The sequence below is a fragment of the Leptodactylus fuscus genome, chromosome 1 (assembly GCF_031893055.1).
Source record: "Leptodactylus fuscus isolate aLepFus1 chromosome 1, aLepFus1.hap2, whole genome shotgun sequence".
NCBI classification, from domain to species: Eukaryota; Metazoa; Chordata; class Amphibia; order Anura; family Leptodactylidae; genus Leptodactylus; species Leptodactylus fuscus.
The window spans coordinates 146827005-147115362 of record NC_134265.1 but is presented as its reverse complement, the minus strand read 5'-3'; the positions used below and the strand labels follow the sequence as shown (position 1 = coordinate 147115362).

Genomic DNA, 288358 nt, shown 5'->3' with positions numbered 1-288358 from the left:
TCAATTTCGAGAGGCAAATTGTGCAGACAACACTATATCTGTCCTCGGCGCATTCCTTGAAAAAACTCCACACCTTCGAGAAACGTGCCCTCGAGGTGGGAGTTTTTCGGGGCTGGGTACGAACTGGAACATCTTGGGAGATTCCGGGTGTGGCCTGGCTTCGCCTAAGCTGCTGACCTCTGCCTCTGCCTCTAGCTACCCTTTTTGGTGCTGCACTTGCCTCAACATCCACACTACTTTCCCCGCTTGACATCCCCCCTGTCCAGGTCGGGTCAGTGTCCTCATCATCCACCACTTCCTCTTCCAACTCCTGTCTCATCTCCTCCTCCCGCACAATGCGCCGGTCAACTGGATGCCCTGACGGCAACTGCGTCACATCATCGTCGATGAGGGTGGGTTGCTGGTCATCCACCACCAAATCGAACGGAGATGGAGGAGACTCTAGTGTTTGAGCATCTGGACACAGATGCTCCTCTGTTAGGTTCGTGGAATCGTGACGTGGAGAGGCAGGTTGAGGGACAATGAAAGGAGCGGAGAACAGCTCTGGGGAGCAGGGACAGTTGGGGTTATTGTTCTGTGAAGCTTGGGAATTTTGGGAGGAAGGAGGACAAGACTGTTGGGTAATAGGAGGAGAGGAGGCAGAGTCTGACTGGCTGCTGGACAATGTGCTGTAAGTGTTCTCTGACAGCCATTGCAAGACCTGTTCCTGGTTCTCGGGCCTACTAAGGTTTGTACCCTGCAGTTTAGTTAATGTGGCAAGCAACCCTGGCACTGTGGAGTGGCGCAATGCTTGCTGCCCCACAGGAGTAGGCACGGGACGCCCTGTGGCTTCACTGCTACCTTGCTCCCCAGAACCATTCCCCCGACCTCGCCCACGGCCTCGTCCACGTCCCTTTCCGGGAGCCTTGCGCATTTTGAATTCCCAGTTAGAAATTGGCACTATATACCAGTAGCAAAAATTGTGGGTGCACGTAACCCCAATATATTCTTTGAATTCCCAGTCAGACAATGGCACTATATACCAGTAGCAAGAAATGAGGGTATTTATAACCCCAATATATTCTTTGAATTACCAGTCAGAAACTGGCACTATATGGCAGTAGCAAGAAATGAGGGTATTTATAACCCCAATATATTCTTTGAATTCCCAGTCAGACAATGGCACTGTATACCAGTAGTAAAAATTGTGAGTGCACGTAACCCCAATATATTCTTTGAATTACCAGTCAGAAACTGGCACTATATGGCAGTAGCAAGAAATGAGGGTATTTGTAACCCCAATATATTCTTTGAATTCCCAGTCAGAAACTGGCACTGTATACCAGTAGTAAAAATTGTGGGTGCACGTAACCCCAATATATTCTTTGAATTCCCAGTCAGACAATGGCACTATATACCAGTAGCAAGAAATGAGGGTATTTATAACCCCAATATATTCTTTGAATTCCCAGTCAGACAATGGCACTGTATACCAGTAGTAAAAATTGTGGGTGCACGTAACCCCAATATATTCTTTGAATTCCCAGTCAGAAACTGGCACTATATGGCAGTAGCAAGAAATGAGGGTATTTATAACCCCAATATATTCTTTGAATTCCCAGTCAGACAATGGCACTGTATACCAGTAGTAAAAATTGTGGGTGCACGTAACCCCAATATATTCTTTGAATTCCCAGTCAGAAACTGGCACTATATGGCAGTAGCAAGAAATGAGGGTATTTATAACCCCAATATATTCTTTGAATTCCCAGTCAGACAATGGCACTGTATACCAGTAGTAAAAATTGTGGGTGCACGTAACCCCAATATATTCTTTGAATTACCAGTCAGAAACTGGCACTATATGGCAGTAGCAAGAAATGAGGGTATTTGTAACCCCAATATATTCTTTGAATTCCCAGTCAGAAACTGGCACTGTATACCAGTAGTAAAAATTGTGGGTGCACGTAACCCCAATATATTCTTTGAATTCCCAGTCAGACAATGGCACTATATACCAGTAGCAAGAAATGAGGGTATTTATAACCCCAATATATTCTTTGAATTACTAGTCAGAAACTGGCACTATATGGCAGTAGCAAGAAATGAGGGTATTTATAACCCCAATATATTCTTTGAATTCCCAGTCAGAAACTGGCACTGTATACCAGTAGTAAAAATTGTGGGTGCACGTAACCCCAATATATTCTTTGAATTCCCAGTCAGACAATGGCACTATATACCAGTAGCAAGAAATGAGGGTATTTATAACCCCAATATATTCTTTGAATTCCCAGTCAGAAACTGGCACTATATGGCAGTAGCAAGAAATGAGGGTATTTATAACCCCAATATATTCTTTGAATTCCCAGTCAGAAACTGGCACTATATGGCAGTAGCAAGAAATGAGGGTATTTATAACCCCAATATATTCTTTGAATTCCCAGTCAGACAATGGCACTGTATACCAGTAGTAAAAATTGTGGGTGCACGTAACCCCAATATATTCTTTGAATTCCCAGTCAGACAATGGCACTATATACCAGTAGCAAGAAATGAGGGTATTTATAACCCCAATATATTCTTTGAATTACCAGTCAGAAACTGGCACTATATGGCAGTAGCAAGAAATGAGGGTATTTGTAACCCCAATATATTCTTTGAATTCCCAGTCAGAAACTGGCACTGTATACCAGTAGTAAAAATTGTGGGTGCACGTAACCCCAATATATTCTTTGAATTACCAGTCAGAAACTGGCACTATATGGCAGTAGCAAGAAATGAGGGTATTTGTAACCCCAATATATTCTTTGAATTCCCAGTCAGAAACTGGCACTGTATACCAGTAGTAAAAATTGTGGGTGCACGTAACCCCAATATATTCTTTGAATTCCCAGTCAGACAATGGCACTATATACCAGTAACAAGAAATGAGGGTATTTATAACCCCAATATATTCTTTGAATTCCCAGTCAGACAATGGCACTGTATACCAGTAGTAAAAATTGTGGGTGCACGTAACCCCAATATATTCTTTGAATTCCCAGTCAGAAACTGGCACTATATGGCAGTAGCAAGAAATGAGGGTATTTATAACCCCAATATATTCTTTGAATTCCCAGTCAGACAATGGCACTGTATACCAGTAGTAAAAATTGTGGGTGCACGTAACCCCAATATATTCTTTGAATTACCAGTCAGAAATTGGCACTATATGGCAGTGGCAAGAAATGAGGGTATTTGTAACCCCAATATATTCTTTGAATTCCCAGTCAGAAACTGGCACTGTATACCAGTAGTAAAAATTGTGGGTGCACGTAACCCCAATATATTCTTTGAATTCCCAGTCAGACAATGGCACTATATACCAGTAGCAAGAAATGAGGGTATTTATAACCCCAATATATTCTTTGAATTACCAGTCAGAAACTGGCACTATATGGCAGTAGCAAGAAATGAGGGTATTTATAACCCCAATATATTCTTTGAATTCCCAGTCAGAAACTGGCACTGTATACCAGTAGTAAAAATTGTGGGTGCACGTAACCCCAATATATTCTTTGAATTCCCAGTCAGACAATGGCACTATATGGCAGTAGCAAAAATAGTGGGTGTATATAGCCCCAATTCTATTGCTAGGGGACTTGCAGGGTATTTCTGGGGTGAAGGTGGGGGGGCACACCGTTGGAACGGGTATCGGGGGTATATATCGGGTATACGGGAATACACTGACAGTGTATTCCATTCAGGATCCTGGGAAAGCTGGGTTGCGGCGATTGAGCCCGTCAGTGCCACGTTACACTGACAAGCTTCTCCCTGGAATTTAGCTCTTATAAGAGCTGTTGGTTGTCTTCTCCTTCCTATCCTAGCCTGTCCCTGCCTACCCAGAATCTAAGCCCTAGCTAGCTGGACGGAAACCTCCGTCCTCGGTGAATTGCAAGCTCAGAATGACGCGAACCTGGGCGGCGCTGTTCTTTTAAATTAGAGGTCACATGTTTTCGGCAGCCAATGGGTTTTGCCTACTTTTCTCAACGTCACCGGTGTCGTAGTTCCTGTCCCACCTACCCTGCGCTGTTATTGGAGCAAAAAAGGCGCCAGGGAAGGTGGGAGGGGAATCGAGTAATGGCGCACTTTACCACGCGGTGTTCGATTCGATTCGAACATGCCGAACAGCCTAATATCCGATCGAATATGAGTTCGATAGAACACTGTTCGCTCATCTCTAATGTTTAACTAATATACCTTCATTTTACCTCCTTTATGATAATAGCTAGATGGTGTATCCATAGTGCTAATGCCAACTGCCTTCCATGATCTGCTTTCATTGACCACTGTTATGTAATGTCTAATGTGGCTTTTGGACAACAACACTGACTTGTAATGTTTTTTAATTTCTATATGCTCCCTTTTCAATAAAATAAATAATAAAAAAAAAACTTAAAGGGAGTTTGTCACCAGAACCCAGCATATCAACCCAGCCCTGCAGATAGATAGGCTAGGGTCACCTGAATCAAACAGTGTTTACCCCTTGTGAATTGGTGCCTCCATTGCTTAGATATTGCCATATTTGTTAACATGCAAATTAACTCTTTGGAGCAACGTCAACACCTTATTGCTTCAAACAGCTCATTTTCATACTGACAAAACATTGATATCTTAGCAACAAAGGCACCAATTTAGAAGGGGAATGTACTGTTTGATTTACCTCTATCTGGTGACAGACTTCCTTCAAAGGGGTTGTCCAGGCTCTGTGTCATTTTTGATGATGATGACCTACCCTGTCAACAGGTTATCAGTATAAGATTGGGGAGGATCCAACACAGTGGCGTAACTAGGAATGGTGGGGCCCCGTGGCGAACCTTTGACATGGCCCCCTCCCCCCCCCCCCCCGGCTGACATCGAAAACCCCGACCAACGCCGAAAACCCCGCACGACCCCCACCCCCCCGCATTCCTACGCACACTATTACGCTCTATAGTGGCCCCTGCATACATTATTATACCCCATAGTGGCCCCTGCACACATTATTATACCCCATAGTGGCCCCTGCACACATTATTATACCCCATAGTGGCCCCTGCACACATTATTATAACCCATAGTGGCCCCTGCACACATTATTATATCCCATAGTGGCCCCTGCACACAGTATTATACCCCATAGTGGCCCCTGCACACAGTATTATACCCCATAGTGGCCCCTGCACACACTATTATGCACCATAGTGGCCCCTGAACACAGTATTATATCCCATAGTGGCCCCTGCACACATTATTATACCCCATAGTGGCCCCTGCACACAGTATTATACCCCATAGTGGCCCCTGCACACACTATTATCCCCCATAGTGGCCCTGCACACAGTATTATCCCCCATTGTGGCCCCTTCACCCACTATTATGCCCCGTTGTGGACACCCATTAACAATTATTATACTCTGGGGTCTTTTCAGACCCCAGAGTATAATAATCGGAGACCCAGGGGAAGAACAACATTAAAAAAAAAAAACACTAACTTACCTGTCTCCCGACTCCCCGCTGGCGGCCATCTTCAATGACGTCAGGGACGTCATGTGACCGGGAGCCTGCGTCGCGACGCATAAGGACACAGGCCCCGATCATGTGACGTCTGAGACGTCACACAAGTAGGCCGAAGCCTGCGCGGAGCCTGGAGAGGTAAGTAACACAGTTTTTTATGTTCAGTTACCTCTCCTGCACTTCCGATCATTATACTCGGGGGTCCGAAAAGACCCCCGAGTATAATAGTGCTTGTGGGGCCCGCAGTGTCACTTACCGATCCCGGCCCCTGCCAGAATCGGTAAGTATATAGGGCCCGTTAGCGGCTGGAGTAACTCCAGCCGGTAACGGCCTATTAAAAAAAAAAAAAAAAAAAAAACGCAGCGGTAGCGGCTGCCACCGGGCCCCTAATGTCCCGGGCCCTGTGGCAGCTGCTACTGCTGCTACCACGGTAGTTACGCCACTGATCCAACACATGGTACACCATACCTGCCATCCTATGGCATGAGACAAAATACAGTGGATGGTGCCAGAAACAGAAGGTGTCATCTATTGTCTTATCGCAACACCAGAGTACTTCAGCTATACTTCCATTCACTTAAATAGGAGTAGAGCTGCAATACGGGGATATTATTTGCATATTCTTTTCGCAGAATTCTTAGAAGAGCATTTATAGTCTATAAAACCATAAAACCATGCATGCTACAATGGGGCTTAAAAAAGGAAAGGCAGGAAGAGCCATCTTTTGGCCAAGCAGATGTCCATATTGCTGGCTGCTCAGCAAAAGGCCGACCCAGCAAAGCAAGAGCGGGATGCCAGAAAAGAGGTCGTAAAGCGTTGACCAAGATGACACCAGAGGACAACGTAGAGGCCTATCTGACTGGGTTTGAAAGAGTGGCCACCTGTGAGAGTCTTCCACCGCAGCTCTAGGCAGAGGTGTTGGCTCCTTTCTTAGTTGCTGAGCCCCAGCAAGCTTATTTTGACCTGAGTGGACAGGATGGATGTGATTACCAGCGCGTGAAGGAAGAGATCTTGGCCGACTGGGTGTGGACCAGAATGTCCGGGCTCAAAGAGTCCATGATTGGGAATACCAGGAGGCGTTACCACCAAGGTCACAAATGCATCACCTTGTACAACTCACCCGGAAGTGGCTCCAGCCAGAGACATTGACCCCAGCGCAGACTGTGAGCAACCCGGGGGTACATGCCTAATCAAACATGATATTGTTACTGAGCCCCATGTGAAAGTACGGATGAGGTCGTATCGGGTCCCCGAGGCTCGCCGACAAGCCATTTCAGGGGAGATGCAGAAAATGCTGAAATTGAGAGTCATTGAGGAGTCCAAAAGTGAATGGGCCAGTCCCATTGTTCTAGTTCCCAAAACGGATGGGACATTGCGTTTCTGCAATGACTACAGGAAACTGAACGAGGTTTCTAAGTTTGACGCCTATCCCATGCCTCGAGTAGATGAACTTATTGAGAGGCTGGGAGGGGCCCAGTACTTATCTACTCTTGATCTCACTAAGGGATATTGGCAGATACCCCTGACAGATAGCGCCAAAGAAAAGACTGCCTTTATCACCCTTAGGGAGTTTTTCACTATGTCAAAGGGAATTATCAGTAATTTAGAAGTAGACCACATGACTATACTTTATGTCCGATACAAGATAATATATGTCTGTGTTGGAGTCAGTAACAACCATCTAGGCCTCAGTTTTTTAAATATTTTAAATATAGGGAACTGCCATACAAACCCTTATAAACTTCCAATGATCATTAACCCTTGCGAGGGCCAGTGTCCTTGGCAGAAGGTAGGGCACTAGCATTACATATATATGTAGTATACCAATGTGACCTTTACCTTCCAAAGAGGAAACCCTTTTACTGGACTGTCTAGAAGATATCTGGTCACTATAGACAACACATCTAAATGATGAGTTTACTCCAAAGCTATATAAAAGTGCACTAATTAGATTTTTTTTTTATTTTTGTGGAATATCACATCAATTGATGAGCATCATGTCTCCAAATGGTATTTCATAGCTTTTACACAAATAAAAACATTAAAAAGAGAAAAATATAGCTAAAAACGTAATCTGGATTCCATCAGGTTTTCTGTGTTGATAATTCGAGTGTCAGTTTTCTGTATCTAAAAAAAGAGGAAAAAAGAATAATCAGTCTTCAAATATACCAAATATAATAATATAATATAATATAATCAGTACACTAATATTGGAAGCTAGTTCTGTAGGAAAAGGTAGGACAAGCCATCCTCCGTCTGTTCTCATCTACACTACTACGGTTGTGGTAAATTCTGTATTGAGAGCATGAAGTCTCAGTGTATTCAGATGGTAAATAAATAGCGGGCTACAGCAAAAAAAAACGCTACTGGAAAAACTGACGTCAATGCATCACATTTTTCCTGCATGGCTTTTCACAGAAAGTGTACGTATGTTTCTTTGGCAGACTTCCTACCTCCATTATACCTATATGGAAACTGCCAGCTTTTTCATAGGTATAATTGACATGCTGCAATTTCTAAAACTGTGATGGTTTCGGAAATCACAGTGTTCCTGCTGAGCATATTTTTATGCAATGTGCATTGACTGTAAAACGCCATGGTTTTTGCCATGTAACTCTCTAAGTCTCAACATTTTTGTGCAATCCCCTCCTAAACGTAAGGCTGCGTTTACACGGAGTAACGTGCCGCTCATTCTCACACATAAACACGTGTCAGAGTGAGCACAGTAACACAGAATCCCATTGACTTCAATGGGTTCGATCTTACGCGCACTACCCATTGAACTCAATGCAAGGCTTTTCTACCTATTGCTTTCAATGTGATACCCGGATATCAAATGTACTTTTTTTTTACCCTTTATCTGATTTAACTAGTTTATCATGTAAACTAATAGACCTCCTATATAAAAAGAGGGGTGGCCACTGAAATTCAAAAACATTGAGAATACACCAGCCTAACACCGGCCAACGTTACTGAATGATCTTGCCAATTTCACAGTTTTGCTGTGTTTAAGTGGAAACAAATTGGATCCTTCTATTTTTGTTACTTTTAAGAGTTGTAAACAACAGTTCTTCCCTATCTATTTTGTCCACTTCCACCCTATGTTTCATTACTACACGTGGTGGGTAACCTGTAGAGATAAATTTTTGTTCCATACTATTTAGAGTCTTGTTCACATTATCGGGGTCACTCACTATTGTAGCTTCTCCACCCTCCTTAATTGGCCAAATAGTAACTTGATAATCATACTCCTGGGGTGAGAACTACTGGAAACTAATAAATTGTTTACATCAGTCTGTTTTATGTAAAGTGTGGTAACAAAAAAGACTTGTCAACACAATGTACTGTCACATCCACAAATTGAACACTTTCCTTCGAATAAACCACTGTAATTTTAACAGTTGGGTCTATAGTGTTCAAAAGTTCATGAAACGCCATTGGGGAACTCATCACCCATCCAAATCAAATCACCGATGACTGGCAACTTATACGGGTTCCTATGTATGTCCCCTATATTTAAAAAACAGAGACCTAGTTGTTTACCGGCCCCCAACACAGACATATAATATCTAGCATCGGACATAATGTATAATCATGTGGTCCACGTCTAAATTACTGCTAATGTCCCTTGATTGGGCGTATATATATATTATATACAATATATATATATATATATATATATACTGTATATTAATCTAATACTATACTTAATCTAGTGCCTTTCACATGTATAGAAAAAATGCATAGCATAGAGGTCCAAGTAGTATAACTATGTATTGCAAATGCTAAAACTGGACTTTCCAATATGGCGACTGAGGCGATGCCTGACGATATGCACATGTGCGAATAGACAAATAACGAGCGTCATGCTACCCTCATGGTGTTTTACCATGCATGCGCACTTTGACTGCATACACGCTGGATGTTGATATGACAAGTTTCTACTCTATATCTGGATCCCATTAGTTATGATTGTCAAAATATTGTTATACCTGAACTCAATGTATGTATTTGTACTGATGATGATTGTACAGGAGCTGTTTACGTTTCATCTGTACCGTAAACTATATGACCTTGATAGCTGACGTGATTTTTGTATAAGAGCTTATTTTGTATACACTGTATTGTATAGTTATACCATGTATGGATTGGATGGATATTTGACTATAATAATTGATATTGTACTATATATACCTTCATTTTTGCACTGCACATTGTTTCAAAAAGACTCATTTTATATGGGCTGAAACTTTGCTATATGGGGCAATAAACCACCTCTGTTTTTCACTTTAACCCCTTAGCGACCTTTGACGTACTATTACGTCATGGACGCGAGGTACTTCGCGCACCATGAAGTAATTGTACGTCATGGTGATTCCACCCGCTCACTAGCTGAGCGGGCGGAATCGGAACTGGGTGATGGCTGTTACTGACAGCTATCACCCTTTTCCATAACCTCCGGTCGGTACTTTTACCGATCGGAGGTTTTAACCCTTTGATTGCGATGGTCAAACATGATCACCGCAAACAAAGGGTGCCGCGATCTCTCCCCCCCCGCCGGCACCCCCCGCGGCGAGATCGGGGGGTGCCGGTATCTGTAATACGTAGTCTGGGGTCTGGTTAGTGACCCCAGACAGCCCTGAGCACTCACTTACCTGGTGATGCTCCCGGCGTCTTCTGGAAGTGAGCTGTCCCGTCCGCACAGCTCACTTCCTGTTTCTCGAGTGAGACACGTGCAGGCTGTCACTGCAGCCTGTGTCTCAGTCTACAGTAGAGAATCAGTGATTGCATGCATACATGCAATCACTGATCCATGTGTCCCATAGGGACACAAGAACAAGTAAAAAAAAAGTGTAAAAAAAAAAAATAAAGTATTTGAAAATAATTAATAAAGTTATAAAGTCCCAAAAATCCCTTTTTTCTATAAAAAATGAATTATGTAAAAAAAACACAAAAAATTAATAAAAACAATACATATTTGGTATTGTCGCGTCCGTAACAACCTGTACAACAAAACTGAAACAATATTTAATGTACACAGTGAACGGCGGTAAAAAATAAAGGAAAAAACCCGCCGGAAGTAGTGATTTTTCGCCATCTCACCTTACAAAATGTGCTATAAAAAGTGATCAAAAAGTCATATGCACCCCAAATTAGTACCAATAAAATGCACAGGTTGTCCCACAAAAAATTAGCCCTCAACCAACACTGTCAAGCGAAAAATAAAAATGTTACGCCTCTCAGAAGATTGCGATGCAAAAATCACTGATTTATGTCCCCAAATCTGTTTTTGTTCTGCAGACTTAGTATCGCATAAAAAAATAACATAAATGAGGTATCGCCGTAACCGTACCGACCCGCAGAATAAAGGTCACATGTTACTTATACTGTACGCTGCATGACGAAAAATGTAAAAGGTAAAACTCAATACCAGAATTGATTTTTTCTCTTTTAAATCCAGCAAAAAAAGAGTTAATAAAATGTAATCAGTAAGTTTTAGGCACCCCAAGATGGTGTCATTACAAAATACATCGTATCCCGCAAACAACAAGCCCTTATATGGCCACGTCAGCAGAAAAATAAAGAAAATATAGCCTCTACCAATGTGAAGACAAAATCACGCAAAATCGCCAAATCATTAGAACACAACTGGGTGCGGCAGGCAGGGAATGTATAAGCTGTGCAAGCGAATATCAGGGGACACCCCAGATTTACAGCTTAGGAGGGAAAAGACACCAGAAGTGACCCCCAAAGTGACCCCAGTGTGACTTCCCCAATCATAGGAGCTACTGGGGGTACAGTAGGGAATTTAGTGTCTGCAATGTCCTCCGCACCGCTTATATATTCCCTCTTCGCCATCCGCTGTGCAGTCACGTCCGGGATACTAATACTCACTACACCCCCTGATAAATTCTTTTAGGGGTGCAGTTTTCAAACTGCGGTCACTCCTTTGGGGAATCCACTTTTCTGGTACCTTACAGGCTCTACAAACATGACATGGCGTCTAGATACCAAACATCTGAATCTGTACTCCAAAAGCCGCATCGCGCTCCTTCCCTTCTGACCCCCGGCTGTGTGCCGAAACTGCAGTTTATGCCACATGTATGACACATGTATGACACTGGTGTAACCGGGGTAATGTCATATGTGAGTATAAACTGATATTAGGGCACATGTATGACACTGGTGTACCCCGGATAACGTACGTAATGTCATATGTGGGTATAAACTGATATTAGGGCCCAGCCAGACACAGAAGGGAAGAAGGTTATTTGGTTTTTGGAGCACAGACTTAGACGGTTTGGTTTTTGGATGCCATGGCACTTTTGCAGAGACTCTAAAATTTCCCCTACAAAATGGGGTCACTTCTTGGGGAATTCCAGTTTACTGGCACCTCCAGGGCTCTGCAAAAACAACATGGCACCCAGAAAGTCCCTCTAAATCTGTACCCCAAAAGCTATAAAGCGCAGTGCTCCTTCCCTTCTGAGCCCTGCTGTGCGCCCAAGCAGCAGTTTATACCCACATATATAATTTTTTTGCCCCTCGGGATGGCCCACTTAATAGTTTTAGGAGTGCAGGTCTCTGACAATACAAAGTGGGTGCAATGCATTGGATACCAAAATGGCATATTTCTTTAAAAATTTCAAATTTTGGGAAGAATTTTTAGTCTCAAAATCATAATACCACTTGATACATTCCTTGATGGGTGTAGTTTCTAAAATGGGGTCACTTTTGAGGGGTTTCTATTGTATTGATACTTTAGGGGCTCAGCAAATGCGACATGGCACCTCAAAACTATTCCAGCAATATATGCCCTCCAAAATCCAAATAGCGCTCTTTCCATTCTGAGCCCCAACATGTACCCATACAGCAGATTATGATCCCATATGGGGTATTGCCGTGTTCAGGGGAAATTGTGGGGGGCTCTTAATTCTCTAAGTACTTGCAAAAATTAAAAATATGGCGCTAAATGGACGATTTATTGGAAAAAAAAGTAATTTTTCATTTTCACATCTCAATGGTAAAAAAATCTGTGAAACACCTGTAGGGTCCAAGTGCTCACTAAACCCCTTGATAAATTCCTTGAGGGGTCTAGTTTTCAAAATGGAGTCGTTTTCGGGGGGGGGGGGGGGTTTCCACTGTTCTAGCACTTCAGGGGCTCTCCAAATGCAACATGGTGCCTGAAACAGATTTCAGCTAAATTTGCCCTCCAAAATCCCAATAGCGATCCTTCAGCTCTGGACCTCACAGCGTGCCCATACATCACTTTACATCCACATGTGGGGCATTTCTGTAGTTGGGGCAAAGTGCTTGACAATTTGTGGGGTGCATTTTCTTTTTTAACCCGTTGTGGAAATGCATAATTTGGGGTTAAAGCTACATTTTATAGCAAAAAATGTCACTTTTCCTTTTGTTGGGCCAATTCTGTTACACTCCTGTAGGGTCAAAGGGCTCACTAAACCCCTTGGTAAATTCCTTGAGGGGTATAGTTTCCAAAATGGGGTGACATTTTGGGGGTTTCCACTGTTTTGACACATTGGGGGCTCTGCAAAAGGGACATGGTGCCTGAAAAGTATTCTAGTAAAATCTGGCCTACAAAATCCAATTAGCGCTCTATCCGTTCAGAGAGCGACCGTGTGCCCGTACATTAGGGTACCAGCACATATGGGGTATTGTCGTGTTCAGGAGAAATTGTGTAACAAATTGTGGGGTGCAGTTTCTCCTTTAACCCTTTGTGAAGATGAAAAATTTGGGGCTACAGTGACATTTTATTATAAAAAAAGTAATTTTTCATTTTCACATCTCAATGGTAAAAAAATCTGTGAAACACCTGTAGGGTCCAAGTGCTCACTATACCCCTTGATAAATTCCTTGAGGGGTCTAGTTTCCAAAATGGGGTGACATTTTGGGGTTTTCCACTGTTTTGGCACCTTGGGGGCTTTGCAATCGGGGCATGGTGCCTGAAAAATATTCTAGCAAAATCTGGCCTACAAAATCCAATTAGTGCTCCATCTGTTCTGAGAGCGACCGTGTGCCCGTACATTAGGGTACCAGCACATATGGGGTATTGTCGTGTTCGGGAGAAATTGTGTAACAAAATGTGGGGTGCAGTTTCTCCTTTAAACCTTAGTAAATGTGTAAATTCTAGGGCTAAATGAATATATTAGTGACAGAAATTGAAAAATGTAAATTTGACTTCCATTTTGTTTTAATTGTTGTGAAATGCTGAAAGGGTTAAGAAACTTTCTAACTGCTGTTTTAGATTCTTTCAGGAGTGCAGTTTTTAGAATGGGGTGACTTTTGGGGGGTTTTATTAGAGAGGCCTTTCAAGTTCCCTTCAGAACTGAACTGGTCCCTTGAAAAATGTGTTTTGGAAATTTTCTTGAAAATTTGGAAAATTACTGCTTGACTTGTAAGCCTTATAATATCTGAAAAAAATTAAAGGGTGCTTAAAATTTGATTGCTACATAAATCAGAGACATGTTTAATTATATTTATGAAAAAATTCGGGTAGTATGACTTTCTATTTGAAAGGCTTGCAATTTCAAAGTTTGAAAACTGCATTTTTTTCAAAATTTTCACCAAATTTCCTATTTTTTCATAATTAAAGACAAAACATATCGACGAAAATTTACTACTGACATGAAGTACAATGTGTTACGAAAAAACAATCTCAGAATCACTTGTGTAAGTTAAAGCGTCTCAAAGTTATCGCCATTTAAAGTGACACATGTCAGATTTGAAAAAAGAGGCCTGGTCCTTAAGTCACTTTTGGGCTGTGTCTCTAAGGGGTTAAACTTTGCAGTGTTGCTTATTTTTTAGCGGTTTAAACCGCTACATTTTGCTGTCTTGCCGGAAGACCCTCCGTGCATTCTCAGGACTTCTCTTCTCTCCAGGTTTCGCTCATCTGACAAGTAAGCTTTGGATATACACATTTTTTATCCATTTATTTACTATATACTGTGCTGGCTGTGACCCTCTATTCTATACAAATTTTGCTTATTTTTTGGATATATATGACTCAACCTAAGTATCTTGCACGGCCATGAGAAGCAATTTTCTATATATTATATTCATTTCTTACTCATTTTATTTTCCCAGAACCTAAGTACTCCACAGCGACAGTCTGCCCCTTTCTTGCTAATCTAAGTTTTATGCGTGTCTTGAGCTGTATTTTGTATACAACAGCATAGTAATTAGCAGGCTTGTTTTATCTGTCAAGTGACCTATAAGGACTGAATGAAACTAGATAAAACTCAGCTTCGCAAGTCATGTATCATTAAGTAAAGCCTACAAGGACAACCATCTCTACCATCCACACAACAAAAATAGAGATTATGATCGCCGTCAGATGGCAAGTGACATCCATAAACCAGTTTGCAGCAGAAATGTTTGCTTTGTTGCATGGTTTATTGAAACACAATTAAATCTCAGCATGATATCATGTGCCATTTCAGTCAGAAAGACATTCAGCTTTAGGTTTCGTATTTGGAAGGTATTTTTAGTCAAACCTTCACATCACTGATTTTAAACTTAAGTTCCTAGTCTTGGGCAACTCAGTTTCAAAAAACACGTCAAGGCAAGCTATCCTTTCCTAACAGGGTATAAAGGTAGTTTGACAAGTTGATACTGTACATGGTTATTGCTCATAAGAACCAGTCAGATTCCCAGAGCAGGAAGATTCTTATCAGTGTCATTGGATGATTATGATGAGTTAAAGTATAATATTAGTATCAAAATAGTGTGAGGTCATAAGGTGGAAAAAGTATATGTTACTAACAAAAATACAAATATTCTAATTATATTATCTTAGAACTCAACATTGTGTTATTTCTCTGTTATTCCTCCTGGCAAAGTATAAATAAACCAGTAATTTGTCGTCACCATTCCAAGTCAAAAGGGTGAGTGCATAGACAGTCTGGTACTGTAAACACCAATTGTTCAATATCAGGCTGGTTTCACACCAGCGCTGGAACTTCATTTGGAGATTCCAGTCCCCTTTCTGTTTGAAAAAGCGGAGAGAAAAGGGTGCATTTTTAGCCCTTTTTGGGCAGAAACCAATTATAGTCTATAGTTTTTGGTTTTTTAAGCAGATTAGGTTTTCGTTCCCAAAGTGGACCGAACGGAAACCTGAACACAGATATAAACCACAACCTCACACTGCATAGGGACGCATCACTATTAACAAGAGGAATTGTAACACACAGTTGCTAAACTTTCCCTTGAGGATTAATACTATAACACCCAAATGCAAGTTTCTCCAGCGCTGCTATTTTATAGGGAACACATGTATGTATTAAACTTTTCATTTTACTCCTTTTAAAAGTGATCCTGTATTTATTTGTACTACAAGTTTACAAAAAATCGACCATATTAAAGGGATTCTATCATTGGCGTGAGTGGTTTTTAAATAAAGATATTGCTGGATAGCCTTTAAAAAGGCTATTCTACTACTACCTTCTTTTACCCCCCATACCTTTATTCACACCTCTCGATTGCTTGGGCTCCGTCTGACCCTCCTCCTTCCTGCATTTGAATTCTTGGACATGCGCAGTTCCGCTCCATTCAGAGCGGTACTTTGCATGCCCGAGCACCAATTTTATAGTGAGCCATGTTCTATAGCAAGCTACACCAAAATAGCGTTCAGATGCGCAGTGCTCAGCTCTATAGCGAGCTACATCAAAATGGCAATCAAGTATACACAGTGCTGCTCTGAACGGAGCAGAACTGCGCATGTCCAAGAAATCAAATGCAGCAGCGCGATCTGCCAGGAAGAACATCCAGGGAGGAGGAGGGTCAGACAGAGCACAAGCAATGGAGGGGCGTGAATAAAGGAATGACGTGGGAGGGTGATCGGAGGCCCTGGGGAATGCCCAGGGTGCTTGGTAGGCTCATTTACATAAAATAATTAACCAAGATTACAACGGAATGGCGGGGAGAATCGAAAAAAAGAAGGTAGTAGTAGAATAGTTTTTTAAAGGCTCTCCAGGAATGTCTTTATTGCAAAACCACTGACACCAATGATAGAATCCCTTTAAGATAATAGAAAAAAACAGGGTAACGCAGCATGTTAATTTTATCTCTGAAATCACAAGGGTTTTATCCTATATATTTAAGAGGGAAAGGAAAAATACAAAGGAAAATGCTATGGAAAAAATGTAACACAAGGGTTTTTTTTAGCTGTATTTCACTACATAGGGCCCTAGCCTAAGAGGACAGTTAATAAAAGGGTCACAGTGAGAGTCCTGTGCAACAATATGGGAATCAGAGGATTAAATGTATTTGCTTCATTCAACAATTCAGAGACATGACAGTGAATGTAGTACAAGTATAGTGTAATGGAAGGAGAATTACATTTCCACAATCCTGTGCTGCCAGGCTAACTAAGACTTCTGTATTCATTTCTATGGGCAGAGAGTTTATTGCCTTGCTTGATTTGACAGAACATTGTACTAAATGCTGAATACCATACATCTCATATATTCATTATTTATTGTCAATGACATTGATATTGCCAATAAGGTTATAATCATTCTGTCCCTATACTCATACATAGCTATTCTGCTTAGCTTTCTGTCGTAAGGAGAATTAAGCTAATCTAATACGTGTGTCATAGGAAATATGTATTTCAGATAGGTAAAACTGATATGAATACCATGAAAGCAATTACAAGCTTCCATCAGTTTTCACCCCACTGTTCAATTCTAGGAAACTATTGTACATGCATTGTAGGCAAAGAACCTATTATATTTTAAATTCATTGGAACAGTAGGACATATGTCTTCATTCCCAACATATCTTCTTCTTATAAATTTTACTTATTATAGCATTGAAATTTACATAAATGGATTATTAATTAAACATATTGAGTTACACTGAAGACACATCAAGCACATTGACGGCAATCTGCACTCTGTTCACAGTACACCTGTCTATTCTAGGTCATGGGTTGATTTTGTTCATATAATGGTTTTCTGTTCCATATATCCAATTTCCTGCATCGCCTATAATCCAGGCACCGATGTCTCTATAGCTGTGTTACTTTTCAGCTGGTAGTAAGTAAAACCAGCTACAGAGATTATATTGTTGTCATCAGATCAACCATGTCTCTGGGAAAAATAGGTCATGTTTCCTACTGTTTCTCTTGTTCTTTCCTCAACCCTCCTGAGTTCTATAGGGATAAATATCCATAAGACAAAGAAAACATGTATGTTAGTAAGGAGAATGGAATTCTGCAATTTTTAATAACCAAAGTAAAATTCTTATTGAACATGAACTATTTTTGGTGTTAGCTTGTTCAATAATATTATTCACTATTTTCCAACCATAATTGTCCTTGCATACCGAATGTCTGTTAACGCGTAGTTTCAGGTTCAGCAATCTATTATGTCCCAGATATCTATTATGTCCCAGACCGCAGATATCTTCATTTGCATGGATGGCCAAGTACTTATTGGTAGAGTGTATAAATGAAAAACTAGAAATGCATACACTGTAGTGGTCCTTCAGTAACCATGCACAAAACGTGTACAATTTTTTATGAAAAACCAATGTATCTTTAAATAACATGTGCATAAAACACACACATACTACCTAAACGGCATTCAAAAAAACTGTTGGGTTTAAGGCCCCATGTAGCATCTCATAGCAAAAAAGCTCTGTGGAAGAAACCACAGTGGTAACGGATTACGGTTCTTTCCACAGCGCTTTTCACAGAAAGTATGCAGAGATTTCCTTTGCGGACTTTCTGCTTCAATTATACCTGTAAAAGAAACTGCTGGTGTTTCCGTAGGTATAATTGACATGCTGTGATTTCCAAAACCGCAATAGTATTGGAAATTGCAGCATATTCGCTGTGCATATTTTACTGCAAAGTGTAGATTGGGTTCTCTAGAATCCCATCCACTTTGCTGTGACTATAAAACAACTCTGCATTTAAGCCATGTGGGGCCCTGGACTTAGACAGACTTCACCAGGATGCACATTAGAAACTTTTGGGCATACTATTCAATCGTCAGGGCCATCTGCACCTATTCTAACATCTCTTCTTACTTCTACAACATTGCAAAGGCAGATTATATATTATACAAACTATCCCCTCTTCCTCCACTCCTAGAATCTTCTCTTGACTTATAACAGTTGGCTAGGTGACCCACACTCCTGCTGATACAGTAGGCAACCAGAATTGGCTGGTATCGCTTAATGTATTTGATTAGGGGTACTAACTAGTAACCCTATCATACAGCTAGTGCAGGGATTCTTTGGTAGCTGTGGAAGTCCCTGCACTAGCTTCATTTTCTGGCGCATGATACCTTCCACATGTACCACAAATAGCAATTAACAAGCCCTGCATCAAAAAAAAAAAAAAATTATATTCATCAACAGAGAGTCCAACAGATCTGTGAATTCCAAGTTACTCTGCAACCCTTTACCTCACTCTATATCAGTAATCTCTTCAACCGTATGCACAAAAAAAACTGTTTTTTGAGTTGGTTTATCATTAGGATAAATATCCAGTATCCAATCCTTGCCAGTCGGCAGAATGAAAAGTACAGCAATGATTGCAAAGCCTATTCATTGTTTCCACAGTCAGCAGCTAGTCAGCTTTTGTGACTGTGCTTGGTATTAAAGCTCATCACCTACATTTTGAGGAATCCTAAGTGTTGGTCCAGCTTAATCATACATTAATAGTCTATCCACAGCATAGGCCATTAATGTTTAATTCCCAGAAATTCACCATAATACAGGTCATTCATGGCAGTCTGTATTCTGTAAATAAACAGTTCCCAGGATCATTTATGAGAATGCTAAAAAAATAACTAGATGTAGTAATTAGCAGCAGCCATTAGCGTACATACTGTAAAAGAAATACTTTAAACTGGTGTGTCAAAGTGTTTCTATAATGCATATCTTCTAATAAACTCAAATACTCTTCTAGCATTAAATGTGAAAATACAATGCTACTAAGCTACTGTTTCCAGGCTTTGCTTACTTTAAAAACCCAAGAGGCCCCTAATGCTAAGCTGATACATCTTAATAATTGACATACCTTGCATTTATCTTCAAACAAGCTAATGCTTTGTGCAGTAGATTTCATCTTACTGCAATGTGTCACATTGTAACACTACACACTAATGGTTGTTTATGTGCAATTGTGTTTTTCCTATTTACATTCACCTATCCCTATTCTTTTCTCTACACTATATCATTGAAATACATTAACACCTCCAGTACATACATGTATAAATGGAGTAGGGGAAGCCTTATTTCAAGGGAAATGCTTCAAGGACAACACATAACAAAGCCGTAGCTTATAGCTAATATGTGTGACAGTTCTTAAATGTTGTATAAGGCTATTAACATAAATAAGTGAACAGTGAAAGTCGTGACATCTTCAAATGGGAAAGTAACTTGCTAGGTGTTTATTCTCTTACAAAAGTTATAATAGGTTATAATGGGTATTTTAGAGTCTACTCATACAAAGATATGGGTTTTCTGTGGCTTATTCAATATATTCTTCTATACATAAAACGGAAGATTATGAGAACATAGCTATTATAAAGACTGAAGAGTCAAAAAATCATATCCTTGAGCAAAAAAGAAAGGGTCCCCCTGTCTATTAGCCAACAAATGTAGTAGAAAGCATCTCTCACTCTGCCAGACATGGCCCTTCAATGTATCTCATATTTAGCCATTTAATCTATGAATCCAATGGGGGAGTTTGGGCTACTGTAGCTTTCCATGGTGATAATGACAGATTGTATACTATTGAGTCCTAATATGGATACTGTACATACCTCCAACCCCTGATTCTCATTTTGGGGTGGTCATTAAAACTAATAAACATAATGCATTAAAGTCCATTGGTTAGGCGTTGATGAACATTTGATCATTTAGTTTGCATGACAGCCACTATTTCACATAAAAAGCCACAGCGTCAAAATGGCACAATGAAAGATTTTTATGGCTTTGTTTGTATACACAATATGTAATCTATAGAAGAACATACAATGATCATGTATCACTAATTTGCATATTCAATCCAAAAATACATTTCATAATGATGAGTTTTATTTACATATTGGTTAAGGCCAATGGAAATGGCTTGAAGAGTATTGTGAATTTATTTATAATTTATCATAATGAATCTTTTAATACCTTTTTTTATCCAACCCTACAAATATCCTGCATAGATTTATTGTAGTTTTATTCCTATTTTTTTTGTCAGTATTTTTAATCTTTTTTTAAACCAGATTGGCTGAGCAAGCAAGAGTATTTCCTGTGGTGTTGGTAGACACCAAGAAACAGAGCTCAGTGGGGACCAAGACAGTCCGAAGATCAGAACAGAAGAGGATTGTGGAGAGGTGCATGACCCTTTATAATATTATTGTGCCCATAGTAAAGGCGTTTTTATTATATGTGGGAGTCATGGTATTACATGTAGACCATTGTGGGGGTCATCATATTTACATGGGAGCATTGTTGGTACCATTATATTACACGTGGGGTAGTGTGGGGGTCAGTATACTACATGTGGAACATAAGGGGTGTTTTATTACACATTGGGGCATTGTGGGGGCCATTATATTACACATGGAGGCACTGTAGGGACATTAGTATATATGGAGCATTGTGGTGGTTATTATATTATATGTGTGGCACAGTAGGGGCCATTATACTATATGGGGAAGCACTGAGGGATCATTACACTAACTGTGGGAGCGCTATGGGGGCCATTACATAACTGTTGATGGAGACTCTAAGCAAAGCCTTATTTCACTATATTTGTAATTGATCACTACTTTGGGGACACCTGGTTGGGACTTTTTTCTCACTAGGGGGTACTTTGCTTGAAATAACACTGTTGTAGACAATGACTGTGATCAAATGCCACACAGACAACTGGATCTTACAATGTTTTTGTACTGCTTGAGCATAGAGACAATAAAAAACAAAAGAATGAATAGTACGGTAGTTTACAATTTCAAATAAAGTTTCCTTATATTTACCATAATGGTAAAAATAATGAAACCTTCAGTTTAAATTAAGATCTAAAAAAAAATTGCATATAATTCTAACAAGAAAAACCGTCTTACAGGAAGCAGAAAGCGTAAATGTACCTCTGGGCAGAAAATAAAAAGAATTTGGCGAAGAACACATAGAATAAATAAATAAATAAATATATATATATATATATATATATATATATATATATATATATATATATATATCTCTGCTTTTAGTAGAACCAATATTAGATTTACAAGATGTGAGATAAAGTGTTTCCATTACCGTCTTATGAAGGTTGTAACCTTTGTATTACTGCCCATTACTGTCTGCCATGGTGCAGAAATTCTGTTAACGAAAGCTAATATCAGTACAGCTTGTGTAATGAAGAAATTGGAGTTTTAGGCATGGAAACCCACAGCTCTTAAAAAAAGGAGCTGAAAAGATTGAGATAAGATTAGAGACATATGTAAGGGCACTGATACTGTGTGACAGAGTCTGCCCAGCTGAATAGGTCGGATCCAATAGCAATAGCAAACCCATGTTCTACCTAATCCTCCAAGATAAGCTGTTCCATCCAAAATTATCAGCTGCAATCTTCAGGGTATCAGGCTGGAAATGAAGTTGCAGACTGCTTTGATTCCTCATCTATAAATGAGAAAGTGCCTGAAGGGTCTTTATTTATCCTTTGTACAACTGAAATACACTTCAAAAAGTGGCAATATACTAGCAATAGATGCAGAAAGCTCCCTTAGCTGCTGATTGACAGAGTATTATTTAAAGTAAAAAAGCAAATCTGACATTTGGATATTGTTGTTATTGCAAGTTATAAAATGTAAAGATATACAGTAGGTCTAAAAAACATATGGGGCCTGTATGTAAATCTAAAGAAACAGCATCTATTGGCAGGTGTCATCAAACCCGCAGTTGTTTTGATTCATAATAAAAGGTGTTGCTATTTCTGCAGTGTTTTTATACGGTATATTTTACAAGTATAGTATGTATTTGTTTTCAGTACAATTAAGCCGTGCACCTTGTTTTGTTTTCTTTGTGCTTTGACAAAAACATATTGTTCTACACATTATGTATTTTTCTTTTTTCAAGTCTTTAGCACTGTGCGGTTCTTAAACAATAAACCACATTGATTTCACTTTATTCTTAATCATTTGTTCTATAGATAAAGTCATTTCACATTATTGGAACAATAACAATACATGCTTTATACTGTATATGCTTTATAGCTTTAGCCTACTTAATACAACACATTACTGAGAATGACATTGTTGAATGAAAGATTGAACTAAGGGGATTTTTAGGGCCACACATATAGAAAATACTTGGGCCTTATTGGCTGTGCGATGGTCATTTTGTAATGGCCACCACATGACTGTTTTAATTACAATGAGAGTGAATAGGTCTGTTCACACGTCTATTTTTGTGACGGACTATTTTTCATTCCATTTAAAAAGGAAAAGAAAAACCTGGCATGTTCCATCTTTGTCTCTTTTGGCAGATGAACGTAGAGCCATGTCAATGGACCCATAGACTAGGTGAAAAGTGGCCATCACACTGGTGTTATATATTGTCATGTGAATAGGGCCCTTCAACAGCCCACCACAGCATTTTTTCACGGACATTACAGAATATGCTGCCAGCATGACTTCATTGTAAATTTTTTTCGCTAGAGTTGGTCGAAAATGTTAGTACTTGTCATGATGATGGCTATCGAGCATTCATTAGCCAACTAACCTGATTGGGCAATTTAAGTTGCGATAGGTCCATCATCAATCAAGTGATCACATGACATCCATCCTCAAACTAATCTGTATTTACTTAGCTTTCTTGCCAGGGCAGTTTTCACATTGGACATATACAAATAAAACCTGAGTTATAAAGAAAATATATTATATACATATATACAGTAATTTCTGAAACTATAGTACACATATGGAACATCGGAAAAAACTCTATTGAGCACTTCGCAATCATTGCCGTCTTTATTTACTTTGTCCTCAAAGCATAATATTTTGTAAAATATGCATAAAAGAAATATTGGTGGCAAAGGACAACCCACACAGAGAGTAAAATACACAGCATAAGATGTACAGTGTTTGTATACAACCCTTTTGTCTATCACATATACCAAAGCACTAGAGATGAGCGAACACTAAAATGTTCGAGGTTCGAAATTCGATTCGAACAGCCGCTCACTGTTCGAGTGTTCGAATGGGTTTCGAACCCCATTATAGTCTATGGGGAACATAAACTCATTAAGGGGGAAACCCAAATTCGTGTCTGGAGGGTCACCAAGTCCACTATGACACCCCAGGAAATGATACCAACACCCTGGAATGACACTGGGACAGCAGGGGAAGCATGTCTGGGGGCATAAAAGTCACTTTATTTCATGGAAATCCCTGTCAGTTTGCGATTTTCGCAAGCTAACTTTTCCCCATAGAAATGCATTGGCCAGTGCTGATTGGCCAGAGTACGGAACTCGACCAATCAGCGCTGGCTCTGCTGGAGGAGGCGGAGTCTAAGATAGCTCCACACCAGTCTCCATTCAGGTCCGACCTTAGACTCCGCCTCCTCCGGCAGAGCCAGCGCTGATTGGCCGAAGGCTGGCCAATGCATTCCTATGCGAATGCAGACTTAGCAGTGCTGAGTCAGTTTTGCTCAACTACACATCTGATGCACACTCGGCACTGCTACATCAGATGTAGCAATCTGATGTAGCAGAGCCGAGGGTGCACTAGAACCCCTGTGCAAACTCAGTTCACGCTAATAGAATGCATTGGCCAGCGCTGATTGGCCAATGCATTCTATTAGCCCGATGAAGTAGAGCTGAATGTGTGTGCTAAGCACACACATTCAGCACTGCTTCATCAAGCCAATACAATGCATTAGCCAGTGCTGATTGGCCAGAGTACGGAATTCGGCCAATCAGCGCTGGCCAATGCATTCTATTAGCCCGATGAAGTAGAGCTGAATGTGTGTGCTAAGCACACACATTCAGCACTGCTTCATCAAGCCAATACAATGCATTAGCCAGTGCTGATTGGCCAGAGTACGGAATTCGGCCAATCAGCGCTGGCTCTGCTGGAGGAGGCGGAGTCTAAGGTCGGACCTGAATGGAGACTGGTGTGGAGCGATCTTAGACTCCGCCTCCTCCAGCAGAGCCAGCGCTGATTGGCCGAATTCCGTACTCTGGCCAATCAGCACTGGCTAATGCATTGTATTGGCGTGATGAAGCAGTGCTGAATGTGTGTGCTTAGCACACACATTCAGCTCTACTTCATCGGGCTAATAGAATGCATTGGCCAGCGCTGATTGGCCGAATTCCGTACTCTGGCCAATCAGTGCTGGCCAATGCATTCTATTAGCTTGATGAAGCAGAGTGTGCACAAGGGTTCAAGCGCACCCTCAGCTCTGATGTAGCAGAGCCGAGGCTGCACAAGGGTTCAAGCGCACCCTCGGCTCTGATGTAGGAGAGCCGAGGGTGCACTTGAACCCTTGTGCAGCCTCGGCTCTGCTACATCAGAGCCGAGGGTGCGCTTGAACCCTTGTGCACACTCTGCTTCATCAAGCTAATAGAATGCATTGGCCAGCGCTGATTGGCCAATGTATTCTATTAGCCTGATGAAGTAGAGCTGAATGTGTGTGCTAAGCACACACATTCAGCTCTACTTCATCGGGCTAATAGAATGCATTGGCCAGCGCTGATTGGCCGAATTTCGTACTCTGGCCAATCAGTGCTGGCCAATGCATTCTATTAGCTTGATGAAGCAGAGTGTGCACAAGGGTTCAAGCGCACCCTCGGCTCTGATGTAGCAGAGCCGAGGCTGCACAAGGGTTCAAGCGCACCCTCGGCTCTGATGTAGGAGAGCCGAGGGTGCACTTGAACCCTTGTGCAGCCTCGGCTCTGCTACATCAGAGCCGAGGGTGCGCTTGAACCCTTGTGCACACTCTGCTTCATCAAGCTAATAGAATGCATTGGCCAGCGCTGATTGGCCAATGTATTCTATTAGCCTGATGAAGTAGAGCTGAATGTGTGTGCTAAGCACACACATTCAGCTCTACTTCATCGGGCTAATAGAATGCATTGGCCAGCGCTGATTGGCCAGAGTACGGAACTCGACCAATCAGCGCTGGCTCTGCTGGAGGAGGCGGAGTCTAAGATCGCTCCACACCAGTCTCCATTCAGGTCCGACCTTAGACTCCGCCTCCTCCAGCAGAGCCAGCGCTGATTGGCCGAATTCCGTACTCTGGCCAATCAGCACTGGCTAATGCATTGTATTGGCGTGATGAAGCAGTGCTGAATGTGTGTGCTTAGCACACACATTCAGCTCTACTTCATCGGGCTAATAGAATGCATTGGCCAATCAGCGCTGGCCAATGCATTCTATTAGCGTGAACTGAGTTTGCACAGGGGTTCTAGTGCACCCTCGGCTCTGCTACATCAGATTGCTACATCTGATGTAGCAGTGCCGAGTGTGCATCAGATGTGTAGTTGAGCAAAACTGACTCAGCACTGCTAAGTCTCTGCATTCGCATAGGAATGCATTGGCCAGCCTTCGGCCAATCAGCGCTGGCTCTGCCGGAGGAGGCGGAGTCTAAGGTCGGACCTGAATGGAGACTGGTGTGGAGCGATCTTAGACTCCGCCTCCTCCAGCAGAGCCAGCGCTGATTGGTCGAGTTCCGTACTCTGGCCAATCAGCGCTGGCCAATGCATTCTATTAGCCCGATGAAGTAGAGCTGAATGTGTGTGCTTAGCACACACATTCAGCTCTACTTCATCAGGCTAATAGAATACATTGGCCAATCAGCGCTGGCCAATGCATTCTATTAGCTTGATGAAGCAGAGTGTGCACAAGGGTTCAAGCGCACCCTCGGCTCTGATGTAGCAGAGCTGAGGGTGCACAAGGGTTCAAGTGCACCCTCGGCTCTCCTACATCAGAGCCGAGGGTGCGCTTGAACCCTTGTGCAGCCTCGGCTCTGCTACATCAGAGCCGAGGGTGCGCTTGAACCCTTGTGCACACTCTGCTTCATCAAGCTAATAGAATGCATTGGCCAGCACTGATTGGCCAGAGTACGGAATTCGGCCAATCAGCGCTGGCCAATGCATCCCTATGGGAAAAAGTTTATCTCACAAAAATCACAATTACACACCCGATAGAGCCCCAAAAAGTTATTTTTAATAACATTCCCCCCTAAATAAAGGTTATCCCTAGCTATCCCTGCCTGTACAGCTATCCCTGTCTCATAGTCACAAAGTTCACATTCTCATATGACCCGGATTTGAAATCCACTATTCGTCTAAAATGGAGGTCACCTGATTTCGGCAGCCAATGACTTTTTCCAATTTTTTTCAATGCCCCCAGTGTCGTAGTTCCTGTCCCACCTCCCCTGCGCTGTTATTGGTGCAAAAAAGGCGCCAGGGAAGGTGGGAGGGGAATCGAATTTTGGCGCACTTTACCACGTGGTGTTCGATTCGATTCGAACATGGCGAACACCCTGATATCCGATCGAACATGTGTTCGATAGAACACTGTTCGCTCATCTCTACAAAGCACGTATCTTCACATATTCACTATAAATGAGGAGACAGAAAATCTCTATGATCTAAATACTGGTAAACATTAGAGATGAGCGAGCTTATGCAGTGAATTTGTAAATGTTCTCAAGTTTCAAGATAAAAATGTTTTCAGTCTCACCAGGATGTAGCAGGAAAATGTATTATATTCTGGGGTCTCTTCAGCCTCTATACTGGTGGGGGCTTGAGAAAAAATTCCAACTGCACTGGAAACAGTAGACGGGTGCCTATTATAGGATGAAAAGAGCTTGAATTGGTGATGAGATGATACTGCCTCCTTAATAACATCATTTGGCCACTGGTGCAACTCATATCATCGCTTTGACGTGCCTCCATGTAATGACTGGGGCTCAATCACAGGCCTCAATGCTACTCATAGTTGTGTTGGTATATACATATATGTAACAGATATAGACTTATTGTGTTATACTGTGTTGGAGGAACTTACAGCTTCCGGACAATGTTATTATTGTTATGTGCTGAATACATGTAATGATATGATATGGAGACTTGTCTGTATCTCACAATGCTGCATCTATTCTATGGTTAGTTCTTTCCAGTGTGTTCCTTGTGTATTGCTGTATAGACATGCTGATGTTACCTCAAGTTCTGAGAAGTAAACTGAAGATTAACCCATATAATCTACTCTGAAGCTTTCTTCTGCGACTGCACTCTGCAACAACTTGATCCCATAATATCTAGGAGGGAAGAAATTTCATGAACTGACTTGTAATGATGGTGTCATATTGCAGCACCATACTTGCATTCAGTTTGTTTTTCAGAGTGAAGCATTGTTTAAGCCTAAGCCCCCATGAGACGTCCCGCAGCACTAAAGTGCTGTGGGAAAAAATGTGACGGCAACGCATCGCAGTTGTTCCCGCAGCGCTTTAAACAGAAAGTTCACAAAGTTTTCCCCTGCAGACTTACTGTTACAATTATACCTATGGGGAAACTGCTGGTGTTTCTGTAGGTATAATTGACAAGCTACGTTTTCCAAAACCGCGCCGGTTTTGGAAATCGTGGCATGTCCACACGGTGGTTTTTACCACGAGCTGGACATGGGATTCACTAGAATCCCATTTACTTTGCCTGTACTGTAAAATGCCACAATTTTTTTCCCGCTGAATTTCTGCTATGGGCAAATTGCGGTGTTTCCCTCCCATGGGCTCCAGCCTAAGGGTCCATTCACATGGAGTTTTTGGGCGCTGATTTTGATGCTGAATTCATGTCAGAATCCATATGAAAAAAACGCCTGCCATAGAGTTCTATGGGTTCCGTGCGCTTTATTTTTACACTCGCGGAATTTTTCTGCTAGGAGAAAAAAAGCTTTCTTTAGGCGGATTCTGCCTGCAAAAACCAACGCAGTCAATGGGAGGCAGAAAGTCCACATCGTGGACTTGGACGCGGAATTGGCAAAAACCACGTGGAAAAAAACGTTAGTGGTTTTTTCAAGGTCCATACATTGTGCTGGAGGAAAAAAAAAAAAAAACTAAAAAAGCCTCAAAAAAACGCTACAAAAAACGCTTCAAAAAAACAATTCCTAATTCTTGAAGCGGATTTTTTCCTCGCCAAAATCCTCATTAAAAAACTCAGTGTGAATGGACCCTAAGGGTAAGTTCACACGGGGATTTTTAGTCCAGAACCTGAGGCGAATTGGACTGAAGAATGAGCATCTCGTTATTTTTCCAGGAGCCGGCTCCCGAAAAAAAGACCTGACCAGCTCCCATTGATTTCAATGAGAGATGTCTTTTTGGTCAGGATTTTGAGGCGAATACGGCCTCAAAATCCTGACCAAAAAAACCCTGTGAACTTACCCTTAGAAAGGTTTGTAAAGGCAGACTGCATGGCAAGGTGGTGGCAATGGGACTGAATGAAACACTTGAACTTAATGATAAAGAGGTGTCCCAATACTTTTCTCTACTGTACCTAGTATATAGTGTGTATAGGGCTTTAGTGCTAACCTACCTTATATCGACCTTATACCGGCCTCCAAAAGTATAATAAATAGAGATGAGCGAACACTAAAATGTTCGGGGTTCGAAATCCGATTCAGACAGATGCACACTGTTCGACTGTTCGAACGGGTTTCGTACCCCATTATAGTCTATGGGGGGAAATGCTCGTTTCAGGGGTACGCAAAATTCGATCAAATTATACTTACCAAGTCCATGAGTGAGGGTCGGGCTGGATTCTTCTCCCTGCGCAGCCTCCCCGCGTCCTCTTCTGGCCTTGAATTCACTCTGCTAGGCATCGGGCCGGGGCAGAGCCGACTGCGCATGCCTGCACAACAAGGTAAGAGAAGAACCAGCGTTGATTGGCAATGTATAGCATTCTACCAATCAACGTTGGTTCTGCATCGAATCTTAACTTCGAACAGCTAGTAGTACTCGATCGAGTACGAGTATTTCGAATACCGTAGTATTCGATCGAACACCTACTCGATCGAGTACTACTCGCTCATCTCTAATAATAAAGATGTTATCTGTTCCTCATTTAGTAATGATACTGGCATTATTCTATTCTAGTCTATATAGCAAAACTGAAAAGCATTAACTTTTTGTGATTACAATGTGAAAACTGGATCATTTAAAGATAGTTGCCTGAAAAATAATAATAAAAAAAAAACATTCCTTTTAAGGAGTCAGTTTATTTATATAGCATGAAATTTTTTTTTTTCTCATATGATATCTCAGAACAGATGCTAATAAAGAAAAATGCTTTTCCTATGGCTAAGCATACTTTCATTATTAAAGGACTTTTTTCTGAGGCAGAAACCTATTTTAAAACCGATGTAAGCCCTTGGCAACTATCTGCAAATTTACTTTTGATGCTTCAGAGCAACTTATACCGCACACTTTGCGAGAGTATGGTTTGAAAAAATAGTAATTAGAAGTAGTATCAAGGATTGTGGTTTGGCTCTGAAAGACTGAAGGTTGGGTCCATATCTGTACATTCAACATTAACAAATTTCATTTGTTTGATATTTTATAAACAATGTTGTTGGACATTTTATTTAAAACAATATATTTACTTTTATCATTATATTTTATAACTTGTCAAAATCCTTACTCTGGTCCTTTGCGCCATTAAATTCATTTGCATGGTCACTATCTTTTCAGATAATGTAGTCTAATTTAATAGGCCATGTGATTCTAGACCAAAATGTACTTGATTTACCAATATTGCTGCTTTCTGTCTGAAACCTCTCTAAAGTTCCTACCAGTAGGTGTCTCCCTTATAGCTATTTTGATGTTTACTCCCTGTTGCTAAGGAAGCTCTGTCCTTAGTTATCTTCAAAAGCAAAATATCTTCACAGTGAGTGGAGGGAGGAAGGACTGGTGCCCTATAATGGGGTCCGCTGAGTTTCTGCTTGGTTTCCGTTCAAAAAAGGGTGAAAATGCAGAGAGAAAAGCGATGCTTGCAGCACTTTACTCACTGCATTTTTCAAGTGGAAAAGGGAAAGAAATCCCCGAATGGAGTTCCAGCACTTGTGTGAATCCAGCCTAAGTTCTATTTTAACGTTTTAAATTCTTAACACGTTAAAGTTATAGCATATAATGAGGAATTAAAAGTATTACACTGTCCAATAATTAACAAACAAAGGCAATATTAGTCAATACCCATATGTATTCATGATTGACTTTGTCAAGCATACATATGTTTTTAATAGAAAAAAGGGGAGAGTGAGCAGAAGAAGAGAACCAAAACTACGCCTCCACCCAGGTTTCAGAAAAAACTATGGGAGCACCTCATCAATCTTCTTTGCTAGAGAAGCTGTGACCTAGAGCGCTTCTTTCTAAACTAGCACAGGTATGAGATGAAAATGTAAATATCCTGTGAATGATCGCTTATGTTTTCTTAGGGGTGCCCCTTTATCACAACACATACCGAGTGAATAGCAGCTTTAGATTTTAACTGATGAATATGCCAGACAATAATCATAAAATATGAAAGATACTACCATTCCCTGAAGTATGAGTATAGTATCATTTAAGGCCCAGGCCTCATGTGGTGGAAACGCTGTGGTTTGGCCATGGTGGAAATTCCACAGAAAAAAATGCAACTTTTTACATTTACTGCAATTCTAATGAATCCCATCCACACCTTCCGAAAAAATATGCACAGTGGACACTGCGATTTCCAAAACCGTTACGTTTTGGAAATTGCAGTGTGCCAATTATACCTACAGAAAAGCTGATGGTTTACCTATAGGTATAATGGATGCAGAAAGTCCACAGAGGAAACCTCCGTGGACTTTATGTGAAAAGTGCTGTGGGGAAAAACTGCAATACATTGCTGCTGAGCTTTTTCCCGCAGCACTTTGCTGCTGTGGCCCGCTACGTGGGGCCTTAGCCTAAACAGGTTACTTTGTTTAAACATTTGCTAACAGTTTATGTTGCAATTTTTGACATTTTTATCCCCCTTATTAAATATAAGCAATGAGATGATGCTGTCTGTAACAGTAAAGTTATTGATATTGAAGTATTCTGCTACTTTATACCCCACATAAGTGTCTGGGGAAAATGACTTACGTCGGAGGTGTACCACATTCCCTTCACCCTTTTTTATATTACAAATGTTTTTACATACAGAGGATTAGAAAAATAGAAAGCAGTGACTATACAATGTGCCAACAGACATATAACGCTAATGAAAACACAGCACAAATTACACATATTTCAGATGATCAGAAGACAGACACTTTTCGCGTGTTGTTTTGAGAGGAGCCCCCGGCTTTCCATTCACAGTGAAAATGAATGCAAAAATAATCGTCTTTAGAGACCAAGGAAACACATCACTAACTCCTGCTTGTTTTTTTGTTGAGAACAGTGTGTGAGGGGCAACTGACTGACGCCAAAATCATTGTGATTAAGAAAATGAACCTACTATTAAGAGAAGGAAATTGTAGCTTCTAAAATAAGAAGTCATGGGGAGCATTAAAATTGCTGGGAGAAAAGTCTTAATCTGTCCTACAGTATATGTCATACATCAAGGGTCATTAAAAGATTACACTGTCATCAAAACATAAAGGAAGTCATGCTACAACAAAACATGGTTGAAATGTAAACTGAAAAGCATCCATAGTATGCACATACATACACTCAATGAATCACATTGGCAATTGTTTGCTAATCTTAGTCCTGAGCTGCAGATAAATAATACACCTACAAGCAACTTGCGTTTGCCTTTTCATTCATTCTTTTTTAAGATGGTATTAGATAAATAGATTTTTTTTTTATAGCTAGGGCTCGTCGGCTACAAAACATGTCCATCAGCGCCTTCTACACAGGCCAATGCTAAGGACATGCATAAAACATGACTGGGAATATCAGCCAAACCACTGACAATCATCCATAGAGAGTATGACTCCCTGCACCATCTGACTCTCCTCCAAAAGAACCAGTACATTGTGAGAGAATACATATCCTTGAATACTAAATGTGGTTTAGTTACTGTACATGTAGCTAAAAAAAACTGGAAGACACTTCTTTTTACACGTTACAAACAACACATGGTTATATAAGGGAAAGAAATATGGCACGAGTTCTTGACTATCTTTTGCTTCAGTATGATTTTGATATTTACCGTATGTGAAATTGCTGTTGATAAAATAAGCTAACAACATTGTGGTCTAGGACATTTTTGCTACCTAAGTGGGTTCAACCAAGGAATTAAGGTGTATGGAGCAAGAATAACAATCCTACAATGTCAGAATAAAGATGGATTGTGAATGACAATCCTTCGTCCCTGTGGTAGATAAAACTTTGACAGAGGTGTCTGGTTGAGGTGTTTGCGTTCAGTATTCCGTTCGGGGAGTCCACTTGGGGACCCCTGAACAGAATACCAAACGCATTAAAAAAGCGGAGAGCAATGAAAGCACACGGACCCCATAGACTATAATAGGGTCTGTGTGTTTTCCGTGCAGTGTCTGCATGAATCATGTGAAGAGGAAAGTAGTGCTTGAAGTACTTTTGTCTCCGCATGATTCATGCAGACACCACGCGGAAAACACACGAACCCCATTATGGTCTATGGGGTCCGTGTGCTTTCATTGCTCACAGATTTTTTAATGCGTTTGGTATTCTGTTCAGGGGTCCCCAAGTGGACTTCCCAAACAGAATACCGAATGCAGATGTGAACCATGGTTTATTGCTCTCTCCCAATTACAATAAACAAGCATGCCTGGCCAAACCGGGTGTGCGTGTTTAAAAGAAAGTTGTATTGAAATAGCTCTTGTACAAACAAGCATTTCAGAGCCTGTTTTCAAATCTATACTGAATGTGCAACTTTATGTGGTTGTTCATCAGATTTTGTTTTGGATGAATGTAGAATACAACAAAAAATGATTACAACAAATTTTATAAACACAGACAATCCTTTTGAGGGCGGGTTCACACCAGCGCCCGATCTCCGATTCAGTGTCCGGCTGTGAGCGCCTGTGAGCGTTTTGTGTTCGTGAAACAATTTTTTTTTTAACCGGAAACAAAGTCCTGCATATCCGACTTTGTGTCCGGTTAAAAAAAAAAAAAAAAAAACGGTTTCGCCACGGAGAGCACAAAACGCTTACCACAGTATATTTCACAGAAAACTTTCTGTCCCTATTATACCTATATGGAAACCACCAGTGTTTCCGTAGTTATACTTGAAATGCTGTGATTTACAAAAACGCAAAGGTTTTTGAAATCGCAGGATTTCTGCTGCAGTTTTTTTTTCTGCACTATGTGGATGAGATTAGCTAGAATACCATTTACTTTGCAGGCACTGTAATAAGCAAAACACGTGGCACCCTGGCCTAAATTATGCTTTGCCACTATTTTGTCAAACATTTTCACACCAGCGCCCGATCTCTGTTATGCAGGTTTCCATTTTCTGTTGGCAGAAGACGGAAACCGGCATTCACTGTCCGCCGGTGAGAGCTTGTGAGCGTCTTCTATTCTCCGTGGCAAAACAAGGTTATTTTAACCGGACACAAAGTACTGCATGCCTGACTTTGTGTTCGGTTAAAAAAAAACGGTTTCGCCACGGAGAGCATAAGACGCTCATGGGCGCTCACTGGCGGATATTTTTCAAACCCATTCAAATGAATGGGTTTGAAAACTGCCTGCCGGTTTCCGTCTCCTGCCCAGTATCTTGGGCAGGAAATGGAACCTGCAAAACGGAGAACGGGCGCAGATGTGAACCTGGCCTTATTTGTAGTCATGATCATTGAAGTTTAGTTCTTTTGATCAACTGCATTATGTAGTGGGAAGAGTCGTGCGATTTCGAATGACCAACTTTACTCTCTTTTAGTAATCCCATCATTGTGTGGTCTTTATTTCTTTAGCAATTCACCTTTACATATAATTTGTTTTATTTGCTTACATTAGCTAAAATTCTAACAATCAACTTCTGTATACAGCATTTTATTATGGAGATCCCACAGGTTCAAGTGATGCCAGTACTTTTCTTTTAAAATAATAATGTAAGACTGAAACTTTTCATTGCGAAAACAAATATCTGTACTAATGTGCAATTCCATTAATGATCTATTTTATGCAGTCTTAAACTAATGGTACTGATGTGGCTATCAGGTTGACTTTAGAAATGTTACATGGCATCGAAAACAAAATATAATTGCATTACCGCCATTCAGTTCAGAAGGTTGATAAAATCTTTTATCCTATGCCGCATGTCATCTCATTTAGCTCATTTGAACTTACTAACTAGAACCATCCCCTGACTTCTATCTTTCCTTAGTTGAAAGACTAATAAATCGCATTACTCAACAGTGGGTAATGATATAGAAAGGCGGAGGGAGAGACTGGTTTCAAGAGAAGAAAAAATTGTAAGCGGTTTAAAAAAAAAAAAAAAAAATCATCTAACCTCCATTTCATAGCTGTTAGAATCCAAACAATAATTTACAAAGAAAAAAAAGCATTTATATAATATAATATAAAATAATGATACAAACATGATAGAAAATGTGATGTAGCAGTTTGATAAGATTTCAGCTTAAGGCTGAGGCCCCATGTTGCAAAAATGTAACTTTTTTTTGTTGCAGAATTTGTTGCGGTTTTTTGAGCCACAGCCAAGAATGACTACAGAAGGAATGGGAAATATAAAGGAAGCTCTAATACTTCTGCTTTATGCTCAATCCACTCCTGGCTTTGGCTCAAAAAAAACACAACAAACTCTGCAACAAAAGAAGCTGCTTATCCGCAACATGGGGCCTTAGCCAGGGTGCATTCATATGGAGGAAAATGGCGCTGAATTTGGCATGGAATCCGACTCAGATTCAGCGCTGAAAAAAAAAAGTCTCCTATTGACTTCAATGGGTTCCTTTTTCTGCTAAAGGAATTCATTGAAGTCAATGGGAGGCTTTTTTTTCAGTGCTGAATCTGAGGCTGATTCCATGCCAAATTCAGCGCCATTTTCCTCCGTGTGAATGCACCCTAAAAATGTGTTTATGAGCGCCGTCAGGACCTCTCTAAGAAGGGGAAAGAACACCGTGCAGGAAATGAAGACAAGTTAAAGCAGCAGAATAAAAAATAAGAAAACATTTTAGATAAAAAAAAAATGTTTTCTATCCAATAATTGGTACAACACAATAATAAAAAATGGAATATGACATGAGAAAAAGACCTATTGCTTAAATCACGTTTTTACTAAACAAATGTTTGAAGAATATTTGGTGATGCTGTTAATACTGTTCTATGTCATTATTTATATTAAAAAAAAACCCTCTTACCCCTGTCCCACAGGCCCGATGTCTTGGGGTAACCCTGGACTCTGACTTATCCTTCAAGCCACATATTCAAACCCTCAACACCTCCTGTCGCCTCCAGCTCAAGAACATCCACCGAATCCGCTCCTTCCTCACCCCGGAAACTACTAAGATGCTCATCCAGGCCCTCATAATCTTCCGCTTAGACTACTGCAACACCCTTCTGCATGGACTCCCAGCAAACACCCTCGCCCCCCTCCAGTCCATCTTAAACTGCGCTGCTCGCTTAATCCACCTCACCCCCCGATCCTCATCGGCTGCTCCCTTCTGCCAGTCCCTCCGCTGGTTACCCATAGCCCAGCGAATCGAGTTCAAGCTACTAACGCTAACATACAAAGCCATCCATAACCTGTCCCCTCCATATATCTCTGAACTAATCTCCCGCTACCTGCCCACACGTAACCTCAGATCCTCCAATGACCTCCTACTCCGCTCTGCCCACATCACACAACCGTCTCCAAGATTTCTCCCGTGCATCCTCCACACTCTGGAACTCCTTACCAAGACACATAAGACTGACCCCTACAATCACAAGCTTCAAGAGGGCCCTTAAGATCCACCTATTCAGGAAGGCCTACAACCTCCAATAACACTGTCACCTCACCGCCATCTGTACAGTCTCCCCCCTCTCCTTCTGTCTCTACCCCCTTCCCTCATAGACTGTAAGCCCTCACAGGCAGGGCCCTCCACCCCACTGTGCCAGCCGATCACTGTCAGTATTATATCTACCTGTATATTTTGTGTATTGTATGTATCCCCCAAATGTAAAGCACCATGGAATTAATGGTGCTATATAAATAAGTAATAATAATATATTTTAAAAAAAATACTAAAACAAAAACAGCAATTTCAATTCTTGCTACTAAGCTAAGGCTCCGTTTCCACGGAGTAACGCAGCGCTCATTTAGACATGTAAACACGTGTCAGAGTGAGGCGCTTCAAAACAGATCCCATTGACTTCAATGGGTGCCGACTTACGCGCGCTACACATTGAAATCAACGGGAGGCTTTATAACCCATTGATTTCAATGGGATCTGTTTTGAAGCGCCTCGCTCTGACACATGTTTACTAGAAATGAGTAAATAGCGTTCGATCGAGTACATGTTCGATCGGATATCAGGCTGTTCGAGATGTTCGATTCCAGTTGAATTCCAGGTGGCAAACTCACTAAAAATTTGATTCCCCTCCCACCTTCCCTGGTGCTTTTTTTGCACCAATAACTGTGCAGGGCAGGTGGTACAGGAACTACGACAATGGAGGCATCGGAAAAAAATCGGAAAAAGTAATTGGCTGACTAAATCAGGTGACCTCCAATTTATACTAATAGTGAATTTAATATCCGGGTCATATGAGACTGTGAACTATGTGACTGTGAGACAGGGATAGATGTACAGGCAGGGTTAGCTAGGGATTACCTTTATTTAGGTGGGAATGTCACTCACCCAGCTCTTTGGGGCTCTATCTGGTCAGGATCCCTGTCAGCTTGCGATATGCAGGAGCTGACTTTTTCCCATAGGAATGCATTGACGAGCGTTGATTGGCCGAATGACATAAGAGTACAGCATTCGGCCAATCAACGCTGGTTCTACCAGAGGAGGTGCAGTCTAAGATCAGTCCACAGTAGTCTCCATTCTGGTCTGATCTTAAACTCCGCCTCCTCACAAATGAGCCTCCAGCAGAACCAGCGTTGATTGGCCAAATGCTGTACTCTGTATGGCATTCGGCCAATCAACACTGGTCAATGCATTACTATGGGAAAAAGTCAGCTCCCGCATATCACAAGCTGACAGGGATCCTGACGTAATACAGTGACTTGGGCATGTTAGATGCCCCCAGACATGCTTCCCCTGCTGTTCCAGTTGCATTCCAGTGTGTTGGCATCATTTCTTGGCGTGTCATAGTGGACTTGGTGACCTTCCTGAGTCGAATAGTACTTTCCCCCTAAACGAGTATTTATTCCCCATAGACTATAAGTGGGTTTGATGTTTGATCGAACAGTCGAGTATTGAGCGGCTACTCGAATCGAACTTCGAACATTTCACTGTTCGCTCATCTCTAGTGTTTACGTGTCTAAATGAGCGCCGCATTACTCCATGGGAACGGAGCCTCAGATTGATCATCGGGATGCTGACTACTAAGGTGATGCTGCAAACAAATTTCTGACAGAACAGGAAATGTAATTATATGCATATTATTTAGATTAGTGGCTATATTCTGAAAGATTTTTAGGACTTTTAAAAGCATAGATGACATAAAAAAATATTTTTAAAAAAACTCTCCAAAATTTTTTTAAATATGTTTAGCATAAAATTTGATTATTTTCCATAGACACGTTCCCATTAAAATGAGTACAAAATTGATGAAATGCCTCCAAAGGTTTATGCTGTACCGATGCAAAACACATATCTGGCCCACAAAGAGCTCCACCAATTTTTCTAATATGAAGAAATTAAGGATTTTTATTGGCATGGTACTTTTTGCTTTATAGAGGCAGTTCTGCACTTCACAGCCTTTCCTCTTGAAACTTTCTGATTGATAGCCTTAATATATAAACCTAGTAACACTTATTGTCCTTTGAAAGTCTATTATATTATACTTTAAATGTAAGAAATAGTGAGACATTCCATTTAGCCATGAAATAATCTTTCATCAAGAAAAAGTGTAGGTGGTATTATTCAATACAATAGAAAATCTTAGCAATCAGTAAATATAGTTGGACCATTTTCCATTATTTTCTTGTATGCTGAATTGCTTTGTATATTGTACAGTGGTCTTTTAATGATAATTGTGTGTTGTATGTATAATAAAGGATCACCTTTCTCCACAAATGGCATTGCATTTGTTTTTACCAGTTCATTAAACCCTTCAGTGCCAGGCCATGATGAAAAATACGCCAAAGCAAAAGGGCATTAATTTACTGCACAGCATAGAAAAGGTTAAGCTGGAGAGCAACACACTTGAATTTTCTTATACTGGTGAGCTATTTAAGCTCAAATATGAGTGGGTGGCTGACCTTCACACTTCACACTTTTAAGTGCCTATTACCAAACAAGTAGTCAATTTAAGGAGCGTGGAATGCAACACAGCTTCTAATTACAATGGGTTGCCTAGCTTTAGTCATATATGTTCTCATTAACCAGAAAGAAACATCTCGTTCATGCTAGTTCTCAGATCACATAATGGAAAACAGATTGATTCATTTCCTTTTTATTCCTTATGCCTACCTGTAACAGGAGACAAGCAGCTATTAGTCCTACAACGTTTGGCCACTGCTGGCTAGTACTATGAACATTGTACATTACGCTGTCAGAAAAGGTAATATTCTACTCAAAATAACGGTAAAAAAATTCCAAATATTCCACTTAGATTCCAAGATTGCACTTAGATTTATTTGACATGTTCATGTATCTTCCCTGTATACTACTCAAGTGTAAAAATGTTGGTTGTATTACAATCACAACTCCTTTCTCAACTGTGGGTCCAATGTCCTGAAGGCGAAGCATCATAGATCTCTCGGCCGGGACAAGATTTGTGCTGTAATATGATTCATATAATACAAACTTATTACATGTGAATCCAACCCAAATGAGTCAATCACATGTCACTTGAAAGTTAAAAGACGCAATGTATACACTTCTACATAAAGAGCGCTCTGGTTAGGCCTGGTTCACATCTGCGTTCGGTATTCCATTCAGGGAGTCTGCATGGGGACCCCCAAACGGAATACCGAACGCATTGATAAGCAGTGAGCTTGTAAAAGCACACAGACCCCATAGCCACAGCACATTCTATTATAGAACACCGATGGTGACACAGTGTTGGCATACAAAAAAAACCCAAAAAAAAAACAACTCATTTTGGTCTTTTTTTGAAAAGCCAAATCTTCACCACTTTTCAAGTGGCTGACAGAAATAACAAGTCATTAAATGGGCTAATTTTCTAAAAACCACGGGCAAAGATATTTTCTCCAAAATGGAATCACGTTAAAAATCTGTTATTTCCTGGCTGCAGAGAGCCTGTATAGCGGTGTAGAACACTCTACCTTGCAGTGGTTTTTAGTGATGTCCCACACGTGTATTGCAGTCTATAGAGGAAATCAGCCAATGCAGATGCATAGGCTGACTTCATCACTTCTAGGAAGGATCAACCAGGTACTGCAGGATACTAGCAGCCCAGGGTCACTGGCCAGACCCCTGGAGGCAGAAGATGCATATGAGCACCCCTTGATCTCGCTGCAGGGGTTGCTGAGGGGGACATGTAGCATGGAAGAACACCCTTGGATGCCGTGGTCAGGCTTGAATTTTCCGACTTGGGGTGATGGAGCAGGGTGTTACCTCTCAGTTACAGCTAACACCCCCTCCCGATGCTGTGGGCGGTCACAAAGAGGTTAACGGGCTGTGACATCACAGGGCTGGCTGGTTGCTGATTGGTGCATGCATAGCATTGTGGGTGATTCTGTGTTCCCAGAGTTCGTTAAAGTGCACAGCCATTTTTAGAAAAAATGCGATTTGTTACCATGAAGCTTGAGAATATCTGGATTCGGATGTGTATGCGTACTGAATATTTCCTGAAATTCAGATCGAATTCCACTTTGGCAGCTTCGATTCGCTCATCTCTAATTATAAAATTACTGAAGAGTCTATGATTTGTACCCTAACATAATTTCCAGTCCCTTGCCAAAAAGAATAATGGCAGAAGACATATCTTTGTCATTTATGCACTGCTGCCTCAACCATAATGCAATGGATAAGTAGTGGAAGAATCTGAGTGCGGGTTAAGCTGTTCTCACTGATTCCCAGAACTCGATACATTTTATTTATTTATTTCTCTTGCTCATATTCGCACAAGGAAGTGGCTTCCCCTGTGGTCTGCTTTCTTCCTGTTTCATTTACCTGTTCCCTATTTTCTCTGCTGTCACTCATCTGTTATCTTTCCTATACGTTTATTAGGTAGACAATTTATCTTATCATGTCCAAGTTATAACTTAGTGGACTTTGATTTTTTTGTGTACAGTTATATACATCTATCAGTTTCTATGGTATCTCTACTAACACAGCAAGGCAACAATGAAATATAACTGGTTATGAAAATATTGTTTTACATCCTGTCTATAGGTAAAATACATTTTATATTTATGTAAAACTATATATAGACCTTATGTGGCCCCTTTTTACTACACCGTAAAGAAAGTTTCCAGAAGATACAGTAGTTTTGTAAATTGAACATATGTCACTTATTTTGTCATATTGCTGTAATCCAAGTTCTGAGTAATCATTACAAACTATAATTTTTATATCTGGCTGTTTGACTTTATTTATTTATTTTTTTTTTTCATTGGGACAAATCCTTGATCCGTGTCTGTAAAGTTGTTAAAGTAGTCTGAAAACCTCATTTGTGTAGTTGGTAGCTTAGGTTGCTGCTCTGCTATCTTAGCTTTATACTACTGCTTTGCACCAGTGAATATAGGGGATAGATACTTAGATACTTCTTTGCTTCTCTCTCCCTGCACAATAACTTGTAGTGATGCGTGCTCAGAATGAGCGACGACTGACGAGAAACATGCCAAGTTGCTCTTATTTGCATTGGCCTATCTATATACTGTATATAAAACTCAAAATCTGTAGTAGTCCGCTCTATACAAATCCACAGTTCTTGCCCAATTTTGGTGAAATTTGGCACGCCCCCTCTCCACCCACAGGAGCAGAATACTGCGCATGTTACATCTCGCTAGCGTGAAAGTGAAAGTGCTGAGAGGAAAACAACAGTTGTGACTGACAGGGACGGATTATAGCGACGGCGCCAAAGAGTCGCTGCTGAAGGGGCCGCACCAGCACACACAACACACAAACATTTCACAAACACCATATAAACATCACACAGACAGCACACATACACCAACCCACAAGCGGAACGCCACACAAATGCCACAACACACCACACAAACACCAGACCACTCTAGACACACAAAGCAAACACCACCCCCCAATACTCAAATACCATAACACCACCACCTCCTGGCCATGGATTTGGAGGTTCCATAGACTTATTTGTGTACAAAGCTGTGAATTTTGCAGGCTCTATAGAAGTCTATGGAGCTGTAGAATCCACGGCCCAGCTGTAGTGTTACTGTAGCGTGCAAGCAGCCTTACTGAGCAGCAATATTGGTCAGGCGAAAACTGCCTCATAGTAAGATTGTCAGTATTGCTTACTATACAGGAAGCTTTCATCACTGAAGCACTACAATAAATTGTTGTTTAACTGTAAACCAATCTTACTCTTTTGTCCGTGAACTATTTATAGATTACACTGGAGGGAGGTGGAAGGGTTGCACTATGTCAGTGATGGCGAACCTATGGCATGCAGAGCCTTTGATGCTGGCACGCGTGCGTTCGCCCGGATCGCTCACTAACAGGGAATCTGGTACAGGATTCCCCATTGATGAGCGATCGCTGCCTTCAGTTGTATGTACAAATGCAGATACAGCTGAAAGCTGTCAGTGTAGGCCGCAGATCGCACGACCTACACTGACTGCAGAGTTTGACCTCTGCCCCAATGCAGGCGCAATGATGAGAGTCATCAGCACCCACAGTCAAAAGGTGGTAGATGCCGGCGACTCTTCATGGGTGAGAGTGTGAGTGTGTGTGTGTCAGTCAGTCAATCATACTGAAGAGCGTACTGAGGAACATATAATACTGTGGGGGGGTACTGAGGAGCATACAATACTGGGGGAGCGTATAATACTGTGTGTGGGTGTACTGAGGAGCATATAATACTGGGGAGCATACTGTGTGTGGGTGCCACTGTGGAGCATATATTCCTTTGGGGGGGCTACTATGGAGCATATAATACTGTGTGGAGAGCCTACTATGGAGCATAAAACACTGTGGGGGTCTACTGTGGTAGTGTGGGGAATATAATATTGTGTGGTGGGCCCACTGCAGAGCATATAATACTGTGTGGGGTCCCTTCACTATTTATATCTCACAGTATCTGTTTTATAAGAGACGTGATATTAGTTCAGGCTGTAATAACATTGCACGGTCACTATAAAACAGATCCTGTGCAATGTAAATAGTGAACATTAACTGTTCAAAGTACTAAATGCAGATAGCTTTACATTTCAGTACAAAGTTACTTGTATTATTGAAAGCTCTGTAAAGCCCCATTCACACGACTGTAATTTGTGGGTCTGTAACTGTCAGCAATTGTGGATCCGCACAGTATTAAGTTTAAATTGCTGTGTTGGCACTTCACGATAATTTAGTGGGTTTTGGGTTGCAGTTTGGGTACTCGGTCTCTAAAAGGTTCGCCATTACTGTACTATGTTGTTAATTGGGTGTAAATATTTTATATGTTTGTGTAAGGTGCATAAATTAAAATTTTTGACAAAAAATAGTTAAAAAAATAGTTGTAATAGTTTATACTACATAATATGTATTGAATATGTAAAATCAATAAAAATGTTGAAATGGAAAAAAAAAGTTGTTTGTCAATGTTACGACAAATTAGTAAAATGCCAAAATAATAAAAATGTAAAGTGGAAAAAAGATTTACGGTAGCTCTGAAAATTTCAATTTCAGTGTGATACTGAAAATTTGACTTTAGCTAGCATAACCAGCAATTCAACACATTTTCCGCGCGCGAAGCCGCAGGTATTCTACTAGTTATATTATATAGTACATGCAGTGATTCCTCCTTACTCATTCAGTAGTATTGTTTATTGGTCTCAACAGGGCAGTAGACAGCTAATAAACTGCATTTTTTTGCTGCATACATGATGCAACCTACTGACAAACAAGCATTTGCTTGTTTCTTTAGCTGACCATCAGCTCTATTAATGTGTGTACGCACAAAGCGACCAACCAGGGCCATATACACCTACAGTGACCAATGGCTTCACATTTCTGCCTGCAAATTCATGTAACCATTAGCCAGTACAGAAGGGTATGGTTTTGGATGTAGTTATAGCCACATTGTGTATGTTTTCTCTACACAGGTCACTTGTCAGAAAAAAAAAATCGGCTCTAGGAACACTTGTATCCGATAATCGTCCATATAATCAGGTCATGAGTTTGGCCCTTTAGGACGTTTGTTGTCAGTTTGTACCTTTAAACTCAGAAGAAGGGTCACATTGCAGATTCCATTCACACTGCTCAACAAGTCCCACCTTTTGTGCAGTATTAATATGATTTGGGGGAAATGACAATTAATGTGAACATGCAGCAACAACTGTAGTATCTATGCTATGTTTAATAAATAAAGGGGATTAAAACAGTTTCTAATTATACACTAATCTAAATATTCCCTGTAGCAGGATCTTAAGGCTAAACGTCAAATTAATGCCAAATCACTGTAGCAAGCAACACAGTGTTTATTTGCTTGGAGTACTTTAATCATTTACAGTCTCTGTTTATAAAGCTTGTAAATATGATAACGTCCAAATGGAGTGTTGTATTGCAAAGATGCAGTATTAAAACTAATCATTGAATAGAGCATTTAGCAACATCCAGACTGTCAAGACACTCATAAAGACATTATTAGCACCAAAGTACAGTATAGGGAGACTTTATAAATTCACATAACTTTCAACTATATTTCCACTGGTATTTTATAATCATTATTGTAATATTGTAAACATTTCTTTACTTATGTATATTCATTTTATCATTTTACTGTACAAAAAGTTTTCATGCAACTTTATAAAGCAAGTGTTATTGCTACTACTACTCTGATTCTGATTTCTCTAGCCCCCCAACATTCCCGAGCAATCAATGCTGTTAGTTTTGGTGTATGATATGCTATTTAGGCTCTGTCAGGAGGGCAATGTCTCTGCTTGGCTGCCTCTGATTGGAGCGCTGAAAGCATAAATAGCACATCAGGCACCAAAATTAACTGCGCTTATTGCTCAGGAACAGAGAAATTATTAGGAACAAACCTAGAATCACTAGGGATTGTTTCTTCCCCAATCATTTTGTGTAATTAATGTCAATTGGTGCTCACCCTGCCTAATGCGCAAGGAGTGTAGCAAGACCCCTAGTCTGTGCCTCTTATCTGTATAATTAACAGAGTCCTGGACAGTTCAGAATCACATTCAGAATCCTAAGGCTGAGTTCACATGGAGTTTTTTTGGTCAGGATTTTGAGGCGAATACGGCCGCCATTGAAATCAATTGGAGATGGACAGGTCTTTTTTTCCGGGAGCCGTTTGTTCCGGCTCCCGGAAAAAAGAACGGACATGCTCATTCATCAGGCCGATTCACCTCGCAAATCTGCCTGAAGACACTCCCTCCTCCGGACTAGGCGTATTCATTGGGCCTAATCCAGAGCGGAGTTCGTGAATGGATGCCGATGCACCCCACCGGCATCAAGTCGCAGCTACCAGGTTTTTGGTCCGGATACTGAGGCGGCCTCTGCTTTAGTTTCCGGACCAAAAAACTCAGTGTGAACTCAGTCTAAAATCACTTAGTGTTACCTATGTGTTCCTTTCCTGTCAAGTTTTAATCACACACTAAAAAGGCATATGCCTAGCATACAATGCTAGGGCTACTTGTTGACTTTGGCCGTAACTTCTTCCATGCAACCAAAGATCGCTGTGTCGCCCTTGTAACTATTCCACTCATATTAAGGAATTATGTCATATCACGACCTGAGGTTGTCATGACCGTCGCAAAAAGGTGCAAAATTCACGGCTACATCAGAGTGGCAGTGTGACTGGATTCACTAACATAAATGAAAGAGTTGCAGGGAGACACAGCTATCTTTGGTAGCAGGAGTCATGGCCAAAGTTGCCGAGTGGTTTGGGGCAACATAGTGGCTCAGTGGTTAGCACTGCAGCCTTGCAGCACTGGCGCCTTGGGTTCAAATCCCACCAGGAGCAACATCTGTAAGGAGTTTGTATGTTCTCCCCGTGTTTGTGTGGATTTCCTCCCATTCTGCAAAGACATACTGATAGGAGAAAAAAAAAGTACATTGTGATCCCTATATAGGGCTCACAATCTACATTAAAAAAAAAAAAAAAAAAAAAAAAAAGTTGCTGAGTGTCTCTAGCCTAATATTCGTTGTTGCCAGCAGTGAACACGAACAGTAGTGAAAGTCAAGTTCAATTCTGCTGAGTAGCATCCATGTCCTACATCTTTATCAAGGTTTGCTCCCTTACATATCAGTGGCATGTTGACAACTATCCATGTTTGTTTGCCGCACTGCTCGCAGTGAACTATTGTTAACTAACTGAGGCACTACCCGTAAGAATGAAGTGAGTTCTACATAGTGGTTCTCTCTCCTCTTTTTTGCCTATCTGCAGAAATAAGTTCTCACTTGCAGCTACCCCTTGGTTCACACTTGCGTTTGGTAATCCATTCGGAGAGTCCACATGGGGACCCCCCAAACGGAAAACCAAACGCAGATGGCAAGCGGTGTGCAGTGAAAGCACACGGATCCCATAGACTATAATGGGGTCCGTGTGCTTGCCGCGAGATCTCCGCACAAGTCGTGCGGACAGAAAAGTAGGTTGTGAAGTACTTTCCTGTCTGCATGTTCTCGCGGCCCCAATTATAGTCTATGGGAATCCGTGTACTTTCACTGCACAGCGCTTGCCATCTGCGTTTGATATTCCATTCGGGGGGGTCCCAATGCGGACTCCCCCGAACAGATTACCAACACAGATGTGAATGAGGCCTCCACTGACACCATTGATTCCCACCCAGCATAATTAAAAGGGAAGACAGAACTCCAGACAGGAGAGTACAGACATCAGATACACACAGACACAAAGATTCACCACTAATAGGAGACACAGGGGCCATGGAAGCCATGCAAACTCCCCAAGTAGGTGAGACATAACAAAACATTCACTTTACAATGTAAAGAGGGCATACCAACCACATAACACTATGTCACATAGTGGTCACTGAAGTAATAAGTAACATGGCATAGCTTAGTCTGTATTCTCTACACAACACTATACACATGAATATATGGATCCAGAAGTAAGAACTATTGCATTGAGGTGAACCTGTATGAATTTCATTAAACATGTTGAAGACAAAGATGTATTGATTTAACTCTGCAAGAAAAATAGGAATTAAATACATTTCACTTTATAATAAATTTGTTTTCCCGGTTCCTTTGTTGTGGGACTAGATTATGGATTATTGTACAGTGCTTTGATATCTTCAGACTATAGTACCATCAACATGTTTTTTTTCTTATATAATACAGCATGGATTTCTATTTGTTCTCAGAACAAAATGGACAAGAGGTAAGATGTATCCATGTCTCTCAGCTGTAAAACTAAAGGAAAAATGTCCTACAAACTGTATTTACTTGATATTTATCAAATAGATGAGGAGTAGAAAAAAATTAAAACAGCGGAAATATGGTATATATTTGGAAGTCATTTCAGCTATATAACAACAGGCATGGTGTAATATAGCTGTGCATGCTGAGATATGAAAGTGGCACAGTGAGAATAACAAAAAATATTACAATTATTGGGGACCATAAGTATAACATAAATAATGTATCATGGCTACATGCATCGAAAACAGCATAGTGTCCCCGAAGCCCTCTGGGAACAACAATCAGAATAGTACGATATATGTTTCATTGAATATTTTCCAACCTCCACAATGGTTACAAGAAAAGTCAAACAGACCCATTAAACCTGAAACACACAAACAACTAGAAATAAGAATATGACATTACAGCAGCTATTCAAGTTCTAAATTCTAAATACATCACAATGGAAAGTATTTACTCTGATACAATGACTTCAATATTCAACATCTATAGGAGATATGATTCATCCACATAATAATAATGATATGAAAAAAATCACATATTATAGTCCTTAATATTGAAATTGAAACACCAAGAAGGAAAAGTCCTGGAATTATGGAAATAAGTGGGTCAATAGACATGTTAGTGATAGTCAAATGCTAAAAAAAAATGGAAATACCATCTCAATTGATTCAGTACTGAGTGTGAGAGCCACACACAGAAATACACACAGTTAGACGCCTTGGCATGTTATCATTGAGGCTAATAAAGGTTAATCTGAGGAATGTTATGCCATGCTGAATGCACTTGGGCACACAAATCATCAAGATTGACTGCGGATATCTCTCTTTGCAATGGTTCCAGATGTGTTCGATGGGAGACATGCTACCATGCAGGCCACAGTAGCATGTGTAGGCCACACAGGCTGCTCACAGAAGCACATGCAACTTGAGGTCTGGAGTTGTCCTTCTCCAACGCTTTGGAGAAATGGCCATATCAGTGGTTTCACAATAAAATCAATGTAACGGTAAGCTATTAGTGTATGAGGAATGAAAACTAGAGGGGTCCAGTTACAGTACATTATGCCAACCCACACCATAATCCTGGCAGTAAGACTAGCATGATATTCCTTTGTCAATGCCTCTTTGTGGTGTTGTCTACTTAGTCTCTAGATCAATCTCCAGGCTACCATTGCATCTGATACAAAAGCAGGGTTCACTGAATAGGACAGACCTCCATTCAAGCCTCCATTGTGGTCTTGCTGTGCATCATTATAACTTTTGAGCATGGTGACATGAAGTCAATGAAACCTACACCTGGATGTCTGACTCGTAGCTCAATGTCATGCAAATACCTTCTGATTGTTTGTGTCAATTGTTTGGGATGTGACACCCAATTTCACTTGCAACACAGAATGGATCACTACCCAATGTCAAGCAACTGCAATGTGAATTTTGGATCTTCCTTTACTGTTTGAACAGACCTCCGAAATGTTAAGAATTAGACTACAGCTATGTTAGTTTTCATTCAGTTAACAGGAAAATGAAGCACTGTCTGGTACTAAACATGTGGATAAATGGCAGTCATTTATCCATAGCATTGTGGAGTAAGCCCCAACACAATTTTGTTATTTAGGTAATGGCAATGGATAAACTCTGTCTCCTGCCAAATAAGAAAAGGTTTTCAGGTTCTCAGTCAAAACACAGGACAAAAGACAAGCCATAGAAAAGCATTTATAAACAAAAAGCCAAACCTCTAATGAATAGACACATCAAAATAACAAAATGAATATAGCTGTGATGGAAAAGGATACACTTAGAACCCCACACAATATTAGTTTTGCTTACAATAGTAGAAGAATAGTGCCCAGTGATAGTCCACAATGTCAGCATAGATTAGTGGGTGATAATACACACAAGTAGAGAAATGAAGGTGTTTTATACCACCTAGAGGTAACCCTGAATGAGTTCTGCTGTATATGAATATACCTCGAGAAACCATGACATCTGATTAAAATCTGATTCTTCCCCCAAAATTCCCTTTCCCATGCCTCCACGTACAAGGGATGAGAATCAAGGGAATCAGTAGTGAGTAAAATATAATATTTAGAATGATTCGTGCAGGCACTGCACGGCAAGCACACGGACCCCATTATAGTCTATGGGGTCCGCGTTCTTTTACAGCACAGCACTTGCAATTACATTTGTATTCCATTCAGGAGGTCTTCATGCGGACTCTAAATGGATGGAATACAAAAGCAGATGTGAACCAACCCTATGGGTAATATTTAAGTTCATTTTAAAATTTGAAAGGAAGCTGTATTGTTATAAGTGTGTCAATAAAACAGGCAGTGCTTGTTTGAGTATGAAGAGTTGAGAATGACCAAGTCCTCTGCAAAAGCTATGGTCTTCTGTACTGTATTCTGAATGTGTAATCCATTGATGTCAGTATGTTGTCTAATGGCTTGGACGAGAGTCTTCATATAAAGTACAAAAAGGCTACGGTAAAGGGGGCATCCCTACCTAGTGCCATTGGTTATAGGAAGGGGAGAAAGCGTTGTTAACTTTAACCTTGGTGGTGGGGACAGTGTATAGGGAAAATACTGCTTCTATAAAAAGTGAAAGGAAGCCACATTTGCTCAATGATGCTTTCATATAGCTCCATTGAATACTATCAAAAGTATTGGGAGCATAAACATTGGCCACCGTTACCTTTTTGTTGTATAATATAGTACACCCTTTAGGAAGATGTAGCACCTTTCTACATCTAACTGGGAGGACAAAACATTCCAGGGGAAATTTCTTCCTCTATTTGCACGAGACTCTCTGCAACTGTGAAAACATCGATCGTAGTGTGAATGGGCCAAATATGACATTCTTAAGGCCAGGGCCCCACCTTGCGGAAACGCAGCTTTTTTTGTTGCAGATTTTGTAGCGTTTTTTTGAGCCAAAACCAGGACTAGATTGAGCCGAAGTTAGAAGTATAAAATCTTCCTATATATTTCCAATTCCATCTGTAGCCATTCCTGGCTTTGGCTCAAAAAACCGCAACAAAATCTGCAACAAAAAAAGCTGCGTTTCCGCAATGTGGGGCCTCAGCCTAAAATGGGTCTTCTGCAACATAAGAAGAGAGGATTTCTCCCTAAATTGGAATATCTGGGGCACATTAAATCCCCTAACACTAAAGGTGTGAATCATGATATCATCTATTAGGATAATAATAGTCTCGGATCGAATAGAAAACTACTGTACTTCCATAGATAAGCATATCTACCATATCATGCATAAACTGAATACTGAACATAGTATAATGCAAATGCCAGCAGAGTTCCACAAAGTGAAAGAAATGGAACACAGAATGGATGCCGGAGGGACAAGAAAATACAATGCACCATAGTACATATTAGGTTGAGGAGCTGAGAAGAGGTTGAGAGCATAATTCACAAACAAATCCTGGCGGGAGTTAGCAACAGAAAACCAGTAGGAAATGAACAATGGTAGGCAGTAACAGGCCATAAGAAGAAAGTAAAACGCAATAGGCAATTACTGTATAGCAAATCAAAGCTGAATGTTCATATAGACCAGAGAGTAGTGAATGCGAAATCAGGTAAGTTTATCATGAGTGTTCAGACATCTTGCTTTCAGAGCGTAAACCGAATTTGCATTGTAGAGAAACTGCTAAATTTTTTTTAAAAAATGTTTGTGTGCAGAAATATTTCAGTTATCGGCTTGTCATAGCTGCTGTGATAACATAAAGGTCTATGCACATCATTCTAGTGCGGCATAAATGCGGCTGCCCATGTTGGGCTTTCTCTGTGACAAACAGAAACTATTGTAAGCCGATGGCTGGTCAGGTAATGGAGGGGGTGTACATCTCACCCAGCCTACTCAGGTGGGTGAGATGAGAAAACTCCAGGAATGTTTGTTCTCAGCAGACAACTTTCGTCTGCTGAGCATTTTGGTAAATGCTCAGTACTGGGCTGGATTTTTAGGAATGACAGGTAGGTTGGTAGTGGGACCTGTCATTCCACCCCCCTCCAGTCCATACTTTGGGGATGCTCCGGCAGCGACTCAGCTGCAGAGAGTCTCCTCGTCAATGAGGCTTAAGAAGCCAGCTCCAGCAGCAACACTTTGGCAGAACTTGGCTGCAGAGTGAAAGAGAGAGGTAGGTCATATTTTTGGAGCTGTGTCCTGAATGATTCTACTGACTTTTGGATTTCTGTTATTCTAGGTGAAGTAACCTATTCTATGTTCAGTTAGAGCCTAGCCGGGCAGGTATATATTTTTGTATTGTTTCCTTTTGTTGCTGCACTACATTTTTGAGTGAAAATAAAACTGTACCTTTGTTTTGGACTAAAGAAACTGGACTTGTGTGTCTATGCCACCCCACCTAGCAACCCCAGAGCCTGACACTATTTTAAACCCAGACTAAATGATATCCTTTTACAAAAGCTGTACTGTCTTCTTGTTGCATACATGGCTCTACTGAACGTATGCAGATCTGTACATTCTGAACACCAGGGGGTGGTATTGAAAGCAGACAATTTTAATATTTCTGCAAGGAAACTTTTTTTTTCTAATAACAATACTTTTATAAAGTTACTATAAAATGTATATTTAGTTTACTTATTGCCATTTGTATCTATCGCATCACCTCTTTAATAAATTGCATCTATATGTAAATATATGTAACACGTATGTTTATATGTGAAAATTGTCGGGTGCCTTTTCAGCAGCTTTAGGGGGCATTCACACGGAGTAACGCCGGGCGTGTATCACAGCCGTACACGCCGGCGTTACGGCAGACTGCCGAACACTTCCCATTCACTTCAATGGTAGCGCTCGTAAACGCCGCTGTTACGAGCGCTCCCATTGAAGTGAATGGGAAGTGTTCGGTAGTCTGCCGTAACGCCGGCGTGTACGGCTGTGATACACGCCCGGCATTACTCCGTGTGAATGCCTCCTTAGAGCTTATTGACACATACGCTTTTAGCGGACTGGTGATGTCCATTTTGATTAGGACTGCAGGAATATTCATTGATTCTAATGGATGCATGCAGATGGTCTGTGGAAACAGAACAGAGACACACTCTATTTTGATCAGTTTTGCAGATTATGGATGCCCAGCACATAGATGTCATGTGTACACTGTCCATTTTTTACATATACAGAAACTAGAATAGTATAGGAAATCAGAGCTTATGACCTAATAATGGTCAGGTATGAATGCTGTTTGTGATTAAAATGGACTTCACATGTCTGTTCAACCTGTGACTGAGGCCTAAGTATGGGAAATCTAATAAACTGGCTTACTGCATATACTGAATTATAGAATAATTATTATATGTAAATATAATGGCAGTTAAATCACATGACCTGAGAAAAGTAAACTTGCATAGAGCAGCATACAATTAATCTGTAGTCTCTATTTACTTAAATATGTAGTCCTATTGAATTTTTCAGTGTACATTCCGTCACAGTAGCGACAAGGCTTGGTACGGCTATGCCTGCAGTAGAAGAAAGTTTGTGAAAGCTTGCAGCTATGTTATGTAAAAGAGGCTGATGACAGACGCTGCTTGTTCTGTCAGCCAGAACTAACTTACACCTGTGACCTTCTGCACCGCGCCTGAAGAACTAGCAGCAGACACAAAAATGAGTTGACTCTTCATTTCCTTTGCTCTGTATAACAATGTCAACATTAACACTGTGTCTGTAAAAACAATAAAACTATATTATCTACACACAACGCGTTGTTTCAAAATAAACAGAAACCAAGTAATGTTGAAGAAATAGTTAGCAGGACTAGTAATTCAATGTGAATTGGATTGTACCGGGCACTGGTCTTGAAGAATGAAGAGGCACTTTGGAAGAACCCTGTGGATCTATTAAAATGCATGTGTATGTCTATAATAATATTAATAACAGTATCACATCTCCTCCAGGATCAGAGTTTAGTAATAAAACAAGTCATGTTTTGTACCAGACAACAAAAATCGGTTTTTAATGAAGTCATACTGGAAATGATCAATAATAATGATTTAATAATAGAATTTGTAAGTCAATAATGGTACATTTTGGGACACGATTACTAAATAGATTCTTATAAGGAAGGATTCATAAAGACTGGCATATTGTACATCTGTATTAATCTTTCCTACACCAGTGAAAGTTGTGCCACATCAAGAGTTAGGAACATCATCCCATTGCCCTTGTGTCTAGACAAAACTCTATACCAGCTCATTGATAGTGCACATTTTGCTATTATTTATGCTTGTGGTGTAAATAATGATGAATGTGGCTCTGGACCCGCTGTGCAACCTTAGGGTGCATTCACACAGAGTTTTGTAGCGCTGATTTTGCCACAATAACTCGAGTAAAGAATCAGCGCTGAAAAACAGACTCCCATTGACTTCAATGGGTTCTGTTTTCCGCATGGTACACACTGAAATCAATGGGAGGCTTTTTTACCCATTGATTTCAATGAGTTCCAAGTAGAAGACGGAAGCCATTGAACTCAATGGGAGTCTGTTTTTCAGCGCTGATTCTTTAATCGAGTTGTGGCAAAATCAGCGCCACAAAACTCAAGGAAAAACTTCAAGGAACCCATTGAAGTCAATGGGAGGATTTTTTTTTCAGCGCTGAAACCAAATTCCTCACCATTTTCCTCTGTGTGAATGTACCATTACTGGTTTGATTTCAGACCACTCCTAAGGGCATTATGAAAGTAGCCTCCATAGAAAATTCTGCTAGTGGGAAAAAAGCTAGCAGAACCCTTTGAAATCAATGGGAGGCTTTTTTCCCCTATTGCTTTCAATGTGATATGCGCTTATCACATTGAAAGCAATAAGGAAAAAAGCCTCCCATTGATTTCAATGGGTAGCACTCGTATGTCGACACACATTCAAGCCAATGGGAGCTGGTTTTTATGCGCTCATTCTGAACGACTTTTACGTTCAGAATGAGCGGAGCTTATACTCCGTGTGAAGGCTCACTAAACCGCCACAATTTCTCCCACGGTGGAATCGCAGCATTTAAACCACGTGAGACCCCATGCGGCGGAGATGCAGCTTCTTTTGTTGCATATTTTGCTGTGGCTTTTTGAGCCAATCCTAGGAGTGTCTACAAAAGGAATGGTAAATATATAGAAAGTTTTAATACTTCTACCTATTGCTCAATCCCCTCCCGGCCTTGGTTAAAAAAAAAACCTGCAGCAAAATTCTTAACCAAATAAGCTGCGTGTCAAAAACGTGGAGCCTCAGCCCTACAATTACTACGAAGAAAAGATTATGATATAATAGATTTGAAGACATTTCTACATTTATTCTATATCTTGAATAAAAAAATGTCAGGCAGTAAGGTTATGACATAGAAGAATTCATGGGAAGTTACCATATTTTTTTTTATCACCGTATTATAATAGGCATTACAATACTTTATGACAAAGGTAAAATGTAGCTTACGCCACACCTATAAACAGAGAGTATGAACAATCCTCACAATTATAATAAGAAAAAACACTGTGATTCTGAACAAGAAAAAAAACAATTAAAAGACTTTTTAATTTACATCTGTAAAATGTAAGAATAAATCAAAAGACAAGTACAACAGAAAGGCAACTGGGTATTGTAAAATGTCTGTCTGCAACATAAATGGTTGCAAAACTAGTTCAAAATTGTAAAACAGCTGAGACAATGACTGTTATGAAAGTTTATGAGTGAACTTAAAAAGATATGTAATGTAATTGTCATATTCAAGGCAAAACCCAGCCCTGTTGTGAACAAAGCCAATGCTACTATAACATTATGTTCGCAGGAGTTCTGTGCCCCACTTTAATAATCCTTGCAGTTTATATATAGATATAGTACAATAAATGGACAAAAGCATGGCATTTCTGATTTTGTATTGATCCTGAATCACAGTCTATATATAAGTATAGTCACATGTATCACTGCAGCATGACTTAAAAATCGCGCAATTTTCCACATTATGCGGTTTACTACAAGGTAACATTTTTTTAATGCAGTAAAACATACCCTTAGGCTGAAGCCCCACATTGCAGAAATGCAGCTTTTTTTGTTGCAGATTTTGTTGCGTTTTTTTGAGCCAAAAAAGGAATGGTAAATATATAGGAAGGTCTTATACTTCTACCTTCTGCTCAATTCATTCCTTGCTTTGGCTCAAAAAAACGCAACAAAATCTCCAATTAAAAAAGCTGTGTTTCCGCAACGTGGGGCCTCAGCCTTATAGTCCAGAGTTGTATTCACAGTTCTGCAGGTTACCACTGTAAACTGTTGAAGCTTGAGACTAGACAAGGATATAGAGTGGGTTATTCCATCTACTCTTATTTAGCAGCCAAGAACTCAGAAATAAAATACTTTCAGCTGTATGTCCATAGGTTGCTATGCCAGGAAAATTGTCTAATTAATTTTTATTGATGATCTATTCTCAGGATTGGTAATCAGTAAGAGATTGGGGGTCTGACAAGTGGTACCCCTACTGATCAGGGCAGGTTCACACCTGCGCCCAAACTCCGTTAGGGCCCGTTGACACGGAGTAAATGCGCGTGTATTTTGGCAAAATACACTTGTAAAAATAAGACTCCCATTGACTTCAATGGCATTTTACTTGTCTATTTTGACGTGTTTTTTTACACGTGTAAAAAAATGTCATTGAAGTCAATGGGAGTCTTATTTTTACACGTGTATCTTGCTAAAATACACGCGTGTTTACTCCGTGTGAACAGGCCCTTATGCAGGTTTCTGTTTTCTGCTGGCAGAAGACGGAAACCTGCATTCACTGGCCGCCGGTGAGCGCCCGTGAGCGTTTTGTGCTCTCCGCGGCGACACAGTTTTTTTTTAATTGGACACAAAGTCCTGAATGTCCGACTTTGTGTCCGGTTTTAAAAAAAAAAAAACCAAATGAATGGGTTTGAAAAGCTTTACAAGCGCTCCCATTGAAGAGAATTGAAAGTGTTCGGGAGCCATCCGCAGCGCTCGCGTGTACGGCTGTGAATGGCAGCCGGCGTTACTCCGTGTGAAGGCAGCCTAATGCAAGTTTAACAAAATGTACCAGAATTTTGCCACAATTGGTTTAATAAACTGGAGTATATACTTCACACCAAATTTATTATTTTAGACACTTTTTGCACATTTTCCGACAACTGGGTAGAACTTATCAGAAAAGGGGCGAGAAAGGGGATAGAGTTAAGATTCGACACCATGTGCCAAAAATGTACCACACTAACAGGTAGTGTATAGTTAAAGTTACATTAGTCCAATGATGTACCAGATTTAACATTCAACATTGGACGTTTTGATACAGCTATTGTGGCTTGAGGAAGCGTGCACACGGAGTAAACGCTCGCTCATTCTGAACTCGTTCAGAGTGAGCGGCGTAAAAAACAGATCCCATTGACTTGAATGGGTGCTGGCATACGCGCGCTGCCCATTGAAATCAATGGGAGGCATTCTTACCTATTACTTTCAATGTGATACGCGCGTATCACATTGAAAGCAATAGGTAAAAAAGCCTCCCGTTGATTTCAATGGGGAGCGCGCGTATGCCAGCACCCATTCAAGTCAATGGGATCTGTTTTTTACGCCGCTCACTTTGAACGAGTTTTACGTTCAGAATGAGCGAGTGTAAACTCTGTGTGCAGGCTCCCTAAGACTTTCCAATCTGAGGTTGAACTGTGTTATTTTTGGGTTTAGGCCACAGAATTCAGAAAAGCTGTGTTTTACTACATATTTTGCTGAGGTTTTTTGAGTCAAAGCCAGGAGTGGATTTAGGAGAGAGAGGAGTCCAAGTCTTTATATTTGCCATTCATTTTGAAGGTACTTTAAGCTTTGTTAAAAAAAAAAAAAAAAAAAATGTAGGAAAATCTATAACATAAATGGAGCTTTTCCACAATATGTGGCCTCAGCTTTACACAGTATTAGTGAATCTGCCACAGTGCTTGCGAGCCAAAACCAGTAGCAGGTCGAAAAAGCAAACCAGTTTTGGCTTACACTGAATGCAAAACACTGATAAAAACACTGACGTGTAAATAAGGCCTAAGAACAGAGACATAACTTGAAGCCTTTGGACCTCAATGCAAAATCTGTAATGGGGCCACTATATACTATGTGACACTTAGGGTAGTAGAATACTTTATGTGGCAGAAGGACCTTTGGGGTCTATGCCCCTTCCTAAAAATTAAAGAAAACAGCAATGGTGCGGAATAGAAAACACAGAGATGAATTCAGCGTCAAATTGTTTATCATTGATTGAAAAACAAAGGCCCCATACACATTATCAGCTAAACATGACAGTTTCTGCAGGACCTACTGATCATCTAATGCCTCATCTATTGGGGAGAGAAGGTCAGGGGATGCTGAAATTCTGATCCATTTGCAGTATCTGGCAGCAGCTTAGGTTTTTGCCTGTATGGTGGTCACAGTACAGTTACATGATACAACATTGATCACACAGCCTTTATTAAACTTTTGGATGAAAATCTAGCCATGGAAGAATAAGAGGTCTGACACTGTCCACCATAAGGAATTTCTGCTGCAGTTCCCTAGAATTGAGATTAAAGAGAAATCACTAGAAAAAGAATACGCTACGAAAAACTCTTATGATGTTCGTTTTCAAGATGACATTTGATAGTAAAATCACTTACCAAAAATTGAGCTAATACAAGGTAATTTATCAGAGTAGCTGTGCAGTGGGACCTTCGTCCAATGACATAGAAGAAATTTCATTGTTGTGAATCAGCAGCTAACATATTACAGTATATATTTCTGCATGTGGACCATAAGGAAAAACTTAGCTTTACAAAATGTTACAGTGAATATCCTGACAAATAATACAAAAATATGTACAGTTACTTTTCACTAGCAAGGACAAATCCACATATTTCTATTTGCGCACAGTTTCCGTTCGGGGATTCCGTTCCCCATTCTGCTTGAAAAATGTGGGCAGAAACCGGGCGAACCCCATTATAGTCAATGGGGTCCACGGGTTTCCGTGGGTAACCACTTTTTTAAGTAGATTGAGTTTCCGTTTTTTGGGTCCCCAAGCGGACCAAAAGCATGGAAACCCGAATTCAGGTGTGAACATAGCATTACATGGTCACAGCTTACAAGTCTCTGTAGTGCATATTAAAATATATGGTGTTTCTACATTCTATTTTAGGCAAGTGATAGCAACCAATTTCAATGGTGGGAATTTACTAAAACAAAAAAAGGCATGCTAGAGGCAACATGGTGGCTCAGTGGTTACACTGCAGCGCTGGAGTCCTGGGTTTGAATCCTGCCAGGAACAACATCTGCAAGGAGTTTGTATGTTCTCCCTGTGTTTGTGTGGAATTCCTCCTATTCTACAAAGACAAACTGATAGGGAAAAATGTACATTGTGATCCCTATGGAGCTCACAATCTACGCAAAGAAAAAAAAAATATTTGGAGAACATGTGGGGAAAGCCACCGATCCTACTCCTAGGATTATGGTGGGGAGTAGCATAATGTATGGTAGCCGAACCCCTCTAGGATTCATTTCAGGTACACTGAACAACTCGATGTTACATTGATTTGGATGTGGAACCAGTACCATTTCTCCAGTGTCCCAGGAACCATTTTTCAAAAGGACAGCACCTGCATGGCCTAAACATGCTACCATGGCCTGTAGAATCCCCGGTCTTGTCTCCCATCGAGTACATCTGAGATATCATTGGTTGCCAATTGCGAAGGGAACTGCCAGCAGCAAGTCTTGATGATTTGCATGCCCAAGTAAATTCTGTGAGGCATAACATTCCACAGGCAACCATTAATAATTTTATTGATAGCATGCTAAAGCCTGTAAGTTTGTGAATTTCTGCATGTGACTGTCATATTCAATACTGAATAAATTGAGATATTTTGAATATTTTAGCTTCTTTTTATCATTTGCATATCATTAACATGTCTATTGATCCTGTGATTCCCATAATTGCAAGACTTTTCCTTCTTTGTATTACGATTTCAATGCTGAGGGGTGCATATAGAGTGACTTCTAAATAGTGTGCCTCCACTCTAATATTACCCAAGATATACAGTGGCAGCCAAAAAAAATGTACCACCAGTGGATTATGTCAAATGTATGTGATGTCTCTACAGATGATATGGGTCTCTACAGATGATATGTATACTTCCTACTACGAAATCGACTGAAAAATGTCATGTGACGTGTACAAAATTGCCAAATACTCGTCATCCAGGAGAGAAGAGGATAGAAATGGAAAAAGACAAGAAATCATTTTCGCTACAATCATTACATTTTGTGAAATGGTGCGGTTTTTTTGGCCACCACTGTACAGGTAGTCCTCGGGTTACGACAGTCTCGGGTTATGACGTTTCGTGGTTATGACTAGAAATGAGTGAGTAGATCCTTGCTAGTTAGAAGAGCTGGCAGCTTGCATTTATGTGAGAGCTTACTTTTTCTCATAGGAATGCATTGACCAGCGTTGATTGGCCAGTGTACAGCATTCAGCCAATCAACGCTGGTTCTGCCGGAGGCTCGTCTGTGAGGAGGCGGAGTCTAAGATTGGACCACAGCAGTCTCCATTGTGGTCCGATATTAGACTCCGCCTCCTCACAGACGAGCATCCGGCAGAACCAGAGTTGATTGGCCGAATGCTGTACACTGGCCAATCAACGCTGGACAATGCACTCCTATGAGAAAAAGTCAGCTCCCATATAAACGCAAGCTGCCAGCTCTCCCTGTACAGTACGTGATTTAGTGTGCAGTGGCTCGGAACCGAGGAAGACTGTACTGTACTGTACTGTATATGGTACAGTCTTCCTCGGTTTCGAGCCGCTGCACATTAAATCACGTTGATCCGTTCCTACGCGGCGTCGTATGGTACATTACGTATGTTTCCGACTTACGTTGAAATTCGGTTTACGATGCCACGTAAGAACGGATCAACGTTGTAAGTCGAGGACTACCTTTAGTTACCCACTGGTCAGCGTATGAACTTGTTAAAGTGTGTTAGTCTTGGTTTTACGCAGCAAATCCATGAGGATTAGTCCCGTTCCCATACAATTCTGTGCTGAATCCATGAAAGTAATTAACATGCTATTTATAAGTTCGAACCAAAATTTGCCCAAACTTTTTTATTGATGATTGAGAACAGAACTGCAGACACCTCATTCACATGGACCGGATGTGGATTGTCCTTGGATTTGGTGAAAATATCAGCACATCCAAACCAAAATTGTGCAAAGTCCAGCAGTACAGAATAGACCTTAAAGAGTGCAGATAACTGGTTGTCCTACTGCCATCCTTCAGCTCTGCTTATAAACACCGCATGTGATCACAAAGCCAACAAATATCTCATGTTTATAGGCAGCTTTACCTACAAGTCACATCATGGAACAGGGGCCTGTATCAACTTCCTATGTGCCCGTTGCATATCTGTTTTAAAATTGTGTTGATAAGAGATTGTGGCCTTTCCTTGCAACACCTTTAAAAATATGTCAACTATTTCAACATTTTCCTCTGCACAAAACAAGAAGTAAAGAAATGGTGACCAAATTGGACGTGGCCCAAGTCTTCGACTGGCTAAGGCAATCATCCAGTCAACCGCAGTATACTTAACAGTTTGTCCTCTAACGCATTTTACGTTTCCTCGACTGCCTTTTATTGATTTCTACTAATCTTAGGGGAAATAGAGTGACTGTGACTGAATAGGAGCAAAATAGCAGCTTGAAAGCTAATATGGCTGACAATTGAAGCTATCAGACAACTACATCCTGGTGGAGAATCCAGAACAGAGGCTAACACTAAAGAAAACCAATTGGGCACTTTACTTGCCTTGCGATAAACATGTGCCTCAATATCATTCTCACATTGTGAGGTTCTTACCTGTCCATACTGTCATGCACTACCTCCTGCTACTGATACAGCCAGGCTTGCTCATAGGGTGGGCTTACTTTCCTCTACCTCCTCCCTCTATAGACATCTAGTGTAAAGATTTACCGTAATCAGTGACAGGAGGAAAAAAAGTGAAGAAACAAGTCATTTTCTCTAATAAACTATATTAAAAAGTTTTTCACCTGTACTGTGAATTTATGAAAAACATAAAGTATAGTTTACAGTTTTTTTTAGGAAATAAATATTTATTTTATATTATGCTTTCTTTACTTTATAAAGGTGGCAATACATATTAGATAAATGTTACCCCAATGTGTTTGGAGGCGTCCTGACTCTTGTAATGGCAGTCAGGAGTATAGGTGTTGAAATGTTAAATTTGAACAAGCAAAATCCAAAATACTCATAGGTGTACCAATAGCTATCTGGCTATGTTCTACTCCCTACTGGGAACATAGGTGTTATGAGGGGGACCAGAGTCTCTGCAGCGCTGTGCAGAGGTTGCCGGCCCTCTCCCCGCTGCGCTCTGGAGTCCCTACTTCCGGGTCTTGGGAGGCAGGCCAAAACCTCCGCAGCATTGTGCAGGGGTTGCCGGTCTCCTCCTGAGCCTGACAGAGGACTTACTGTTTTGGCCTAGTGGTGGGCAGGAACCTATTTAAAGAGGGCTCTGGCTCCGGACCACCGCTGGCTATTCAGTTGAACTTCTTATCCTGGTAGAGTGTTTTTGACCCTTTTGCCTTGACCTTAGTCCTTGCTTCTGCCTCCTGATTTCATACTCTGACCTCGGCTTGCCTCTAGACCACTGCCTTATACTTCGCTTCCGTTCCTGTTACCGACTCGGCTTGTTTGATGGTTCATTTGTATTTCCCTCAGTATATCTAGTACTGGTTCCTACTTTGGCTCTGAACTGCATCTGCTATCCTAAAAATGGGCATGCTTGGCTGAGTTGAGAGTGCAGCAGTATATGGGGACACTAAGAGGAATGGCTGCCCAGCTGGGATATTTTAGGGTAAATTGTGTCATTGTTCTTCAATACTATTGTCTACACCCATCTTTTTTGTGTCTTGACTGTTGCAACATAATAATCCCATCATTAAAGGGGTTCTTCCATCTGGACAATCCATTTGCAAACTGCAGATAACCTGAGGGTTATTTGATCATGGGGTGGAAATTCCCATGATCAACTGTCATCACTGGGAGAAGCCACTTGTATTTGTCCACTTAAAAAACTCTGTGAACCCTTTTTGTCATGCCATTGCTTAGAAATCAGGGTGCTGAAAATTCGGTGCCATATGAAATATGGTTCAGATTCTCGAGGTATTTATTAGACCAATTCGCACATGGAAAACGCATAGGAATGATCGTACACCAAAACCCTGTGTGAACATAACTTTAAAAGGATTTAAGCTCACAGTCTAGTTAAGAACAATGGGGGGACAGTTTCTATTCCCTCTACACCAGAAAACTGGTGGAGATGAGAATAGTTTTGGCGCATGACCAAGAGGTGTCACTTCCCTCTTTCTGCACCCCCTTGTCACTTTATAAGAGGTTAAGGCCTGACAAACTGACTATAACTCATGTCACAAAAATGGCACAAGTTAGGGTGCATTCACACTGAGTAAACGCTAGCTTATTCTGAACGTAAAACACGTTCAGAATAAGCGGCGTCTAAAGCAGCTCCATTCATCTCTATGGGAGCCGGCATACGAGCGCTCCCCGTAGAAATGAATGGGCTGCTTCTTTCACTCCGAGCAGTCCCATTGAAGTGAATGGGGAGTGCCGGCGTATACGGCAAGCTCTGCTCATGCTGGAGCGTACATGCCGGCACTCCCCATTCACTTCAATGGGACTGCTCGGAGTGAAAGAAGCAGCCCATTCATTTCTATGGGGAGCGCTCGTATCCCCGCTCCCATAGAGATGAATGGAGCTGCTTTAGACGCTGCTTATTCTGAACGTGTTTTACGTTCAGAATAAGCTAGCGTTTACTCAGTGTGAATGCACCCTTACATAGGAAATGTACACTAGTTTGTGAATGGAGATTTCCATTCTGGCACATGGGAGCGCGCTTGCATTAAGAGGCGTGCGCCACTTAATAAGGCTTTATAAATACAAGTGTGCTTTCTGAGTTTTCTTCCAATGCTCCATTCTGTGCCAGTGTTTTAGAGCAGATCCTATTCAGATCCCTTTGCACAAATTCAATCCGGCCATTACAAACAATATAGTTATCCGCGTTTGTGTGGGTTTCCTCCCACACTTTAAAGACATACTGATAGGGAATGTACATTGTGAGCCCTATATGGGACAGTGATTGTCAATGTCTGTAAAGCGCTGCGGAATATGATGGCGCTATATAAGTAAACATAATTAATAATATAGTTAGCACCAGCAGGGAATGTATTAAGACTGGTGCACAGAACGCTAGTCTTAATAAATCGCCCCCCACTCTGCATTTTTAAAGATCTCTTTGTAGTGTAGTCATTTTGGCCACTAGATGTCAGCACAATATTTTAGCGTTTATTATGAAAAACTATTTTAACATCTTGCAAAAACAATAAATCAGTCCATAGGATCCCTAGAAGGCACCATTACTGGACAGATATCATGTCATTTCCCTGCGCTGTTAAAGGTCACAACCCCAGGCTTGATAGCCCTATTTATCAATGTGCAGTCTCCTCCTCCCTCCATGCAGCCAGGGTGCTGACAGGAGAGATGTGGGTAATACAGCCCCCAATGGCGGCACATAGGGCCACACACAGCTGAGCTGTACAGCCAGTATTGCGTGCACAGCATCGTACAGCAAGTCAATTGAGCCCCCCTCGGGCGGGTTAGGGGCTCAGCCATCCGAGCAGCTTGTTGGGTCTGTAAATAGCACAGAACAGCTTCTCCCTCCTCCTCTTTTTTTCACAGGAAAATTATGCCAGCTCCAGTGGCGCGTAAAATTGGTATGAGCCAAGGGAAGTAGGTTATACCGGATCCCTCCGCCGTGTGTGCACTTAGCATGGATTTCTCAGCACGCTGCACAAGGCTGGTCTTGTCTCTTTAAGGAGACACTGGACTCTAATTAGCCAGCATTCCTTGATGTGGGTGATAGCTAACATAGGACAAGGGAGGAGGACGTGCGGTAATGGAGGAGTACAAGCGCCCCCTCCTCTCCAGCTCCTCATGCCTCCATGCTTGTTTTCACCACAGATTGCCACACAGAGCAGCAGCAGCTCATCCACACACTAGCAGCGAGCAAGTGGCCCACGTTACTTTGATTGACAGCCGGACAAATGTTTCCCCTGTTCGAACGCTCGTTATGAGAAGTTCCAGCCCTCGTCCCACTTATCACACCGCCCAGGGCGGGGTCTGTCACAGACTCTGCAGTCCATTGGATGAAGGAGGCAGGGCAAAGAGGAGAAGGATACATTGGATTGGCCCGTACCCCACGTGGGGATAAACCACTGACAGCTGCTTCTCGCCCTTCTCCTATTGGCCCGCTAACAAATGATAGGCAGTCATTGGAGAGCGGCGATTAACGTTCCTATGCTTCCAATTGGTCAGCAAGAGCCAGTGCTTAGGTCCTGGGGCGGAACTACCTGCCGCGATGGATTTCGGGAGATGTAGTTTTCTACGTGCATCATACCCGTACTGATGCAAGGAAAATGCCGACGTTGTGGACTACAAATCCCAGCAGAAGCAGGTGTCTCGCCTCAATGTTGTGAATATGTATCAGAATGTTAATGATTTGCTGCTGCTAAATTTGGTCATAGAAGTCACCTACACAGAGCGTGTTGTTGGAGCTGCTGAGAGCGGTAGCCTGGCTTGTGTGGGGCTTTTTCCCCCTTCCTATCCCCCTCCTTCATTTTACCTCATCTTCACAATTGTGTGTGGCTGAAGCTGAGCGCTCGAGGAGATCTGGGCTGAGTTGGAAGAGAGAATAAAACAAGGGCGACTTCATTCGATTGGGATTTAAGGGTTGAAACGAGAGGACGAGGCAACATCTTGAAGACACAGGAAGAGCCGGGAGGATCGCAATCCGACAACTTATCGCTCGTCGGAGCAGATCGGGGCGAGCGCATCGTCCACTGCTTCCTCGTCAGAAAGTTCTCTCCAAGAAAGCGGCTTTGTTCCCCGGGAGCTGTCACTGTGCAAGGGATCTGCCTAGAAATCTGTGTGCGATCGCTGGAGAGGTTCAGGTGTCACCGAGCATCATCGCTGCTGGCAGACAATGAGAGCGGGGTCGTCGTGAGCGATCCCTCCCCCGTGGAATGTGGAAGGTTTGGCTCGGGGGATCCGGCTGGGCATTGCTATTAGCGCAGGGAGCCCGGGGGCAGCTGTGTCATTAGCTGGATCACACGCTCCCTCCTCCCTTCCTGCCCCCCCTCCTCTCCGCCAATTAGTCAATGAACCTTCGTGCTCCTGGGAGAGGCACCTAACAAGCGGCTTGGATGATTCGAGACCTGAGCAAGATGTATCCCCAGTCCAGGCACCCGGTGAGTACCCTGACATCATGGCCGTCCATGATAAAGTATGGAGCGCTGCCTTTGTTCCCTCCCGTCGTGTGTGTGTGTGTGTGTAGTCCTCGGTGGTCCTGTGTGCAGTCCTGACCCCTCCCCTCATGTCCCTTATCTGCAGCCATGACAGAAGCGGGACAGTGGAGAAGCCATTGTGCCCCCCACATGGATGGGAAGCCCACCCCTCCCTGCTCCCTCTGCCAGGACTGTATGCTTATATTGGACAGTGCTGCCTCCATCCTCCCCTCCCCTGCTTGCTCTGCTTATCTTGGACTGTGTGCTTTCCTCCTCACATAATACACAGTGAGTGAGGGCTCCCTCATCTCTGTCCTGAGCCTTTTGTGTGGGGGTCCTGTGGAAATAAACCTTTTCATGTAACTTTACAATTGCCCCTGTCAGCGTGATGGGCACCATATAGTGGGCCCATATAATGGCACCAAGACTATCCTCCGAATGGAGGCCGCGTCCTAACAAGTTGGGTCCTTCCATTTCCGGCTATCAAGTCCATTGTAATTGAAACATACAGTGATCCTTTAATACACTATTGTGTAGACAGGAGAGGCTGATAGCAGATTGACTTTCCTCCGCCCAAATGATCTGATCTTCTCTCTCCAGCAAATGACCTTAGCGAAGAAAAATATGCCGGGTTGTAGCCATTTTCTTTGAGGCGCAGACAAAACTAATCTGCAGAGTGGCTGAAATCGGAGAAGCAAGAACATCTTTCCCCTTCTAGTTTATTTCATCCTTGCCTATGGGAGGTAGTAGACCTTGATGGACGCGATTAATGGTGCGGCCCTTGGACTCTTGACATAGGATGACATGTCTTATACTTCTATCATTCATATACTTAGAACTTACATTTTTACATTGTTGATCAAACCAGTTTCAGGCATCTCAGATAAAGAGGAAATCTATTTAAAAGTATGGGATACACTCGACGAGAAAAATGGCAAGAAAATAAGATGCTTGAGTAGAAAAAGATAGTGTGCATCCAAAGTGAGGGCTATAATATTGACTTTCTTTGAAGTACAAGTCTGTATTTTAGTTTTTTTTTTTTAATAAATAGTATCTTTTTACAGTCAACTCAAATCTCCCCCCCCCACCCCTTTATCTCTTCCCTTATAATATACGGCCCCATCTAGTCCATCCCTTTCACTCCCAGGCCGCAAATATATATAAAAAAAGGGTTTTCACAAATCATTTTGATCCAAAAACATCTGTGTCTTCCAGATGGCCTTTTATTCATTTATTATATGGTTATGATTGGGAAATGGAGCTTTTGTGCTTGTAATCTCTTTACAATTCTTGGACTTTGGTTTTGTGCAAGGATTATAATCATCTTCTTTTTATAGGACAGACCCACGCCTACCTGGCAGAGAAGAAGCAGCCTAGCCTGATTATTTCATAATTAATATTTATTGTTTTAGGCTCCGCATCAGCCAGCTCAGCCCTTCAAATTCACCATATCCGAATCGTGTGATCGGATTAAGGAGGAGTTTCAGTTTTTACAAGCTCAGTACCACAGGTAATACTGTTTACTTTAGCTGATCCTTGTATTTGCTTAGCCCTTGTTGTCAGTTTTTTTTTTATGTGTGTGTACTTAAGGCGGTAACCGTTGAAAGGGTTTGGCCTTTTCCTATAGGAAATACGAGTTAAAACACCTTCGCTCCTCAAAGCCAAATATGTGGTAGAGTATACCTATTATCTGCGATTACAAGCATGTGCTATTATAAACTGCTGAACTGTTACAACAATGGTACAAATGCACTGCTGAAGTTTACCTGGAGGTGATCTCACCTGTGTGGATTACCCCCTCCAGTGCTTAAGATCAGAGGTGAGTGCTTTAAAAGGCTTGCTGGCTCTACATGGTAAACATGATTAAGCAGCCTTTGGCAACGCAGGAGTGGGATGTAGCTGATATCCTGCTGAGCAGAAAAAATACTTGGCCTGCGTTACTGAATACTTTGCTAACCGGAATTAAAAAATAAGTTACATATAAGAAAGTTACGAAAATAAGAATCTATTTGGGTCTATAATCGTGGCATGTCGTAGTTCGACTGCCATGAAGTGACATTTTGTACCCACTAGATATCCATTGACATTATTACTGGGCATATGCTGGATAAATTGATCCAATAAATCTGTAATAGTGGAGTACACCTTTATCGGCGATTTCCAAGCAGTCAAGGAGCACAGATTGGACAGGTTTTAATGTAAGGTGAATGGTTATCCCTGTTTACACATGGCGATTATCTCTCCATTCTGACATTCCTATTCAGATCATTGGGGAAATGGCTACATGTACATCTAGCCTATTACACTTGTCAAATGATGACAAAGGTTAACATCAAAGTAACTAACAGCAGTGGGAGGCAAGTATTATCCTGACAGGTATTAGATTATCCTACACATGTCATGATAATCTCCCACATACACACAAAGTGGCGTTAATTACTTTGATGTTATTCCCCGCCTTCAATGGCCCAGTGTAATACACTGCAGAGATCTACAGGTCTTATAAACCCTGCCATGAGCTCATGGGCAGTGCACTCAAGATGGATAGATGGTGCTTCTATGGAAAACAGGATAGTTTTATGGATGGGAGGAGGGGGGTTCCATCACAAGAAAGGTTACTACAATCAGTCAATCTTTCATTCCTGCTTCTGTTTACAATGTTGGATTACATTGTTTAATCCCCTTTCATTTGAGTAACATGCAATACATGCCACCGCAGTAGTGAAAGGATTAAAGGAATTGGGACGTGCTGGTAAGACGCTCCCTTGAGATAAATATAGATGTGTATGGGTTTATATATGGAAACGTCTGCATGTAATGTTTATATTGCAATATATGTTGCCGTTTCGTTACTGTTGCCGAGCCATCTTCAAATACACCACTGGTGTATAAGTGGTTGGTAATGGTGGAAGAATGGTCAGGATAAAAATAATACTCAAATGCTGCCCCTGTGGCTGTCTGCAAGGGCTCCAAACCCAGCCAGCATGTTAGCCAGGGAGGAAATGGTTAATTGCATTTTGCTTATAGAGGGAAGCTGTTTGGAGCCAGTAGTCGGCTACCTCATAAGTGCTTGACAGGAACATAAACCAGTCCTAGATCTCTGCGGTTAATGTTTGCGCTTAGATTGCTGTGGTAAAATTCAGCGCCGTGTAAATATGACCATTTTTGTCATTGCTTTGTGCAGCTTAAAGCTGGAATGTGAGAAACTGGCCAGCGAGAAGACAGAAATGCAGCGGCATTATGTGATGGTAAGAAGGAATATGTCCTCTCCTATTTCTCTTCCTAGCTTTTTACATACCAGACTTGTGTTGCTGGAGGCAAGAGCTGGATTATAGGTTAAAGGATTGGATACTCGATGTGGTCCTCTGTCATATTGCAGCGCTTCTAAGAATCAGCCGTCGCTCCAAGGCTTTCTAATGGTCTCTCTCCTTCTTTTTCTTCTCTTCCCCTGTAGTATTATGAAATGTCGTACGGACTGAATATTGAGATGCATAAACAGGTATGTTGATCTCCTTGTACTTGCGTTCATTGTGGATATATGCCCTGCGCATTCCTTTTTGCTCTGTGCGTTTTTATGGATTAAGTCAATAATGCTAAGAATTTGGAGGAAGAGGTTGAAATATTTGTTTGCCTTGTGGGCTTTCTGCTGTAATATCCTGGGTGTTCAGGGATTGCACTTGAAGTAGATTATGGCTTCTGCAGAGTTGCCCATATTACGTGTAGATTATTGTAGCTACACTCTTTCCAATGGTGTGCTTTGCATAGAGGCGAGATGTGGAGAAGTTCATTTGCATTCGTGTATATTTTGGGTAACACGTTTTGTGTTGTGGCGAGCGCCATTCTGTTTGTATGTACTGACAGCTGGATTGCTTGCTTCTGGAACGTGGGTGAAGAAATGTTTATGAAAAATGCTTGTGTTTTAAGGAACGGAAATAGAAAGGCGTCGCTTAAAGGACTAATTGTACTGAAATCAAAGCAATCAAACCCCATTGTCGAGTCCAAATTCGCGAGATAAATGACATTTTAATTCCAAACATTGTAAGAACAATTATGTGAAGAGTTGCGCTTGCACTTTAATGGGGAAGTTGTATGTGTAATTATGATTGGAATAGAGGATTAGCGCGGATTAAGTTTAATTAGAATATAATTTTCCATTACCGTCGTTTTTGTTCAAATTAGTAATGTAAACAAGGCAGTAATACTTGTGGACTTCATCAATTCCTGATGGCCCCAGTGAATTGCTGCATCAGACCTGCTTAGTAATTATCAGTGTTTAGCCGCGATACCCGCTCTAAATTCTCCATGTCACTGTTTGCAGCCGGGAAATTAATTAGTCGCTTTAAGGAGTTTAATGATTTAAGATTTAGTGGCTAATGTCATGTTGAATCTTGTTTTTCCAAATATGTTTTTAATACGTGGCGCAATATCATTTCCCTATATTTATTTATTTCTACCCTTACCTTTTTTTTTCCCTTTATGAGGGAATTTGCTGAATTTTATGAGGCAGATTATGCTGTCATATTTCCACCCAGTCTTCTTGCTTTGCCTTGATTTTTACAGCTTAAAAGAGAAGCTTCATAATCTCCCTTCTACTCCAAAATTGATCTTTATACAGCCTTCCTTAAATGCAATCTTACACAAAATCCTGCAGGCTGTTTATCGCATTAAGAACTACAGACAGCCCCGCAAAACCACCTACTTACTATATTCCTTTTTAATCTCCGCTTCCTCCTCTTTTCACCAAAGCTGAAGAGGGAAGGGAGGGGACAAAGGGGGGAAGGGAGGGGGTTATATCTGTCTTTGTTTTCCTCCACTAGACAGACGGCCTTGGTTCCTCTCAGGCACTCATCCAGATGTACTTACTCGATACCCTTGTAATAGAAAGCAGGTTATAATTCTGTGAAGTTGCCCTGCGGCATAATTGGACAGAGTGCTACAGATCGGGCCAGGCTTATTAGATTTATGCCTCTCAGGGTTCAAGAGCAGGGTTCTCCAGAGACCATGGAAGTTCCCCCTAGTAATTGGTGACCCTGCTATTTTAAACCTATTGCGTCTTTGACTTTTATTTCTTTTCTGTGAATTGTACCTTGTTTCTTTTTTTTTTTTTTTTTTTTTGGCCCCTGTTGAGTTCCTCCCCCCCCCCCCCCCTCTTTTTTTTTTCTTTTTCATTTTTTTTTGCACTGAGGAATATTGTGCCATTCGGACTGAAAATGAAGACTGGTGATTGAGACTTAGCAAATTGTTGAAAGGAAAACCGCGCGGCTGTGACTACGTGGGGTCGATGTTTTGAGCCGAGCCCTCCCCTTGTTTTGATGCTCATCATCAGTCATCCAGTGTTGATTTTGATAGAAGACTATTAAAGCGAAACCTATGGGGAATCTGTCATTCTGAAAGGAAAGCTAATGCAATTAGTACCAATTAAAGTACATTTAGTAAATTGGATTTAATCTTAATTAAGCCTGTGTAATGTTGCCAATTTTTAACAATTATGTTTGAGAACATAATTAATTTAAATTTTGGAAACCAAGTAAATAGCTGAAGCCTGGATGGTAAATGCATATAAAATGTGTGTGTGTACAGAGGGGTCACTTACTTCTCTGTCCTAGGGCATAATAATTTTACAGCTCCCTATGAATTCACGTTTGAAGGGTACTCTCGTCTTGCCTTTTTCCAGTCTCAATATTAAATACTGAATGTGCGACCCATGAGCGTATCGTTTTGCAGGAAATGTCATGCCGCCCGTTTGGCGTACTGAGCGTGAGGGGTTAAATGCAGCCGTGCCTATTGAAGATGAATCTGTTGCTCTCGCCATGTAAATTTTATTGCTAGACCTGGGCAACAGCCATTTTGAAGTGCTGCTGAAATATTAATTGAGCAGACATGAAAGGGCTCGGCAGCCTGATAGGATGTCATAATTGTAGATGCAGCAGTCGATGGCAAATGATGATAAATGGCATTAGAATCCTTTTAGCAAACTGTAATAACTTGAAGGAGGGAGGCTGTATGGATTTGCTTTATATCTGATACCCTCTAGTACCAAGTGGATTGCCAATACTGCTTGTTTAGCATTTTCTAAGGGCTATAGGATATTGATTTTTGACTTACAAGGAATAGCTCTATTTTCACCATTGAAAAGTATTGCAGGTTGTTAAGAAGAAATTGACTTGAAGAGGGCTGACTGCTGCCCATCATGGAGCAAATAAAGCAAAACTGCCGAAGCATAGTGAAGCAGCGAGCTGGGCCCTCAGCAATTTGTTGCTATTAATTTACCATGCTCGACAGCAAATCAATCGGCATCTACTTCATCTGCTGGAGAAAATGCTGTCCAGGGCAGATAAAAGGGCCTGCGTGTTACACTGAATAGACTGGATTTTCCAAAAGGAGGCTGAAGTTAATGTGTAAATAAGCTAAATCAAAGCCGTGGCTGCAGAAGGAGCTGGTTTTAATTAGGTTGGGCCTTTTTACTCAGGGTTTTTTTTTTTCTTTCCCCTCCATTTTCTTTCCTCTCTAGGAGGATGGCCTGATAAATGAGTCGTCCAGTTAACCCGTGCAGCATAATGACTTGTATTACAAACCTTAACACGTCTGTGCTCACAGTTTCCACAAAAGGGACACACGTCAATGCTGACACTTGCTGTCACTGTAGGTGTTGGTTACATTATGGCTCGTGTCATGAAAAACGTTCCCTACGTATGGAATCGGTCCTTTACCGTCAGTCAGGGTAGGAAATGATCGATGTTGATACACTTCCAAGGAGAATCTGTGTCTAAAGATCTGTCTAAGGTGTATTGTCACCTTTACTGCTACGTTGACACGGGACGTATTTCCTGCAGCATCACTCCTGCCATGGATTTTGCTGAGTTTCCACATCAAATCTGCTTCAATTTCTGTCTATTCCGTACAATCTGCACCATCGGTCAGTTTTATGCTATAGATCTACTGCACAGTGTGTTAAGATCTTTATTTTATTTTTTTATTTTTTTTTACTCTCATTCGCTGCCATTGCAAAATGCTCTTGATTTTCAACATGTCACTCCACAGTGGAAAATCCTCAGCATATACGCTGTGTGGATATACCCTCAAGCTGGATTTACATGGCTATAATACGTCCATATTCTATGGACGGTGATGGAGGCTTGTCCACATGGAAGAATCTGACACTGATTTTTGAGGTGGATTCCAATTCAAGATCAGTGCCTTGTTCTGTCTCCCGTTGTTTTAAATGGGAGGAAGAGATCGAAGCAGGATGCTGAATAAAAATAAGCGCCCTGTTTGGTATTGCCGCAGAGCGATACACCATTTAGGCTCACCCATTTCAGCCTAGTGGAAGAAAAGATTTTCTTTCTACCGTGGGGAGCCAGAAAGCGGGAAAATGAAGTGGAATTTGAGGCGCTGTCTGAACATACGCTTACAGTTGCAGACTATTTATCCGAACTTGTGACGTCATGGATTCCTATGATTCTGCTAGTTCAAGTCCTTAGACCTGGAACTGGAACTTGATTTGTGGCTGTAACATGATCCATATAATAAGGATGCCTTGCAGTATAGTGGGATTCTTAGAAATGCACTTAAGACAGACCTAGTTTAATATTGGAGTGCTTACTTTTAAGTATGGAGCCAGTGTACTCCATTATATTTGATGTAATTAAGAGACGGCCTACTAGGCACTATAGTTAGACTTGTGGCTTTTTAGCTTGTGTTTTTGCTGCCCTTCTGAAACCTGTGACCACAAAGCTGTTTTCTTTTGACTAGTTAATAGGAAAACCCATATTTTGTCAGGGTAGTCAGGCTTCCCTTTTGAGCCTTCTACGCTTGAACCTGCTGTCATTGCTTGATAAATGACTTTGAGCAGGTTGTGCCAGTGTGATCCAGAGGTGGGGATGACGTAACGTGTTACCAGTCTGTCGTGCTGCCAATGGCGCTGTGTAGGCCATGGCAGGAGAATAGCTGTACTGTATTTCTAAGCAAGGTTCTTACATGGGTGACTAAAGGGTGCTGAAAAGTTTCACTTCTGTAGTGTTCATGACCGTATTTCCTGGAAAATAGGAGAAATGAAAATTGCTTATGTTTGCTGTGGTTTGTGTGAAAAGTATGTATCAAAGTCTGGCTCAGATGATTGAAATGCACTATCTTTCAGAATAGTTAGTTTTTGTTAGTGCTGTCATTTTTTGCAAGGGAGTGTCATAATTAAGTCATTTTAATACTGGATTTTACGGATTATATACTTTATTTTGTTTGTTTTTCATTTTATTCATAATTTATTAGAAATTCAATCTCCCCTTAACACCACATAAACCTAAATCTGGTAAGTGTTGTTAACAAAATGTAGTGGTCATTTTTTTTCTCCCAAGGGAGCAAAGGTTTCAGTAGACCCTTATAAATAAGCTACCACCCACATTAGCCAGATTTTAGATGTGTGGGTTTTTTTATTTTTTTTCACAGGTTCAAAGAGGTTGTCCTATCTGTATTTGCCATGACCTAGTGTTGTAGCTCACAAAATGATCATTGGGTTCAAATACCTGGGACCTCCACCGATCAGCTGTTTACTGGAAATGCATATATTTTATTTTAAAGACCTATATACAAACCTCTCTTTCCAGATGGATCAAACAATAAATGTCACTCTGTATTGGTAAAATAGATCGATAGGAGGGGCTGCTATGGGTTGAATTAAAGTGTAACTCCATTTCATTTAATGCAATTTTTCTAGCTGGTTTAGAACCAGAGATATAGCCACTTGAAGTGACCCCCACCCTGGTAAATGCTTAAGCTCTGCATATTTACAATACAAATGAATGTATATGGACTTAAATGAATGTATATGGACTTTCCCTTGCCTGCTTTGTAATAAAAAGAAAGATAGATGGGATAACATAAATTTTGAAGAAAAAAAAATGGGAGTTACACTTTTATAGCTTAAGAGCTATGATCTGAGAAGTTTAACCATGGTTGTGGTTTCGGCATAAAGGGCAGTTATGATTTCTATTTGCCAAGAGCATCTTACAGTAGTGTGGTATCCAATCTCACTTTTTTGGAAACCAGAAAGCCCACTTACAGCTAGTAACGTCTGGTGGGTGCCATTGGTATCCAATATGAAAGGGATCCAGCACTGCAAAGCACAGCTATGGAAATAATCTATGTCAACAGAACCTTAAACTGGCTTGAACCCTGTTTTGTGAAAGTGGGACGGTACCTTGTTTTTGCTTTATAATCTATCAGTTCTCAAGTCATAGTAACAGATGTGAAGAAGCACTAAGGTAGCACTGGAGTGATAGTATGTCATTCTGGATCTCCTCCTTATTATGACCAATGCTTTGTTTCTGAAGGTTCTCCATTTTTCAGTCGTCTTGCCAGTAAAGGATGTTGGACTGTGTGGTATGGTCTGCCTTTTGCTTTTGAAGTTTTATATCTGTGTGGGCTTCTTTAAATAGTCCTGTGCTATGCTAATAAGCAAGGGTTCGAGGATGGGAGCACACAGTTGGTAAACCAAAGTGACCACGATTTGGGTCCTCTGTGTGTTGAGATATTTGAGGCAAGTTTGGCTGTGTAGTCTGCGTTGGTATTGAAGCAAAGGTTTCTGTAACCACAGTGGAACGCTAACTACAGGCTACATGTTATTCCTTCAAATAGAAGAGAAGACAACCGCATAGATATAACATTCTGTCATCATATATATGTATTTTTTTTTATATAACAGTCCTTCTCTAAATCGGCCCACCAAATTACTATAGATAGAGGATCCCACTTTTTTCTGATAGTTTGTTCCTGGAGCAAATGCAAACAACAAGTGGTGATTATCTTGAAACAACTTTTGTAAATGAGTAGTTAGTTCAGTGAGTGTACAGCTCAGTCATTGATATGCTGGCAACCTTCTTAGATAAACATAATGGCTCTAATCTGTCTCTAATTGTCAAGCCATAGCATGCCAACACAATGCTTGGGAGCCCTTCTAAATGAGGCCACCTTTCATCACTTGCTTGGTTTTCTTACTTTATCAAGTTTTTTTTTTTTTTTCGTTTCTTGCAGTTTAAGAGGTCTGGAAAATTTAAGAGACCCAGACAAGACTGTTTACTGCATTTTGGTAAACCAAAGTATTACTCGGTGGCTTTGAGCCACATCCATTAAACTGTGCAGAACTGTGGTTTTGCAGTCTTCAGCAACCAAGCAAAACATGTTATGTCTTCAGATCTTACTCTCTGTTCCTGTTTCTTTTTTTATTTTTTTTATCTCCTGTTTTTTAGCTTAGAAGCCATGTACCATGTAAAACTTTAACAGTAGGTACAAAACTAAAGTTATTTTTATACAGTGTCTCAAAGAATAAAAATCTGTAAAGGTCGACTAGGTTCATACTGCAAGTTTGCAAAGATAACCTCCAAAGTGCATTACAGTGTAAGGTGTCATGTAGGTCACCCTCGTCCTGAGGTTTCAGTTTAACTCTGACTACTATGGATTCCCCTTTCAAAATGTGCCTGTGTACTGTTTATAACCTTTGTGTGTGTGGTAATAATAGTGTTTGCTATGGATGTTGATGTCAATGTAAATTGTAATGTCTCATGTTTCCATTGGGTATTCTTGTAAGCACTGTTATTGGTATTGCTGAGTTAGCCTACCACTTTTACTTCTGGAACTTTCTGGATTAGAGGTGGTGCAAAGATTTCACTCAAGCAAAGACGTGTGTAATGTCCATACTTGGACTTTTCCAGAAAACCAGTAGAGTCAATGCTTGGAGACCATGCAGCGGTCCATCACTCCGTCGTTCAGGTCTCCCGGTAGACTCAAATGATGCAGAGAACAGTGCGGATGTGAAACTAGCCTGAGTGCAACCTGTGTGTGAACACTGCCTATTGCAGCTCTCTCTGGAAATTCAGCTACATGTGTTCTGTAAAGCTACTGTAAAGTTGGTTGACTCTAGGTTCATGCCTTCACTTGAGTTTCCGTTCTTTGGGTCCGCTTGGGGATCCCAAAAATGGAAATCCAGTCTGCTTAAAAAGCGGTTACCCTCAGACTCCTTATACTGTAATGGGGTCCACTGGGTTTTCTGCCCAATAAAATGTGGAGAGAAAAGTTCTGCTTGCAGTGGACTTGTGAATGTAATCCCGGAACTAAAGCCAATCGATTTTGTGAACCTAGCCTGACTTCTGGGTATTTCTGTGAAGACCATCTGTAACAAATAGATACCTCAAGTAAAGTCTGCTGAATCTAGGATTTGCAAGTTCGGTGCAGTGTTGTGTGTTTTTTTTTTTTTTTTTTTTTTCTTTTCTTTCTAACCGTATGTCTTTGTAGAATGGAAGGAAATCCACGCAAACATTGGGAGAACATACAAAATCCTTGCAGATGTTGTTCCTAGCGGGATTCGAACCCAAGACTCTATTTCTGCAGTGCTAACCACTGAGCCACCACGTTGCCCCGGTAGCCCTTATATTTATGTACAGTACATGTAATAAAACGTGTCCGAGAATGAAAACAGATTTAAAAAAAAAAAAAAAAATTGATACATTTCAGCAACTGGTTTTAATACATGAAAAAATGGTGATACATTCCTGTTCACATGACTGCACAGATTTCCAAAGAGAAGTATAAAAGGGTAGAAATGGTTATTCTTCGGTTGTATTTGCAAATGCACATACAACCGAAAGCTATCAGTGTAGGCCCTACAACCTACAATGACTGCAGAGAATGACCTCTACCCCGACGCAGGTGCGATGACGTCATCACGTGTGCAGTCTGGAGGAGGACTCGCGGCGGCTCTTCATGGGTAAGTATGATGGAGTGTGTGTTGTACTAAGGAGCATATAATACAGTGCGGGCTGTACTGAGGAGCATATAATACAGTGGGGTTGGGGGTGTACTGAGGAGCATATGATACATTGGGGTGGGGGGCGTACTGAGGAGCGTATAATAAAGTGGGGTAGGGGGTGTACTGAGGAGCGTATAATATAGTGAGGTGGTACTGAGGCACAGATAATACTGTGTGTGGGGGTGTACTGAGGAGTAGATAATACTGTTTGTGGGAGGGGCCTACTGTGGAGCATATTATACTGTGGGCAGCACTACTGTGGAGCATATAATCTTAATTTTTATTTTTTACTTTTTTAAACTATATTTTGGCCCTCCAGTGGTTTGAGGGACAGTGAACTGGCCCCCTGTTTGAAAAGTTTGAGGACCCCTGAGTTAGGGCATCAGATAGTATCACTACACAGGGTGTGATTTAGTGCAGTGACCTTATGACTAGATGAAGCTGTCCCCCTACCCGTGACTAGTTAAGGTAAATTTATATATGATGATCTCAGGTTTTAAAAGCTTAGAACTTATTGGGATGTCTCGCACAAGAGGTCATTACTTGATACTGAGACCAGTTCATCTGGCAGGTTCCCTATTACAAAGAGGTAACAAAATCTTCCTAAATGTATAAAATTTTTTTTTTTTTTTTTTTTTTTCATGTCAAACCAAAGTCTAGTAGTGGTTGTAAAAGCCCTTCGGTATAAGTTGATGATATGTCAGTAAAGGTTATTAATGATATTGTAGTAGAGATTTGTCTGACTCCATTCTGGAGCTGAAATGGCTTCTTATTTACTGTTTCTTGGTGTACTTTAGACAGAGGTATTTTTCTGTTTTACGGCTGAGAGAGATGGGCTAGACGTTTTAAGCCATTCTCCTATAGCTTTGTTGCCGCATTGCCAGGAGGACTTCTAGATGCTTTGCATAGGTGGAGGAGGCATAAATCTAGATATGACAGGTTCCCATTCTCTTACATTAGTCTGTACACTGCAGGCAATTGTATGTAATGAAGCATGATGCTTTGTATTTATTGTAAAGGTGACAGGACCAGTACAATGTAATGTGTGTTTCCGCATTAAATATGTATTTGATGTGTGAAAAATCTTTTTTTTATGTGAATACTACACCCCACCCCCAAGTCTAAAGTTTCTTTTTTGCAGGCCCCACCTAAAGTGAAGTAGTCTGTACAGTAAATACTTATTTTTTTTGTTTAAAGTTCAGGATATAGGTTTTTATGGCCTATACTTGGGACCGATACGTGATCATGGAGGGCCAACAGGGTGGCCTATGCACCGATCATCTGTACAGGGCTGCTTCTGTCTTCTCTACTGTACACACAGGGCTGGAAGCAGTTGACTTTTGCCACTGTGTAGTGTCTTAGTCCTGGTACTACAGCTCAACTCCATTGGGTTAATGGCAGTACCAGCACCAATCGCTATACAGGGACAAAAGTCAACTTCCGACTGCTTACTGTGTATAGTACAGGTGCCAGATTCAGTCCTGTATAGCTGATCAGTGCAGGGGCCGCTTGTTGGTTCATCACCGACCAGATATTTATGGTCTGTCCTAAGGATATGTGATAAAAATCTACATATTGGACATCTCCGATGAGCTATTAAGAACTAGTGACCAAATTGAGTACACGAATATGAAGGTTTTTTTTTATATTATTCCACTTGTCGTTTTATCTCTAGATGCCTGTGATGACATTACCTATGCATTCTTCACACTTCAGTCTTCAACTAATATGACCTTGCATTAGTAAGGCTAGCACAGAATTCCATAGTTCTTAACCTTGGTAATTCTCTATATTATGCTCAATCATTCTTAACCTTTGCTGTAGTGGAGCACCTTAACTGTAGAAATGAGAATGTCCAAAAATTGATCAGATGTTGAAGTTATACTGAAGTGTAAATACGAGAAATTCCAGACTGTGTATTTTTTTATTTTTTTTGCATTCAATATACTGTAACACACTTGAATGTCATTTACATCCAGGTTTATTCATTGTACTTGCAGATGTGCATGTGCTGTCACATTGGAAAACCCATGATGGCATTGGGTGTAAAGAATTTGTAGTGTAGAGAGTCGTCCTAGATCCTACAAACTACTCCCACCCCCTATTTTAAATGGTGTTTTCCAAACGTGAAACATGGGCAAGGAGGTTTATGATGAGAAGCACGACTATGGAACTGACCAGGCGCTTCAGAGAGTTGTCGATGGACAAGATTTCATACATGCATATTTCCTGAATGGGGACATACAGCAGCTTATCTCCCCTGAGAACAAAGGGGTTGAGCATGTAGACAACCACCACACTACCTGTCCCCCCACATCTGCAACTGGGGGAGAATTAGAAAGCCCTCATACAAGTAATATGGTTGCCTAGTCTCTCCAAAATTCTAGCTTATATTTATATTATAATTTTTCTTCTCTTCAATAAATGAACACTCTTTGGTTCTGATCTTTTACCTGTTGACTGAACGTTTGTGTAGGCAAATTGCTGACCTTGTGAAACATACTGTATTTTTTTTTTTATTGCTTTTCTTCTGACATTGTAATGTTGATTTTTGTTGTAATTTTTAACTGAACTTTATGACTTGTAAATAACTGTTCATATAAGCGTTGACAAAAGTAACTTGGCTTACGTGTAGAGTTTACTCCAGCTTATCAGCTTTTATGGTATGTTAATCTTGTGCGATTAAAGGTATATGTATTTTTTTTCCTCCTTGGACATTGATTGACTCATAAGCAAACAGAGACAAAAGCACTTGAGCACTCTTAGTTTAATCAGTTTGCTCAAGCACTTCAACAAGCTGTCAGATTAGAAAGTTTAAGTTCAAACGTTTGTCCTTCAGTTTCCACTGCAACTAGATCTTTCGTGACAACACGTTTTACTGACGTGTAGCAGTGAGGCTGCACATTGACGCAGAACGTTGTATGTATCCAGGGCCAGCCTCATGATCTTAAAGGGTTTGTCCGGTTTCAGACAAATATTGAATCTTATTGTTTATGTAATAAGAAGATATATAGTTTTCCAATATACGCTCTGTATCAACTCTTCACTGCTTTTTAGACCTCTTCTTGCTCTTGCGATATACAGGCCATGGTCATGTTATATACAGGCCATGATCATGTGATGAACACACAGGTGCAGCGTGCATTAATGTCACAGCACAGTAATCAGATATCTTGTGTCGAGCTGTACAGCGTTGTGTGATCACATGACCATGGACTGATTGTTTTATCCACTGGAAGTAAGCAGAATAAATGACAGCAAGCAGAGATCTAGAAAACAGTGAGGAATTGATACAGAAAATGTATTGGAAAATTGTGCAACTTTTCATTGTACAGACAATAACATTTGGCTTTCAATATTTGACACTGGACTTTAAAGGTCCTTATGCTGCTTCATGCTTCTACGTTGCTGAGTATTTTATTTGGAAAGTGAGAGAAGCAGGAGTTGGGCAGTGCCAAAATATATTAAATTGATACTTTGGAGTATCCTAACTTTGAAAGGATCCGCTGACACTGTCTGGAGAGTTCCTGACTACTAATGCCTCTTGGGGGTAAAGCAGGATACATCATAGAAGAAGGATGTAGGAACGGCCCCCATTTTGGTGGGCTCAAGCTGTCCCTTGTATTACAAGGGCTGCAATTCATCTGAACAGCCATCATGTTTTACGTTTTCCAGTTCAGAGAACCTCCATGTGCATTTACATGTGAGTGAATAATTTGAGCAATTCTTGAAAGCTGCTAGTATTCCTTGTGTAGAGGATCTTACAGGCGATATTCGCTGGGAAAAGTATGCATTATAGATGGCACCAGAGACGGCTTCTTTAGAACGCATGCCTCATAAGCTGGATAGGTGGATATACGGATAACATGGTGTAAATGACCTTTATACATTTTGTGTCAAGTTCTGCCATTCTTTCATTGTGCTGCTATAGGGCATTTATCACGTCCAATCTTTAGCTTGTATATTACATATACAATAGTCTCATGGCGTTGGAAGCACAAAATGGCAGTGGGGCCATCATTTTATGTACTTGGGCTTGGCAGTGAAGTATGTTGTTTCATCCCTCTCCAGCCTCTTGGTGACAAGCTAGCAGAAACATTCCTTGTTAAATGAAGATGGTCCTTATCGATTTGACCCATGCTGTTCTCATCCTTTGTCACATTTAGAGGTGTGAGGATCAGGGTCTGGATGGCTTCAGTAGTATATGTAACAGCGTTGCCATTTCCTCCTATTGATTTTCTTTCTCCCCCCTCCTCTCCCCTTCCCACACCTTGTATTATATATTTTGTTCTCCTTAACAGACTTGCCATTGAGCAGTGATGTGCATTTCCAAAGCAGAAATGGTATATTGATTGAGCGCTTGACAATGCTTTTGTTTGATTTTTCATTTTCAAATGGTGTGAGATTTTTCAGGTTTTTTTTTTTTTTTTTTTTGTAAAATATATGCATGATGAAATACAATATAAAAGGGCTACAGACAGAACACCCAACATCATTTTATTTCCTTTCTTTTTTTTTTTTTTTTCCCTTATCTATCTCTTTGTGTTGAACATAATAGATATCTAATTTTTTTTTATTTTTTTCTGCGGTTTTCCATAGCGCATTTAGCAACCATAATTTAGCAGCTGGTGATACGGAAGGTTCTTAATGCATTGGACGGCATTATAAAATGTAGCAAGGCCTAATAGCTTTGTGAAATTTGGATTGGGATAAACTGAATCTTTATGAATGTATGTGTTCAGGGATGCATGACCCACATAACCTACAAATTTGATTGGGTTGGCATCAGCTGATGGATAGCAGATTAGAATCCCGTGGTTTGCAGGCTACAGATTTGTTGTCAAGCAAGATTTATCAGATGCAATCAGAATTCCAAGAGGTTAGACAGAAATTCCTAAGCACTGATGTTTTTATATATATTTTTTATTTTTTTTCTATCCCCCCCCTCCCACCTACAAAGTGCAGTAGTAATGTATTGTGAGGGTTGGGGAGGGAGAAGAGACAAATGTATGTATATTGGATGAATCTTCTCCTCTCCCTAAAGCTGTCTGTCTGTTGTTCATCAGAAAGCAGGTCGCAGCTCAGTGAGCAGAAGAAAAGATTTTAATAGAAGTTGTGCCAAGGGCTGTAATGCATCATTTTAGGGCCCTAATTACATTACAATGACAAATATCAATGGTGACAACAGCAATAACCTACATCCTTTAATGGCTGTGCTGGAAAAGCAGTTTGGGCTCTGCGCCATTAGTTTAGACTTGCTTTCAAAATCATAGACCATTAGGAAGGTGTTTCCATAGTGTTACTGTACAATAACTTAAGCCCAGTAGTATGAATTGTAAATGTCTCTCCATAGCCTGATCCCTTGGGACACCAAAGTTGCTAAGGCAACATGTACTCTCAGATGAAATGGTGGGAGGTTAAAGGGCTCCGAAGAGTAAGCTACAAAATTATGCATTATTAAAAGGTCTCTCATGCCAATAAACATCATGGCAATTAACATCTGTCCCCAGTGCATTGTCTGGCACCATAACTACCACAAGCGAATGGAGGGGATGGATTTTATTTTTATTTCAATTTTCAACTAAAAAAAAAAAAATCATACTGCTGCCGATTCCCAAAGGGAATATATTACATAGATTTTCTCAATATATTGGTTTAAAGAGAACCTGTCACTAGTAGGGTTGAGCGATCGTGTTCGGACAAAAAATTGGATTCCAATCGGCGATCGAGAAAATTGCACGATCGCGATCGGAATTCCGAACATGATCTTTTTAGGTGGGATCGGTAGTATTTCCCACGATGCCTTCACACTGAGTATATAGTGTATACTCAGTGTGAAGGCTCCGCTGCGGTTCCATAGGAATGAATGGAAGCAGCCGACACACAGCCTTAACCCCCTGCGCGCCGGCTGCCTCCATTCATTCTAATGGGAGGCTAAACTAACATGTCTCGTAGCTACTTACCTCCAGAGATGGCTGCTCTGCTGCTGTTCGCCTCGCTGCCGGTGCAGCTGCAGTCTTCTTCGCCTCGCGGCCCCCTCCCTGCCAGGTTAGGAGAGTGTGGGCAGGTTAGGAGAGTGTGGGCAGGTACAGGATGGGGAGACGTCCTGGGGAGCTCGGGCCAGGCCATGGAGCGCACTTCACTTTACCTATTGGGGGGCACCGCTCCCGATGTCTGTGCGACCTGCTCTGCCTCCGGCCCACTGTTTAAAAAGTTTGAGGACCCCTGGTTTAAGGTGTCAAACGCGCCGATATTCAGATCCTGTTGTTGGAGTATGTGCAGAGATATGTACGTACATTTTACAGAAGAGTCATGCCAGTAGTGAAATTGCGTCTTGAGCCTTTTCTTTGACTCTTCTCCTATAAGCGAACGTTGTGTGTAAATGTGTTTTTGCATACAGTGTAAACCTATATAAAGAGTTATGAAAAGATCCTGGTGGTGTAGGGCATGGCTTCTCAAACCCTGACAACATACTTACCACTGTCAGTGTCTTTTTGATAAGGTCAGTGGTAACACCCACTTGTCAGTTTAACCATAGACTTCTAAGAGGGACCGAACCATGATTAAAATATGAAAAAAGATGTTCCAGATTTATTTTGAGGATTACAATTATTTACCCAAATTTTTTTTTTTTTTTTTATGCGTTCGGGAGGTGGGGGAGACTCCCCGAACGGAATGACAAACGCAGATGTGAACCAGGCCTAACAAGTAAACGCATTCCTCGTAAGAACAAATCCGTAGGGGGTAACACTGTGGCTCAGTGGTTAGCACTGCAGCCTTGCAGCACTGGAGTCCTGGGACAACATCTGCAAGGAATTTGTATGTTCTCCCTGTGTTTGCGTGGATTTCCTCACAAAGACATACGTAAATGAAAAAAATATATATACGTTGTGATCCCTATATGGGGCTCACAATCTACATTAACAAAAATGTACATCCGTATGGACGTAGAACATGATAATAGGAGGAGATTTAGAGGGCGTCTCTCTAGGTTTCGTTCAGGAAGTGGTGAAATCACACAGACACTGGTCTAGTTTATTTTATTTTTTTTCTTTAACCTCTTTTTCTTTCTTGTTCTGTAAAACTGCAAGTGTCTAGAATGAAAGAATGACACTAGAATATGCCTCACACGCTTGTGAAGTGTTTCAAAGGTGTTTGCGGCAAAGACATGTTACCTGTCATTTGCTATAGATCTGAAGCTGTTCATAGGCCTTTTTAGGTCTGAAAATGAATATCCATGGAAACACATGGTCTGTGTTTTTTGGATGAGGGTGTTATATGATATAATAAATAATGTGAATAATGTATGTTTTAGGTCTTGCAACATTTTAATGTAAATTATTGCCTTTTTTTTTTTTTTTTTTTTTTTTGTCGTCATGCGGTGGAAACTATTCTTTTCTAATCTGTTGCCTAAGCTGCTTCTCAGTATTTAGTGATGCATTTTAAAGCAATATCCTGTCGGTCTTGTCTGTGGTGGGCATGAGGTAACTGCTGCAAAGTATACACCTACAGAATTGTCAAGTCTTAATCTATTTTTAGGTTTAGTGGTTAGAGTGATTTTATTTTTTTTGATAGTTACGGTACATAAAATAAAAAAAAAATTATATCAAATTGTCATATATGCTGTTCAGCCTACAGGCAGCAAATTATACAGTAGTAGGGGCAAAACAGAATGATTTTTATAATTTTGGAAAAAAGATTAAGTATTTCCCATTGAAATCTACACTTTCTATGTTTAGAAGTCAAGTTGGCAGTCCCATCCATGATTTGACCATACACAGTCACAGAGGGGAGGCTGTCGCTCATTGATAGAACCTCTTTTTCTTATTGGTATACAGCAGAGATTTCAATAACTAAATGACAAGTTCTGTTTGTATACCTTCCAACAGCTCGTAGAGCATTTTTCATGTGGCATGTTCTCTTTAAAGAGGACCTTTCATGGGTTTGGGCACAGGCAGTTCTATATACTGCTGGAAAGCCAACCGTGCTCTGAATTCAACACACGGTCGGCTTTCATGATCTGTGCCCCGGGTAAAGCGCTATCGGTCCCGGTACCATAGCTCTTCAGTCATAAGGGCGTTCCTGACAGTCTGTCAGGACCGTCCTTCTGTACAAGCAGCGCCTATCGCGCTGTAGAGTGTGAGCGGGGAGGAATGCCCCCTCCCTTTGCTCACAGTGCTTGTCCATAGATGAGTATTATCAGGAGGGGAGGGGGTGTTCCTCCCCGCTCACACAGTACAGCACGATAGGCGCTGCTGTGGAGGAAGTTCCTGACAGACTGTCAGGAATGCCCTTCTGACTGTGAAGAGCTACGGTACCGGCACCGATAGCGCTTTACCCAGGGCACAGATTGGGAAAGCCGACAGTGCGCTGAATTCAGTGCACTGTCGGCTTTCCAGCAGTATATAGAAGTGCCATGAAAGGTCCTCCTTAAGCATGGTGTCCTGGAAGTTTGTGGCATTGAGTCATTTTCTAATATATATATTTATTCTCTGCAGGACCTGTAAAATGCATTAAATGCCCCATTTTACAGGTTAAGCCTTTATTGTGAAATGTCCTGTTGCTTGGCTGGTGCAGTTCTCTCCCTTTATACTGGCCTAAGAACCATTAGATCCATTACGAATTCCTAATACCTCTTTTTAATCAGGTTTTAGATTTAGGAACCTGAATATCCACCATTGCTCTAAAAGAGAGACTGATCATAAAGGACTTACAATCGACTTTACTGCAAATGTGGTAAATGGAAATTCTTGTAACAGCTAGTAATCCTGTATTAACAATACCATTAATTCGAATTAATCAAAATATATTACGCTTGGTTCACACCTGAGCCTGGCTTTCCGTTCTTCGGATTCCCAAGCGGAAATCTAATCTGTGTAAGGCTAAGGCCCCATGTGGCGTCCCGCAACAAAAAAAGCCCTGTAGGAAAAAACAGAACGCAACACTGTTCTTCTCACAGTGCTTTGGACAAAGTTTGCAGAGATTTACATCTATAGGGAAACCGCCGGTTTCTAGGTGTAATTGACATGCTGCGATTTCCAAAAGAATGACCGTTTTGGAAATCGCACCGTGTCCGCAGTGCGTCTTTTACTGGGGATAGGATTCACTAGACTGTAAAATGCTGCTTCCCCCCCACTGTTTCTCCAGCACACAAACTGCAGCGTTTTACTCTATGGGGGTCCCGCCCTAAAAAGCAGTTACTTGCAGAAACCCGAAGACCCCATAACTGGATCAGTCAGGATTTCTGTACAAAATATGCGGAGAGAACTCCTGCTTGGGTTTGGAGACAGAAACCCGAAAGCAATGTAGGCACATGTGTGAACTTAGCCTTATTTGATAAATAGAGGCGGTATGAGAGAGTGTGCCTGTCATAGATCAACTGTATTCAATTAGCTTGATGTGAGGACATGTGAAAGAAGTGACCAAAGCACTGTGTATTTTAGAGGTGGAGGTGGACAACAAAAAACTGCCCCTCCCCTTCCCATTGGGTACAGTAATGACATATGCCTCCCTTGTAGAGTCACATCCATTCATTGCTAGTACCCTGTCTTGAGAGAGGCAGAGCTGAGCTTGTTTCAGCTTTTCTGAGGGATGCAGTTCTAGTTGCTGTCCTTTGGAAATCTGGGAAGGGTAGAGATAGATACTGCTGCTTAGTGTCTGCTGTCTCAAGCCAGTCCTAGCTTCACAGCAGCACTGCTTAAAGAGAACCTTTCACCACCTCCAATTCTTTGCATATTTCAATAGACGTTGCTCCTCTAATTCCAGCACCGTTAGAATTGCTTCTCAAGCTTTGGCCACCCCTGAGTGATCATTGCTGTTAAAATTATATTCTGTCAAGTGGGTTGATCTCTCCTCCAGGCCAGGACCTCCCATCTGACAGTAGAGAGCAAATTTATGCTAAAATTAATAGAAATGATTGGTGGAGCTTAGAGGAAAAACTGTGCTCCACCCCCACCCTCCTCTTGTCTTCACAGGTTGGGTCTGGCTTTACTATAGTCTGCCAAGTCCTATAGCACAGGTGTAATACCTGTGAAACGGGGAGTGAAGGGAGAGGGCAGAGTAATCCAGGGGTCAGTGGCTGGTTCAAAGGATATAAAGAAAGAGTCTGAGGAAGTTGGGCGAGGACCGGTTTATATCTGTGTTTGGGATTCCGTTTGTCGAGTCTACTTGGAACCCCCCAAGTGGAAACCTATATGCATAGAGAAGTGGTTACCTTGGAAAACACGTGGACCCCATAGACTATAATGGGGTCCATGTTGTTTACGCGCGAAACATGCAAAGAGAAAAGTCCTGCAAGCAGCACTCTTCTCTCCGCTTGTTTCGTACGGAAACCACATGGACCCCATTACAGTCTATATTGAGTCTGTGTTTTCTCCCAGGTAACCGTATAGGTTTCCATTAGAGGGAGGGTCCCCAAGTGGACTCCCCGAACGCAGATGTGAACCAGGCCTAAGTTTAACTCCATGGACAACCACTCTTAGTACAGCTTTATGTCCTCCATGTTGCTTCTTCTATGTGTGTGAGATATGGAGCCTGTAGAGGGTGATACAGCTGATACATGCAGGATACAAATCCTAAAATTGCAGGTTATGGTGTTACTCCCCATGTACACGCACGCATGGCAGCATATTCTTACGTCTGGTACCCTTAAAGTTTTAATGACAGTCACTCATCTACATCTGTGAAATTCATAGCGCTGGATGTCTTGACAGATGAGGTCACATAGGCAGAATCTGTAAGCGTCCTGTATGACTGCATGGTATTTTGCAGGCCACAAGTATTAGTTTTATTGTCTTTGTAATTCCTTCTGTGCAGTCTCCTAGCTGCGTGCTAGATAAGCTATAGATACTTGAGCTGTTAACTCATTGGATGGTGTCAAATGCCGTGCGGATGTGCTCATTAATGTGTCACTGTCAGGTTTCAAGGCTGACTTGGCAACCTCTGCAGTTTTTTCAATGGTCTACTGATCTAGCTGTAAAGACTTTTAAAAAAAAAATGCAAATTATGAATGGAAATTTTGGCTGTGCTTTTCATTGCAACAAAAACTTTAGAGAACTGGCTTTATTAACATACTGCTGAGCTGAACATTTTGGACTCGAGCCACCCACCTACTGCAGATTTGTGGTTCCTTTCGCAGCTTTGGGTCTACTTGCTTTCCCTTCATAGGCGTTTATTTAGAGACTATGCAGTTGGTATACATAATTTAATATATCAAATGTTAATACATTCTATCCGTGGAAAAAAGGGGCCATGAAATGCTTTGCTTAATGAAATGCTCTTATATTTTTTTTTTTTTCTTTCTCTGCAGGCTGAAATTGTCAAGAGACTGAATGCTATCTGCGCTCAAGTCATTCCTTTTTTGTCCCAAGAGGTAAGCGAGCTTCATTTGTAGTCACCTAGCTAAGTAATGCCATTTAAATGACATGTGAGTTATATAAAAAAAAAAAAAAATCCTCTAAGTATTTTCTCCTACCTCGCATTTTGTGGTGCTTGTATTTCATTTTCTTGCTGCTGCACTCATTCCTACCACGGCGTCTTATTAAAATTCAGAGCAATATAATTTAAATGCACTTATACAGTAGAAAATGTTATAATGTGCTAAGCGTAATGCAGCTGTTTTCTTGTCATGTACGCTCAGTGTTGCTCAGAATTATGACTGTTTGTCAGAATGGCATCTAATAGACTAGATTGAAAAATTGCCAGAATAGGTAGTGACTCGTTCTCCCCTCTTGATGATAGGCATTAAATGCTGGCAGAAGTCAGGTTACGCATATCAAATGCAAGTGCTGCTAAAAGTAAACAAAATGAATGGGGTCTTGGCTAACCATTTCTTAGAAAATGTAAAGTTGTCAGCAAGTCGAAATTCTTCTTCGGAGTAATGATTTCCTTAATCTTCTGTGGTGTTAAGGGCAGACAGTGTTCATTCACCCCTTTGTCTTGTTTACCTTGGAAGCCACAGTATAAGTGGTTCATGTGTAAAACTGTTCATTAATTTTTCCCAGTTCAGGCTCTGTTCACACTGGTGTCATGGTTTCTGACTCAAAGTAATCTCACTGTAGAGCTCATTACATACTTTCCAAATATGCCTTTGTTGTTCAGCATTGCAGCTTCATTGAGAAAATCAATGTCTTTGTCTTATGCAAATTGGGTGAGAGGTCCTTTCAGGGTATTTCATATCTTCCCCAGGCTTCACTCTGCGCTGTAGATGACTTCCCCTAACTGCTGCCCAGCTCTCCATGGCAGTGAGCTTTCAATCAAAGCATAGTGGGTTGAGATGGACACACGTGCGCCCTGTGTCACTCCGGGTTTCCATCCTAATTCCCGGAGAAACTGCATAGGGGACGGCTTTGCGGCGGTCAGTTTTAAAACACATTCATTTGAATGGGTTTTAAAAATAAACCACGAGTGTCCATATGCAGCTTCTCCGCGGGGAAAGCGGTTTTTTGGGGCCAGACACAAAGTCCTGCATGTCAGACTTTGTGTTTGGCCACAAAATACGATTTCCCCGCAGAGAGGCTGCATACGGACACCGGCGGTTTGCTTTTTAAAACCCAATCAAATGAATGCGTTTCTCCATGGCTTAGGACTGAAATCCAGCTGACTGACACTGGGCGCAACTGTGAACGCCTACTGAGGGAGATGCTGTACAGTTCAGAGCGAAGCCCAGGGAAGATGAGAAACTCCCCCAAAGCCCTTTTCATATAATTTGCATATGAATAAAGCAGCAATTTTCTTGATAGTGCAGCTGCTATGCTGAATAACAGAGGCATATTTGGAAAGTGTCAAGCAAGGCCACCAATGGGTGCAATTGATAGACTCAGACCTCCCAAAATAGAAGATGACATACGTAGCCAGAGGTACCCCAGACTGCTTCATGTAAATATAGGTCCTTTGATCAGTGCACAGATATTTCCTCAGTGGTGTTGTAGATCTCTGACTGGAGAGGCACACAAGTGTGTATGTTAGCGGTTCCATACTGTGGTGTTTTTTTTTTTATAAAATTAACTTGGGGATTGTCCAAAGCACTCCATTTTACTTGATACACAACTCATTCCACTATGAATGTGTGTACTGGTTGTCTTAAAGGGGTTGTCCCATGAAAAGCATCCTATCTATACTGCTAGTTTATGTGGATTTAAGACTTTTCCTAAATACATTGCTTTATCAAAACTGCTTTTTTGGCTGCTATCTTAATTTATTCACTTCATTGTTGACACTGCGTTTCTATGGCCACTGCGCTTATCTGCTCATTTCCCAAGTGAAGTAGCTGCCTGCTCTCAGGACTGCTGTTAATTCCCTTACCACCCCCCTCAATCCTGACAGTTCAAGTCTATGGAGTGCATTTTTGGCTTTCTAGTGTTATAGAGTACCACACCTCTTTGAGGATGTTAGAGGTCCTCTTTAAATGGCCTTCTACAAAATATTTTCGATGGCAAAGAGAAGAATTTTCACTGTCCATAATAAGTTTTTATACAATAAAAGACTACATTTAGTGACTCAACCTGACTGCCCACTTTAAAGTTGAAGTGCATGCCAAAAGGTTGTTTATTTTGGAATAAGTTTGGCCTGTATAACCCTATGCCAAACTGTCCATGTACAACAGATTTTTGTAGCCTGAAATGGCCGATTTTGACAATTTCTGCAAACAATTGACTGTAAATGCTGCAAGCAGCTGACGGCAGACTTTAAGCTTTGTTCACATTACCAAGATGATCTTTTGCCATGTGTCTAAGAGATCGGAATGGTTCTATGGATCAATCGGGTGAATAAAAATGAACCAGAAGTTGGTTGTGTGACTTCAAAAAGATAAATACTCATACTAGATATATCAGCTTGCTGTTGGCAGCCTTTAGTACTTAAATACAGCAAAAAATGTTTGCTTTATGGCAATTTATTTTTAATTTTTTTTATTTTTTTAACAATGGTCAGTGGCAAAAATTTGCAGCAGTTTTGGCCTATAATTACATCAGTTTGACTGAGCATTGTATGACTTTAGCCTTAAAAGGGTATCTCCAGGTATAGTCCAAAAAGTAAAAAGATTTCCGGAACCTACCGTGATGCCTAATTGTATCCTCTTGGTAAGATACGGGAGAATGTGTTGTCTCTACGGCCTCTATGATTGTGAAAAAAAAAATGTCTGCCACTCTCTATATAAAATCTGTCCTGGTTGTATAAGGGAGAGGGAGGAGTCAGAATGGGGGGTAGGGCTTAACACTATGGTTTCTGTTTAGGCTGATACACCCCCATCTATGATTCCTCTCCTCCAGCAGCGTGGTTGCCGTTTTTTTTCCCCCTCAGTCACGATGCAGGTTGGTACACGGACATCATGTTTGTATACTTTTCTTTTTTCCTATTGTATTTGCCATGGGATAACTGTTCTGGGGCATCTTTACTTAGAACTGTGTATTGTGCCGTTTCTCTGTTTTTCCTTAGACATTTCTTAGCAAATCTGCCATTGCCTAGTCAGCATTGTCAATATCAGACTGTGTACAGACACAAGGGAAAGAGAACATCCATCTGTCAGTTTATTGATACAGTTCTATTAGGAATAGCATAAGGCTAGGGCTTCATGGTGACTTTGGTGGACCTGCAGCCAAAAATGTAGCAGGTTTGGCTCTTTTGGATGCTATTGTGTTACCGTTGCTATTTTATTTTTATTTTTATCTTTAAGGCTTAGGGAAATCACTTGTCTGGTGTGTCTTAGTTGTAAACTTTGCTTCAGGTTGTTGTGAGTGTTTTTTTTTTATGTTTGAGCCAAAGCCAAGAGTGGCTTCAAAAGTAATTGGTAGTATAAGGATATGTTCACATGGCACAAAATGAAGAGGAATTCCTCTTTGTTTTCTGCCGCTGGTATTTTTCCCCCGGTCTAGCCGCAATTGGATGCTGATGCAGTGTATCAGCATTCTGTCGTGGTATCCTTCTCCAAATTAGGCCTGGATGAATGGGACCCCGTGGCTGAATCAAGCGTGGACTCCGTGGCAAGCTGGAGCAGGACGCTTCTTTTTTCCGCCTCCTGCTGCGATCATTTTGAGAAATGTTATGTCAAGAAGAATATACAGTTTTAATAAAATAGACATGTCAGTAATGGTGACAGATCCTCTTTAATGTTTACCATGTGCGGGTCCTGGTATTGACACGATCAGCTTGGTTCACCTCTAGGGTCAGAAGGGTTAATATAGTGATCTGTCCAATGCACGAAAGATATGTTGCTCTGTTATCAAACCATGTTAATCCTATATGATTTGGTAATATGTAACCAGTAGACAAATCACACTACATGTATAGCTGATAAAGGTGCCATGTTAAATAACCAGTTGCTGCCAGGATGATTTGCGTCTCGCAGTTCTCGAGCATCTTGTAAAGGTGTATGACAGTATGGTTGCCCTGATGGGTGTGTATGCTATATATACTCCTCAGTGTTGGGCCAGCTGTTTGGGGACCATGCGTAGTAACTGCCTTGCTACTATGTCTTTTCTGCATTATTGATTGTTGAGCTATGTGTTTGTTCCTTCTCCCTCTTATTTTCTTTTCTTCCATTGAACAGATTGGACCATAATTCTCCTAATTGGCCCATGCTGACTTTAATTCCGCCTCATTAACCAATACTTCAATCCTGTTGCTTCCAACTCTGATATGCTTGCAAAGAGAAAAAGTACCTAATTAAAATGACAGCAAATGTGATATTTTTAATCCTTTTTTAAAATGATTAATCTTAACCCTTTGAGTTCTTGATATGTTGGTTTGTGACTTTTAAGGCTGTATAAAAACCTCATATCAAGTCTTCAGGTTTCTGCTCATCCTGAGTGTTTATGGTGACTTAGAACATATGTCGCTAAACCCACATGTATACAGTATATTGCTTGCCAACCATATAGAAAATCCCCACTCTCCCGATGTATTCCTTTTTGTACGGATTCCTTTGAAGTTTGCCCTGCAGATCTGTCTTAAAAGGCTGAGTGGAATAATAGAACATACAATGGTAATACATTATAGGAGCAATTAAAGCATTTACACTCTTCCCTGCTGATCTGTGGTAAACCACTTATGGCTCTGCTATTTGATGAGGTCATGAAGGAAATTGCCCATGCAGGGACATGTATACTCAGCGTAGTACTCTGTATATGTGCAGCAGTCTTCAGCAGCGGGAGGATGTTTACTTTGGGTACTAGTCGGAGGAAAGGTTGAGGTTAATGTTGATTAAAGTTCTCTAATTATTTCCTTATGGCAGGATCTTTCCCCACACCTTGTTAACTTATGTGCTATCTGCAATGAAAGCATAAACCAACAAGCAGTCACCAGTCTGTTTACATATTGTCCGGAGGAATTTCTAGAAGTAAACACTAGGAAGTGCTGCCGAGGCGCATACAGTAGCCGTACTGTCTTCTTCTGGACATAGAGGCCTTCTGAAAGTTGGCACCTGGGAAAATGCCAATTGATTTACCATACTGCTAATAGAACTCTAAAAGGGCCCATAGCAGTATGCAGAAATGCCGAGGGGAAAAAGTTATAGTAAAATGTATAAATTGCCCTTTATTTTATTTTTTTTCTTGCTAGCACCAGCAACAAGTGGTACAAGCTGTGGAACGTGCCAAACAAGTGACGATGGCGGAGCTGAATGCGATCATTGGGGTATGTTGTCTTTTCATGGTTTGGACTTTCTGTTGCTGCAGGATGATTTTAACTTTTTGTTTTTTCCTTTTCCTTTTTGTTTCGAATCTTTGTTTCATCTAGGACAGTCCTACCATTTAATTTGCAAAATGTGTTGCGATGGAAACCCCATTCTGTGTGTAGAGTCTTTGGCTTATTTAGATTGTGTTTTAAAGTTTCTGAATTTCGCATATATCTCTATATACCAAAAATGTCTGTATTTATTATGAAAAATAGTGCAATTGTGAAATAAAGATATTGCCCTTTCTAACCAGCTGGATCATTTTATCTTATGTTGAGGCCTGTCTAAGACCTTCCTTTATACTATCCACGGTTCAGATTTATGCCAGTTGGTCCACAGAGGACCTGTCACCAAGTACAAATTGCTGAGTGCCATAAACCATTTTATTCTAGCCGTGCCCTTGAACAATTGGGTGTTCTTCTTTTTAAAAAACTGTCCACCCATTCAAAAGCTACGGTCCCTGTAAGATTGTAGCTCTGAATCTTCAAGTGGGCAGTAACCGATTGTTTTTCTCTGCCCACTGGGAAAGCAGTACTAGTTGACGTATGTCCCCTGAATGGGTGGAGGGATTTTAAAAAGGAAAAAATGAAATTGATCAGGGTAGTTTAGCATTTTCTATTTTGTGACAGGTCCTCTAAAACAATCGACTACTTGGTAAAACATTTTCATATAATGAATAAGGAGTAAAGTAAAGACTTACTACATTCCTTCCAATCTCCTTCCGCTACCTTTCCAGTATGTCCTGTGCCCTCCACTTCTGTAGGAAATGACCACTCAGTCAGCGGCCTTATCAGTGACCACCTCAGCCATTGGTTGGTTGAGTGGTATTTTGTGTGTCAAGAGGCACCCTTTAACTATAGTCTTCATTGAAAAATAACAACACTTTTTCTTTTAATAATATAGTTGTTCACATTTTGAACTGATACGGGCCCAGCTAAGGCTAGGTTCACATCTGCATGGACGACTCTTCTCTTCGCTGGTTTCAGTATAAAAATGATAGCCTATACCGTGTTTCCCCGAAAATAAGACAGTGTCTTATATTAAATTGTCACCCCAAATATAAGACCTGTCTTTTTTTTCGGACGCCTTATGACAACCGGCAGTCATGCCGCCACTTCCTTAGCGGAACTCCGGCATGACTGCCGGTTGTAGGTAGTGTAAGGGAGGGGGGGAGGTATCCTACTGACCTTCCCCATCTTCGTATCAGCGCTGGTGCTGCTGTTCGTCCCGGCGGTGGAAGTGGTGGGCGGGGCTTAGCGAGGCTTCCGGCGGTTGCGCCGGAGAGAGCCTTGCTTCACTGGCATTGCAGCCGGCTGGATGCTGTGCACTGTGCTCCGTGTGCACAGGAAAGCCGGCTGCTGTCTCTTCGATGAGCTGGGAGAGTAAACTCTCCGCAGCGTATGCACAGTGGGCATCTCCCAGCTCATCCTACAGCAGCAGGAACAGTGGATACCACAGCAGAGGCAGCAGCCGGCATACCTGTGCACATGGAACACAGCGCACAGTGTTCAGCTGGCTGCAATGATTTTTTGGCATGCCTTATTTTCGGGGGTGTCTTATATTAAGCAATTCTGCAACCACCCATGCCTTATTTTCGGGTGTCACCTACTTTTGGGGAAACACGGTAGTATCTGTGGGTAACCGCTATTTTAGAAGATGTGCTTTCCAAATTCGGGTTGGTGGACCCAATGATGGAGAGCCTAAACAAAAAAAACAGACGTGTATAGGCTTGAGCCTCATTCACCAGTAACACCATAATCGCTGACAACACATTAAACTTGATTTTTATTTTTTTTTTTGCAGCTTATGTGCTGTCCACGGTAGATCCATTTGTCACAACCATGATGAACAAAAAATAAATACATTGGTGCATACACTTGAATAAGGCCGTATTTAATTCTCTTTCCTACCAACCCAGCCTCCACTTCTTTTTATGGTTTAAAATTAATTCGCTGCCTTTTTTGCTTATTAGAAACAATGAAGTAAGCGACACAAAAATATAAGATTTTCAACTTAGTCTAAACACTGGAGTATTATAATAACCTCAATGAAGGCTATTCAAGAGTTTTCTAGATATTTTTGATGCAGGGAGGAGTAGATAAGCTGTGACATCTACAGTCCTATGAAGAAGTTTGGGCACCCCTATTAATCTTAATCATTTTTAGTTCTAAATATTTTGGTATTTGCAACAGCCATTTCAGTTTGATATATCTAATAACTGATGGACACAGTAATATTTCAGGATTGAAATGAGGTTTATTGTACTAACAGAAAATGCGCAATATGCATTAAACCAAAATTTGACCGGTGCAAAAGTATGGGCACCTCAACAGAAAAGTGACATTAATATTTAGTACATCCTCCTTTTGCAAAGATAACAGCCTCTAGTCGCTTCCTGTAGCTTTTAATCAGTTCCTGGATCCTGGATAAAGGTATTTTGGACAAACAATTCAAGTTCAGTTAGGTTAGATGGTCGCCGAGCATGGACAGCCCGCTTCAAATCATCCCACAGATGTTCAATGATATTCAGGTCTGGGGACTGGGATGGCCATTCCAGAACATTGTAATTGTTCCTCTGCATGAATGCCTGAGGATTTGGAGCGGTGTTTTGGATCATTATCTTGCTGAAATATCCATCCCCGGCATAACTTCAACTTCGTCACTGATTCTTGAACATTATTCTCAAGAATCTGCTGATACTGAGTGGAATCCATGCGACCCTCAACTTTAACAAGATTCCCGATGCCGGCATTGGCCACACAGCCCCAAAGCATGATGGAACCTCCACCAAATTTTACAGTGGGTAGCATGTGTTTTTCTTGGAATGCTGTTTCTTTTTGGACGCCATGCATAACGCCTTTTTTTTTATAACCAAACAACTCAATTTTTGTTTCCAAAATGAAGCTGCCTTGTCCAAATGTGCTTTTTCATACCTCAGGCAACTCTATTTGTGGCGTACGTGCAGAAACGGCTTCTTTCTCATCACTCTCCCATACAGCTTCTATTTGTGCAAAGTGCGCTGTATAGTTGACCGATGCACAGTGACACCATCTGCAGCAAGATGATGCTGCAGCTCTTTGGAGGTGGTCTGTGGATTGTCCTTGACTGTTCTCACCATTCTTCTTCTCTGCCTTTCTGATATTTTTCTTGGCCTGCCACTTCTGGGCTTAACAAGAACTGTCCCTGTGGTCTTCCATTTCCTTACTATGTTACTCACAGTGGAAACTGACAGGTTAAATCTCTGAGACAGCTTTTTGTATCCTTCCGCTGAACAACTATGTTGAACAATCTTTGTTTTCAGATCATTTGAGAGTTGTTTTGAGTAGCCCATGATGCCACTCTTCAGAGGAGATTCAAATAGTAGAACAATTGGCCACCTTAAATACCTTTTCTCATGATTGGATACATCTGGCTATGAAGTTCAAAGCTCACTGAGGTTACAAAACCAATTTTGTGCTTCAGTAAGTCAGCAAAAAGTAGTTAGGAGTATTCAAATCAATAAAATGATAAGGGTGCCCATACTTTTGCACCGGTCAAATTTTGGTTTAATGCATATTGCGCATTTTCTGTTAGTACAATAAACCTCATTTCAATCCTGAAATATTACTGTGTCCATCAGTTATTAGATATATCAAACTGAAATGGCTGTTGCAAAACACCAAAATATTTAGAACTAAAAATGATTAAGATTAATAGGGGTGCCCAAACTTTTTCATAGGACTGTATATTGGTAGTGAATGCAATGTTGAGTTTATCTATAGAGGTTTTAACTATTACTATAATACTGTTTTTAATGTAAATGTGAGGGCAGCTGCGAAGAAAAGACTTTCAGAATTGGCAAGTGCCAGTCTATTATTAGTATTAGTGGCTAGAGTGAAAATTGCAGGATATAGTACTTTTTAAAATATTTTTTAAAAAAATTCTTAAATATGTATAAGTATAAAAACTTAAATAGATCTTTTCTGGTGCCACATTCTCTTTAGAGTCAAAAATGGGAAAATAAAAAGTAAATTGCCCCATATACTAGCTCGGTTAATGGCAGCAGTGTAGACTATGGATCTGGGCAGGCATTTTGTTTACATTTCCTATGAAAACCGGGGAAACAATGAAATATTGTCTGTTTCACATCGCAACGTGGAGGTGAGAAATCCTAGTTTAATAACACATTATTCACATCTATAATTATACAGCTGGTGCAAGCCGCTAAGTTATTCTAATGAAGGCACTACAACTGTACTTTTCTTATTCGCCCCCTCCCAAATGCTTTTTCTTTTGTGTATAGATTATACATAAAAGTCTTTTCCTCTTTTATTCAGTGTATCAAACACACTTTGAAATGCTAATTATTCCATTTACTTTCATTAAAATTCAAATTGCTGAGTGAAGATGTGGATAAGGGTCGCCGAATAATCAATCTGAAGTGAAGATATTGCCTCAATTATGCCTCTGTCTTTTAACAAGGAAATCAGCACTCTCTGATCCTTGCTGACGGAGGTAGAGTGCAATGTTCTGATTGTGGCCTGCATTTAATGGGCTATTTCTTATTCTGTTTTGTGCCCCTTTGACCGCAGGAGAATACTGGTAGTCAATTAAGGGTTATAAATGGAGAAAAAGTAACCTTTTATTTCCTGTGAAGTTCCCCAATAAAAAAGACAAATCTGGGAAGCTGTGTTCAGCCATGAATAACATTTGCTGCAAGCTCTTCAAGCACAAGTATGAGGTGAAAAGGCCATTCCCCCCTTTCCTTCCCAGACGCTGGAATTATTTGAATAAAATGTCTGTGTACTCTCATGCAAGCACCTGGTCAGCATATAACTATATAGTAAATGATCGGTCGTAATACTTTTTTATTTTTCTATTGTACCTAAAATGAGGCACCTTTGCCAATGGGTCTTCGCTAAACATTTTCTCTGCTTGTTACAGCTGCTATGTGTCTTCATGGTAACAGACTGCAAGCCACCATTGCGTAGTCTGACTATGCAGGCCTACTACTTTGTATTTGTCCAATGGCATTACGACTGCAGGATGGGACTAAATATTCAGCATTATATTGTTGTCTGCTCTCATGAAGACACTAGTTTCCTTCCAATAAAAGTGGTATGACTAGGAGACAACTCCTGTACATGCATTTTGTCAGACCTCTTTGACAGGGCGGTACAACAACTAGCACTACACAGTTCTAAGGAGCCTCTTTGAACGGATTATCTTGTGTTTAAACCCATTGTCCAAGCATTGAGTGTTAAAGTAATTAGGGGGAGGTTAGTGGAGAACAGCTTAATAAGCCCCCTATCCTGGGGGGGGGGGGGGGGGGGGGGGCTAGCATGCTAATACTTTTTTGGGACAGCACATTGATATGGCCTCATTGTGGTATTGCAGGAGACCCAGTGAACTTGTCTGACCCTCAGAAGGACATTCTATGATCTTATCTTAGAGACCCAACTTCACATCAGGTAGTATAAGTAGTTTATCAGTCAGAATGACCCCACCACCCAGTTCTGCAGCCCTTGTATCAGGTGTGTATACCAGGACTGGGGAGATGTGCTGTTCTTAGTTGGCTTTGTGCATCAGTCTACCTACTTCGTATTTCTTCCTTCCTGTTGTACAGAGTTCTTGTTCTCCACATAGCACGCCATATACTGTCTCTGATCTGGTTTATTGCAGAGAAGAATTATTAATATGCCCAAGTACCATTTTGCTTTAAACTCCCAATTGTGAGCCTGTTTGTTTTCACTCCTAGGCATTTTTTTCTTCTTCCTCTTCAGTCTGCAATTGGAACAGATTGCATGTTCTGCACTGTTGATTTTCATACTGCAGATCTTAAACAACAATTTGTTTGCAGGCGGTGAACAGTCTAAAAACAGAATGTTTTCCCGAAACCTGTAAAGGTTCTGTTGTAATAAACAGTACTGCTTGAATATTGTCATACAGCTGTCTGTGGGCTATGTAAAAGAACAACTTGCTGAAAGTGTGTGTTGTGTTCTCCCTACTCCTACGTTTTTTATGTTTGAGAATAAGAAATCGGGGATTGAAGATTTCACCAAAGACATAGTACTGGCCGGTAGTCCGTTCACAGGTTGAATAAGCTGACCTCACCTATCATCTATCTGGAAGGGAGTGTTTGTGGTGGAGTAGGGACATGGAGTTCAGAGGTTTGTGGTTGGTCTGTTAAGGGTGATACCTATTGAATTGCCGATTGGTTTCTACCGCAATGTGGGTCTTATTCTAGGCTCCCAGTGCTTGCATGCTGTTCTGTTTGGCATGAATGACTTTGCACTAAAAGACACCCTTGATCGGCAGACAGTTGCGTGCATTGCCTATCTTAGAAGTGCAAAATCTGTATATTCTGACCTATCAGGCAACCACAGTCTTATTAGTATCCCCTTCTAAGGCATTTATGGCCTATCCAATATCCTCTATTAGAATCACAAGGGTTGTTGTCCACCGATTGGGAGGGTGAAGCAGAATAGAAGGCATATGACTGCATAGCTACTGAGGACATTTAATAGGGTGCGGTGGTCATGTAGGGCTAAGGGTCCATTCACACAGAGTAAACGCGCGCTCATTTTGGCAAAATACACATGTAAAAATAAGACTCCCTTTGACTTCAATGACATTTTACACATGTATTTTGATGTGTAAAAAAAAAAAAAAAAAAGTCATTGAAGTCAATGGGAGTCTTTTACACGTGTATTCTTTACACGTGTATTTTGCCAAAATGAGCGCACGTTTACTCCGTGTGAATGGACCCTAAGACTGTTTTAGATCCCCTCCCATATAAGTCTATGGGGACAACACCGCAATTTTGCAGGTAAAATGAACCTGTTCTGTTTTTTGAGGTGGGAATTAAACATGTGGTCATTCATTTCAAAGAGAGTCTGTTAGCAGGGAAATTGGTGTGTTGGTAGTGTACATGTCAGGAGGTGCCATACAGATTACTGTCAAAGTGTAGCCTGTAATGTAGGAGAACAGTGCCTAGTCCTTACACAGGCCCTAAAGCCACTGGTAGTGAATACTACAGGGAGTGGACAAAAGTTTGAACAGTAAGTTGGATAGGAGAATGGCCATGATGTACTTTACTTTTTCTTGGTAAGATATGCCTATGTAGGAACATATGTTTACTCTTAATATATCTCTGAAAACACTAACTGTGCTAATAATGTTAATTTTATTGGAGCGCCTTTTCCTTTTGTAAGCAATGCTTTCTTTTTCAAGCATGTTTCCTCAATCTGCCTTTGTTCATAAATCCGAGGGCAGCTTTCCAAGCATTATCCATAGTGAATGGCTCTTTGTTGTTGTTTTTTTCCACAGTAATACCAGAATTACTGTTGGATTTTCCAGGTCTGAGCTAATGTCTCCATCAGAACATTTATAAATCTATATATACTTGGAAGCCACTGCTGAACAGACAGAATTCCATCAGATGCATGTTAGTTCCTAGTGGGATATTAGTGATACTAGTGATTACTATCCATTAGTTCCATGTATGTGCATTTGCACCATCTTTTCTGATGTTACTAAATTCATCCTTAATAACAGGGCTACGTAGACTACACAAAACTTTTCATGGAAAAAAAAATATATATATATATATATATATATATATATATATATATATATATATATATATATATATACACACACACACACTCACCGGCCACTTTATTAGGTACACCTGTCCAACTGCTCGTTAACACTTAATTTCTAATCAGCCAATCACATGGCGGCAGCTCAGTGCATTTAGGCATGTAGACATGGTCAAGACAATCTCCTGCAGTTCAAACCGAGCATCAGTATGGGGAAGAAAGGTGATTTGAGTGCCTTTGAACGTGGCATGGTTGTTGGTGCCAGAAGGGCTGGTCTGAGTATTTCAGAAACTGCTGATCTACTGGGATTTTCACGCACAACCATCTCTAGGGTTTACAGAGAATGGTCCGAAAAAGAAAAAACATCCAGTGAGCGGCAGTTCTGTGGGCGGAAATGCGTTGTTGATGCCAGAGGTCAGAGGAGAATGGCCAGACTGGTTCGAGCTGATAGAAAGGCAACAGTGACTCAAATAGCCACCCGTTACAACCAAGGTAGCCAGAAGAGCATCTCTGAACGCACAGTACGTCGAACTTTGAGGCAGATGGGCTACAGCAGCAGAAGACCACACCGGGTGCCACTCCTTTCAGCTAAGAACAGGAAACTGAGGCTACAATTTGCACAAGCTCATCGAAATTGGACAATTGAAGATTGGAAAAACGTTGCCTGGTCTGATGAGTCTCGATTTCTGCTGCGACATTCGGATAGTAGAGTCAGAATTTGGCGTCAACAACATGAAAGCATGGATCCATCCTGCCTTGTATCAACGGTTCAGGCTGGTGGTGGTGGGGTCATGGTGTGGGGAATATTTTCTTGGCACTCTTTGGGCCCCTTGGTACCAATTGAGCATCGTTGCAACGCCAAAGCCTACCTGAGTATTGTTGCTGACCATGTCCATCCCTTTATGACCACAATGTACCCGACATCTGATGGCTACTTTCAGCAGGATAATGCGCCATGTCATAAAGCTGGAATCATCTCAGACTGGTTTCTTGAACATGACAATGAGTTCACTGTACTCCAATGACCTCCACAGTCACCAGATCTCAATCCAATAGAGCATCTTTGGGATGTGGTGGAACGGGAGATTCGCATCATGGATGTGCAGCCGACAAATCTGCGGCAACTGTGTGATGCCATCATGTCAATATGGACCAAAATCTCTGAGGAATGCTTCCAGCACCTTGTTGAATCTATGGCACGAAGAATTGAGGCAGTTCTGAAGGCAAAAGGGGGTCCAACCCGTTACTAGCATGGTGTACCTAATAAAGTGGCCGGTGAGTGTATATAGTCACAAAAAAACAAATATGATCGCACCAGTCTAGGCATAGGGTGCTCACCAGTGGGAAAAGGATTTGTCCCGTTCATATAACTCCAAAAAAGCAGGCGGCACACCAGGAATAGTGAAAAAAAAAAAAAAGTGAAGGAGGTTTATTGCCTCCTTCACTTTTTTCACTATTCCTGGTGTGCCGCCTGTTTTTTTTTTTTTTAGAGATATGTGTGTGTGTGTGTGTGTGTGTGTGTGTGTGTGTGTGTGTGTGTGTGTGTGTGTGTGTTTTATTCATTTTTTATTTTTTTTCAAAAGTTTAGTCAATGTGGGAAGTTATCACAGAGAAACTAATTCTAATTTGTAAAGGAAACTTTTGGCCCCCTACAAGAGTGTTATATGCCCCAAGACCGGCACAGATAATACCAAGTTGATTGGAACTCTTTGTCTTAACTGTTAAGGGGTTATGCCACTTAAGATCTGTTCACAGGCTTGCTCATAACTTGCTGATCATGGGGGATCCAACTATTAGGGCACTCAATAATTCTGAGAAAAGGGTCCCGTCACCAACCCTCTCCCCCACGTGAATGGAGCAGTAAGACACATTTGCGCATTGCTGCTATTTTCATTCTTTATGGGACTGTGGAGATAGCTGAGCGTTGTACAATACAATATCTTGCAGTCCTATAGAATGCACACGCTAGACATGCTGTTTTGATCCAGGGAACTGGGTTTTGTATTCCCTGTGTAAATTGATGGGTTCCCAGCGGTGGATAGCGGTAACCATAACTTTCCACAGGATAGGTAAGAAATGAACCCCCACTTATCTGGAACCCCCACTTATCACGAAAAGGTTTTTAGAGGTGGTAATGCTGGACGAATGCCATTCCTGTCTTTTCTGCATAGACATTGGAGATGAATTTGTGTGCTTTATGGCACCTACAGTTGATGTTCATGGCTGAAAAATGTCATGGAGTATTATAGTACATAATCTTCTCACTCCTCAGAGAAGAACTTGGAGATGCACATGTTCTTGTCTATCTCTTATTTATGTGTATCTTTATACCATCCAGTTCACCTTCACTCTGCTGACCATGCACCAATCTATACAGCAAAGCAGACAAATGAGCTGTAGAAAACAGAAGTGTGTCCTAGTTGCTATTGTTAAATCTGCAGTATTTTAAATTCCTATACAGAAACCACCAGCAATTCTACACATATAACTGACATACCGCGATTTTCAAAAATTTTTTGATAGTGCAGCTTTCCATTGCAGATTTTTTCTCCTGCAACGTATGGATGTGGTTAGTGAGAATCCTAACCATTCTGCAGGTGCTATAAAACTCTGCATTCCCCCCCCCCCCCAAGCTATAGACTGCAATGTAGAAAAAATAAATCCCCCCCCCCTTTTCTTCTTCCCTCGCTTTTTCTCTCTCCCCCCCCCCCCCCGCTCTCTTCTCCCTCTCCTTTCATTCTTCCACAGATGTCACACAGAAAAAAATGGTTAGTGTGGAAAGCCCCTTGAAGATGGCAGAATCCTAATCTGACCACATTAGTCAATGAGGTGACTTCAGAATGACTGTGGCGTATGCATTGCTTTTTATGCATCTCTGAAAAATCTTTCTATACAAGCAGACTGGCCAAGTGGCAGAAAAGGCGTTTTAGTGCCACATATGCTCAACCTCCATTTTTAGCAGTGACATTTTAATGATAGGAAGTCTGCAAAATTATTTGCCATTAATTGTGAAGGCAATAACAAGCCTTGGTGGTTTTTCACACTCTCTGTGTTAAGTGCTTTCAGAATGACAGCGTAAACTGTGTTAGAGAACTCCAAGGAAGTAAAACTGATTAAAATGTTCATGCTTGAATGCGGCTGATGGAATAGTTCATTTGGACTTTCCATACCTCCTGCAGCTCAAGCTGAAATATTAAAATTCAGTGGATTTAAATCTCTCTCCCCTCAGCTCGGGAAAAAAACATTACATTTTAATAGGTTTTAAACTCATAATTCATTGGTTTGGAGCAGCACATATTAAATCTATTTAAATATTACTTAGGTGCTGACTTAAATGATTTTTTTTTTTTGCTTTTTAACATTCTTTGTTCAAAATTACAGATTTTTTTTTTTCATGTGTGCTGGAAAAAAAATGCAATGTTTTATGTTGCTTGCTAAATAATTTTTCTTCATAGATTTTTATTTTTTGTGACCACTGACATGGAAATGTTTCGAAGATGCAGATTACCCTGAATTATACTGTGTGTTCTAGGAAGCTGCCATCTCTGGAATGAGAAATGTTTCCTTGTAATAGCAAATTTTCCATATTTATATTCAATAGGTATTGTTGTGTATATTAATAACCAAGATAGGCAAAAGAGGAAAAATGTGCAAATACATCATCATATAGTAACATAAATGGTGATGGCTATCATTGCATGCATCCAATTGTTTGGGAAGACTCAGAGATATGAGGCTCCTTATGGAAATGAAGCTTTACAGCCACAAAGAGGCATGCGTGTGTATAGATAAATATATATATCTTTATTCTATTCATTAGTAGGAATACAGGGATGAAAAGTAGGTAACTGATGGACAACAACAAAAGAGAGATACAGTATGTGATAGTCTCATGAATACCAGGCTATAATCCTCGAGCCAGAATAAATAGGTCAGTGGTAAAGTGCAATGTGCAGTAAAAATAGTCTCAGACCCTCTAAATTAATTAATCACTGCCCACCATATAAAGTAGGGATATACTACACAAATACCTTGGAAGATACAAATCATCAGGCATATTACCAATATACCCATGTCATACAACAACCTGGATGCCGCCATTTTTGATCTACCTCTCAACAAAGCCTTTGTATGGATGTTTTTTTGTTTCATAACAAGTATATCAATTTCTAGTATGTGTATTTATGATATATTCACAATGTAAAATCTTTAGTTCTTTCATACATTATTGTAGATATCATCTATAAAACTATATGCAGAACTATACATGCCTGTTGGCATGGTAGAACAACATGTCAGTAGTCTTTGTTATTGCTCCCACCTCCCTACATCTGAATGTGGGCTATGGCCCCACGTAGTGGAATCTCATCATGTCTCTCTTTCCAAAGTGCTTTTCACAGAAAGCCTACAGATTTTTGTTCTGTTGGACTTTCTTCCCCATATTTTACCTATATAGCAAACACCAGTATTTCCGTAAGTATAATTGACATGCTGTGACTATCAAAAACGCAGCATTTCCGAATTTTTTCGGAAATCTGGATTGCGTTTTCGCGATGTGTTATCCTGGCCTTAAAGGGATCTTCCAGGACTTACTAAGGAAAGGTCATCAAACAGCAGATCTGTGGGGGTCCCAGGTGTTCGGCTTCCACCCAGATACTGAAGAATCTGTGACTTAGGAGCTTGTGCCAATCGGATGTTTCAGCTCCTTTTCCATTATGACAGCATATACTGTTTCAGATGTTCAAACTCAGGAATTTGATCAGACAGAAAAAAATTGCTTCACAAATTAGTTGATTTTGATGCTGTTTATGAAAATCTGGATATATATTTTATCTACTTGCTGAAAAACATCAGGTCGTGGGGAAAAAATCTCATTGTGTCCCATTGAATTCAATTAGCTCAAATTTGGAGCTGAAATTTTTTGGTGAAATTTGCCCCAAATTCCTTCATGTAAGTATACCCTTAGGGTAAGTTCACACAGGGTTTTTTGTTCAGGATTTTGAGGCCATATCCGCCTCAAAATCCTGACCAAAAAGATGACTCCCATTGAAATCAATGGGAGCTGGTCAGTTCTTTTTTTCCGGGATCCGTTTGTTCCGGCTCCTGGAAAAAGAAGCGACATGCTCACGCTTCAGGTGCAGTGCACCAGCATTCAGTCGCGGCTGGCCGTTTTTTGGTCTGGAACCTGAATCGACCTCCGCCTCAGGTTCCGGACCAAAAAACCCCGTGGGAACCCAGCCTGTCGTATACCCTCACAGGAAGAAATACTGCACCTGTGTCCTACTTCTGCCCCTCCTCTTGATCTGCTATTTACTGAGGAGGTTTAACCTTTAAGGCCCCGTTTCCACGGAGTAACACGGCGCTCACTCTGACACGTAAACACGTGTCAGAGTGAGCACTTCAAAACAGAATCCCATTGACTTCAATGAGTTCCGTCTTGTACACGCTACCCATTGAAATCAGTGGAGGCTTTTCAACCCCTTGATTTCAATGTGTTACGCACGTTAAACAAAACCCATTGAAGTCAGAGTGAGCGCCGTGTTACTCCGTGGGAACAGGGCCTTAAAGAGAGCCTGCAAGGAATGTGAAACCATATGATGCTGCAAGATGTGAGCTTTCCTTTAATAAGATACTGTATTTCCCAAAGTGTCATGTATTAACCAGTAGTTAAAGATGTGTGTAGAAAAAAGTATAATGATAGAACTACAGTAAGTAGGAGGATGGGATAGTTTTATCACAATATATGGACACCAGCGGTATAACTAGGAATGGCGGGGCCCCATGGCGAACTTTTGACATGGGGCCTGCCCCCCGACCGACGCCGAAGACCTCAACCGACCCCCCCCCCCCCTCCTACGCATTCCTGCACGCTCTATTATGCCCCATAGTGGCCCCTGCACACACTATTATGTCCCTCAGTGACCCCTCCACACAGTATTATCCCCCATAATGGCCCCTCCACACAGTATTATCCCCCATAGTGGCCCCTCCACACAGTATTATCCCCCATAGTGGCCCCTCCACACAGTATTATCCCCCATAGTGGCCCCTCCACACAGTATAATGTCCCATAGTGGCCCCTCCACACAGTATAATGTCCCATAGTGGCCCCTCCACACAGTATAATGTCCCATAGTGGCCCCTCCACACAGTATTATGTCCCACTGTGGACACCCATAAACAATTATTATACTCTGACCCCTCTCCGAAGACCCCAGAGTATAATAATCTGAGACCCAGGGGGAGAAAAACCATAAAAAAAACTGTTACCTATCTCCCGTCTCTTAAGCTGTCTGCCTCCGAGGTAGTCCATCTTCAATGACGTCAGACGTCACTTGACCCAGGACGCAGGCCGGGGTTAAGAGACGTCAGACGACTAGGCCGAAGCCTGCCCGGATCATGGAGAGGTAAGTAAATAGTGTTTTTTTTTTATGTTTCTCACCTCTCCCGGGCCACCGATCATTATACTCGGGGGGGGGGGGGGGGGGTCCGAAAAGACCCCTGAGTATAATGATAGCAGCGTTAGCAGCCGTCACCGGGCCCCTAATGCCCCAGGCCCTGTGGCAGCTATCTCTGCTACTACGATGGTAGTTACGCCACTGATGGACACTTAAAGTAATTTTCATTAAGTAGTATAACATTCAGTATTCTTGTAGCTAAGCTGTTAAAGGAGTAACACAACCCAGAACTCTGGACTACATATTACCTTTCTGTACAGACAACATTTCTAGCCTATGAATTTGGGGATTATGCATTTATGTAATCATTTAGGCACTTTTTCCCGTGTCTTTTATTCTTGTGTTCTTTTCTGGTGTATTATCTATTTTTATTAGCCATGCCCTTTCTGTAGCAGTGTACAGTACTTGACAAGGCTTGTACAGAATCTCAATATTCACTCACATCTCCTCCATGTGCCCTTATAACAGGTCGACATTTGTATATTGGAGATTGAGTTAAAATAAGAAATACATGGATACCCTCTCAAAGAAATCTATTCTTCCCCCACTTACTGTACATTCATTTGTCATTCAATCCTTGTTAGGATTTCCGGCAAGGAAGTGGTTTGGCTGCTTGTTGTGTCTTATTGCGCTAGGTGTCATGTCAGTGCCTGATGGTCTTCAAATGAAAACTAAGACTGGTTGTGTTCTAATTGACCTGCAGCAGCACACCTGTACTGTCAGGAAAGAAAGTGTTAATTAACATTTCTAGTAACGTCTTGTGAGAACGAGACATGTGGATGGAATGTGGATAAATGATTTGTTCACAGTAATTAAAGAAGTGCAAAAGTCTTAATGTGAATTCATACTCCAGGTACAATCCTTTTGTATCTCCTGGGATAGTGGCTACAAAGGGAATGGGAAATATAAAGGTAGCATTTATACATGTCACTTCTTCTCAGTCCACTCCTGGCTTTGGCTCTCTGCAAATTTGCTCCATTTCCCGCAAAATGAAGTCTTAGCGTTAGGCTAATACCCCATGTTGTAGGGGCCAACTCTGTGGAAAGAAATAGCAGCATGTCAATTATACCTAGGAAAAGCTTTTTCTTACAGGTTTAATAAGGGAAGGAAATCTGCAGAGAAAATCTCTTTAAAAGAAAAAAAAAAAACAATGAAAAAGCAATGTGTTTCCGCTGCGGGATTATGTGCAGCTGCGTTATACTATGTGGGGCCTTAGCTTTAGGGTTATTCTGTTCACCGATGGGAAGTTACCCAATTTCCTCATTGGGTGTCAGGCTCATTTTTTTGACATACAAAATGATATACTACTGGTACTACTAGTGTGATACTGGTACTACTCTTGGCACTAGTAGTAATTACATTGTAATGGCTGTCCACTTAGGACTGGCACTTTGTTCCACAGTTCGTAAACTGGTCATAGTCTTTCACTGTTTGGTTTCCCTGCTGTGGCCCCAAAGGGGGGGGGGGGGTGGAGGGATGAGAGGGGGAATCTGGGTGTAAACGTTGCTGACTTTGGGGTGGAGTGTGCCTCAAAATCGGCACCAGTTTTTTCTGTGAACATACCCATGAAGCTATGGAAACAATGTGGCACAGCTGAGCTACAACAGTTATGGAACCTGCATAGCTAAATGTTCTGCTCTGCTTCCATAGCTCTCATTGTCCTCCATGGGAGTTTTAAGGAACAGAGTAGAACATCATGCTCAGCTATTCCCATATTTCCCATCCTTGGGATTTAGGAGCCATTATTTTCACTGTGGCAAAGCTTCAGCCTAAGGCAGATTCCACCTTACAAATGTCATTGAATTGCAAGTTCAAAAAAAAAACTGCTATAGGTGTTTTTGCAGCTTTTTTTTTTTTTTTGTTCCCCATTAATTTCAATGGATTTTGCAAGTCCTAATCCGCTTGATGATGGCTCGTGACATGAAAAAATCATCTAGAGGAGACAATCTGCCTGGCTCTCTTTGAAACAAACTGAACAGTTGGGAAATGGATTTTGAGATTGACTGTGTCTGCCACAAACTCCCTTGGGCTGAGGCCACGTTGCGGGTAAACGCTGCTTTTTGTTGCAGATCTTGTTGTGTTCTTTATATTAGCCAAACCTAGTAGTGGCTATAGAAGGAATGGGAAATGGACAGGAAGCACTTATACTTCTTTTCAATCCACTCCTGGCTTTGACTCAAACTGCCGCAAAGTCTGCAACAAAAAAAAGCAGCTTTTCCACAACATGGGGCCTCAGCTTTAAGTTTTGTAATAGGGTGACAAATAAAGAACTTTGTCCGTTTCATGAAATTGTAACAGCAAGTTTTGGTAAAGGATTGGAGCTTTTGAATTGGTTCGTCGTCACTCTGCACCTTGTTGGCTTTGAATATTTTCTAGAGTATTGCATATATAATATATACTGTATTATTAAGCAAGCTTCATTCATGCATTTGATCTATTACTTATTCGCAGGCGTTTTATAAAAAGGGTCATGGCATTCTTTAGAAAGAATATACTAGTGGTTTCAGAGTTGGAAAGGCAGGGCGGTATTGGCTGAGGTCAGGCGCTCCCAAGTCTAACCTCTCCAGGGCTTTCTGTATGTGTTGCCAGTGTGCTGGTAAAAATGACTTTAAACTCTTGTCAGCACAGTTACTGGTGCATGCATCACAGTCCCACTCAGATAAACCTGTCACAACACAGAGTCAGCAGCAAGAGAAGAGTACAAGGGCAGGCCTCTAGCTTTTCATTCGAGCATCACTAAACGTGCACAGAGTGCCCAATTATTTCAGCATTATTGAGCAAGCCTACAGGAGAACCCATGCCTTGCTACATTAGATTTTCTTTAGTAATTTGCTCAAGTACCGCTGAGGACACTTAAAGAGCTTAAAACGGTGGCTGCAACCAGTTCCCTTTCTGAGTTGTTAATTCAGGTTTTTGCTTTCAAATTAACTCTCTCCGCATGCTGTGCAACAGGGCTAAAACTGTTCAGTACTAATTTTCTCAATTTAGACCTTTCCTTCTTTCCCTTGCTACATCTGAAATGTATATATTTCGGACGTTTACGGATTATTTTATTCAGTATTTTACGCTACATTTTACCTGAATAATATCACAGCTTTTCAGCTTTTTTTTTTTTTTCCCCTCTTCCTTGCAAATGTCAAAGGAGGTAACTTTGCTTCTATATCCAATTCATATGACATAAAGTAAACCGTGCTGAGAATCTCGACCTGCACATTATGCCAGCTAGAGTCAAAGGCAGGAAAGTATGATCTAAACGGTGTATGAAGTTGTCTTGTTTGGATGTCCATGTAGTGGCTTTATAATGCTGTACTATTGCTCATACTAAACTCATATTGTACGTATTGGAGGTTCGGCTACAAGATGCAAAATATTGTCTCTTGGCTAGCATGCTGGCACTCAATGATTTGCTTTATACTGTATTAAGATGTCACAAATCACCAACCCTAGGGGATGCAGGGTGGGAGAACCAGTGCTTGAAGAGACAGTTGTGAATCCAGGAACCACTCCAAAAATAGTGCTGTCAATAGATGAATAACTCTGGTTGTGCTGGTATGAGTTAATTTGAATAAGTATGTAATACTACATGCCATTGTTCCCCTGATTATCATTAATAATAATAATAATAATTATCCTATCCTACTAATATTATAAATGTGAAAGTTTGGATGTTTGTTAGTCGATCACGCAAAAGCGGCTGACCGGATTTCGATGAAATTTGGCACATAGTTTGTAACCTGGATTAACACACAGGCTACGTTTTATCCCAGTAAAGGACATGACTTCACGACTGGTATGAATTTCTGTTCATATACTATATTACACTGCTCTTGGCAACAACATATCCTCAGGTAATTAGAGGTTGCTGATAAAGCCAGGTCTGTTATCTTTCTATGTAAACACACAGACTACACTGAGTCCATTGTGTACAAGCCTCTGCATATTATTTGAACTGCTCCAGGCAGTGCTGACACACTGGATGGGAAAACACCTTTAATCCAAATTGGCAGTTTGGCAATTTTAAAAATACAGAGAAAAAGAAAATCTAATTTATTGCAAAATTATAAAAAGAGAGCTATGAAAGTAACTAGAATCATAGACTTCTCCTCAAGCGGAGCTGAGGAGGATCATTGATGCCAACAACACACTCATTATATAACGTCCCAGCCAGCTGCTGAGATGCCGGAACAATCACAGGCACAGTGTGAGGAACAAGTTCAGCAGCAGGACAGCTTGAGTACTACCGAAACGCCAGAGCAGGCGAACTATCGACAGCAGCAATCTGCTGAATGTAGGCGGATCATTGACGACAACAACATGCAGACGAAGTTGTGGACGGAGGCTAATTAATAATATTTATAATACGGTAATATTATACAATAACGTATAGTGACTGTACTTTGTTGATTTGACTGGGACTGAACTGCAGCATGGCAATGGTGACCAATGGATGTAATGTCAGGGACCTGAGTGTGAAATGGAGATCAATATCAAATTCCTGGACAACCCCTTTAAATGCCTCCTTAGCATGTATTACATTGTGTTCCAGTTTGGGCTTGTTTACAGTAGTGACCTAGAAACGACATATGCAACTGTTCAGCATATAGCTACGTACAATAAGAGGCATCTGTCTAGAGTATTTCCCAATGTTAAACAGATGCCTTTAATGTGATGTGAATAGAGCCATCACTCTGTTGCAGCTTGTATTCTTTTCAGTTCTTAAAGCCACATTTAAAGTTGTTAATGTTGGATTATTTTATTTGTGAGACACAGAGCAGTTCTGGGCCTTGCAAGAATATGAAACCTGGACTGCAGATCTGGGCTAACCCAGGAAATGTCACTGTCAGTGCAGCCTGCCTCGCAATCTTCTGTTAATGAAAACCAGAGCTATAAATCCTTCTAGCAATGCATAACTATTGATTTATATGATCTTCTCTTCTACTGACAATGTGTGTGATTTGTTTTATGCAATTTATTTTCTTTTTTTATTACACTGAGCAAGTTCAAGATCTCTGTTTACTTTCTCACAGCAGCAACAACTCCAGGCTCAGCATCTATCTCACGGGCATGGTCTCCCGGTGCCTCTGACTCCTCATCCTTCTGGCCTACAACCGCCTACTATACCACCTATCAGTAGCAGTGCTGGATTACTGGCCCTTTCCAGTGCCCTCTCTGGGCAGTCCCACCTACCCATCAAGGATGAGAAAAAGCATCACGACAGTGACCATCAAAGAGGTCAGTAAGGAAGAAGGATATCTTTTATATGTTTACATGTGTTTAGTACCAATATTGTTCTGTGACTAATTTCTTCTTTTTGTTTTCTTTTTACTTTGAAATTTTCCTGGACAATCCCCATGCAGACAGAGATTCCATAAAGGTAAGGGTTGTGTTTTAATAGTTTTGTGTTTCTCCTTCACATTAATAATTGCTCTAAAGCCGAAGTGCAAATGAGTTGTCTATCTATGGACAAGTCCATAGGGTTAACCGACTTCTCTTGTACAGAACTATGGTCAGTGTCCACAACTTGGCAGCATTGTCCAATGAGAAGTATTGTGCAGTGTTCTTGATCTCCTCTTAGGCTCCAGCTGCTTTTCAGTCCACATGCTTATAAATATGCATATAACGCCTGCCTACTGGTGTCTTCAGAAAATAAAATAGTTTGTTACATAAAATATGATTAAAACACTGCAAAGAATGGCAGTGAGAAAAAGGTAATATTGGAGGGAGTGACTACAAGCTTGTTATTGGTATAACTGATCTTGTGAAAGTGGTCCCAGCAGCAATGATCTGGAATGGATGTTTCTGAATCTCTATTATTGGACATTGGTTTGCTACATCTAAATGTAGTAAATTGTTGTTGCTGTATGGGAATGAGCAAATTGTACAATATACATTTGCATCACAGCACTATGCCCTATGTACACATGATGATAGTGTAGCATGGTTCATGTTACAGCATTTTGTAGATTGTCATGTGGTAGTTTACACACTTACACAGGACAGTTATAGAAGCCAAGTGTTACAGAGGCTGAGATATTTTACCAGCTTATCTAATTGAAAACTGTCTGCTCGGCCCTAAAATTGATCTGACATACATACAAGTTTGTGTGCCAGTTACAATGAGTGTAGCAACTGAAGATTTTCCAAAACTCAAATACTTTTATGGGGCGTTTTTCTTTCGGGATGATCACTACAGATGGAGAACAGAAATTGATTTAACCTAACAAGATATCTGTGGGTATATATGGCTAATTCTCAGACAAAGTTCATCTGTGAGATTAGACTGAAAACTGTGCATGTAAATCCAGTCCTTTTACCACTTCCATTAACACCAGGTTTTTGCTAATTTAATATTTTGATAAATTTGGAACTTTTTCTCTAGTCTTCACCATTCCTGAACAATGAGTCATGATAATTTTGGTGTCTCGTATGATCATTAGGCTCTGTGCTGTCAGGTGGGTGGTGTCAGGCAGGAGAGCAGGTAAGTGGATTCTGAGCTGACTTATACTGTCCAGTTAGAAGCAGACACTGTCACTGTTCATAACGGCCCCTTATCTGCTTTGGCCCAGGACTACCCACCTGACAGTATAGAGCCTATTAATCATATCAGGCACCAAAACTAACTGCACTGATTGCTCAGGAATGATGAGAATTAGAGAGGAAAGTTCAACTCAGCCAGAATCTGAGCAGCAGCGCCAAACTGGAATTTGTGAAGGGTCCTCTTGAAAAGCTTTGCAGTCTGCTACTTAGATCCATAATATGACTGTTGTTATACAGGTGCCTTAAATACTCATGTGTGCCACATTATGCAATGTATTCCATTGGAGAGTCCTGTCCATAATAAGGCAGAATGTCAATCCATGTAGAAATTAGAGGAACACTGAATTTCAGCAAGGGCCCATTGAATTCTATGGGCAGCATATTTGGTATCCATACAACATCTAGAATATCCAGGAACTCTACAGATTTATTTACAGCAACACTTTGTCTATCTATTAATACATTCCTAAAACTGAAAGGCAGTGATAAGAGTATATGGAAGACTAGTCAATGCGATATGGTGTGTTCCCCTTTAAATATGGGTGACATCAGTGTAATGTGTCTTGTTTGGCGTCCTGGAGTATAAATGTTTTAATAAGATTATATTGTTTCAGCTTAAAACAAAAATAGCCCATACAGAGACAGATGTAAGAGAAGATAATGACCTCTGCTCCGAGCCCGTCTGCTTGTGTTTGTGCTGCTATTAATGGCCGGGAGCTTCCCCCTTCAGTCAGTTGGCTGACTTGATGGAGATACATGTGGTGATTGGGAAATTGTGGTTTGACAGATTTTCTGCTGTATTGTAGTTAGGTTGTGTCAACATCTGATGCTGGCTGCCAGCTTTACAAGGTGAACTAGTTTGCTAATTTCCTTAAATGTTTGCAGCAATGCCCGGAGTAGCAGTTAGCTGCTTGTTCTATTGATCTGCCTTCCCTTAAGTGTCTCCTTGTTAAGAGGGTTCTCTGCTGATAGAATTGTCTGTGTGAGTCTCCTGGTGAACTAGCGTTTGCCAGCAGCCCGGATCTATCAAGCATTTCCTCCTAGGAGGAATCCTTTCTTCCTATAGCAGCCCGCTCCTTAACATTTAGCAGGTAATGAACAAGACATAAATTCACCTCTTTTAATTTCTCCCTCTCCCCTGCTTCTAATGTGCAAACAGACAGTTTTGGTAATCTAAATAATAAGTAATTTTTGGCCATCTGTCAAAAGGAAACTTCAACACAAATTTAAATTAATGGTGCCTGAAATTTTTTCATCGCTCCTCTAAAAGCCTCTAATGTGCAGAAAATTCCGGATCTGCTGCTTGTAATTAGTGTTGCATGTAATGAGAATATGGGCAGCGTTTTGCGGGCCCCTGTGTAACATTTTGTTATGGTAGCAAAATCTTGATTTATACACGGCGTCGGGCAGGTTTAATTGTCGGAAGCAGTTGGATGGGGGTTTTTTTGTTGTTTTTTTTTCTTCCCTCCCCTCTTCTTTTGACAGTGTGGATTATTAAATAGGACAGTATTGAGGCGAGCTTGTAAAATGGAAATTTAAACTCCCTTGATGTTTGGGCAATAAAGCTGCGTCGCTCATTGGCGAAGAGGGGGCATCTCCTCTGTGCCAAGCAAAACTACTCACCTGTTTTTACAGCCTTCATTTCTTTCCTTTCGAAATTGCTTTTCAGTAATGTTTTTAATAAAGATACATTTTTCAGCTGTGTGGTTTTCATATCAACATCTGCCTATCTTTTTGGTTTTGCTTGTGATTTCCGGAGAGCGGATCAGTAGTAAGGTCACAAGTACTTATTTGTGGCTAAGAGAGGAAGTGGTATTCATGTGGACTAAGTGCAGTTGTAGACACGATCATAATATTTTCTTGTCTCCCCATCCCCTGTGCGCTTGTATTAAGCATAACTTCCGCTAGAAAATCTGTCAGTTACTAGGAACTTACAGCCTGTCTGCTATGTGATCACTTTATAACGTACCTATCCCACCTCTGTCCAGAGATACTGTGCTATCATTTTACATTTTGCGAACTCTGACAGCTACAAGGCTTAAGATATAACCTTAAAAAAGTTAATACCTTCAATTTTGTGACGTATGTTCTAAATTAAGATTTATTGTAAAGTAGGGTTCACGCTACCATTGGTGTCCGCTCAGTTACTGTGTCTATCAGTTACTGTCCGTTATATGTCCGTTGCCCATAGACCTCAATGTTAAAAAAAACTAAAACAGACACTTGCAATGGATGGAGAAGTCCTGCAAGTAGGATTTTTTTTGTCCGCTTAAAAAAACGGACATGGTTGTAAACGGACACTAAAGGACACAAGATAAAATCCCATTGAAATGATGGAAATTGCAAATTGACCAGCCTGCCGGGTCTACATCCTATTCCCTGGGGAAACTGGATACAGGATGGCTTCCCGATGGTCTGTCTTAAAACTCATTCATTTGAATGGGTTTTAAAACTGACCGCTGGGAAAGCCATCCCCCTATGCAATTTCCCCGGTAAATAGGATGGAGACCTGGCGGGCGGACACAGGCGCAAGTTTGAACCCCTCCTTACTCTGCGGACCCCATATTATAAGATGATCCTGTTGGGTTCCACATATCTTATACTGAAACTGTTGGAGAGATGTGCACCTAGCTAACAATGGATTTTCTACAGCATGTATTAACAAATACTATGCAGCAAGTTCCTCAGCATCCACTTGTGGAGGTGACAAGAAGCCACAAAAACTTTTGACACCTAATTGTTTGGACGTATTGGATGCAAAATAGGCTTACCATAGTTATACTTTTAGGGAGAATCCTACGTTTTGGCAGCATGTTACCATGATTCCTAGTATAATTCTCCATAAAATGTTGGATAAGTTTAAAAAAAAAAAAAAACCCTCTTCATTAAATGTCTTTAAAAACAAAACAAAAATCCTATGATTACCGTATATTCATATTTAGTATGGGACCAAAGGGCAAGGTACTATGGACAGACAACACTAATCTAGTCAATCCTAAAATGGGATCCTGACCTCTAATCTCCTTATGTACTCTCAAAGCTTTTCTATTATCTTATGTATAATAATCCTTTGATAATTCAGCAGTCTGGGGTGTGGCTTTACTTCGTGGGTGCTGCAGTACAATAAATCTCCTCACTGGGCAAATCGAAAAAGTCTTTAGATCTTTAAATAATACTGATACTTACAATAATTGACAGTAAGTATCCTATAAGTCAGTGTCTGACCTTTGAGGACTTGAAATGTGATTAAAGAAATTGGCCAAACCAAAGTCTTTACCAAAAAGCTAGAGAGACCCTTCTTTCGATGGCTGTTTTGGGGTTCTTGCACCTCATCAGAACAGAGCAGAGTGCTACGTTCAGTTGTTAGCCCTAGAGAGTCAGCCTATACCAAGTACAGCCCCTTGGTATTCAGTGAAGAGACTGCGTTGCTCACCTTCACATTTCAGTGTTGGGCCCCCTACTGATGAGATATTGATGACTGGGTTATTGATATTCAACTCCAGGACAACTCTTTTAAGCACTGTTATAGCAACTTACTGTTATTGAGTGGTCTCAGTTTTATTGGTACTACACAGGAGACTTTCTCCAGGAGAATTGTTTGACATTTGGGCACACACAGACAGTGAGGTTCACCAGCTTCCTCCATTGTATCCTCTGTTTTTGCACCCTATGCTGTACTCCACAATGACTTCCTCCCATACTGAACACTGAACGGTTTGAAGCAATTTTTGCAGGTAATACATAATCCATAATTGTGAGCCTTGTGTTGCATATTTCTCTCGGCTCCCTGTAGATTTGTATGGTAAAAGGAAAGGTATTATTTAGTGATGTAGAGCTACATTAAAGATTCCTTTGGGAAACATCTTGTGCGCTCCAGTTCGGAGCGAGAGCTGGCGTTTATTTACATTTTAACCTATTGTTTACTTTCCACAGAGTTGAGAGATAATTTGGTTTGAGCAAATTCCCAGTTTAGACTTTGTTGCTGCGAAAGAGCTGTTTGCTTTTCTTCCTACATTCTGATATTTTGGGTAGCTTTATCGAAGAATAATTAGAAGTTCCCATTTCACTGCTGTGTAATACAGTAAATTGTTAGGTGTTAATTGATATCAGCCTGTGGGCATGCAACCTTGTATATAACCGGTGCTGTTATTCCATTGAATGGCTTGTAATTGTTTATGAAGCTGTAAATAAGTATCTTTGTGGCGTTTCTAAGGCTATGTTCACATCTGCTCCGGGTGTCTCTGACGTACAGCCCTTAGAAATTACTCTATGGAAAGTACTTTAAAGGGGCTCTGTCAGCAAAATCCTGCTGCTAGAGCCCCACATATGCGTGCATAGCCTTTAAAAAGGCTATTCAGGCACCGTAAAAGTTATATTAAACTAGCCCCCCCCCCCTTTTTAAAATAATAACCTAAAAAAGAATGTGCTCTACTTACGGAACGTGCACCCTGGGCGGGCATTCAGGGTGTGTCTTCATCTTCTTCCCCGCCTCTTCTTCCTCCGACGTCCTCCGGTCCCGTCTTCCTCCGGCGCTTGCTCGCGGACACTGATAAAAAAAAAAAAAATAGCCTGGGCGCATGCGCAGTAGCCGTAGTAGAAGCCGCATGCTACTGCGCATGCGCCCAAGCTATTTTTTTTTTTATCAGTGTCCGCGAGCAAGCGCCGGAGGAAGACGGGACCGGAGGACGTCAGAGGAAGAAGAGGCGGGGAAGAAGATGAAGACACACCCTGAATGCCCGCCCAGGGTGCACGTTCCGTAAGTAGAGCACATTCTTTTTTAGGTTATTATTTTAAAACGGGGGGGGGGGGGGTAGTTTAATATAACTTACGGTGCCTGAATAGCCTTTTTAAAGGCTATGCACGCATATGTGGGGCTCTAGCAGTAGGATTTTGCTGATAGAGCCCCTTTAAATCCAACAATTTCAGTTAAGAAAACAGACACCCAAAGTGACCCCATTATAGTCCATGGGTTCCTTCCGAGTCCACTTGTGTCTGTCATTTTCACAATCCATTGCTGTCTATTTTTTGATTCTTCATCTCCTGCAGCAGCGTATTAACACAATCATCAAGGGGTGTACCCCTACACAGTATGGTACTGATTGGAGAGTGCATAGGGACACCACTCTAACTGGTAAGGCCTGGTTTACATTTGTGTTCAGGTCATTTCGTTTCCCTCTCCGAATGGAAACCCATGCGTAGTTGTGAACTGAGCCTAACACACAGTTGGCAATTTATCCTTGAATCTGTAGGAGGAATAACCATGGTGTAAAGTTATAAGAAAAAATGCTCCAGAGTTCTTATATTTTGGGGAGTACAAGTATTTACTAAAACAGACATATAAGGAGAGATGACAGAGTTTCTATACTCTATGCTTCACATGACTTTGAAGAACAGTTGTAAAGAAATAAGACTTCTCCCGAGTTTCAAACAGATTAACTCCCAATTTCTACAGCTTCAAACGCAAACTAAAGACACGTCTTTTCAGACAGGTCTATCACAATTCCTAATGTAAACCCTTTTGTACCGTAATTAGAATCCCTAAAACAAACCCTCCTCTGTTTCAGCTCCCACATTACACCACACGATATGATGCCATTTGAGACTAACATTATATGTCCAGGCACCATCTGCACATTAAAGGACACGACTGGTGATGGCTCTTACAGTTCTATGTTTGTGTAATGATGGTAACCTCTATTACATAATTGTCTGACCACTGTATAAGCAATGCTGCCCCTGCTACCTCTTGTGTCACCCCCTCTACCTTATAGATTGTAAGCTCTTGCAAGCAGGATTCTCAGTCCCATTGTGTGAAGTGAATATTTTTGTAATGTATCTTTTTGTCTGTACTTGAACCCTACAAAATATACAGTGCTGCGGAATATATCGGTGCTATATAAATAAAATTGTATTATTATTACCTGGTTTTCAAAGAAATTGACGTGCCTGATCTGGTGGTAATATCTAAACCAGAATGACTCCTGGGACTAGGAGCAAATTCATATATATTTTTTTTTAACCATTTTTTGTATTCCTTACCCCAAAGTTTTAGCAGGGCATGTATGGTCTAATAAGGTGTATGTAGCAGTTTCTCCCTAATGAGACATTCCCCCTTCTGACCCACATTGAGACCTCTCGCACAGCCAGGCAGTATCTAACTCTGTACTGTTGAGGGGCGAAGACATCAGTGCTTGTTACCTTTGTCCAGCCATGTACTTGTGATGTTTTAGTGGTCAATGTTGAAGGAGTTAGTTTTAGTGACACTTTCTTCAATTTTAGAAGAGCTGACTGCTTAACACACAGCAGTATTGTAAAGTATGCACAACCGGCTGCGCCTTCTCTCATCCCTTCATTTGAATGCCTAGGTAAATTTTACCTTGGTTATGCAAAGTATTCCATTGTTTGCAGTAGTGTGTTGTCTTTATGGAAAGAACACACAAGCAAAGTACAAGGGGAGTGGTGGCCTCTTGTGTTTGTACAGCACTAACCGCATTGTCTCCAGAGCCGCAGCTCGCACTCTCGACTCTAACCAGACATGTTTTACTGATCACTCCATTGATTTAGATCCACTTTAAGGGTTATGTTTGGATGACAAGCCAAAACTTTTTCCCCAAGCCCCCATTACTCCCCAGCCGCCATGGTTTTTTTTCCCTTTGCTGCTTTTGAGCTCGCGCCGTTCGGCCTACTGAGTAGCGAAATAAAATTGGAAATGTTAATGTGTGGCAGGCAACTGTGAGAAAATGAAGTCACCATGGTAACAAAGCTACTTTCTTGATGCTTTGCGAAGATATACTGAACTGGAAGCAGATGTCTGATCTGAGTATTTTGCCTCCTTCAATGTAAACAAATAACATGTAGGCAGGTGTTAGAAATAATATGGAAATCCTATTAAGAGGCACTGGGTTCCTGTCAGCCAGGAAGCCCCGACCACAAAGGGAACTGTTGTCTGAATGAGCAGCAAGTCATTTCTCATTAGTGCTTTATCTTTTCCCAGGAAATGGCTGCTGCCTCTCTGTGTGTTCATTCTCCTGCAGTCTGAATGTAAGATGTTATTCATTCTGCTGTCACTTCCCCACCTCCCTCTGTCTTTGTCTACAAAAAAAAAAATCAAAGCATCTAAAAATGTAGTTTGATGCTCTTTTAATTTTGTCTGTATTTCATTTCAATGGACCTGTATAAGGAAAAAGAAATGGTTATGAGATTACCACTTCTAGAAGCAGTATGTTTGGTTGTGAAAAGGTTAAAAAAAACAAAAACTCAACTGTCCGTGTTCAGTGCTTCGGCTAATATCTGTAGTAAAATTGACGTATTGTTCTATTTTATACTGCCCTCTTCGCTGTCCTTTGGCGGCGCCGAGGGTACAAAAGTTCAGCGGCTGCACTTCATTTGCATTTTAATGTCTTTAGTTGAATCTTACTCGTGGTATATAGGTTATTGCAATATTTTGTGAGCACGACAACCTGATTTGTATTGTGTGTGTGTGTGTGTGTGTGTGTGTGTGTGTGTATATATATGTATGTATGTATATATATATATATATATATATATATATATATATATATATATATATGTGTGTATATATATATATATATATATATATATATATATATATATATATATATATATATATACAAATTGCAATGTGGATAGCAAACCTTTTAACATTGTAATTCAGCGCTTCTATGCCAATGGCCCCCGAGACTGACTTTATAAAGCTAATAATGCGCTCACTGGTGGTCTCCCGTTGCCCTAGCAACAGACCATAGGGCACAAGGTATGTGAAATGCATGAACATCTGTGATATATTTTTTTTCTTAAAGATTTTTATTTCTTGGCACTGATTGGGCCGCTCTGGCTTGTGCCTATGACATTGCGTGAGCAGGGATAAGCTGAAAGGCTCCCCTGGGCCCTGCCCTAAGTGGTTGGCAGAATGGAAAGTGAAGTGAGATTTATCCAGGCAGTCCTTTCAGTGGTTGAGGATTTGGCCTGACACTACTCTCGGTGGTATGTTACTAGCTGTGCAAGAATATGAATAAAAAATGATCTGGTAAATCATGGAATTATTGGGTTTATTGGTGTGCCACAGAATGAATAATCTACAGGGAAAATAGAAGCAATTGCTTATGAGGATCTTACAATTTTCTGGTCATTTATGTTCCTTTTGGTTTCCAATTACACTGGTGCAAATGCCAAGCTAGATAGATAGATAGATAGATAGATAGATAGATAGATAGATAGATAGATAGATAGATAGATAGATAGATAGATAGATAGATAGATAGATAGATAGATAGATAGATAGATAGATAGATAGATAGATAGATAGATAGATAGATAGATAGATAGATAGATAGATAGATAGATAGATAGATAGATAGATAGATAGATAGATAGATAGATAGATAGATAGATAGATAGATAGATAGATAGATAGATAGATAGATAGATAGATAGATAGATAGATAGATAGATAGATAGATAGATAGATAGATAGATAGATAGATAGATAGATAGATAGATAGATAGATAGATAGATAGATAGATAGATAGATAGATAGATAGATAGATAGATAGATAGATAGATAGATAGATAGATAGATAGATAGATAGATAGATAGATAGATAGATAGATAGATAGATAGATAGATAGATAGATAGATAGATAGATAGATAGATAGATAGATAGATAGATAGATAGATAGATAGATAGATAGATAGATAGATAGATAGATAGATAGATAGATAGATAGATAGATAGATAGATAGATAGATAGATAGATAGATAGATAGATAGATAGATAGATAGATAGATAGATAGATAGATAGATAGATAGATAGATAGATAGATAGATAGATAGATAGATAGATAGATAGATAGATAGATAGATAGATAGATAGATAGATAGATAGATAGATAGATAGATAGATAGATAGATAGATAGATAGATAGATAGATAGATAGATAGATAGATAGATAGATAGATAGATAGATAGATAGATAGATAGATAGATAGATAGATAGATAGATAGATAGATAGATAGATAGATAGATAGATAGATAGATAGATAGATAGATAGATAGATAGATAGATAGATAGATAGATAGATAGATAGATAGATAGATAGATAGATAGATAGATAGATAGATAGATAGATAGATAGATAGATAGATAGATAGATAGATAGATAGATAGATAGATAGATAGATAGATAGATAGATAGATAGATAGATAGATAGATAGATAGATAGATAGATAGATAGATAGATAGATAGATAGATAGATAGATAGATAGATAGATAGATAGATAGATAGATAGATAGATAGATAGATAGATAGATAGATAGATAGATAGATAGATAGATAGATAGATAGATAGATAGATAGATAGATAGATAGATAGATAGATAGATAGATAGATAGATAGATAGATAGATAGATAGATAGATAGATAGATAGATAGATAGATAGATAGATAGATAGATAGATAGATAGATAGATAGATAGATAGATAGATAGATAGATAGATAGATAGATAGATAGATAGATAGATAGATAGATAGATAGATAGATAGATAGATAGATAGATAGATAGATAGATAGATAGATAGATAGATAGATAGATAGATAGATAGATAGATAGATAGATAGATAGATAGATAGATAGATAGATAGATAGATAGATAGATAGATAGATAGATAGATAGATAGATAGATAGATAGATAGATAGATAGATAGATAGATATTGTGCCGTCCTCCAGAGCACTAACCTCCTCGAGAAAGAAGACTTTCACAGTAACAGCTGGCAGTCAGAAATAACAGGTATGGTGTGGCACAGCTATACATAGGTGTGTGTCAGCATATCTTGTATTTAGGTGTTGCATACAAAGGTGGCAATGCTGCTGATCCTATTGTTCCACTCTACTTTACTTTCTTTGATTTCCAGTTAGGTGGATCTAGACTTACTAAGCAGTCTGAAGTGAATGTACATCTGATGTAAAAGTAGTATATGACACAGTAAGAGACCTCAGTATATGTAACCTAAGCTAGCTTTGAGGATGTTGGTATTTTTAAAGATATTCAACATATTGGCAGATGTATAAAAATAAACCAGCCTCCCCTTTTATTGCAGGTCTTGGCAAAGAATTGATGCACTTTTTGTTAAAAGGTCCATGGCTACAAGGTTTTACAAAATGCCCCAGATTTATTTGATGTGCGCCAGGTATAGAGTGCGAATATATACTAGCCACAGTGTTGTAAAACAGAGATGTAGCAAGTAGTGTGCCATTTTAAGAAATTTAGAGCAGTCTATGTATGCTACTACACGCACCATTTTCTATCATTATGTACATTTAGGTTGTGGAAGAAAAAACTGGAGTCTTAGGTCATGGCATCATTGATTTATAACACTTTTTGAGCACCCTGAATTTTCCAGGACCTACGGATGGGACAGTATTCCGCAGACATCCCTTCTAGCCAGGGGGCCATTGGAGACTGTTGAGCGGTTTCAGACACTCATTCACATAATAAATTATAGAAAAATGTTATAAAGTGTTATAAGCATTTCCTATGTTTAGAAAATAAAGTCAACTTTTCAAATCTGTCAGGAAATGTCATGGTTATTTATCATTGGCTTCATTTGTTAAAGATGATTAATCTTAGAGAAACAAAATGCTATAAATATGTCTGAGCTGCGAAGTGTGTGTTAGAATAATTAGGTGTATACACTAAGAGAAATAAAAACTCACACAGGAGGAGTTGTTGGCATTGAATAAAACTTGTATGGGCCCAAGTAATGATGATATATGTAAGTGATTACAATATTACAGGAAAAGAGGTTTATTGGGGTTAACTGAATAATTGAAAGGAGGCTGTAGCACAATGTTGGTCCACCTCTAGCCTGGATACGAGATGAGTTACAGGGTTGCATAGAGGCATGCAGGTTCTGTATGGTATTCTGTGGCACGTTTGCCCACAAATGTTGCATCTGGTCCTGGATATCCCTCATACTTGTAGTGGGTACCATAAATGCTCCACTAGTGATAAATTTGGCGACTGGGCCTACTAAGTAAGTGTTGCAATCTTGCAGAGACTTATTTGAGAATCCCTTGCTATATGCGGATGAGCATTCTACTGCTGAAAAATACCAGTTGGAAACCCTGCTATGAGTGGCACTACATGAACAAAGGATATTCTGCACACTTCACAGAGTTTAGTTTCCTATGTATCTTTAATAAGGATGACTGTTTAAAGTAGTGGCTGTCCAGATCATCACACCAGCAGTGTCGATCCACAGCAAAGACAGGATTTAAACTTACAACAAGGCCTCCATACTCAAACCAAACAATTGTCTGACCCCTAAAGGTAAGTTCACATGGAGTTTTTTGGTCAAGATTTTGACGCCATATCCGCCTCAAAATCCTGACCAAAAAGACGACTCCCATTCAAATCAAAGTGAGCCACTCAGGAGTATTTTCGGGAGCTGTTTCTTCCGGCTCCTGCAAAAAAGAAGCGAGGTGTTCATTCTTCAGGCCAAGTCGCCTCGTGATTCGGCCTGAAGACACTCCCTCCTCCGGACTAGGCCCATTCATTGGGCGTAATCCGGAGCGGAGTGCGCGACTGGATGCCGGTGCAGTGCATTTAGCTTTCAGTCGTGGCTACCCGGCTTCTTTACCAGAACCTGAGGTGGCCTCCTTTCACCTGAAGTTCAATAGATGAAAAAGGGCAGTGTTTTCTATATACCGTACGTAGATTGGGGCCCCATTGCTGGGACCTCCTATCAGGCACTTATGGTATTGTAATACGATTTAATTGAAAGGAAAATACTGTAATGTATATAACTTTTTGGACTTTAGTTTTTTTTTAATATATCGTTTAAGTTCTCTTGTAGAATTTGTTTCCCATTTATCTAATTTCTTTTTGATGTGCTCTATTGAAAAATCAAAATTTGTGTTCGTAGTCGAGTATATTTGATTATTCCCCCCTAATGTCCTGTGCAGAGGATGCTTTTACCTCTCTCCCTAATGTAATAGAGTTTAATCAATATGATATTTTTGTGTTATATAATATCTGTTGCTGAGCTCTCTCCTCAGTGTAATGTCGGTGCATCAGGGTATCTTTATCTCTGTGAAACTATTAGTGAAGTATAAATGTTATCAGTCTTCTCCTTAATAAAACAAGTGGTTTACTTTGGCAGAAATGTGATGCATAGAAGGATAAGCAATGTGTATCATATTATTTCTGTTGCATACGATGTCACTTAAAAGGTTACTCAGAGGGCAAGGGATAACCGTGTTTGATCACAAGTCAAATAGTCATTGGTCATTAAATCACTTGGCAGAGTTCTACTTTTCAGATGATGTTGCAGTCTGGCTGTTTGTAATGAGCTCCGAGCAGCCAGATCAATGAGAGATTTGACCTCCACGTTAACAACTAGGTCGCAACGCTTTGCATGTATGTATGCGGCCCCAAGTGAAATTATTTTCTGTGCTTTTGATAACCGCTTTGGTGCCCAGGACTGGAAAAGGCATTTGGAGGGTGCTGAATTTCTGCGGGCATATAATATGTAGTTTCGTCATTCCATAGATAAATTTTATTTGTGCATTGTTTAAAAAAAAAAACAAAAGAAAAAAAAAACACACAGAAGTGACACTTTGTACGTGCTTCATTTACCACACCAACTGTAAGTAAACCAACCCTATTGTTGATGTGAAGTTCACAATCAGGTTCCCTTATTTGCCGTTATTGTGGCCTTTGTGCATAACGGATCCCCTTTATATGTTCATACCGCACATGAGGAATGTCACCAATTTCACTTGTTCTCCCTTTCTTAAGGACTGGTTGACTGTAATGCCACGCCTGTTGTTGTAGAATTTGATTGTATCCTTCATAGAATCTCTCTAACTCATTGCCTTATTTTTCTATCATTCTTTACAAATTGACAATTGGGTGTTACCAGTTTAGCAGTGTTCCTGCATGCTCAGATGTTGTCCAGTCAGTGGCATAGTGTGAGACTGTGGTGATATGTCAATGTATTCTTAAACATTGACTAGGAATATTGATACAATACAGAGTTATAAGAAACAATGCTGCAGAATTAATGTTACATGAGGAATGCAGATTTTTTCTAAGGGCTAGTTCACACGGGGCAAGAGGGGGTGGATTTTGATGCCGAATCCACCTAACAATCCACCCACTCACAATAGAGGTCTATGTAGACCACTAACGTTCTTTTTTCCGTGAGCGATTTGCTCCCGCTCACGGAAAAAAGAAGCGAGCAGCCCTTTCTTCAGGTGGATTCCATGGCTGATTCAGCAACGGCATCCGTCTCGCAACACCACCCTCTGGACTAGGCCCATTCGTTTGGGCCTAATCCGGAGCGGAAAGCCGCGATGGAATTCACGCGGAGCCTCGTGTGTCAGACTAGTTATTTTCTACTACTTCTTCTGTTTTGGTTATGCCTTCTTGTATCATAGCCTGTTACATTTAGTGTATGATATTTATAAACTTTTAGCCGGGATATGTGTAGACTGCCTGATGTAAAGTCTATATATCATAAATTGCAAAAGACTATAACCGCCTCAGTATATACACTTAGCAAGGTATACTGCGTGGTTTCATGTCTGAAGTCAGCAGAATTATGAATGCAGCTCTGGATTATAAATCTGAATCCGTGCATGATCAGTAATGTACCAGGCTTACAAACTGGCTCCACTTTTTAAATGGAATAATTCTCTATGTTAACTGGAGTGTGAAGCCAGACATGGGCATGAAATGAAGTTGGATCTCCACTAATGTAGGACATTGTAGCGATATCATGCTGAGATAATACTGGAATTACTTTAAAGACCTGTATCCCTTGCAGTCACTCTGCAAATCCATAAACTTCTTGCTGTTTACATAGACTCCAGACTACACGATGCCATAAAACGGTGTTGTGTTTGCTGACGGGTTGACTAGGAAACCTCAGAGATTTGGATGTCCCCCAGCTGCGCTGCTGTATTCTTGGCGTTCTGATAAGACTATATTATGTAATTACTAGTTGTGCATTTCCCCAAGGTTTGCCATAACTGAACCCTTTTGTGGCGGGGCGGTCATAAATGCACCTGTAGACGAAGTGTCTCCTGAGAATGCAGTTCCTGGAGTTGTGTGCAGGCTAATAGTTTAGAATAACTATCTATCTTTACTGAGCCAACATGTTTTTAGCCCTGTGCTTATCCTCCTCACCCTCTTAACCTTGTCAGTGAGGAGCCTGAACAGACATTGAGCAGCTGGAATGTGAGTGAGCCATTCACACTTGCACCAGTCTGTTTGTAGTGGGTTGTTTGCTTTTGATTCTTGTTGAGCTGTTGACAAAGGCTTTAGGTACAAATGGGAACAAGCTGAAATGACGCTGTGCCAGCCAGGCCTGGCGATAGATAGTGGCCTACTTTCATTTCCCAACTGTTGAAAAGAAAACACATTGAAGGAGAGCATCTTGTCTTCACAAGGCTTCCTTATCTTCCTCTTCAGTGGATATGATAAATTCATGACGCCCAGTCAGGCTGTGCTTAATGTAGGAAGTATAATTAATCCTTTTACTGGCTCCCAGCTGCCAGGGTAATTGAGATCTAAAAATCCCTCGCTCCCAGTACAACATAAAGAGTCCTGCTTATATGCTAATCAATATTTCCTCAATTACCTGGACCGCCGTTTCCTTTTATCACGTGGCACTAAATCATGATTTAACACAGGAGCCCTCCGCATTTACTTCTTAGGATACATAAAAAATAATAATAATAATAATAAAAAAATTCTGCACCCAATAGAAGGTTCTGTGAAGCGCAAGGGGCAGATATGCATCATGTTAAATATCAGGTTGTACATTTCATTAAGGGAAATGTTCTCTAATTAACTTAACCAGAAGAAAGGCTGGCGTTCCCAGGCAAAAATACTATAGGCAGTTGTCAGAGTAATGAGTGACTAAGGATTAAATGAAATTGTATACCCTGAAATAGAATAGCCATTTGAATTAGAAGTCATTTACTGGAACATAATTTAATTTGCATTAAGGGAAACTGTTTTCATACAATAAACTGGGAAGGCTTCAGCCGCTAGGAAACAAAAAGGGAGGGGAAAGGGGGACAAAAAAAAAGCAAAGCACCTAGCGTTTGGTAATTGTCGCTGGCAATTAGAACACAGCTTTTCATTATGGCGTTGGAGGTTGGAACAAGTCTTGTACATTAATTGCTGTGTATATTCTGCTCATAACAGCCATGCATTACTGCTTGTGATAAGTGGAAGATTGTTTCACCCTATTGAGTCATCTCCTTCTGTCAGGCTTTTAAAGGGAACCTGTCACACTGCCAAGGCTGTCCTATCTGCAGGCAGCATGTTACAGAGCAGGAGGAGCTGAGCAGATTGCTATATAGGTTTATAGGAAAAGATTCAGTATAATTGTTAGTTCTGTGGCCACATCCTCTGTGGAATCCCTGGGAAGATCGAACAATGGAGACAAACAAAAAAGTCCACTACTGCCTCCCATTTAAGGCCTGGTTCACGTCTGCATGGGGACCCTCAAACAGAATACTGAATGCATTGACAAGCGGTAAGCAATGAAGGCACACGGACCCCATAGACTATAATGGGGTCCATGTGTTTCCCCGTGCGAAGTCCGTACGAGTCTTGTGGACAGGAAAGTAGTTCATGAAGTACTTTTCTGTCCACATGTTCAGTGCGGGAAAACACATGGACCCCATTATAGTCTGTGGGGTCTGTGTGCTTTCATAATCTCACTGCTTGGCAATATGTTCGGTATTTCATTCGGGGCTCCCGATGCGGACTCCCTGAATGCAGATGTGAACCAGGCCTTAAATAATGGGAAACAGATTCTGCTTGGAATAGGGAGCTGTTTTTTGAGTTGGAATCCGCTTCAAAATCAGCAACAGATTCTATCATGTGAGTGGCCCCATCCTAACAAAACAATGTATTAACATTTTCCATTCCTCTTGCACTGTATTTTAATGTGACAGTTTCCTTGTCAGTATATTATATAATATTGTAATACATTGCAGTGGTTTTCATTAGGATTGCTACTCAGACCATAAAATGTCAAGTGTGTATATTTATGCCGCAATAGTGAGAGTGGTAAATGTACTGCTGCGATACTGACACTATGAAAAGTCTAGATAAAACCTCTGGGCCTGCTATCACCCAGCTTTCCCAGAAACAGACATGGCTGAGAAGCAACCACATAATACAATATACTAAGTGTCTGGAAAAAGTAAACGTTGCAGCCGCAAAGGTTTCCTTAATCCACATAGGTTGTTGCCTTGTGTGGCACAGTTCTTGGGCTGACACCACGCTGCCCGCGTTGTCATAAGGTGCCTGAGGTAATGGCAGTATGGCCGCTTCTTTAATTTCACTAAAAGACTTGAACATATCTCATTATAGCCACCACAAAGCTCTCAGCAGAAAGGCTCTGAGGAGCAGTGTCAGCTTAGTGTGTTGCCACCGGGGAACAGAGTGTGTCCTGACATGTCTGGATAACATGGCACAGCAGCTCATTGTAATGTGATAGGCTTAGCTTTGTTCATGTTTTTGAGTGTCCTTTTGACACGGCTAATGAGCGAGAATATAAAACGCTACCATATTGACAAGCTTGGTCTACTCCCAGAGTAAATTGCACACGTTATTCGAGACGCTTGGATAATTCCTCCCCCTGCATTTAATTGCTGGTATGAAAATTTGTATTCATTTAGTAGGCTGCTCTGGGTTGGCGCATAGATTGCAGATGTAATACTCTTCTTCCACTTTTACCCATCCTCCCTGCTAACACTTCTGTTGACTAAGTGGATGTTCCTGAATTACAGGCCTTCAGTCTGACGTTGCCTCCCACATCTCTTACTGAAAGGCTGAAAGATTTAGGGTGTGTTACAAGCTGCCAGTTATGGAGTGATGCAATAGCTCTGCTATATTGTATGCATTGGATGCGGCGGCCAAGGAATAATCAAACAATTGGCGTATTAGTAAAACAAGCTTGTCTCCAACATGCTTTATGTTTATTGCGTATGGTAATACATTTTTTTGCAATTATGTCTTGGCATTCTTCTAGCCTATTCAGCAGCTTTTTTTTTTCTTCCCACAAATGACAACAATAAAGCAATGTTGGTTGTCGCCTTTGAATTAGCTTTTCACTAATGCCGCCTATCACCAGTCTGCATTTGGTATTCTGCTTGGGGACCCTCAAACGGAATACTGAACGCATTAAAAAGCGGTGAGCAATGAACACACACGAACCCCATAGACTATAATGGTGTCCGTGTGTTTTCGTCAGTGTCCGCACGAGTCATGCGGAGAGAAAAGTACTTCAAGAACCACTTTTCTCTCCGCATGATTCGTGCGGACGCCATTTGGAATACATACAGACCCCATTATAGTCTTTCATTGCTCATTGTTTTTTAATGCGTTCAGTATTCCATTTCGGGGGTCCCCAAGCGGTCTCCCCGAACACAATAGCGAACGCATGTGAACCAGGCCTAAGTTGCCAGTGTTACAACATTGTCTGCTAGTGCTGTCAAAGTTAGTGAAGAGGTGATGAGCAACATGACTTTGCTATATGTCACAGCAAAACAGGGGCTTAGCAACCGAGTGACCCAACCATACAGTGTAGTGAGCTTCCCAGAATGTTATGAAGTCACGGACGCATGAGGTTGCTGCAATTAATAAACAAGTATGTGTCAGTTATGCGTCCATAGCAAAAAAAAATATTTGGTTACAGATAGATGACTTTTCTTATAGTATATTAAAATATACTTGAGGAACAATATAGTCTATGGCGTTCGCTGGTAACTGCTGTTTTGCGGTACGGCTCTTCGTTGTTCGGGTCCCCAGCAGACCCAAACGGAGACCATTGCTGAGATGGAACATAGCGTAATTCTGTAAAATCATTAAAATGCAAAAAGTCCTATGAACGCAGGGCCTGGAAGTGGAAGGGGCCTGTTGATGGGATGCCTGGTGGGTCGCATTATCTATGTATTAAGTGTTAATTTTTCTGATGGACACGACCTATCTCTCTATGTGGAGGTAACACTGTAGGCTTTCTTTCTCCTTGCCTCTGTGTTACAATTTCTAGTGTTATTTTTTTAAGTACAGTGGTAAAAAATCTACTTATTCAGCTTGATCTCTTTACATTAAACTTAATAACCCTCTTAATGTGGAAGTGCAGCTTGCATTGAAATTTCAAGTATTGATATTGCTGTCCCGCTGTCTCAGGCAAAATGTAATAATCTGTTCTCCCAGGCATTTACATCTTGATGGCTGCATTAACCATGTAATAGCATAGGGCTTTAATATTTTGCCACATAATTGAATTCTAAATAAAACCCTGGATTATAGGGTAAAAAACAAAATCCTGATGGTTAAGCTAGCCATAAATGTAAGGTAGTGTTGGCTGTACCAAGGACTGGCAAACCATCTAATATGTTTAGGGGCTTCCTGACTATCTTGTCCAATGGCAAATGGGAGGGGGTGATGGGAAAGGATTGAGAAGTTGAATTTCGACATGCTCTTTTATATATTTATTATAATTATTAAATATGAGGTTCCTGATCATAGGCTTGGTGGTGATGTGATTTTTTTCTTTTTTTTTTTTTTTTTTTTTTTTTTTTGTGGACAGGAATAAAAATCAACTTCAGTGGTGTCTTTAATATTGAGAGTAGGCCTTGGGTCTACAAAAATGTTGTAGCAGGCCTACTATGACTATATTTAACACCTGCAGGATAAGATTTTGTCACTGAGACATACACACTGGCTGTCAGATATGGGAACCAGTTCACTCAGCAGATTTTACTTCTGCATTTGGAGTGCGGTAGACTTGCAACATGGTCTGGTTACTTGTTTCCCCTTTCTGGGCGCTAAAATGTATCATTTTGTAGTAAATTGTTCATGTATAGGCAGTATTGGATGAAATAAATAGGCCTCTCCTGAAATAGGCACTGTTTTATCAAGCGAATATAAGAAACTTAGCAGACAAAAAGAGCCTTTTCCACTTCTCTTTATTGTCCCCCCTCCTAAACTGTTCATTTACACTCAATACACCTCTAAATCCACCTTGAGAGATGAGGCAGAATATCTATAGCAGGATCTCTCCTTTTCCATATGTGGTGTATATGGGGAATTCTGAGAATTGAGTATGGAGCCTGCAGAGGGGGTAAGGCCTGGTTCACATCTGCGGCCGGGCCATTCAGTTTCCCACTTCGTATAAAAAAATAAAATAAAATAAAAAGTTGTGATGAGAAAAGTCCTGCAAGCAGCACTTTTCTCTGTGCATTTTTCGTGCAGAAACCACACGGACCCTATTAGTCTTTTGGGTCTGTGGGTTTCCTTAGGTAACAGCTCTTTAAATGCACATTAGGGTTCCATTTGGGGGGTCCCCAAGCAGACTCCCCAAACGGAAACCTATGTGCAGATGTGAACCGGGCCTAAACTGGTGATAAATGCTAAATACATGTCATGTAATAGTGCCATTCTTCTTATACACACTCGACAGCTTATCCTGAAAAGACAGGTACACTTTAAGATCAGTCATGTGGAGGATATGCATCATTGGAAGATAATGGGGGAAAATCTATGTTCCTAACACATTTTGGTTGAAAACCTCAATTTTTAGGCTGGCAACAACAGATCTGCTTATGTCTTGTGAGTAGTTACTATTTTTCATTATATAGGAGATTTATTCTAGTACACAGTGTAATAGATGACACCAGTGTGATGTATCTGTCGTCTTTTAGCTCCGATTGTTAACCTCGCATTGCCTTCTGCTGTGTATCTCTTATCTTCCTTTGCCGTATTAACTGGGGCGCTATATGAAGTGCTTTGTTTTAGGTCTGGCAGCCTGGTGCTGTTTTGAGACTGTTTTGTATATATTTTCTGTCCTCCTGGAAATTTTCTTTATTCTTGGTTACCTGAATCTGTGGTTTTCTGCTGTTCTGTGGAGAAAAGGCATTTGTTAATTCCACGCGCCATGCATACCAATTAGCCTTGTACTATGATTATGTTGTCTGAATGGCACCATGCATCTTTTCCCTTTTCTGCACCAAACACCATGCCATTTATTTGGAGATTGTGAACTGAATTTTCCCTATGCAGCTGCTTACGGCTTTGCTTCCTATATGTCCCCAGGCGCTTTACAGCATGTTTTAATCTTAACTGCTCGTATCTCTCTGTTGCTTGAGATGAAACTTTATCACTTTACACCTCATTGAATAGTGGGAATAAATATTTCTCCATGTTTGCTAGCCACGGCAACTGCATTCACCTATTCGGATTAGTTTTATGTGGAAGAAAGGCCTTCGCTGGATGCTATAAAGACAACTTTCCCTTATCCACTTTCTGGTGTGTCTTATGTCAATCCAAACTTCTGGAATTTCCACTCCACAGCCTGTGAGGATTGTCTGTATAGAAATGTCTGTAGGATGATTTTTCCAGCTCATTCAATAGTGGTTTTGATCAATTTAGTTGTCTAAATGACTCTTTACATGACCAGTCAAATTCTTAAACTAATCCTACACCATATATCAATTTTGAATTAATCTGTCAAGCTGCTTTGGACCGAACAACCGTCGGATGTGTACGGGATGTCCTAGCTCTCCCCTTATGGCAGATGTCAGAAGAAAAGAAAGCTTGGGGATTCTCACCTTCAGTAGCTCGCCATCAAAGATGTCTGGCAGCTGCTTATTCCCCTTACCCATAGGGAGCGCACGTGCACACATGGATAAGCCAAGCGTGTAGATGTATGGTGTGGGGCAGTGAAGGAATAGCTGAGGTCAGCGAAATGAACATTTGGGCCACCTTGAAGATAGTAAATGCATCTGAGGCATGTTTACCTTTTTGTATAAAGAGTTAGGCCCGGTTCACATCTGTGTTTGGCTTACTGTTTGGGAAGTCCACTTGGGGACCCCTGAACAGAAACCTATACGCCTAAAAAAGCGGTTGCCTTGGAAACCTACGGACTCCATACACTGTAATGGGGTCCGCTCAGTTTCTGCACAAATCGTGCACAGAGAAAAGTATTGCAAGCAGCACTTTTCTCTCTGCATGTTTCTTGTGGAAACCACACGGACCCCATAATAGTCTATGGGGTCTGTGGGCTTCCTTAGGTAACCACTTTTTTATGCGTTTAGGTTTCCGTTTGGGAGGGGGGGGGTCTTCAAGCGGACTCCCCGAACGGAATCCCAAACTCAGAAGTGAACTGGGCCTTACTCTGTATCATTATTTGTTGTTGGACTGTTTCAATACCTGTTGTAACACTTTGGACCACTCAGGCCCTGTTAAGCACTCCTCGGAGTCTACAGCTCCTCTTGGTGATCCATTTGCCTGCATTCCTAAATGGATAAAATAATCTTGCTTTGCCAACAGTAAGGAAGCTTTTGTTGCTTCGGCAATAGGATTACATGTAGCATTGTGGACAGTAGGCCTGTGCCTATAAGTAACCAAGACCATACAGTATAAAGCGTTTTCTTTTCTGAAGGAATTACCACTGTTTTTCTTTATACAATAATTTTCCACTTTTGCAAACAATAGTATGAGCTACTGTTGTACTACTATAGTATATATCAGAGGTAACGTGTCCTATGTCTTCCTATATGTCCTGATTTTCTCCATAATATGTGAAAAGGGGAAAAAAAAACTTTTTTTTTGTTGCTGGGCAGCCCTTCTTATATTAGTAGATCTCTTGTAAATGGGCAAGTCCTTGAGTTTTCCCTTAAACTGTGTTCAGCCTTTTTATATACTGGGTAATATAGGGGATGATGCCTGTATAGACTAGTGAATATAAAATCTGTGCTTTAAGGCGCAATGTTCCTAATACATTGTGTATGTCCAGTCTCCCTAGTTCATGGATCTTTATTACCAGAGCCCTAAACGGCAAGACGATTAGTACATTGGCTTTTTAGTGTCTTTTCCTACGTTTTATAGTCCACATTTACAAGCTACTCCTGTGCTTGGCTGTACTTAATGAAGTACGGCAGATATTGTTTAACAAATTGGAAGTGGTCATTTCACCGTGATATTTTATCATGTTAAATGGAGCATAGAGACTTCTTCCTAACATGTCAACTTCACAGTCTTTTTAAGTGGAGCAATTTGACATCTATTTTTTTTCACTCCATTATGAATAATGTTCCCCACTGAATTATGTCACCAATACTGCACTTCATTAGACATCCAGATTCTTTTATCTGTTCAGCAACTTCTAGAGGACGGTGGCAGAACAAAACTGTTCCAGGGATACAGTGCTATAAAAATGTGAGCGTAACTTCCATTATACTGATGGCGAAGTTACAGGGGCCAAACTGGGGGGAAGGTTCTTGCTCCAGTGTTACAAATTAGTGCGATGTAGGAATCACTGCTACTTATCCCTAGGAAAGCATTTACAAATTTTAAAATTGGGAAAATCTTTTGTTTTTATGACAGAGAGACTGGTTCCCAAACATTAATACAATAATGTTTACTTCAGCCTTGTGAAAGCTGTTGGAATGACAGAAACCAGGTGTGAACAGAGCCCAAGAAGCTGTATCGCTACTAATTTGTATATGCTTGTGTAACTGCTTGTACAACTAGATAGAATGTCTATATCCTGTATGTCAATAAGTTATGAATTTTGCTTTATTTCAGAGTTCATCTGTGTCTCCATCTGCCAGTTTCAGAGCAGCAGAAAAGCACAGAAATTCAGCAGACTATTCTTCAGAAAGTAAAAAGCAAAAGACAGAAGAAAAAGATATAGCTGCCCGTTACGTGAGTATCACCGGAACTTGATACTTCATAGTCTTGATAGAATCTACCACTCCTGTTGTACTACCAATGATCGCTGTGTCGCCCTGTAAAGTCACAGCTTGTTCTTGCAATGCACCAACATTGCTGAAGGAGCTGCAGGGCAACACCCCGATCTTTCGTGGTGTGATAGGATTCATATCCAAAATAGGATTCCAGCAGTCCTATAAAGAAGTTGTTCCATTAAGGATTCTTATCCTATATCTATAGGACAAGTTTGTAATCACTGGGCGCCCAACCACCAAATCCTCACAGTGATTAGAAGAATAGGAAGCCGAAAGTCTCCTCTAGCACCATCTTGTGAATGGAACTCCAGTGCAATTGCAATTCTTTCTCTGCTATGGGGCTGCTAGGACTTAAATCTCTGACAGCCCCATAGAAGTGAATGGACCGCTGGTCTCTTAAGTGTACGAGTGCTCCATTCACAATTAGGCTTTAGGGGAGTTTTAGTCTTCCATTTTCCTGATCCTTGGGGGGCATGTCCTTAATGGAACAACTGCTTTAAGACAGGTTTACACAGCCTGGTCTGATCAGCAATATAACAATATTTCAGCCTTTTGCACATTTTGCTGCAGTGTTGAGGGGGTAGTAACAATTGCTTTTGTGATCATTACTCCCCCCATTCAGTTATACTGATTGTCAGCATTTCCTTGTTTGCACATGGCGATGTGCTACCGATCATCTATATTATCTATGCTTCATAAGACAAGTAACAGTCGACCAGTGAGCGTTTATTTGATTGTTGGCTGAACTAAGGCCATTTTAATAGGCCACTTATCGCTAATCAATCCTTCCTATGAATGGTTGTTCCTGACCGTTGTCTGTTAGGGCGGTGTAAAGGGGTTTTTAAGCCGCTTATACATGTAAGATAGGTATTGATCAAACACTCAGCTCACAACTCTCTTGGCCAGCTCCTTCATACACTTGCAGTACTTTCATACAAGTGTCCCAGCCACTGCCAAAGTCTTCTGGTGACCGCTTACCTCTTTTGAGATCAAAGGGAGCGGGCAGTTAAAATCCAATAGCCTAATCCTTCTCTCTCCTGACATCAGTTTTTGTGATGACTTACTGTATGACATGTCATCAGATTTGAGTTAGTATACTACATCTATAACATCAGGTTACATGTGCTGTGGCTGTTCCTATACTGTATATCCAGTGTACCTAGCCGAATGTGACTAAGGCCACACACTTTATCGTTGACAAGTAAATATGCTTAATGGTTCATGAAGAAACATAAATATTTCCAAAGGGTGTATTTGGTTAGAATGAACAGTCAAGAGTTTGTTTAGTGAGAGGTACGTCCAGTTCGTATGGTTTATCTGTTTACTTTGTCATCAACGTGTAGTTGTGGAACTTCATTTACCTTAAAAATTCATAGAAAATGATACTTTATAGTACTTTCATCTAGGGAAAGGTCTCGAGATTGGTTGGATATCCATGCTGGTTCTGTTCGTGTATCCAGTATCATTCAGTTGTCTTATTTCAGCATGTTTGAGCTTAAAAATCATATCCTTACTAAATACTGACCTGCAATGAAGACTGCAGAATTATTCCACTGACTGTTTCTTATCACAAATTTTAATAGACTAACGGTCATTTCACACAGATTTTTTGTAATCTGAAAAAAAAATCTGCTTCAGGAATTAGGGAAGGTTTTTTTTTTTTACGCAGTTTTTTTACATGATGCGTTTTTCATCTCATCTTAGCGGTTTTTGCAAACACTGTGTCAAAAAAAGCGTCACGTTCTTTCCATGTCTCATTGACTTCAGTGGGTTTTTCCAGGTGGAATCTGCCCGAAGATAGGTCATGTCGCTTTTTTTTTTTTCCCACTAGAGGGAAAAAAAAACTACTAGTAACTCATTTTGAATTGAATGGGAGGTGTTTTTTCAGGAGGATTTTGAAGTGGATTACACGCCAAAATCCACCTGCAAAAAACCGTGTGAACAGACCCTTAGAAATGAAGAACCTTAGAGATAACTTTACTCTTAGAGGGAGTCTGTCAGCAGACAAATTAGTATGAAATTAATGACAACTTCTACAAATTAACTGGAAAGGGTTTTAGGGACGGGTCTTCTCTTGCAAGGGCTTGGTTATATAGAACAGAGAGTGACGTCCTGGCAGGAAAAGAAATGCCCCCAAAGCCCTTTACAGCTAATTTGCATAGGAATAAAATCCTGATTTTCATGAAAATGGAGCAGTAATGCATCTTTGGAAAGTATAGAAGCCACCCTTAGGCTGAGGCCCCACATTGCGGAAACGCAGGTTATTTTGTTGTGGTTTTCTGAGCCGAAGTCAGGAGTGGATTAAACAGGGTGCGTTTCTGCAATGTGGGCCTTCGCCTCAAAGGTACTGTCACTAGTCTGATACCGCTTTTCCTGCTGACAGCTTCCTATTTCCCAAAATGATAACATAATTAGCATTGGTATTTTGGGAATGTAGGATGGCTCTTGTGCCACAGCTCATTCCTGGTGCCTTCTTATTCACTTCAAATAACACTCCATACACAATGTACACTGTATACTAAGGGCCCCTATTATAATTTTCAGCAGTGCTCCTGGTCAGACGTGAATGTGGGCAGACTAGGGTTTGCCAGGGGCCCCCTTGTCTGACAATGCTGTGTTGGATAGTTGTTATAAATGTAAAAAATGTTTCTTTGATTTTGTTTTTGCTTTTTGAAATCTTAATGGACTGTATTTCCCATATTTGCTATTGTTTAATGCTATAATACATTGTAATACATGTATTGTACTACTGGACAAACCTCTTCTTTTATTGCAGTGGTTCTTAACCAGGGTTCGATCGAACCCTAGGCCCTATGCACAGTTCATTTTGTGTACCAGTAAAAAACATATACCTATGTCTTGAATTTGGAAATAAATCATATTTGATTTATCACTAAAGAAGGGTTCGGTGAATGTGCATATGAAACTGGTGGGTTTGGTACCTCAAACAAGGTTTAGAACCACTGCTTTAACGTTTGGCGCTGAGAGCTTTCATATATCAGCAGGGTTTTGTTTGTTTTTTTTGTTCTATGTAGAATAGTGAGATGTTTTTCCAAAGTTTTAATAAACTTCTAATAAATAAACTGCACACTAGGTCAGCACATTCACTATCACCAGTTTTATATTGCGTAGTTTTGATTAATACAAACTATTTTGCTTCCCATGCAGGATAGTGATGGCGAGAAAAGCGATGATAACCTTGTGGTGGATGTTTCCAATGAGGTCTGTTTTCTGCTTGTTTAATATTGTTTGCTTTGTCATGGATCTGCTTCATGTGTTATCAATGAGTGTTTCTTGGTCGTTTAACAAGTCAATATCGAAAAAAGGCAACTTTTTTTTTTGTTTGTTTCTTAAAGGACCCTTCTTCACCAAGAGGAAGTCCAGCACATTCTCCAAGGGAAAATGGCTTGGATAAAGCCCGGCTTCTAAAGAAAGATCCTCCCATCAGCCCTGCCTCAATTGCATCCTCAAGCAGTACACCCTCCTCAAAGTCCAAAGAGCTCAGCCTTGTAAGTCACACTTGAAGACTTCAGTATGTTTAGCTGATCCATGAGGTTCTATATTATCAGAATTTCCAGATTAAATAACAATCGGGCCTGATACTAAAATTTTCTGTTGGGAAAAGCCATGTTGTCCATATAGTAGTACTGCCTGTTACTTTCCTCCTTTGCTCTGTATATTGTTCTGTGGTATCTATTCTTAGTTTAAATTCGCTTTTCAGTAAAGATCCTCAAAAGTTTTTCACCTTAAACATAAGATTTTGGTCTACAGTATTTTAGTAATCTAAAGTTGGTAAATGTGTAATCTGCTTACATACCGATACAATATCCTTTTTATATACTTTTTTTTTTTTCTCTTTGGCAATTTATGGTTAATAAAAGCAAAAAAAATAATGGGAGAAAAAAGTAAATAAAAATAAGCTGCCAAACTTTAGTTGCTGCTCATATTTTTAGGTTACTAGTATATAGCTTATTTTATGTTTTGTGTGGTAATCCAAGTTCTATGAAGTGTATAAAAATAATCGGCATTGGACCGAGTCTTTTCTGATGAGCGCTAATAAGCATTGGATGTTAGGAGTAGTGAGAGCTCTCAACATATGGAATACTGAAAGAAATGTTGCATTATTCAAGTTTTTAGGAGATGTAATAATAATGGGCTACTGTTAGGTTGTGCCATATTGGTAAGGGTCCAACCACCATCAATCATCAGAAGAGTTTACCGGGCACAGACCTGTACAGTTTCTAGTAGAAAGCTAAAAAATGATTAGAGTACAGAACATGGAATATTAGGCTTAGTGGTAAGTATAAAAATGAAGTATTGAACCTTACCCTCTGCCTGGACATTCACTTGGATAGAAATGTATGCCAACTTAAATCTGGTGTACATTTCCTATGTAATTCGTGCCACGTTTCTGGCATAAATGAGAAATGACATGTCCCATTGCCTCACCTCTTGTATGGCCTTCCCATGTTCCCTTTTGGAGAAAATGGCGAAATTAAGAAAGTTTAAAAAAAAATTTGTGCAAAAAAAAAAAGTGACTTTTTATTGCTTGTACATCATAAGATTCTGGCATACAAGGCATAATAAATCTGAGCCAATCTCTTTAAAGGGGTTATACATGGGAAAATTAAGCTTTTCAGTGCACCAGCTTTATTTTTAATATACAAGCAGGTCTAATCTAGGATTATATTTTCACGGTGCAACTGGGGAGGCCAGAAGTCTGGTTTCTTAGCCTTTTCTGCTGTCTCCCCATTCACATGAGCAACTCTGCTCTACTCTATGTGCCTGTATCAGGAGTAGAGCACATTATGGTACGAGTAGAGTTGGTGATGTCGCAGGCAGCCCAAAGAGGCAACAGGGTAAGCTGAACGCAGAAACCTGTGCTCGACAAATCTAATAGGGATTCTTGGAGACCTGCTTGTATATGAGTAAGACAGCTTATAGAGTGCAGAGAAAGCACTGGTAAGCTTTATCTTTTCCTGCATAACTCCTTTAAAGGAAATGTCTCACATTGAGCAAGATGTTTGACCTGCAGTCGTCATGTTACAGCGAAGGCGTTAAGCAAATGGATATATAGTTTAGTGGGAAAATATTCAGTATAACTTTTATTTTAATAAGTGAAATCTCTACTCCTTCTAGACTTTGGAGTCCAGTGGGTGGTCCTATTTGGTGATTGACAGCCTTCCCTGCTTGTGTATACAGAAATAACTAAATCACTAAATTAGACTTTTCACTGTATTCTTAACCTTAGAGCAGAGATTGAAATTAATAAAATACAATTTATACTGAATATTTTCTCACCATACTATATACCAATGTCTTAACTTCCTCATGCTTTGTTCATTTGTACCCATGGGAATGATATGGTGATGTGGCAAGTTGTCTTTCAGATGTCTGGGGAAAAAAACATTTAGACTTATATTCTTCCATATTCAAGGTCCGTTATTCTGTCACATTAAAACCAAGTATGCAACTTGTTATGGATGGTGTTTTGCTAAAGTGGTCCATGAAGTAAAGAATGGCCGTTATCTTTGTTAACTAAGGGCAAATCTACTTTTGCAGATGTATCGTCACTCTAGTTAATAGAGGTGGGGTCATGAGTATAACGCTCCTATGCCCTGATAGGATATATACAAATGGGTTGTAGGCATGAGACACCCCTTTTAGGCACAGGACTATTCTGCTGTATGAAAGAGCTGATAAATGTTACTGTTGCTGTGAACTTTATCCCTTTTGAAGAAAAAGTTGGATTGTATTCTCCTGAGTTTTTTCCTTTAGGAAGTTTTATTGTGCTCTAGCATAATAAAATAAATAGGCCTGAATACTACATGTGCGGCCTACAACTTTTTCACTTCCTCCCCAGCGATTCCCTACAGGTGTGTTTCCATTTCGGCTGCTCTGGTTACACAGGTCTGCTGTACACTCCTATGTTATGAATAGATACTTGAAAGATATGATTGTGAATGCACATATGTTATGACTCTTCCATTAGGGATGTTGACTTTAGCAGGGTGAGTATTTGAGGTTTTCAGTAGAGTAAACCATAAAGTCAATAAGCTGTTTACTTTTGGGAGGATTCAAGTCATTTAGCATGTTGTATCCTTTGCTCAAGCCAGAGATTCTTTTTGTTCGTGACTGTGTAGTGCTGATGTAACTCTTACATGTTTGTTTTATCTAAAGACAAGCACGTTTTATATATTCAATTTTTTTTTCTTCTTAAATCCTTCTCCTATCACTCCCTTTACATTCATCTCCTTAAAGAATGAGAAATCTACAACTCCCGTTTCTAAATCCAACACACCTACTCCACGTACTGATGCTCCGACACCTGGTAGCAACTCGACTGGACTGCGGCCTGTGCCTGGCAAGCCACCAGGAGTCGACCCATTAAGTAAGAAAGATATTGCTGCTTAATTACTTGTATCCAAGTGTATTCTGCGATGTTGGGTCAATGCTTTTGCAGATTTGCAAGATGATGATAAATGTTTTGGAAAGCTAAAAGGAAAAACAAAGTAAATTACCAGTGCAAAAGCCATAAGGTGTATAATGTCAGTTATTTACCTGCTACTTGTATCTGTTCTTCACAGCGGGTCTTAGGACTCCCATGGCAGTCCCTTGTCCTTATCCAACCCCATTTGGAATAGTTCCACATGCTGGGATGAATGGAGAACTGACCAGTCCAGGAGCAGCTTATGCCAGCCTGCATAACATCTCTCCTCAGATGAGCGCTGCTGCGGCCGCAGCGGCAGCTGCCGCAGCTTATGGGCGGTCCCCAGTGGTGAGAAACTTATTTAAATTAAATTGTGTTAGTTTTTTTGGGTGGCTTTTACATGATAGTATTTTGCAATTACACATTGTATTCTAATATTTCATTTTACTGTGAAAGAAATTAAATAAAGTATGATAAATGTTGAACTAATAACCTAGAAGCAAAGTTAGATGAACATCATAAATTGTATAAACTTATTTAACCTGACATCTCTGGGATTGGATATCTAAATGTCAGCAGTCATTAAAGGAGCTTTTCCATTTTGGAACGTGACATACTCGTGATATGCCATCACTTTATCAGTATGGCTCTGACGATTAGGACCCCCACTAATTTTGACAACGAAGGTGTCACAACCATTAGAACTTCAGCCACTTTTTTTTGGGGGAGAGTCCTATTGATTTATTATATGATAAAATTGAACAGAAGCAAGTGGATTGCGCCTAAATACAGGTGCTGGTAAGAAGGTTACCTTTACTATAGATTACATTATGTACCTTTGTAACAGGCTAGAGTGTGACCATTTGTCTGGGCGTTCTACTTTAAGAGTGTCTGAAGCTGGCCAGTATGCTGATATTTCTTGCAGGTTATCGCCATATCATACTACCTGTGGCTTTCTGTGATCAAAGAATCAAATGTTATAAATTCTCATCCCCCCCAAAAAAATATTGCACAATTTAGAATAAGACCCAAGATATAGTACTTAATAGATAAATTTCACTAATAATGTGATCCAGTGAGAAGACTTCCAATGTTTGGAAAAAGTAGCATTGGGATGCGTAACATTCTTGTGTATTGTCAGCTGTAGTACCTGTAGATGTTTCCAGAACATATATTGGCATTGACATGTTGCTTCTCCATTTGCTATTTAGGTTGGCTTTGACCCCCATCATCATATGCGTGTTCCAGGAATCCCGCCAAACTTAACAGGCATCCCAGGTGGAAAGCCGTAAGTAGTCTATATTATCTTTCAGACAGATCATACTTAGTTTTACTCCCTATTTATACTTCCAAGATCAGATTGAATTGTCCATAAGAAATTTTCTTTGGGGGCTTTATATTTTTGATCCATTTCATATTGTTGTGGTGTTCTTCTGTTTAGTAAAACGTCTTTTCAGCTTTTTGGCTGTGTTTGTAGTTTATGGCACAGACTACAGATGTAGTTTTTATGTATCTACAAGAATACGTTGTTTCAAGGATAATTGCTTTGTGAACACCAACCGATAACTTCTAAATCAGAGCAAGGCTGCTAGCAATGCTATATAGGCTCGTGAGGGTTAAACTATGATTAGGGAGGAGTTGGGATGAGGTTTTGTTCTTAAGTGCAGTTTGTTGTGGCTAAAATGTTGACCTTCTGAAAATTTCTAATACTTAAATATAATATTTCTTTTTCTAACTAGTGCGTATTCATTCCATGTAAGTGCTGATGGCCAGATGCAGCCAGTCCCGTTCCCTCCTGATGCTCTGATTGGCCCGGGAATCCCTCGGCACGCGCGGCAGATAAACACACTAAATCACGGAGAAGTGGTTTGTGCAGTTACCATTAGCAACCCCACAAGACACGTGTACACTGGTGGAAAGGGATGTGTAAAAGTCTGGGACATTAGCCACCCAGGGAACAAAAGTCCTGTGTCTCAGCTGGACTGCTTGGTAAGTTCTGTTCCATGTGTGTGTTTTTTGTTTTTTGTTTTGCTTCTTTGGGTGAACAGTGACTGAACGATGTGAAACTTACAAGCCAGGAGAATTGGGAGATCTGTCTTCAAAATTTGACTGAATCAACAGTTGCGCATGTGGCTTGTCCATACACCACCACGCTGTAAATTACGAAGCTGCTCGTCCGAGTTTAGTAGTTACTGCTTTGATGTTGATGGCTTCTCCAAGTATATATTCGCTTTAGGCAGAGAGAGCAATATATAATCATAGAAAATAATTATAGCTTTAGATAAAGTTATTGCATTTATATATTGTCAAGAAGAGCTTCATTGACAAAAACCTCCTTAATAAAAAAAAAATAAAAATAAGATGTAGAGACGTGCAGTGATGAATAAGTTATATTGGCCTGAAGCCACAAATAGATATTCTCTGGAGGGTGGTAACCTTCTATGTAGCACAAAATAATGACATTAATTTAACATGCATTGCAGATTAATAGTGGGATGTAAAACATTGCAGGCGATATTTCATCTATTAGCACATTGACTTCTGCACTGAACTATATATCATGTAGAGCCAAGTTGTTCAGCATTGGAAAGTTTTGGTTGATTTTGATGCTAATTAAGATGAATTATCTCACAACACTGAATTTAAGATCAAGTTTAAGTACTTGCCTAATGTCATGTAATTTTCTGGCATTAATCCACTTTATCATTGTCATAACAGCAAATGGCTCATTAAAATCAGGAGGGAATGTTTGTGCTTTTAGAGGATTCCTGTGTAGCGTTTAACCCATCACCCATGAGGTGTATTTTTTGCTTTTAAAGCAGCCATACTATACTATTCAAAATGTGTTTCTTGAATAGCTGCTGTTTATATAGAGCAATGAAAACACTTGTATGTGAAGCAGACAGCCTATGAAACTGTTGCTTCTCTAGTTCTAAGTACCGATTTCATATCCCAATGGTTTTTGTCTCTGCAGAACAGAGATAACTACATCCGCTCCTGTAGATTACTCCCTGATGGGCGCACTCTGATTGTTGGAGGGGAAGCCAGCACGTTATCCATATGGGACCTGGCAGCGCCTACCCCACGTATAAAAGCCGAGCTGACATCATCTGCTCCTGCCTGCTATGCTCTGGCCATCAGCCCCGATTCCAAAGTCTGCTTCTCCTGCTGTAGTGATGGCAACATTGCCGTGTGGGACTTACACAATCAGACCCTTGTAAGGTATGGACATCATTATTTGTCTAAGCTGGTAACATGGTTATATTTGCAACCCTTCCACATTATTAAGCAATGACTACTCAATGTTATCTGCAAACCTATAATCTATATTTACTTCAATTATGGTTTTGCTGATAGATAAATAGATATATTTTTTTTTCTTTAAATCTGCATAACATACCATATCTAGTTGTTTATGAGGTACAGCTATTCAGTTTATCTGCTGCAGGAATCATAGAGGACACTGTCATTTTGGCACATCACTTTGCATCTCAAGGTCACTATTATTAGGCATTATCTTCAAAGTGCCTTATGCTGCTATCGCATGACCTCAATAGCAGCAGTAACCTGTTATCTAATGTCTGCCACATTTCCTGGTATTCTCTAGACTCCAGAAGAGAGATCTTAAATATATCAATGAACTTGATAAATATTGGCAAGCCACAGATTTTCTAAGCTTTTGTCTTGATAAGGGATAAATACACCAGAACAGTAGCTGAACTACAGTGCAAACCAATCCCTAACTGTAAACAAGGATTTCAGTGTTCGCATAAGATGCGATCAACGACTTACAAGTGTTTTTCTGATCAGTGGACATGTTTATACAGAGCAGTGATCGGTTACTTCAGATGTTGATTTGGTTGATCATTGTCGATCATGTACTAAGCTGTGTAAAGGAGCTTAAATGCCTCTTGAACAGTTCTGCTGAAAACTGTAGTGCAGGTGGGTATGATGGACATAGGTTACTCTGTATATGCCAGAAAACAAGTCTTTACATCTGTTATAAACATCTGTTTGTACTGATCTATTGCCAGAATTGCACATGGTTATCAGCACGTTAGCATTGGAGTAGTAATAAAAGTGTTGTAGAATGTTCATACGCTTAGATTGGCTTCCTGGAACAGTGAATTGGCCTTGCAGGACTTTACCCCAGGATCATAGACTGTGGTTTTACTAATTTTAATAACCTGTATCAGTGCTTTACAATCTGTAAATGTCTTGTCTTGACTAGCTTGTCGATTAGATTGGTTTGTGTTTCCCTTTCCCACCCCTTCTGTAGTTTGTGGCTTTTTGCTCTGTAATCTTGAGTTGCCAATCAATGAACATGGCAATAATTTTCTCGCAGTCAGAACGCTGCAAGCCCCAAATGGTGTCACCTGATGAAATGGCTGATTTGTCTCTCCCTTTCATGTGATGATTGCCCTTAGTGAGCCGTAATAGTGACTGAAGACGAATTACATACTGTCTGATTAGTGAAGACGTCTCTCTCCTCCTCGGGTTAATACTGACTTGCTTAATGGTTCGGGCACTTTATTCAAAAAGGACACTCAAAAATTAAAAGGGGGTGGGGGGGGGGAAGACACTTAACAATATGCCATATTGATTGGGCATTTAGACATAAGGTGATTGTTATAGGTCCAAGCAGACAAGATATTTAAAGGAGTTATCCAGTCAAAAAAAAAATTTTTTGTTCTATTAATGGGTTAATAAGTGCACCCAAATACCTTTTAGCAGTGTTTTGAGTGATTTCTGGTTTTTCTGAGCGCCTGGCATCCTCTGCATCCTCTGCATTTGTTTACATAGAGAAGCCTCTTGTTCTTTTAGTTTACAACTACCATGATGCATTGCTCTTCACCCAGAGCTGACTCACACCACTTCCCCCTTCCTCCGTGTTTCTCTAGCTATCCTACCCACTACTTTCTAACTAACTCAGCCCACCCCATCATACTTACCTGTCTTCCTGTCCTTATCTTCTGGGCATGAGAGATCACTTCCTTCCGCAGGGCTGGTTAATATACATTTGTAAGTTAGAGGTTAGGCGGAGGTGAGGGAGGGTATTTAGCTTAGTGTAGAAGTATCATTTTATCCTGGACAACCCCTTTAAGCTTACAATTATAACCGTGAAACAGCTATCTCTTCTCCCTTTCAGAATAGATGTTCTGGTTTTGGCTTTAATCCCACAGTCACTAGGTTTCTTAGAAAACCAGGCATTGAGCTAAATGGAGCTACCTTCTTAAAAGTGGCATTAGAGTGATTTTTCCATTTTCCATCAAGGAAAACTTATTTAAATATTCCTTTTCTAGAACTACTCGTGGAGCATGTGACGGCCTGCAAAGGCAGTCTCCCCTTCTCATTTTACATTAGCATACGTATACTTACCCTATCTAGGCTACAATATAGCCCTTATTGGACACCATACAATTACTAGTTTTGTTTAAACTGCAGGTACCTTTCAAAGTATGATGGAACACACCCCAAGATAAGTGGCTCAATGCTGAGAAATAGATCTTTGCAGGTCTTGGCGCCAAGACTGCACTACTTACTGTTTCTTCAATTATAGAAGTGGCATCCAAGGAATGGTTAAGTTACTTTCAGAATAGAGAGGCGCGCTGAGAGATTTATGATGTTGGAAGACTAACCTGTTTTGAAATGGCTAATCCCACTAGCTGTTGCATGTTCTAGGTCAGCACAAACCTGTTTAGTGTTTAGATTAGAAAGATATTGAGAGATGTACCTCCAATAACACACGGCTGTTATCCCCCTCCCTCCAGACTCTTGTATTCATAGTGTTATTGTATAACAAAGTCTCCTGACATTCAGGCTTACGTTTCACTGATGCCATCAGCTTCATGTAACCTATGTCACTTTAGCTTTAATTGGTAAGTGGTTTTACTTGCAGGAGTTTTGTTTGGGTTTTGACTAAACTGCAATGAAATTAGATAGCAGTGGTGCTAATGTCCCTATGTAAAATGATATGTACGATTAAACCTCTCCTAAAGACGACCTCTTTGAGAAGACCTTCTCTCCTCCTGATGAGATTTCCTCTGACATATTTTGAGTTCCACCATATATTAGGCATACCCTGGATGGCAACTTTCAGTTCAGCTTTAGGAGTCTGTCTTAAAGAGAGTTCACTGTTTTTAGAATCTGTGTACGTATCTCTGTAAGTTCAGGGGCTTATTCCACTTCAAGCTCTTTGTTTGCTTCCTATAACTTATGACAGATGGGGTTAAGCTTTCAGTCATGAGATACTGTGATAGTGATGGTTTGTGTACCTCGTATCAGGCACAGTTGCAGTTTTAATAGGTGCAGTTGTGTATTTACATGTTTCACACCTCAGAAGTCGAGTTATGCACGCTTATGTTGTAGCCAGGAATTCCCCTACAGTAAATTCTGTTTGTCACTAGATACTGTGGGGTTATAAAGGTTTAAGGTTGCTGGCAGAACAACACAGTGGCAATGGGTATGCTCAGCACACAGAGGTTTCATTATTCTATAAATTCACATTTGTTTATAGAATACAATGTATATCCAACATCTTATTCCTGTTACAGTGGGGGGGGGGGGGAGTATATAGTCAGCCACCGGTTGTACAAGTTCTCCCACTTAAAAAGGTGAGAGACACCTGTATTTAACATCATAGGTAGACCTCAAAGAGACAAAATGAGAAAACAAATCCGGAAAATCACACTGTCTGATTTGGAAAGAATTTATTTGCAAATTTTGTTGGCCCACTCCTCCATGCAGATCTCTAGAGCAGTTTTAGGTACAGAGTCCACAGGGAGTCTGCAGTAGTCTGAGACACACCCCTGTTGGTTCCAGACTGCTGCTTTTTGCGTTTTCTGTAGGTCTGTAAAGTACATGTTGTAAACAACTGTAGATAACTGCTACATGTATGGAGGGGAATGCTCCTTTGCTGCCAGTTCTCTTACAGCCAGTGGCAAATATTATAAAGAAAAAGGGCTGGGCAATTATCGAAAAAAAGAGCAGATTTTGTCCTCGTTCACACAGGGCGTGGATGGCGGATTTTGGTCCTGAAGCTGATGCGGGAAGCCGCATCAGAATAGGGCCAAAATCCACCTGCCATGACTGTCACGGCTTCCCGTTCCAGAATTGGCACAAATGAATGGGTCTAGCCTGGAGAGTGTTACCGCGAGGCAGACGCCGCAACTCGATGAGTCACGGAATACGCCTGAAGAAAGGGCAGCTCGCTTCTTTTTTGCGCTATTGTGAGGGGCAGATTATGACGTGGATTCCACGCCAAAATCCGTCCCCTCTTGCCCCTTGTGGACGGGGCCTTTACATTTCAATCAGTGTGAATTTACTTTCATGCATTAGTTCAATTATTTTGCATCCATGCTGTCCTGTTTACACTGCCATTGACTAAAGGACTATATCACTAACGGTACGATATCCAATTAGTGTTGATGATATGTAAATAACAAAACCAAAATTCAGTGGCATGGCTTAACATTTAATTAGGGGGGCAGGCATGTAAGAAGGGAAAGTCCTAAAATAATTGTTCCTAATCATGATCAATGTAAAATGTTTAGTTAATCGTGATTTTCATTTAGGTTGTAATCACTCAACCCTAAAGAAGAGGTTGCAGGTTACCTGTGCACACGTGGATGAAATCTTTCCATTTCTCACTTTTTGTTACTATTGCAATAAATTCTCACAGTGTGTGGGGCCTGCCCTCTTGACAGTACATAGCCTAAATGACACCAAAGTTAACAGCATTGATTGCTCAAGAACAGTGGGGGGAGGGGGGAATCCAAATATGCCAGAATCTGTGGAGCAGGATCTATTAATTTATGTAAAGAGCTAGACTTGGTGGATGTTGTAAACAGTCCCCTTTATAGACCTTTCATCAACTCCATCTCTCTGCATAGTTTAACAGGTGCCACTGCATATTTCCCGACCGTTTCTCTGACCCCCAAACCGGTTCTGTACAATCAGTGCTGTTAGTTTTAGTACTCAATATGCTAATTAGGTTCCCTACAGTCAAGAGGGGCGATCCTGAGCTGGAGCAGATGGTGTCGAAACACCCACCTGACAGTGTAGAGCCTAACTTACATATTGAATGCTAAAACAAACAGTACTGATGCCTCCCACTGTTCCGGAGCAAGAGAAAAAATTTTCTTCCACCACCAGAATTGGTGGAGCTATGCCTATAGCTTGGAAAGAGCTGGAAGTTGTTAGAGATGGTGAAAGGACCTCTTTAACTGTATTTTGCCAAGGACCAGCCAGTTGTTTTGCAGCTAGTCATAGGATCGGGAGGAGGGTAGGAGGAAGTGTGTTTTTTGTTTTTTTTTTTCATAGTAAACAGTCCAGAGTTCTGCACTGCTTACATGTACGTATATTTGTCCAGACATGTTTTGCCTGATGTTTTCCATCACTTCAGTTCCCTTTTTTATATTTATGAAATGTATACTCTGAGGAATACATCATCCTAGTTTCCAGAAGCTGCCTGAGCATCCTAATTGCTACAAATTTTATTGTGACAATAGAGATGTAAGTATTGTAAAATATCCGGAAATAACTGAAAACCTGCTCCATGGAGAGAAATGTCTTTGTGTATAAATGTACAATTATGCTCCGACATCTCTGCATTTGTTTTGACAAGTCTGAAGAGACAAGATTGTTTATAGTTTAGGCAAGTCATGTTAATAATACCAATAATTTTATGTTGTAGCATGTGTGTTGTATTTATATTTCGGTCCTTGTTTGTATTTCATCTTGATAAGATATCTCTCTTTTATCAGGCAATTCCAGGGCCACACAGATGGAGCCAGCTGTATTGACATTTCTAATGATGGTACCAAGCTCTGGACTGGAGGTTTGGACAACACAGTGCGATCCTGGGATCTACGTGAAGGCCGACAGCTCCAGCAACATGACTTCACTTCACAGGTATAATCAGATCAAAATGTACTAGGAGGGTTGACTGTTGAGTAGAGTTTTTCATGTCGTCCACAGCTCTTGTAGATCAAAGTTCTAACAGCGCCTTGCTTTGTAGCACTGTTTCCCTTTTATATTCACTGAATCATTTCTTTTATTAAAAAATTGGTTGTGTGGTACTCGCTTGGGCGCAGCTGTTATGTGATGTCGCTTGCACAGAAGCACTATCTAACTTATGACCCCCATTGCAACGTCTGATTTAATTGCAGGTCTCTTCGTTGTGCTTTTTTTAATATTGTAACATTTTTTCCCAAAAAAAGATTTTAATAGAATGGTTCTATGACTCTGATATGTTAAATACTTTAATACGGGTTTTTCTTGTTTTTCATTTTTTTAATGAATTGTAGTAAGTGCATGAAAGGGGACCTCCAAGATGGCTGACAGGACCTCTTCAATGCAATAGGCTTATATTCTAAGCTGTTTTCACTCTTTGCTTGGAAGGCAGTTATTTATTTTCTGTATCATATCGTGGCTCAGTAGATAGAAGTAGGCTAACTGACCTTTGAGATACTTGGTAGATCATGTATTCTTAGTGCACCAAGAATGTATTATTTTTAAATCTTTATTTTCAGATCTTCTCATTGGGATATTGTCCAACTGGTGAATGGCTAGCAGTGGGAATGGAGAACAGCAATGTCGAGGTTTTGCACGTCACAAAGCCAGATAAATACCAGCTACATCTTCATGAAAGCTGTGTACTCTCCCTTAAGTTTGCCCATTGTGGTAAGTTACTAGTTTTGCATTTGGAATTGTTCCATTTACACATGCTGTTCCTCCTACTGTAGGCTATTGTTGCCAAAGGGTTCATTTCTTGCTCATGAATTTTTTAGAGGATTACAGTGGATAAGGTAGCTTACTATACTGTAATGCTCTTCAACAATTACCTTAAAAGGCCTTTTAACTCCTCATTGGCTGAATACATGTAAGTATATTTTAGACGTGTGAGTTTTAAGTTGGTCTGGGGGAAGGTTGCAGTGTTACAGATTTAGAGGTGGCAAGGTATGTCATGACTGACTCAGTGGCTGAATAATATTGTAGCAATTGTTTTATGGACACTACAAATATTTTGCGCTCCTTTAAGATTTAAAGGGTTTTTTTCCGGTCTGTTAGTACTATTAACAACTTAATAAGTGACCCAAATATATTTATCAGCATTTTGAGCGGTTTCTGGGTCTCTCTGTGAGCTTTTGGCATCTTTTGCATTTGTTTACATTGGCATTTTCCTGTTCTGTGTTTTCCTAAAGCTACCATGATGCCTTGGGCTTCACTCAGAACTGACTCCCTCCCCCTCCCTTTCTCTCTCACTCCCCCCTCCCTGTTTCCCTAGCTAGCCCGCCCACTATTAATCCTTCCTAACTAACTCAACCCCACTCCCTCCACCCCATCATACCTACCTGTGTTCCAGTCTGGACCTTCTGGGCACCGGAGTCACTTCTCCAAAAGAAACCTACTCCAAAAGAAACCTACTCCAAAAGAAACCTACTCCAAAAGAAGTGACATCCAGTACCTAGAAGGTCCGGACTAGAAGACAGGCAAGTATTATTTGGTGGATAGGAGTTGGGGATTAGTATAGGCGACAGTCTGTTTCCTCCCTTCTGGAAATGGAACATCACCAGGAAAAATGTGCCTGGGGCGGTCACTGCCCTGGCAATCTAGGTACATATAAGTTTTTGGTACACTAAGTAATTTAGAAGATAGGGGGGAATAAAGGAGGAGGGGTATTTAGCTTAGATTAGACATATCAATTTATCCCGGACAACCCTTTTAATTCTTCACGACTTATTTACGAAACAAAGTAAATATTCAGGAAGACTTTCATAATTCTAACAGAATATGCAGGTAGACATAAGCAAACTCCTTGGTTTGAATTTTAGTTGTATAAACAAGGAGGTCAATTTTTAGAAGGTCCAATGATCCATTTTCCCCTGCCTATTGTCTTCCTTACATTCAGGCTGATGGTCACACTGTTGCACGTGTCACTAATATGTAATTGAATGTAATCTTCACTTTGGTTTCAGGAAAATGGTTTGTGAGCACTGGAAAGGACAACCTACTTAATGCCTGGAGAACACCATATGGAGCTAGTATATTCCAGGTAGGTTTCCCTATAAAATGGAGTTATATTTTCTGTATTTCAGTAGCTATATCATAATTAAGAAGTTTATCAAAGGTATATATATATTAAAAAAAAAAAAATTATACTAAAATCCCCACACCACAACGGATATAAATTAATGGAAATTCTGGAGACCTAATACTTCAACGGTCCACAAATGATCTGATACTTGGAGCTGGGAATAACAGAGGGGATGGAGGATCAAATACTCGAATTATGTATATGCCTCTATTGCACCTTCATAAACACCTGGAATACTTTAGAAAAGAGCGATTCTCTTCTTGGTAGAACCAAGCGGGTTACATTCCTGCATCAGATACATGAACACGGACCATTTCCTTCTTTTGAACAGCTCCAATAGAAAACAACTTGCAAAATTTTCACTTTTATAGATTTTTGCAGCTGCAACATGCCAGAGAAACAAGATAGGACTGCAACTAGGTCTATCCGGTAGCATTCAGTCTCCTTGCTGTGAATGGAAGTAAGGATCAATAGTTATCTGCACATTTAGCAGCACATTGATTAACCACTGATCTTGAAGACTAAAGAAGAGGCTGAAGTGGAAGCCATCTTGGATGAGAACTTGGGGGAGGTGTTGGAGATGGTTCCCTTCTGTCACCATCAGAGGTCCAGCAGTTGTTGCAGGTCTACTCTTTACAATGGAACTTTCTGAGCAAATCACAAAAAAGCAACTGATATATAAACTAAATAACATTATCAGATTACAATGGGGAGTATACCTCAAAAGGAAGTGTTCCTAGTGTCCCAAATCACCCTGTTATAAAACCATCTACGCCTGCAATAAAAATAAGCACTTTTTATACTCTGTCGCTGTTCCTTACAACATCGCAGTTCTTTAGTGAAGGCAGAGGAGTACATTTCTGCTGTAGTGTGCTTGCCCTGAGGTGTACCCATGTAGCTTGGCTAAAGAACTGAACAGGTGCCGGGAGCACCAGAAAAATGTCTGATGAGCTTCATCAGACTTCTCTCTATGCAAGTATAATGGTTTCTCATTTTTAAATGAGGGCACAGATGAATTTGAAATAGGGCAATTTGAGACTCTAAACGCCTCGTCTTTAATAACCTGTGGGTGGTTTAGTGTCCCAAATCAATCTGGCAAGTTTCCTTTAACACTTAATATACCACTATAACCTGAGGGCCACACCAGTGGTGACAGGCACATTGATTTCACCCATGTGTAGTTTATGTGGTTATGTGCTGTGTTTGCACTAAACTTACATGTCCGGTACTGTCATTTCACCAAACTTTGCAGAATTGAATAGTGCGGGAGTTTAGAAGAAACATAATGTTATCAGATAGAATTGCTTTTACCAGGTTCTTTTACTTCTCCTCTCCCTTCCAAACTGACCTTCACTCTGAAAATCACTGTTCTCAGTCTTGAGATGGACTGCAGGTCACTTGACTCATATAAAGAATAAACCACTTGACTCACAACCACAACGCTGTATATGTCAGTACATCTCTATATATGTCCTGCTTGGTGGTTTCAGCCTATTTAGTTGCAGCACGCCAAACCAGGCTTATTCATGTGCGCTGGTCTCCTCTCAACAGCCACTGATTGACAGCTTTCTCCCCAGTTGTCTGCATAGGGTGAAAGCTGTCAGTCAGTGGCAGGTAATACTCACAGCTTATGAAAACACCAACCAGTGTGCTGCCGCTAGGTCCATGCAAGCTTAGCCAATATATTTCAACTGAAGTGATAGTCTACTTGCCTGTAACGACAGGATACTACCGTCAAGTTGTAATGGTATATTTAAGTTTAACTTGACATATGATCTGGTCTCCTGTCCCGAATATGGTCTACCCTTAAAAAGTAAGTTTTCTATGACTGTTCTAATCCAAAAGCCATCAGGTCTTAAAGATGCTGAATGAAAGTAACTTGGCTGTAATGTATTCATTTTAAGCAGACCTGAAATGGCCTGCAAATATATATATATGTAGACAAATTATTTTTTCTTCCTTCTGTTTTTCTTGGAAGTACCAGATTTTTCACGGTTGTTTATCCTTTCCCACAGTCCAAAGAATCCTCATCTGTGCTGAGCTGTGACATCTCTGTGGATGACAAATACATTGTCACTGGATCAGGGGACAAGAAGGCTACAGTCTATGAAGTTATTTATTAGAGAGAATTTCCAGCTGTCAATGAGACATCTACTAGTAGCACTTTTCAGTAAATGTTTTTCCTTCCTTTTCTTTCTGGAACCAAGGGCCTGGTGTGCCCACCTCAGCAAGTTTGTTTCTTTGCCAAATGCGCTCCCGGTTTTTTTTTTGTTTTTGTTTTGTTTTTTTATTTCCTTGTAAAGGCTTACTAGAACTTGAAACCAAAACTTCAGATAATGTGCAAGTGGAAGATGCACACAAAAAGTAAACTTATTCTATACATCAGACTTGTTCATGGATTGTGTATTATAGTTGTATCATATTTATTTTGTGTAAAGAAGACTTTGCAAAAAAAAAAAAGGAAAAAAAATTTAAAAAAAATGAACTGACAAAAGTAACCCCTACTGGCCATGGACAATTAGGTAAGTTTCTTTTTAGTATATTGTCTGTCTATGTTGTTTTTATGGTATTATACATAAAATGATGGTTTAACACTTGCATCGTGTTGTTGAAAGGTGCATTACTTTTTTTTTTTTTTTTTTTTTTAAGGTGGTATCCTATTAATATTTATGTATATGGAACTTGTTTCATGTTGTGTATTACTTGGGGTTTCAAGTGTAGCAAATCCTGGTAGACAATAACAGGTTTAGCACACAGTGGTGACGGCAACCTAATTCTCCCCTAACGTGGGAAGTTAACATTCTGTGAGGGGTGTATTTTTCTGGTTCATTCTCTGTTTTACCTGGTACAACCTTAGATAGTCTTACGCTGGGTTCACACCAGCGTTCGGGTCTCTGTTCTCAGGTTTCCGTCTTCTGCATGCAGAAGACGGAAACCTGTCTTGCCGAGTCCAGCCGTGAGCGCCGCTGAGCGCTTTATGCATTTTTTTTAAACCGGACACAGAGTACTGCATGTCCGACTCGGTGTCCGGTTAAAAAAAAAACTGGTTTCGCCGCGGAGCGCATAAAACGCTCACCGGCACACATGGCCGGAGACTTTTCAAGCTCATTCAAATGAGTGGGATTGAAACATGCTGGCAGGTTTCCGTCTCCTGCCTCTGTTTTGTGCAGGAGACGGAAACCTGCAGAACAGAGTACGGGCGCATGATGTGAACGAGCCCTTAAAGGGGCTCTATCATTGGAAAAAGTTATTTTTAGCTAAGCACATACTTGCATAGCCTTTAGAAAGTCTATTTAACACCTACCTTTTGCAGGTAAATTGCCTCGGTAGTTTTTAAATAAGTCCATCTTTATTCATATGCTAATTAGCCTCCTCCGTGCACTCGAAAGTGTCTGTGTGTGAGAGCAGAGAGGCTGCTGCTGCTGATGACTCACCTTTCTGCTTTCACATACATAGAGAATAGCAGACGGTGCTCACAGACATTTCCGGAGTGCACGGAGGAGGCTAATTAGCATATGACTAAAAACTGACTTATTCAAAAACTACTGAGGCAATTTACATACACAAGGTATGCGTGCAATAACCTTTCTAAAGGCTACGCATGTATGTGCTTAGTTAAAAATGACTTTTCTCAATGATAGAATCCTTTTAACCAGAGGAGTCTGACATGCATTTATTTTTGGCATGTGAGAGAAAAACAAGAATGCATACAGACTCCTTGCAGATGCTAAGTTTTATTGACATTGAATCTAGGACTTAAATGCAGCAAGACAACAGCTGAACCTCCATGCTATCATATTTTGCGTCTGTTATCCAGAGAAAACTATCTGGCCAATTCACAAGTGTTATAGGTTCTGATTTTTTAGTTTTTCGTTGAAAACTTGCCACGGTCTAAACTGCTGGGCAATGTAAGGCTCTTTTCATACACTTTTTAAGAAAAAAAAAAATTAGCTTTTGCTACATTTCTTAAATAGACCTTAGGTCTCCTTTAACTAATGGCGGTCTAAGAAGTGTTTTTTGCCCTCTGAGGATATATGCCAAGGTTTTTGTTTAATGGTGCAGCAAACTTCTCTGCGCCATTCAGAGGTGTCCAGTAACATAGGTGCCATCAGTGATGAATGCTAGTCAGTGACCTCTGTTATACATTCATGTCCAAGACTTCTGTCTGGCAACCTCAGACTGACACTGTATAAGATAAGATAATCCTTCAATATGCAGGGTGTAGAGACCTTAAGGGGATTGTTTATACAGTTCATACTTTATACATACAGTTCATAGTTTACGTACCTGGTGCACAACATTTTGGTATGGGAAATGTATAAAGAAATCTTCGGTGTATCCCAAGAATTTATCCATGTCCTACTTGCCCTCTTTGCTGCCCCATGTCTGATTGTAAGACAATCGGTTGAAGCAGGAGTCTGACGCAAAGATTGTCAAGCCCTACTCCTTCTGTCTGTCTGAAGATAGAGCTGGTCAATAGGAAATGAATCTCTTTGTGCCAGATTTTTCAGAGACTTTGTTTTTTAGACCATGTAGAAAGCTGACAAACAGTGAGTACAACCACTGTATAGTTCTTGCCTAGCTTTCTGTACGTTCATTTGTAGGTTTAGTGCAGCTTTAAGGTGTTCTCCAGCTAAGCACTGTACTGTATGTAGCCCGCTTCATGTTCTTAACTGCAGTGCTCTTTGTATCCATGTGTACATGCTCTGTAGAAGATACTTCTGCCACTAGCTTTCTGTTTTTCAGGTCTTTTTTGCTGGTTTATTAAAGGCATGCTTTGTATTGAAGCAGATGCTTGAAGTTGTTAATTTATTTAAAAGGCACCAAGCTTATTAGTGGTAAATGAGAGAGAATGAAACATCAAAGCTGCCTTAGTGCTTGCACAGTAGCTCCACCATTTTGACAGCCTAAAAATGTTGCTTGGATATTGAGCCTTTTGAAAATATTGCATTGCTTATGAGCATTAATTTGGTCAGAAGAATATTCTTAATACGTTTCTTTGTTGCTTTTAACCCCTTAACGAGAAACCATTCTTTTGCGCATTTCAGCCCAGCCTTTGCAGCCTTGCCTTTTTTTTGGCACTGTAAATGTATGAAGAATTGCTTTTTGCTATAAAAAAAAAAATTCTATTGTTTTTAATGGCACCTTTTCAGGATAGATATAGATGTAGCATAGCTAACCTGAACTGCTGCATTGTTGAGATCTTATTACAGAAGTCAACAAAAAAAAAAAAAAAAACCCGTGAAAAACATTTTAATCTCTTTCACTGCAGGCATTTTTTATTTATTATTTACTCCCCACCTTTTGACAAACCCATAACTGTCATTCTTAAGTTCAGAGTTACATGAGGGCTTAATGTTTGCGGGACAAACTGTACTTCGTAGTGGTACTGTTTAATTCTCTGTACGACATACTAAGTTTGTATGACTTTCTTACGGGCTTTGTTTTTACAGCATTCACTGTGAAGCCAAAATGACATATCACCATTCTATGGGTCACACAGATTATGGGGATTCCAAGTTTATATAGTGCCATATTGACACCATACATAAAGATACATAAAAAGTCTGAAGTACTTTTTGATTTGCTAGTCCCATTGACTGCAATACAATTGTATCACAGTCTATGGGACTTTCACTACACTACCTTTAAGGCTGGTCGAAGATATAGTTTAATTCCTATTGAAAGCATGGAAGCCTTCAGAAGGCTCCCGGGTGCCATAGGAACAAGATGGCTCCCACAATAGTAGGACTGGCCACAGACACAATTTTCAGGAAACCACATGGAATCTGTGAATGAATATAATATATATAGCCCCTCCTCCAATAGTCTACCAGTTGTTTCTTGTCTCTAATAAGAAGCAAGAAACCTGTCCTAGGATGTCCTAACCTTTTTTTTTGCCACCCAGCCCCACCTTGGGTCCTAATCCTCCAGTGGATGTTTGAGTTCTGTGGCATAGTTCAGCGTGCAGAGGGTTGATTTTTCTTTCCCACCCATTCTTGGTCTTAAATCTCTGTCTCTGGGTAGCCCTAGACCATATGCCCTACTTCAGGTAGATCTGCCATGGTATTGTGGTCACAGACAGGATGGGGAATTAATGTCTTATTCCCTAGCTCGTTATCATTAGTCTGTCTCTTGGCTGCCATGTAAATGCACCAGCTATAGAAATAAAGAACAGACAAAAGTGAGTTGTGTTCTCTTTCAACCACAGCACCAAAAATAACCATTTAGTATCTGTGGCTCTGGATCAGCTGCAGGTGCCATAGTCTATCTTGGAAGAATATCCAACATCAAAGCAATTGAAAGAATAAACCTCAAGATACTGAAAATTTCAGGGTCACAAGCTGCCATTTATAAACAATATAAATGTATATAGGAGACGGACCTATAAATTGAATGCACAGATGCATGTATCTCAATAACTAATAATTTTGATGAAAAGGTCTATGCAAATGCTTTAAACTACATAAATTTAATATATAGACAATTTAGAGATGAGCGAGTACTATTCAAAACAGCAGTTTTGAATCGCACGCTCCCAAAGGAATGAATGGGAGCGGCCTGCGTGAAGGGAGTTAAGCGGCAGGACGCCTGCCCCAGCTGCATGCTGGCTGCGTCCATTCATTCCTATGGGAGCGTGCTATTCGAAACTGCCGTTTCGAATAGTACTCGCTCATCTCAAATAGACATAGCACACAATAAAAATCTACATATCATGGATCAACAGTTAAATATGTTTAAATGTACCTAATACGCACCCAACACTGAATGAAATATAACTTGTATAAGTTGTAAGTAAATGCACTGGCGGCCTATGAGTGCGGTCATGCCTAATAGTGAGCTGCTCCTGTTGGAGCCATTTAATGCTGCGGTCACTATTGACTGAAACATCTAAAGGTTTTCCAATCCTGGGCATTAGTAGCATGGCTTTGGGTAAAATTTTAATACGTAAAGCAAATTTATGCAAAATGAATAGGTTTTAAGGTATAGTTTTCAGAGCTCTGCTTTGTAGCAAGAGGTCCATTTTGCACATTTAGTTCCCTTTGGCTGCTCCATATAGGAAAAGGAGAACATGGACGTGAAATGCAGTTAGTGGACCCCACTGACTATGTTAGGGCTTGTCAGGTTTCCATGTTCTTTTACAATAGAAAATAACACAGCAACTTGTACTGTTTTGTGAAACCTTGATATAAAAGAGGAGCTACTATATAGATGAGAAGATAGCCAAAGCTTTCATGCACATGAATGTATACGTTGTTAGTGTGCTGGCTCAGTTTTTCACATCTATCACATTAACCCTTTAAATTCTAAAGCTGCCACACACACAACCATGTTTTGGCTCAAGACCATGAGCCATGGGCAAAACTCAAGACAGGTCCAGTTTCTTACTATTTTGCAGCCTGGGCTCACTGAAGTAAACTAATGGGTCTGTGGAGGCACAGGCAACATTCAGGTATCATCCACATGCCATTAAACCACACATGCAGTCATTATTTTGCATAAAACATCAGTACACATTCATAGAAATACTGTATAGTGACTTCAGTGTTTCATTTTTTTTTTTTTTTTTTTTTTTTTTTTTTTTTTTTTACTCCAAAAAAAGAGAACTTTTTTCATCCATCAGTGAAAGACTGAACACTGAGGACTTTTTTTCCAGTGACCCAGTCGGTGGGATGTTTACACATCACAGAAGTAGAGCTTGTTGCAATTTTCTCAGCAGAGACCAAGAGTCTCAATAAAGATGTGAATATACATATTCAATTTCATGAGTCCATGTTGAATGCAAATCCTATCTATTGTAAATTTGTGCGGAACTCGCATGTGACATGAGGTTGTGGCAAAGGAAAATAGAGTATATAAACTTAGAACTATTAGCTGAAAATAGAATACCACTTTAAGTGCAATAGAGAGATTTTGCCTTCTCATGTTAGGCCATTCTGCATTCAATTTTTAAGTTGGGAAAAAAGGCATGTGGAAACCTTTATGTAATAGTATTATGTGCTCTCCCATACCAATGGAAAAAAAGTACAAAGAAAAGAGTATGTGGACAGACTCCAATCCAACATAGTTGAAAAGGACACGCCTGGCCCCAGTCAAGGGAATGAGAGCCAATGGATATGTTCAGTGGATGTGCCAGCGGATTTCAGAGTGTACACATAGAGCATAACCAAAAAAAATGTGAATACAGAAACTGGAAATGTTGGGTTACTGTTCAAAAGTCTTAAGTGTGTGAAAAAGGTGCACAGTAAGAATATGCTTTCAAATATAGATGAGTTAAGCTTATTTTGCCAATTAGCAAAATATAGCGTGAATGAAACAGATACAAATAAAAACAATATTTGGTGTGACCACCCTTTGCATTCAAAACAATATTAATTCTTTAGGATGCAATTGAAAATAGTTTAAGGGAATCTGATAGAGCTGCAGCTCCAAACATCTTGTAGAATGTATTCTGTAGGCATGTTCAATTCCTTCTGTTGAGGAAACAATTCAGAAAAATCCCCAACTCCATTGACTGAAATGTAAGCCCCAATGTTGCAAGCTTCCTCCACCATGGCATACTTCACTATTGCCTGCACACACTGATTGTTCTGCTCCCCAGCCTTCTGTTACAGCCAGATATTTAAAGTGTTGACTCATCCGTCCAGACCACCTGCTGCCAGGTCCACACCTACCTTTTGTATGTAAATCACCTCAGTGGTTTTTGAATGAGCCTGTTTTTATTCATATGTTAATTAGCCTCTCTGTACACCCCAGAAGTCTCATCATGCACCCTCTGCCTATTGTTTCCTGTGCATGTGTACAGCACAGACTGCTGCTGCTGACTTCCTGTTTGCACAAGATAGGAGAGAATAACAGAGAGGAGGCTTCTGGGAACTTCCTGTGCTGGCTGGAAGCTCATTAGCATATGAATAAAAACGGGCTCATTCAAAAGCCACTGAGGCAATTTACATACAAAAGGTACGTGTGGAATAGCCTGTCTAACAGCTATGCAAGTATGTGCTTAGCTAAAAATGACTTTTCCTAATGATAGAGCCCCTTTAAGTACTAGAGACCGCTAGGGGCGGCTGTTGCACAAAGGCCACATTTCAGCCATGCCACACTTGATAGACTGCAACTGTGTTTTGCTGGGTTTCCAAAACCAGAGAGACACGCTATGCTACAGTTATGTAAATATGCAGTCTTCAGAATGTCTTATAATTTCTAACGTGTCAAAATGTATTTACTTGTCAGTATTTCACTAACTAGCTGGAGATGGCTTCCGTCTAGGTATATATTAATGCATAGCCCCAATAGTGTTTTTGTTTTGTTTTAACTTTTAAAAGGGAGCATACCACCTCCTCCATGTATGCTCAGCAATGATTGCTGAGCACAAGCAACTTACCTTTATATATGTCACGTTTTTAAATTCGGTTAAAAACAGCTGTGAAGTCTTATGCAAGTGAGGCAATTAGTGCACTCAGGGTGGGCCTTCAGCTTGTGCCACTCCATACAGTGAGAGTTGATCTTCCCATTGTTAGGACATCGCTCATCCTACTTGAGCAAGAAGAGCAATACCTCTATCACTGTAAGATGTTCTGTAATTTTGTGGTAGTAGTTGAATATGTTTGGAGTAGATGGTGGACTCTCTTTATGGAAAGATTTTGTCTCCTAAGTACACCTTGCTGCACTTTATAACGAAGTGTCTTAGAGTTTTATTTTATCTCTCAAAATCTTTTTATACAGAGGTTATATTATGACTCTGTATTGGAATCATGTGCTTTCTGATAAGGGTGGGATGACCTCAAAAGCACTGAGCAATTGATGCAGTTATTTTAGGTGCCTGATATGCTGATTAGTCTCACTACTGTTAAGTGGGTGGTCTTGGGCCAGAGCAGGCAAGGGGGCTTTATTTAGAGCTTTCTGACACTGTCCAATCAGAGACGGTCACAATCTCTTCCCCCTTGCCTACCCTGACTTAAGACCGTCCATTTGAGAGCATATCAGGCACCAAAACTAACTGTAGTGATTGCTTGGGAACTGTGGGGACTGATGAACAAACTGAAACTACACTGGAATCAGTGAAATATGTTAGAGGTTGGGATAGTGAAAAATCATCAATAACATTTTAATGACTGATTTCAAAATGTTTGGTTTACAAACGCTTGGTCAACAAGAGGAAACCCTTAATATATTTACTTTAGCAAATTCTCATTCAGTTTTTTTTCCCCACAGCATCCCAAAGCATTGCATTTCCACAACATGGGGCCTTAGCCTTAAAGGGGTTTTCCCATCTAAGGGTCAGTTCACACGTGAAAACCGCCTAGCTTATTTGTGCGAGGTAAAAAACCTCGGGGAGTTTTTTTTACGCTGTTTTTTGCATTCCACGCGGTTTTTGACGAGGTTTTTGACGCGGTTTTCGCTAGCTGTTTTCGCTAGGGTTTTTTTTCCCTATATGTGCTATAGAAACTGCAGGCGAAAACCGCGCGGTTTTTTGCAAAAAACCGTGCGGTTTTGTGTGCAAAAAACCGCGCGTTTTTTTACTGCGCGGTTTTCGCCTCCCATTCACTTCTATGCAATTCTTCAGGCGTTTTCCGCCTGAAGAAAGGTCATGTCGCTTCTTCAGGCGGAAAACGCTAGGAGGAAAAAAAAAGCTAGTGGTCTACATAGACCACCATGTTAAAGGAGAGGTTTTTGAAGCGAATTCCGCTGTCAAAAACCTCCCCTTTGCCCACGTGTGAACTAGCCCTTAGAGGGTTTTACCTACTCTCCTGTCTCCTCTACCCTCCACTTCCTGGTTTCAATGAAAAGTTGGTGGGCAAGCTTACCCTGTGATCAGCAACATGTTTAAAAACTGTGCTTGTTCTAAACTGCACATTATCTCTGGATTTACATACAGAGATAACTGAGGCACTGATCTAGTGCTTATATGGGTTCATCAGCTAAGTGCACTTTGCAGAGCTGACACTCTGCTCCATTAGCCATCAATTACACTGAAGAGCAGATAGTTGATGTCCTCTACCTAGCCACTAATAATGATAGATAGCACAGGTTCTAAAACTTAGGCAGCAGCTATAAACACTGAGGAGATATATTCAGCTGTATCTGACAAACTGAACTTGATAGATAGAGCAATGCATCTGGGTAAATACAGCTTTAAATTTGATCCTGGAGCTGGAAATACCCCACTTAGGTATTTTTGTATTTGTGAGTGATACATGCATAGAATATGCAATACTTGTTATATATCATGGAAAAATTTTGATCAGTATTTTTTTTATTATTATTTTGTAGACAAAGTCCAAACTTCACCTGAGGCAATTCAGCCCTTTCCCTCCTGGACACATAAGGAATGCACAGTTTACACAGGAATTAACTTGTACTCTGTCAATGCTGGTTCACTGAATGAGATGTGCCACAGCAAACCCAAAGGGATCATTCTCATCATCTGCTTCACGGCAACGAACAACTGGTGACATACAAGGAGATGCAAACGAATGTAACTCTGCGCAGACAAGACCTTCACTTCAGGACTTCTCTTTTCTGAACGTCCCAAATCCGAGGCAGACTGAGCCGCTATGCCTCAGACAATACTTTTTAACTTTTTTTTTTTTTTTTTTTTCCTTTTTGTTATTGTTGCTGTTTAATTATTGTGATTCTTTTATATTTTTACTTTTTTTTTTTTTTTTTATTTTAAATGCTTTAAATTTCTTAAAGTCTGTGGATCTGCTGATGTACAGTGCCTTTGCTGCTATGGATCAAAATCAAAAGGACATTGTAGATAAATCTTATCGTATATGTAGTAAATACTTAATTTCCTACTAGAAAAGAATCAATACTGAAAGTTGGACTGTTTTACTAAAGTTGCAAAATGTGGTAGCAAAAAAATGGTGTTTTAAGTACACAGTGTTTGATGTCATTAACAGTTTCGTAATAATCTACAGTGTAGAAAGATTTTGATACTAAATTGTGTCATTGTACAGAATTAAGACATTGTTGACCATAAGTACATATATAATACTAGATTGTTTGTGCATTCAGACTTTTAAGCATTAAACTTAAGTAACTTCTATTTTTTTTTCTCGTGTGTTCACTTAACAAAAACTCTATCTCTATCTATCATCTATCTATCTAATCTATATCTATCTATATCTATCCATATCTATCTATATCTATCATCTATCTATCTATCTATCTAATCATCTATCTATCTATCATCTATCTAATCATCTATCTATCTATCTATCTATCCCGTTCAAATGGTTGTTATACAATGTCTCTTGGACATTTTAACTGCGTTGGAAGAATAACCCATAAATCCTCTACTAATTGCACTTTTTTTCCTTTGACATTATCTGGAACTTCTCCCAGGGAAATTTTGGTCTTAATTTTTTTAATTAGGCAACATCATTAAGAGTCCATCTGGATACTGCAAAACCCAGTCATTCTAAATTGTTGAAGTCGCTTACAACATTGTGTGACAGGAGGCATACGTCAACAAAAAAAAACTGAATCCACTCACTTATAATACAATTGTTTCCCTAGCCAAAATGCTGTTACCAATTTATGTAGATTTCTCATTCATGCTAAAGGGCTCTTACTTTGTGCTTGTGCTATCTTTCTCAAATGGGTACGGTGTCGAAAATACAAAGCTGATAAAAAAAAAAAAAACTAAACAATTATGTAGTTTTGTAAGATAGACGTCAGAGATAAAGTAAAAGCAGGTATATTCCTGCACCAATTATAAAGGGTACACAACCTGAAAATCATACTCGCAGGAAAATAGAGCCGTAGAGATTATTTGTAATGGTCCAAATAATTTTACAGTTATTACCAATAATTGATATTGGGGACTTATTCAATAAAATGTAAATATACCTCTGTCTGAAAGACTGATAATGACTAAAATATTTCTTGGCCATTTGTATTGGTAGCGTCTACAGTTGTCAAAGAAATGTTAGACCATATAACACAGTATGAGATGAAAATGCAGTAGTTTAGACTTAGAAAAATTTTACCATAGTAGGAAAAATTCAATTGTGTTTGGCCAGCCTTGTGTTCCACCGATGGTGTTGGCTTTGGAAGAATTCAGACAACCGTGTGCAGTCCAGAAAAGGCAATTTGCATGACTGTTGCATTTTCCTAACCAACTGCAACTCAGCTGAACCAAAACTCTTTGCATAAGAGTTATCAGCGATGCTGTGAATTTTAGCCTAACCGAGGGTCTACTTTCCACAGCTTGAAAGATCGTGTGAGCACGGAACATGGAGGTCTTAATGTTAAGCCTTGCAAATACTGAAGCAAAATCTTTTTTAAAATATGCATATAAAACTATTCATGAAAAATGTTTCCAAAGTATACTAGTATGACGTGATGCAACAAATTAATAATTTGCTCAGTTTTAATTATAAGATGGCAGAAAAGCTATCATGTCAAACGAAAATAAAGGAGTGACAATCCACTTGCTGTATTGGAAATCTGAACTCATTATGGGCCATTCAGGTAAAAGGATCTTTAGTAACAAAAATACTCTGGTAACAGCCCCATGATCATTGATATGGTTTGCGGCTGTTTAATTAGCTAGATGTGATTGTCGGTTTGTGCTTGCAGTATCTAAACCAGCAGCTTGTGTGGGGCCAGACGTCTAAGTCCCTTGATGATTTTTTTTTGTTTTCATATTTTACTCCTCACCTTCTAAAAGCCATAACTTTATGTTTCTGTTGTTGGGTTCATATGAAGGCTTAATGGTAGAGAGACAAACTAATGGTGCATTTATGAAGTATAAAGAGAATATAACCAAAAAATATATTCTTTAAGCTCACCATATCCATCTCGTAATTATTGACATGCCAGGAAGCAAGGAGACTGTATGAACTACGTCAGCGGAAGATACATGCATCAATAAAATCCAGCTTCAACTGAGAAACAAGTATCTAATTCCATGGTAGTTATATAAAAAAATAACTCATGTTTAAATTAGGGTTATAGTTACATCGTAACTACAGAGGTCAGCTGAATAATGACAGTTACGCGTTTCGGGAACAGAAAAAATCCGTTCCTCGTGGCATGAATACAAACACAACTCTATTTTTTATAAGATACACCTAGATTTCCAACTCTGCCTCCAAAGTTTAGCACTTTATGAACTAGTATCTCAACAATTAATTTCTGTCGCCACAAATGTATTGTTAAATTTGTGATGTTTAGGTCACTTGTATCATAGACTGCAATACTACTTTTCTACAGTCTATGGCAAAATCCCTATTCAACTATTCAGTTTTCAATAGATATATTGCTATTGCAGTCCTGGGAGCCTTCAGAAGTCTTCAAGCTGCCATGGTAATGAAACAAAAGTGAAGAAATTTAAAGTAACTTCTCAGATGCTGTGCTCAAATGCCTGTGATCACAGAAGAGTCTGATAACAAGCACTGCAGCTTATGTACCTGCATAAGGGCTTATGCAAACTGGCATCCACATGATGGCATAATGGGGTTACACTCCATTTTCTTGGCAAAAGAGAGCCTATTGAAGGTTTCCAGGCCTGCCATATGGGGCAGACTAACAGTGTACTTGGCTGGAAATTTCTCCAGTGGCCTAGTTGCTTCTCCTTATTGAGCGGGACTGCTCTGTTGCTATCATGCATTGTATCGCATACAACTTTTATATGTGGACAGAGACTTGACACACCGAGATCACCATATACACAAATGCATAATGAACTCTCTGGTACCCTCTTTCCTTCTTCCTGTGGCTGACAGATCTTTGGGGAGCTTTATAATTACAAAGTGTGTGTCATAACAACTTTAAGACTTCATATCAGACACTGGAGAAGAAATCTGAAGGAGTTTGTGTAAGTATACTGTATGAGTGTGTGTTGTATAATGTATGCTTTTTCAGAATTTTCCCTGTACACAGACCTCGCACAGTACCATTTATTTAGATGCACTGGTAAGTGAAGAGGGTACACATCCACAGCCTGGCTTCTTTAAAATTTAACTTTTAATTCACGATAAGTTAAAAAATACAAAAAGATGTGCAAGAAGAAGAAAAACACATAGTGGAAAAAAAAGGATTAAAAAGCGCAACTGACGCGTTTCGGGATAGTGAATCCCTTAGTCATAGCATGATCAACAAGAAAGTGATCATCACTTTTTTTCACTATGTGTTTTTCTTCTTCTTGCACATCTTTTTGTATTTTTTAACTTATCATGAATTAAAAGTTAAATTTTAAAGAAGCCAGGCTGTGGATGTGTACCCTCTTCACTTATCAGTGCATCTATTTTGGCTTTGTCAAAGTCCCAAAGCACACATCGTACACCCTGAAGACTTCTGCTACAGGATGGTGAGTTGGAGCCGAAACATAACTTTGTTGGTACCATTTATTTAGCCCTGCACAGAGATATTTAAAAGTTTCTTAATTCAGTATTCTTCTATAGGAAGAATATGCAAATCTGTCTTCCATTATGTAATTAGGAAGTCAGATGCTGCCTCAGTATTGCAAACCATTAGAGGGCGCTCACTGGAATGTGCAAGCCTATCTTCCCTGATGTAGTTGGGAAGACAAAATTCCAGTGAAATAACCCAATAAAGGTTGCTCCCTTTTGCATCATGCTCGACCTTCCAAGAGGCCTTTGTTTTGCAATGACGCTGGGATTATTACCAGGTATAGTCTCTCAATCGAGGACAGCTGTTTCGATGTACTTGCATCTCTTCAGCTCGATGTAGAGAGGACTATAACCTGGTAGAGGTGAGAGGCTTAGACAGGGTTAAGGGGATATTGTCACTCCTTAGGGAGAGACCACCATATAGGTGTGTGGAGACTCATTAAGCCTTTAGCACTCCACTTTGCAAAGGACCATGGGAAGAATATGCAAATCTGTCTTCCATGATGTAATTAGGAAGTCAGATGCTGCCTCAGTATTGCAAGTTTTTATCACATGTTTATTTCCTTTGTCTGTCTTGAAACAAACAAACAAAAAAAAGCCAAAAATTATATATTTGCAAGATTTGGAAAAAATAACTGAAATCAATCGCTTCCTGTAACCTTGAACAAGCCTCTTGCACCTTTCAACTGGAATTTTGGACCACCACTCTTTTACAAACTGCTCCAGGTTTCCCATATCTGAAGGCTGCCTTCTCACAACAGCAATTTAAGATCTCTCCATACATGTTCAATGGGATTTAAATCCGAACTCATTGCTGGCCACTTCAGAACTCTCCAGCGCTTTGTTTCCATCCATTTCTGGGTACCTTTTGAAGAATGTTTAGGGTGGTTGTTTTGCTCAAAGACCTATGACCTTAGAAGCAAATCCTTTGGTAATCTTCAGATTTCATACCTTACAAACAGACAAGGCATCCAGTGCCAGAGGCAGAAAAACAACCTCAGTACACCTTTGAACCTCTACCATATTTTACTGTTGGTACCATGTTTTGCTTTTGTTTTTTGTTTTTTTGCAGACCTCATTCAGTTTTTGGTGCAAAATATTGTGCTTTACCAAAAAGCTCGATCTTGGTCTCATCTGTCCACAAGATATTTTCCCAGAAGAATTTTGGCTTATTGTGCATTTTGGAAAACTGCAGTCTGGCTTTTTTATGTGTCTGTGCCAGCAGTTGGGTCCTCCTGAGTCTCCTGTGATAGCGTTTCATTTCATTCAAATGCCGAATACTTCATACTGACTTTGATGCACCCTGAGCCTGCAGGACAGCTTGGAATTCTTTGGAACTTGATTGGGGCTCTTTATCCACCCCTCAGACTATTCTGTATTGCACACTTTCATCAATTTTTCTCTTCTGGGAGATTAGCTACAGTGCCATGGGTTGGCTTAGTGTGACTCACATAATGCAAAGATTGTCAATTTCGCTCCTTTTTATCTGGTTTCAGGTGTGATTTTTTTTTTTTTTTTATATTGCCCACACCTGTTACTTGCAACAAACAGGTGCGCCTTTTGTCGGACTAGTTTTGCTGTGGTGTTTGTCAGTGCACCTCTTGTTAAATGTCGTACACATGTTAGTTTAGATGCACCTTTTTGGCCATGTGCACTTTGCCTATTTTTGGTAATAAAAAGGAGCAATTGCCCCCTTCTAATGCATTTTAACCTGAATGGCTCGTTTACACTGTCCACGTACTGGAGTGAATTTGTGCCTTTTTATACGCCTTTTTAAAAAAGGTCATAAATACAGTGTTTCCTCACCAAAATGCAAAAGTGGCAAGAACAGTATAACCGCATGAAAAAAAAGGCAGGAATGCTTTATAAATTAAGTGTAGGGCAGAAAAAGACTTCAAAAAGGTGCAATTTACACACACACTAAAAAAAAAAAAGAGGCGCAAGTAGCTGACTAAATGTGCCCCATTGACTTTGAGTCAAATTCTTTGAATGGAACATGCTCGTGTGTTAACAATATCTTTGTACTTTACTAGGAGATGATCAATTGAATCCTAAAGGTATACATAGAGAAGACTGACTTCTCATCAATGCATAATAGTCTGTAAGACTGAGAGTTGTGGGCGCTGTCTGGTGGTATAATGGAAAACGAAAACTGAGTTTATAACTCCTGAACATTGCAAAAGGTCAAAGAGTAACATATGGGAGTGCTTCTTTAACACCCTTGCCTCAAGTTTCCATAAATGTAGATTGGGTGTGAACAAGGGGAATATGGTAAGGGGTCAGTAGCCACCACCTCGTCACAGTCAGGAGGCTATTGAAGACTCTCCGACCTGTCATTCCAGGAAGCCTTCAATACAACACCAGTAAAGCTACAGTATACTGCAATACAGAAGTTTTGTATTATATTGTATGAGTGATCAAATAATATGTTCAAGTCCCTTAGAGAGACTAAAAACAAAAGTAAAAATGTTTTTGAAAATGTCACTCCCTTTTCACCTTCACATGTAAAAAAAAAAGGATAATTTTCAGATGTGACTATGCCAAAACTAATAAAATATGAGTATATATCCCATTTGTGAAGTAAGACTAGGTTTACACTCGCATTTGGTCTCCGTTCAAGGTTTCAGTCCCCGAACCCGCTTTTTAAAATGCAGAGAGAAAAGTCCTGCAAGCGGGTGTTCTGCGGGTAGCTGCTTTTTTAAGCAGATTAGGTTTTCGTTCATGGGATCCCCAAACAGACTTCAAGAACGGTAACCCAAACGCTAGTGTGAACCTAATGTTAAAGCATTAAAAGAATTAACAAATATGGTAAAAATGAAATCCATAAAACCTATGACAGAATTTTTCTTTATGTACGTTTAGTTGTTTTTTTTCCCCCATTTTGCATTGCACTAAATGTTGCCATTACAAAATCCAACTAGTCCTGCAAAAAATAAGTCCTCACATGGTTATGTTGATAAAATAAAAAGTATTGGTTCTTGGAAGGTGCGAAAGAAAAGGAAAATTGTTCTGATCTTGAAAGTATTACAGAACCTGGGAGTTCCCTTTCTAGAAGGTAGCTCATGAGTATTACAGATCTCGAATACTCATCCGATTTGATACATAAATGAACATATAATAGATACCTATTGTGCATGGTTGCAAATACAGCACTGTGGCACTGGCCTAAGTTTGCCTGGTGGTTGCGTTGGGTTTTTGGATAAGAGTAAATCCAATAAGGCTGTTAAAGATATAAAGTAAAAATTGAATAGTGAAGCCTACATTTCTGTATTCAGGCCTCGGACGATCTTAGAGCTAGTAATAAGCCTGGTTTGGAGTGGTGGTTAGCTGTAATGTGAAATGGACTTTGTACGCTATGATTTGACTTAATAGAATAAGTGTGTGAGGAAATAGTATCCATGTAGCTCTTTTCTTCCACATCTGTGATATATTATTAAATAGCCACAGACTGCAGCTGAAAAACAAAATTGATGCTCAAGGTTTACATTTTATTTTCTATACTGTTATTTGCTAAATTATTCTGTAAATGTGGTTTTCTAACTTGTGGTAGTGATGGTGAACGAGTCGGCCAAGTAACTTCTTAGCCGTAATACTGATATATGGAAGAATAGGTCTGTGGTTAACAATAAAATGCCGGGTATACAAAGTTGGAAGTTGCCGTAGTGAACAAGGATTATCACTGTTATTACACAGTACTGATATTCAGATCCTGGCCTCATGGCTTCCAATGATATAGCGCACATTCTTCACTGTGTTCAGTACCGTATGGTGACTCGTCTGACCAAGGATAAAATGTAATATGTTAAGGGGCAACACAGTGGCTCAGTGGTTAGCACTGCAGCCTTGCAGTGCTGGAGTCCTGGGTTCAAATCCTGCTAGGAACAACATCTGCAAGGAGTTTGTATGTTCTATCCGTGCTTATGTGGATTTCCTCCCATTCTACAAAGACATACTGATAGAAAAAAAAAAATGTACATTGTGATTCCTATATGCAGCTCACAATCTACATTTAAAAAAAAAATGTTAAATTAAAAAAAAAAAAAAACTTGCAAGAATGCTTACCGTAGCTGTACAGTCATGGCCAAAAGTTTTGAGAATGATACAAATATTAATTTTTACAAAGTCTACTGCTTCAGTTTTTCTAATGGCAATTTGCATATACTCCAGAATGTTATAAAGAGTGATCAGCTTAACAGCAATTACTTGCAAAGTCAATATTTGCCTAGAAAATGAATTTTATCCCCCAAAACACATTTCAACATCATTGCAGCCCTGCCTTAAAAGGACCAGCTAACATCGTTTCAGTGATTGCTCCATTAACACAGGTGTGGGTGTTGATGAGGACAGGGCTGGAGATCAATCTGTCATGATTAAGTAAGAATGATACCACTAGACACTTTAAAAGGAGGCTGGTGCTTGGCATCATTGTTTCTCTTCTGTTAACCATGGTTATCTCTAAAGAAACACGTGCAGTCATCATTGCACTGCACAAAAATGGCCTAACAGGGAAGAGTATCACAGCTAGAAAGATTGCACCTCAGTCAACAATCTATCGCATCATCAAGAACTTCAAGGAGAGAGGTTCCATTGTTGGCAAAAAGGCTCCAGGGCGCCCAAGAAAGACCAGCAAGCGCCAGGACCGTCTCTTAAAAGTGTTTCAGCTGCAGGATCAGGCTACCAGCAGTGCAGAGCTTGCTCAGGAATGGCAGCAGGCAGGTGTGAGTGCATCTGCATGCACTGAGGCGGAGACTCTTGGAGTAAGGCCTGGTCTCAAGGAGGGCAGCAAAGAAGCCACTTCTCTCCAGAAAAAACATCAGGGACAGACTGATATTCTGCAAAGGGTACATGGAGTGGACTGCTGAGGACTTGGATAAAGTCATTTTCTCTGATGAACCCCCTTTTCAATTGTTTGGAACACTTGGAAAACAGCTCATTTGGAGAAGACGAGGTGAGCGCTACCACCAGTCTTGTCTCATGCCAACTGTAAAGCATCCTGAAACCACTCATGTGTGGGGTTGCTTCTCAGCCAAGGGAATCGGCTCTCTCACAGTCTTGCCTGAAAACACAGCCATGAATAAAGAATGGTACCAGAATTTCCTCCAAGATCAACTTCTCCCAACCGTCCAAGAGCAGTTTGGCGATCAACAATGCCTTTTCCAGCATGATGGAGCACCTTGCCATAAAGCAAAGGTGATAACTAAATGGCTCAGGAAACAAAACATAGAGATTTTGGGTCCATGGCCTGGAAACTCCCCAGATCTTAATCTCATTGAGAACTTGTGGTCAATCTTCAAGAGACGGGTGGACAAACAAAAACCTACAAGTTCTGACAAAATGCAAGCATTGATTGTGCAAGAATGGACTGCTATCAGTCAGGATTTGGTCCAGAAGTTGATTGAGAGCATGCCAGGGAGAATTGCAGAGGTCCTGAAGAAGAAGGGTCAACACTGCAAATATTGACTTGCTGCATTAACTCATTCTAACTGTCAATATAAGCTTTTGTTACTCATAATATGATTGCAATTATATTTCTCTATGTGATAAAAACATCTGACAAACACACATAAAAACCAGAGGGCAGCAGATCATGTGAAAATATAATATTTGTGTCATCCTCAAAACTTTTGGCCATGACTGTACTTTTGACACTTGGTATTTTCATGTCAGACCATATTTTATTGCAAGCCATGTAATGAAAATTACTGAGGACCCTAAGAGTAAGTTCAGATGTTGGCTAATAGGTCAGCTTAGTAACACATCCCTTGTAAACTGATCCAAGAAGTCATAGAGCATGTCTGGTCTATCATAGTAAGGCTGTTTTCATATCTGCATGAGGGACTAGTCACATTGTCAGATTTCATTATAATTCAATGGGGTTTGTCTTGTGACAAATGTGGCCGAGCATTATGACCTCTGCTTAAACAAAAACCACAACTCAAATGTGAGCAGAACCTTTCATACAGATGTAGCAGCCAGTAAATGAATATTTGACATACTATAGCGTAGTGTGCTGAACATTTATTTGCCATTTGTGTAGTGTGGCCGCTGTAGTACAAAGTGACTGAGCAGCATGCTACATTGTAGGTGTAGTATTGTACAAATGCTGCCTGTCCCGCAGTGGCAGTAGTAAGAACAGCACTGTAGTACAAACTGCCATTGTTACAAGATACATAGTACATGCAACATGTGAAACCACCCTATATCCTACTATGGTAACTTTTATATAGGTCATGGGGGGACGTCGTCTAAAGCCTTGTTATAAATTTTGGATGGGAATCGCAAGGTATACAAAAAGCTTTCATTGCATCTCTTTATATCAGTACATTGGAAACTAAAAGCACGTTGTAGTTGTCGAAAATTTAAAGGGACCCTGTTACCAGGAAACTGCAATGCAATCTGCAGGCAGCGGTTATGGAGCAGGAGGAGCTGAGCACATTACTATATAGAGTTTTTGGAAAATATTCTTTTTAATTTGTCATTTATTCATTCAAAAATCTGCTCGATCTTTATTATAACCTAAAGGAAACGGTTGTATCAGTGATTGACAGCTATCTATGTATACACAGGCACAGAGGGAAATCTGTCAGTCACTGATAGGACCGCCTTCTTGACAGTATAGCAAAGAAAGAGCTCAGACATCAAAGAATGAATGATAGTTTATACTAAATATACTCAGCTCCTCCCGTTCTATAACATACTTCCTGATGATTCCCTTTAAGCAGCGCATTTCTCCAATAATAGATTGTGATACCTGAGGCCTTTACACTCCCACATATGATACACGCATGGTGGTCGTCATACATACCCATTCAGACATCAGCACAGGAAACCTTCAGAGATCTTATGGAATTCTAAGAATCCATGGCTCAATAGTTTGACGTTATATACATATAAACTAAAGCGCGCTATTCTTCGGAACATATAGAAGCCTTTTCATTCTGCTATTGACCTCTTGACCTCATTGATTATAGTTAGAGATGAGCGAACACTAAAATGTTCGAGGTTCGAAATTCGATTCGAACAGCCGCTCAATGTTCGTGTGTTCGAACGGGTTTCGAACCCCATTATAGTCTATGGGGAACAGATACTCGTTAAGGGGGAAACCCAAATCCGTGTCTGGAGGGTCACCAAGTCCACTATGACACCCCAGGAAATGATGCCAACACCTCTGGAATGACACTGGGACAGCAGGGGAAGCATGTCTGGGGGCATCTAACACACCAAAGACCCTCTATTACCCCAACATCACAGCCTAACAACTACACACTTTACACACTCAATACCACCTCTCTGACAGTAGGAAAACACCTTGAAACATGTGTATTTGGCACTTGCAGTGAGGAGAGCTTGTCACCAGCAGTGAATTTGGCCCTTGTAGTAAGTTGAGGTTGGCACCAACATTTGTTTTGAAAATCAGGGTGGATTGAGCCTCTAACCAGCAGAGTTTGGGCAAATTCATGGTGGAGGGAGCCTCTAAAAACCCCAGTTTGGACCAATTCATGGTGGAGGGAGACTCTAAAAACCCCAGTTTGGACCAATTCATGGTGGAGGGAGCCTCTAAAAACCCCAGTTTGGACCAATTCATGGTGGAGGGAGCCTCTAACCAGCCCAGTTTGGGCAAATTCATGGTGGAGGGAGCCTCTAACCAGCCCAGTTTGGACCAATTAATGGTGGAGGGAGCCTCTAACCAGCCCAGTTTGGACCAATTAATGGTGGAGGGAGCCTCTAACCACCCCAGTTTGGACCAATTCATGGTGGAGGGAGCCTCTAACCAGCCCAGTTTGGACCAATTCATGGTGGAGGGAGCCTCTAAAAAACCCAGTTTGGACCAATTCATGGTGGAGGGAGCCTCTAAACAGCCCAGTTTGGGCAAATTCATGGTGGAGGGAGCCTCTAACCACCCCAGTTTGGACCAATTCATGGTGGAGGGAGCCTCTAAACAGCCAAGTTTGGACCAATTCATGGTGAAGGGAGCCTCTAAAAACCCGTTTGGACCAATTCATGGTGGAGGGAGCCTCTAAAAACCCCAGTTTGGACCAATTCATGGTGGAGGGAGCCTCTAACGAGCCCAGTTTGGACCAATTCATGGTGGAGGGAGCCTCTAAACAGCCCAGTTTGGGCAAATTCATGGTGGAGGGAGCCTCTAAAAAACCCAGTTTGGACCAATTCATGGTGGAGGGAGCCTCTAATTAGCCCAGTTTGGACCAATTAATTGTGGAGGGAGCCTCTAACCAGCCCAGTTTGGACCAATTAATGGTGGAGGGAGCCTCTAACCACCCCAGTTTGGACCAATTCATGGTGGAGGGAGCCTCTAAACAGCCAAGTTTGGACCAATTCATGGTGAAGGGAGCCTCTAAAAACCCGTTTGGACCAATTCATGGTGGAGGGAGCCTCTAAAAACCCCAGTTTGGACCAATTCATGGTGGAGGGAGCCTCTAACCAGCCCAGTTTGGGCAAATTCATGGTGGAGGGAGCCTCTAACCAGCCCAGTTTGGACCAATTAATGGTGGAGGGAGCCTCTAACCAGCCCAGTTTGGACCAATTAATGGTGGAGGGAGCCTCTAACCACCCCAGTTTGGACCAATTCATGGTGGAGGGAGCCTCTAACCAGCCCAGTTTGGACCAATTCACGGTGGAGGGAGCCTCTAAAAAACCCAGTTTGGACCAATTCATGGTGGAGGGAGCCTCTAAACAGCCCAGTTTGGGCAAATTCATGGTGGAGGGAGCCTCTAACCACCCCAGTTTGGACCAATTCATGGTGGAGGGAGCCTCTAAACAGCCAAGTTTGGACCAATTCATGGTGAAGGGAGCCTCTAAAAACCCGTTTGGACCAATTCATGGTGGAGGGAGCCTCTAACCAGCCCAGTTTGGGCAAATTCATGGTGGAGGGAGCCTCTAAACAGCCCAGTTTGGGCAAATTCATGGTGGAGGGAGCCTCTAACCACCCCAGTTTGGACCAATTCATGGTGGAGGGAGCCTCTAAACAGCCAAGTTTGGACCAATTCATGGTGAAGGGAGCCTCTAAAAACCCGTTTGGACCAATTCATGGTGGAGGGAGCCTCTAACCAGCCCAGTTTGGGCAAATTCATGGTGGAGGGAGCCTCTAAACAGCCCAGTTTGGGCAAATTCATGGTGGAGGGAGCCTCTAACCAGCCCAGTTTGGACCAATTCATGGTGGAGGGAGCCTCTAACCAGCCCAGTTTGGGCAAATTCATGGTGGAGGGAGCCTCTAAACAGCCCAGTTTGGGCAAATTCATGGTGGAGGGAGCCTCTAACCAGCCCAGTTTGGACCAATTAATGGTGGAGGGAGCCTCTAAACAGCCAAGTTTTGGGAAATTCATGGTGGAGGGAGCCTCTAACCAGCCCAGTTTGGGCAAATTCATGGTGGAGGGAGCCTCTAAACAGCCCAGTTTGGGCAAATTCATGGTGGAGGGAGCCTCTAACCAGCCCAGTTTGGACCAATTAATGGTGGAGGGAGACTCTAAACAGCCAAGTTTTGGGAAATTCATGGTGGAGGGAGCCTCTAACCAGCCCAGTTTGGACCAATTCATGGTGGAGGGAGCCTCTAACCAGCCCAGTTTGGACCAATTCATGGTGGAGGGAGCCTCTAAACAGCCCAGTTTGGGCAAATTCATGGTGGAGGGAGCCTCTAAAAAACCCAGTTTGGACCAATTCATGGTGGAGGGAGCCTCTAATTAGCCCAGTTTGGACCAATTAATTGTGGAGGGAGCCTCTAACCAGCCCAGTTTGGACCAATTAATGGTGGAGGGAGCCTCTAACCTGCCCAGTTTGGACCAATTAATGGTGGAGGGAGCCTCTAACCACCCCAGTTTGGACCAATTCATGGTGGAGGGAGCCTCTAACCAGCCCAGTTTGGACCAATTCATGGTGGAGGGAGCCTCTAACCAGCCCAGTTTGGACCAATTCATGGTGGAGGGAGCCTCTAAAAAACCCAGTTTGTACCAATTCATGGTGGAGGGAGCCTCTAAACAGCCCAGTTTGGGCAAATTCATGGTGGAAGGAGCCTCTAACCAGCAGAGTTGTGGGAAAGCAGGGTGGAGGGAGCCTCTAACCAGCAGAGTTGGTGGAAATCAGGGTGGAGGGAGCCTCTAACCAGCAGAGTTGGGGGAAATCATGTTGGAGGGAGCCTAGTATTAGCAGAATTGTGCAACGCTTATGGTGGATGAGTATGAGGATGCGGAGGAATTGGAGAGGTTGAGTACAGACATGGAGTTTCATGTTGGGGTGCTTTACACAGGTGGGCACAAAAATGAAGGCTCTATCCAGTGGTGGTTCATTTTTATCAAAGTGAGCCGGTCGGCACTCTCAGCTGACAGACGGGTGCGCTTGTCAGTGATGATGCCACCGGCTGCACTGAACACCCTCTCAGATAGGACGCTGGCGGCAGGACAGGACAGCACCTCCAAGGCATATAGGGCAAGTTCAAGCCACAGGTCCAACTTCGACACCCAATACGTGTAGGGCGCAGAGGGGTCGGAGAGGACAGGGCTGTGGTCGGAAAGGTATTCCCGCAACATGCGCCTATACTTCTCACGCCTGGTGACACTAGGACCCTCCGTGGCGGCACTTTGGCGAGGGGGTGCCATCAAGGTGTCCCAGACCTTAGACAGTGTGCCCCTCGTTTGTGTGGACCGGTGAGAACTTGGTTGCCTACTGGAGGAACTGCCCTCCCTGCCGCCAACGTCACATGCTGGAAACATCTCCATCATATTCTGCACCAATTGCCTGTGGCAAGCATTGATGCGATTGGCCCTCCCCTCTACCGGAATAAAAGACGAGATGTTGTTTTTATACCGGGGGTCAAGGATAGCAAAGATCCAGTACTGGTTGTCCTCCATGATTTTGACAATACGCTTGTCGGTTGTAAAGCACCCCAACATGAACTCAGCCATGTCTGCCACAGTGTTAGTTGGCATGACTCCTCTGGCCCCACCGGAAAGTTCAATCTCCATTTCCTCCTCATCCTCCATGTCTACCCATCCGCGCTGCAACAATGGGACGATTCGAAGTTGCCCGGAAGCCTCCTGTATCACCATCACATCATCGGACAACTCTTCTTCCTCCTCCTCCTCCTCCATTAAACGCAGTGAAGCGGACAGATGTGTGGACCTACTCTCCAGCTGTGACGGATCGGATGCTATCCCTAACTCCTCTGTGTGATCTGAGTTATCCCTGATGTCAATCAGGGATTCTCTCAGAACACACAAGAGCGGGATTGTAAGGCTCACCATCGCATCCTCAGAGCTCACCCTCCTTGTGGACTCCTCAAAGACCCGTAGGATGTCACAAAGGTCTCTCATCCATGGCCACTCATGGATGTGAAACTGAGGCAGCTGACTTTGTGGCACCCTAGGGTTTTGTAGCTGGTATTCCATCAAAGGTCTCTGCTGCTCAACCACTCTATTCAACATCTGAAACGTTGAGTTCCAGCGTGTGGGGACGTCGCACAAAAGCCGGTGTTGTGGCACATGCAGGCGTTGCTGGAGAGATTTTAAGCTAGCAGCGGCTACTGTCGACTTGCGAAAGTGGGCGCACATGCGCCGCACTTTCACCAGTAGCTCTGGAACATTGGGGTAGCTCTTTAGGAAACGTTGCACCACTAGGTTGAAGACGTGGGCCAGGCATGGAACATGTTGGAGTCCGGCAAGCTCCAGAGCTGCTACCAGGTTCCGGCCGTTATCACAAACGACCATGCCTGGGCCCAGGTGCAGCGGCTCAAACCATATTGCCGTCTCATCGAGGAGGGCATCCCTCACCTCGGAGGCAGTGTGCTGTCTGTCCCCCAAGCTGATCAGCTTCAGCACAGCCTGCTGACGTCTACCAACGCCAGTGCTGCAACGTTTCCAACTCGTAGCTGGGGTCAATCTAACAGCGGAGGAGGAGGCGGTGGCGGAGGAGGAGGCGGTGGCGGAGGAGGAGGCGGTAGAGGAGGAGGAGGAGGAGGAGGGGGGTGTTCTTCTCGTGTCCCTGCCAGGAATGTTAGGCGGGGAGACGAGGTACACCGGGCCAGTTTGGGAAGCAGTCCCAGCCTCAACTACATTCACCCAGTGTGCCGTCAGTGAAATGTAGCGTCCCTGTCCGCATGCACTTGTCCACGCGTCGGTGGTCAAGTGGACCTTTGTGCAAAGCGCGGAACTAAGGGCCCGCCTGATGTTGAGTGACACGTGCTGGTGCAAGGCGGGGACGGCACACCGGGAGAAGTAGTGACGGCTAGGGACGGCATAGCGAGGTGCCGCAGTTGCCATCAGGTCCAGGAAGGCGGGAGTTTCAACAAGCCGGAACGCCAACATCTCCTGGGCCAGCAGTTTAGCGATGTTGGCGTTCAAGGCTTGCGCGTGTGGGTGGTTAGCAGTGTATTTCTGCCGCCGCTCCAATGTCTGAGAGATGGTGGGTTGTTGTAAAGAAACGCCTGATGGTGCCTTTGATGGTGCAGGAGAAGGAGATAAGACAGGACCAGGGGAGGATGAGGTAGAAGTCAACAAAGTGGCGGAGGCAGATGAAGTGGTGTCCTGGCTCGTCCTCTGGAGTGCATCGCCAGCACAGTCAGCAGTGGCAGTGGCAGAGGCAGAGGCAGAGGCAGTGGCAGTGGCGTGAACGGCAGGCGGCCTTTGTCCTGCCGTTGCTGCCTGCCACTGATTCCAGTGCTTGGATTCCAAATGACGGCGCATTGAAGTGGTGGACAGGTTGCTCTTCTCAGAGCCCCTAATCAATTTCGAGAGGCAAATTGTGCAGACAACACTATATCTGTCCTCGGCGCATTCCTTGAAAAAACTCCACACCTTCGAGAAACGTGCCCTCGAGGTGGGAGTTTTTCGGGGCTGGGTACGAACTGGAACATCTTGGGAGATTCCGGGTGTGGCCTGGCTTCGCCTAAGCTGCTGACCTCTGCCTCTGCCTCTAGCTACCCTTTTTGGTGCTGCACCTGCCTCAACATCCACACTACTTTCCCCGCTTGACATCCCCCCTGTCCAGGTCGGGTCAGTGTCCTCATCATCCACCACTTCCTCTTCCAACTCCTGTCTCATCTCCTCCTCCCGCACAATGCGCCGGTCAACTGGATGCCCTGACGGCAACTGCGTCACATCATCGTCGATGAGGGTGGGTTGCTGGTCATCCACCACCAAATCGAACGGAGATGGAGGAGACTCTAGTGTTTGAGCATCTGGACACAGATGCTCCTCTGTTAGGTTCGTGGAATCGTGACGTGGAGAGGCAGGTTGAGGGACAATGAAAGGAGCGGAGAACAGCTCTGGGGAGCAGGGACAGTTTGGGTTATTGTTCTGTAAAGCTTCGGAATTTTGGGAGGAAGGAAGACAAGACTGTTGGGTAATAGGAGGAGAGGAGGCAGAGTCTGACTGGCTGCTGGACAATGTGCTGTAAGCGTTCTCTGACAGCCATTGCAAGACCTGTTCCTGGTTCTCGGGCCTACTAAGGTTTGTACCCTGCAGTTTAGTTAATGTGGCAAGCAACCCTGGCACTGTGGAGTGGCGCAATGCTTGCTGCCCCACAGGAGTAGGCACGGGACGCCCTGTGGCTTCACTGCTACCTTGCTCCCCAGAACCATTCCCCCGACCTCGCTCACGGCCTCGTCCACGTCCCTTTCCGGGAGCCTTGCGCATTTTGAATTCCTAGTTAGAAATTGGCACTGTATACCAGTAGTAAAAATTGTGGGTGCACGTAACCCCAATATATTCTTTGAATTCCCAGTCAGACACTGGCACTATATGGCAGTAGCAAGAAATGAGGGTATTTGTATTCCCAATATACTCTTTAAATTCCCAGTCAGACAATGGCACTGTATACCAGTAGTAAAAATTGTGGGTGCACGTAACCCCAATATATTCTTTGAATTACCAGTCAGAAACTGGCACTATATGGCAGTAGCAAGAAATGAGGGTATTTATAACCCCAATATATTCTTTGAATTCCCAGTCAGACAATGGCACTGTATACCAGTAGTAAAAATTGGGGGTGCACGTAACCCCAATATATTCTTTGAATTCCCAGTCAGAAACTGGCACTATATGGCAGTAGCAAGAAATGAGGGTATTTGTATTCCCAATATACTCTTTGAATTCCCAGTCAGACAATGGCACTGTATACCAGTAGTAAAAATTGTGGGTGCACGTAACCCCAATATATTCTTTGAATTACCAGTCAGAAACTGGCACTATATGGCAGTAGCAAGAAATGAGGGTATTTATAACCCCAATATATTCTTTGAATTCCCAGTCAGACAATGGCACTGTATACCAGTAGTAAAAATTGTGGGTGCACGTAACCCCAATATATTCTTTGAATTCCCAGTCAGAAACTGGCACTATATGGCAGTAGCAAGAAATGAGGGTATTTGTATTCCCAATATACTCTTTGAATTCCCAGTCAGACAATGGCACTGTATACCAGTAGTAAAAATTGTGGGTGCACGTAACCCCAATATATTCTTTGAATTACCAGTCAGAAACTGGCACTATATGGCAGTAGCAAGAAATGAGGGTATTTGTATTCCCAATATACTCTTTGAATTCCCAGTCAGACAATGGCACTGTATACCAGTAGTAAAAATTGTGGGTGCACGTAACCCCAATATATTCTTTGAATTACCAGTCAGACACTGGCACTATATGGCAGTAGCAAGAAATGAGGGTATTTGTATTCCCAATATATTCTTTGAATTCCCAGTCAGACAATGGCACTGTATACCAGTAGTAAAAATTGTGGGTGCACGTAACCCCAATATATTCTTTGAATTACCAGTCAGAAACTGGCACTATATGGCAGTAGCAAGAAATGAGGGTATTTGTATTCCCAATATACTCTTTGAATTCCCAGTCAGACAATGGCACTGTATACCAGTAGTAAAAATTGTGGGTGCACGTAACCCCAATATATTCTTTGAATTACCAGTCAGAAACTGGCACTATATGGCAGTAGCAAGAAATGAGGGTATTTGTATTCCCAATATACTCTTTGAATTCCCAGTCAGACAATGGCACTGTATACCAGTAGTAAAAATTGTGGGTGCACGTAACCCCAATATATTCTTTGAATTACCAGTCAGACACTGGCACTATATGGCAGTAGCAAGAAATGAGGGTATTTGTATTCCCAATATATTCTTTGAATTCCCAGTCAGACAATGGCACTGTATACCAGTAGTAAAAATTGTGGGTGCACGTAACCCCAATATATTCTTTGAATTACCAGTCAGAAACTGGCACTATATGGCAGTAGCAAGAAATGAGGGTATTTGTATTCCCAATATACTCTTTGAATTCCCAGTCAGACAATGGCACTGTATACCAGTAGTAAAAATTGTGGGTGCACGTAACCCCAATATATTCTTTGAATTACCAGTCAGAAACTGGCACTATATGGCAGTAGCAAGAAATGAGGGTATTTATAACCCCAATATATTCTTCGAATTCCCAGTCAGACAATGGCACTGTATACCAGTAGTAAAAATTGGGGGTGCACGTAACCCCAATATATTCTTTGAATTCCCAGTCAGAAACTGGCACTATATGGCAGTAGCAAGAAATGAGGGTATTTGTATTCCCAATATACTCTTTGAATTCCCAGTCAGACAATGGCACTGTATACCAGTAGTAAAAATTGTGGGTGCACGTAACCCCAATATATTCTTTGAATTACCAGTCAGAAACTGGCACTATATGGCAGTAGCAAGAAATGAGGGTATTTGTATTCCCAATATACTCTTTGAATTCCCAGTCAGACAATGGCACTGTATACCAGTAGTAAAAATTGTGGGTGCACGTAACCCCAATATATTCTTTGAATTCCCAGTCAGAAACTGGCACTATATGGCAGTAGCAAGAAATGAGGGTATTTATAACCCCAATATATTCTTTGAATTCCCAGTCAGACAATGGCACTGTATACCAGTAGTAAAAATTGTGGGTGCACGTAACCCCAATATATTCTTTGAATTCCCAGTCAGAAACTGGCACTATATGGCAGTAGCAAGAAATGAGGGTATTTGTATTCCCAATATACTCTTTGAATTCCCAGTCAGACAATGGCACTGTATACCAGTAGTAAAAATTGTGGGTGCACGTAACCCCAATATATTCTTTGAATTACCAGTCAGAAACTGGCACTATATGGCAGTAGCAAGAAATGAGGGTATTTGTATTCCCAATATACTCTTTGAATTCCCAGTCAGACAATGGCACTGTATACCAGTAGTAAAAATTGTGGGTGCACGTAACCCCAATATATTCTTTGAATTACCAGTCAGAAACTGGCACTATATGGCAGTAGCAAGAAATGAGGGTATTTATAACCCCAATATATTCTTTGAATTCCCAGTCAGAAACTGGCACTATATGGCAGTAGCAAGAAATGAGGGTATTTATAACCCCAATATATTCTTTGAATTCCCAGTCAGACAATGGCACTGTATACCAGTAGTAAAAATTGGGGGTGCACGTAACCCCAATATATTCTTTGAATTCCCAGTCAGAAACTGGCACTATATGGCAGTAGCAAGAAATGAGGGTATTTGTATTCCCAATATACTCTTTGAATTCCCAGTCAGACAATGGCACTGTATACCAGTAGTAAAAATTGTGGGTGCACGTAACCCCAATATATTCTTTGAATTCCCAGTCAGACACTGGCACTATATGGCAGTAGCAAGAAATGAGGGTATTTGTATTCCCAATATATTCTTTGAATTCCCAGTCAGACAATGGCACTGTATACCAGTAGTAAAAATTGTGGGTGCACGTAACCCCAATATATTCTTTGAATTACCAGTCAGAAACTGGCACTATATGGCAGTAGCAAGAAATGAGGGTATTTGTATTCCCAATATATTCTTTGAATTCCCAGTCAGACAATGGCACTGTATACCAGTAGTAAAAATTGTGGGTGTATATAGCCCCAATTCTATTGCTAGGGGACTTGCAGGGTATTTCTGGGGTGAAGGTGGGGGGGCACACCGTTGGAACGGGTATCGGGGTATATATCGGGTATACGGGAATACACTGACAGTGTATTCCATTCAGGATCCTGGGAAAGCTGGGTTGCGGCGATTGAGCCCGTCAGTGCCACGTTACACTGACAAGCTTCTCCCTGGAATTTAGCTCTTACAAGAGCTGTTGTGGTTGTCTTCTCCTTCCTATCCTAGCCTGTCCCTGCCTACCCAGAATCTAAGCCCTAGCTAGCTGGACGGAAACCTCCGTCCCCGGTGAATTGCAAGCTCAGAATGACGCGAAGCTGGGCGGCGCTGTTCTTTTAAATTAGAGGTCACATGTTTTCGGCAGCCAATGGGTTTTGCCTACTTTTTTCAACGTCACCGGTGTCGTAGTTCCTGTCCCACCTACCCTGCGCTGTTATTGGAGCAAAAAAGGCGCCAGGGAAGGTGGGAGGGGAATCGAGTAATGGCGCACTTTACCACGCGGTGTTCGATTCGATTCGAACATGCCGAACAGCCTAATATCCGATCGAACATGAGTTCGATAGAACACTGTTCGCTCATCTCTAATTATAGTCTTTTCATCCTACTTTTTTTATGTTTGTACTTTATTATCTTGTTAACTTTCGGGATGTCGGCGCTACTAAATAAATGAACGCATACATTCTGTTCAGTATTCCTGAAATGATAGATGTCACAGAAAGCATTCTATTCCCATTAATAATGTACATCAATAAAAATGTATATGTAATGTGTTAAACTGTGCAATGGGAAAGCCTTTAATAAATGATTACATTTCCAGCAACCACACATAGGGCTCTGGAGCAGTGTGCTGCAGGAGATCATCTTTGACAAGCTCTTAAATAATGCACCTGCACTGTCTGTTTCCTGACCCGGAGTTAGTGAACACTACCCCTGAGATTTCCTGTTTCTTCCGGTACTTGGCGTATAACACTTCCACCTCATAGCAAGTATTTACTCAGAGTATTATGTCAGGATCATTAAGTGTCCTTACTGTTAAAGACATATTGCTGCTTTTGGTTATATACAAATGCACTAAAGCAGATAGAGTGAATAATATCATTTGTTCAGCACTAGTGAAAATAAGGAAGTGAAGTGCTCACATCTTCCTGTGTAATTGATCATGTTCCTCATTCTCCAAATACAGAACAAACACATGGAAATCATGCTCGGGATATTTGGCTGCATTGCAGATTTTGTCCTTAAAGAGGCAGTCATACATAAGGGAAAGAAATCTTGAGTGATATCAAGCAGTTTAATATAATAATGGAGTAACACATCTGCTTAGGTCTTGATTTCTATAAATCTTCAGAAGGATTTTTTTTCTTTTTTTTTCAGGAATTTAGGTAAAATTATCACAAGTTATGTTTCAGACTTTTGGTGAAGACAAGTGGATCCCAGGGTATTGCTGGATAAGGATTTAAAAAGATTTTTTTTTCTCCTAACATGGGACAACTGCCATCAACCTCGAGACTTTTTTATTTTTTTTGTAAAGACTCATCATGTCGCTGACTCTGCTCAGCATGGCACATGGGATCTCCTGGAGGCTGAAGCGGAAGGCGTGGGTTGGTGTGGGCATCAGTAAGTAAACCAGCAGGTAATGGCCTATTTAAAAAAAATAAATACAGTAGGGGTTGACTCTAAAGTTGCATTCCCATTCCAGCCACTATGTAGTAGATGAATAGTTCCGCAACTGGTACTATCTCAACAGTACGATTAGCATGCCGTATCACTATGTCATGTTGAGCACCAAGAGGTTAACAGTCAGTCATCCCAGAGAAGTCAGGGACTCTTTATTACCACCCCCACCTTCCCGCTCACAAAATTCACAGCATTAATTGAGCACTGTGTGTACGTCTATGGAAGCTGTCATAATGCTGCTTCCTCCCAGCAGTCAAGGGATCCACCAGAGCCTCTGCATTGTATACCAGGAGGCTTCATTCTTCCTGTAACTGGGGCTAATGTATCAGCCCTAGTTACTGGGGAAATCAACAAAAAAATATATTGTAAAAGGGATTCTATCATTAGAAACCCTTTTTACAGTAAATACACGTAGTAATAGCCTTAAGAAAGACTATTCTTCTCTTACCTTTATTATTCTGATCTGCGCCGCCATTCCTTAGAAATATCTTCTTTCTTCCTTATGTAAATGAGTTTTCTCGTAGCACTGAGGGCGTTCCCCTGCACTCACACAGCACGGGGGCGTCCCCAGTGCTGCTTGAAAACTCTCCAGTGACTGCCTCTGTCTTCACCGCCTCCGCCTTCTTCTTATGAAATCCTCTTCTCTGGGTCCAAAAGCGCTGACTGCACATGTCTGTCGGCCATTTTCCTTTGGGCCGAACGGAGGGGTGAACCTACCATTTTTGCCGCCCGAGAAAAAACGACAGAAAGCCGATGCCCCCCCCCCCCCCCCGTGGTGGAGTGGAGGGGGCAGGGCGGAGCGAAGGGGGCGTGGCGGAGCGGCGTTAGCAGGCAGAGAGCAGGCAGGGAGAATACCTGCTCTCTGCCTGAGCGTGAGGGGAGGCCGCTGGAGCAGCGCTGCATCCACAGAGCCTCCCCAATCCACCGTTCGCTTCCCGTGCCAGGCTGCCGAGACGGTGATGCTAAGCCAGTCCAGGACAGCTTGTCCTGGACTGGCTTAGGTAAGCAAAGATGCCGCCTTTCTTAAGGCTATTCCTAACTGTATTTACTGTAAAAAGGGTTTCTAATTATAGAATCCCTTTAAAATGCCCCCCAAGGTCTATTTTGACTTTATGATGTATAAAATTAAAAAACATTAAAGGGGCTCTATCAGCAAAATTCTGCAGATAGAGCCCCACATATGTGTGCATAGCCTTTAAAAAGGCTATTCAGGCACCGTAAATGTTAAATTAAACTACCCCCCCCCCCCCCCCGTTTTAAAATAATAACTTAAAAAAGAATGTTCTCTACTTACGGAACGTGCACCCTGGGCGGGCATTCTTCGGGTCCCGTCCTCCTCCGGCGCTTGCTCGCGGTCACTGATAAAAAAAAATAGCCTGGGCGCATGCGCAGTAGCTGTAGTAGAAGCCGCGTGCTACTGCGCATGCGCACGGGCTATTTTTTTTTAATCAGTGTCCGCGAGCAAGCGCCGGAGGAGGACGGGACCCGAAGACGTCAGAGGAAGAAGAGGCGGGGAAGAAGAAGACGGCACACCCTGAATGCCCGCCCAGGGTGCACGTTCCGTAAGTAGAGAACATTCTTTTTTAAGTTATTTTAAAACGGGGGGGTAGTTTAACTTTTACAGTACCTGAATAGCCTTTTTAAAGGCTATGCACGCATATGTGGGGCTCTATCAGCATGATTTTGCTTATAGAGCCCCTTTAAGACAAAAAAAATAAAATGCCACTACCATGCCCACATGACATGCTCTAGTCCCATGCCCAGCAGCCCAAAGCTATCTCTCACTTACATAAAAAGCCCCAAAATGGAGAGGAAAAACTATTTTAGAAATGTGAAAAACACTTTTTTCTACATGTATTGAAAAAAGACAGCAATTCAAAGTTAAACGTTAGATGGAAATAAAGCCCTATGTATCACCGAACAAAGATGCAAAAATTATTTGTATAACCGGAGTGAAAAAAAAAAAGTATAGTTGATGAGATATGAACTTTAAAAAAAAAATGTTAAACTTTCCTTTGATTCAATAGCTATAAAGAGCCCTATCCCTTGATAGAACTTGGATTTTTGTCATTTTTCTACTATATTGTAGTGTAAGTATCTGTCCTTGAATTGAGCTCAGTTTAGTGCTGTGTGTCTATTATATACATGTTCTTACAACTATTGTGGCACTACCTGCATGATTTAGGTACAGTGAAATCCATGTATTGTAGACTCAATGGGACCAGATATGTGCTGTCATGCGGAATATTCTGGATTGCTGAAATGTAATGAAATACAAGTGGGTACAGAAAGTATTCAGACCCCTTTAATTTTTTCACTCTTTATTTCATTGCAGCCATTTGCTAAAATCAAAAGTTAATTTTATTTCTCTTTATTGTACACTCCGCACTTCATCTTGACAGAAAAAAAAAAAAAAAACAGAAATGAAGATATTTTTGCTAATTTATTAAAAAAGAAAAACTGAAATATGACATGGTCATAAGTATTCAGACCCTATGCTCAGTCCTTCGTGTGTTTTTTGGGAAACTCTATGTGGGCTATCAAAGGTCTTGCACTGAGGAGAGGCTTCCTTTGGGTCACTCTGCTGCAAAGCCATGACAGGTGGAGGGCTACAGTGATAGTTGACTTTGTAGAACTTTCTCCCATCTCCCTACTGTATCTCTGGAGCTCAGCCACAATGATCTTTGGGTTCTTCTTTACCTCTCACCAAGGCTCTTCTCCCACTATTGCTCAGTTTGGCTGGACGGCCAGGGCTAGGAGGAGTTCTGGTTGTCCCAAACTTCTTCCATTTAAAGATTATGGAGGCCACTGTGCTTTTAGGTACCTTAAGTGCTGCAGAAATTGTTTTGTAACCTTGGCCAGATCTGTGCCTTGCCACAATTCTGTCTCTGAGCAGCTTGGGCAGTTCCTTTGACCTCAAGATTCTCATCTGCTCTGACATGCACTGTGAGGTCTTATATAGACAGGTGTGTGCCTTTCCGAATCAAGTCCAATTAGTTTCATTAAACACAGCTGGACTCCAATGAAGGAGTAGAACCATCTCAAGGAGGATCAGAAGGAAATGGACAGCATGTGAATTAAATATGAGTGTCACAACAAAGGGTCTGAATACTTATGACCATGTGATATTTGTCAAAAACACCTCAAAAAACGTCTCCGGAAACGCCTCAGAAAAAACAGTAGCGTTGCCTCCCATTGACTTGCATTGAATTTTTCAGGTGGAAAATGCCTGAAGAATGGACATGTCGTTTCTTTTTTTTTCCACTAGCAGAAAGTCCACTAGTGGATTTTTCCGCTAGCAGAAAAAAAAAAAAAAGCATGTTACATAGGACTGTATGGTGAGGTGTTTTTTGGAGGAGGATTCTGAGGCAAATTCCTGACCAAAAAACTCTGTGTGAACGCAGCGCACACGGAGTTTTTTTTATAACTCAAATTTTTATTGAAAATTTTTTTAAACAATAAGAAAAGAAAAAACAATTACAAGTTACAAGGCGAACACCCGCCCTGCGAACAGAAAAAGCACACAGTGCAACACAAAATACAATCAGAAGAATAAAAAAAAAAAAAAAAAAAAATTAAAGACAAAGAAAGCAACATAGAAAAAAAAGAAAAAGGAAAAAAAGGGGGGGGGAGGGAGGGGTTAGTGGGACAGATGAGTGGGGGAGAGGACTAAATGTGGGGGGTGAAAGGGTAGGTAGGGGTGAGTGTGAGCAGTCAGGAAACCAGTGAGAGCGCTCGCCAGGTCATCCATACCACAGCCAGTTGGGAAGGGCTCGGGAGCAACCACTGGTCAAATACCTGAGACGAACAACAAGAGTATCAATCAGAGGAGGGGTCAGAGCCCAGGAGCGTCCGGTACTCTGCAGACTGTTGAAACCTGAACCAGTAGAACCAGGTTTTGATGTACGCCTCAGTCGTACCATGCAGGAAAGACGTGAGATTTTCCATGCGCATTATCTTGTTGACCTTCGAAATCCAGAGGGAGAGAGGAGGAGGATCCACTCGTTTCCAAAAAAGGGGGATACAAGCCCGGGCAGCGAGGATCAGGAATCTAAGTAGGGAACGCTTAAAGACCTTTACAGAAGACTCACAATGATTAAGGAGGAACAGGGCAGGGCCCAAATGGTGAGAAGTTTCAGTAAGCTGGAGGGTTATCCGCTTGACCCCCTCCCAGAAGGACGAAAGGGCAGGACAGGACCAAAAAATGTGTAGCAGCGTGCCTTCCTCGTCGCCACAGCGCCAACATAATGGGGAGACCTGAGGAAACATAGCATGGAGTCTCGTAGGAACCCTATACCATCGGGACAAGATTTTGTAGCTGGCCTCCTGGTGGCGAGAGCTGATGGAAGCAGTATGAGAAAGGCGAAAAATGCGCCTACGCTGCTCCTGAGAGAGGGAAAGGGATAAGTCAGATATTTCAACAAGAACGGCGGAACAAAGTCCTCCGGAGGTTCAACCAGGATCCGGTAAGTGAGCGAGAGGGAGTGGCGAAGGGGGCATGCACCAACAAAAATCTTCTCCAAGGGGGTAGGTTCGACGCGGAACTCTGCAGGAGCAGGGAGAGAATGTAAAAAGTGACGAAGTTGCATCCCCCGCCAAGCATCCAAAGGGGGCAGCTCAGGAGGGGCCTGGGAATTCAGAAGTGTAGTCCATCCCCCAGCGTCCTGGAAGTGACAGGCACGGAAAATCCCATGACGGCGCCAATTACGAAAAACTCGGTCAAACATTCCAGGTGGAAAGGCAGGATTGCCCAGCACTGGGAAAAGAGCGGAATCCTTAGGGAGGAGAGTGGAGCGAACAAGTCCCCTGGAGCAAATCCGAAGCGTGGGACCAAGGGTAGGGTGAGAAAAGAGAGATGACAATGAGGAGGAGTCCAGCCATGGGGCAACCTGCAAAGGGATCGGAGAGAATGCCTGTTCGATGTAGACCCAAGGTTTAGAAACAGCATGCCTACACCAGTCCACGACACGAGTCAGGTGGGTAGCCAAGTAATAGGACTTCAGGTCCGGAAGCGATAAACCACCGCAACTCTTGGGACGAAAGAGAAAAGCCTTGCTCACTCGGACGGGTCTGCCCGACCAGATGAACTTCAATTGGACGGAAGTGAGGGATCTAAGAAAAGACAGAGGGATGTGAATGGGAAGCGCCTGCATCAAGTAGAGAAGACGAGGGAGAATGTTCATTTTAAAAATCGCGCATCTCCCGAACCAAGTAAAGGCTCCAGTGGACCATCGAGTACAATCAGCCCTGATAGATGCCAGAAGTGGGGGGAAGTTGCAACGAAAGAGATCTTTCGGGTCCGGAGTAAGATAAACCCCCAAATATTTGAGAGAAGTGGGGGCCCAATGAAAAGGGAAAGATTGACTCAAGGAGGTGGCCGCCGAGGAGGAAAGGGTCACATTAAGGGCTTCCGACTTCGAAAAGTTGATTTTAAAATTCGAAAGGGTCGAGTAAACCTGAAAGGCAGACATCAGAGCTGGAAGAGAAACATGAGGGGAGGAGAGAAAAAATAGCAAGTCGTCTGCATAAGCCGCCACTTTGTATAAACAGGAAGAATGAGCAGCGCCTGAGATGTTCGGGTCGGCTCGAACCTGGCGGAGGAAGGGTTCAAGAGTCAGGACGAAAATGAGAGGCGAGAGGGGGCATCCTTGCCTAGTGCCATTTCGGATAGGGAAGGACTGGGACAATAAACCGTTCACCCTAACCATCGCTGTAGGGAGAGAGTATAGAGCCATGATCCAACTCATCATGCGATTTCCAAGACCAATATGTAACAGGGTCTCTTCCATGAACTGCCAGTTGACCCTGTCGAAGGCTTTCTCAGCGTCAGTTGAAAGAAGCATGAGAGGAGAGCCCGATTGTTTAGCCCCATACATGAGGTTGATAGCTTTGGTAGTATTATCTCGAGCCTCACGGCCGGGTAAAAATCCAGCTTGATCCGCGTGAACAATATTTCCTAACAAGGGCGATAAACGCGTCGCAAGGATCTTGGCTAAAATTTTTAGGTCAACATTGATTAGCGAAATGGGGCGGTAGTTAGAGCACAGAAGAGGGTCCTTTCCGGGTTTGGGGATAACCGCTATGTGAGCACACAGGGAGTCACGACAAAGGGCCGAGCCATCGGTGAGAGAATTGAAAACTTTCAACAGTCTGGGGCGGAGTTCAGGGCCAAGTTTCTTATAGTATACCAAGGTAAGGCCGTCTGGGCCTGGGGCCTTACCCGTTGCCATACTGGAGATAGCTAAAGAAATTTCCTCTTCAACAATAGGAGATTCCAAGGCCGTCAATTCCTCTAGAGACAACGACGGGAGACCAGAGGAGGAGAGATAAGAACGAATGCGATCTCGGAACTCCGCTTCAGGGAGAGGAGAAGGGCCAGAGTTTACAGAATACAAAGAGGCATAGTAGTCCCGAAAGGCAGCTGCAATATCAAGGGGCATGTGTAATCGAGTACCCTGGGCGGAATTGATGCATGGAACGTAGGTGGAGGACTGCTGAACCCGAAGGGCCCTAGCTAGTGAACGCCCGCTCTTATTTCCAAACTCATAAAAATGACGTCTGCATTTAGCTAGAGTACCCTTCACCCTATCAGTAACGAGCGTACGCAATTCCTCTCGGGCGCTGGCAAGCTGGGAATAAACATCAGGAGTGATTTGGCGTTTATGAAGAAGTTCCAATGAGCGGATCCGCTGCAGCAGAGATTCAATACAAGCCCGGCGTTCCTTGTTTAAGCGGGAACCATGTTGCAACAGGATACCCCGGATAAAACATTTGTGAGCCTCCCACACCATTGGAGGAGCAATCCCCGACAATTCCTCCCTCTCAAAGTATTCCCCCAAACGGGTCTTAATGTCATCCAGGATGGTTACGTCATCAAGAAGTGATGCGTTAAGTTTCCACTGACGCTGGAAGGGAATAGGAGAGGACAAGGAAACAGACAAAGTAACCAAAGCATGGTCGGAGAAAGTAATGTTATCGACTTCCGCAGCCAACAAAGAGTGGAGATGTTGGTGACAGATAAAGAGGTAGTCGATACGAGAGTATCGGTGATGGACCGGAGAGTAATAGGAGTAATCCCTATCCAATGGGTGGAGTAACCTCCAGGAGTCCACAAGCTGGTGGGAATGAAGGTCCCTCTTAATCCTCCTGATGAGCGAGTAAGGGTGAGAAGAGACGCCAGCAGAAGAGTCCAATGAAGGGTCTAGGACCAGATTAAGATCACCCCCCGCCACCAGGAAGCCCTCCACAAAGCCGTCCAACAGCCCTAAGTAAGAACTAAGGGCACCGCACACGGAGTTAACGCGAGCCCTTTTTACCATAATACACATGTATAGAATTGTTATGGTTAGCAGGGTTTATTAAAAAAATAAATAAATAAAACCCTATGGAGCCCTCTGGGCCATTACTGCAACCAACCTGGTGTGAATACAGACTAACAGTTCCTGTCACTGCCAGCTAAATTAAATGACCAGGTGCGCGCTGTTAATATTCACAGAGCCCTGTGCAGTCAAAGCAGCCGCACAAATAAATAAACTGGCTAGCCTGAACTCCAGGACTAGCCAGAGACCATGTAAACCCTGTGTGTGGTAGTTCCACCCAACCACCCAGGCAACTATTGCCAAGCCCACTCCCAGTCACCCTGTCTGGGAAGTATTGCTAGCTGACCCTACTGAGTTACACCACACATACAAGGCAGCATGCTGCCTGACTAACAGTGGAAATGCTAGCTCAGGGGTCATTTGCTAACTAGGGCAATTTCTAATATTTCAGGCAGGAACCCAAGCACACACACAACACACATCATTTCAGGGTTTGGAATTTGATCATAGAGCACCGGGCGTCCAGACCAGCCCCCTTATATAGGCAAGGGGCGGTCACCAGCAAATAGCCCAGCTGCCCAATCCGAGTGTCCATTGGTCGACACACACGTCCATCAAAGACTCGACCACACCCGGCTGTTGCAAGGCAGGTTAACCCCTGCAACCCTGGACTGTGCATAGGAACAGGCGGCGACGCCCATGTCATGGCCGCAGTTTCTGCACAATCCTAACAAGAATACACGTGTAAAAAATTTAATTGATGTCAATGGGAGTGTTATTTTTACATGTGTATTCTATACACTTGTATTATGCTAAAATGCGCTCGCGTTAACTCCGTGTGTACGGGCCCTCAGACTGGGTTCACATAAGAATTTGGCTCAAAATCCTAAAAAATGACTTTGAACGATTTGTTTTAAAACCCATTGATTCCAATGGGTTGTAAAAGCCATTCATAGGTGTCTATTTGTAACATTTCCATCTGGTATTTGCTCTTTTGGGTGGAGAAAGAAGTTGGACTTGCAGTACTATTTCTCTATCCAAAAAATAAGGATACCAGACAAACAAATGTATTTGTTTTTTTATAAAAAAAAAAAAATTGAGATCCATGTAAGGTGGACAGAAATGGATTACCAACAGATAGTAGTGAGTTTGTGGCCATTTTGCAATCCCGCATGCTCAGGATAAAGAAGAAAACGGACACAAACAATCAGTTATTTTTTGTGTTTTTTTGACAGACACCCATTGACCAATCTGTCTAAAAATGCCAATTGGGGTAAGTAATTGTTTGGAATCCTTTTTTTGGACCAATCCGAATGTATATATATATATATATATATATATATATATATATATATATATATATATAAATTTTTAATAGTTTGGTAGTGGACGGATACCAGCTGCAAGTGTGCACCTATCAGATGGCAACAATACTCACATATTAACCAAGGGGCTGTTTACATGACAAGTAAATGTCTTTAGGAGGGGATCTCCACTCCCTTAAAGGGATTCTACCATTAAAACCTTTTTTTTTTTTTTTTGTGGATAAGACGTCAGAATAGCCTTTAGAACGGCTATTCGTCTCTTACCTTTAGACGTGGTCTCCGCTGTGCCGTTCCTTAGAAATACCGTTTTTTACTGCTATGCAAATGAGTTTTCTTGCAGTGATGGGAGCGTCCCCACCGCTGCCAGAGAATTGTCTCCAGCGCCGCCTCCTTCTTCGTCCGCAGCGTCATCTTCAATGTCTTCTTCCGGCGCAGACTCGTAACTTCTAGGTATCGGGACTTGTGCAGAGCAGACTCCGCAGGCGCACAGGCCACGGGAAAATGGCCGCTAACAATACTGTGCAAGCGGCCATTTTCCCGTGGCCTGTACAACTGCGCAGTCTGCTCTGCTGTTTGAGCGCTGGGGCCCGCCCCATCGCTGCAAGAGAACTCATTTGCATACCAGTAAAAAACGGTAATTCTAAGGAACGGCGCAGCGGAGACCACGTCTAAAGGTAAGAGACGAATAGCCTTTCTAAAGACTATTCCGACGTCTTATCCAAAAAAAAAAAAAAGGTTTTAATGGTTGTCTCTTTAAAGGGATTCTAACAAATGTAAATTATCAGCGCGTTATTACAGATGCATAGCATGTAGATCTGTAATACAATCATGTGCCTTACTAATATGAGACCTCTACCTTTAAAACATTATTTTACTATAGCAGGGCACTATGTGTCCTTGTATAATATTAATCATACTGTTACATAGATGAGGCCTATCGGACAAGCGGGCTTGATGTGGTAATAGTGTCAATTAGATTAATAATATGTCAAAGTCAAGGCTCCAGAAATTAAAAAAAATAAAATAAAAAAGAGGACTTACAATAAAACAGATGTGTTCTTGAGAATTAAACAATGATATAAAACAGAGCCACAAACCTCTCTGTCCTCCTCTCCACTGTTAAACAATCTTTCCGTTGCCATAGGAAGATTCACAACTGTTTACATTGTAGCATTTCAGATCCTTGAGCAGATAGAACTTGCACATGTGAGTAGGTATATTAGCCGGTTATTACACCCAAGCACTTGTCTTATATAAGCAGAAGCGCGGCACAGACAGTTGCTCTGAAATAATGAACATGTTTGCAGATTTCCTTCCAATGGTAAGCAGTGAAAGTCTTTGGTGACAACTGCCCACAGAGAAGCTGTTCATTTAAGACGAATCTGACAAAATGTTTTCTGTGTAATTTCATGATGGATCGGGTTTAAAGCAAACATTCTATTATACGGCTTTACACATAAGAGGCGTGTGGAGGAAATCTGGAACCTGTATTAGTTCATAGTGCGTCTCTTCACAAATATACTTCATTTGAACACACACGTGGTATGATCAAAGAAGGCGCCGCTAATATGCTAATACCACACCTGCCAGCTTCGTATTTCTTCACAGTGAGATCATTGCAAACAAGCACATGTGAAGTAAATGTAATGTCAGAAGGTTTCTGCTTTGGCATTCCTTTATACAAAATGTATTACAGCAAAGCGGCGAAGCTGGCCCTAGACATGAGACTTAACTGGCAGTCGGCTGTATTCTTGTACTTTTGGCTGATACTACCGCAAACGTTTCCGATCATGCATAGTTCTAGGAAGAAGGAAAATACACCCCTTCTAGAACAGACTACGAGGGAAATATACTAGAGCGGCACACAATTCTTGATTTAACTATGCAATCTAATAGGTGGTATAAATTTAGACTTCTCATCCAGTATCAACCACTGTGATAAACCTGGCTTATTTTAAGACTGCCTGTCTAATGCCTCGTTCACATCTGCGTCGGTAATCCATTCGGGGGATGCCGCATGGGGACCCCCAGCACTCGGACTACTGAACGCATTGGCAAGCGGTGTACAGTGAAAGCACACGGACTCCACAGACTATAATGGGGTCCATGTGCTTTCCGTGCGGTGTCCGCACAGAACATGTGGACAGGAAAGTAGTTCACAATCTACATTCCTGTTAGCATGACTTGTGCGGAGATCGTGTGGAAAGCACACGGACCCCATTATAGTCTATGGGGTCCGTGTGCTTTCACTGTACACCCATGCGGACTCCCCTGAACAGATTACCAATGCAGATGTGAACGAGGCCTAAGTTTACACTTTCTAACTATCAGTAAATCTGGTAATACCAGCAATGCTCTAGGAGTATAATAGACAACAGAGCATAGGGGGGAGAGAGAGTATTTGTAGTAAATCTTGAATACTAATCAGCCCAGCATAGGAATATTAAAGAGGGACTGATAGATTAGAACGACTGCTCTTCTAATATACAACCCCAGAGTTAAGGAGGCATGCAGGTGTGGGTCAACAATTCTAGCCGTCCCTAGGGTGTCCTCTATGTAAATGTTTGCTTTGTTTTTAGCCCTAGTAGGCAATGTATTTTGGTTTAGGTTTAGGTTTAGGTTTTAGCTGGCATTATTAAAGGTTAAGTTTAAGCTATTTGTTTTTGGAAAGAGAAATTTGTAGCTCTTTAGTACCCAATAGACTAGAGTTCCAGATAATGTAATTGACACTTCTCATCGACAGGAGATATTAAAAGGGGTTGTCTATAAACAAACTCTTTATACTGGCTACTTCCATGCTCCATTCCATTACTTGATGTTTTCAGGTAATGGAACCAAATAAAAGTCAACAAGTCTAAATTTTATTTTCAATCTGGTCATAATGTCAGAAAGGTCCAAGCAGTTATTCTAAGGTATATAACCAGTGGTGGATGCTGTGGAGCTGCTATTGGGCCTGTGACATTAGGGGGCCAATCAATGTCAGGGCGCAGTAGGTTTTAGCTGAGATAAGGCGGCCATCGGCAGGTACAAGGATGGGTAAGTGAATAACGGCCATTACCTGGTGGAGCAATTCAGTAAATAGTGACCTAATGTCACTTAATGAGGGACAGTAAAGGGGAAATTATATATAAGCCTCTGCCCGCGATTTCGTCTGCAGGTTGTTGGCGTGTATGATCCGCCTCACTTTAGCAAATTGTTGCCGTTGATGTTTGCATGCACCGGCATTTTGGCAGCTCTCAAGCTGTCCTGCTGCTGAACTTGTTTCTTGCACTGTGCCTGTGATTGTTCCTGCATATCAGCAGCTCACTGGGATGCCATATAATGAGCGTGTTGTACAGCCCATATACAGTAAAGGTGCAATATATCATATGCGAGCCAGTAATGTGTTTGTTATACCATGTGGGCGGTCGGTAAAGGTGGTGTTATACCATGTAGGAGACAGTAAAGAATGCGAGGGGCATTATAATGTGTGGGAACCAGTAAAGTCCTATGACGGTATGTAGTTTCTGATTTCCTCTTTGCTCCTGTACATAACTGAAACTATAGAGAATATAAGCAGATGAAATATTAATGTAAAACACAGTCTTGATCTTCACTGTGGAGCATGGTTGTAATAATCTTGGCATGTGTCTTAGTCGACATTATATTATGAAGTCAAGAGATAATAGACACTTTGAGAATACTTACTGCAGTCATTTAGCTTGTCCTTTTAATCCTACCTGCTGGCTATTATTATGATCAGTAGCTATTTAGTGCACCATTAACAGCTAGGCATGTCAAATGTAGAATTCATTTAAGGAGTCAGTCCAAACCTCCACAAGGTGCTACATTTCTATCTCTGTAAGTTCTCCTTCCAACAAACTATTCTTTGAGAGTTTTATATGGTTGTAAAGGTTTTCATACTATTGAAGATTGTGGTTTCAGCACACACACCCAAGAACGTTATTGAACTGGAAGCCATTGCCTATAAAGAATGGATTAAGATTTCTCCGGACCACTGCCAGAAGCTGGTTCCTGGCTATGCATAGAGTCTGTAACTGGTCATTACAGCAAACTGATGCTCTGCTAAGTACTGAAGACACTTGTCATGTAGGGGTTGAACAATTCCAAGACTGCTGAAGTCATTAAATGGAACGTTGTCAGGAAATAACCTATTGTTTCAGTCATGTTTTTCTATTACATATTTTTAAAGAATTTTGGGTGATTTTTTTAAAAATTTTCCATATTAATAGCTATATTTGCTGTTAAGCTTAAAACACTATGTGACTTTCTGTTTCCTATAGAAGGACCTAGAGCAGGCCCTATTCCCTTCTACTCTCATTATGGGAGACTTGAACATTTCCATCAACACCCCTGTCTTCAAGATGGCGCCACATTGAGCGGCTGCCTCGATACAGAGCTCAAAGCTGAGAGCAACCTTTATCTTTCCTTTTCACTCTTTTTGTCTGTATCTTCAAGAATCTTCTAGCCAAGCAAACTAGCACTATGAATTAGCAACTATAAATCGAATGGAAGACCCTGTGGAGTATTTTTTTTCCTTTTGTTTCTATTGTTAAAGCAAGGACAAGACTCAAGACCTGGAGTTTTCCTGTGTGCACATGTGCCTGTTACCATCCCCGCACGAGCTAAGGACAGCATGGACACCATGAGGCAGACAAAGCTGGAGGAGAAACCTGCATGGAAATGTGGACTTCTTTTAAGGAGATGATTTTTGGCGTCTATTGCTGATGTGTGAAGATACCTACAGCTGACTGCTATTTCTCTCTATTACTGTGGGCACATGGGACTCTGTTACAGCCTGGGAACCTACCATCACCCACCTACCCCATGAGTTTATGGAAGCTTGGCAAGAGAGCAGCACCCTGTCTACCTGGATGGCTTCAGACTTCTTTGGGCAGTAGAACACAGTGGTAAGAAGAAAGGAGGAGGGCTTGTGATGAAGGACATTTGGGGCATTTTTTTTTTGTGGTTAATGGACAATAGTGCTGATGTAAGATACCGAACTATCAGCTGTGAGCATAAGATCTCACTACCTACCAAAGGAACTGCCACATGTTATCGTGATCGCTGCATATGTCCCCCACCTCTGCAAAAAACGTTTTTTGCCTGTTATATCTACATGCTGTGACCCCCCCCCCTCCTCATGTCCTCAAACCACATTCGGCTGTATTATTAACATCACTTCACACAGAGAACTAAATGATCCTGCAGTGTATCTTTGTTTCTTTTTTAGTTGCTATGATTCCTAGGATTTCTCTATCTGCCATGAGCTTGTATGTGTTTCTCTCGTTATATACTACTGTACCATCCATGAAACTGTATCACTGAAATTTCCCCATTGTGGGACTATTAAAGGATTGTCTTATCTTATCTTTATGCCTGTCACCTTCTATCACTAACCACCTGCCTTGGTCTCTCTCAGCTTTCTTCTACTCCCACACGAAGATGGCAATATCCTGGATCTGGTCTTCTTATGGCTCTGTTCTGTCTCGGACTTTACTAACGCTCACCTACCAATTTCTGACCACAACCTTCTTTCCTTTACCATCAAAACCTTTTGTTCTTCGCAAAACATACTAACTTACCATACATACAAAAATCTACAGGTTGTAAACACAAAGCAACTCTACACACTACAATCATCACTGTCTCCCATCTCTTCTCTCTCCATCCTGTCCTGAACTGGGCACCAAACACTACAATGAGACAAATTAAATGTTTCAAAAACTGAAAACTTCTTGTGTTCCCTCCATCTACTAACCGACCCTCCATTTCTGTCTGTGGCCTTACTATTACACCAAAGCAGTATGCCGCTGTTTGAGGGTTGTATTTTACTCAGATCTCACCTTTACTCCACATATTCAGACACTTGTATGTTCTCGCCACCTGCACCTCAAAAACATCTCTAGAATTCTCACTTTTCTCACCGTGGAAACATCAAAAACCCTCATTATTACTCTGATTCTGTCTCATCTTCACTATTGCAATTCTCTTCTATTTGGGCTTCCTCTTACTTAACCTTCCACACTGTAATCTGTCTTGAATGCGGCCGCCAGACTCATCTTTCTATCAAACTGGTACACAGACATTTTTAAGTAGTGTCACTTAATGTATTGATTGCCCATCCATCACAGAATACAACATAAAACTGCCCTAAAATCACATCTGTTTGGTCAGGCTTATCACGTGACCTGATCACAGTGTAGTATGCAGAGATGTAGAACAATAAAAAAAATTTTTTTATCCTTCCTGCTCTGTTCCTCAGATCCTGTGCTCTCCATCTAGAAGTTATACTGCAATCCTTGCACTTAGTATCTGTATATTCACAGATACTTGCTGGTGTCAGGCTCATACAGCTTCAGTTACGCAACCTTCTCTATTAAAAGATGGTTGGACCATTGTAGCAAACAAGCCCTCTGACCTCTTATGTCCCACTACCTCCTCATAGAATGCAAGCTCTTGTGAACTTCTACTGTTTAATATGTTTATTTCTTGTCACATTGTAAAGTCTTGTTCTGTCTGTTCATGTGTACCCTGATTTGTAAAGTGCTGTGGAATATGTTGATGTTATATATAAATAACTATTATTATTATTATTATTATTATTTATTATTATTATTATTGGAAAGTTTTCTCTGTGACCTGGGCAGAGGTGATTGTGTGAAGAGGCGAGTAAAATAAGCTGTGAAATTGCCTATTGTGACTGGTGGACTCTGTGCCTTATCTACATGTACATGACAGCTGTGATCATCAGGGTACTGTTAAGTGAGGTGACTGCTGCAAAGATATTTGTTACAGAAAGCAGGAAGTTTCACTGTATTATATACAGTCCTATGAAAAAGTTTGGGCACCCCTATTAATCTTAATCATTTTTAGTTCTAAATATTTTGGTGTTTGCAACAGCCATTTCAGTTTGATATATCTAATAACTGATGGACACAGTAATATTTCAGGATTGAAATGAGGTTTATTGTACTAACAGAAAATGCGCAATATGCATTAAACCAAAATTTGACCGGTGCAAAAATATGGGCACCTCAACAGAAAAGTGACATTAATATTTAGTACATCCTCCTTTTGCAAAGATAACAGCCTCTAGTCGCTTCCTGTAGCTTTTAATCAGTTCCTGGATCCTGGATGAAGGTATTTTGGGCCATTTCTTTCTACAAAACAATTCAAGTTCAGTTAAGTTTGATGGTCGCCGAACATGGACAGCCCGCTCTCAAATGATCTGAAAACAAAGATTGTTCAACATAGTTGTTCAGGGGAAGGATACAAAACGTTGTCTCAGAGATTTAACCTGTCAGTTTCCACTGTGAGGAACATAGTAAGGAAATGGAAGACCACAGGGACAGTTCTTGTTAAGCCCAGAAGTGGCAGGCCAAGAAAAATATCAGAAAGGCAGAGAAGAAGAATGGTGAGAACAGTCAAGGACAATCCACAGACCACCTCCAAAGAGCTGCAGCATCATCTTGCTGCAGATGGTGTCACTGTGCATCGGTCAACTATACAGCGCACTTTGCACAAATAGAAGCTGTATGGGAGAGTGATGAGAAAGAAGCCATTTCTGCACGTACGCCACAAATAGAGTTGCCTGAGGTATGAAAAAGCACATTTGGACAAGGCAGCTTCATTTTGGAAACAAAAATTGAGTTGTTTGGTTATAAAAAAAAAGGCGTTATGCATGGCGTCCAAAAAGAAACAGCATTCCAAGAAAAACACATGCTACCCACTGTAAAATTTGGTGGAGGTTCCATCATGCTTTGGGGCTGTGTGGCCAATGCCGGCATCGGGAATCTTGTTAAAGTTGAGAGTCGCATGGATTCCACTCAGTATCAGCAGATTCTTAAGAATAATGTTCAAGAATCAGTGACGAAGTTGAAGTTACGCCGGGGATGGATATTTCAGCAAGACAATGATCCAAAACACCGCTCCAAATCGACTCAGGCATTCATGCAGAGGAACAATTACAATGTTCTGGAATGGCCATCCCAGTCCCCAGACCTGAATATCATTGAACATCTGTGGGATGATTTGAAGCGGGCTGTCCATGCTCGGCGAACATCTAACTTAACTGAACTTGAATTGTTTGTCCAAAATACCTTTATCCAGGATCCAGGAACTGATTAAAAGCTACAGGAAGCGACTAGAGGCTGTTATCTTTGCAAAAGGAGGATCTACTAAATATTAATGTCACTTTTGTGTTGAGGTGCCCATACTTTTGCACCGGTCAAATTTTGGTTTAATGCATATTGCACATTTTCTGTTAGTACAATAAACCTCATTTCAATCCTGAAATATTACTGTGTCCATCAGTTATTAGATATATCAAACTGAAATGGCTGTTGCAAATACCAAAATATTTAGAACTAAAAATGATTAAGATTAATAGGGGTGCCCAAACTTTTTCATAGGACTGTAGCCTAGTGGACAGTGTCAGAACTGCAATAAAATATTAGTAACTTAATTTCAGGGCAATATATTGCCTTTAGAAGTGGCAATTTGTGTTGAACTTGTGGAAACCAGGGCAACATGGTGGCTGAGTGGTTAGCACTGCAGCCTTGCAGCGCTGGAGTCTCCAAATCTACAAAAGTGACATAACAAAAATATGTTGTGTATCACTGTAATGTGTAACCTGACAGTGACAGTTCAGTATGCTTGGAAGGAGGTGGTTGATACCCATTAACATCATAGATCAACTTTTGCGGGTGCACTGGGACCTGTCTGCATCTGAATGATCTATATGGTGCAGTGGCTATTGACTTATCTCTTGGAAGTGGACAGTGTAGAGTTTTATCACAGCTAGTCATTTGTGTTCTAGGGGATAATAGTTGATAGGTGAATAACTATTGAAGGTATACTGACACCGTAAAAAAGCTTGTCCCATTGTAGCACATTACATGTCACAAAAGGAATGCAAATATGACCCCAGTCTTACATCATTGTGCAGTCTTTAGACAATGTGGATTAGACTGCTTACAATATGCTTGATTTTTATGATTGATTTTAAAACTGAGCATTTTTTAGTGAAAATTTTATTCTTCCGCCTTTTCCAGGATTGAATTAGTTGAAAATTTATAAAGTTCTATCAAAATATGATCAGCGTATTTTTGCTAGTATGGCTATCAATCTGTCAATTCATGCTAGTGGCCAATTGTTGGATCATTTCCAGTGACTCTGTTTGGAAATTTGTTGCCTTCTATTTCAAGATATATTTTGCCTTAGGCTTTATATAAAATGGAAACATAAAAACACTATTCTGGTGTATACAATTTGTATGAAGGTCTCAGTTTTCCATCTTAAAAGTTTAAAATTATTTTGCCCTCTTCAACACATTGTATATCAACCACTGTGTTCCCAACTTACTTTCCAAGTACCGTATTTTCCGGACTATAAGACGCACATAAAAACCTACGATTTCCTCAGAAATCGTAAGTGCGGCTTATAGTCCGGTGCGCCTTATATATGGATGGAAGCGGCGGCAAAGTCTGCGTGCCGCTTCCATACATACATAAAAGGCACCGTAAGGGTGCATTCACATTACGGAACGCCGGCGTGTATCACAGCTGTACACGCCGGCGTTACAGCAGGGCTGCCGGACACTTCCTATTCATTTCTATGGGAGCCGGCATGCGAGCGCTCCCCATAGAAATGAATGGAAAAAAGCAGTCCATTCATTTCTATGGGGAGCGCTCGCATGCCGGCTCCCATAGAAATGAATGGGAAGTGTCCGGCAGCCCTGAAACAGAACGTGAAACTTACCGAGCGGTGCAGGGCGGGCGGGCATTCAGGCCTCCTCTTCCTCCGATGTCCTGACCACTTCCTCCGGCGCTCGTGAACTGATAATGGCCTGGGCGCATGCGCAATATCATAATGCTTCTACTACGGCTACTGCGCATGCGCCCAGGCCATTATCAGTTAGCGAGCGCCGGAGGAGGAGGACGGAACATCGGAGGAAGAGGAGGCCTGAATGCCCGCCCACCCTGCACCGCTCGGTAAGTTTCACATTCTGTTTCAGGGTTTTATTTTAAAACGGGGGGGGGGGGGGGGGGGGTAGTTTAATATAACTATTACGGTTGGGCTCTATCAGCATGATTTTGCTGATAGAGCCCCTCCTCGCCTGCCGAGCGCTTCCAATAGAAGCGGCTGGCACGCGGGGGGTTAAGCGGCCGCTGGCAAAGTCTGCCTGCCGCCGCTTTCAATAACATATAATGCGTACCGGACTGCGGCTTATAGTCCGGTGCGCCTTATATATGAACCGAGACGGACTATAAGGCGCTCATGGGCAATGCGCCTTATAGTCCAGTGCGCCTTATAGTCCGTAAAATACGGTAGTCCATTCAACTTTATAACACCAACATAAAAACTAAATCTTTTACTGTGTTTTTATGCACCAATAATTCACAAATTACTGTTAGCAGTAGAATAAATAGCTTGTAGAGGTGATTCTGCAGTATCCAAATATGCCTCTGTTATTCAGCTTTGGAGCCCTGTATATAAGCCACTGTTTTATTTATATGCAAATTGGGTTAAGTTTCCCTTTTCTCTAAATTCCAAGACTAAGTACTTTTTGTGTATGAATAAACTGCAGATTTACAAGAAAAAGGAGGTCCAAGACTGAATGACAGAGTCATATTTGGAAACTTTATAAGTTTAGAACCAATTTGTTGCTAACAGAGAATTTGCTGCTAAAGTTAGGTTCAGTTTTTGAAAAATCGGTTAAAATAAGTTTTTACTATAAAAGCTTATTGTTTCATTAGAACAGTGATCATGCTACATGCAGTTTTGCATCAATACCAGGAGAGTTTGTATATATTATACTTGTATCAATTTATAATAGGGTGTGCATATTGGCACATCTTGGTGTAGTGTATTTTTATTTTACAATTTCATAGTAACCATTATCTCATGTTTGCTATAATTTACTATAACTGTTTTGCAGTGGTATATTAAAATTGAGCTCGAAAAAAAAAAGAAAAAAAGAAAAGGTATTGCACATTCAAGTAAAAGTAGACTATTACAATTTTCATATAAGGAAAATGTTTGTTTTTGTACTGTGTTAGCCAGTGGGTAGGAAATATAAAAAACAAAAAACTTGAGTCTTCAGTAGTTGATACCTTTTTTAATGGCTAACTAATAATGACAGATTACAACGTTTCGAAGCTCTGGGCTTCTTCTTCAGGTATATCTACTTTTCTTTTCGTGACTGCATCTATCTACAGCAGATCAGCACCGCAATGGGGTGTAAAATGGCACCACAGTACGCTAATCTTTTCATGGCCAAGCTTGAGAGTGACTTCCTATCCACCTGCACCACCAGGCCTCTGGCCTCCTATCGCTTCATTGACGATATTCTAATCATTTGGAGTTTGTCTGAACAACAGCTGAAAACCTTCCATGAACAATTCAACCAGTTCCATCCCACCATCAACCTGACGCTCAATTACTCCTTCTCTGAAATACATTTCCTGGACACAGTCATCAAAATACAGGGCAACAAAATAGAAACATCACTGTATCGGAAACCAATTGACCTCCCAACCTACCTGAGATGGGATAGCTTTCATCCTAAACACATAAAGAACTCCTTTGTCAGGCTATCAGATACCATCGCATACGTTCAGACCCTGCAGATAGAGACAAACACCTTGGAGGCCTCAAAAACACATTCTTGAGGCAGGGTTACCATTCAAGAAAAATTGAAAACCAAATCACCAGGGCCACGAGAATACCAAGATCGGAGTTATTTAAAATACAATACAAAACAGGGAAACAATCGGGTGCCCCTGGTTGTCACATATAACCCCCACCTGGAGACGCTGAGAGGAATCACATGCAAATTACATCCACTACTGCAAAAAGACGACCGTCTAATATCCATATTTCCAGACCCCCTCTCCTGTGCTATAGACAGCCACAAAATCTCAGGAATATGGTGATTAGCAGCTCAATGTCACCTCCAACTAAAACAGGAACATTTCCATGTGGACAGAAAAGGTGCAAAACCTGCCCTCACATACTGACCACTGACAAGATAAAAATACCAAATTCTAACAGGGAATATAAAATCCCAGGTACATTCACCTGTAACACACCTAATGTAGTGTATTTAATAATGTGCACCAAATGTTCCACTGAAAATTTGTATGTTGGAGAGACTGGTCAGAAGCTTAGAATGTTGATGAACTCACATCGTCATACAATTAGAGAACAAAGAATGGACCTTCCCATATCAAAACATTTCAGAAATGATCATATCACTAATGACATGAAAATTTTGGTTTTAAGAGGGAATTTTAAATCAAGGAAAAAGAGACGGATTTATGAGTACAAGTTTATGACCCTGCTTCAAACATTGCAAGAAGGGATGAATCTGTCACATGGGTTCATGGCATCCTACAGAAATCACTGAACTGAGACAGCTATAAAAGACACTCTCTGAACTGATAAGAACATTGCAAACTGATGAAATGTTTATTTGTATGTACCAATAACCTTCTTCCACTCTCACTCCTTGAATTCTATTCCTGAGTGTCCTTTTGTACGTAAATATGCATCCTTCAGAATATATATATTCAGAATATATATTCAGATATACCTGAAGAAGACCAGAGCTTTGAAACGTTGTAATCTGTCATTATTAGTTAGCCATTAAAAAAAGGTATCAACTACTGAAGACTCTCAAATTATTTTTTTTCTTAATTTTTATATAGTTATTAAAAACTCAGGAATGCTTAAAATGTTTTTTTAAAAATTCTTTTTCTATTTTGAGCTGCAAATTTTCACATATAAACACACACACATTATTTTATAAACTTTATATTTCCAAAGTCCACTTTGTGTATGAAGCATGTTTGGAATAATTTTAGCACATTAAAGTAATTTAGACAATTTGCAAGTGTAGACTGGATAGACAAATGGGTGACATAATGATAGAAACCCCCCTTAAATGACCCCATTTGGAAAACTAAAACCCTTAAGGCACTCATTGAAGGGTATAGTAAGTATTCTCATTACACAATTTTTTTTTGCAAGAGTTATTACAAATAAAATTTTCATTTTCTCCAAAAATGACATGTTAAAGACAGTTTTTTTGTAAGCATACATAAAAAAGGAATAAATACACCCCCAAAATATATAACTTTATTTCTATTATGTTTAAGTATATCCCCTTTGTGGCTGTAACAGGGGTTAATCTATTCTCTTTTCTCCCTCAGACAACCTGTTGAATGCCGTCAGATCCCAAATACCCAACCCAGTAATCTTTAATTCCGTGATGGGGCTACCATAATTAAATTGTAGGCCCACACACAGTGTAATGCCCCCATAGTATATTACTCCTTTACTGACCCCACCCCTCACTGGCTCACACAGTGTATTACCCATTTTGTTGGCCAAACACATTATAACACCCCCTTTGCTGACCTTTACACAGTATATTGCCCCCTTTACTGGCCCCCACATAATATATTGCCCCTTTACTGATCCCCACACATAATTTTGTCACCTTTATTAGCACCCATACAGTATATTGTCCCTTTTGAAGCCTCCACACAGTGATAGTCACTCATAAAACGTTGTCATACTCTGGGGTCTCCTCAAACCCTAGTGTAAAATAATGGGGAAGTGAGTAAAAATAGCAAACATTTAGTTTCACCTATCCTCACCTCTCAAGGGCATTTGCAGGCTTCTTTTGTGGCCTGTGTCTGGTGTCTCACGCCTCACGTGCCCTGACCTGAGGCTCAATAACAAGCCTTAGCTCTGATCCAGACAAAGGCTAGAACAGAAGTCTTAATAGGACACTGCTGGTTTTCTAGGTGAGTAAAACTGTTGTTTTAGGCTGAAACCCCAAAGTTTTACTCACTGGTTTCCCCGCTGTCACGTATGGCTTCAGTATGGATGCTAAAGAATACTGAAGTGCCCTCTGAAGGAAGAAGCAGAGGTTGGACTGGACAGGAGCAAGAAATGATTAAACCAATAGATAAAGCCCGATTACAAAAAAAAAAATTAAAAAAAATAATGCTGCCTCTCAGTTTATGCCAAGAGTTGCCGTCTGAGGCTGTTGCCTCAAGGCAGAAACAGTCCTGGGGAGTAATCCTATTTATGGACACACTTTACAGCCCAAAAAGAAGGGAAAGCCAAGAGGATTTCAGGACACTATAATTGTTTTAAAATGTTTCATGCCCAATTGCACATTTGAAGAGACACTGAGGCCAAAATGACTGCCCACATAAATGACCCCATTTTAAAACTAAACAAAGGATTCTTTGAAGGGCGTAGTGAGTATTTTGATCCCATAGTTTTTACAGGAATAAATGCCAAACTTTTTTTTTCAAAGTCTTCTTTACATAAATGTCTCATTATAAAGGCAGTTTTTTGGTACAGCCTACATTGAAATAAAGAACGTGCACTTCCTTTCTGACACCCTACTTCAGGACAAGAAGTTGTTTACCCAGGCTAAAGATAGCCTTACTCCATGCAACTGGACACCAATTGTAGTGGAACTCACACTCCTGCGGTCTCCTGTATTTGGATTTATATGGGGGACAATGAGCTCCCTAACCATTTTTCCACTAATGCCAATAATTTCTGGACACCCTGGCGGATTAAGTACAAAAATATTGTAACAAAAATTAATTTGTGAGTGACAACCCAAAATATTTTCATAATAAAAATGAATCAGTTCCATGGCAAAATGGTTGGCAACCTGGACTCTGAATAAAAATGAATTTGTAGGGTCAGGTCCTAGAGACAGAGCCCTAATATTTTATAATAATAGAAATGAATTTGAGAGTGATCAAGTCCTGGAATAATCATCCAAGAATCATAATAAAGAGGGGTAAAATGTATAATCTATCCCTTATTGGCTCCTTGAAAAACCCATAAACATTGCAGAAAATATTAATAATTTGGCTCCCTGACACATGCCCACCCATTTTGGTGTTTAAGAACTGTATATAAATACAGGAGTACACAAAAAGGTTAGGCTGTAATGAGCAAACAGGGCAATAGAATTGGATATTTCTCCTCCTCCCATGCTTTCCACAAACAGACAGTACTTGTTGACCAATAAGAGTGGATAGATGATTTTTTTTTTGTAGTTTGTGAGCCCCATATAGGGCTCCCAATGTACATTTTTTTTCCTATCAATATGTCTTTGAAGTATGGGAGGAAATCCACGCAAACACAGGGAGAACATACAAACTCCTTGCAGATGTTGTCTCTGGCAGGATTCAAACCCAGAACTCCAGCGCTGCAAGGCTGCGGTGCTAACCACTGAGCCACTAGTGGATAGATGATTTTTTTTAACCAGTCCCATTAATAATATATAGCTCTTTAATACACAGGTCTGAAGGCAGCGACAATGCCATTGAGAATGCAAGAGGTATGTACAAAGGGCAGAATGAAATGGAAGGGTCCTGGATGAGAGCTAGAATTTGAGGGAACACCCGAAGTAGCATTCAGATTTATAAAAGGATGAATTTCTCAGTGTTGGAGTAACAGATTACCAGAAAAGTACCAATGAGATCTGTGGGAACTGCCCTACAGTGCAATTTGTTCAGTTTATAAATATTATGCCGCATGTTGGGTATTTATTTAAATATGGCAATCGCTCAGGAGCTGAGCACATGCAATAGCCACTGTGTCTTTGTTGTAATCTAAAACTGTTCCACCGCTAATGTCCACAATCAATGCCCAAATTGATTAAGGGCATTAAAGAGGACCTTTCATGTCCTCGAGCACATGCGGTGTAATACACGGCTAGAAAGCTGACAGTGCGCTGAATTCAGTGCATTATTAGCTTTCCCATTCTGTGCCCCCGCTGAAGAGCTATCCGTGCCATTACCGTAGCTCTTCAGTGTCAGAAGGACATTTCTGGCAGTCTGTCAGGAACATCCCTTCTCAAAGTAGCGTTTATTGCACTGTACTGTGAGAGGGGGCGTTCCTTACCGCCCAGCGGTGAGGAACTCCTCCCCTACTCCTAACAGTACTTGTCCATAGACAAGTGCGGGGGGCATTCGTTGCCGCTCACCTTCATCGTTGGGGAATAACGCTAATGTGATGAGGGGCATTCCTTACAGACTGTCAGAAACACCCTCATGACACTGAAGAGCTACTGTAATGGCACTGATAACACTTCACTGGGGGCACAGAAGGGGAAAGACGATAGTGCGCTGAATTCAGCGCACTGTCGGCTTTCTAGCGGTGTATTACACTGCATGTGCCCGAAGATATGAGAGGTCCTCTTTAAGGTCCTGAGGCGCCATTTTCCCAGTGGCAAATGGGTGACGCCATTTTACGGAGTATTGCCAGTCCCCAGAATGAAATCTGGGGTCGGTGATTCATTGCCATGACAGCCTATTGAATTCCTTCAATTACAGGCAGCTCTACGTAGCCTATAATAGATGTACTGGTATTTTGCATTGCATTAGCATTGTAATTAGCATTGTAATTAGCAAGAACCCTAGATTTTCTATAAAAAAAAAGAAAAAAAAAAAGGTGTGACTACTGTGTATGTAATGCGTTTTGGGTGTAATGTACAGTACCACTCCCATTTCCATTGCCCTGTATAGACATTACACAGTACTGCTCCCATTTCCATTGCCCTGTATAAGCATGCACAGTACCACGTACATTGCCTCATATAGACACTGCACAGTACCATTCTCATTCCCATTGCCCTGTATGGGCACTGTACAGTATAGAGATGTATATACACTGCACACTTCCTTTTATTCTTTATATATGGATAGTGGACCACTTCTTCCATCTCTATTTATACTTGGTATGTGGTCTGTATATAATTTTATTTTGGAGCCTAAATTTATTTTGGGGTGTAGGGTAGGGTTGCAGTGTACCTTGTTTGGGGGTATAAATTTTATTTAGGTATATTTATCTATTGTCATATCTGGTCTCTTTTTTATTTGAGATTTAAGGCTATAGTTTTGCATTGCAGCAAAACTGTGCAGCTATGCTGTTGGAACAGTATTCAAAAGATTTTGCAGATAAACTTCAGTCTTACCCACAAACATCAGATACAATCATGTTACTAGGAGGAGTCGATGCATGCTGCACCAATTTGGACACAAGATTTCACCTACAACTGATGCTACTAAAAAAGATATCACACCACAAAATTTCTATTAGTGTAATGTATGAGCTGTGATAGCTCCTTGCATGTACGTTAAACAGATCCATAGAACGGTATTCATCCAGCAGAGGCAAAAAGACTTTAAGGTGGAAACTGTGTTGGTCAGAGCTAGAAGATCCCCTACCGATACCGATTACAGTCCCTAGGTTTCACTTTTCAGGATACATTTACTGTTTGATCATTCAGTTGTAAGACCAAAAAAATAAATAAATTAAAAAATAAACAAAAATCCAAATGAAACCCCTTTCCCTAGATCACAGGGAGCCTTCACACGGAGTAAACACGCATTTATTTTTGCAAAATACACGTGCAAAAATAAGACTCCCATTGACTTCAATGATATTTTTTACACATGTAAAAATACAACTGTAAAATGTCATTGAAGTCAATGGGAGTCTTATTTTTACACGTGTATTTTGCAAAAATAAATGCGTGTTTACTCCGTGTGAAGGCTCCCTAAAAGTGAAACACATGCACCCTGTGTTCGGCAATGCCGGGTCTACAAAATTAGAAAAATATTTTCCCATACGGTGAACGCTGTAACAGGAAAACAAATCAAAAAAGCCAAACTAATGTTTTTCGCTGTTTCTACTCCCATACAAATTTGGGTAAAGAGTGATTAAAATGGTATTACTAAAAATTACATCTGGCGGGCAAAAAAAGACATGCATATGCATGGGAACACAGAAATATAAAAAAGTTATAGATATCAGAATATGACAACTCCAAGAATTTTTTTTATTTTGCAAAATGTTTTATTTTTATAGGATTATAACATAAATAAAACGATATAAATTTAGTATCCATGATATCATACCGTTCCATAAAATACAGGGGAGATGTTATTTTGACTGCCCAGCGAGCGGCATAAAAACAAAGCCTTGTGCAAAATTGGCCCAAGTGCAGTTTTTCTCCAATTCCACCCCAATCTGAATTTTTTCCAGCTTCCCAGGGCACCATATGGAATATTAAATAATACCATTATGGAAGTACAATTTGTCCTGCAAACATTACGCTCTGAAACAGTTCTATGAATGGAAAAATAAAAAAGTTAGGGCATTTGGAAAATTTAAAAAATGCTGAAAACATATGCAATAAAATGCAGAATTTAATTCTTTATTTCTTCATAGGTCATTTGTTTTTTCTTTATACAATTAAGTACATTGAACCTACAGTTAATAAAATATAGTAGGAAGTAACCTAAGCAGGTTTCTTTTACTGTATAAAACATAAGGTATACTGTTAGCATTGTCAGATTTGGAATTTATGACATTTTTGCTACTAAAAATACTTCCTGACAAATGAAACTAGCATTTTGGTTCCTGTCTGCAGAGTTGTTTGTCTGCAACTTGTCAGCCCTTAGTCAAAACCAGCAACTAAACTAAATTATTTAAATCTGCTAATCTCCCTAAAAGGCTGACTGTGTGCTACAATAAACTGTCAACCAATGCAGAAATATGCCAGCTGAAGAGAAGCAGCACATGGGGGATTTGCTTCATTTGCTTGGGAGGTTTATTGTATAGTAAATGGAAGTTAGCACAAGAATGAGATGCTGCTTTTTAGCTGTAATAGTTTTAAAATTCCATCATCTCATGCATGGATATTAAACATATAAGTCTGTAGTGCATAACAAATTCCAGCACTTGTGTTTTCCACCTTAGCGTATATTTGCATTTAAAATCTAGGGGGATTACATCTGGCAATAAGCAATAAATACAAAGGGGTGAGACTGCCAGTCAGAAACAACTAGCAAATAGTATGGCACAGTTTTGTTTGTCATATTACCCTCTGCAAGCGTTAGAAACCACATGGTTGCTGACACCATGTACTTGAAAATCCACACAGTGACAATACTTTAATATGGGTCCTCATATTTTAATGATCACAAAAGAATCCAAAGAACAAAACAATATTGCACAGATACTTCTGTAGGACATAGTATTGGCAGTCATTAGGGGCAAACTCACTTAATACAAAATGTAAATAATCATATTAATAAATGAGAAATAAGACAACTAGTGTTCAGCGAATAGTATTTCATAGAATACCTCGCTCCCATAGGAATGCGTGTAAACGGCCGAGCACTAAGGGGTTAAGCGCATCAAATATTCACTGCGCTTAACCCCTTGGTGTTCAGCCGCTTACACGCGTTCCTACAATTCCTACAAAAGAGGCCTAAAGAAATCCACGAAAGGCTCATCAGTAAACAAAACTGTTTTAACATTAGTCTTCATGTATGTCTTGGCCCACTGCAACCTTCTGATTTTGAGCACTGTTTAGAGGTGGTTGAATAGAAGGATTATGCACAACTGAAGCCTTTGGAGCAGGGCGGAACTAACACTGTAGCAGCTGCAACCAGGAACCTTAGTGGGCACAGAGGGCCCCTGCTGCTTTTTCTTTTTTTTTTTATAAATAGGCCATTACCTGCGGGATTTACTCTGGCTGGTAATGGGCCCTAATTACTTACTGATCCCCGCTCATGCCCACAGTCACCTCCACTTCTGCCCCATATGGATCACATTCACCTTGGGGCATCCTAAAAATCCTAATGTACCTAGGGGCATTATCCTAAAACTGGATCACCTGGAGTTCCGAGATCGAATTTTTATGTTACACATTCACATATACAACTTTGAGACTGTTATGGTGTCTTTACATACATCTGGTCTTCCTATCATGAATGAGTTATGCCTCAGAGGAACTACAAGGAAAATGTTGTTTTTGTACCATTAGTCAGTGGGTAGGAAATATAAAAAACAAAAAACTTGAAAGTCTTCAGTAGATGATACCTTTTTTAATGGCTAACTCATAATGATGACAGATTATAACTAGAGATGAGCGAGTAGTGTTCGATCGAGTAGGTGTTCGATCAAATACTACGGTATTCGAGATACTCGTATTAGATCGAACACTACTAGCTGTTCGAAGTTTCAGGTTCGATGCAGAACCAGCGTTGATTGGCAGAATGCTATACATTCTGCCAATCAACGCTGGTTCTTCTCTTACCTTTAGAAGTCTTCTCCGTGCAGCGTCCCCGCGGCATCTTCCGGCTGGAATTCACTCTGCCTAGGCATCCGGCCCTCACATGCGCAGTCGGCTCTGCTCAGGCATCAGGCCGGGCAGAGCCGACCGTGCATGCGCAGTTGGCTCTGCCTAGGCCCCGATGCCTAGGCAGAGTGAATTCCAGCCGGAAGACGCCGCGGAGGCGCTGCGTCGGGAGAAGACTTCAAGGAAAATCCAGCCCGACCATCACTCGTGGACTTGGTAAGTATAATTTTATCAAATTTTGCGTACCCCTGAAACGAGCATTTCCCCCCATAGACTATAATGGGGTTCAAAATCCATTCGAACAGTGTGCGGCTGTTCGAATCGGATTTCGAACCTTGGACATTTTAGTGTTCGCTCATCTCTAATTATAACGTTTCGAAGCTCTCGGCTTCTTCTTCAGATATAACTAAAAACAATTTCTGAAGGCTGCATATTTATGTACAACAGGACACATAGGGATAGAATTTTAGGAGGGAGGGGGGGGGGGGAGAGGCTTATTGGTATGTACAAGTAAACAAATCCCCAGTTCCCAGGTTCGTATCAGTTCAGAGTGTCTTTATAGCTGTCTTAGGTCAGTGATTTCTGTAGGATGCCATGATACCTTCCCATGTGAAAGGTTCATTCCTTCCCATGTGAAAGGTTCATTCCATTCTCCAGAGTGTTGAATAGGGTCATGCACTTGTACTCATAAATCCATCTGCTCTTCTTGGATTTAAAATTCCCTCTTAAAATCAAAATTTTCATGTCATTGGTGATATTATGATCTTCGTTGCAGAAATCTTTTGACACAGGAAGGTCCATTTTTTGTTCTCTAGTTGTATGGCGATGAGCGTTCATTCTCATTCTGAGCTTCTGATCGGTCTCTCCAACATACAGATTTTCAGTGGAACAGTCAGAGGAACTAATGACAAAACTGGTGCCATAGTTTTTCATTGCATATCTAGAGATGAGCAAGCACTATTCAAAACAGCCGTTTCGAATAGCAGGCTCACATGAATGGAAGCAGCCATTCATTTCTATGGGAGCGTGCTATTCAAAACGGCTGTTTCGAATAGTGTTTGCTCATCTCTACATATGTCATGTTCTGTTTCGCTATGCTCGCTAGACTGGTGGAGAGAGTTTATAACTTTATTAGTTGTGTCTGCTCAGTCATAAAACAAGTGGCATAACTGAAATATGGTAATCCAACCTTGCAAGGGAAACGGCTCTGATAATAGCACAGTTGTTATAGTCTTTAATATGTAACAAACACAATGATACAAATGTAATATTACTCATATGACTAATCTACAACTGATTTCTATTGCACTTTGCTTTAGCTTCATAAATGGTTTCCATTACTATTCAGTATACACATTGACACCTTTTATACATTTTAATGTTATAATTGTTATTATATTAATGTTATAAATGTCTCAGTTTTTAAATGAAACAATCGCATTAACATTCTAAAAGCATTATGTTTCATCTGTTTTTTTGGTAATTTTTATCCCAGAGACTTTGAACAAACTACTAGGCCCTGCAGTGGTGGATATTGCTCTCTTTTCATGACTTTCCTTTTTCAGCTCAAATCTGTTTTTCTAGCCGAGTTCTTCTTCCTAAAAATGAAAATTACATCGTATTCACAGCAATCAGGACTATTTTTTAACTGACTCTAACTACCAATGAGCATCTGTTCTACATGGACAAATGCAGACTCAATTCTTTTGATGGAGTCCCACTTGGAGATAATACAGACAAGTCACAAGAACTACAAATCATGTTCGGTAAAATAATCTATAGCCAATAATTTTGTACATTGCAGCAATGTGGCAAACTACATATTAATTATTATTATTAGTTATAAATCCAGGTTTTAAAACCTTTTGCTTCAGGTGACTTTTCAGGATAAAAGTAGTTTCATGCTACTGTTATTAATGTCCATTGCTGTCAACCGTCATAGAATGGAAGCGATGAACATTCAGTGACTGATTCAGACATATTCCCTTCTGTCAGCTTTTTTCTATCATGTTTTTCCTACTTTTGTGAAGGAAGAAAAAGTATACAAAAGTATACACTCATGATAGAAAAAAAACTTCCATCAAGTTTTTTACGTAAGGGTCAATGGCAACAGACACAGATGAAGAGTTGTCTATATGCATCTATCACTACCATTATTGATGAGAGTAACGGATGTTCATAACAGGAGTGTGAGCAACTCCTAAGCTTTTATGTGTATGCGCATGAGGGATAACACTGTTTCTCGCCATTATAATATGACCACATATTAGCAATGGTCATATTATGATACAGTTTTATCAGTTTTTCCTCTACATGCTGTTTCTATAATGGTTTATGGAAACTGCCATACATTGCACAGCGTGAATAAGGAATAAACTGCCGCTCTCAATCAGAAACCACCTCAGAACCATATAGGACATTTACAAAGGATTATTGTACTGATGTGTATAAATTACTTTAAGGTAGAAAATTTCTATTTGGCTCCAGCATCAGAATAAGTCGGTCTTTTTTCCCATTTTGTCTTGCTCATTCTTTCCCCATTCCCTCTCCATAGACTTCTATAGTCATAGGCCCAGATTTACTATTGTGGATAGTAGACTGAACACAAGCCTGGGGTAAACAAGCCTCATTTTTGGTGCAGTGTGGTGCATCTAATTTGGGCTAGAATTTTTTGACATGCTTGACATGTGGGTCTGGATTTTCAGAATCAGGGGATGTAGCTTAAATGTACCGAGTTGCGCCAAAAATGTCTAAAGTGTCCAAATATTCTGGAACAAAGTAAGCCAACAAAAGGTTGGTATAAATGCAGACTACTCAGTCTGAAAATACTCCAGATTTATCATCCAGCATAGCAAATCATGGATATTTTGAGACTGCCTGTCTAAGACTAGGATTACATTTGTGCTGGGCTCTCCATAGCTTGGATCCATCTGGGGACCCAAACAACGGAGAACCCATCCGCTAAAACTGTGGTGTAGAGAAAAGTCCTCCATGCTGGACTTCTCTCTCCACTGATTTTCGGGGGAATCAGCAGTGGAGTTTCTCCTATTTAGACTCCCATGCAGATATAAACCTAGCCTAAGTGTAAGGGAAGTGCGAGGCAGAAGTTCCCTAGTGCTGTAGATGAACCATGGAGGAGGGGGGGCAAGAGACAGTGAGCCCTGGTGGGAAACCCCCCACTGTCCCTTCCTGCTTGCCGGTCCTATCCTAGGTAATAGGCGACAACTGGACGACAAAACCCTTCCTAAATACGTGACACACAAAACGTGGTCAAGACAAACAACAAACAAGGGAGGTCAGCTAGCCAGGGGTCAGTAACAGTTGAGCAATGCAGTGTCAAAATCGATATCCAAAAGAGGAGACTATAGGGAAAGCCAGAGGTCAAGAGTCAGAATACAAGAATAAACAGCAAGAGAAATGCCAACACGCACAAGGCAATAGCAAGCACCAATGTGAATGTAAGCCAAGAATAAATAGGGAGGAAGAACCTGCCCTGGAGTTGATAGGTCGACAGGCTGTCAATCACATGGCAAGACTAGAATTAACCACTTAATGAACAGAGGCAACAAGGGCAGAAGACAGGTGTGGTGGAAATTCAATTAAGAACTAGAGCTGTGTTCACACAGTGCAACCAAAAACTCTAAGCATGGAACCAAACTGCACACGCCTCCTGCACCGCCGCATGCGAGCAGAGGGTGACGCAGTGACCCAAACAGGCAGAGACCTTACACAAAGTTTGCACTGTCTTAACTATTAGTAAATTTGGGCCATAGGATCCTGTCCTTTAACTAGTAACCTTTGTATAACCAACTCAATAACCAAGCATTATAGTACAGTGGTCATGTAACTATGGCTTCCAAGGTAAACTTTACTGAATTGTAATGCATGACAGGAGTTCAAGTTTCATAACAACTAAAGAGCCAAAGTATAATGCACAGCACTGTGTACTTCACAGACCCCTCTACTATCAGTCCCTAGAACTGGATCCACTTTAATTTTCATTCCCCAACATAGCTTTGTAAAGAAAGGAAAGGAGCCATGTATTTATGGTACATAACAATAGACTACAACAGGTGTGGTCTAGATAAGAACTTGCTACTCAGGCAACTACTGTTGTATTAGGCTCCATTCCCATGGAGTAACGCGCCGCTCATTTAGACACGTAAACACGTGTCAGAGTGAAACAATTCAAAACAGATCCCATTGACTTCAATGGGTGCCGGCTTACGAGCGCTACACATTGAAATCAATGTGGGGCTTTATAACCCATTGATTTCAATGGGTAGTACGCAAAAGTCGGCACCCATTGAAGTCAATGGGATCTGTTTTGAAGCGTTTCACTCTGACACGTGTTTACGTGTCTAAATGAGCAGCGCGTTACTCTGTGGGAACGGAGCCTTATACTGACATCTCAAATTTGATGAGGTTCTGTGGTTCTGGTCTGTATTGGTTCTCATACTGACTGGGGTCCATGGCACTCTGTATCAACTGCTAAACAAATGTGTCCAACTGCTTTCTGGTCTTTACTCTTTGCAGTTTTACTCGCTCAGTTGCTGCCTGAGTTGGTCATACCTATGGCTGTACTGGAAAAGCTACTGTGACTGAACTCCCTGTGTGGTGGGAATCCTGCACTTATATCTTCTCTCCAACTGTGCCTATGCAGGTGACATAGCCATAAGTCCAGTATACCCTTTTGCTAACTCCACCACTAGGAGTGATGGTTAGAGTTGGGCAAACTTCTCAAGATTCGTTTTGTGTTCAGGTTTGGCAGTTTGTTTCCCTCATTTGATTTAGGTCAAACAAATTCAGTATGAACCACAACTTAAATTTGCTTAAAACATACTGTAGAATACTCTCAGGGCTCCTACGAACCTATTTATCCAATTGTTAGCTCTAAGAGAAACATAGACAAACGGCCCAAAAGAGGTAAAGGAAGGTGAACATGAATTTTTTTAAAAAAATTTTCACCTGACCCCAGAGTATATGCAGTGGCCATTTGATTCTTGAAAAACAATTTGAAATATTCAAGTTGAACTCGACTTAGTTCGAATCAATTTACCAATCTCTAGTGATGTGGCGTTTGGGTAAAATTTTCTGATGTCTGGTTCCCTGGTCAGTCTCTAACTACTCAGTTAATCACTAGATGTTGCAGAGTTCCACCTCAGCCAGTGATTACATTTACAAGGTAACATAGGAAAAGAGCTTGGATGAAGAGGTCCATCAAATACTACTTTCCTCCAGGTCATTGATAGACATATTAAGAATCAAAGTACCCAATACTGACCCCTGTGGTACCCCACTGGGACCGTGACCCAGTCTGATTATTTGCCATTAAAAAGCATTCAATAGTTGTGAGTCAGTTGTGAACTAAAATGTCCCCCCCCCCCCCCAGTCCTAACATTCTCATTTTGTGTACCTGTGTGTCAAAAGGGTCGAGGAAATAGATAATAGGGTCGAGGAAATAGGGGCACTCAGAAGATGGCATTACCTTGGTCAGGTAGCTCACCATTGAAAAATCTGCAAACACTAATTACATTTTTTGCAATTCATTCTATTTTTCAAAAAAATAAGAAAAACATTTTCAAAATTGAAAACCAAATCTGATCTTAGACTCAATTAACACACTAAATATATATTTTATTGGGCATATATTTAGGACATTTTCCCAAAAGTACACATAAACATAGTGTACGTTCTCAGTAATATACTTCTTATTGCTTTCCATTCCACAGCCAACAGGTCAACTCAGAAGTTCTTATTTTAGTTGCCTAAATCTTGATTTTTTTTTTTCTTTTTTATTCACTAGACAAAAGCCAATGACCAATGACCTCAAGCTAACCTGAGAATGATGTGCTGTGTGCAGTTTGATTCCTCCCGGGCATTTTAACTGATTATCTGCATGTCTGTCCCTGACGTTGTTCTTTGCTCCCATGGAAAAAGACACGTTTCCTCATTTAACATATCTAGTGCCAAGTACAATGCGTGTGTGAACTTCATTTTTCATATTCCTTTCTTCCTTTTGTGGTTTGTTTTAAGAAAAAACACAAATATAATTTTCATATTTGAATAATCAAAGCCATAATTATTCAAAGCACTGGAAACGTCTCATTATTAAGATTTTTCATGATTTCTGTGTGAATTTACTTTTTCCCAGGACTGCATTATCTTTATGTATAAATGAAATGTATTTCTCTTGTTTTACAGAGACTTTGCCTATTGCACCTAAATTCCTAAGTTGGGCAGGTGTCCTTACTTGACCTTACACACAAGCAATGAGCACTGTCATTTGTATAGCTTCAAATATGAACTGCATATCCCATCTGTTATAAAGCATGATTTCCAGAGGCAAGATGCCTGTTTTGCTAATCATTTCTGCCTGTCAGTCCATATGTATTGAGAAGGCTTAGTCCTCTGACAGTGATGTAGAAACATATCCTGCATTAGAACAAATTACATGGTAAGTTCCAAAAACATTTAATTAACTGCAAGCAACATCGGTAATGGATGAAAGAACTCAGTGCTGAAGAACAAAATAAACTACAAAAACACTTGTGTCAGATATATACCAACTCTTTTTATATATTTGTCAAATATATCTATAGAAAACCTACGCAGCTGGTATCTGCTTGATGCTTTTTAATTCGCTTTTATAAGGAAAATTTAAGTTTTCTCCCTTTATTGTAGGCATAGAGACATTAGGGGAAATTTATTAATCCATCCTGGTTCTTCCCACAGTGCTTTAAACAAAAAAAAATTTGCAGAGTTTTTCTCCGCGGACTTTCTGTTACAATTATATCTATGGGGAAACCACTGGTGTTTCCGTAGATATAATTGACATGCTGCGATTTCCAAAACCGCGCTGGTTTTGGAAATCATGGCATGTCCGCACCACAGTTTTTACTGCAAAGAGGGCATGGGATTCGCCCAGATGAGACCCCTCCTTACTTATTACTTTGAGGTCCTGTAATAAATTTGAGGCAGGAGGAGTAGATGGAGGGATGGTTGGGTGTGGTGCAGAACTGTGTGTAACAGGAGGAGTAGCTGGAGGGATGGTTGGGTGTAGTGCAAAGTGCTCATGGCCAGCTCTGCTACATCTGGGATTGGACCACAATGGAGACTGCTGTGGACCGATCTTAGACTCCACCTCCTCACAGACGAGCCTCTGGCAGAACCAGCGTTGATTGGCCAAATGCTGTACTCTGTATGGCATTTGGCCAATCAACGCTGGTCAATGCATTCCTATGGGAAAAAGTCAGCTCCCGCATATCGCAAGCTGACAGGGATCCCGACGAGATAGTGGCGTAATACAGGTACTTGGGCATGTTAGATGCCTCCAGGCATGCTTCCCCTGTTGTCCCAGTTGCATTCCAGGGTGTTGGCATTATTTCCTGGGGTGTCATAGTGGACTTGGTGACTCTCCTGAGTTGAAGTGTGGCTTCCCCTGAAACAAAGCATTTTTCTCCATAGACTATAATGGGGTTCGATATCCGTTCGAATAGTCGAATACTGAGGGGCTATTCGAAACAAATATCAAATCTTGAATATTTCACTGTTCGCTCATCTCTAATTATCAGTTTACAATTAACAACATCAACATGACTCCTAGCTGTATGGGTGTCTGCTAGGAGTCCCTGCCTCCCAGAGACATACTGTCCCATGCATATTATACTACAGGACACTATGTTGCTGGGAGGCAGGAACTGCTAACTCTATTGCTAGGAGTCCCTCTCCCGCCATACTGTTTGGGTTGGTAAATCCGGACAACATGTGAACCAAGTTTAACAGCTGACTTGGTTATGTGAATGTGGGGTAACTTTCTATAATTCTGAAAAGGTCGGCCTAGCAGGACCCTATTCCTTTGAGCTATGTTATAGTACACACCTGTATATACTTACAGTACATCTTCTTTAGGTCTGGATTCATCAGGAGATAACAGGAAAGCGTATCTCAGCATGTAGTTTATGAATTTGGGAAAAACTATATTCAATTTCTAAGCAATGATACAAGATTACGGCAACAGAGAGCAATACTTATCTTTTAACAGGTGAATCTTCAACATGTATTTCACATATGGCTTTCAGTATACATGTATGTGTATGTTTCTCTGCACCTTTTTTTGCATGTTATCCTTTTATTAAATTCTTTTTACTGTAATTTGCTATTGTGAATATTAGTATTCCTTTTCATTATCTTCCTGTGTCTTTAATTAATATAGCATTTAGGAGAGAGAACAAGACAGACATGGACCACACATCCTAGTGTCTCCAAAAATGAACATGAAGTTCTTACTAAACATATTGATCAAGGTGTATAAGCCCACTAGCCACTTCACTACCATGTTAACCCGAAAATAAGACAGTGTCTTATATTAAATTGTCGTCCTAAATATAGGACCTGTCTTATTTTCGTGGGACGTCTTATTACAACTGGCAGTCATGCCGGCACTTCCTTAGCGGAGCGTAAGCATAACTGCCGGTTTTAGGTAGTGTAGGGGAGGGGGGGAAGGTATCATACTTACCTTTCCCATCTTCCTAGCAGCGCAGGTGCTGCTGTTTGTCCCGACAGTGGTGGGTGGGGCTTAGCGAGGCTTCGGGGACGGGGCTTAGTGGAGCTTTCGTGGGCGGGGCTTAGCGATCCCCACTTCACTGACACAGCAGCCAGTTGGATGCCGTGCTCTGTGCGCCATGTGCACAGCAAAGCCGGCTGCTGCCTCTTCTGTATGCTGGCTGCTGCCTCTGGGATGAGCTGGGAGAGCTCATCCTACAGCAGCAGGGACAGTGGACACAACAGCAGAGGCAGCAGCCGGATTTCCTGTGCACACCGAGTATATCGCACAGTGTTCAGTCGACTGCAAAGATTTTTGGGCAAGCCTTATTTTTTGGGGGTGCCTTATATTAGGCAATTTAACAGACCCCCTTCCCCCCCCCCGCATGCCTTACTTTCGGAGAGTGTCCTACTTTCGGGGAAACACAGGAATAGTGGGTCCCTACTCTATTGGTCACCCCCGCCATAGTTCAATGCCCACAGAGGGAGCAAACCAACAACACAACAGCACCCCTGCTGCCAAGCTAAGCCCCCATACTCTTGGCCACACCATCCCACAGGCATATCACCACAACAACAACAGGAACCATGCAGTACAGTTCATGTACATTACAGCCCCAGTTCTGTCTAGATTCAGTAGGGGAGATTTCTGATGCCTTCCGGCAGTTCCTTCAACAGTACTCAGGCACATATACACACTTTTAAACCTATTCATCATGTATGTAACATCACTAATAAATACATCCTCCCCTTCCAAGCTCACTGACTGCTTCTGACACTGGGGGCTCTATCTTCACATTAAGGGAGTCTGTACCTATTTAGGTGTCACTGATCATACAGTAGTGTGTGGTGTCAGGTCCTTGTGATAGGCTCTATTACGGTTACTTATGAGAAAGTACACGTACAACTACAGCTAGGGCTCTGTTTTACCTCTCGCGAGGAACTGAGTAGTTTCGGGCAGTGATGACCAGGGCCCTGATGGCACTACCTGCTGTACTGCCCTGTTTAAGAGCAATGATGTAACTGTGATTCATATAGCTACATTATAATATTGATTTATTATATGAAAAATATCACAGATTTTTTAACAATTTTGAAGAGCTATAACTATAAAACTGCCCCAATTCACAATCAGGCAGTTCCACAAATGTGCGTTGACCTTTCACAGATCTCCAGGGACAAGAGCTTGTTTACACAATATAGTTTAATGGCATTCATTTTTAGTATTACGTATATAAACGTACGTATAAAAAGTCAGCAGTACAAGTCAGTACAAGTCAGCAATACAAATTCAATACAATTCTGTATGATTTAACATAATCAGCCATTAGCAATAATTCTGATATGCAGAATTCAGAATACAACCAAAGTGAGACACATAGCTATAACAAAATATATCTTATACCTCAGGAATGGAGTGAAGACATTCATGGAAATGAGATTCTGTCAAAGTGCTCAAGCGTATTGGCTCTTATGGCATATAATTTCTTGCATAATGATGCTCTTGATGCCTGAGATTACCGTGGCATACTAAAGATCTGGAGTTCTCCATTTACAAGTAATGTATGTTCTTGCTACAAGTAAAATTAATTGGGTAACTCTGCATTCAATATGGGGTTAAACATTTCATTAAGTTGGTCTACTAAGAGGCACATAGCAGGTAGTTCGGAGCAGTTGTGATTCGATACCCCTAATAGAGTCTTTCAGTGACTAGAGTGAAAATGTTTTAATGTAATCTGGTACTTCGTGCCCAGGGACAAATCCCCTCTAATCGGCTAAGATGGGTAATAACTAGAGATGAGTGAGTACTGTTCGGATCAGCCGATGCGAACAGCACGCTCGCATAGAAATGAATGGACGTAGCCGGCACGCGGGGGGTTAAGCGGCCGGTCGCCGTCAAAGCGGAAGTACCAGGTGCATCCATTCATTTCTATGGAGTGTGCTGTTCGGATCGGCTGATCCGAACAGTACTCGCTCATCTCTAGTAATAACATATTGAGAGGCTTGACTAAAACAGAGATAAAGATTTGGTGGGTTGCAAGTTGGTACTGGTGTCGAAGTGTTTTTTCTTTTCTCCTCCCCCCTCTCTCCTTTTCTTTTTTCCTTTTCCTCCCTTCCCTTTTTCCTCTATCTTTTTCTTTTGTCCTTTTTGATTCATTTTGCTGTAACAGAAGGTCCCTCCGATTGCCAAGTTTTGTTCCGTTGGACGTGTTATGTTTACTGTTTTCTTATGCGTGGCTCGACGGGCCCGGGCTTCCTGGTCCTGTCTCACTTTTGTTTTTGTCTTTTGTTATGTTCCTGTGTGCCATTTTATAAATTAAAAAAAAAAAAGAGATAAAGATTTTATTATCTACTAAAGATATAGAGCAATAATTTGCTGTCCTAGTTATATCTGAACTCTATGGAATTGATAAACTTTCTGCTGATTTTCTTCAGTTTTTGGTTCCATTTTTGCTAAAATTGAGGCCATGACCTTTCCGGGGGATCTCTATCACACGTTTGGGTTACCTGCCCTTAAATTAGTCCCTTCTGGAGGGTGATCGAGAGAGAGATTAAGCCCATTTGCCATATAGATTTAAAGCTGCACCCTGAAACCATTTTGCTTTGGGCTTCCTTTCCTGATTTCTTCCCCAGACGGGTTCTGCCTTATTACTTGGTTAATTCAGGCGGCCAAACTTTTGATCTCTCTAAAGTGGTGCAAGACGGACTTTCCACTTCCATCCTCCAATAGAATGAAAAGATTAACCAAGTCTACAGATTTGAAGAGCTTTGCAGTTGGGGGCTTCCTGTTCAATCTAGCTTCCTCCCTACCTGGGAACCTTAGTACCTACATACTCGGCAGGATGGTTAACTCCCTTTCCCTCCCTTTTTCTTTCTTTGTTTTCTGTATTTGGCTTCTAAAAGCCTCTGTGTACCCCACATGCACTCACCTAACTTACTCTATGTAGACATTTCTGGTGTTACATGAGCTTACCTGCCACCCACCTTCTTTGCTCCCCCCATTTCTTATCTCTTTTCTGATATCTGTTACTGATTTTTTTACGTAACCTAATGTTGTGGTATTGGTTTCTCTGCATTGTCTGTATGTTTCTCTGCCATACCATATTGTATTCTTTTTAAAAAAATCTTTTATTGGAAAAATATTACAGATTGAAAAAAAAAATGAAAAATACAAAATTGAGGCCATGCATATATGAGGCCTCTAAATAGCTAACACAAAGAACTTCACTTGGAAGTAAAGATGTGAAAAAAGCTACAAACAAAACCATGTTGAAGGAGGCTTATTAATATGACATGTCTCTTCGCCTAGTCCAGTGTGCAACAAACGCTCAACAGGGTACACACTCTGTTGATGAAACTGTCATAGGCTAAAAACAATACCACTAAGTGATACTCATTGTAACTTTGAAGCCCCAGTAAAAGTGCAAAGAAAGCCAAGTGAACCGTTTTGGAATTACTCGGACTTCAGCATTTATCACTAATAGAATACTGTCTGGGCAGTCACAACTAGAGAAAAAAAAAATCTAACAAAACTAATAGCAAATACCCCCTTTGTTTCACAAGATCTACGGAGAAATTACTTTTTTTCAGACACTTATCTTTGCCTATCTCTCCATATAGAATAATTATTTTCTACCACTTATCCCTAGATTGGGGATTTAATTTTTTTTTTGAGAAAACAGGTTTAGGGTGCATGCACACTACGTAACGCCGGGCGTGTTTCAGAGCCGTACACGCCGGCGTTACAGCAGGGCTGCCGAACACTTCCCATTCACTTCAATGGGAGTGCTCGTAAACGCCGCTGTTACGAGCGCTCCCATTGAAGTGAATGGGAAGTGTTCGGCAGTCTGCTGTAATGCCGGCGTGTACGGCTCTGATACACGCCCGGCGTTACGTAGTGTGCATGCACCCTTAATTTTGGTTTCTAAATTATTCAGATGATGTACAGTGTTGGCCAAAAGTATTGGCACCCCTGCAATTCTGTCAGATAAAACTCGTGTTCTTCCAGAAAATGATTTCAAGCACAAACTCTTAGGTATTAATATCTTCATTTATTTTGCTTGCAATGAAAAAACACAAAAGAGAATGAAAAAAAGTCAAATCATTGATCATTTTACACAAAACTCCAAAAATGGGCCGGACAAAAGTATTGGCACCTCAGCCTAATACTTGGTAGCACAACCTTTAGACAAAATAACTGCGAACAAGCGCTTCCGGTAACCATCAATGAGTTCTTACAATGCTCTGCTGGAATTTTAGACCATTCTTCTTTGGCAAACTGCTCCAGGTCCCTGAGACTTGAAGGATGCCTTCTCCAAACTGCCATTTTGAGATCTCTCCACAGGTGTTCTATGGGATTCAGGTCTGGACTCATTGCTAGCCACTTTAGAAGTCTCCAGTGCTTTCTCTCAAACCATTTTCTAGTGCTTTTTGAAGTGTGTTTTGGGTCATTGTCCTGCTGGAAGACCCATGACCTCTGAGGGAGACCAAGCTTTCTCACACTGGGCCCTACATTATGCTGCAACATTTGTTGGTAGTCTTCAAACTTCATAATGCCCTGCACACAGTCAAGCAGTCCAGTGCCAGAGGCAGCAAAATAACCCTGAAACATCAGGGAACCTCTGCCATGTTTGACTGTAGGGACCGTGTTCTTTTCTTTGAAGGCCTCTTTTTTTTTTTCCTGTAAACTCTATGTTGATGCCTTTTCCCAAAAAGCTCTACTTTTGTCTCATCTGACCAGAGAACATTCTTCCAAAATATTTTTGACTTTCTCAGGTAAGTTTTGGCAAACTCCAGCCTTGCTTTTTTATGTCTCTGGGTAAGAAGTGGGGTCTTCCTGGGTATCCTACCATATAGTCCCTTTTCATTCAGACGCAGATGGATAGTACGGGTTGACACTGTTGTACCCTCGGACCGCAGGACAGCTTGAACTTGTTTGGATGTTAGTCAAGGTTCTTTATCCACCATCTGCACAATCTTGCATTGAAATCTCTCATCAATTTTTCTCTTCCGTCCACATCTAGGGAGGTTAGCCACAGTGCCATGGGCTTTAAACTTCTTGATGACACTGCGCCTGGTAGACACAGGAACATTCAGGTCTTTGGAGATGGACTTGTAGCCTTGAGATTGCTCATGCTTCCTCACAATTTTGCTTCTCAAGTCCTCGGACAGTTCTTCTTTCTTTTCTCCATGCTCAATGTGGTACACACAAGGACACAGGTTGAGTCAACTTTAATCCATTTCAACTGGCTGCAAGTGTGATTTAGTTATTGCCACCACCTGTTAGGTGCCTCAGGTAAGTAACAGGTGCTGTTAATTACACAAATTAGAGAAGCATCACATGATTTTTCAAATGGTGCCATTACTTTTGTCCACCCCCTTTTTTATGTTTGGGGTGGAATTATATCCAATTTGGCTTTATGACAATTCTTTTTGTCGTTTTCCATTGAAGACAAATTAAATGAAAATAATAATACCAAAGAATTTGTGATTGCAACCATTTTCTGGAAGAAAATGAGTATTATCTGACAGAATTGCAGGGGTGCCAATACTTTTGGTCAGCACTGTATAATACTTCCTTTTGAGAGGAGTAGATGATACATATTTTTTCATATATTTGCAATTACGAAATAATCTTTTTTTTTTCTTTACGTGATATCATTATATAATGAAATCCTTGATTGTTTTTATGTTTTGTAACACAAGAGTAGAACATGGACATTTCATAAATAATTTTTTTGATTCTCTGAGATTTCATTTTAAGTCAAGAAGATGCTGGAAACATAAACTGGGTGAAATAATAATGAAACACCACCTTCTATTATGCCAAAAAAAATTGATTGTAATATTGTTATTTTTGGCATGACACCTTATTAGAAAGTGGGCATCTCCAGAACTCTTCAATTGAAAAGAGTGGGTTAAGTTGGTTGAGAAAGCTTATTATTGCGAATATCTAGATCATTCATTGGAACCTAAAAAGTCACCAGAAATGTTTAGATAATTATGGACTAATTTACTTGTTTAAAATAGGAAGTTATATATTGTTTTATTTTTATTTATTTATTCCCCCTTTCATTGATCTCTCTTTAGAGTTTTCTTTAGATGGTTGTCGGGGTAGTGGGTTTGTATGTATAGGCCTATTGTCATTTCAGAGACATTGCATTATGTCTTTTACAGGACATGTTTTATATTTGAATTCATAAAATAAAAAAAAAATAAACAATTACATACAGTTGTACTGGTCATGTCTTTTATTACGCACACGTCCACAGAACAAGAAATAAAGAAAGTGAACCTCAAAGTCAGTTGGCAGAAGATACCTCAATTAAATAGATGAGTTTGGAAGTAACGTTTATAAGAGCTTTTTCCATTAAATAAAGGCACACAGAGCTTGGCTACTGACAAATCTGTTCTTCTCAAGAAAGATTGGATAGTGTGAACCAAGCTTCACGGTAAGCAACTTTTAGAAGACCAAATAAGACATGAAATGCATTAAGTGTAAAAGGGCTACCTAAATTTCTAAAGACCTAGTTGTACATAAATACATGATCAGACAAATTTTCTACAAAAGGAGGAAATGCAAGGCAGTTTTTACTCTCCCTAGCAGTGGACATCTTGCAAATATCACTCTAATAGCACCACATGTAATCCTGAAAGAGGTGAGAAAATAACAATGCTATCAGAAAAAAACCTACTTTAGGCTGAGGCCCCACGCTGCAGAAACGCATCTTTTTTTGTTGCAGATTTTGGCGCCAAAGCCAGGAGTGGATTAAGCAAAGAGTAGAAGTATAAGAACTTCCTATATATTTCCCATTCCTTTTGTATCCATTCTTGGCAATGGCTCAAAAAACCGCAACAAAATTTGCAACAAGAAAAGCTGCGTTTCCGCAAAGTGGGGCCTTAGTTTAAGGCCGCACAGAGCAAAAAAGCTTTGTTGGAAAAACCACGGTGGCAGCACTTTGCGGTTTTTCCTGCAAATCTGCAGAGGTTTACACCATGTGGGGCCCTAGACTTACAAACTACAAAAAGTTTTGATCAAATATAACATGTTGCAGACTTAGGCTAATGCAGCTTTTTTTGTTGCAGATTTTGCTGTGTTTTTTTTGAGCCAAAGTCAAGAATGGCTACAAAAGAAATGGGAAATATATAGGAAGTTCTTATACTTCTATCTTTTGCTCAATCCACTCCTGGCTTTGGCTCAAAAAAACGCAACAAAAAAAAGGTGCATTTCTGCAACGTGGGGCCTCAGCCTTAAAGTAGCGTTTCAGTTTTCTTAGTGTGTAGGTCTCCACTGCGTGCAATCTCTATCCTCAGCAGTTACTGTACTTGTATACAAACAGCATATTACTGCTTAGGTGATCCAAACACAAATGAAACATTATCACTTCCAGGAAGGCAACAAATCAAAATTGCGGGGACTGGGATGTTGGTGCTGGAATTGATGACCAGTGAATGTGTAATTTTTTTGCAACATTGGACGACACCTCCAAATTCTTATAAAAAAAAAAAAAATATATTTCTTATGCTTAAACTGGACTTTTACTTGCTTAAAGTATGGAATATTTATTTCTACCAGAGGATAAAGTACCGTATATACTCGAGTATAAGCCGACACGAATACAAGCCGAGGCCCATAATTTTACCACAAAAAACTGGGAAAACTTATTGACTCGAGTATAAGCCGAAGGGGGGGAATGCAGCAGCTACTGGAAAATTTCAAAAATTAAAATGGTCGGAGTTTTTGGGTGCAGTAGTTGTTGGGTGTTGGGAAGGGGAGGGGGTCTTTTGGTTGTCTGTCTGCCCCTTCCCTGAGCTTGAGGACTGTTTTTTTTTCCCCCACTTGGAATTCAGACTGGCTGAATATAGGGTATCTGCAGTGCTCCTATTAACCCCTTCCCGACGGAACAGGAGCACTGCAGATACCCTATATTCAGTAGACCGGGCACTTTCAGGCACAGGGATACCTAATGTGCATGTGTTTCACAGTCATTTTCTACTTTTATATGTATTCTAGGGAAAGGAGGGATTTAGAACTGTTATTTTTTTTTTAAAGCTTCTTTTTTCCCCCCACTATTTTATGGGAGATTCTATACATTAATATTGTGGCTGGTCATAGACATTCCCCGCCCCCCCCCCAAAAAAAACAAAACAAACAAAAAACAAAACAAAACTCGGCTTATTCTCGAGTATATACGGATAATTGCTGACACTAAATAGAAAAGATCAGATACGGGAGTGCAGACAATAAATATAGCAGTACTATTTCCTGTTTGAGTAAAAAAACAAGCCCATATTGTCAGAAAATATAATTGGACTTATTTTCACCTAAAACAGATGAGCAAAACAATCAGAATAATTTGTTTAGAATGGGCTTCATCTTCAAACAGCTTTTAATGACAAAATCTAGGGAGAACAATTACAAATTTCCTGCTCAGTTGAGGTGTAAATTATGTTGACATGCTTATTTTATTCCTGGTTGACAGTTATCAAACCAAACTGCATTTCACAGGGGGATATTTGCTAAAATGCAATGCTTAAATCAAAATATCCATGACTAGTATCTGAAGTTTTCTGCTTCTTACAGCTGACTGATGGCAACATAACTGGCAACAGATTACAAGAGACTGAGGGTACTAACATAAAAACGATACTCAATGATACTGGAGGTTGCTCATTTCCAACCCTGCCCAGGTCCTTCCTGTTTATACTTCCTCAATATATAAGAAATACTTGGAATGCCCCTGAGCCAATCACTGGCTGAGACAAGTCACTACTTATCAAGAAACTGAGTAAGGCCGGGGCTCCATGTGGCGTAAATGCCGCAGTCACAGCAATAGCGAATCCCATCCTAACTTTGTTGTAAAATATGCGTAGTAAACACACTACAATTTCCAAAACCGTTGCAGTTTTGGAAATCACAGCATATCAACTATACCTACAGAAACGTTGGCGGTTTCCCTATAGGTATAGTTGAAGCAGGAAGTCCACAGAGGAAATCTCTGCAAACTTTCTGTGCAAAGCGCTGTGGGAAGAACCGTGATGTGTTGCCGTCGCAGTTTTTCCTGCAGCACTTTACTGCCGAGGGGCGACACGTTGGGCCTTAGCCTAAGCCGGGAGCCATAAATGCAGTATGGAGATCCTGAGTCACTTTTTGAGTCACTATGTCTCTGAAGGTAAAATGTTAGATTTCAATACTTACTTAAGCTTTAAAACAGTGATATTAAATTTGATGTGAAATATTTAGATTTCTTTTATATTTAGTGAAATAATTTTATTACATGCTACTTCTGATTTCCTTTTCTAAATTCCACCTGACTATAGTCTAAAGTCTTTGAAGACAATGCTTCACATCTATCTTCCCTCTTCATATCACCCCTATATTCTCTTTCTTTCGTATAAATCTTGTAGGAAATGTATCAAGCCTCTAGCATATTGTTTCCTCTTATCCTGTGCCCTTCTTAACTTGCTTTATGCAGGATTTATCTTTATTTTGTGTCTTTTCATGACTTTTACAGTATGCTTGTCACTTTGTTTTTTTTTTTTTTTTGATGAGGAAAGTGGGTATGAAGAATCTGGTATAATATTTCATGGATTTATTTATAACATACCTCAAAAAAAAAAAAAGTTAAGGTTCAAAAAAATGGATCAACTGCTTTTCATTAAATGGATAGTATAGAAAAAAACCCTAAATATCTAACAGCAGTGGAATTTTCCTCTTCAGGTGAATTGTGTAAAATGTATTACACGATATATACCTTTTTGTAAATTAGAAGTACTGACATGCACCTCATAAAAAACCTCCACACAGCTAGAAAGGTAGAAAAAAAACTCCAAATAATACGCGCCTCCATTGTCTTTTGTTGTGGCTGATTTTATTTATCTCTTGGAATAAATGGTTCATTTTAAATACAAAATAATTTAGATAATCTGTTCCAAGATCTCCAGAATTTCAGTCTTTATATTATTGTTTAGCTTGCTCTATATTAAAAGATTAACAAATAAGTTAACATCTGTTCTATATCTTAAAAGAAATAGGAAACATATACAGCTCTTCTAAAAATGAAGATACCACTGCAAAATTTTCAGTTTCTCAGATTTTTTCTTTATTGGTATATTATTGAGTAAAATGTACGTTGTTCTTTTATTATATAGACTACTGACAACATGTCTCTGAAATTCAAAACAAAAAATTTTGTATTTATTTGCAGCAAATGAGAAATCGTCAAAATAATAAAAAAGAAGTAGCGCCGTCACACCTCAGATTTTTATGGGAGCTGAAGCAGTGAAAAACCAACAGTCTGGCTCTTTGATTTTTTTTCCCACTATAGCATTCCCCATAGAGAAAGTTTGTCTAAGGGTAAGTTCACACTGAGCATTTTGATCAGGGTTTTGAGGTTATATCCGCCTCAAAAAACCTTGACCAAAAAGATGGCTCCCATTGATATCAATGGTAGCAGCTCAGGTCTTTTTTCCGGGAGCCGTTTCTTCCGGCTCCCGGAAAAAAGAAGTAAGATGTTCATTCTTCAGGCCGAGTTGCCTCATGATTCGGCCTGAAGACACTCCCTCCTCCCGACTAGGCCCAGTTGCGGCTACCCGGTTTTTGTATAGGAACCTGAGGAGGCTTCCACCTTAGGTTCCGATCCAAAAAACCCCGTGTGTAGACTGGATGTTTTTGGACACAAGGAACCTAATGTGCCTCATGTGTATGCTTTACATCGGCTGAGGCCCTATTAACACAATCTGCATTTCACGAACATTTGCCATCCCCATTTTTCAAAGCATAGATGTCCATTCACTTCAATGTATTGATTGAGGTATCTGTTTTCTTTCATGGTTTGTAGGTCCATAAAAAAAAACTCAGCATGTTCTCTTTTTTTTAATTTTTTTTAACTGATGCATCATAGATGCATCACACCATTGAAAGTCTGTGGGTTTGCGAAAATCAATGGATGACACTCATGTGTCATCTGTTTTCCACAACACAGTGACATGTAAGCGCATAGGAACTGTATAAAAAATATAACCATTTAACACCAATTTCAAAAATGAATCAACCACAGGCAGCATATCATCTGAATATGAGCAGGGTGAAGTGCTATCTGTGATTATCATGGATCCTACACCCCTACAAAATGTAGACATATGAATAAAGCCTGACTGTGAGAGCAATATCAGGATTAAATATTCCTAGGAACATGCATCACTGCATATAACTTCAGTAACCATCTCTGCTGTATGGGAAAGAATTGTTTATCTCTATACAGTTTTAATTGTCTTCAGTACATTGCCCTATTTATATAGGGCAGTATATGGCCAACAATCTTTGGCGAACTTTTCACATGGGGTTCCCCCCGACCGACACTGAAGACCTTGACGGACCGACCCCCCCGCATTCCTGATCTATTATGCCCCATAGTGGCCCCTACATACAGTATTATGCCCTATAGTGGCGCCTGCACACAGTATTATACCCTATAGTGACCCCTGCACACAGTCTTATGCCCCATAGTGGCCCCTAAACACACTATTATGCCCCATTGTGAACACTCTTGAACAGTTATTATACTCTGGGGTCTTTTCAGACCCCAGAGTATAGTAATCAGAGACCGAGGGGGGATACAAACATAAAAAACACTGTTACTTTCCTCTCCTCGGTTCCACTGCAGTCCTCGGTGCTGTTGGCCATCTTTAATTTTGTCCGGATGTTATATGACCCGGGACACAAAGTGACGTCAGGGACATCATACAACTAGGCCCAATGCCTGTATCGAAGCGTGGAGAGGTAAGTAACTGTGTTTTTTATGTTCCCTTACCTCTCCCTCCAATCATTATACTGCTTTTCAGACCCCCGAGTATAATAATAGTGTTCGTGGGGCCCGTGGCATCACTTACCGATTCTGGCCCCTGCCAGGATTGGTAAGTAAATAGGGCCCGTTACCGGCCGGAGTAACTCCAGCCGGTAATGACCTATTAAGAAAAAAAAAAAAAAAAAAAAAGCAGCAGTAGCGGCTGCACCGGGCCCCTAATGTCCTGGGCCCTGTGGCAGCTGCTACCCCTGCTACCCCGGTAATTACGCCACTGAAAGTAAGTATTGTTCATTTGCCAGGTAACCTGTGGCAGCTTTAAAGAATGATCATTTCTGATAGTCGTCCTAATTCTCAGCCTGTGTAAAGGGGCCCTAAGTAATTAAAAAATAATAACTGCATTTTTCCTAAGACTATAATAACCTGAATGTAAAAAAAAAATATCAGAAAGCGATGCCATTCTAACATTAGATCTGAGTGTTGGCTGCAAACCCAAATAATATAGCTCAGGGCTTGTTCACATCTGCGCCCCGGGGTCTCTGCTTTCAGGTTTCCGTTTCCTGCCCAAAACTGGACAGGAGACGGAAACCTGCAGTCATTTTTCAAACCCATTCAAATGAATAGGTTTGAGAAGTGTCCGGCCATGAGCGCTGGTGAACGTTTTGGGCTCTCTGCAAAGTTGGACATACAGGACTTGTGTCCAGTTTATGAAAACCGGTTTCACTATGGAGAGCATAAAACGCTCACCTGCGCTCACGGCCGGACTCGGTCTGACAGGTTTCCGTCTTCTGCATGCAGAAGACGGAAACCTCAGAATGGAGACCGGAAACTGGTGTGAACTCAGCGTCAGGCATTGTCACATCAATGGCCACAAACCCATCCTAACCATCATCTTGCTTCCAGTCCAGAAGACCATTTGCGATGTCAATATAAGCAGTTTTAGTTAGCACTGCAGCAATATTATTATGAGACTGAAGACAGATTTATTGAGCTTGGCACAGGATGAATAACAGAACCAAGACATAAAAGACTACAACAAAGTACAAATAAACGATCAACAGAAAAATAATAAATGTAAGTCAAAATGAATCATTTTTTTTTTATTTATCACAGTCCAATGATGATTTAATATATTCACCATGACACTATGTCACTTTCACTTTTCTTTCACTTTGTTGTCCATATTCACAATTGTCAATTGTTGACACTTTATATATGCAGCTTTTGTGTAAAATTTCTTCACATGTATATATACAAATCACTAGTTTGTAATTTACCTCTTTGTCTAGTTCACATTTCTTTTTGCACTTTTTTCATCATTTGAACCTGAATCTTCAACATCTCCCTGGTACATGCTCAATGCATTTGTCCGGTACCACAAATTGGCTGGGATAGCGATGACTACCTATACCACTCATACGTCTCTTTCCTTATCGGCACTACTCGTACCATTTTGAATGGTGCACAGGTGTGCATCATTGTATACACCATGTGTTGAGATCAGGAGTCTGATTGGTTGGGTTAATTATTTCTAGGATATTTAAACCCTCTATGTCCCACATAAACTCCACCCCCGGAAGAAGGCTTAGCGTGCCGAAACGTACGTCGGGCTGACAAACAGACACTAGGTGTTCTTGCCTTACATCACAGTGATTCTATATGGGTAAGATGGCATATTTCCTCTTGATGTAGACCTATCCTTATTGTATTTTACATTATGTGTGCATTATACCTGCGGCTCTGCCTCCCTGATGACAATATGTTGTAAACATGGGTTTATCCCTGTTCCTGCTTTGGAAATACATATTATTGGTCATTTTCTGACTTTATGTGGAATTAAGGAGAGTGTTCTTTCTGCAATCAGGATATTTATGACTATATACATGCTTAGTCAATACCAGGAGAGTAGTTTAGCTGCATTCGGGTAGTGTGATTATTTAATAAATTGTTTGTGGAGGTTGCATCAGGTGTAGTTCATCTTACTATATATATATATATATATAGATATATATATATGTGCAATACTATTTCACTAAGATTCGTCTATGTGTACTGTTTTATACGGTGTTTTGCATCTGTCCAGTATATGTGTATTTCTCTATATTGATGTATATAATTTTTAACATTGTGTTAATAAAGGTATATATTTTTTATATTTGAACCTGTAGTTGGATATGTTGAGTGTCGATAACCATCTGGCCTGTTCCAGTTTTGTGTTTGTATATCTATGTTTGTGGTTTAAGACATGCTAGGTTTGAAGGGCTTAATGAGGGAGGGAGGTAGGATTGAATTATGATGGGTTATACCTATTCCTCCAATAGACGTGCTATACTTTTGGTATATTTAGATGTCAATATAAGCAGTTTTAGTTAGCACTGCAGCAATATTATTATGAGACTGAAGACAGATTTATTGAGCTTGGCACAGGATGAATAACAGAACCAAGACATAAAAGACTACAACAAAGTACAAATAAACGATCAACAGAAAAATAATAAATGTAAGTCAAAATGAATCATTTGGGATGTGCAGATATCACTAAAGTACCATACACCCAAACACATACACGCACACAGACACATCTATCTATCTATCTATCTATCTATCTATCTATCTATCTATGAAAATTCTTTTTTTTATTTCAGCAGAGATGTACAGATGGAACCGGATCAATCATAACAAGTGATGTAAGAGCACAAGTTGCATGGCTGGCGCTACCTCTGTTTTGCTTATGATTCAAGGGAAAAGTCCAGTCATTTTAAAAACTGCAATAACCAAGACTCCAGATGGCGCTTCAAAGAACCATACTGTGCTTAACATGCATGGGCAACACTGGCCTCAACTGCTGTTCTCTATCAGGAAGAAAAAGGAGAGAGTATTATGTTCAGTGCATGCACAGTATATCAATTTCTACTATACACTTCTGTCGTATTTGATACCTTCAAATGTATCACATCTTTTAATAAGAACATATAGTATTTAATTTTGAACTACATGACCATTGATCATCTATGCTCTGGGGCTAATATATCAGACTGCAATACAAAAACATGTTGCAATGTGTAATATGATGTATATTGACTGCTATGGATTCCTATTATACCTGTTTGCCATGTTAGTTAGTTAGAAAACAATTTGTGCAAAAACTTGCAACATAGCCATAGGGAAACAGAAGGATATTCTAGAACGTAGAAAGGATTACATTAAGCCTGCACAAGTGACTGAACCTAACCTTATATATATATATATATATATATATATATATATATATATATATATTGTAAGCCGATGGCTGGTCTGGTAATGGAGGGGGTGTACAGTTCACCCAGACTACTAAGGTGGGTGAGATGAGAAAACTCCAGGAAGAACATTTCTCAGCAGACAACTATTGTCTGCTGAGGGTTATTTCAAAGTTCCAGTTACTGGGCTGGATTTTTAGGAATGACAGGTAGATTGGTAGTGGGACCTGTCATTCCACCCCCCTCCAGTCCACACTTTGGGGATGTTCCAGCAGCGACTCAGCTGCAGAGAGTCGCCTCGTCAAGGAGGATTAAGAAGTTGCTCCAGCAGCAACACTGGCAGAGCTTGGCTGGAGAGCTGACAGAGAGGTCATATTTTTGGAGCTGTGTCCCGAATGATTCTACTGGCTTTTGATTTCTGTTATTCTAGGTGAGGTAACCTATTCTATGTTTAGTTAGAGCCTAGGCGGGCAGGTATTTATTTTTGTATTGTTTCCTTTTGTTGCTGCACTATATTTGAGTGAAAATAAACTCTACTTTTGTTTAGACTAAAGACACTGGACTTGTGTGTCTATGGCACCCCACCTAGCAGCCCCAGACCTTGACAATATATATAGCTAAGGAACCTGGTAATAACCCCAGCATCATTGCAAAACAAAGGCCTCTTGGAAGGTCGAGCATGATGTTAAAGGGAGCAGCCTCTATTGGGCTATATCACTGAGATTCTGTCTTCTTAATTATGTCAGGGAAGACAGGCTTGCATATTCCAGTGAGCGCCCTCTATTGGTTTGCAACACTGAGGCATCTGACTTCCTAATTACATCATGGAAGACAGATTGGCATATTCTTCCCATAATTACATCATGGAAGTCAGGTTTACAATTTTTTTTAAGCATTACACATAGTGCCCTCTGATCTGTAACAGTTCTGCTGTGAGCATTGAGTTAAACTCTGTATGGTAGACATGAATCCAAACAAAACTCGCCCTATATAAAGACTCAAGACTGTTATAAAACATGATCATTGTCTATAACATCAAACAGAATAAAAAACATCAGCTGCATGGCAAATTGTTAACTATAATAGAGAGAATAGTAAATTTTACCTGCAAAATTGCTTGAAGGACTGTCTGAATCTCCATTGTTTGAGCAGTGGCTTTGCTATATATAATTGATCCTTTAGTCTTCCTAAATATTTGCTTTCTTTATTTCCTCAAACAGTGGAAATATTTCATAACTTTAAACAGCAAAGAAACTTTTCTACCTAGTTCCCACCTAGTTTCTGATTTACAATTCCAGTTCTCTTAGTCCTTCTGTAAGATATACGGTATATAAATAACAAACATAACATTATATTTGACAAAACTAAAGCATAAAGAAGACTTGTCCCTGCCTGATGTTCAGACATATCATCATGTTGTCCTATAGTGGTGGCTCAATGTGGTTACCCCAGGTGATTCTTCATGGTGTGCTACTTTGGACCTTAGTTCTCTGGGTGGAGTCGCCCTTAAAGTATTTATGACTTCTTACTTTTCAGGATGGGGGCTTGTTTCTCTCATTCTTTGGCCAATTTGGTTATGGCCTGGTAGGAGGAAACATATTTTTTCTGTAGACAATCCATTTTTATTTTTGTACTGGGTAATACACCGACAATATGCTTATTGTCTGGTCAGGCGATGTAGAGTCCATGCCAGGGTTCATTCACTATATTAACTGAAATTACAGCAATTTAAAATTTACATATTCCAATAAGATGAACAGAATATGTTTTTTAGATATATTAAGCAGCAACACAGTGAAGGGCATAGTCACTGCTAGAGATGAGCGAATATCGTTCGATCGAGTAGGTATTCGATCGAATATGACAGTATTTGAGATATTCGATTCCAATCGAATACCACGCGGTAAACGAAGTAAAAATTTGAATTCCCTCCCACCTTACCTGGCGCTTTTTTGCACTAATAACTTGCAGGAAATGTGGGACAGGAAGGAGGAAAATGTAGGCATCAAAAAAAAAAAAAAAAAAAATAGGAAAAAGTCATTGGCTGGCTAAATCAGGAGACCTCCGATTTATAAGAATAGTGTCAGCCATATTCATGTCAGATGCGGTTTGGAGTTAGATAGGGAGAGATGTTGTGCTGAGGGCTGGAGAGGATTTAGGTCTAGTTAGGCAGGAAAAATTAAAACCAACAGCTCTTTTCAGAGCTAAACTACTTCAAGAGTGTATATACACCTCCAGTATATACACTCATCTGCAGAAATTTCAAAAAAGACTTTTTTAGGGCTCAAATTCTCCACCACTGGTATACATTCTAACTGTCCCATAGGGGTGAGAAGAAAGCTGTATACTGTAATCCAGTATATACGGCAGTATATACGCTCAATATATCTACCCTCTGTGTATACAAAAAAACCCAAAACATTTGTATACATCTCAAAATGCATAAGGCTAGCGCAAAGGGATATGGAAAATAACGGGGACGAGGCCAGGGGCATGAAAATGCAGCTGGGGAGCAAGGTTGTGGTCAAACTACATTGAATCCAATGGCTAATGGTGAGTGGAAACCAGCATTGCGCTACTCCACAATTCCTGGCTTGATGGCTACATTAAGCAGGGTGCAGGGTACAACATTGATCAGGCAGGATAATGATTCCAGCAGCTTTTCCACCAGCCAGTCAGCCACTACCTCCAGTTGTCTTCCTAGCCAAGAGTCTGCCCCTCCTTCCTCCCATCATGCCCAATCTTCCCAGCAGAGTTATCCCACCTTTGCCCCCTCCCAGGTTCGGTTTTCAGTCCTTTTACTGTCTCTCCCTCTGTTGAACCACTTCCCGAATCCCAGGAGCTAACAGACGACTTTCTGTGTCCTGATGCCCAAACACTGGAGCATCCTCCATCTCCTGGCGATTTTGTAGTTGTGTATCCCCAATCCGTCAACAGTGATGATGATGAGACACAGTTGCCATCAGGGCAGGCTGTTGTCATGTGTGGTGTGCAGCAGGAGGAGCAGATTGAGGAATTAGAAGAGGAGGTGGTGGACGACGAGGCGTCTGACCCGACCTGGGCAGGGGTGATGTCTAGCGGGTAAAGCAGCGTAGATCTGGAGGCAAGCACAGCACCAAAAAAGGTGGCTACAGGCAGAGGCATGTCCAGAGGCAGAGGACAGCTGCTTCACAGACGCCAGGCCAGACCCAGCAAGGCCCAAGATGTTCCCTGTCCTAGCCACTCGAGAAAAACTCCCCCATCCAGGCCACGTTCCTTGATGGTGTGGAGATTTTTAAATGTATGCACGGAGGACAAACTGAGTGCGGTTTGCACACTGTGCAACTCCAAACTGAATAGGGGCTCTGAAAAGAGCAACCTTACCACCTCAGGCATGCACTGTCATTTGGAAGGCAAGCACTGGGCTCAGTGGGAGAGAGCAAACAATCGTCGTCCAGTGTTGCCACCACTGCCTCTTTCACTGTGTCCAGTGCTGTCATTGCAGTCCAGACCACCAGCCAGGACACCTCCATATCTGCCTCTGCCTCTTTGGGGACTTCACCCTCATCCTTCCCTTTTCCTGCCTCCGCTCCGTCTCCTACACCATCATGTGCCTCTTCCCAGCTGTGGCACCTCGCTATGCCGTTCCTAGTCGTCACTACTTTTCCTGATGTGCTGTCCCCGCCTTGCACCAGCACATGTCGCGGAACATCAGGCGGGCCCTTAGTTCTGCACTTTGCACTAAGTTCCACTTGACCACCGATGCGTGGACAAGTGCATGCGGACAGGGACGCTACCTATCACTCATGGCACACTGGGTGAATGTAGTGGAGGCTGGGACCAGGTCGCAAAGTGGGTTGTCCTACCTCCTCTCCCCACCCAAGATTCCTGGAAGGGGTTCTGAACCACCCTCCCCTCCCCCTCCGCCTCCTCCGCCATAAAATCAACCCCAGCTGCGAGCTGGAAACACTGCAGCACTGGCGTGGGGAGTTGTCAGCAGGCCGTGCTGAAGCTCATCAGCTTGGGGGACAGACAGCACACTGCCTCTGAGGTGAGGGATGCCATCCTTGATGAGACGGCAATGTGGTTTGCACCACTGCACCTGGGCCCAGGCATGGTCGTGTGCGATAACGGCCGGAACCTGGTAGTGGCTCTGGAGTTTGCCAGCCTCCAACACGTTCCATGCCTGGCCCATGTTTTCAACTTAGTGGTGCAACAGTTTTTAAAAACATACCCCAACATTCATGAGCTACTGGTGAAAGTGCGGAGCTTTTGTGCCCACTTTCGTAAGTCGACAGTAGCCGCTGCTAGCCTCCGAACCCTCCAGCAACACCTACATCTGCCCGAACACCGGCTGTTGTGCGATGTCCCGACACACTGGAACTCGACGTACCACATGTTGAGCAGGGTGTGTGAGCAGCAGAGACCCGTGATGGAGTACCATCTCCAAAACCCAAGGGTTCCTCAAAGTCAACTCCCGCAGTTTCTGCACCATGAGTGACCATACATGGCAGACTTATGCGAGATCTTACATGTCTTTAAGGAGTCCACCAAGAGATTCAGCTGTGACGACGCACTAGTGAGTGTAACCATTCTGCTCCCGTGTGTGGTGCGAGAATCCCTCATCACCATTAGGGATAACGCATTGCATGCTGAGGAGCAGACCCATCCCAGCAGGATAGTCAGTGCACACTCCTGTCAGCCTGTACTCACGGAGGAAGAGGAGGAAGAGGATGAAGTGGCAGTTGAGCTCATTGTCACTCACAAGGCTAGCGGGGAAGTTCAATATGTCCCATTGGTTCAGCGCGGATTGGGCGAAGGGGAGGAGGAAGAGGAGGAAATGGAGAGTGACCCTTCTGGTGGGGGCAGCGAAGTCATGCCAAGTAACACTCTGGCACACATGGCTGACTTCATGTTGGGCTGCTTTTCTAGTGACAAATGCATTGTCAATCTTGGAGAGCAACCAATACTAGATTTTTGCAATCCTCGACCCCCGGTATAAAAATAATATATCGTCTTTCATTCCGGTAGAGGGGAGGGCCAATCACATTCATGATTGCCACAAGCAACTTGTGCAAAATATGATGGAAATGTTTCCATCAACTCTTGCTGGCGGCAGAGAGGACAGTTCCTCCAAGAGGCTAACAACTGCCATCCAGTCCACACCCAGCAGGGGCACACTCTCCAAGGTCTGGGAAACCTTAATGGCACCCCCTCGCCAACTACTACCACTGAGGGGCCTAGTGTCACCAGGAGGGACAAGTATAGGTGCATGTTGCGTGAATACCTGGCAGACCACAGCCCTGTCCTCTTCGATTCCTCTGTGCCCTACACTTATTGGGTGTCAAAGTTGGACTTGTGGCTGGAACTTGCGCTTTATGCCTTGGAGGTGCTGTCCTGCCCTGCTGACATCGTTCTATCGGAAAGGGTCTTCAGCGCAGCCAGTGGCATCATCACCAATAAACGCAGCCGTCTGTCAGCTGACAGTGCTAACCGGCTGACACTGATCAAAATGAACTGCCACTGGAGTGACCCATCATTTGCATGTCCACTAGTGTCAAGCACCCCAACATGTAGTTCCATGTGTGTGCTCCAGCTCTTCAGTTCCTCCTCCTCCTCCACCATCACAGTTGAAAAACAAAATTTTAAATCACCCCATTAAGGCTCATCTCAAGGGCCTAATATTATGCTCCGACAAGGCTCTATTCATCCATAGACCATAATATTAGGCTCCTAAAAGGCTCAATTCGTACCTAGAGCATAATATTATTCTCCTACAATCCTCAATTCATCTCAAGAGCCAAAAACTAAAACGCTGCTGTTTAAAGGCTCAATTCACCCAAAGGGACAAAAACTAAAACTCTACTGGTAAAAGGCTCAACTCACCTCAAGGGCCAAAAACACTGCTGGTTAAAGGCTCAATTCATCCAAAGGGCCAACAAATCTCTGCTGGTTAAAGGCTCAATTCATCCAAAGGGCCAACAAATCTCTGCTGGTTAAAGGCTCAATTGACCCAAAGGGCCAAAAACTCTGCTGGTTAAAGGCTCAATTCACCAAAAGGACCTAAAACTGTGCTGGTGCAAGGCTTAACTCACTTTTTTGATAATACAAGCACTATATGACCGCTCCACTAAGTCTCAACTCACTTTAAGGGCCTAAAACTCTGCTGGTGAAAGGCTCAAGTCACCCAAAGGGCCAACAAATCTCTGCTGGTTAAAGGCTCAACTCACCCAAAGGGCCTAAAACTCTGCTGGTGCAAGGCTCAACTCACTTTTTTGATGATACGAGCACTATATGACCTCTCCACCAAATCTCAAGTCACTTTAAGGGCCTAAAACTCTACTGGCACAAGGCTCAACTCACTTCAAGGGCTTAATACTTTGCTGGTGCAAGGCTCAACTGACTTCAAGGGCCTAATACTCTGCTGGTACAAGGCTCAACTCACCCCAAGGGCCTGAAGCTAAGTTTGGGAGGGCTCACCCCAAGGGCCTGAAAAGTAAGTTTTGTATGGCTCAGCTTAAGGGCCTCTAACTTAATTTAGAAGGGCTCACGTGAAGGGTCAGAAAAGTAATTTTTGGAGGTCTCACCACATCACACACACACATAAACAATGACAGTTAAGGGTGGGGGCTGTTGGATTTCCCATTGCCTATGCCATCTGTGGTTGTCATGGGCAATGTGATTTAAAGGGGTGAATGCTAATGTTTCTTTAGCTTAAAATTTGTGTTTCTGTCAATACTAATGTAGAGAAAAGAAGGTTTCTAAGTATTTTTCCACTTTCCATATTGAGTGTGGGAAAGTGTCTAATTGATAGGCTGTGATAGTGGGGTAATACTGGGACTTGGGTATGTTATATGCACCCAGGCATGCTTACTCTGCATTCCCAGTTGCATTCCAGGGGTGTTGACATCATTTCCTGGGGTGTTATTGTGGACTTGGTGACTCTGCTTAGTCAAATAGTGGTTTCCCCTGAAACGAGCATTTTTTCCCCTTAGTCTATAATAGGATTCGATATTCGGTCGAATAGTCGAATATTGAGGGTCTACTCAAAACAAATATCAAATATTTCACTACTCGCTCATCTCTAGTCACTACCTTATTGTATAGAAAGTCTACAGCAGCTAATACTATCTTACATGCCCTGACATACCATTAGGAATTGGTTAGGACTAGCAGGAAAATTTCAGTGGACACAAATAAACAATGTGAACAAACTTTACATAGACTACAAGAACGTGGGTATCTAAAATGGTCATCAATGAGAGCTAAAAAAATAGTTGCCAACAAACACCGTTTGTCACTATGAAATAAGGGTAATAGCCTTGCACTTTTGAACAAAACTTTTGAGAAAGTCACATTTTTGACTCCATTTAGTTTTCAGTATAATGAAATTGTCATGGTTGGGGCAACATGGTGGCTCAGTGGTTAGCACTGCAGCCCTGTTGCACTGGAGTCCTGGCTTCAAATCCTGCCAAGGACAAAACATCTGCAAGGAGTTTGTATGTTCTCCCCGTGTTTGCATGGATTTCCTCTCATACTCCAAAGACATACTGATAGGGAAAAATGTACATTGTGAGCCCTATATGAGGCTCGCAATCTACGTAATAAAAAAAAAAATAAAAAAAAAATCATCAAGTTAATTTAGAGAAACCTGCTCTTTTTATATCAAGACCCTACCTTAAACACAATTTTACAACATGGAGTTCAATATATGGCTAAACTGGGTCAATCATTGAGAGCTATCCTCTAGTTTATTGAACACAACATTTTTTATAAGTGTGGTTCTATTAGATGTGGAGTATGTAAATATGCAAAGGAATCAGTTTTTGTACTTCACAGAATCCACAATGTTATAAGATGAAAAGTTAATTAAACCGCAATAGTCATCATGTAGTCTATGTTATTTTATATGCAAAGAAGAAAAATTTGTCTCAGCCCATATTACAAAAATGATAAATGTCTCTTACTGTTTATGCAGGAGTAGTAGGTGTTTGTAGTCATCCGGATGCCCAGAACGTCATGTCCGGTACAGACACAATAGAAGCAGCAAATTGAAGTAGTCTCAGCACGCTGGATGATTCGTTTTTTTAAAAAAATTCCAAAATTTTATTGTGGAGACATGCTCCAAGTTAAAAAAAAAAAAATAAAAAAAAATAAAAAATTATATATATATATATATATATATATATATATATATGAAGATGTCAGATGAAGAAGAGGCGGGGAAGAAGATGAAGACACACCCTGAATGCCCGCCCAGGGTGCACGTTCCGTAAGTAGAGAACATTCTTTTTTAAGTTATTATTTTCAAACGGGGGGTAGTTTAATTTAACATTTACGGTGCCTGAATAGCCTTTTTAAAGGCTATGTACGCATATGTGGGGCTCTATCTGCAGGATTTTGCTGATAGAGCCCCTTTAAATAAGTCCTATTGGGTCCAACTTGTGAACAGGACTTTTTTAAACTTTCAAATATAGCTTTTTCATTATGTTGAGTTGCTGGTGTATATTAGCCTTGGTTGTATAGTTCTATCAGCTGTTGCATAATCTTGTCTTGATTTAAACTTCCGTCCAAGTGCAGACGGGAGGGCTCCTCTTTTTAACTTTACCCTTTAGTGTATATATATATATATATATATATATATATATATATACTAGCTGTTACCCGCGACTTCGTCTGCGGTGATTGTAGAAGTGGGTATATACAGGTGTGGGTAAGGTTTTCGTACTGTGTATAAGGGATGGGATATGAAATGTAACTTTGTATCTTGTTGTTTTAATTCAGAGAATACGTGAGACTTTTGTGTTGAAGTTACTTTGTATTTGAGCTGCTATACGGTGTTGTGAGAAACTTTACATAGTGACTTTGGGACAGAAGTATTTGAAGTTAACCCTTTCCCGCTGATGGCATTTTTTGATTTTCGTTTTTCACTCCCCTCCTTCTAAACCCCATAATTTTTTTATTTCTCCGCTCCCAGAGCCATATGAGGTCTTAATTTTTCCTGGGACAAATTTTTCTTCATGATGCCACCATTATTTATTCTATATAATGTACTGGGAAGCAGGGAAAAAATTCTGAATGGGGTGGATTTGAAGAAAAAATTTCTTACGGGCTTTGGTTTTACGGCGTTCACTGTGCAACCAAAATGACATGTCCCCTGTATTCTGTGTTTCGTTACGACTCTGGGGATACCAAATTTATATGGTTTTATTTACATTTTGACCCCTGAAAAAAATCCCAAACTGTGTTAAAAAATTATTTTTTGAAAAGTCGCCATATTCAGACAGCCGTAACTTTTTTATACGTGCGTGTACGGGGATGTATAGGGCGTCTTTTTTTGTGGGACTGGGTGTACTTTGCAGTTCTACCATTTTCGGGAAATGTTATTGCTTTGATCACTTTTTATTCAATTTTTTATCAGAATCAAAACAGTGAAAAAATGGTGGTTTGGCACTTTTGACCATTTTTCCCGCTACGGCGTTTACCAAACAGGAAAAACATTTGTATATCTTTGTAGAGCGGGCGATTTCGGATGTGGGGATACCTAACATGTATGTGTTTCACAGTTTTTAACTACTTTTATATGTGTTCTAGGGAAAGGGGGATGATTTGAATTTTTAATCCTTTTTATTTTATTTTTTTATATTTTTTTTACTTTTTGTAAACTTTTTTTTTTTGCATTTATTAGACCGCCTAGGGGTATTGACATGGGTGGGCGGTGTCGCGGATTGTCAGAGCGGTGGGGGTCAGCAAACATGGCTGCTCCGGAGCAGTAAAAAGGGCGCCTCCTGGAGTATCGTTAAGGTGAGGGGCAAAATGGTAAAGTATATGTATATATGATTGTGTGGGGTTAGGGGCGAGGCTGTAGAGGGCAATATGAATTTTGTGGCTTGCTATGGTCCAAAGTGTGTGAGATTGCAGAGATGGTGGTGTGAGTTTGGGTTTTGTCGGGGTCCTGGCACAAACGTATGTGCGCTATTGTGACAAAAAGTAGCCTATTGCGCAATCGGGTGTATTAACTATGTTTGTGGAAAATTTCAGCCAAATCGGTGGAGCGGTTTTTCCGTGATTGAGGAACAAACATCCGAACATCCAAACTCACAAACCCACAAACTTTCACATTTATAATATTAATAGGATATATATATATATATATATATATATATATATATATATATATATATATATATATATACACATACACAACAAGCACATACTTGCAGACTAAGCTATGACTAAGGGGTTATATCCCCGAAACGCATAGGCTTACTCGTCCCTTTATCCCGTCTGCACAAGGACGAATTCACCTGTTGCTTTTCGTAAAAATACGAATTTTCTGAACATTTGTCGGATTTCAGCAAAAAAGCTTGTGATAGTATATGTAATGTGTCTAAACATTTTATTTTATTCCACAATGGTGACACATCTTCCTTTTTTTTTGCATGTATACAAACTATTACTAAAAAGGGAAGCGTTCTGGTTTCTCAAATTAAGATTTAGGTATCTTGTGGGTTTGATTATGAAATCGAATCCAACGTATTTTCATTAAGATTCAAACATTATTTTGTTAGGATATGTTCACATTGTACACTACAGTTTTTATATTAGGATGCGTTATGGATCCACATTCATGTCTGAGATTGCACTTATTTTTAGTGTAATCAATATTTGTGCCTATAGGAATACATTTTGTACAAACATTTATTCCCGAGTGATCTCTGTCCTATATACAATCGTGTCTGAATCAATATTTGAATCAATGTGTGTGACTATATGAATATGTTTTGTACTGCCATTTATTCCTGAGTGATCTTTGTTCTACCATATATATAATAATTTCTGTATTTATTTCTGTCTGCCAAAAGGCTATGTTCTGAATTGGTGTAATGCAGGTTTTTGACAGCCTTTTCAACTCATCTTTCATAATTGCCACCTCTCATAATCATACTTCACATGATTATACATATGTAATACATATACATACATATATAATATTATACATATTCTACTTCCGGTTCATTGCAAAAAGTGGATAATTTTAGCCAACATCTCATTTCTGCCATTTTGTTACTTCTGTGAGTATAAGAACCATCCCTGATGCCAAGAGTGACCCCAGCTTCTTCTACAGCGAGTCAAGGGGTCCTGTTTTCCCTCCTAAAGGGGACAGCCAATGCTTCAGTTACAGGAACCACAGAAGTCCAGTATAAGTGAAAAAGACTGATATCCTCCCCATGACCACATTGGGTATGGACAAGGAGAACCAAAGGAAATAGATTGAAAACCCCAATCGACTATGTCCCATACATAAGAAACCACACCCACTTAAAGGGGTATTCCCACGTCGCATACTCACAAGTCTTCACTCCTGAAAAATCTTCTTTCTTCCTGGTTTCTTGCATCATTTGGTGGGCGGGGTTTCACAAGCAACCTGTAGTTTAGCCCTGCCCCCAAATTTGCATGTAGCTCCACCCACCCACATTGGACTATGAAGTACAGGCAGCAGCAACTCCATTCTGTGTTACATACAGAGACTGTCTCTGCCATAATGAACACAATTGAATTAGCTAGCCTGATGACTGGGAGAACAGAAGAAATGCAAGCAGCTCCTCTCCTCTATCTGCTAACAGGAAGCTAGGTCACGTGGTGTAGACACATGAATAGCTAGATACACAGGCTTGGTCCCCTGCACTTATCCCCTCCTCCCTCCCCCCTGAGAGCAGGCAGCCCCTCCTCCCTCCCTCCTGAGAGCAGGCAGATACATCACTTGACTTTTGAGCAGATAAGTCAGGGTTGTGTCAACAATGAATTGAATAAAGTAAGATAGTGGACAAACAAAGCAGTTTTGCTGAAGCAGTGTATTTAGGAAAAGTATTACATCCACATTAACAAGCAGTATAGATAGGATCCTTGTGATGGGACAACCCCTTTAAGAAGTGCATTGGCTTTAGGAAGAAATCGCTTCCAGAGAACAAGGAGCTTCTAAAGAAGTTTGGAATATGTTTCAGATGTTGTGCCTCTACTGAACATCTGGCGAAGGATTACAAGATTGATATTAAGTGTATAGAATGTGACTGCGCCACCATATTTAGGCTCTCCATCCATCTGAACCTGTTCCCACACAGTTCGCACCCTTTTCCTCCTCACCAAAGCATGGCGAGGGGAATGCAGACCAGAAAGAAAACTTTACCACTGTACAGAAGTCTGCGGCGAGGATAATTGTGACAAGTCCTGCTTCAATATATGTCTGGTCAACGTGTATCCTAAGGGTTTAATCAGAGAAGGCTCTAAAGGTGAACGCCATACTTGACAACCAGAGCAACCAATCACTTGCGAGATCAAATCTCTTTGAGTTGCTTAAATTAATGGGAGACTCCCTAAACTTTAGGTTCTTGTAGTGGCATCATGGAGGTCTCTGGAAGAAGGGCCATTGGGCTTATACTGTCTTCACACAAAGGCAATTTCGAGATACCTCTTCCCACTCTTGGGGAGTGTAACCAGATACCCTCCAACAAGGATGAGATTCCTACACTAGAGATTGCCTTGCATCATCCTCACCAAAATGCGAGATCCCAGTACTCAATGAGGATGCAAAGATCCTCTTTCTGCTTGGGAGGAATATCCTAAGAATACACAAGGTATGTCAACAAATCAATGGCCTGCACAGTGCCCATTTGCTGGGTCATCATAGGCAATGTTTCTATTGACCAAATGACTCTTCACCAAATGACTCTATTGACCAAATGACTCTTCACTCAAGACACACCTTCTGACAATCAGATGCAGCTCTCATTTTCAGCCTTGTCCAAATCACTACAAAGTAAAAGAGAAACAACAATAAGTAGCAGTTCAATCTCTGAGACGTTACCCACTCATTACGCAGAATGACAACCTAGGATCGACAGTATTCCAGTCTACGAGTGATGATAACAAGGTAGCGCCTGCAAGAAAGGAGATAGACTTCCTCGAGGTAATGGAAAGGGAATTCATGCAGAACAATTCTAATAGCTGAGTAGCACCTTTACCTTTTTGCTCTCCAAGAACAAGGCTGCCAAACAATTTTCAGCAAGCACAGTCCATATTTGTATCTTTAAAGCAAACTCTGATGAAGAAACCAGAGATGGAGATACACTTTGTGCTCTTCATGCAGAGCATATTTGATAGAAAACATGCGGAGCTTGCACCACCGCTCAAAGAGGAAGTAGAATGCTGCTACCTTCTGTCCTTTGGTGTATAACACCCCCAGAAACTTAACCAGACTAAAGTGGTATTTGATTCCAGTGCCCAGTATGATGGGGTCTTTCTCAACAACCGTCTCTTAATGGGATCTAACCTAAACAATAGTTTCATCTGAGTACTGACTCACTTCAGACAGGAACATGTCACAGTGATGGCTGACATTTAGCAAATGTTTCATTGCTTCACTGATAGACACTACCTCGGGTTCCTTTGGCATAAGGATAACAACATAAAAAAGGAAACTATAGTCTATAGGACTATAATGAAAGTCCATATCTTTGGTAACAGCCCCTCTCCTGCTGCAGTAATCTATGGGTTGAGAAGAAAAGCTCAAGACAGAGAAAGGGACTATACAACCGATACACGTCCATTTGTGGAAAAGAACTGTAACCCCCTCACAGGAGTTACTAATGGTTATTTGGCCATATAAGTGCCTTACATGTTACGATAGTTTGTATATGTTGCCATGTTCATTTTGTGTTCATTTGTGTAATGTTGTTAAGCTATTGTTCTCTGGTTTCACTTGTCCTAGTGAGCTGTGGTCTCCATAGCAACACACACTATAGTGAGTGGATCTGTAGCTGGAACAGGAAATAGTCATAGCAGGGAGAGGAAGTAGTATTCTGTAAGAGCCAGGGAAGGAGAAGCAAGTAGTAGTGTGGCAGTGGCCATCTTGTGTCTCAGACACTGTGTTGTGAGGATCGCCACAGCAGTAGCAGGACAGAGAAGCTGTGACAGCGCCCTGCATCACTATCAGTAAGAGGACAGGATTATATCAGGCTAAGCAGAGCTATAACCCTGGCAGCCTGCACCGACCTCTACAAGGTAAATGAGCCCCTGCAGTAAGCCAGAATATGGACCTGCAGCCATCTTAGACTCTCTGCTAATACATGGGAAGGTGTCATCCAGCTACAAGCCACTGTGCCACAGCTCACTGCTACAGGACAAGTGAACCAGCAGATGCCTGTTACAATAAAGCAGTGAGCACTTCTACTGATCCTGGCCTGGACATTGCCTTCCTTACAGCTAAGCCCTGGGCTAATGCTCTTTGTTGGAGTAGAGCACTGGCACCCACATCACCATTTCCAGCCCAGGGACCAGCGGGTGTCTCAATACTCCAACTGGCGTCACATCTAACTGACTCTGCCTATTACCCCGTGCACCTCTCCTGGGAGTTCTGGTGCCGCTAAGGTCACCGTGACAATCCAGCCTCCTGCACGGTTCTCCCGGGGTGGTCGCAGAACTATGTGGATGATGGACTTAAATCCTTACCCACCAGTGAAGAGACAATCGGTCTTCTCACCAAAACACAAGAAATGCTAGTTGTGGCAAATCTCAGGCTTCACAAGATCATCTCGAACAACCAGGAGGTAATGAAGGCATTCCCCTCTGATGATCATGCTTCCAACTTACAAGATCTTAATCTTCACTCTGATGTTCCCCCCATACAGTGCAGCTTAGGCTTATTGTTGAACATCAACTTACCAAGTGAGGAGTACTATCTGTCTGTACTATTATAGCATCTATAATCCTCTTGCAGTCATCGCTCCCATCTCATTATTCATGGCAAGATGTTGCCGAGACAGTTTACCACCAAGAATAAAGATTAGAACACTCCATCATTACCTGTGGAAAAACAATGCAGGTGGGATGTATGGAATAGGTCTCTGAAGATAGTAGAACAAATCCAAGTCCCATGTTGCTATGTTCCAAATTCTCTTTCAATTGCTACCGTGAGATAAATCCACATCTTCTCTGACGCATCAATTGAGTGGCAATGTTGCACATGTTGGAGTGTCAGATTGAGCAGCAGTATATGGTGAATGATAAGTGCATGCAGCAAATCATTTACACAATAATCACTTTTAGCATATTGTCCAATTTTTTTAACTGGCAAGCTAGCCAGTGGATATACTGATAGTAAGCCCAATTTTTTCTTAAATTGAAATTGTGTCACTCGACCAACATGATAAAAATGTGACATTTTCTCTCATACAGGGATAAAAAGCAGAATCATCCAGGTTGTTTTCTGCCTCCCTAGTGTTGTTCATTTTTTACCTTTTCAGAACTCAGTGCTCCCTGTGTCATGCAGTGAGATAAATTACAGATCCATCCCTGCATCCACCATCACTGCAATGACTCGTCTTTATGCTTACAGCATCATATATAATGTGCTAGGACAGTGCGGGAACTGCGGCCAAGGGATCAGGTCGCAGTCCGTTCCTCTGTCGCAGTGTCTTGCTGGCTGTCACCACCTCCTTGTTGCTGGCACTCCAGTACAGCAGAGGTTAAGTCCTTGCAGCCAGGTGGGCGTGGTCGGTTGCCTGACTGACAGGGAGTTGACCAATGAGCGTTCGGCTTGGGCAGCTGGGCTGGCTGCTTGGGACCGCCTTTCCTCTATTTAATGAGGCAGGTGAGTCAGCCCGCTGCCCTAGCCTCATGTAAGAATAATGTATGTGGTGTGATAGCTGCATGTATGACTGGTGAGTTGTCCCTGCAGAAACTGTGTGTTTTTTTGTCTCTTTGTCATTCGGTCACAGCTACCCGTGTTTTGGACTGGCTCCACGCCAGTTTCCGGACCAAAAAACCCTGTATGCACTCAGTCTAACCCTACTGAGACTGTAACTTCTAGTCATAAAAAAGTCAACATTGCTTGAATTTTTTGCAATGATCGTGGCACTCTCACGGTTGCAATGCAACTCAGTTCACTAACATGAGTGAAGGAGTTGTGGGGTGACACAGTGATCTTTTGGTCGCGCGACAGACATCACGCCCAGAGTCACTGTATAGCCCTAGCCTTAAACCTTTCTTCCCCGCAGCCCACCCAGTTCAAACCCAGTATTACCAGGCCTCCAATGAGGCAAATACATTTAAAACAAAAATTTGTTAACATCTTTAGTTCATTTGTAATATTTTGTTTTCCAATGGTGACAAAACCCCAACTTTTTTGTTTTCCAATGGTGACAAAACCCCAACTTTTTTGTATGCTGTTGTATAGTCTTGCTGTTTAAATATTTCCTCAATTGCCTCTGTGAACATTTGGCCAGCTGTGATGACAAATTGAATACACATGCTACTGTGCAAACATCTGACTGCTAATGGACCTTAATTTGGAACTGGCAATGCGAGCCGCTGGACAATGAAGTCAATTTTTAGTGTCTAAGCAAGCGTAAGCAATCAAGAAGATTGAAAGGGCCACTCAAAAATGTCATGCTCTTTGGAAGAATTATTTTTTTATTTGATCTGTCAAAGGAACTTTCACAAAAATGACACTTCTCTAACATAATATTCTTTGATGATAAACTAGATTAACTTCCCCTGTACAAGTGAAAGGCCACCTGTTGCCAGAATGCCCATATTCCTCGTTGACTGTCTTGTAGCTGTCATCACTTCACTGCAATCTGCACCCAACATGCTGGAATATAATGAATATGTCAGGAGTTGGAGGTCAGCCATCAAAGTACATGAAACTTGGCTTGCATACAGTTTTAGCATGGAGGACTCGCCTATCATCTTGTGCAAGGGATTTCTGCTCCACTTGATTTGTTTGCATAGGATTTGTTGCTGTTGGATCGAAAGAATATACTCAGAGATTTTTTTGACAGCTCATTGAAATATTTTCACTTCAATAATAATACTTCTATGAATTCCCGAGCTGTTGCATGTTGTAAAACACAGTATAAGCAAGTATATTCTTTCCTAGTAATCATTTTAATTACAGTCTTGAAGAGGTTGGTGAAAAATGGGTTGGAAATGCAGGTGCATGATGATGTTATAGATCCGACATTCTGCTTATCTTTACAATTTACTTAGTAATTGCTAATATTAATTGCCATCAAATAATCTCATAGGTTTTTCTACATTTTTTAATTTGCAAAACTATTTTTTTTTTTTTTTACTCAACTTTGATGGTCTATTAAAAACATACATTTTCTTATGCAAAATATTATGCTCAATGTACATGTAAAAAAAAGTTGTTCTATATTTTAGCTACTGTATGAAATCACTCAATTTTTAAGTACAAAGTTGTCGGTAAACTGTGTTACTGCATTGTTTGATTGAGATGTGTGAAAATGTATTGGAATTAATATTGCTACTTTCCTTCTAATTTAAAATCAAAGGAAACATGTTTTTCTTTCCTCTATATCCCTATATTTATTGATTAATTCTATTTCACTTTAATTAAAAATAAATATATATATATATATATATATATATATATATATATATATATATACACATATATATATATATATATATGTGCTCCTGTTACATTTCCTGTTTCCTCAGAATACTTGCAGTGTTCTGATGACTGCTTGATTTCAGTGGAACTGGCCTGTGCTTCAGATATCTGGCCAACATTCTTTTGTTCTATGTCAGGGAATAAAGGATCAATCATTTTAAATATCAACAATCCTGGTTCTTCTCATGAAAGAGGCATTGACTTACTCCTCTCATCCCAATAAGAACACATGCATGCTTGGCCAAACTGCACATTCATATGTTTTGGGATTTTAGAAGGAATGGCTATTGGCCAACAAATACAACAATTAATTGTTTGCCTAACAACTATCAAATGTTATGATAGTGTCACTGGAGCAAACATCAGAAACTGCAGTAACTGGGTGACAACAGACAACAGTAGAAATAGCTACTTACATCTTATACAGTGCTGAGAGATAGATCCCAGATGCCTTAACTAGTGCCAGTTGCAAAGTCAGATGGATTTATGCTTTATTTGGGGCCTAAGTTATTACCACAGCAATTGGTACAAGAAACAAATGCTCCACAATCTAAAGTTGAACCAGAACCCACTATAAACTTACTAGGAAGATTTCATTCATCCTACTGGTTTTGAGAGTAAACATGCCCAAGCCAAAAATCAGTCTGAGAGATAATGTAAGAGCCAAAACAGCCAAAATCAGAAGACAAGTGGATATCCAGTAGCAAGTCAAAGGTCAATATAGAGCAATGCAGGACAAACAATCATGATATGAAAGCCTCACTAAGTACAACCAAATAGCAGGCACCTGAATGAGCAGGAACAGGATTTAAATACACCTGCTCAGGTGCTAATTGGATCAGCAGAGACCTGAAGACTGCTAAAGCTTCACAGGTTGGCACAGTAATCTTAAAGGGTTTCTCCTATCTCAGCCTTTCAGCCAGGCTGTATGCAGTGTCTGCTTCTCACTTCCTGTATTTCTCTCCCTCCTGCTGAACAGGACAAACAACACTTCTGCAGGTCAGATAATATGCAGATTCTTGTACAGAACAGACTCTTGTTATCTGTGTCTTTACTTAGGGAGATGACAGACTTCGCTTTATCAGCAAAGTGCAATTATCTGTATGGATTGTCCTGCCAGCACTGAGTAACTGATGTCACTGGTCCTATACGTCCGTGGTTACAGCAACGCAGTGTAAACAGTGAGAAGACTAAGGTCACATACCAGGCAAACAAAGCAGAATTTCTAAAGCAAGATGGGAACCCTTTAATACAACAGCAACTAAACTGAGATTCCAGATATTAAATGTATATCTTTAGTCTTCCACTTCTCCAAAGACTAAAATAACACTAAAAGAAAAGTATAGCAAAGACAAAATATTCATTACATTTATTATGTGTTTTAGACACTTTATTAGCTTGATTACAAAGAAGTAACTAACCTGGAAAGGCGGTGTTAAGATGTGACAATCATACCAGAATTTTCATGAAAAATTGTGACACAAAGTAAGCCAAATAATAGCTAGTTTAAGGTTTGAGGTTGTTCACTTTCTAATATTGAAGGCCTATTCTTAGGAGTGGGCATCAATATGAGATCTGCACTGGACTGATACCTGGAAGACTTGAAGATTAGTTGAACCGGGACATCGCAGCTCCAAATAATGTTTACATTCTAGGAGCCATGCTACTCACTCACCATATGATGTGTAGTGACAGTTTTAGGTACTACAGCACTGCCCTGTAGATTTAGAAATATTAGAAAGTGGATAACACCTTTAACCCCTTCTCTACAGCCTTCACAAAAGTACAGTGGATGCTGGGTATTTAAATATCCAGAAAAAACACAGCGCTAATGCCTGCGATCAGAGCTCGGTCAAAGCTAACAAAGTGCCTGGGTCACCTTTGACCGAAATCCAGGGCCTGGCGATCCATTGCCATAACTACCAAACTTGGCATTCATTTGCATGACAGGCTGCTTTATGCAGCTTTATGACCCAGTGGCGTAACTAAGGATGGCTGGGACCCTTGGCAAACATTTTACATGTCCTTTTACATTTTATGGAACCAGTTGGAAAGCCAGCTTCATCAACCTACATGCGTACATCAACCAACATGCGTGCAGGATTTACAAGTCTAGGTGCAACATCTGTGGGCAAATGTGCAAAACCCATAGTCTCAACTTCCAACCATATCTCATCTTTTTTCCAGGCTACAGGTGGCCCAACAAGGAACTAGAGCTTTCTTTCCTTTTGTTCAAATATTGTAATCACTTTCATTTGTTATTATCACGTAAAGTTTAATTGAAGTCCAACAACTCCTTTCTCGTGTTTTTTTTTTTTTTTTGTCAATGAATGTAGATGCAAAAGAAACAGAAAAAAACCCTCAAAACTATCAAGCAACCAGAGATAGACTTTTGGTGTGAATTTCTGCCAATGAAAAGGTTAAAAGGCCATTCTAGTCATCACAACATTTCAGCAGCATTAACTATATTATGTATAGTATAAAGTGTTGGCAGCTGATTGGATGGAATGTTGTGTAATCCATCCCTCTGGTTATTTGGTCATAATTCAGCGGAGAATTACAACTGGCGTACACATACCTCCAGAATAACACTCCATTGAAATAGCACTCAGAGTTTTGTCATTGGAAAGGGGTTAGCAATGCAGCTGCTGTCAGTTTGCTGATAATCGCAGCTTTATTTTTGACCTCATCATGCCCTTTCCCCCTTTTAACTCAGGAGATAATCATGCCATGGGCCGCCATCTCCCTGTCTTCTCTTTCCATCTTTAAACACATTACCATACACACTGCATTAGGACGGGAATGTGCTGCTAATCCTTCTACTCCCAGAATAGGAAAAGATATGTAACTCATCTGGTTTAAGCATGCTGTGAATCTCCTAACAGAAGCTATAGTCTTTAGCTGTAAATATATGGCTTCCCTCAGTACCAATCAGTTTCTCTCCATATGTCGAGATGTGCTACGGTGCTTTTAGATGTTTTGAAAAGAAGAAGCTGGTGAATAATCGTCCATTATAGAAACAGTCATACATCAGTAAATTCAGTAAATACGGTTTTATTTTAAGGGATTAAAGAATAATTCAGAATATTTCTTCATTGTAACAATAAAGTCGCTTTTACAAAAATTTAGCTATGTGCATGGAAGGGCTCATTTATAGATGTTTCATAATGTCAATGTTTTAATTATTTTTTAGTTCCATATTAGATTGCTTGACTGGCCTCCGTAGTGCTACAGTGACCTATCATAGGCACAAGATGACATATCATAGGCACAAGATGGGGACATAGATCCTGTTTGTGTTATCTTGTGAAATGTTGTGACTAAAAAGGGCATAAATAATACATAGATGAAATGTAAAGCAAATGTTGATACTACAAAAGGTAAATCACCATATCATGTCCAAAAAATAATAGGGGGCGTTATCTCTATGACTATGATAAACTTATATAAGAATGTATATAAAACCTGGAAAGTTTGGTGAACTGGTGGACTTTGTGTATTCAAATAGAGAGCAATCAGGCCTGGTTCACATCTGCATTCGGTGATCTGTTTGGGGAGTCTGCATAGGGACCCCTGAATGGACTACCGAACACATTGACAAGTGGTGAGCAGTGAAAACACACAGACCCCATAGACTACAATGGGGTCCATGTGCCTTCCGCGCGGTGTTCACACGAGTCATGCAGACAGGAAAGTAGATTGTGAAGTACTTTTCTCTCCACATGTTCCGTGCACACAGACCCCATTATAGTCTATGGGGATCCGAGTGCTTTCACTGCACACCACCAATACGTTTGGTAGTCTGTTCGGGGGGCCCCCATGTGGACTACCCGAACGTATTACCAAATGCGGATGTGAATGTGCCTAACTGTAAACAGAATAATATCATTGTAAATATGGTTATTATTTATTAATTAGTTTTACAGTTAATATTGATTATGAATTATAAATTAAGCAATTTGGGAAACAAATACTGTTAAAAATTGAAACTACTATTTGTATTATATTTGTCAAGAGAACTATAAAAAAAATTTCATTTCTGAAGGGTTAATTGCTTTTACTTGGGAATAACAGTATGGCTATGTTTTGACAACTGGTTGGTATGTGTGTGTGGGGGATTTATTGAGACTGGCCTTTAATACACTGTTCTTGATAATCCCTGTGCTGCCGGGGGATTTGCCTCATTTATGCCAAGGCCTGTACTAAAATCTATGTCATCTCAAAGCTGCTGTGGATTTCAGACATTATTTATGCTAGTAAACAGATGTAAATGATCATAAATCTGATGGATCTGGTGACCATGCCAACACCACACCCCTTTCCCAAAAGTGGTGAGAGCAGTTTAGGGCTTTGGTCCCTGTTTTTTTTTGAAAAAAATGAAGTCACAGTGACAGTGAATTCTGACCGGTATTTGAAAATGTTGAATTTTTTTTTTTCCACAACTTGATAAATTGGACTTAGGGGACATTTGGTTCCAACAGAACAGAGCAACGGGTCACACTTCAAGGGCATCAATGGCTGTTTTGAGGGAACACTTTCCGGAGTGCCTCATCTCAATAATGGGCGATTTGGAGTGGCCCACCCACTCCCCCAATTTGGCCCCTTGTAATTTTTTTGTGTGAGGTTTTTAGAAAACCCGTGTTTATGTCAACTGTCCAATGATCCTACAAGACCTGAAGGCCAACATCCGTGCAGAAAACGGTAACTGCAAAGTGGATGGGATTCTGGCTAATTCCATCCATACAACGCAGAAAATAATCCACAGGAAAAGCTGCTTTATCAAAAACACTTGTGTGTTTGAATATCGAAGTATGTTAATGATACTTATGAATACCTAAACGTATAGGTATAAAAGGCAGAAAGTCCACAGAGAAAAAGCACTGTGGACTTTTTGTGAAAAAAGCCTGTGCTTGACAGCATGTCAATCATACCTATGGAAACGGTGGCGTTTTCTGTATAGGTATAATCAGGGCAAAAAAGTCTGCAGAGGAAAACTCTGTGGACTTTTTGTGAAAAACACTGCTGAAAAAAACCACAATGCGTTTCCGCCGTATTTTTTGTGCTGCGTCTCGCTATGTGGGGCCTTAGCTTAAAATTCATTAGCCCATACTTGTCATATCAGAAAATAAAATGATTTAGCTGCCAGCCAGTTGGGTGCTAATATTCTTCATTTCCATTCCCCTTTTAAAGTGTACTTTATGAAGGTCTCTCTGTATATTTAGGAAAGATTTTGGAAGTGTGTTTCTCTGGAAGATAGTGCTACAGAGAGTGAAGCAAACTCATATCTCATCATCAAAGAGCCACTATGCTCAGAATGTACAAATAGCTGTTGATGAGTTTTCCATGCTTACTGAACTGAATGAATATAAAAGGCTTTCTTGTGCATTCCTATTTTCAGTCCCAATACAGTGTGTTAACCTCCGAATATCAAATTGAATTAGGTTTGTGCGGAGAGCTGCCTGCACAGCAATTGGAATGACACTGTTGATTACACTATCTAGATTCAGGTTTCAGACAGATAGAACTGCGCTTTCACAACCTCTCACCTAAAGTCAGATAATGCAGACACCCGAATAAGTGACTGAATCCCCCTACAAGTGCTTCGAAACCTCTTGAAATTGTGAAGGCTGCAATGGCCCTGAAAATGGAGACCCAAATTGTTTGCAGGATGGATTTTTCCCTTGCCAGGCACAAATAAACAGCTCTCGATAGGGTGCTCACCACACAGTGTGTCAGCACATATTATACAGTCTGGTGCTGAGTGGATGTGTCAGCTGCCCATTAGACCACACTAAAATAGAATTGCTGGGAGCCTGAAGCATGAAGCATGATATTAGATAAAGTGATGAAATTTCACTCGATTAAAGAGCCAGGTCAAGGACAGTTACCTCAGGAAATTCCTTTTTTTTCCCCTTTTTTTTTAAAAAAATATTTTTGCCGGCTTGATGAATTTATACCTTCTGCGGATGTTTAAGTAGTATTAACATTGCTTCATTTTATCACAGAAATATTGTGGCCAGATTTAACAAGATAAGGTCCACAAGTCAGGAGGCTTTTGCTTTTGTTCTAAATTGTAAATTGATAGACAAGAGACAGATAGATAGATAGATAGATAGATAGATAGATAGATAGATAGATAGATAGATAGCAGATTCACAGTCATGTAACCTTTTTCTGGGTTATAATAATAAAGATGGAGCCTGGCGGAATGATCCAGCTGCTGTTGGTATGTGCAGGAAGGAGTAAGTGGAAGACATAGTAGAAGACGTGTATAACATTCATCCATCCTTCCATTTGTTGGAAGAACTAATCTGAGATGCTGAGGTTACGTCTCAGGTTAGCTGTAGCACCATTTGTGTGAAGGGGAAAACAAAGGACTGTGCAAAGGTGTCCTGTATAGGGGGATGTATTGAGCATAGGGGTGCAGGGGCTGTGCACATTAGATTGTCTAAGATGCGTTGTTTAGTTAAAAGGATTCTACCATTAAAACCTTTTTCTCCATAACAAGTCAGAATAGCCTTAAGAAAGGCTATTACCTTTAGATGTCTTCTCCGTGCTGCCGTTCAGTTAAAATCCCGGTTTTCGTCGGTATGCAAATGAGTTCTCTTGCAGCACTGAGGGCTGTCCCCAGCGCTCAAACAGCACAAGGGTGTACCCAATGCTGCGAGAGAACTTTCCAGTGCTGCCTCCATCTTCTTCTGGGTTCTTCACTATGTCTTCTTCCGAGGGTTGGCTTCAAACTTCTAGGCCTCGGGCCTAGGGCAAAGCCGACTGCACATGCCAGCGGATGTAAAAAAAATGGCCGCTTACACAGTATTGTAAGCAGCCATTTTCTTGTGGCCTGCAGGCAAGCACAGTCGGCTTTGCCCTAGGCCCGAGGCCTAGAAGTTTGAAGCCAACCCCCGAAAGAAGATGCGGTGAAGAGGACGTTCCTGAAGAAGATGGAGGCGGCCTTGGAGAGTTCTCTCGCAGCATTGGGGATGCCCCCAGTGTAGTTTGAGCGTTGGGGCCCACCCCCAGTGCTGCGAGATAACTCATTTGCATACTGGCGGAAAATGGGATTTTAACCGAAGACATATAAAGGTAGGAGACAAATAGCCTTTCTTAGGGTTATTCCGACGTGTTAGGGAGAAAAAAAAGTTTTTAATGGTAGAATCCCTTTAAGCTGTTTATCCACCTTTGTAATATCAATGTTCTATCGCTATGATAGGCTATCCATATTTGATCTGTGGAGGTCTACAGCTTTATGTACTACAGTGCTGTCCCAATGAAGCCTATGGGCTGCACTGCCAAACTTAAAACTGCTGCTACACTTTGTATGGCAAGTAAGCAGCGCAGCTCCCAGCATTTAAACATTACCGGGAGCCATGCTGTCCTGGAACAAATGATCTGAGGGGTATCGGCTGTTGGAGCCTTGCAGATCCAATATTAGTGGATAGGGATAGGCCATCAATATTACAAATGTGGGTAAAACCTTTTAAAGTATTGTCTAAAAGCAATAACTAAATAAACAATACTGGAAAATCTCCAGTACAAATTCTCCTGTGGACTAGTATTTGTATACATGGCAGCAGTGATAATGTGTTATAGCCATAGCAGTATGTGACTGTTGAACCAGTCAGTCTTGTCAGGGTCTGGGGTTGCTAGGTGGGGTGGCATAGACACACAAGTCCAGTTTCTTTTAGTCCAAAACAAAGGTAGAGTTTATTTTCACTCAAAAAGGTAGTGCAGCAACAAAAGGAAACAATACAAAAATATACACCTGCCAGGCTAGGATCTAACTGAACATAGAATAGGTTACCTCACCTAGAATAACAGAAATCCAAAAAGCCAGTAGAATCATTCAGGACACAGCTTCAAAAATATGACCTCTCTGTCAGCTCTCCAGCCAAGCTCTGCCAAAGTGTTGCTGCTGGAGCTGGCTTCTTAAGCCTCCTTGATGAGGAGACTCTCTGCAGCTGAGTCACTGCCGGAACATACCCAAAGTGTGGACTGGAGGGGGAGTGGAATGACAGGTTACACTACCAATCCTACCTGTCATTCCTAAAAATCCAGCCCATTTACCAAAATGCTCAGCAAACGAAAGTTGTCGGCTGAGAACAAACATTTTCTCATCTCACCCACCTGAGTAGTCTGGGTGAGATGAACACCCCCTCCATTACCTGACCAGCCATCAGCTTACAGTCTATAGAACATATCTTCTGAAGTTAGTGATTGACTGCAGTGGTTGTGTAGATGACCAGATGGAGGATTACAGGAGCATTGATGATCTATTTTGGTGATAGCTCATTAACCCTTTCCCTGGAGCATCTATTCTCATCCCAGAGTGGCACTTTTCTAGCCAAGGATGTATCTAAAATGTCCTTAATTGTAATGTCGATATCTCAGGATTGGTTAGGGCTGGAAGAAGATTTTGGATTGATTTTAAAGATGAGAAATTCATCTTTGAAATTATACCAAGATCTTCATTAGGGCTAGTTCACACGTGAGTATAAGGGGAGGTTTTTGACAGCGGATTTCGCGTCCAAAACCTCCCCTTATAATGGTGGTCTATGGAGACCGCCGGGCTTCTGTTCTCCGCTAGCGACGAGCTGCTGCTAGCGGAGAAAAGAAAGGACATGTCCTTTCTTCAGGCGGAAGCCGCGCAGGTTCAGCCGCGCGGCTTCCGCCCCCGGCAGCTCCCTCCTATGTCGGCTCATTCATTTGAGCCGACAGCAGAGGGTTAAGGCGCGACAGCGATGGTCGCGGCGGGCGGGTTTTGTCAAGAGAGAGACGCGGCTCGCCGCGTCTCTCTCTGTGTCAAAACCCGCGCGGGCAGTTCACGTGTGAACTAGCCCTTATAGTCCTTATAGATCCAGAGCGATTCACTGTTAAAAATATTTGGCAGATTTGAAGATTTCACGTCCGACAGTGTTTTTAACAGCAGATCACTCCAAATCTATAAGGAGTCGTACTAGTGTTGAGCCAGTAGTATTCGATCGAATACCTCGCCGGCATAGGAATGCATGTAATCAGGCAAACATCAAGGGGTTAAACGCTTTGAATATTCGATGCATTTAACCCCTTGGTGTTTGGCCTATTATATGCATTCCTATGCCGGCGAGGTATTCGATCGAAAACTACTCGCTCAACACTAATAAGGACCATAATGAAGACCTTGGTATCATTTTAAAGATATTTATTATAGAGAATCTCATCTTTACAATGAATCCAAGCTCATCTTCATAGCCCTAATGGATCCTGAGATATGGGGCTCCAAAGTGTTCTTGGAGGAGCAGACCTGCAGACTGCATAGAGATGATAAATCGTCATCTGTTCACAACCTGTATGTGACCTCAGGGGGGTTAGCATGGACTTCTGTCCATGTTATCCCCTCTTCTATCAATCACAGAGCATACTATACTTTTGCTCTCTGACTATCACACATAGGGATAATGTAATACCCCCAATCACATGGGTATTCCAAAAGAATTACACCGAAACACTTACACAATACATACACAATAAAGTCATCAATAAAAGTTTACATTTCCCCTGACCATACTTGAGCTTTGTAGAGTGAAATATGCCTCTCTAGCGATATCCATTACATGCTAATGTAATAGTAATAACGATTATCACTAGAGATTAACGTATACATTGCTCCAATTTTTATAGGGGAATAGAAAGTTATATTTTGATGTGAGCTCTTATTTAATTTTCATGGAAAAAATTGGTTGGCACATTTCTGTGATTTTGGTGTTTCTATAATACCTGCACCTGTAAATATATATATGTGTGGTATGTATGAACTCCTCACATCTTGCAGTTTTTGGAAAGTACATTTTGTTTGCATAAAGGGATTGTTTAAGGATGAACTTTTGTGGAAAATTTGAATTTTTCAGCAATTTTTGCTTGTAATCTCTATTTGCTGAAAAGTTACATGAAGATGGTTGCATATATGAAATATTAAGCTGTGTTTTTATATACAGTATACTGTGCAATCTCACAAAAGTTCTATTTTGGTATCACAGTCAGATTTTACTTTGTGCAGTATAGATTTTTAAGATATTAGTGAATAACAGCAAAATATTGCTTGTCTTCTGTATTAGTGTTTTTAAGAGTATGAACTCTTGTAGTAGTTGATGTTTGTGGTATATATACATTGTCTACACCTTGAGCTATTATTTTAAATGTATTTGTAGATGAATGTAAGATTGAATAGAAGTTTTAGGTGCAAATATTTTGGTGCATTTTTTCAAAAAAATATTAGTGTTTGTCACAAAGTTACATGAAGGTGGATGTGACTATTGATAACTCATAGAGACACATGTAATCTTCAGGTTGTCTACTTTCAAGAAATATATAGGGTTTAGGACAGGGGTGGGCAATTAATTTTCCCATGGGCCCACATGAGAAATTGTAACGGTTCTAGAGGGCCATGCGCGTCGCGGCAAATTTAGCTCCACCCACTTCTCTGCTGACTCCGCCCATTCTCAATAATTTTTCCATGTGCCCCACAAAGTAAAATCCTCCTACAGTCACCCTAACATTATACCCCCCTCCCCCCACATTATAACATTTCCCTCCAAATGTCCCACAGTATTAAGTCCCTTTCCTGGTGCCCCAGTATAAACCAGCAGAAACTAAAGGGGGCATTAAACTGGGGCAGCTGGAGGGGGACATTAAACTGGGGGAAACTAGAGGCACACATGTCCCCCTCCAGCTACCCCCCATGGTTTAATATCCTCTTCCAGCTGCCCCAGTTTAATGTCCCCCCTACATGTGCATTAAGTTTCATCATCATCCAGCAGCCTCCATTGCTGGCAGCTTGCAGGAGGCACACAGTCCTGTGTGGCTCCACCCACTAAGAGTCATAGCCTATCCTGGTGATAGGCTGTGATGACATCATCACAGGTCCTTGAAAAACCTTCCACTAGCTATGCGGGCTGGATAGAAGCAGTCAGAGGGCTGGATGTGGCCCGCAGGCCTCACATTGCCCAGGTCTGGTTTAGGAGTTCACTTGCTTTTCACGGTGTGTAATCCCTACATTTTATAGGATGATACTTTTTAATATTTTCAGCTTCAAAGCAGAATTTTGTTCCTTTCCTTTGTTTTGATTTTATGAAGATATGTGCATGCTGGTGTAGGTCTTAGGCCTGGTTCACATCTGTATTGGGTATTTCGTTTGGGGAGTCTGCTTCTGGTCCCCCGGAACGGAATACTGAACGCATTAAAAAGCGATTAGCAAAGAAACCACACGGATCCCATAGACTATGATTGCAAGCAGCAATTTTCTCTCCATATGATTTGTGCGGACACCATGTGGAAACCACACGGACCCCATTATAGTCTATGGGGTCCGTGTGATTTCTTTCCTAACCGCTTTTTAATATAAAAAAAGCAAAAAAAAACTTGATAGTCTTCAGTAGTTGATATCTTTTTAATGGCTAACTCATAATGATGACAAATTACTGACGTTTCGGAACCTCTAGGGTCCTTTATCAAAGTAAATTTAAAACATTTCTGAAGGCTGCATATTTATATACAGAGAAGGAAAATAAGGTGTTAGAATTCCAGGAGGAAGGGGGGGGGGGTTGTTAGTAATTGGTAGAGACAATGTAAACACTTACAGGTCCTTATCAGTTCACACGTGTCTGTAAAGAGACATGAAACTCTGTGACACATTCAATCCACACTCTAGTGTCTGAAGCAGGGTCATGAATTTGCATTCATGAATGCGTCGTTCTCTCTTTGATCTGAAATTCCCTCTCAAAACCAAAACTTTCATGTGATCAGTCATGTTATGATCCTCATTGCAGAAATGTTTTGATACAGGGAGGTCCAGCCTTCGTTCTTTAATTGTATGGCGATGTGAGTTCATCTACATTCTAAGTTGCTGTCCGGTCTCTCCAACATACAGATTATCAGTGGAACATTTGGTACACATTATGAAATACACTACATTGGATGTGCTGCAGGTGAACTTACCTGGAATTTTATATTCCTTGTTAGAGTTTGGTATCTTTATCCTGTCAGTCGTTAGTATGTGCGGGTAGGTTTTGCAACGTTGCTGACCGCATGGAAATGATCCTGTGTTAGTTGGGGGTGACAGTGAGCTACTGACCACTATATTTCTGACGTTTGGTGGCTGTCTGTAGCACAGGAGAGGGGGATCTGGAAATATGGATGTTAGACGGTTGTCTTTTTGTAGTAGTGGATGTAGTTTGCGTGTGATACCTCTTAGTGTCTCCAGGTGTGGGTTATATGTGACAACCAGGGGCACCTGAAGACTATCAAGTTTTTTTTGCTTTTTTTTATATTTCCAACCCACTGGCTAACACAGTACAAGAACGAACATTTTCCTTATACTTAACCGCTTTTTAATGTGTTTGGTATTCTGTTCAGGTGGTCCCCAAGTGGACTCACTGAACGGAATACTGAACACAGACGAACTTTGCACATGTTGAACTCTTGTTTTTAGGAGGTTTTGTGCATATAATATTTTGCTTGGTTTCCACTTTTAGCAACTAATATTTGTTACTCTTTAAATCAAAATTGCATGAAGGAGCCTGTTCATATACAGTACCAAGTGATTTTGGACTATGTTGCTGGCTTCTAAAAAAATGCAAAAATAGTTCGGCTCACCATATAAAAGTTCTTTCCCCTCAGATATAGTCCTGGAAGCACGGCACACGGGAGGACCCAACCCGTTTGGATACAAGTACGAGAACAATAAAATGTAGCCAGCTGATCCAGATGTATGAAAAGTCCGCGATAAATAAAATATAACTTTTATTTTAAATAAAATAAAACAAGTTACATAGTAACTTTGGTGTCATATCTCTGTACAAAAAAGCTACGCGTTTCGGGACGCTAGTCCCTTCCTCATGGCTCTCTTTAATAAAATATATAGTTATGAGGGGTTAGTATGATTTTTTTAATGTTACAATTTAGGTTTTATTTGCCTATCTCAAAACTATGAAAATTGCCCTGGCAATCAGAGTAGAGAAAAATCTGAAAACCCATGTCAGTGAAAGGGTTAATAAGAGATCAGAAGGGTCCAACAGCTGAGACCTCTGCTGATCAGCTTTTTGAAGGGTGCTTGTGCAAGCATGATTATCCCTTCACTGTTTACATCATACATAGTGACCATGTGATGTAATTATATTCTGTTCCCTTTCTATAGGACAAGGCCACTGTAAAACAGATGCTGTGCGATGGAAATACTGAAGGGGTGGCAACACTTGTACAAGTGCCGTAATCCCTTCAAACAGCAGGTAGCAGGGGTCCTCGGTATTGGACCACCACTGATCTCTTATTTATTAAGGAATAATTGATAATTATCCATTCTTTTTCTTTCTGTGATTGGTTTAAAAAGAGATTATTCCTGTTATTATTTAGCATACTGGTGGCAGATTAGCCAGTGTCCGTGAACCAGGACAACCCAGAGAAAACATGTGGTAGAAGAGCGGGAGCTTCTGTCCTCATAGATATGCTGAAGATGGGAGATTTTCATAGAACAAAATAACTACCAAACTGTGTTGTATCTCTTTGCAATAGTTTTTTTTTTTTTTTAACTAATGCATTTTCTGTACCTTTCTAATAATTCTTAAGTAAATAGTTTTATTCAGCAAACAGCCTATGACAGTGAAGACTGTCACTGTCATTTCTCCATCCAGGTTACTATTATCTAGACAAACTCGTCTATGGGGGTAGTTTAGGGTCTCCACATAACAACTACTACCCCAGATTCCTGGTTTATATATACCAACATTTCTTAGGTATTCCCTCTCCAATCCTCAATATATCAGTCCAACACTTGTAGTAAGGACTACCAGTGCAGATTCTAAGGTTATATCAGTGGCGTAACTACCGTGGTAGCAGCAGTAGCAGCTGCCACAGGGCCCGGGCCATTAGGGGGCCCGGTGACAGCCGCTACCGCTGCGTTTTTTTTAAAAATAGGCTGTTACGGGCCCTATTCACTTGCCGATCCTGGCTGGGCCGGGATCGGCAAGTGACACCGCGGGCCCCACAGGGGCTATCATTATACTCGGGGGTCTTTGCAGACCCCCGAGTATAATGACCGGCGGATCGGGAGAGGTAAAGGAACATAAAAAACTGTTACTTACCTCTCCGCGATCCTACTGTTGTCTGACGTCTCTGACGTCACATGAACCCGGCATGCTTCCCGGGTCATGTGACATCCGACGTCATTAACGAAGGACGCGAGCGATGGTCAGCACAGGACGACAGCACAGCACAGGAGCCGGGGAACAGGTAAGAAGCAACAGTGTTGTTTTTTTTTTAATGTTTTTATTCCCCGGGTCTCCGATTATTATACTCTGGGGTCTGAAAAGAGTATAATAATTGTTTATGGGTGTCCACAGAGGGACACTATTGGGGTTAATACTGTGTGCAGGGGCCACTATTGGGGTTAATACTGTGTGCAGGGGCCACTATGGGACATAATACTGTGTGCAGGGGCCACTATGGGACATAATACTGTGTGCAGGGGCCACTATTGGGGTTAATACTGTGTGCAGGGGCCAGTAAGGGACATGATAGAGTGCGGAGGAGGGGGTCGGTCGAGGTCTTCGGCGTCAGTTGGGATGGGGGGGGGGGCCCATGTCAAAAGTTCGCCACAGGGCCCCACCATTCCTAGTTATGCCACTGGGTTATATCACAATAAATAATAGTATAGGCTCAACATATTTCATAAGACAAAACTTACCCTTCTTCAGGATGGAAACCTGTTTGCGAAGTGCTCATCTAAGATAAAGTGATGATTAGGCAAGAAGGTAAATAATGGTTGTCCTCATTGGATATTTTGGAATAAATGCATTAGAGGTGGAAGGGTAGAAGGGTGTAGGTTGCAAAGGAACAGGCATAGTTTTATGAGTTATGGCCTTCATGTCATATCTTCATAGGAAAAACAGGATTTCATTACTGGATTGTTTTTCTGAAGAGCAGTGGGTCTTAAAAATTCCATTACCTTGATAAAGAGAGCATAGACTTTGCAAAGAAATGTGAAATGGCAATCAATCATGTTATGTTTTCCATTTAGTCTTTAGAAAAGTAGTTTTTCTATTTTGAAATAACATTGTTATGTAGTTCTATAAGTTGCATTGTCACAATATCTCCTTCTGCAGGCCACAGCTTTACTAGTGTAATAAAAATTGGAGGCATGGCTAGAACTGCTTCCTAAAATTAGAATAGTAATTTCCATATTGAATTATGTTCTGGAGTTTCCTCACTTGGAACCATATGTAACGTCAAGACTAAAAAACTATTTCAGTTTTTAGCTAATAATGAGTTGCACAGGGTCCTTGAGGAGTGGGGATGGGGGCTTCCTCTACTAGAATTGGACAATAAGTGAGAGTAAATTATACAATGGCCTAGATTATCTATAGAGCTTCATCGGACTAATGATAAATTAGAAGATTCAGGAGAGAGCGCCCTTTGAGGCTGGGGCCCCACATGATGTAAACGCCATGGGTAGAGCTAAATTTGCCGTGGCACGCATAGCATATTTTGTCTCTCTTTCTGTCCTTGGAAAGATGGGAGGTATGAATGTCACACCCCAAAAAGTTTGATAAATTAGCACATTAGGGGGATGTTAGTACATCCTTTCCTAAGAATAAAGTCACAGGCCTTAGAGCCGATGCATTTAAAGGTGCCGGTAGGCCTGTCCCTTCCCATCCAGTCTACAGTGTCTGTAGTTTAGTAATGGAGCCCAACCATCAGGGCTCCAGGAACTGCAGTTTTTACTGCAACTTTTTTATTTTGTTTTGCCACACCTTATATCTCTATTCTCCTGATGAACCCTATTTATGTCTAAAGGGGAAAAACGCCTTGCGTGAAGGGATATGAGACATTATTAGAGTTTGCCTTTTTTATGTGGTGTCACTCCTGAATTCATCCATGAATAGAGGAGAGTTCATTTCGGATTAGCTATTTTGTGTTTATTCGAGGTCATTCTCTTCTGTGAAGTCTAGTGTAGAAGAAGGATATAATAGAACTAGAGAGAGTACAGAGAAGGGTGACCAAGATAATGGGGAGGAGGAACTAATAACAATGTACAAATATATGAAGGGACGGAAACCTTTCTAAGGATCGTTTTACTCCTAGCGCAGTGACGGTGACAAGGGGACACCCTCTACATCTGGAAGAGAGAACATTCCAACAGCATCATAGACAGGGATTCTTTACTGTAAAAGCAATGAGGCTTTGGAACTCACTGCCCCTGGATGTGGAGACGATGGATTCATTATGCAAGTTCATAAAAGGCCTGGATGCCTTTCTTTAATGGGAAAAATATTGGTTATGGTTTTTCAATTTTGATAAAGGCAAGTTAATCCAGGGTTTTATACTGTTTACCAGATTTAGAGATGGGAAGGATTTTTTTTCTTTGATATGTGGAAATTGACATCAGCCTCGTGTTTGTTTTTTTATTTTTATTTTTTTATTTTTGCTATCCTCTGGATCAACACTGTAAGGACATAGGTTGTAATTGATGGACCTGTGTGTATTCACCCAAGCTCATCTACTCTGTAACTATGTAATGATGAATGTATTTAATATTCTTGCATTGTTACTTGTGTCCGCTAGATGTCAGTGTAGAGCCAAAAAGTGATGAAAGTAGCTGACAAATAGGAGGTGTTTTAGTGTGTGGCCTGGACCACACTGAGTATATGTAAAACTTGTGAGCTTAGGGAGTAGACAATAGGTATACAACCACCAAAGTAAATGGAATCACAGATAGCTAAAACTAAGAGATAGCTCCCATAATCCTTCACACACCTGCAGACGTGTCATTGTTCACTTAGCCAAGACTAAAATCTTGCTTATTAATGCAAGGTCCTGCTTAATGTTCCAAAAACTAGGAACAGGCCTGTTGTCAATGTGTAGACACTCAAAGTCAGGCCATGTCTGAGATGGCTTAGATGAATGAGTAGAGGATTGTTGCAGTAGAAGATCTCCAATTTTTGTATACATTAGGATTCTTATATAAGATCCAATTATTTACTGGCAGAGAGAACTGACAAGGAGGAGAACCCAGGACTAAACTCAGATAGACATCGGATGGAAATATTTCCTAGGATCTGGCAATCTGATGCAAGCATTACTATATGGGTCTAATATGACAGAAATGATCTAACTTCTAAAAGCAAGACAAGCAGTGGCGTAACTAGGAATGGCGGGGCCCCGTGGCGAACTTTTGACATGGGGCTCTCCTCCCCAACCGACACCGAAGACCTCGACCGACCCCCTCCTCCGCACTCTATTATGTCCCTTAGTAAGCCCTGCACACAGTATTATGCCCCATAGTGGCCCCTGCACACAGTATTATGCCCCATAGTGGCCCCTGCACACAGTATTATCCCCCATAGTGGCCCCTGCACACAATATTATCCCCCATAGTGGCCCCTGCACACAGTATTATCCCCCATAGTGGCCCCTGAACACAGTATTATCCCCCATAGTGGCCCCTCCACACAGTATTATACCCCATAGTGGCCCCTGCACACAGTATTATGTATCAAGTAAATAGGGCCCGTAACGGCCTATTTAAAAAAAACAAAACGCAGCAGTAGAGGCTGTCACCGGGCCCCCTAATGGCCCGGGCCCTGTGGCAACCACCTCCGCTGTCTCTATGGTAGTTACGCCCCTGAAGACAAGTTAGGAGCAGAGATGAGCGACCTGATTAGTAATGAGACGGTTTCGACCAGAATTTTCCAAAATTTCGTTTTTTGATGAAACGGAAACTTTTATGATTAGTGACCTATGTGATCTATGTGACCTCGGCGGGCCTCCTGAATCACCTGACAACCTCTCTGTCAATCATGAATGGTAGGTGAAGAGTAGAGATGGGTGAACCTATCAAGATTTGTTTTATGTCCAGCGGCTCAGGCTCCCGTTTATTTCAGGACAAAATATGTTTGTGATGAACTACACATTAAATTGGCTTAATACATATTACAGAACACTCTCAGGGTTCCTATGAACATATCTATCCAATTTCTAGCTCTCTAAGGCCAACACAGGCACAGTTATGTCAAAGTGAAAAGTGCATTATTTGAGTATAATAGGAAGAGGCCCAGGGGAGGTGTAAATAATAATAATAAAAAAACATTCATACTCACCTTCCCTTACCTCTCTAGGGCCTCCTTGTGGTGTCTGAAACTTTCCTTGTGACGTCTGGAGTACTTCTGTGACATCATTGGTTTGGGGGTGTATGATTGGGCCACCATTGGTCACATGGGAACACTGAGTGTCTCAACATCATGATGCTCGGCGTACCCAGGTCACTGCTGAGGCTTAATCACAGACTTTAGTGCTGAACACTGACCAATGATGTCACAGAAAAAAAAAATATAAAAAATAAATTGGAACACTAAAATATAACTTTTAATAAAGTCAAGACAAAAATGGTACTAATATGTCTGATATTCATAAAACATCATCATGGTTAAGGATATTTACAAACATGGTAGTAAACTAGCAACAATATCCACCAAGGGAAATTTTTTAGTTTATGAACAAACCGTAATACCCTGTGTCAAAAGTACTACTAAATGTATCAAAGTTCCAATAGTCTGTATAGAGTAAGTATCAGTCAGATCACAAATTCTGTATCCCATAATCCAGAGCCATTACATCCAGTCTGTAAAGGATGCAAAAAGTAACTTCAGTAAGTTTCTCCAAATATTATTATTATTGTTTATTTATATAGTAGCATTTACACATCACTTGGCTAGCATGGACCTATAGAACAATTCTATACTTATACTATACTTATATAAACTTTAAAATATACAGACCCCATAGACTATAATGGGGTCTGTGTGTTTTCCACTCGGTGTCTGCATGAATCATGCAGAGAGAAAAGTACTGTAAGCAGCACTTTTCTCTCCGTATGTTTCATGCAAAAACCGAGCGGCAACCACACGGACACCAATATCGTCTATGGGGTCTGTGTGGTTTCTTAGCGAACCGCTTTTTAATGCATATAGGTTTCCATTCATGGGGTCCCCAAGCAAACTCCTCGAACGGAAAACCAAACACAGATGTGAACCTGGCCTGACACTGTCAGGGTTCCTAGAACTCTATTTAGTCTAATTATAGCTCTGTAATCAAATACAGCTTACATTATATCAAAGTGACAGTGACATGTATGTCTATGGGAAAATGGACACAAACCACTAGTTTATTCATATACTGAGCTGTTACTTTGAAAAAAAAATAAATTGAAATGACACCTTTGCTGGTAAGACACTTTCCTGTTTTCTATATATACATGGTGACTTATTGAACTTGAGTGCCACAGGTTTGTTATTTTGAAGAATGAATTTGTGGCAGTGTTCTTGGTTGAAAGTGATGAAAAAGAAGTGGCTTTCCAAAAAAAAAAAAAAAAATGCTGTCAAAAATGATTTAGAACCAAGGTGTTTTATTTTATTGTTTTGTTATTATGTTAACACTGTAGCAGTGGCAACCATGGAACTGGAAGAAATTTGTGGCAGGTTGTCAGCATGCCTGGAAGAAAAGGGAAGTTGTCCATATTTGAGAGCAATTTTTGGAACAAGCAAAGGTGTTAAGTTCTTCTTATTATGCCAGAAACATGGCAGCTAAGGTGAAAAGTACAGAATTTGAAGAAGTATTTAAATTGTTGAACATTTTTTTCTAGTTAAAAAATGAATAGTGTTTTTGTTAAAAATAAAAAAAAAAAAATAACAAAAATGATCATTTTCTGGGAGCAGATACTGCACCAACAATGTTGTTGTAAGGGGGACAACTACAGAATTGGAAGAAAAAATTATGGCAGACTGTTAACATGTCTGTTAGTTGACAGAGATAAATTGGCCTTAAAAAAATGCCAAAAATTATCTCTTTATGAGAGCAGATGGCACAGCAACATAGGATTAAGGGAGAGCCAATTGTAGAATTGTGACTTAAAAAATTAAGAATTGGCTTTTGTGAAAAAAAAGTCACCAAAAAACCCCATTGCTTCTTCCAATACCAATAACATGTGGATGTTCTTAACTAGAGATGAGCGAGTAGTACTCGATCGAGTAGGTATTCGATCAAATACTACGGTATTCAAAATACTCATACTCGATCGAGTACCACTCGCTGTTCGAATGTAAAAGTTCGATGCAGTACCAGCATTGATTGGCCGAATGCTATACAGTCAGCCAATCAACGCTGGTTCTTCTCCTACTTTTAGAAGTCTTCTCCGTGCAGCTTCCCCGCGGCGTCTTCCAGCTCTTCATTCACTCTGCCAGGCATCGGGCCTGGGCAGAGCCGACTGCGCATGTCCGCTTGTAGTGCGGGCATGCGCAGTCAGCTCTGCCCAGGCCCGATGCCTGGCAGAGTGAATTCAGAGCCGGAAGATGCTGCGGAGACGCTGCACGGAGAAGACTTCTTGGAGGATCCAGCCCAACCCTCACTCGTGGACTTGGTAAGTATAATTTGATCGAATTTTGCCTACCCCTGAAATGAGCATTTTCCACCCATAGACTATAATAGGGTTCGATATTCGATTCGAGTAGTCGAATATTGAGGGGCTACTCGAAACGAATCTCGAATCTCGAACATTTTACTGTACGATCATCTCTATTCTTAACCATTGGCTGAATGCACAGACACTATTCTGGTGGTGAGCAGCACCTTTAAGCCAATATATGCATTTATATAGTAGTGCCCCACCAAAATTAGACTAGGCCTGAGCAAACAGGGTGGTGTCAATACTAGCATCTGAAATTGTGTTTCTGGGCTGTGGCAGCTGTTGCTCAATCATTAACCCAGTGGGCAATGAATCAATGTATTGTCTATATTCATAATTGCTGTTCCACTACTAATGGTGACATGCAACTTTCCCCATGCTGATATATGTAAGGAGAAGCCCACAATTTCCAACGCATGATGATATAAAGCAGGGACAGCTTTCTTAGAAAAATAATTACTGGCAAAGCAAAAATCATTTGGCAAAATGCAATTGGAGGTGTGGCAGTAACTGCATGGAGGTATACCACTTATGGCAATGCACAAAGTAGTATGGCAGCAACTGCACCATCAGCAAATCGGCAAGGTACTAATTAGGTTGCAAACCCACCAGATGACTGGGTGCGTATTGCTGTTTCCTGGACAAATATTCTCTGCCTGACATTGGAATCGAGGAGTAGTAGTTAAAGCAGACAGTGATGATAAAGATGCCCATGTGCTGCAGCAAGGCTGCAAGTTTGCCAAGGCCCAAAATAGTGTTGCTGTTGCTACCCACATTTTATTGTTAGTAGTTCTTGCAGTAGTGAATCGCATGACAATGTCATCAGTGTTTCCTCCTTTACCTTCTTTTAGCCTGTCCTTTGTCAGTCATTTTACTATACTGCTTATACAATAGTAAGTGATGGCAGTTCTGACACTTTGTATTTGTTTTTTTTTAACATACTCTATTGCCAGAATTGCTGAAAAAAATGAGATTTTCCACTCAAAGGTTAACCTGGCCAGTCAAAATTATATAGTAACACACTGAATCTCAGTCATAATGGTGTGATGGCAGTAGTTTTTCTTTTTAAATCTATTAGAAAAAATATGCTTATCAAACTGAGATTTGGCACTGAAAGGCTGACCTATCCAATCAAAACTATGTAGTAACACAACGTCACAGAGGCAGAATAGATTCAGTGAGTGATGGCAGTTTTTGGCTATGATGAAACTGGCTCCTTTGAGGACTGACCCTGGGAAGACCAAGAATTACCTCTTGTACAGAGGAGTACAGTATATTAGAAGCCACATACAGTAAACCTTTCACAGAGATTAAATACTAGACACAGCTCAACCTCAACTGTTCTGAGAAGACTGAGAATTAGGCCTTTTAGTCAAATTGTTGCAAAAAGGAACAACAATAGTATTGCTTGGGCAAAGAAAAACAAAAAATGGACTTTAGACCAGTGGAAATTCGTACTGATGTAGCAATATGCTATCCCATCTGCTTTGCATTTAGTGGGATTGTCGTTTGATTTTCAATAGAAAAATGACCCAAACACAATTCCAGACCATGTATGGGTTTTTTGTCCTGATGGCATCACCCAACCTTAACACACTGAATATGGTTTGGGATGAATTGGGAAGGTTGAAGGAAAAGTAGCCAAGTATGTGCTCAGCACCTCTGGGAACTCCTTCACGACTATTGGAAATCATTCCTGGTGACTACCTCATAAACCTCACTGAGATAATACCAAGAGGGTGCAAAACTGTTACTAAATCAATAGGGTTCTGCTTTGAATAATCTAAAATGTAAAACATATTCTGGTTCTCTGTTTTCTCTTTTGTTTACACTTTAATTCCATATGCATCCCTTCATAATTTCATGTCTTCAATATGAATCTGCAATGTGGAAAATAAAAAGAAGAAAAGCCATGTGGCTCTTTAGATGTTGGAAACATATTACTTTTTATATGTTTGGTAAAGTTGCTGAAATAAGCTGACAAAATACTGTAGAACTAATGTAGTAAGGAAAGGTCATTTCAGGCATAGAAGCAAGTGTTATAAGATTGATTCATGCTTTATTACCAGATAGCATTTTCACCTTGTCAGCTGGCACAGTAGAATATTTGCTTTTGTCTTATAAATGTATTCAGGACATTAATAAATCCTTAACCCTGAATGGTGAGCACTTCTAACAGAAATACATTAATGGGGTTTTTGGGGTAAAAAATATTTTTTTCAAAAAATGACTGTTAGTGCTATTAATAGGTTAATAAATGGACTTAAATACCTTTAGCAGCGTTTTAAGTGATTTCTGGTTTTCTCTGTGAGCTCCTGGCACCTACATTTGTTTACATGGGCATCTTCCTGGTCTGCTTTTTACTACAACTACTATGATGTCTTGGGATTCACTCAGAGCTGACTCACACCACCTCCCTCCCTCTCTCTTCCTCACTCTCTCCCCCTCCCTTTCTTACACTTACCCACTCACACACTCCCTGTTTCCCTAGCTAGCCCAACCACTACTAGCCCTTCCTAACTAACTCACCCCCCCACCTCATCATACTTACCTGTCTTCCGGTCCTGACCTTCTGGGCACGGGACGTCACTGCTTCTGCACAAGCTGGAACTTTGGCTCCATTGTGCAGGCATGGGCCTAGAAGAAGTCATGTTTTGTGCCCAGAAGGTCCAGACTGGAAGGCATGTAAGTATGATGGGATGGAGGGTGTGGATTATTTTAGATGATATTCCATTTCCACCCTTCAAGAAACAGAACATCACTGGAAAATCGGAAAATGTGCCTGGTGTGGTCACATGATCTAGGTCAATAAAGATTTTTGGTACACTAAATAATTTAGAAGGTAGGCGGGATGGTTATTTAACTTAGATTAGTAATATCAGTATATTCTGGACAACCCCTTTAAGTAGGATTATATACCAAATACCCCATTTTCTAAGAAAATGTAGGTTAGTTATAACCATGTAGGATCAAGAGTTTATGGTTCCATGCTTTAGAAGGACTGATAGATCCCTCTATCCTCTTTGGGGGAGACCAGTATTACAAATGACGCATGGCAAGGGTGTAGCTGTAGTTGATGCTGGGGTAGCAGTAACATTTGGGCTCTGGTATCTGTAAAAAAAAAAATAAAACCTCTACCGCATACAAAATTACTAATGGTTGCTGGGAAATAAAATACAGATTGAGATGCAATTTCTAACTATTTCATTCAGAAATACGAATTTGTTTAAAAAATTTTAGTTGGAGAATTTTTTTTTTCTAAGCTAATTATATTATATTATAGAACTTAATGCAAAAATACAAAGTTGTTTATAGTGTATGATATCTATAATACCATCTAAAAGCATGGTGTAAACTGCATGATACAAGACAGCCTTTATATAGAGATCAAGGTATTTCATAGATATGTTACCTAGGTAGCTGCCTTTTATCTGATCACAGTTTATGATATGACATGAAATGTCAGGGAAATGCTGAGTTCTGAAGGGATTATAGAGCAATGCCATTCTGAGATAGCTAAGAGGTTAGGCTCACGGAAAGCCTGAAACTGTCCCTCTATCCATTGCAAGTAAACAAAGCTTAAAATAACAGTTCTTGAAAAAAAAAATGCAAATGATCATGCAAATAATATAAAGAGAAACCAATGAGAACTATTTCATTTCATACAAAGTTTGTTGTAGAATCTGGAAGGTTTGTCGGTATCTTTACTAAGGTGAATGCATTTCAAATGAAGAATATATTATTTATAACATTTTGCCTTTGTAGAGACATCTTCATCTGTTTCTTAACATCTAGATGTAAAATACATGCAGCTGGCAAATTGAATCTATCAACGGATGGTCATAAACAATCTGCTGCTAAGAATTTTTCCAGTGTTTTTTTGCTAGCAATGCTTTGTTGAGACATGCACCACAATGAAGATAAAGGTATACAATACATGACTAATGTACTATAAAAATAGTAAATCAGTCTGACTTCATTGTACTGCATTTCCACTGCGGTAGGGAATATATTCAATTGTAGAGTTAATATATGTATCATAAAAATCAGTGAAAAATGCACTGAGAACTTTAGATCATGTCTTGAAATAAATCACCTATACCAAGCAACATGATGTGTCATGGTGAGATAAGGGCACACCTTTATTTTTCTTATCTTCCTTGTAAATTATTTTCTATGTTATTATATAACCATGTTTATAAAAACATTCTTCTAGGAGCAGCACCAATATTGTAGCTCAATTCGAATCACTCGAATGTATTACATAGGAAAGAAGATTAGTGATAAAATTACTAAAAATGTACAAATATCCTAAACGCAATTATTTTCAATGGGAAATATTGAAGTGGTGAACTTTGCAGTAATGCAGTAATTTTATCGAAATTGCAGCTGTCTCGTGTCATCTAGGAGTCCAGTACTACATGGTCACTAACTTACTTTTTAGCCAACTTAGTCTCATTTAATAGGCCAAAATGTTGATGTTGCCCAAAAAACCTCTCTAAGAGTGCGTTCACACGATGTAAAATAGAGCGCAAGCTGGCACATATACGCATGTCAGCATTTTGCGCGCTCAAAAAGATCCCATTGATTTCAATGGGAGTTACGAGCGTATATGCCGCATTATTTTGCGCCCGTAATTTTGCGGCTGCAAAACTACGGGCACAAAATTACGCGGCATATACGTTCGTAACTCCTATTGAAATCAATGGGATCTTTTTGAGCGCGAAAACTCTGATATGCCGTATACGTGCCAGATTGCGCTCCACTTTACTACGTGTAAACGCACCCTAAGGGAGCCTTCACACTGAGATTACGCTCCGCTCATTCTGAACGTAAACTCGTTCAGTGTGAGCAGTGTAAAAAACAGATCCCATTGACTTCAATGGGTGCCGACATAAGCGCGCTACCCAGTGGCGTAACTAGGAATGGTGGGGCCCCGTGGCGAACCTTTGTCATGGGGCCCCCCTCCCCCCGGCTGACATCGAAAACCCCGACCAACGCCGAAAACCCCGCACCACCCCACCCCCCGCATTCCTACGCACATTGTTATACCCCATAGTGGCCCCTGCACACATTATTATACCCCATAGTGGCCCCTGCACACATTATTATACCCCATAGTGGCCCCTGCACACAGTATTATACCCCATAGTGGCCCCTGCACACAGTATTATGTCCCTTAGTGGCCCCTGCACACAGTATTATGTCCCATAGTGGCCCCTGCACACAGTATTATACCCCATAGTGGCCCCTGCACACACTAATATACCCCATAATGGCCCCTGCACACAGTATTATGCCCCATAGTGGCCCCTGCACACAGTATTATACCCTATAGTGGCCCCTTCACCCACTATTATGCCCCGTTGTGGACACCCATTAACAATTATTATACTCTGGGATTTTTTTCAGACCCCAGAGTATAATAATCGGAGACCCGGGGGAAGAACAACATTAAAAAACAAACAAACTGTAACTTACCTGTCTCCCGACTCCCCGCTGGCGGCCATCTTCAATGACGTCAGGGACCTCATGTGACCGGGAGCCTGCGTTGCGACGCATAAGGACGCAGGCCCCGATCATGTGACGTCTGAGACGTCACACAGGTGGGCAGAAGCCTGCGCAGTGCCTGGAGAGGTAAGTAACACTGTTTTTTTTGTTCAGTTACCTCTCCTGGCACTTCCGATCATTATACTCGGGGGTCCGAAAAGACCCCCGAGTATAATAGTGCTTGTGGGGCCCGCAGTGTCACTTACCGATCCCGGCCCCTGCCAGGATCGGTAAGTATATAGGGCCCGTTAGCGGCTGGAGTAACTCCAGCCGGTAACGGCCTATTAAAAAAAAACAAAAAAACGCAGCGGTAGCGGCTGCCACTGGGCCCCCAATGTCCCGGGCCCTGTGGCAGCTGCTACTGCTGCTACCACGGTAGTTACGCCACTGGCGCTACCCATTGGGAGGATTTTTTACCTATTCCTTTCAATGTGATACGTGCATATCACATTGAAAGCAATAGGTAAAAAAATCCTCCCATTGATTTCAATGGGTAGCGCGTGCATGCCGGCACCCATTGAAGTCAATGGGATCTGTTTTTTACACTGCTCACACTGAACGAGTTTATGTTCAGAATGAGCGGAGCATAAACTCTGTGTGAAGGCTCCCTAAGGGTCCACTCATATAGAGGAAAATGCTCCTTGTGAATGCTAGCAGAAAAAGGAACCCATTGAAGTCATTGGGAGGCGCTGAAATTCCACACCAAATTCCTCACCATTTTCCTCCGTGTGAATGGACCCTAATGTTACTGCTATGTTGAGTCTCCTTCCTTCCTAATTTTCAGTTCAGTCCCTATTACTAGCAAAGGTCCATCTTCAGAAAGCAGCATGCTTAAGACAGAACATATAAAGTGGGGGATTGGTGGCAAATCTTTGCTGCTCTGTGCTCTCTGACTATACAGTACTGATAGAGGAGTCTGCAGTTTGTCACATCTCACAGTGAGTGAAAGCACAGTGTGTCTACTTCTGACTAGCTGCTTATGTTATTGCTGATGGGATGTCAGGCATAGACAGACAACAAACATATTTTCTTGTTGTTCTCAGATCTTGCTTTTGCTGCATTAGGGATGTATTAGACTCCTTACTGTACACACTCTCTAAAACAGAGAGAAATGCAAAATGTGCTTCATCTATAATGGTGTTGCTAACAGCAGAAAAACTTCTAGGCCACACTGTATGAAGGCTTATACAACCAGAGAATAGAGCATCAAGAGCATCAAGAGCCTGCAGATATTTCAAATCTTGATGAAAACACAGGTACCCTTTAAGGATTCTGCAATATATGCAGCAAAAACTGGTTTATTTAAAAAGCAGAAACAAATAAATAAACCTTTACATCAGGCACAGGATAATCAAAATAAAATACAGCCTTAACTTCAGGCAAAAAGGCAAAACAAAACCTGCTCGTCTGAGCACTAACTAAACAGAAAATACAAACTGCACATGGCAGGAGGAGGAGAAGAAGGCAGAGGCCCTCACTAGAGAGCATTCAAGCAGCACTATTTGAGTGTAGAGGAACGCCCCCAGTACTGCACGAAAACTCATTTACATAAGGAAAAAAGAATATATTTCTAAGGAACGGCGGCGCGGATCAGAATAATAAAGGTAAGAGAAGAATAGCCTTTCTTAAGTCTATTCATACGTGTATTTAGTTTAAAAAGGATATTCTAGTGATAGAATCCCTTTAAATATTCTTTGTTTCCTACATTTCTAATTTCTATCATCAGCTTGTGCAAATGGATTGTGGTCTCTTATATGTGATAGACTTCTCTCTGACGTCCGCCATTAGCTGTCCATGACATATAAATTCCTGGGACTCTTCCCTGAGGCATTTTTGATGGAGAAACTCCACAAGATCATACTCTTACTAGTAATATATTGGGTTGCATTCTTTAGTGCCCTATAGTCTGATAGTTGCACCTTCAGCCATGGTTATTCATCATGCTAACACTGGCCCATGGAGTCGTCTCTGTTACCAAGTGAGATATCTGCAGTGTCCCCTTTGCATATCTCTATCTTTCATGCCCTTTTCTCAGTAGCATGCGGCAAACCCTCTGCTTTGCTATATTATGGCAATTGACATTATCCTTCAAGCTGAATGTGCTTGCTCACACTCTCTGTGATACTTTAAAGAATCTGTTCACTAGGCCAGAGTTTGTGAAGCGGGAGGGTCTCTCTGTATAACTTATACTCTATTTGACCCCTTCCTCAACCCCCCACCCCTCTCCCCAATATCTATGCTCCACTACAAATGATATTTTCTGGCTCCTGGTGACACCAGATAACCTCAGCCTCTTTGCATTAGAAGCGGTAATCTTAGGAGGAGACCTTAACATTGTTCTCAATCTGATACTCAACACATCTTCTTGGTAAACTAATCTCTCTCAGGTGGTACTACACACCAAATTGCAAGGGAGCTGACATCCCCCGTTCCCTTCTTGAGGACGTTGATTGGGCTCAGTGGTCACGTGACTGCTGAGGCCAATCAGCGGCCATAGTGGCCTCAGTAAGGGAACCAAGGACGTCACAGGTTACCTCCCCCAGTCTAATTCATAAATAAAATTTTAGCTTGGACAACCCCTTTAAGGCCTTTCTGGAGGGAGGTTCATTCCAAAGATACCCTTTTACTATTGATGAAAATTAAGGTATTCTAGCCAAGTGCATGGTAACAAAGAGATTTATCTGAGACAAATGTCTCTCTGTGCTGTATGTCATGCAGTGTTGCCATTCATTTGTCTAATATACCCTATTTTGCATCAGCTGAACAAATTCATATAGCCAAAACACCAATCGACCAATCAGATGATGTATGTTGTTGGGTTTTTCAGGCCTGAGTTGATATCTCAAATCCTTACACCAGATAAGTGCCACAGTTATCACAGTGGGACGGTTATACCCGAAATATACTCCAGTCTCTGACTGGTATATATTTAAGTAGAGGTGCATATACACTAAAGAGCAAAAGCGTAACCATGTTTTGAACTGTTGACTTTCAGGCCCCATATCTCACCATCCACTACAGCTTCCAACATGAGACTACTGTTATTTTATAGAGAATCATCTTGTCTATCTCATACTTAAATTTGATCAGCAACTAATTAGCATATGATTAATTATGCAGATTCCTAAAAATCTAAATTTTAACTTTTATTATTTTCTAAATCCACCTTTGGCTTTCAACACTGCGTGAATCCTTCTGATCATGCTCTCAATTAGATTCAAGCATGTTTCAACTGGAATCTGATCCCAGGTCTCTTCTACACTTTCCCAATGTTGGTGCATACTGGTTGTCTCATCTATGTATGAATACAACTTTTCTTCAGTTCTACCCACAAATGTTTGATTGGGTTGAGGTTTGGGGACTGAGGGCCAATTCAGTACCTCTAGTTCATTGAATCATTTCTTTGCTAATCTTGATACATGCTTCTGGTCGTTGTCCTGCTGGAACACTATGTTGTCCTTTTCATACCTATAGTACTTGAGAGTTTGAAGTAACTAGTC

The 288358-nt window shown here is 40.9% G+C and overlaps 1 protein-coding gene across 3 annotated transcripts; it reads left to right on the top strand.

Annotated features, from left to right (window-relative positions):
- Window positions 1-64800: 64800 nt before the first annotated feature.
- On the top strand, window positions 64801-166996 carry LOC142209240 (transducin-like enhancer protein 4). Of its 3 annotated transcripts, none has more exons than XM_075278177.1 (21): window positions 64801-65522; window positions 66971-67068; window positions 68743-68806; window positions 69013-69057; window positions 88664-88726; window positions 93910-93984; window positions 113096-113297; window positions 113423-113439; window positions 137256-137375; window positions 140585-140638; window positions 140773-140925; window positions 143678-143807; window positions 144004-144194; window positions 145058-145134; window positions 145586-145835; window positions 146821-147068; window positions 152612-152759; window positions 153380-153530; window positions 154826-154902; window positions 156960-157466; window positions 166219-166996. In XM_075278177.1, exons 1-20 carry the CDS (start codon window positions 65478-65480, stop codon window positions 157065-157067), a joined length of 2316 nt encoding a protein of 771 aa, XP_075134278.1. In that variant the 5' UTR covers window positions 64801-65477; the 3' UTR covers window positions 157068-157466; window positions 166219-166996. The 3 variants fall into 3 exon arrangements, with proteins under 3 accessions (XP_075134278.1, XP_075134272.1, XP_075134286.1); XM_075278171.1 differs by having other exon boundaries at window positions 113093-113297; XM_075278185.1 differs by lacking the exons at window positions 64801-65522; window positions 66971-67068 and adding an exon at window positions 67794-68310 and having other exon boundaries at window positions 113093-113297.
- The last annotated feature ends 121362 nt before the right edge of the window (window positions 166997-288358 follow it).

Bases quoted from the DNA above. Each gene is read 5' to 3' on its own strand.
- LOC142209240 (XM_075278171.1), top strand. From the start codon at position 65,478: ATGATTCGAGACCTGAGCAAGATGTATCCCCAGTCCAGGCACCCG. The intron at 145,135-145,585 runs GTAAGTAGTCTA...TTTTCTAACTAG, and splicing joins GGCATCCCAGGTGGAAAGCC to TGCGTATTCATTCCATGTAA. The intron at 147,069-152,611 runs GTATGGACATCA...CTCTTTTATCAG, and splicing joins CACAATCAGACCCTTGTAAG to GCAATTCCAGGGCCACACAG.